At 41.2% G+C, this 288,358-nt stretch overlaps 8 protein-coding genes and 1 long non-coding RNA gene across 9 annotated transcripts; 2 read left to right on the top strand and 7 right to left on the bottom strand.

Moving 5' to 3' along the window:
- The first annotated feature begins 17,827 nt into the window (after positions 1-17,827).
- Positions 17,828-18,894, top strand: LOC146972651 (uncharacterized). The gene is made up of 3 exons (XR_015037898.1): positions 17,828-17,922; positions 18,030-18,491; positions 18,685-18,894. It is a non-coding gene; the product is annotated as an uncharacterized LOC146972651 (long non-coding RNA).
- Positions 18,895-31,881: 12,987 nt separating this feature from the next.
- On the bottom strand, positions 31,882-39,219 carry LOC146972650 (dynactin subunit 3-like). Its single transcript, XM_085802111.1, has 7 exons — positions 39,184-39,219; positions 34,963-35,047; positions 34,207-34,293; positions 34,008-34,091; positions 32,759-32,817; positions 32,610-32,669; positions 31,882-31,968 (listed from the first exon to the last, which is right to left on the bottom strand). The coding sequence occupies exons 1-7, from the start codon at positions 39,217-39,219 to the stop codon at positions 31,882-31,884; spliced, it is 498 nt and encodes a 165-aa protein (XP_085658237.1).
- Positions 39,220-49,403: 10,184 nt separating this feature from the next.
- LOC146972645 (induced myeloid leukemia cell differentiation protein Mcl-1 homolog) lies at positions 49,404-176,062 on the bottom strand. Its single transcript, XM_085803060.1, has 3 exons — positions 175,838-176,062; positions 50,001-50,251; positions 49,404-49,676 (listed from the first exon to the last, which is right to left on the bottom strand). Exons 1-3 carry the CDS (start codon positions 176,031-176,033, stop codon positions 49,599-49,601), a joined length of 525 nt encoding a protein of 174 aa, XP_085659186.1. The 5' UTR covers positions 176,034-176,062; the 3' UTR covers positions 49,404-49,598.
- On the bottom strand, positions 102,919-113,939 carry LOC146972649 (dynactin subunit 3-like). Its single transcript, XM_085802103.1, has 7 exons — positions 113,889-113,939; positions 113,697-113,781; positions 112,940-113,026; positions 112,741-112,824; positions 104,328-104,386; positions 104,179-104,238; positions 102,919-103,535 (listed from the first exon to the last, which is right to left on the bottom strand). Exons 1-7 carry the CDS (start codon positions 113,937-113,939, stop codon positions 103,449-103,451), a joined length of 513 nt encoding a protein of 170 aa, XP_085658229.1. The 3' UTR covers positions 102,919-103,448.
- Positions 118,047-123,311, bottom strand: LOC146972648 (uncharacterized). The gene is made up of 4 exons (XM_085803050.1): positions 123,242-123,311; positions 121,814-121,915; positions 121,253-121,277; positions 118,047-120,902 (listed from the first exon to the last, which is right to left on the bottom strand). Exons 2-4 carry the CDS (start codon positions 121,889-121,891, stop codon positions 118,291-118,293), a joined length of 2,715 nt encoding a protein of 904 aa, XP_085659176.1. The 5' UTR covers positions 121,892-121,915; positions 123,242-123,311; the 3' UTR covers positions 118,047-118,290.
- On the top strand, positions 125,748-130,281 carry LOC146972647 (uncharacterized). Its single transcript, XM_085802085.1, has 4 exons — positions 125,748-125,862; positions 128,526-129,476; positions 129,716-130,030; positions 130,168-130,281. The coding sequence occupies exons 1-4, from the start codon at positions 125,748-125,750 to the stop codon at positions 130,272-130,274; spliced, it is 1,488 nt and encodes a 495-aa protein (XP_085658211.1). The 3' UTR covers positions 130,275-130,281.
- Positions 156,471-163,769, bottom strand: LOC146972646 (dynactin subunit 3-like). The gene is made up of 7 exons (XM_085802073.1): positions 163,734-163,769; positions 159,523-159,607; positions 158,767-158,853; positions 158,568-158,651; positions 157,366-157,424; positions 157,217-157,276; positions 156,471-156,596 (listed from the first exon to the last, which is right to left on the bottom strand). The coding sequence occupies exons 1-7, from the start codon at positions 163,767-163,769 to the stop codon at positions 156,510-156,512; spliced, it is 498 nt and encodes a 165-aa protein (XP_085658199.1). The 3' UTR covers positions 156,471-156,509.
- Positions 176,063-242,070: 66,008 nt separating the features above from the next.
- Positions 242,071-244,478, bottom strand: LOC146972644 (dynactin subunit 3-like). Its single transcript, XM_085803239.1, has 5 exons — positions 244,392-244,478; positions 243,636-243,722; positions 243,437-243,520; positions 242,256-242,314; positions 242,071-242,166 (listed from the first exon to the last, which is right to left on the bottom strand). Exons 1-5 carry the CDS (start codon positions 244,432-244,434, stop codon positions 242,071-242,073), a joined length of 369 nt encoding a protein of 122 aa, XP_085659365.1. The 5' UTR covers positions 244,435-244,478.
- Positions 244,479-275,529: 31,051 nt separating this feature from the next.
- Positions 275,530-279,398, bottom strand: LOC146972643 (dynactin subunit 3-like). The gene is made up of 6 exons (XM_085803238.1): positions 279,318-279,398; positions 278,999-279,085; positions 278,802-278,885; positions 278,347-278,405; positions 278,195-278,254; positions 275,530-275,616 (listed from the first exon to the last, which is right to left on the bottom strand). The coding sequence occupies exons 1-6, from the start codon at positions 279,358-279,360 to the stop codon at positions 275,530-275,532; spliced, it is 420 nt and encodes a 139-aa protein (XP_085659364.1). The 5' UTR covers positions 279,361-279,398.
- Between the last annotated feature and the right edge of the window lie 8,960 nt (positions 279,399-288,358).

Genomic DNA, 288,358 nt, shown 5'->3' with positions numbered 1-288,358 from the left:
AAGAAAAACAGATTAAGGTAAAAGCAGCACAAAAGTACTTCAGAGCAAACAGCCTGTCATTTCTTTATACATTCTGGCACGTGTTCATAACATAGCTGAACGAGAGACACCCTGTGAGTTGGGCTTTTGAAACATATACCCTGCTATTTTTCCCTCTCGTTGAACTGCTCCGTGCAAAGCCAAAACATCAAGTAGCATTCAAGAACTCCTGTCCACTGTTGTTTTCATAGAACGTGTTGTAGCTTATTCGCCCATTTTCTTTTAACAATCTTGTTAAAAAAACAGGAAACTGTGGGCTTTTTTGTTTTTCTTACAAACATAACAGGTTGATAAATGGTCCGTTCTGTGACATAAAGCATCCCAGACTTGTCTTTTAAGCTTCTGGCCAGATTTTAAGCTTCTCACACTGAATCTTTGCATCTGCCAGCGCTGCCTGCTTCTTCAGATGCAGAGCAAACAGATGTCTGACGGTTTGTGAATTCTGTAAAACACACATTAGCACAGAACTGTGGACACTGTGGATGTTCTTCAGACAATACTCACTATTTTCGCTATCTGTGACCTATCTATGACATTTTCTATGACCACTCGTAGCTTCTTATAAAAGCAATGCAGCAAAAATAGCAATAGATTTATTTTTATTTTTATAAAATTTCTTACAAAAATATATTGGCCTAAATATTGGTTGAGCTAAGAAAACAAGAAATAGAGTGAGTGTGATCGGCCACCTTCCAAATAGTTTATACACCTCATGCGAACATCGTTAGAAATTTATTGAAGCATATTGAAGCCTGCATAATGTTCTTATATTTAATTAATTTTCACCTGTTGCACTTTTGGTCACTTGTATTTGTGCTGTATGAACTTTACTTTAGATTATAAGAGATTTGTGCAATGTAGCAACTGCCATTACAGGAGTCTATTGCCATTTACTGCAGCTTTTGGATAGGAAATTTACCTTATGGCCCATCAACTACTACCATTGTGCACACATGAAACTATGACCAAGAAACGCCAATAAAAAACAAAAATGAATCCTGTAAACTACAAATATAATAAACAAATATATAATTTGTCAAAAACAAATAGCCTACTGTACTGTATATAAATGTGCAGTGCTGTTGGTGCCAGGTGGCCTTGGGGTCTCATAACTTCAAACTTCAAACTTTATTTATTTGTATAGCACCTTTCATACATATAAAAATGCAACAGGCCGTTTCTTTGGGTCCATTCACAACAATGTATGTTGTAAATCTCTGGGCAGGGCTATTATGGGCTGGCGTTGCTAACGGGAGGAGTGCAGAGAGTCTTCTACTGCAATTAAAGTACTTAGGGGCTATTTGTAGATCATACAACCACCCTTTAAAAAAATGCTACTATCCCTTTAAGAGTATATGTTATAGGGATGATATGGCTGTATGGCTGGGCACTCATCCACTTGGTCATCCTCTTGGCTTTGAAAATGGAGACAAATGATAAGAATCATTTCACAGAACAAAACATCTGTCCAATTCATGATAATGTGTACAACATTTTCTGCAGTATTGGAGCTATATTTTGGTGAAAGTTGCAAAACTGTAGCACATATGGTTGGTTTGGTAGCCTACAAAGTTTTTAAATTTAGATGCTTAAAACGCAAGTGAAGATGCAACAGGTGGAGCTCAGTCATCTCCTCTCTTTTCTACCTTCTCTGTCTGGCCACTAGATGGCAGCACAAGGTCTTTTACTGATGTTCAGCAGGAGGACGGAGGTTCAACAGACAGAGGAGACAGCCTAAAGACAATTTAGTGTCCAGCTGAAAACATCTGTCTGTAACTGCACCAGACACTGGATCACAGACAAGAAGAAGTGAGTTACTGTCAGACCTGGAGGATAAACACATGTGCAGCAGCTGTTGTTTTAATATGTAATAGGGCATGTGAATTTTCATGGCTGTGTGAAGAAGTGTGTAGGTTTTACAGCCAAAACACTGTATTTTTTTGATAAGAAATCATATTTTCGACCCAGTCTATATTTTGATTAATACTGATACCGATGAAGTTTGAGCTATGTAGCTTGTACAAGATTGAAGAGCAGGTTCTTAGGTAAAATGTGAGTCATTTCAAACACCTTTTACCTTTGTTGTATCATTAATTGTATCAGTATTATCAGAACATGCTAATGCTAATGTTAGGATCCAGTGTGTGTACTGTATGTGTTGAATAGCCTATAACTTTACCAATTTTCACAATGCACAGTGTGTGTGAAGCAGCTTCAACACCATCTTGTGGAGGCTAAAAAAAGTGCAAAGATGTGACAGTTTATTCTTCCTTTCTTCTCTTTTTTCTTTCTTTGTAGGCTCTACAAACTTTCAGTATAACTTATTTTAACAAAGAAAGAGACAGTGAAGAATTAAAGCCATCATCTTGTCTGTTGATACTTTTGCATGTTTAACAGTCAGTGAAAGATACTGAACTACCTCCTCCATTTATTCTGACAGTTTTACCTCTTCACCTCGATAGAGATGCAAAAACAGACGGCAGCTACATCTGTCTGTCTGAGGAGAAGGTGTAACAGAGGAAACCCTGTTGGACTAATGTCACATATTGAGAATAAATGGTCGGTTCTGATGTTAATAGAAGTTTCTGTCCGGTCTGGTACTGTTTTATTACAAAACATGACTGAAAAACACCTTTCATCATGTGAACCATTATGTTTTATTCAAAAAGCACCTGTTATCATTACCTATTACCTATTATTATGGCTTCTGACCCCTAAAACCAGGTCATGTTTCCCTTCAACTGCTCCTCACTAACTGCACTCGTCTTTATTTATTTTAAAAGATGTTGGATTTGTCAGTATTTTCTCTTGTGACTCCTCACATTAACCTCTCTGACCTCTCATACAGGCCTCATTTACAGTATAACAGTGTCCATCAGACTGGTAGAATGAGTTTTGTCTGTGATTTGATTTACTCATCTGCAGATACTCCCTCTTTTCCAAAAGTTAAATGTCCTGTAATTATGGAAAACCCATTTAACTTTCATATCATTTAAAACAAATAGAAAAGCACTTAAAATTTAAAGTAAGTGGTAATACAGATATCGTTTTATTTGGATACTAAAAGAGGCACGAGCCCTGTGTAAATACAATAATCCATGTGAGTGTGTGATTTCACAGCTGTTGCACCACCACCACGTCCTCTTTTGCATATTTTCTGTCATACGACCGCTCAACCAGTTTGGAAGTGGCGTTGCAGTTCACACACAGAGCTCCCTGCAGAAAGACATTTCATTGAATTTGAATTTAAATGTCTTTGTTATCTGTAACAGACTTTTAAAGGTGTCACTTATCTCCACCGGACAGAGCCATACGGTGGCGAGAAATTGTAGTATACGTGCACCATAAACCTGATAACAGCCTGTTCCTTCTTAATGTGAACTTAAATGAGCTATACGTAAGAAATGTATGTAAAATAATCATAAAATGGGACAATATGTCACCAGAGACTAAGGAATTGTGTTAATTTGTGCAATAGTTAGTCCAGAATATTCACATTTAAACTTTTTTTTTTTTGCAGCATGCAAATAATAATGTTTATTTTGATTTTGTGTTTTGGCCTGTTGCTCCGTTCACTGTTATCTCCCAATTACCAAGTCAGGAGCATTTCAGCTTCATCCAGGTTGCCAGTTCCCACTGAGCTGCAGCTACAATAAACATTATGGATGATGTCTAACATTAAAAGTCCTCGCTATGACTCTCAAACACGTCTTGACCAAAGCAGAAACAAAAGCAGGATCTGCACAGAAGGAGATTTGTGTTTGAAAGATGGAGACGGCTGAAAGCGAGGAAGCTTATTTTCTCCTGGATACACACCATTGAGCTTTGTGCACAATAATCTGTTTTCCCAGTGCATGTATACAGATTTATCTGCTTCATTTCCTTCTGTTGTGTGAGTGAGTCTCGGGGTACCAGAGCCACAAAGCTGGAGCAGGGCAGAGGTTAGTGCGTGGCTAATATCTGGTAACCTCGAGTCTATAGGAGGGGAGGGGAAACAACGCGCTGCAGCTACAGTTTTGGCCACAATTTTACATTCAGCTCCTTTAAAGAGTTTTATTGTTGTCTTTTTTACTAGAAATGGATGAAAGTATACAATTTATTATTAACAGTTTGTAGTTACTGTTATTTATCTTCTTATTCTTCTTTTCATTTGCAGTGAACTAGGCCTAATCTAGTTATAATAATTTAGTTATAATCTATTTATAGGAATGCATTGCAACATTCAGCTGAAACTAAATGATTTTCTCCCAAAGCTTAGCAACGACCAAAACTTGCAGAAATAAAAGTAAAATTTGAAAATCACTCTCATTTGATCTGGTTTGTTTAGCTCCAGTTGAATGTATGAAAACAGTTTTCTATAGATTTTGTTCCCTAACACTTTGAGATTGTGTTAAAAAGTGACCAGAGCTGCTGCAGAGAGGAGGAAAGATGCAGTAACCTGAAACTGTAGTAGTGAAAAAAGAGTAAGGGAAAGTACGTGAAAGAGCTGATAAGTGTTATCCTCCAACTGTCGGCATGGAGCAATCAAATGAGCATGTAGAGGAAACCATGGTAACCCATGATGGGCTGTATCATCAGGTGTGTGTGACTCTGAAGTGAATATAAGGAGAGGTTCTCCTCTGATCCACCAGGCTTCACTCTTCTCTCTGCAGAAGGTAAGACCTCCACCTCCACCTGACTGAGTGACGACTCTTTTACTTTACTTTATCATCTAGTGTTTTACTTTAGAATATGCTGAAGTTGTTCGATACCGATACTTATTGATACTCTGATTGATACTATTGCATTTTCATTTGATTTTGTTAAGTCTAGGAGGGGAGGGGAAACTGTCAGCTCCACATCTGTCGGCTGCACATCTGTTAGCAGGTGTGCTCAGAGCAGACATTTCTCAAACTTTATTTTGGAAGATCAGAAACGTGTGCACACTTTAGTCACACGGAGAAGCTCGTCCCTCCTGCAGATCCTGTCAGCTACGTTAGAAAGAATTAACATTATGTACAGTAAATATCGACAGCAGCAGCGTTTGACGATGCAGCTTATCTGGACTGGACCAGTCAGGTACCAGATCCAGTTTAGTCCAACTGGTTCAAAGATTAACATGTTTTTATTTTTTGTCATCTTCTCCTCTGTCAGTTCTCCACTGTTGCCACCATGAGGAACCTGATCCTGGTTGTACTGCTCCTTAATCTGGTGCTCACGCTCCCAGAGGTTGATGGGAAAGCAGACGTAAGTTTTTATTTAATTTTTTGTTAATTTGTTTTGTTTTTGCTTCTTTTCTTTGCACGCCAACCAAAAATGTAATTACATTGATATGTTTTCTTTCAATTTCAGTGGCCTAATAGATCTTGAAAGAGAATAATGAAAGAGTTAGGGTTTAGGTTAGGATCAGACTATGGCTAACTTACGTTTAAACTTTCAATATCAAGTTTTTGTCATAATCCTTATTTAATAATGTTACAACTAACCCAGTCTCCACTAACAGTGTTTTATTTACAGTGATATGTACAATAGAGATGAGAGAGATGCAACTTAAGCTGAAAACTGTTGTTCAATGAACAAAAAACAGAAAACATGTTGTCGACTAACTACCATCATCATACCATAAAGGTGATGGACTCTTAAGAAAGGCTGGAATCAAAATGTTATATAATAAAAAGCACTTATATGCAATGCAACATCTATTTACTGTAATCTTTTTGATGTTTTTCTGCAACAAAGTGGAGCCATGAAACCGTGTTCACCAGATCCCACAATTGTTCTAAAGTTTTCTGTTCACTCCATCTTTAAATGCACATCATTTGTAGATCATGACAGCAGCAATGTGCAAACTGATGTCGGCTGATAAGTTACCAGCTGGATGTGCTAAACTCCTCAAGAGGGAGGAGTCGAACCAGAGGAGCGGAGCAGAGACGGACTGATGACGACTGTACGTCCTCGTCCAACCGTCCTGCTGCGAAGACCGACCTGTTGCTGCTCTTCTTATAAGTCATGGGCCCTAGTTTCGTCGACCAGGTGAAGTCTAGCATCAGCGCAGCTTCGCCACGCCAACAGGGTGTGGCCCAGGTCCATTTCGCAAGTTTGCTGGGCCGCGCAGTCAGACTTAGACTAGCGCAACCCCTCCCCTCGTCCCTCCCACCGGCGCAAACGGTGAAGAGGGAGGAGACAGGGCGGGAGGGAGACAGGAGGAGGAGAGAAAGGCGTGGAGTGGGTTTGACACAGCCGAGTCAGATCTTCACCAATCAAAGGAGCTCCTCTCCTCACCTTTAACTGCGCGGCGGGTGATGCGCGCTGCAAGTTTGTCATTTTATACTTGGACATGGACGGAGGAGACAGCGACGCCAGAGGCCGAACCTCTCCCAGGAGGAAACAGCTGTTTTGGTCCGGAGGTCCGAGCTCAGAGTGACCAATAATGAGTTTACTAATATACTTAACCAGGTTTGATCTGATATACTGAGAACCCCTACCCAATCTAAGAAACAACTAATACACTAATAAAGAAACTCACATTTATTCAAACCCTATGTAAGCAAGATGACAGGTGTACACTAATCACAACATAAACACAGACCATGTGGATTAAATCAGCGTAAAGGACTCGCGCTCTCTCTCTCCCTCCCTCTCTCTCTCTCTCTCTCTCTCTCTCTCTCTCTCTCTCTCTGTCCGTCTCTTTTTTTCTCTTTTTTTTCTGTGATGAGATGCTGAGTATACTCTAGTAGGCTATATACTGACTATCTGATACCGAGGCTGTTGTGGTGGACTAAGAGAGAGATGATGATTTGTGTTTTGTTTTTCATTACGGCTGCGTGACGCGGTCGCTCTCCGCTAATGAATTAATAAGTAAATAAATAAATAAATAAATAAAGCGATCATCACAAGGGCAGAGTGGTATCTCAACACGGCAGCGACATGCAGTCATCCACCCTCAGTCCTGCTTGGGACATCCACAGCTGCTTTTCAGTGCCAGTTCGTCCCTGCTGTGTTAATTCAGGTGGAGTTTCCATTACGCGTGCCACAGCCTTTGATCTCTGCTTTGATCTGACGTCAGATGTGACGGGACAATCTATATAGATATAAATTCACGTGTTGATTCCGTTAGTTGCATTAAATAGTGGTTATTGTGGATATTTATTGCATTGAAATGTGTCTGGAACTGTGGAGATCTGCCTGTGAGGTCTTGGTGACGTGTGTGCACTGCAGGTCAGTCAGCCAAACTTCCACTGCACCTGCTGCGCTTCGCTCTGCGCTGAGACTAGACCTGGTTGGAGGTGGCGAGCTTTCAGCGCAACCTCGGCGGGACATTTTCGGACAAAACTTCCACTGCACCAAGCTGAATCTGTGACGCCTCCCCCTGCTGCGCGGCCACGCCTATCTCAGCGCAGCGCGATCTGCCAATCTTCCAATCTGACTTTGCGCTAGGCTGCGCTGGTCGAAACTTGCATTAGACCGGCTGCGCTACCTTGCGCCACCTGCGCTGCGCCAGCAAACTAGGGCCCACTGTCTTCTTAAAAAATAAAATACTGATTTGGAACGGTTTATCTGTTGTCTCTGATGGTTTTGTTATAAATACACAGTACACGCACTGAACACTGACGCTTAGAAACACATATAGAATATAAAACTGTCCCATCAGCCAATTAACAATGCACACTGAACTCTCTGTGGCTTCAAACAGCTTATATACACAACAGTCAGACATCACACAATGAAATGGTGCATGAATTATGTAAGCAGTAATATTTATTATCATATGAACTGTGGTCATTCTACTACTGTATATGACACAATACAGTTAGAATAAGATCCTCGGGCCAAAAGGGAAAAACTAAAGTCTGGTGAAGCTTGTGGAGCTGTAATGTGTTACCTTAAAGTCAATATATAAGAATAAAATAAGTTAAACAACATAAGAACACAAGAAATAAGTATATTCTAACTTTAAATCAACACATAATAACATAAATGGTGATTATTAATGACATAATAACACAGCTCACACTCAGTCTTTAAAGGTGGCATAACTTTCTTTTCATTGGTCTTGTTGTTTTCAGGCTTATATGTCTTTTCTCATAAAAAATGCCACCACAAGATACTCAAACATAATAAAATATAAATGTCTTTTTTTGTACACACATTTTGTGTTCACAGACACAGTGGAGAATTAAAGCCATCATCTTGGCTGTTGATACTTTTGCATGTTTAACAGACACTGAAAGATACTGAACTACCTCCTCCCTTTATTCTGACATTTCTGCCTCTTCACCTCGACAGAGATGCAAAAACAGACGGGAGCTACTGTACATCTCAGTGGCGTCTGCTGCCCCCCCGTCTTCCCCTATGGTATGAATGAATGAGAACATGGAAATATGAGAACTATATTAAACCACAACAAGGAAACAATATTTGGGGGAGACAGACAGGGGATGGTTGTATTATGGGTTACAGTTTCTCCAGTCAGGAACAAGTTATGAATCATCTGACTCTCTTCCATATTGTGAGGATGTATCACCCTGTAGACACAGACAGTTTCAGAAGGAAAAAACTCATTTTTATGTAAAAAAAAAAAAAAAAAAAGAAGAAGAAAAAAGCGTTTGCTTGAACTTAACTTTTAAGAGTTGTTAGATTTGTTTGTATTTTCTCTTGTGACTCCTCACATTAACCTCATGACTTCTCATGCAAGCTTCATTTACAGTACTACAGTGTCCATCAGACTTGTAGAATGAGTTAGAAATATATACAGTAGCTATACTGTATATTGAGTCAGTGGTTTTATTTAAACATCATTCTGCACATGCTCTCTCATTTTTTTTCAAAAGGTAAAAGTCCTGTAATTATGGAAACTCTATCACACGTCATATCATTTAAAACAAATAGAAAAGCACATATATGTGTTAAACAGGAGCAAATACAGATATCGTTTTATCTGGACACTAAAAGAAGTGTGAGCCCTGTGTGTAAATGAGTGTGTGGTTTCACAGCTCTGCACCAGGTCCTCCTTTGCATATTCTTTCTTTTCATACAACCACTAAACCAGTTTGCACAGTTCACACACAGAGCTCCCTGCATGAAGACAATTCATTGAATTTGAATTTAAATGTCTTTGTTATCGTAACAGACTTTTAAAGGTGTCACTTTCACTTATCTTCACCGGACCGAGCCATACAGTGGCAAGTAGACGTGCACCATAAACCATTCCTTCTTAATGTGAACTTAAAGGGATAGTTCACCCTAGAATGATATTTCGCTCATTATCTACACACCCTCATGTTGACAAAGGGCTGGAAGAATTTTCCACCGTCCCTTCTCTGAGTTACAGGGGGTCTTGGCGTAGCAGTGCATTTCAATGCAACGGTTGCAAAGGGACACCAGAGCTCTTCGTAAAAAAACACACACAAAAAAACATCCAAATACCTCCATGATGCTCGTATGTAATGTCCGTCTTGTGCTGAAGCCCCAAATTGCATAATTGTCCCGAAAAAAATTAAATAAGTCCACATTCCAAGCATGTTTGTAGCATTAGCTCCTAGTGTCTGTTGTCCGCTCTTCCGCTGCCAGCGCGCATGCGCAAGGTTCGCACTGAGACCGACTCGCTTCCTTGTTTACCCCGGCGAAGGACTAGAAGCAGTCCGTAATAGCCTGCCTTGCACCGGGACAACACTTTTTCGTGCAATTTTGGCCTCTTAAAACATATTTTAGCCATGGCTGAAGATTTTGATGTCGAGGACGAGCTGCATTTCTTTGCTGAGCCGTATTTGTACGAGCCAGAACCTTGCGCATGCGCGCTGGCAGCGGAAGAACAGACACTAGGAGCTAATGCTACAAACATGCTTGGAATGTGGACTTATTCGGGACAATTACGCAATTTGGGGCTTCAGCACAAGACAGACATTACATACGAGCATCATGGAGGTATTTGGATGTTTTTTTGTGTGTGTTTTTTTACGAAGAGCTCTGGTGTCCCTTTACAACCGTTGCATTGAAATGCACTGCTACGCCAAGACCCCCTGTAACTCAGAGAAGGGACGGTGGACTCTGAAACTTCTTCCAGCCCTTAGTCAACATGAGGGTGAGTAGATAATGAGCGAAATATCATTCTAGGGTGAACTATCCCTTTAAAGGAGCTACGTATATGTAAGAAATGTAAGGAAAATAATCCTAAAAATCATAAAATATGTCACCAGAGACTAAGGAATCATAATAATTTGAAAAACTGATCCAGCTGGCGATAGACAATCTCTGTATCCCTGTATGGCTCACACAGAGGACACAAACATGTGTCACATCAGAAGATTTCTCTTTATATATATTTTTTGTTTTATACTAACTTTCATATCAATGAGACTGCTGTTAACAAAAATAAAAAAGAGACAGAGGAGAATTAAAGCCATCATCTTGGCTGTATACTTTTGCATGTTTAACAGTCAGTGGAGATACTGAACTACCTCCTCCCTTTATCCTGACAGTTTTGCCTCTTCTCCTCGATAGAGATGCAAAAACAGACAGTAGCTACTGTACATCTCAGTAGCGTCTGCTGCCCCTGGTCCACACCATCCCACACATGAGCAACAGCATGAATGAATGAGGAACAAAGAAATATCAAACCAAAACAAAACAAGGAAATGATACGAGGGAGACCAGGGATGGTTGTAAATGTTTTTTTGTGTGTGTCTATGTAGATAACGTTCATGCTCGTTGCCACTTGCCAGTGCTAATGTTTTAGTTGTTAGCTATAATAGTTCATGGCTACACGGGTCTGGGTTGGTTATAACAACAATGAATATTAAGTTAACCCACTCCAACCAAAAATGGAATTGCATTTGCATTCATATGTTTTCTTTCAATTTCAGTGGCCTATAGGTCTTGAAAGAGAGTGATTTAGGTTAGGATCAGACTATCAGTAACTAACACACTTGTTTCATTCAAAAAGCACAGATTAAAAACCGGTATCGGTATTATCCTGACCCCTTAAAACCAGGTCATGTTCCCCTTAAACCCTGCTCATACCTGCACATATGTCATCATTTATTTTAAGAGTTGTTTGTTTGTATTTTCTCTTGTGACTCCTCACATTAACCTCTCTGGCTTCTCATGCAAGCTTCATTTAAAGTACAACAGTCCATCAGACTTGTAGAATGAGTTAAACATATATACAGTATATATATTGAATGAGTGATTTTATTTAGACAGCATTCTGCACAAAGTCCTGTAATTATGGAAACCCTATGTAAAAGAAATAGAAAAGCACATGTGTGAAACAGGTGCAACTACAGATATCGTTTTATCTGGACACTGAAAGAAGTGTGAGCCCTGTGTGTAAATGAGTGTGTGATTTCAGCACCAGGTCCTCCTTTGCATATTCCTTCTTTTCATACAACCACTAAACCAGTTTGCACAGTTCACACACAGAGCTCCCTGCATGAAGACAATTCATTGAATTTGAATTTAAATGTCTTTTTTATCGTAACAGACTTTTAAAGATGTCACTTATCTCCACCGGACAGAGTCATACAGTGGCCATACGGTGGCAAGAAATTGTAGTGTATGCGCACCATAGACCTGATAACAGCCTGTTCCTTCTTAATGTGAATTTAAAGAGTTGTATTGTTTTTTCCAAGTAGAAATTAATGAAATGAAACAATCTAAGTGAGTTTATGTCAAAATAGCTTCAGAAACTGTGCTGCAGTTTTCTCACGTGTTCATGTAACAGTTTGTAGTGGGTGTCATTTCTATTCTTCTTCTTCCTCTTCTTCTTTTCATTGTCCATGAGCTAATCTGCAGCTATAAAAGCATTTCTCCCAAAGCTTAGCATCGACCAAAATTGCCATAAATAATTGTATAATTTGTCACTTTGAAAACATTAAACATTAAAACATGATCAGAGCTACAGAGAGGAGGAAAGATGCAGTAACCTGAAACTGTTCCAGGTTCAGCTGCATGTGCTCATGTCAGAGCTGGTTTTCACTGTTTTAGGAGCTGACTTATAACATGAAAATAAAATGGTAGACTAAACTAAACTGATGCAATGACTGAGATCTCTCTGAATGGGAACGGAAATATTTCATAATTATAAACAATGTGTGCTATAAGGGAAAGTACGTGAAAGAGCTGATAAGTGTTATCCTCTATCCAACTGTCGGCTGGGACAATCAAATGAGCCTGTAGGGGAAACACATGATGGGCTGTATCATCAGGTGTGTGTGACTCTGAAGTGAATATAAGGAGAGGTTCTCCTCTGATCCACCAGGCTTCACTCTTCTCTCTGCAGAAGGTAAGACCTGTCTGACCATTCCTCACCTGTGTTGTGTTGTGTTGTGTTGTGTTCAAGGTCTCGGTCTGGAGCGGGACTTGGGAGTTTTTTCTCGAGACCAGTTCACAGCTGCACTGACAAATGTCTGTCTCTCTGTCACTCACTCATTTTGGTTTATGTGATGTGATTCAATAACTTTAAGATGTGTTTGTGTGCAACCATCTCAAAAACTTGGTTGCACCAAAAGTGGGAGGCCTGAGCAGGTTCTGTGCTGTGTTCTTCTGTTCAATATAACGTTGTTTCAATTAAATCACTTAGTGAGGAAGGTAAGACCTCCAACTTCACCTGAAGATGTTTTACTGTAGAGCTGTGGTACAGGTGAAGTCTCATTGTAATTTTGACTGTGTCTGTAGGAGATTTAAAGATTAACATGGTTTTATTTTCTGTCATGTTCTCTTCTTTCAGCTCTCCACGTTGCCACCATGAGGAACCTGATCCTGGTTGTGTTGATCTTTCAGCTCGTACTCATACTCACAGAGGCTCAACAGGTATGTAAGCAGTTTGCGGGCTCAGATTAGCTGTTTTAAAATCCTCTGTTTCTTCCAGTTCATCCATCACTGGATAGTTGGGAAATCTTTGTTTATTTCCACAGTTTGGAGATATAATTTCATTTAGAAGGGGATGTGGATGCTCCATCTACAAGCACTTTGCTGTTTATGTGGGTAATGACAACATTCAGGGCAGAAAAACAAACCCAAATCACAACATTTTTCAACGCACAGGTACGTACGATCTAAAACTGAAAACATATTTGATTTTGCAGACATCATTGCTGATGATTATTGATTAACCTGCTCCTGATGTTAACACTGACCAGTCAATCATATCGCTGGAAACAATGATTTCTTTCTTCTTGCCGTGTATTTAGTGTTTCTAAAATGTCACTCTCACCATCACTGTAGGTGTAAACCCCTTAGGTCACTGTCAGTTCGGTCGCCTTGAAGATGATGGTGGTGAATTTGAGATAGATAATTTCTTAGACGCACGATTACCCTTCAGGAACGAAATAAACCACCCCGGTCACGCTCAGAGAGTGAGAGAGCGCATTATAGGATGGTTGAACAACTGTACACCTTATAACGTCGCCACAAATAACTGTGAACACCTCGCTACCCATGTGCGCTATGGATACAGAATTTCAATGCAGGTATGTGACATGTGAAATTGTGCAATGCAAAAATAATTATTTAATGTATTTCTGTGAAGTGGAACCACATAAGCTGCAATAAGCTACAAACACAATAATGTATTTACCAGAACCCACAAACAATGTAATGTTTCCTGTTCACCCACTTTAAATGCATTTCATTTGTTCTGCTCTAAGGAGGACACGGCTGTTGGACCGTTCTGCGGACTCTTTGGTCGTAGGAAAAGGGCTGCATCATGTCCTGAATACGACAAGATGGTGGAGGAAAACGTAAAGAACGCACAGATTGAAAGTGCCTGTGTGCTATCCACCAAGTGTCCTGTTAAGGCTGGTTAGAGAGCTCCAGCTTCACCTGTTGTTGCTGTTCTTCTTCTGTCAGTCTCTTTAAAATAAAATACTGAACAACAGCTGTTATTCTGTTGTCTCTGGTGGTTTTATTGTAATACACAGTACACTCGCTAAACACTGACACTAGACTTACACATTATAAAACTGCTCTAGCATTGAATAGTCCAAGAAACAATAATAGATATCATATGAACTGAGGTCATACATTTATGATTCAGTGAAGGAGTGAAGCTTGTGGAGCTGTAATGTGTTACATTAAAGTCAATACGCAAGTGTAAAATAATAATAAAAAGCTCCTTTGTGTGAAAATCAATAAGCAGCAGCTTCTCTGAGCCACACGTCATGTGATGGGAGCGACTGACTGACACTTTATATTTACACCTCCACCGAGTGTCCCACTGTGTCCTAAAAAGTTTGGGAAAGAGAGAGAGAGCTTCAACACCCTCTTGTGGAGACTGAAAAAATATGCCAGCTCCATCATACTGAGTGAAGCATCCTCCTTCCCTTGACAATCCCCTCTGATTCCTGGTTGGTTCACAGAGAGGACACAAAGATACTAACTCAAACATAATAAAATATGTCTTTATTTTTTAATATATTCTTTGTTTTACAGAGACAGTGGAGAATTAAAGTCATTATCTTGTCTGTTGATACTTTTGCATGTCTAACAGTCACTGAAAGATACTGAACTACCTCCTCCCTTTATTCTGACATTTTGCCTCTTCACCTTGATAGAGACAAAACTGTGGTGCATACTGGGATTCTTCACCTGACTCAATAAATCCTGAGTTTTCATGTATGGGCTCAGTTTCTTTCATTAAATATCAAAAAGCTGGGTGGTTACTTTGGAGGACGGTCTGAAGATGCAGTCGCAGCAAATTTGGTGTCAACTGAGCAAAAATTGTGGAAGAAGAAAAGTTTAATAAGTTTTACAGTTATTGGAAAAAATCAGTGTGATGGACTTCATAATTTACACTGGATTTAATTGTACAAAAGTTTCTACAGTATTGGGGCGACATTTTGGTGAAGGTTGCAAAACTGTAGCACGTATGGCTGATTTGTTAGAAATGTTCAAAGTCTTTAAATTTAGACGTATATCGTCCTTATTGTGCTGGGAGTTGGGCATGGGACTGGAGCTTTGTGCAAAGTTTGGAGAAGAAGAAGGTATACCTACTGGTAAAAACAAACAAACAAACAAACAAAAATATTAGACAGTGTGGTTAACAATCATTGTTAAAACTTGATCAATCCATTCAGAGATAAAATAAATCCAGAACATACCAAGGATTTAAAATAAGAACACAGAAACTGAGGTCCAAACCCAGTCGACATGAAGGAGATGGTGCATGATTATGATACGTTGTCCAGAATGAAACTTACTCAGAATCAATCATAAAAAAAGAAAACTCCAAACAAAGGCGAAACTCTATACAACAGACGCTGCACCGTCCCAGAGGAGACAATAGATGAGGTGATGGAGACACACACAGATGAAGATGCAACAGGTCGTCTCCTCCCTTTTCTTCCTTCTCTGTCTGGCCACTAGATGGCAGCACAAGGTCCTGTACTGATGTTCAGCAGGAGGACGGAGGTTCAACAGACAGAGAGGAGGCAGCCTAAAGACAATTTAGTGTCCAGCTGAAAACATCTGTCTGTAGTTGCAACAGACACTGGATCACAGACAAGAAGAAGTGAGTTCATTGTCAAACCTCTTCCCCTCCCTGACCTTGCATGTGAATTTGCATGGCTGTGTGAAGAAGTGTGTAGGCATCGTAGCCAGAAAACTTAATTTTTTCCTCCTAGATTTTTAGTCTACGTATATTTGAATGATGTAACTTGTACAAGATTGAAGAGCAGGTTTTTATTGGTAAAATGTTTGTCATTTCATCCCTGTTCATTTCAAACACCTTTTACCTTTGTTGTTTCATTAAGTGTCAACCATCTTTACTGGAGTTTGACATGGACATCTGAAGGTTTACATTCATGTTCACCATTATTCCTCAGTATTATCAGAACATGCTAATGCTAATGTTAGGATCCAGTGTGTGTATGTGTTGAATAGCTCCTAACTTTACCAATTTTCACAATGCACAGGGTGTGTGTGACAGGTTCAACACCCTCTTGTGGAGGCTAAAAAAGTGCAAAGATGTGACAGTTTATTCTTCCTTTCTCCTATATTTTCTTTCTTTGTAGACTGATGGGAAAGTGGATGTAAGTGTTTTGTTTGTTTGTTTGTTTGTTTGTTTGTTTGTTTGTTTTTTTGCTTTAGACTGAACTGCAGCTTAAGCTGAAAACTATTGATTGATGAACAGCCAGCAGAAAACATGTTGTGTTACAATCATCATGGTACCATAAAGCTGATGAACTGAGAAAGGCTGGGATCAAAATGTATGTAGGCTATGTAATGTTTGTACTCTTTAAATTGATCACATTTAATTTCTTGTAATTTTTTTTTATTGTTACGTTTCCAGCAGTACATCTGTTGTTTAGCACTTATGTGATACCAAATCTATTTTTATCTTTTTGATGTATTTCTGCTGTATTTCTGGAGCAACAATACTGTATTCACCAGAATCCACAATCAGTCTAATGTTTTAAAAAAAAAATGCATCTCATTTGTAGTTCAAGAAGCCGATAGCAGCAATTGTCTGCAAAATAACGGGTAAATGTCCTAAAGAAACCAAGAATGTGGAGGTAGAACAGAGGAGCGCAGGGACGAGTGACGACTGCACGCCATCCTCCGAGCCCCGCTGTACTACTGGTACTACTGGTACTACTGGTTAAAGAGTTCCATCTTCACCTGTAGCTGCTCGCTTCTTCTGTGCTTCGTTCAAGTCACAGTCTTTTAAATTAATAAAATACAGACCAAGAACTGTTCATCTGTTGTTTCTGGTGGTTTTTATATTATAAATGTACAGTACACTCACTGAACACTGACACATGTAGCAACAATGCACACTGAACTACCTGTGGCTTCAAACAGCTTATAGATACATAACAGTCAGATGGTACACAATGAAATAGTCCATGAATTTAACAGTTAAATATGTATTATATGAACTGTGGCCATTGGATATGACACAATACAGTTATAATAAGTTATAATAAAGTCGTTAGGCCAAGAGGGGAAAAACTAAAAAAAGAGGACGTGTGAACGAGTGAAGCTTGTGGAGCTGGAATATCTTTTAATGTAACATATCAATATACAAGTGTATATTAAAATAAAAACTATACAATATTAAGTGTAAAATAATGATGAAAATGGTTAGGGTTAGGGTAGCCACACGTCATGTGATAGGAGCATGTGTGTGTGTGTGTGTGTGTGTGTGTGTGTGTGTGTGGCAGCTTCAACACCCTCTTGTGGAGACTGAAAAAACTGTGGCAGTTCCATCACACCGAGTGAAGAAGCATCGTTCTTCCATAGACAATCTCTGTCCACCTTATCCCTGGTTGGTTCAAAGGGAGGACTCAAAGATACTCACACATAAACACATTTATGCCTTTTTTTTTTTTTTTTAAATACACACATCCTGTGTACAATAGATAATTAAAGCCATTATCTTGGCTGTTGATACTTTTGCATGTCTAACAGTCACTGAAAGATACTGAACCTCCTCCCTTTATTCTGACATTTTGCCTCTTCACATCGATAGAGATGCAGAAACACAAAGACTGTAGCTACATCTGGCAACTGCTGTCACTCACTTCCCCTTGAAGGCTGAATCCCTCTTTGATTGACAGCGATTTTAAAACATTACACCGGTGGTGGCACTGGGGGATTGGAAAAAAGTGGTTCAAGGTAACACTTTATTTTAAGGGGTCCTTGTTCCTGTGTATCTACCTAATTAATTACAGTGTAATTACCTATGTAACCGTATGTAATAACATGTACTTACATTGTAAATACATTGTGTATTTTGGTGTACTTACAGGTCCTTGTTACACTTGTAATAAGAAATGCCCTGTAATAAGTGGCCTCTCTCTTTGCACAATTAAAGGAAATTTCCACAACACCACCATGAGGAACCTGGTCTTGGTTGCACTGGTCCTTCAGCTTCTGCTCACACTCACAGAAGCTAATGAGAAAGTAAGTTCCTATATTAACTGTTTATATAGTTTCTTTCGATCTGTCCATCACTGGATAGTTGTGCTTTTCTGTAATTATTTTGTAGCTGATCCCTGATTTTTCCACAGTACGAGTTTGGTGATATCATTTCGTTTAAAAGGAAATGTATCTGCAAAGAAATCCCATTGTACAAGCACTTTGCTGTTTATGTGGGTGATGAGAACTTACCGGACAAACAGGATGGACAGGACATTTTTCACCGCACAGGTACGTCCAAATTTATATTATTTATAACATTCCTTCCTGTGGCAGGTTTCTCACAAAGTTTACATTCCATCATGATAGGTAAACCATGGAACAAAGGAGCGTGTGAGTTTGATGTCCTTGAAAAGCAGGGTGAAGGAGCCAAAGACAACTATCTGGATGGATGTTTCGAAGGACAAATGGGTACACCAGCTCATCGTGCTCAGATGATAGAACGCATCAAATATTGGAACGACCCAGCAAACTGTGGAAAGTATGATCTCCTCAAAAATAACTGTGAACACCTCGCAACTCATGTGCGCTACAACTACACAGCTTTAATGCAGGTATGTGACACATTGCTCAGTTTCCTATCACTACATCTTCGACCACTTGGTCCACATCAGAAATGAAAACAGATTTCTTCAAAGTGAACATTTCATTCATGTCAGTACAATGAATAATACAATTAAAATGCAGCTAAAAGTTACTGAGTTCACTCAGTTGTTTGTAACTGCATCTAATTTGCTTTGTTCTCAGCCAGGAACATTCGTTGGTTGGGTTTTCAAGAAGACAGATGAATGCCAGAAGCTGCTGAAGGCCATGGAAGAGAATCAGGAACATAGAGATGAGTGCAATTGTCCATCCCCGCCTCACCTGACGACCATCGTTGTTCCGATTGTTCTTGTTGTTGTCTTGCTCTTGATTCTCTTGTTCGTGGTGGTTTGTGTACTCCGCAGGAGGAGGGTGATATGTGCTGTATAGAACCTAAGAAGAAGAACCTGTATTGACCTATAGGTTTTAATACAGGGCCAAATGCGACATACATCAAATTGGCTGTTTTGTTCACCTATATATATACAGTACATGTGCCTATGTTCACTTATTATGTATCCATATATGTAGGCTTATATAGTGTATCTACCCATATACAGTAGCCTACTGTGCAAAAGTTTTAGGCAGGTGTGGACAAAAAGCTGAATGCTTTAAAAGATGGAAGTGTTAAAGCAGAAGTAAGTGATATATTTGTGTTAATATAAGTCTTAAATAGTTATATCTTCCGACAGCAATCACTTACATAGAGTGTTTGGACTGAAACACGGGTCTGTCAGTCCCTCTGCTCTGCTCTGAGCCGAAGAGAAAACATTTATCGTATCCTACAGTTTTTATCCAATGAGGAGAGAGAACGGCATGCAGGGCTGTGTGTGCAGCCAAGGAACGCCGTGAATGTGGCGACGTAGCGACGAGGACTGTTATGGTGCGTTCAAGGAAACTCGTATTTTTCCGACCGTGAAGTGGTACCAGTTCGATCTGGTACGAGTTCACCGGTCGGAAGTTACGAGTGGCCGTTATAGTGACTTTCACCGGTAAAACAGGTCGGAAAAACACGAGTGGGTTGCCTGGAACGCTACAAAGTCGTAAGTTGTGACTTGAAGCTGTAATTTACGGTTTCAAAAGCCTGCCTGGAACGCAGCATTAGCGAAAACGACCGGACCACTTACTTCTGCTTTAATTTTTTTCTTCATCCATTCACAAAATGCAGTGACTTAAGACACGAGAATCCTAAATTAAATCAATATTTGTTGTGACGACCCTTTGCCTTCAAAACAGCATCAATTCTTCTAGGTCGACAGAGGGATTTAATTATGTTGAAAATGTCAATATATGTTAGTAACAAAATGAATGCATTTTGGGGAGATTTTGGTAGAAAATAATACTTTGTGCTACATTTTTTATGTATGAAAAATGCTCTATAAATAAAGTTTATTATTATTATTCTTATCATTATTATAATTATTATGGGTTTTTCCTCATAATTTTATTTCTGGAGTGTATTTCTCTATTAAGAGAAAAGTGGATATTGGGGACAATTGTAGACAATTTAGAGGTGGAAGTTTTGTTTGGCATTGATTATCCTGTGGGGGATGCTAATTATCACCATTATCACATTTTATATTTTGACATGGACGAGGGAGACAGCGACGCCAGACGGCCAAACATTTTACAGGAGGAAACTGATGTTTTGTTCCGGGAGATCCAAGCTCACAGTGGCCAAATGCAGTCTGCCAGGAGGTTGTTGTTAATCATTTGCCCTGTGTTGCCCATGTGTGAAAAAACAAACCAACAATAAAAGCACACCCTTTCTCCACTAATAAAGACGCTCACGTTTAGTAACCCATATTTAAACCCCTGTAACAAAGCTGAGTAGTGTCCACAGATCACAACATAAACAAATAGTGACGGGGATAAAGCAGCTGTGTGTAAAGCAGAGCGTCTCTCACTCTCTGTCTTATGCATAGCTGCAACTAAAACAAATTTTTAATGACTTACATTTCGTATGAAATCGAAGAGATATCTGGTAACATCTGCAGACTGTTGCATTTAAGTAGAACGGCTGTGTCGGGGTTGGTGGTTGGCTTCGTGTCATTGTTCATGTAGCCTAGGACTGTAAGTCACGTAGGCTACACACTTAAAAATGTTGGGTTAAAAACAACCCAATATGGGTTATTTTTTAACCCAACACTGGTTAACTATTGGACAGAACACATGCTAGGTTATTTTGACCCAACAAGTTGGGTTGGTTTCCTTAAACCAACAGTTGGGTTGTTTATACAACCCAGTTGGGTTGTTCATATAACCAAATTAAGGGTTCACAATACACTGCTGGGTTCTTTTAAACCAATCAAGTTGGGTTGCTAACTGAAGCTAGTACTCAACAGTGTGTCACAAACTTGCACTTAACAACTATATAGTGGCAGGCTAGGGTTCTATTTAACATAAACTCAAACAGAGACAAACTTTACATCTTATAGCAGCTCATACACCACTTAACTACAGGGAGAATGCTGTTTATTATCCTCAGACCACCAGACAAACTGCATACAAAGGAAGGGAGACCAATAACCAAAAACATAACTTCACTTATGGTGTCAAAGTGCTTATTTACAACAGTAATTGTAAACTGAGTAGAACATTGAATTAGTAAATTAGTGTGTAGAACAGTATCACTAAAGATTGTGTAGCTGTAACATCTGTGGCGATATGTAACAGAAATAACCTAAACTTAGAATCACAAACACACTGTCCCAAAGCATGCTGGGAAACTCCTCCCACTGAACGTCAACCCAACATGTTGGGTAGTCCGAAATGACCGAACACAGTATAATGGAAATTACAACCCAACAGCTAATAACTCAACTGCCAACGACAATAACCCAGCAAATTGGGTTCTTAGATTACCCAACTTGATGAAAACAACCCAATTAAACTAACCAACAGTCTCAACTCAGCTGTTGGGTTGAAAAAATAACCCAACATTTCTTAAGAGTGTACCAGCTTGATTCTACATACTTAAAGAGGATGTGGTTTAGCTGCCTGAAAAGCTGTGAAAACCACAAATGAAAGAAAGAAAAGACTTATCATGTCTGTGTTGATAGTTGTAAATAAATAAGAAAATAAACTATTGCATGGAGTGTGTATGGGAGAGTACAGGAGTAAGGTGTGCAGTTTGTACACAAAAATGGTGGTGCTGGACATGAATAAATAAATAAATCAATAAATAAAACTGTACATTGTATAGATACAGCCTAAGTAGTGGAGTGAAATCCTGGAGATGTGTGGCAAGTGCAACAACACACTGCTGTGCCAAAACCAAGTCACATTATGGAGGATGTGACTTTTTTCTTCTTTTTTTGTTGTTGTATACACACACTTTGTGTTGACAGAGACAGTGGAGAATTAAAGCCATCATCTTGGCTGTTGATACTTTTGCATGTTTAACAGTCAGTGAAGATACTGAACTACCTCCTCCCTTTAGTCTGGCATTCTGCCTCTTCTCCTTGATAGAGAGGCAAAAACAGACGGTAGCTAGTATCTCAGTGGCGGCTGCTGTCCTCCGTCTTCCTATGAATAAGAACATGGAAATGTGAGGGAACTATATTAAAACCACAACAAGGAAACAATATCGGGGGGAGACCGGAGATGGTTCCATAACTTCCAGTTTCTCCAATCAGCAACAAGTTATGAATCATCTGATTCTCTCTGTATCTGCTCAGTTTTGTCCTTCAAATTGTCAAATTGTGTAACCATAAAAAGAATGCAATAAATAATAATTAAATATGTGATCCACCTACAGCGGATTTAAGTGTGCCTATAAAAATATACTTTCTTCTGAAAACACTAAATTGAAAATATTTTTTGGTGTATTTTTAGATTTACATTTAATGTATTTTGGTAATAGTGATCACAAGACATATCTTGAATACACCATTCATCATCTCTAAATAATGTGTGACAAATTATGTCAAATTTGTCAAAAGTGTTGCATTGCAAAAGTCAATTACATTTATTCTGCATTTGAGTTCAGAATGAATTTTCCTGAATAGTCTGATTTTTATGGAAAAAAATACCGGTTACACCACATGACATTGGGTTGCATCATGTCATCGACCTTCAAACGTGTACAACATTCATCAGTATTATCAGAACACGTTTTTTAAGGAAGCTCTTCTAATGTTAGGATTCAATGTGTGTGTATGTGTGCAGTGCACCCTCTTGTGGAGACTGAAAATGTTGAAAACAATGAAGACGTTTTGCATGTTTAACAGTCCCGAGGCCTTTATAAAGCAGCTTCATTATTCTGAATTCTAAATGTATGACTACAGTTAATATAATAATAAATATTATGTTACTTAATGCACGCACTCATTTCATTGTGTGGTGTCTGACTGTTAAAGGGATAGTTCACCCTAGAATGATATTTCGCTCATTATCTACTCACCCTCATGTTGACTAAGGGCTGGGAGAAGTTTCAGAGTCCTCCGTCCCTTCTCTGAGTTACAGGGGGTCTCGGCATAGCAGTGCATGTCCATATAACGGTTGCAAAGGGACACCGGAGCTCTTCGTAAAAAAACACACACAAAAAAACATCCAAATACCTCCATGCTGCTCGTATGTAATGTCCGTCTTGTGCTGAAGCCCCAAATTGCGTAATTGTCCCGAAAAAAATTAAATAAGTCTATATTTTAAGCTTGTTTGTAGCGGAAGCTTCTCGAAGCTCCTCTTCCTGGTCCGTCCAAATCTCGCGTGATTTGCGCCGGCGTCAGTATGCGTCAGTGCGGTTACTGCGAATCACGCGAGATTTGGACGGACCAGGAAGAGGAGCTTCGAGAAGCTTCCGCTACAAACAAGCTTAAAATATAGACTTATTTAATTTTTTTCGGGACAATTACGCAATTTTGGGCTTCAGCACAAGACGGACATTACATACGAGCATCATGGAGGTATTTGGATGTTTTTTTGTGTGTGTTTTTTTACGAAGAGCTCCGGTGTCCCTTTGCAACCGTTATATGGACATGCACTGCTATGCCGAGACCCCCTGTAACTCAGAGAAGCCACGGAGGAATCTGAAACTTCTTCCAGCCCTTAGTCAACATGAGGGTGAGTAGATAATGAGCGAAATATCATTCTAGGGTGAACTATCCCTTTAAGTATCTACAACCTGCTTGAAGCCACAGAGAATTCACTCTAATTGGCTGATGGGACAGTCAGTTTTATGAATAACTTATAACTAGTACAGTACGGTGAGTGTACTGTTCATTTATAATAAAACCACCAGAGACAACAGATGAAGTTGTTGCTCAGTATTTTATTTTTTAAGAAGACTTCGACTTAATTTTCAGCCAGCATCATCACATGGTTTTATGTGTTGGTAGTTCATCATCATGTATCATATACGTTTTTCTACCTGAATCAATTTGCTTTGGCACAACAGTTGATTAAGTTGACAGCAAGAAAATTTACTTTTACATGCAAAAATCATATTTTTGTGAAAAAAACATGCTTTCCACAGCATCATGAGGTCCTCTCCTTCATGGCCATGGGGAAAAGGAAGGGGCTTGAAAACATAACGGTCACATGACCATTAATGTGTTTCGTTTTCTAGATACAAGGGGTGTCTCACATTACCCCACTCTCCCCTAGGGGCCAGGGATGGACCATCCAACTCTGCCTTCCTGTAAGCTGCCGTCATTAACCTCCTCCCACTTGGAACCAGCACCTGCCCTGCCCTAAATGTGTTGCACCTGTGTCTCATGATCCTCCCCTTGTCCTTGATCAGCTGTGAGTTTGTCTTCATCCTTCCTGTCAAGCGTTCCAGCCTTTTGTTTGTTTCGATCCTGCCTGATTACTCTTTTGCCCCGTCTGCCTTCTGCTTCTCGGACACCTTTGCCTGGATTTTGTGGACTCCTGGGCTGTAATAAAGGTCCTTTTCTTACATCCTGTGTGAGTTGTGCTCTTGAGTCCTCTTTCTGTGAGCCTACTCTGATTATTTGACTGATTTTTATGTTCTCCTCTGTCAGTTCTCCACTGTTGCCACCATGAGGAACCTGGTCTTGTTTGCACTGGCCCTTCAGCTAGTGCTCACAGAGGTTAATGAGGAAGTAAGTTCCTTCCATATAGTTACTGTTTAAACAACTACAACAACCTGTTAACCATCAGTTTATAATAACCTAGTTATTAGTCAGCACATTGTGATTTAATAATCAATTAATTAAAATACTTTAATTGTGCTTTTCTGCAATTATTGTGTAGTTGTAGAATTGATCTCTGCTTTTTCCACAGTACAAGTTTGGAGATTTAATCTCGTTTAAAAGGAAGTATCGATACACAGTGTTCACCTTCAAGCACTATGCTATTTATGTGGGTGATGTGGAGTTTCCTGGCAAAGAGGAAGGACAGGATATTTTTCATCGCACAGGTACACGTATCACATAGCCTACTTGCAGACGTCATTGTTAAATATTGTTGTATAATTAGTATGTATGTATAATTTGTGTGTATAAGTAAATTATAAGTAAACGTAAATTAAATTAAAACGTAAAGTAAAAAAAATTAAAACGTAAAGTAAATTATAAATAAATTATATTCATGATTTCGTAACATAAGATATGTTTAGACAAAGATATTAGTTAGTCATATATAAGGAGAGGGGGTGGGAGTTTATAAGTTTTACTTCTTCTCACTCCTTTTCGAATATGTATTCTATATTTCATGTTTAAATGTCTTATTCTCTCTTTTTTTTCATATTCGAAATAAACAAATCAATCAATCAATCAATCAATCAATCAATCAATCAATCAATCAATCAATCAATCAATCAATCAATCAATCAATCAATCAATCAATCAATCAATCAATCAATCAAATAGATAGCTCAACATTTAGTCATATTCTCCTATATAGTCATAGCAGTAGGTTTGTTACCTTTAATTATCGGTGAATGTTGTTTTGAGATCTGCGGGGCAGAGACGTGAGCTGCTCAGTGAACACAACGGTACAGGGGGACCTGTAGGCTACCGTTGTGTCCCTCATCAAACTCAAATACACAATCCAACAACTCCAAAACGCTGTGGTGGACAAGTTGTGACCTGCACATTCACCACGCTATGAGATAATCATGCATTAGAGACAGAGTTGTTTTAGTGGCTAACCACCGGTGAGTGCTTTAGGACGGGGGCGGGGGCCCGTTACTGAGAATGTGAAGTGGTGCATTACTGCAGTTTGGTTGAATGAAAAGCAAGGTGTCAGATCTTGGCCACACATCATCTACCTCAGGACAGGGCATGACGGCGAGCTAAGGTAACATTAGCTAACGCAGCATTCGAAACCAAAGCTGAGGGTTTGGAAAGTCGCCAGATATAGCAAGAAAGTCGGCAACACTGCTCAGAGCTCTGGTACCATAGATATATATAAGAACTAGATGACTCACCCGCAGCTGTTTCCCAATGACAAAGCGTAGCCAGTATGGCGGCCATCTTGGGACGGGCAACTCTCTCCCTCAGAGCATTAAGCCTATGGTGCATGTTCTGCTATAATGACCATAACTTGCTCAGTTTTTGTCCGATTTCAAAACGGTTTGATTTTTATGAACGTTTATGCAGTTATGATGCAGCATATTTAGAATCACGGATAATTTTAATAATGTATTTTTTTTTGTAAAAGTAACATTATAGTGACATTATGCAAATAGTTAAAGTAATAGCTACATACTGATTTATTTTTCACAGAGTTATGAATCGTTTTTTTAGTGCAGATGACTGGATCACCTATCTACTGCACTGTAACTGCAGCCAGAGTCAGAGCAAGATGACCGTCCTCATATGGCCGACTGAGCTACCCCTGCGTCTAGTCCGATCCACCCCCTTGGGTACAGCCACTCTCATTCTTCTTCTTCATCTCGGGGCAGGCGGTTGGCAACCAACTTGAAAGTGCCTTACCACCACCTGCTGGACCGGAGGTCTCACACTCCAGTCCAGCAGAGGACAAATTGGACCGCAATTAACAGCGATTCAAATAATTTAACGCGTTATTTTTTTAAATTAATCGCATCGCGATTAATGCGTCAACTATGACAGCCCTAATAATTATACATGATTATCTCATAGCGTGGTGAATGTGCAGGTCCCAACTTGTCCACCAGAGCGTTTTGGAGTTGTTGGATTGTGTATTTGATGAGTTTGATTAGCGTCTCTGCCCCGTGGACCTCAAAACAACATGCACCGATAATTAAAGGCGATGAACCTACTGCTATGACTATAGGGATTATGGTGAGAGGAGGATCTGACTAAATGTTGAACTATCCCTTTAATAGTCATTGATTAACCTGCTCACAGTTGACTGATAATCTGAAGTCTGATGATGTTGATGTCTTTCATGAACATCTCATATTCCTGTTTTGCTTATTACTTTCTCACTGAGTTTATTTACCATATTTCCATGATTAAGGTCCAAAAAATGCCACTGGAGACTGTGGGTTTGGTGTCCTTGCAAAGGAGAAAGGTGTAAGAAGCAAAGAAAATTTCTTGGATCAATATTACAAAGGAAACTTGGGCACACCAGAACATCATGCTCAGATAAAAGAACGCATCTACTGTTGGAACGACACAAGAAACTGTGGAATTTATAAACTCATAACAGATAACTGCGAACACCTTGCTACTCACGTGCGCTATGGACATAAAGTTTCAATGCAGGTATGTGACACATTCAACACTGTGACCGACTGGTCCACATCAAAAATAAATAAAACAGAAATCTTCAAAGTAAACATTTAATTCATGCCAGTATAAAAGAAAAACAAAATTAAAATTATGCAAAACTGATCTTTTATAAGTATTTCTGCAAAATGAAGATAAATATTATCAAGTTAATCCATATTTAACTGCATCTAATTTGCTTTGTTTTCAGGGAGGAACAACTGCTGGTTTGATTCTTAAGCAGCTTGACAACCTGTGGAAGAACATGGAAGAGAATGAGAAATCTTCATCTTCTGTTCAAATTCACTGCTTTAAGTGGGTCGGTACGCACCAGTACGGAGTACTGTTTCTAGATTTTTGCCCCCAGCATACCAGGACTTTTGACGGCGCACGGGGGGGTACCGGGAGTCTGGACGTATTCTGTGTTCCTGTTCTCTTTCTCGCTGACCGATTTGTGATAGTGATGCCACAGTTCTGTTGCCCTGTGGTTCTCCGGTGCGCTCTCTCACATGCACGTACACGCCACAGCCTCATCATAGTAGACCAGGGATTCTCAACCTATTCCAAGCTGCCCCCCCCCCAAGCTGGTTCACCCGGTGATATTCAATAAATGATTCTGTTTACCATTGAGGACAATGAAAAATTATCAGTTTTAATTGTTGAAATGACCAGAAGGCTGACCAAGGGCGACCAATGAATATATGCATACTGTATGTATGCCTGCAAACTCAGGCGTGAAAAAGGTGAGTCACCAAACCCCTGTAGGGGGGTCTGTGGGCATCCCCCCCAGAAAAAAAATTGTGATTTAAACACATGAATGAAGCATTCTGGTGTACTCTGAGAAGAATAAAAAGCACATTAACATATCTCATATTTTAAATCTAGGGATCTGGACCAGCCATTCAAGGTAGTGGGGTCGTTTAAGGCTCAGTCATTTCAAATTGGTGTTAAAGTTTGGTTTTCACTTCCAAGTTTGAAGTTTAGGGTCTATAGAACAAATTGAGTCTATAGTGTCAAACACACAGATAAAAAAAATGGCCTCTAGGGGGCGCCGTACTGCTACAACTTTTGATTAGATTATCCAATTTTAACATATGAGGTATGTATGGATTCAAAATTAAAAGGCGAAACTGGTATGCCAAGCATTTGGTGATAAGATTAAAAATAAATACACTTTTAGCCCAATATATTAAATGGACACAAGAAAAATTGTGCTTTTTTTGAAGATAAAGTCTGGAAATGTCCTCAAAGTTGCTATGAAACATGATTTTTTAAAGTTATTGTAAATAAAGGCTGTGTAATGACTCAACTGGATTTAAGATTGGTGTTCAGAATATCCCTATAGCATAAAGACAGCTGGGAAACCCATACACAAATATGGCTGCATATAGCCCATGACAGTAGAATTTATTTTGGAACAAGCTGATGTTTCGTTTGAATCAACCGTTTTAAGATGACATCATTTCCCTGGGTTGAAACAGGTGGTGAACAAACCAAAAGCAGCGAAATGTTGGATTCCTTTAGTGTCAGGATGAAGCTGCAGGTCTGACGCTGCCACCACAGAGTGCAGGTCCAACAGTCTCTACTCCACCGGCCGGATGCCTTTGGCCTCCTCCAGCTTCCTCAGGGTCTCGTCCCACTGGGTGAACTGCTTGGACAGCAGGAACATCTGCCAATCACATGTTTACAGGTCAGTTCAGTGTGTGGAGCTTCTTTCCTCGAGCAGCTCGACTCAGAGATTTGGTCAGTGACGACATTTACATCTGATTTATGCATTCAGTTTCAGAGCAGACAAGAGCCACCGAGGTTCACAGCAAACTTTTAACATTGTTGAGAGAACAGCTATGAGTTTGTGTGTTACATTTTGACTTGTGTAAGAGATGTGTAGCCTACCATTTTGTTGTATTCCTCAAAGGGACTGAGTTTGGGTTTGGTTGGTTTCATCACAGATATAGATAACTCAACCTATGCTGTTGTCCAATGACACGGGGTCGTCTTGTGTAGGGCGGTTTGCTCCCTCAGAGCATTTTGCCTATATGGTCCATATAACACCAGAACTAGCTCAGTTTTTGATCAATTTTCAAAAGGTTTGGTTTGTTATGAACGTCAGAAATGCAGTTATGATACTGCATACTTTAAACTATGAATAATTTTATTCAAGTACTTTTCTATGTAAGTAATGCAAGTATGCAAAGTATGTATTAATTATCATGATAAATAAAACTCAACCTGTCACACAGCTCCATGTTGTCTCTGTGTGGTGTTCAGGGACAGGTCAGGACAGTTCGGAACTGCAGTGAAGTTAGTTTGAAGTTGGATATTTGACAGACATTCGCTCACTAACTCGCTTCTCAATACATTAAAAATCCATATAAAATATAAGATGTGTTCAAATGCAATAAAAACAGGTGCGTGTCATAGAGGAGGCTTAGCTCTATCATCCTGTGTTGATTTTGAGTCAACAGGTCACATGACCTGGGAGTTATTGAGCTATAATGCTAATATTTACAGTATGATACATTAAAAATTCATATAAAATACTACATGTGTTTAAATGCAATAAAAACAGGTGTGTGTCATAGAGGAGGCTCACCTCTGCCATTCTGTGTTGATTTTGAGCCAACAGGTCACATGAATCTTTTATATATTTTATACAGTAAATATGGGCGTTAGAGCTCAATAACTCCCAGGTCATGTGACCTGTTGACTCAAAATCAACACAGCTTTTCGCTCGAGTTCTGACGCGCGACCAAACGCGAGAAAAGGAGCCACGGTAGCCTATAAGATCATGTGTAAGATCAAATTCAGTGTTAAAGGCGCTCAGGCAGGTGATTTTGAAATACGCTAAAAGAAATCCAGAAAGTATTCAGAATACATTACTTTACTTGAGTAATCGAAATGCATTACAGATTACAGATTTTGGGACATGTAATCAGTAATCTGTAGGGGAATACATTTTAAAAGAAACCCCCCAACAGTGATTATAATATATTCTTGTGTTTGTTCGTTGGTGTGTTTTTTTGTTTTTTTTTTTGGGGGGGGGGGCAAGGGATGGTTTCGCCCAGGGCGTAAAACTAGCCGGGACCGCCTCTGCGCGAGATACGCGATTTAACGCTTGTTTTGACTCGAGACCAAACACGATGAAATAGACGAAGACGCGATGGTCCCGTCCCGCAAAAAAAAAAGTCACGTCTACCGCGTCTCGCGCCTAATCGCGTCTTTGCGTCACGGCCTTTTACACCGCGGACGTAACGAATAAACGGTTACTGTGTGAACGAACAACATAGAACAGGACCAGACGTGGCGTTGTTTCCTCTTTTCACCGGCAGCTCCACTCTCCCTTACTTACACTAACTACTGTTATTGTTGAGGTCAGAGAATTGTGGGATTTGTAGTTTTTGACCAATCTCAGCCTAGGTTGTGCTCTTTCTTTTTGTGATTTTCCCGGTTCACACATGTTTTGTTTTTTTTAGGGGCAAATGCGAGTGAAATGCTCGCCCATGGTGGGCATAAGAAAATGTAAGACCTGTCTAAAATTATTTAAGACTTGAACACAATAATTCAACAAATTTAAGACATTAAGACCTAAAATTTAGATTTTCACATTTTAGACTTTTTAAGACCCCGCGGATACCCTGTTATTTCATATAAAAGTTTAAGTGCATACATATTTTATGATGCTGTGTATATATTATATAGTTTGCTTCTGTTGCAATTTGTTCAACCCTTTTTCATAAAATGTGATTTGATAAATGCTAAAGAGTATCCTGTGATTTTTGCTATCTCATGATATTAACATCAGAAAATGTGTTTTTGGTTAATGACTAGTGTTGAAGACAAGGAAAAATGGTCATATGTGATTCGCAATTATATCTGATGGTAAGATCAGGATGAGAAAGTGATGTGTTCTCCGCTGTATTTATGGTGAAACCTGAACTGATGAGAAACACAGATGAGTTATTCATAAAACTGTCCCATCAGCCAGTTATGTGTCAGCAGTGCAATGTGTGTATGTTAGTACAGACATCATCATTTAACACTGAATTATCTGTGGCTTTAAGCTTGTGTACAGATACATAACAATCAGATATCACACAATGAAATGGTCCATGAATTCAGCAGTAATAATTTATTATATGAACTGTTAACATTCCATATGACACAATACAGGTATAATCAAGTCCTCAGGCCAAGAGGGAAAAACTCAAGTCTTGCAGAGAATGAGTGTGAACGAGTGAAGTAGAGAGTTGGAGCTGGAATGCATTATCATTAAAATCAATCTACAAGCGTAAAAAAAAAAGAAGCTCCTTTGTCTGAAAATAAATAAAGAGCAGCTTCTCTGAGCCACACGTCATGTGATGGGAGCGACTCAGGACTCACATGAGACTGACTGACATATGTAGACCACTTATATGTAGACCACCACTGCTTAAGTTCCAGGTTTCAGACCTGGTGGATAAACACAGGTGCAGGAACTGTTGTTTTTATATGGATGATATTAAAATCCGATTCACATGACAGTAGAATTTATTTTGGAACAAGCAGATGTTTCGTTTGAATCAACCGTTTTAAGATGACATCATTTCCCTGGGTTGAAACAGGTGGTGAACAAACAAAAAGCAGTGAAATGTTGGATTCCTTTAGTGTCAGGATGAAGCTGCAGGTCTGACGCTGCCACCACAGAGTGCAGGTCCAACAGTCTCTACTCCACCGGCCGGAAGCCTTTGGCCTCCTCCAGCTTCCTCAGGGTCTCGTCCCACTGGGTGAACTGCTTGGACAGCAGGAACATCTGCCAATCACATGTTTACAGGTCAGTTCAGTGGGCGGAGCTTCTTTCCTCGAGCAGCTCGACTCACAGAGATTTGGTCAGTGTCGACATTTACATCTGATTTATGCGTTCAGTTTCAGAGCAGACACAAGCCATCGATTATTCAAACATGATTATATAGCCTCAGAAAAAATTAAGAGACTACTTTCCCAAATGTTTCTTAAAAAGCATCTCTAACAATACCAACACAAACACAACTCTTTTGTCTTAATGAGACACTGATGAGGTGACCACCAAAAACCACTGCTGGGATTAAACATTGACATTATTCCACTGAAATTGATTTATAAACTCTTCCTAAGTTAAAATATTCTTGTTGTGTTGTTCAGGAATGAATATGAATAAGTTTTCTTTTCATCATTCATATTCAAGGTTTGAAAAGACGTAATTTTCTGCCAATAAAAGCTCTAAATAACAATATTTTTATTTCAATTTTGGGGGAAATGTTGTTAGTAGTTTCTATATTAACACAATAAATGTTTATTTCACTCAAACACATACCTATAAATAGTAAAAACCAGAGAAACTCATCATCTTGAAGTGGGCTCTTATTTTTTTCTAATTGTTTAAACCCTACAGAGAGAACAACAACAAGTTTGTACCATTTTGTTGTATTCCTCAAAAAGCTTCTTCACTTCCAGAGACTGAGCCTCAGTTTGGTCCTGGAGAAAACACAAAACAGTAAATGTAAAAGAAAGAGAGGAGGATGTGTAGAGGTAAAAAGAGAGGAGGAGAAGAAGATGGCGGTCACCTGCTCTTTGATGTGGATCTGTGACAGCCGCTGCAACTTGGTGGCGTGTTCTGGTACGTCTGTAAACGACAGAAACACATCACACACATCAAGTACGTAACGGTGGTGGTGCGTCCACTTTACTCATCCAGCAGCTACACAACAACACAAAACACCACATGACTGAATACAAACACCAGGAATTACATTGGTTTTCCCGCTAAAGCATACAGTAAGTGCTAAACATGGATGCAGAGAAATGTTGTTAACGGCATCATAGTTACATGAAGACACAAAAACACTTCTACAGAAATTCACCTTTCAGACATTCAGTACGTTTACATGACACTTGAAAAAACCGAATTATTGCCTTAATCCGACTATAACTGGACAACTGAAGTGCATGTAAACGCCTTAGTCGGACTGAAATCGGAGTTGAGAACTCCGATTAAGACACCCAGATAATGCGATTGGAATTCGATTTTCTCCGTCATGTATACACCTTAGTCGGAGTATAACTGGACAATACATGTGCGCATGCTCCACAACAGTAGAGACGGCACAAAGTGGAGCAGAGAAGCCAGCCAAAACCGGCAAAGTAAAGAAAAAAACCCAACATCAGCGCCGATTCAATGCATTTCACACAGCGCGACCAGCAAGAGTGTTTTATTAAAAAAAGAAAGAAAGAGAGAGAGAGAGAGAGAGAGAGAGAGAGAGAGAGAGAGAGAGAGAGAGAGAGAGAGAGAGAGAGAGAGAGAGAGAGAGAGAGAGAGAGAGAGAGAGAGAGAGAGAGGAAAAAAGGAAGCCCGTATCCTATTCTCCGCGCATCCAGCCCAGACTGGCGCGTCTGGTCGGGAACTGCAGTTGAGAATTTATTATTAAGCTACTAAGTTGTTTATATTCAGTTTTTTACGAGGTGACAGAGAAGTCAACAGGACAGGGGGGCGCATTAACCCGCTGAAGCAACGGGTGACGGCGCATGAGGGGGCGGACCCCGTCAGTTATTCGGTTTTCTCAGTTGCATGTATATTGAGACAAGGACAGAAGTCTGACTTGACGCCAAAATCGAATTTTGAGCATAGCTCGATTAAGCTCTGCATGTAAACGTACTGAGTGGGGATCTGAAGCTTTCTCAAGCCCTTTGTGAATAATAAACCTGTCTGTCTGACTTTAGTCGAAACCTGAGTGAATCATCTCCTCTCTAAAATCACAGAGCAGATGTTCCTTTGTCTTTGATTCGCTCAGCATCCTGCTGCCAGGTGACACTAACCTCTGATGTAGTTGCTGTCCAACAGCGGCTGCATGCTGCTCACCTGCTCCAGCAGAGCAGCCTGGGAGAGCAGGAAGTCCTCCTCTGTGGAAACAAACACCACAACGAGGACTGAATCAGCTTCAAATGGCTTGATATGTCTTTATTTTTTACAATTATAGGACTAAAAATTAGGTTTCAGGTTCCTCCGGCTTCTTACCGGCGAGGATGAACTCCAGCTTCATAGCGTCAGGCACAGTGATGTGGTCGGTGAACTGGGGGTCCAGGTACTTCAGAAGGTCCTCGACTGCAGAACAGAAACAACGACTGAGATCAAAGTCTCACCAAAACATGGACTCAATTCTGACAGTAGAATAAATCCCTGGGCTGACATGACATTTTGAATTTCACTTTTGCTTTGCAGCCTTAAAGGGATAGTTCAACATTTTGGCAAATTGGCCCATTGCCATAATCCCTATAGTCATAGCAGTAGGTTCGTTACCTTTAATTGTCGGTGTAAGCTACTTTTAGAACGGCGGAGCAGAGCCGCGAGCTGCAGAGGTTGATGGGATTTCTTGGTTTCCCTCATCAAATACACAATCCAACAACTCCAAAACGCTCTGGCGGACAAGTTGTGACCTACACACACACTCTCTAAAACAACTCTGTCTGGTAACGTTGTGTTATTATCTCATAGCGTGGTGAATGTGCAGGTCACAACTTGTCCACCAGAGCGTTGTGGAGTTGTTGGATTGTGTATTTGATGAGGGAAACCAAGAAATCCCATCAGCCTCTGCAGCTCGCGGCTCTGCTCCGCCGTTCTAAAAGTAGCTTACACCGACAATTAAAGGTAACAAACCTACTGCTATGACTATAGCAATTTTTTGGTGTAACTTCATCAATAAATACAATACATAGTTACACTGAGCCGATGATCCAGGTTGTCTGGGCAGAAACAAAACAACATGCAACTCACTTTTCTTGTGCAGGATCTTTACTCGCTCCCTCTTGTTGGCCATGTTGGTGAGGCCTGCCTGAATCCTGGTCAGCGGCTCTGCACACTGCAGGACAGAGGACAATGAGTAGATTTTATAGTAGTGATACAGAAAGGTCATTCATATTTATTTTATACTGTGTAACATGAATTTGCTGTATCAGGGCTTCAGACTGCCCCTAAATCGGGGGCCTTAGCACTCAGAATCTGGACTCTGAGGATCATAAATGTAGAGGAAATGTGAATATTTGCTTTGCAAGTCCATTTACAGTGTGCACCCCTTAAATTTTAAATTAGGGGCCACAATGCTCCTAGTAAAAAAAGGTTAGTCTGGAGCCATGTGTATGCAGGACAACAAGGCAAACATTTCATTCTACAAACTTACACATCTGTAATAATCTCATTATGAGTACAACTGGAATTAAGATTTTTTTTAAGTATGAAACCTTTATTCATTTTGTAGAAACATAAAAACACTACTTAAGAAGGACAATGAGCAGTGTTGGGAACGTTACTTTTAAAAAGTAATTAGTTATAGTTACTAATTACTTCTCCCAAAAAGTAACTGAGTTAGTAACTCCACTACTTCACTATAATAGTAACTAGTTACCAGGGAAAGTAACTATTGCGTTACTTTTTCTTTCTTTTTTTTAAGTTTAAATATGTCGAAGAATTTGGATTTTTTTTCTCTCATTTTTAAATTGTATTTTATTGTTTTCATATATTTCACTGATCGCAATTATGGAATGCGAGTGTGTGTTTTATTGAAAGCGAGGCTGGTGTGCCTATGAAAATAGGTTACAGTGGGTTTTTTAAGTGCTGTGGCTACAAGCAAATCTCATATTGTCTCTGTACAAAGACAACAAAGACCTTTTTAAATGTGAAAACAGCGGAGACCTATTCAAGATTTGCGTTTAATAACAGGCGAAACATCGAAATTAATTTATTCATGGCCACATTAAGTGAAATTATTAACTTTACCGATTATCCATCTGATTATCTGTCCTGCTGCGAGCGCACAACAGGGTATCTGCGGATCCTTAAAAAGTCTTAAATTCATGTATCTAAAATTAAGGCCTTAAAAAGTATTAAATTTATTAGAAAATTCTAAGATGGTCTTAAATATATAATACACAGAATCATAAAATATGTATGCACTTAAACTTTTATATGAAATGGTATGCGCGCGGGGTCTTAAAAAGTCTAAAATGTGAAAATCTAAATTTTAGGTCTTAAAATGTCTTAAATTTGTTGAATTATTGTGTTCAAGTCTTAAATAATTTTAGACAGGTCTTACATTTTCTTATGCCCACCATGGGCGAGCATTTCACTCGCATTTGCCCCTAAAAAAAACAAACATGTGTGAACCGGAAAAATCACAAAAAGAAAGAGCACACGATTGGTCAAAAACTACAAATCCCACAATTATCTGGCCTCAACAATAACAGTAGTTAGTGTAAGTAAGTGAGAGTGGAGCTGTAGGTGAAAAGAGGAAACAACGCCACGTCTGGTCCTGTTCTATGTTGTTCGTTCACACCGTCACCGTTTATTCGTTACGTCCGCGGTGTAAAAGGCCGTGACGCAAAGACGCGATTAGGCGCGAGACGCGATTAGGCGCGAGACGCGGTAGACGCGACTTTTTTTTTTTGCGACGCAATACACCCGATTCTTTTATGGCGACGGGACCTTCGCGTCTTCGTCCTCTTCATCGTGTTTGGTGGGAAGACCCACAAGGGGCTTCCCACCAAACACGAGGAACGCTTTTTTTTCGCTCGAGTTTATACGCGCGACCAAACGCGAGATACGCGAGAAATGCGATTTATCGCTCGTTTTGACTTTGTGTAAATTCGCGTCTTCACGAGCCCGCCCATTTTCACTACGACAACAACATTTCTGCTCTCACCAACCATGGTTGAGGTCACAACGCTGCTGTAGCTGCTCTGGAAGAGTTCCAGCTGATGAGCTACAGAGACTTTAGAGTCAAAGAGGAGCAGTGCGTCGCTGTGTCGGACTGTTTGGATTTAATGAAGAAGCTGCACAGAGTCAGGTGAGCAGAAGCTCAGGACAAACACTTCGCTCCGGGACATAATGTAGCTACACCTCACATGTTCTTGTCTTTTACCTCAGAGAGATTAAAGTAGTGTCTGTTTCCACTTTCCCTCCGATCTCGGCAGCTTCCCTCTGCTAGTCCGTGTGTGTGAGGCTAAACTGCGTGCGTGTGTGGTTTGTGTACAAACTGAACACTGCCTCTGATTGGCTTAGCATGAAACCTTACTCTGCCTCAACCAATCATCATCACTTATGCGGTTGTCTCGTCCCTCCCTCCCTCCTCCCTCCTCCCCTCACCAAAGGAGAGGAGGAAAAAACAACAACAGTTTAGCAGCTTCTGTGTCTGAGATGAGCCAAGTCGGAGGACAACGGCTTCACTGAGTAGTTTGTGTCGGAGCTATTTGTTACTTTTGTATTATTTAATCACTTATTATTTAGTTATTTTTTGTGGTTTAGTTTTGGGGAATACACCTTTAGTTTGTTTATGATATTTAGTATTGATTACGTTTATTTTGGCACTTAACCATGCTTTTACTTTGAAGGTACTGGGTAGCTGGAGCGCACCGGGTGAGTTTACATATAGGGGTTGGCAGTCACAGGTGAGCTAGGCACCTGGGAGGGCAGATGGTTTTTTACCAGGGCAAGAGAGGCGGCAAAGGCCCATTGTTCTTTGTTTGTTTGTTTGCCGATGGAGAATAAACCTAAGAAACTTCATTTTTTGCCTGGACAATGGACTTTGTTTTATCCTGCGTAAATTCACTCCCTAGGTGTCTCAGTGGCCGTTTGATTTGATTTAGTTTCATTATAGTTTTGATAATTTTGAAGTTTTTTGATTATAGACACCAAGGACAAATAGCCACTACATAAAGTAAAAAACCCACCCTAAAGTGAAGATTTGGCGGATGAAATCTCTGACAGCTTGGATATTGGATTGATGATTTGTGAAAGAGGATTGGAAAACGTGCGGGTTTGGAGAGTTACTGGCCGACGGACATCACACGAAACTACTCAACAGCATCGGTGAGCAAAGAATTACGAGGAGGCTGTATTGGAAAACGGCATCACTATTGGAGTGTTTGAATCATCGTTTCTTTGCACTGGATGTTTATTGGGATCTTTGGAAGTTTGGAGGGCCGCGCGCGTGCTGCGCAATTCTACTATCTCCTGGTAAGCCACGCCTACTCTCATTCATAAAAGTCTCTGATGCGGAGCCGTGTGTCACAAACAATATCCCTGTGTGTTATGAGTATTTCAAACAAAAGTGTGGAAATTAAAGGATTGAAAAGGACTTGATGTGGAAAAATGTCTGAGGCTGCAGCCAAAGCAAATGACTCTGTGTCCGTGCTCTCAAAAAGGAGTGTCAAGTTTACCTCAAAGGGTCTAACATTTTATTTAAAGACGTGTCAAGAAAAAAGGTCTTTGAAATGCAAGCATGTAAAAAGGAGCATCGATAAAATGTGTGATTTGATGGTATCCACTGACAATGTGAACTCAGTGCAAGCCGAGCTGAGTAAATGCATTAAATGCTTCGAGGAAGCCAAAGACATGCACGAAGCCATTCTGAATCTGAATTTGCCTGAGGATGAAGTTGAACGGCAAAATATATATTTTCATGCAAAAGGATCTGGGTTTTCGAATTCCATTGAAAAGGTAAAATGTTGGTTATCTGATGCTGGCTATCCATATGTGCAATCAAATGATGCTGAGCCACCTCCTGGTAACTTAAGTGTGGCTTCTGATGACATTAACCCCGAAGACAGTGTTTCAAATGTTTCATGTCAAGAGGAGAAGCGTTCCAGAGCGCACTCTAGGTTATCTAAAGCATCATCAACATCATCTGCAAGAATAAAGACAGAAGCCGACAAAGCGGCACTTATGGAGCGCATGGCTGCATTAGAAAGAAAACACGCATTGGAAGCAAAAGAGGAAAAACTCAGAAAGGAAAAGGAACTGTTCGCTCTGGAAACGGAACTTGCGGCCGCTAATGCAAAACTGAATGTGTTGGAAATCAATTCAAAATGTGGCTCTAAAGGATCGAACGCAATTAATTCATATTTTGACAGGAACTGGACTGGTGCTCAAGGAACACGCCCACTGAATCTCCACGCGGATGATTTTGTTCCACAAACAGATGCTGCAAATAACATTGCTCACATGGAGGCTCAGGTTGTCACTGTCACACCTGTACATGCGGCAATAACACAAACTGACGTCAGACCATCACTAATAACTAACACCAAAGTGAACGTCAGGCCCGGACGAGCAGCAACGACACAAACTGACACTGGCCCAGTAATGAGTCAAACTCACACAACACGAATGGTTCCTAATACTCTGAATCTACCCCGCAATAATAACCCCTGCAATGATATTATGGACATTATGCAAAGGCAGAATGACATCACTGCATTGTTGGTTCAGCAAAATTTAGCATCTGCTTTGCCAGTAAGAAATATCCCTGTGTTTGATGGCGACCCTCTTCAGTTTAAATCCTTTATGAGATCCTTTGAAAACTGTGTAGAAGGAAAAACTAACAATGCCAGTGATTGCCTGTCATTTTTGGAACAGTACACCAGGGGGCAGCCAAGAGACCTTGTCAGGAGCTGTCAGCATCTACCCCCAAGTGTGGGTTATCAGAGGGCCAAATTCCTACTGATGGAGCATTTTGGCAATGAACATAAAATCGCTTCTGCTTACATGGAAAAAATTCTGAACTGGCCCCCCATTAAAACAGAGGATGTACCAGCACTGCAATCTTTTTCCCTGTTTCTTCGAGGTTGCTCCAATTTGACACAGCAGATAATGTACATGAAGGAGTTGGACATGCCCTCCAATCTCAAAATTATTGTGATGAAGCTTCCTTACAAGCTACGGGAGAAGTGGAGGAGTGTTGCATGTGATTTGCAGGAGCAAAATGGATGCAGAGTAATGTTCACTGACCTTGTGACATTTGTGGAAAAACAAGTTAAAATACTCTCTGACCCACTTTTTGGCAATATTCAAGATCTGTCACCTGTCAGCCGTAGCAAAGCCTCCAATGTCATTCACACAAAGCAAAGGAGAAATGGAAGCACTTTTGCCACCAGTGTCTCTGCTGTGAAGGAAAGCAACAAAACATACATGGACAGTAACATCAAGTCTTCCTCTGCCCAAAGTTATCTCAAATGCTGTTTATTTTGCAAACTTAACAGTCACTCTCTGGATAAATGCTCACAGTTCAAGTTGAAGATGCATCGGGACAAGATAATTTTCATACAGGAAAATGGAATTTGTTTTGGTTGCCTGAGAGTTGGTCACAGAAGCAAAGACTGCAGGAGTCGTTTGGTCTGTATTGTGTGTAACCAGAAGCATCCATCAGTCCTTCACATTCAAGAAAGGGATAAAGGTACATCCTTAAAGGACACACAAGCTGTGAGCTCTCCACCGAGTGTTTCACCGGGACCTTCTCAGACATGTGGAGCTATAGGGGCCGGTGAAGAGGATGATGCTGTCTTCTCTATTGTTGCAGTACAGGTTAAATGCCAGATGAGTGATGAGGTCGTGCAGACTTACGCTTTTTTGGATCCTGGGAGTTCAGGTACATTCTGCACTGTCAGTCTGGCAAGGAGACTGGGTTTGAGAGGCAAACCAGCCAACATTTTATTGAGAACCATGGGTCAGAGGAAAATTGTGAGTACGACTGTATTGTCTGGTGTGGAAGTGTCTGGCATGGACGTGGATGATTTTATTGAGTTACCAAGTGTTATGACTCAAGAGACTATGCCAGTGTCAAGACTGAACATCCCACAGCAAGAGGATATTGCAAAATGGTCTTATCTGAGGAACATAAAACTTCATCATCTGGATGCAGAGGTTGATCTGCTCATTGGGACAGACGCTCCTAAAGTGATGGAACCCTGGGAGCTGATTAACAGCCAGAGTGAGGGACCATACGCAGTCAGAACCAGAGTTGGCTGGGTAATAAATGGACCACTGCGCAGTGGAAACAGCAGTGGAGTCAAGACGGGCTGTGCTGTCGTCACGACTAATCGAATCTCTGTGGAACATCTGGAAGAGATGCTCATCAGTCAATATAACCACGATTTCAGTGAAAAGACATCAGTGGAACGGTTGGAAATGTCAAGAGAGGACATTAAATTCATGAAGACTGTGCAAAGTACAACAGAACTGAAAAGTGGACATTATTGTATTGACTTACCTTTCAGAGAAGAAGATCCTGCCTTACCAAATAATCGCTGTGTGGCAGAGCAGCGGCTTCAAGGCCTGAAGAGGAAATTTGAGAGAGATGTCAAGTACAAGGAGGAGTACACTTCATTTCTCAGTGACATGTTGGATCAAGGTTATGCTGAGATGGTACCCACTGAACAGCTGGAACAAGATGATGGAAAAGTGTGGTACATCCCCCATCACGGAGTACATCACCCTACCAAAGGAAAATTAAGAGTTGTATTTGACTGTGGTGCAATATATAAAGGAACTTCACTGAACCAGCAGCTGTTGCAGGGACCAGACTTAACCAACTCTCTGATTGGAGTCCTCATTCGGTTCAGGAAGGAGCCTGTTGCAATCATGGCAGACATCCATGCTATGTTTCATCAAGTGCAGGTACCTGATAAGCATGTTGATTTCCTCAGATTCCTGTGGTGGCCCCAGGGCAACACTGACCAACAACCAGCAGAATATCGCATGAGGGTACATTTGTTTGGAGCTGTATCATCCCCAAGTTGCGCTAATTATGCCTTGAGAAGAACTGCAGAGGATAATGCATCTGATTTTCCCCCTGAAGTAATCAGCACAGTCAACCATAATTTTTATGTGGATGACTGCCTAAAGTCCACAGCCTCGGAGGGAGATGCCATGCAACTGGTGAAAGACTTAACTGCAATCTGTCACAAAGGTGGATTCAGTCTTCAAAAATGGGTAACGAACAGCCGGTCTGTGTTGATGTCAATCCCAAGTGACATCAGAGCAACAGAGATGAAAGAACTGGATTTGGACACAGACCAGCTTCCCGTCGAAAGAGCACTCGGACTGAAATGGTGTGTTGAGTCCGATAAGTTCATGTTCAGGACTTCAGTGCAGGAACGGCAGCAGACCAGGAGAGGAATTTTGTCTGTGGTGAGCTCGCTGTATGATCCACTAGGATTTTTGGCTCCTTTCACCATGTCAGCCAAGTTAATGTTGCAGGAGCTCTGTAGAAGAAACCTGATGTGGGATGAACAAATTTCCCCCTCTTTCTCCAAGCAATGGTCTGATTGGCTGAGTGACCTTCAAAAGATGAGTGCATTCACAGTTGAACGCTGCATCAAACCTCATGACCTTGGAACATCTGTGACAGCGCAAATCCATCATTTTTCTGATGCAAGTCAAGTTGGTTATGGTACAGTGTCTTACTTGAGATTGGAAGATGGTGATAAAGTGCATGTGTCATTTCTTGTGGGGAAAGCCAGAGTTGCTCCCCTGAAGCAAATGACCATTCCTCGCCTGGAGCTCACGGCAGCAGTTCTCGCTGTCCGAGTGGATGCCATGCTGCGAAAGGAGCTGCAGTGGCAGCTGAAGAGGTCGATGTTTTGGACTGATAGCACGACCGTCCTCAAGTACATCTCTAGCGAAACTAGACGTTTCCACACCTTCGTTGCCAACAGAGTCTCTGTTATTAGAGAAGCTACAGATGTTGGTCAGTGGAAGTATGTGGGCACGAAGATCAATCCTGCAGACGAAGCGTCACGTGGATTGACAGCTGAGGAACTTCTCACAAATGGAAGATGGATTAAAGGCCCAGAATTCCTGTATTTGTCAGAGAGTGAGTGGCCTGTACCTGACTTTGAGCCAGCTGTGATTCCTGCTGATGACCCGGAGGTCAAAAAAGAACCAGCAGTGTATGCCATCGTTAAGCACTCAGAAGATCCCACAGACTGCCTCATTCACTATTTCTCGTCGTGGAGGAAACTTAAAACATCTGTTGCCTGGTTCCTTGAGCTTAAAAGAGTTCTTTTGCTTTTGAGCCAAAAGAGAAAGGAGTTTAAGGCTGTTGAGAGTGACAAGGAAACAGAAGCTAAAAATTCTGTGGAGCAGAAACTTCAGAGCTTCAAGACCACACTGCGAGGGAGGATTTTGACCCCAGGAAATTATGATGAGGCAGAAAAGGCAATATTTTGTTTTGTCCAGAAGTACAAGTTTGAGAGTGAAATTGCCTCACTGACACGTGGCTTGGATAACATCTCCAAGGACAGCCCACTGTACAAGCTGGATCCAATACTGGAGGACGGCATTCTCAGAGTTGGAGGTCGCCTGCATAAATTGGCATTACCATCAGAAATCAAGCATCCTGTTATCCTGTCAAAAGATCTGCATGTTTCCCAGATTATTCTACGTCATATCCATCAACAGCTAGGACACGCTGGTAGAAACCACATGTTGCACAGGCTTCGACAGAGATATTGGATCATTAATGCCAATTCTGCTGCAAGAAGGACGATTACAGAATGTACAGTGTGCAGACGGTACAGAGGAAAACTTGGAGAGCAGAAGATGGCAGACTTACCGGAGGAGAGAGTCATGCCAGACAAGGCTCCCTTTACAGATGTTGGAGTGGATTATTTTGGCCCCCTGGAGGTCAAAAGAGGAAGAAGCCTTGTGAAAAGGTATGGAGTGCTGTTCACCTGCCTCACCAGTCGTGCAGTGCACCTGGAGGTGGCACACACACTTGATACACACTCTTGTATTAATGCTGTGCGGAGATTTGTTTGCAGAAGAGGTCCTGTGTCAAGCATGAGGTCCGATAATGGCACAAACTTCATTGGAGCCAACAAGGAGTTGAAGCAAAGTCTTGCTGATTTGAATAATGAGAACATTCAAGGTGCTTTGATTCAAGATGGGATTAAATGGAGCTTCAATACACCAGCAGCCCCACATCAAGGTGGTATTTGGGAACGTCTGATTCGTTCAGTAAAGAGCATGCTTTCTTCTGTTGTCAGACAGCAGGTGTTGGATGACGAGGCCCTGCAGACGCTGTTTTGTGAGGTGGAGGCAATACTGAACGACAGACCCATCACAAAGGTTTCTGACGACCCCAATGACCTTGAGGCCCTGACACCCAATCATATTCTGTTGCTAAAAGGAAAACCTATCTTTCCACCAGGACTCTTTGAGCAGAATGATCTGTACACAAGGAGAAGATGGAGACAAGTACAGTACATTGCAGAACTCTTTTGGAAAAGATGGGTATCTGAGTACTTACTTGTGATGCAGGAAAGACAAAAGTGGACGAGGCCAAGAAGAAACTTCTCTCCAGGAGATATTGTCATCATCGCTGATGCTACAGCTCCCAGAGGATCCTGGATGATGGGCCGAGTTCTGAGTACCAAGTCTGATGCCAAAGGATTGGTTCGTTCTGTGTGCCTTCAAACTAAGACCAGTGTTCTGGAGCGGCCTGTAACGAAGATCTGCCTGCTCCTGGAGGCCACAGTATAGGATCATGGACATTATTCTTTCTTTCTCCCTTACTACTCTGTCCTCTATCTGTTCTTTTTTGTTTACAGCTTTCCAGAAGAAGACAGAAGAATCCCCCCCCCTTTGTAGAGTTAGGGAGAGATAAATAGAATAGCTCCTTGTAGAAATTAATGTAATTGTGAGTTTATACTTTTCACAATTAGGGGCCGGAGTGTCGGAGCTATTTGTTACTTTTGTATTATTTAATCACTTATTATTTAGTTATTTTTTGTGGTTTAGTTTTGGGGAATACACCTTTAGTTTGTTTATGATATTTAGTATTGATTACGTTTATTTTGGCACTTAACCATGCTTTTACTTTGAAGGTACTGGGTAGCTGGAGCGCACCGGGTGAGTTTACATATAGGGGTTGGCAGTCACAGGTGAGCTAGGCACCTGGGAGGGCAGATGGTTTTTTACCAGGGCAAGAGAGGCGGCAAAGGCCCATTGTTCTTTGTTTGTTTGTTTGCCGATGGAGAATAAACCTAAGAAACTTCATTTTTTGCCTGGACAATGGACTTTGTTTTATCCTGCGTAAATTCACTCCCTAGGTGTCTCAGTGGCCGTTTGATTTGATTTAGTTTCATTATAGTTTTGATAATTTTGAAGTTTTTTGATTATAGACACCAAGGACAAATAGCCACTACAAAGACATTTACGTTTCTCTAACTGACCAGGAGATACAGAGGTGATCCAGCATCACATCAGGCTCACTAAACCTGTAGCGGACCCCTGGTTTCAATAAATGAAGCAGAGAGATTTGAACAGGTGCTTACATTTTATTTACTGCCTTAGCGCCATGGAAACTATAGGAAGGAAATACAGAAAAAATAAATACACAAGCCAAACATTTCATTTGCAGTTTCCCAACTATAGGTTACACAACAACCCCTGGAAACTTTACTGTGCACAATGTTCATGTTCATACTCCAAATAACAGAATCCATCCATGCAATTCATCCCAATTCATGAGAGACATTACAGCTGCTTCATAGCAGGTCACGGCCAGGCAATTTTAGACAAATTCAGACAATTCTGACTAACAAGAGACAGAGTGGAAAAACTCTGATAAAACATGAATTACATCTTGACAGCATGGACATGTTGGTGATTTATTTTAATGATATAATAAGTGTTTTGCTCCATAAGAGAAAATCTGATGTCTAAAAATGCCACTCTTACATTGACTCCAATTGTTCATAATTCAAAATGTTTAAAAAAAACACACAAAAAAAAACAGTTTTTGAGATAAAAACCTGATATTTACCAAACTTCATTTGCTACAGTAGCATATGTCCCCAATATTTTTGTCAACTTTTTTCAGGAAGATTGAAAATGTATTTAGCAATGTGTTTACAGTATTGTAGAGTAGGTAGGCTACTGGTGTCAATTGTGCTAAAATTGTGGATGAAGAAAAGTTTTACAGTTTTAAGTGCGTACAAAGGTTTCTGCAGTATTGAGGCTACATTTTGGTGAAAATTGCAAAACAGTGGCACATATGGTTGGTTGGATGGTGTTGTTTTTGTTTGTTGTAGTGTTTATGATTAACTATGTTGTGCTCTTGCAATTGTACAGCACTTTGGTCGACTGAGGTTGTTTTAAATGTGCTTTATAAATAATAAATTGTGACTTGACTTGACTTGTGACTTGTTAGGAACTTAGGTGAAGATGCAACAGGTGCAGCTCAGTCGCCTCCTCCCTTTTCTACCATCGCTGCTTGGCCACTAGATGGCAGCACAAGGTCATGTACTGGCCGACGTTCAGCAGGAGGAGGGAGGTTCAACAACTTTTTTTCCCCCTTAGTCTATATTTGAATGATGTAACTTGTACAAGATTATAGCTAAAATTAGAACATGTCAGCATTTTGTCTCAATTTATATCAACATTTAAATAACACTGTTGCTTTTGCTGGAAGATAACGTAGTAACGTAGCAAGTCATTTGTCATTAAGGCCAATTTTATAATAAATTTGGCTAGAAATAAATCTAATTTGTAATATCTCATAAAGCAAAAAAACAACAACACATAAACCAAATAAAATTACTTACTGTAACTTCACAAGATTTTCTTTTTTTACAATACCTGGCAAAAAAGCAAATGCACCCCAAAGTGAAGGTGATTCAGTATCTTTCTGTTCAGCATTTTCAGCCTACTGCATTTATGGATTTTAGTTTAACAAGTTTAAAAAGCAGGTGAAACCTAGATTATTCATTAAACAAACAAAAAAAAGCATACCAGTACTTATTATTGAATGTGTATTGTTTTATTTACAGTTCTGACTGTTACTGTATATCCTATCTTATAGTACTGTACAACTGTTGTATTGTCCTGGTCAAACTGGTCTTTTTTATATTGTCAAACTCAAATCTGAAGTAATTGACTGACCATAATTTGTCATACAAGCATAATCAGAGGAGATTGATTCCATTATTTTTGTGATTTCTGTTAACTGTTTCTCACTTGTAATCTTTTTCTTACTGTAGGTCCAATGACGCAGAGAAACCAACCTTGGATGTTGGGCATAGAAAAAGAGGTGCAATGTGAAGGAACGTCCTTTGTGCTTGGGCTTGCTGTAGTCTTCTTCTCCTCCTACAGGTTCAACCTTCAGTATCAACATGATGCAATGTGCACGCTGCAATTCATTCAGAGGTATAGCTTCTTGTTCACATGATATACTGTACCACAGAGCTTGACTTGATTGACTTTTCTTCACACAACACCATTGTCCAATAACCTGTGGTGAAAGCCAATGGCGCCTCTGACACAAGAACAGCAACTACAAACATAACAGTCCAGTCATTTTAAGCCAAAAAAAGGGGTCAACGTTAAACAAATTGCAACAGAAGCATAGCTGAATAGGGTAACATTTTTAACCTTTAGATAGCTCCATGAAAATTAGAGTTGATTACTTACATTAAGACAAACAAAAAATGTATTACAAGTTTTTTTAAATTCTTTGTTAACATGAGCAAATTTGCATAAATCCCACCGAAACCACTTGAAATTTCAAGATGACTGCAATTTTTCAAGAATCCGTCGCTGCGGGAAGCACTCGTTTTACATGGTAGCCTAAGCGCCCTAGCTCATTAAAGCTACAGTTGGTAAGCTGACGAAAGTGAAAGTAAACTCCGTGACTTGGTCCGAAATTTCAAGACAATACACAGGTCCCTTTAGGAACCTCTGGAGTCAACTCATTCCAATTTTCATGCCGGTACCACCACAGCATCTTTATACATGTGCCGTCAAAACGGTGGAATTTATGCAGATTTATGCAAATTTGCTCATGTTAACAAAGAATTTCAAAAAACTTGTAATACATTTTTTGTTTGTCTTAATGTAAGTAATCAACTCAGTCATTTTCATGGAGATATCTAAAGGTTAAAAATGTTACCCTATTCACGTGAGAAAAATAATTAATAGGCGTAAAATGGGATATGTTTGGGTCTTTTTCGAAACTTTCCCGTAATGGGATTCTTCTGGGCTTTTTTCCCTCACTCAGGACATGTTGAGGATACAAAATCAGTTGAGTTTGCTTCTGTTGCAATTTGTTCAACCTTTTATTATAAAATGACTGGACTATAACTAGCCTACTACCTCTAGTAATATTGTTATGGCCGATACTCCTTCTTTTTAACGGGGTTCAACAATCTGCATCACTACTGAACATGCTCTTATTTGATATGTCGCATTCATAGACAGATATCAGCTGAAAGAAAAATATTTTTGTCTCTCTATATTGTTTTTCAGAAGCTGCATTGACATCAACCCTGAGAGAGGGACAAAAGCAAGCAGTGAGAAGGTACAGCAAGAGGAGCGGCAAGATGGTCCAAAAGAAGCCAACATCAGTGAACCCGCATGTCAGCACACTCATCAAGAAGATCAGTGACTTCAAGTGGGACTTTGTTTCTCTCACACACACACACACACACACACAGACACACACACTTTAATTACTCGGTGACTAAAACCTCTGTATTTTCTTATTCAAACCATTGGAATTCGAGATGTTTAGAAAAACTATATACTGCTGCTGCTGTTCTGCAGCAGGTTTATCAAAACAGTTTGATTTTCCTTTCTCACAAAAAAAATTGTCACAGTGAGTTACCAAATATCATATGCACTGTAATTTAAATAAAAAAATGTTAATCTTTCAAAAGAACAAAACAAAGAAAATAAAATAGACAGGGAGTTAAGGTTTATTCATGTCTAGTTTTACTTGTGTTGCACTGTTTTTATTTTAATAAATATTTGAAAAGGAACTGCATAATGAATAATGTCCTGCTGTCATTTCTCTATCATTATTATTATTAGTAGCGGTAATATTACAGTAACATTCTGTAATTATCATTGTAGATTCAAATTGATAAAATACTGTAAATACAGTAGTTTGTAGAAGCTGCTGCGCTGCCAGTAAATTACTGTAAATTTACAGTAATTTATTATTTTCTTATTATTGTTTATATTGTGCTTTGTAACTCGCTCTGTGTTACGTGAATCTAATTGTTTTTTATTTAGTTCTCACGACATTTTCCTCGGCGGATTGAATGAGAAATAAATACCTGTGACTAGAAGAACACCTTGTGTCATGATTGACTGAATGGAAGTTACAGTGAAAGGTGTTAAAACTTCAGTTTGTACTGAACATAACACAAGTCCCTCAACACAAAGACAGTATCAGAAAGGTCAAGCCATGTCAATTATATTTCTGTCATTTATTTTATTTTACATATATACACAAATGCTGTTTAGTTTACAACTGTTTCTAAACAGCATCATTGCTGAATTTTGATCATCTCAACTGAGAAACCAGGTACTTTTCTATTTTTCAATTTGCATAGTATGTATATATAAACAATGTTGTAAAAATAGATCTTTGTAAATTAAATAAAAACCTAAATCAAACTTTTGTACACCAGAACAAAACCAGAGGAGGAAAAAAAAGTTCTTATTTGTGATTGTGCCAGAAGGGGAGGCCAGGAGCGATCCATCTTTCAGAGATGCAATTGCATTCCCCATCTTCCTTTGAGCAAAAATGAACTTCAAGAAAGTCCAATTCAGAACTTCAATAAAAGTCCAATTCACCTGACCAACGGGGCCAGTGCTGCACTGACGGCCATGAGTCTGTCCTTCACTCGAAAGAACTCCACAAAGCCCTCCTGTAAACAAACAAAAAACAAACATCAGATGAGTTCAGATAGATGGTATGAGATGATGATGATGATGATAAAGATCTGTGTTCACTGGACATACAGCCTAAAGCGATAGTTCAGCTTTTTTGAAGTGGGGTTGTATGAGGTACCTTTGAAAAAAGCATTGCCCCCCCACACACACAGTCCGGAAAATACGGTACTTAATGGCCATTTGTAGCTCATGCAACCCCACCTCAAAAAAGATGAACTATCCTTTGCAATCAGTACAGTTTTTTTATGTTTGTTCCTCCACCCTGTCATTCAGCCATTACTCAGAGCTCATTAACTTACCCAGGAGTTATTCTTCACCAGCCATTCTCGCTGTTCTGTGAGCAGGTATTTGGAGATTTCCTCCCCCACAGACTCCACACAGTTCTCCCGGCCCATGTCCTTTAGGTGCTGACAGACCACCGCCCCGAAGGCCACCAGGCTGGCGATGCGGCCCCAGTTTGTGGTCCCGTCCCCGAACAGGCTCTTGGCTACGGAGCCCACAAACCTCACATCATCGCCTCTGTTGTCCAGTGACAGCTTCTTGACCATACCTGGGAAAAATTAAATAAAAAAGCCTGTCAGAAATCTATCTCTCTCCTTATGTAAGCATCAAAAAGTGACAATATGGCGACTTTACAGAGCAGCACACTTAGCTTAGCAATAACAATTTAAAAATAGTTATGTTACAAAAACATGTTTCACAGGTTTTTAATTTGCTCCGAGAATATGAGGTAAAACCAAAGTTGAAACAGATGCAGGCAAATCGATTAATTGACAACCAAAATAATCATTAGTTGCAGCCCTAGAAGTGTCTGCTCGGAGCACACCTGCTGACAGATGTGCAGATGTGTGACAGTTTCCTCATCACCTGTATGTATGTCGTTTTTCCACTCTCCAGTTGTCTCGTTTAAGTTTTTGCAAACATGAAATCTGGTGCACACCCACTGTTTTCCTTGCTCTGCATATACATGACTGTTACATGAAAATATCTCAAAGGAATTTTAAATCGAAAGCAACTGGACTTGGTTATTTGTCTAGGAAGATGTTTCACCTTTCATCCAAGAGGCTTCATCAGTTCATGTAGTATCTGACCAGGCTGGGACTGGTCCTAGCCTGGTCAGATATGCGAGTATGAACAAGCATTTTGTTTTCCCCTTTATCTGACCTATCATACTCATTTCATAGAGATGGACTGATTTTCATAGTGTTTATTTGTGTTCCAAAACGAACTTTTTCACAATTCTCCCTCTGCTCTCTAATGTGCATAATGGACCAGCACCAGAATCCATTGTTTGCCTATTATATTGTTCAAATCGACCGCTCTCCCTCTGCCTATGTCACTTCCGGTTAAGTGTTTTTCGATGCGGAAGTAAAATTTTCTCACAAAAACGCCTCAATAGTGTAAATATCATTTAAAAAAAGTTTAAGTTTAAAAAACTTGTTCCTAAATTATTTTTCTAAGCATTGGTTTGTTTGTATGAGGAGTTACCAGGAGTTAAAATAAATAAGAGCCAGTAGTTGTAGCAAAAAGAGTTCAAGGCCCACCACTAGCCTCATGTCTCTTTGCAATAAACTCCAACATTTACATACCGTTGTATCTGTGTTTATCCAATATGTCGTTCACAACTCTCTTCATCGTTTGCAGTGCTTTATGTTCAGTCCCCCGCGTCACCGACCACCCAGTAAAGTGAATCATGGTCTGGCGAATGAGCTGCCTCGTACTGGCCTCCACCATCTGACCCACTTTTTCGTCATCGGTTTCGTCGTCCGACTGGAAATCTGGACTCCACTGCAAAGAACGATTGTTCAATACTTCATCCCCTGTGTTGTCCAGTAAACGCTTCTTGACCATACCTGGAAAAATAAAAATACGATGTAATATGCAACCCTCAGAAACAGAAACAGAAACAGATCTCCCTGTCTTTCCGGAACATGCGCTTCAACTGGGAGCAGCAAAGTCTGGTAGCTCTGAGTTTTTGAGTTTTTACTCAACATTTGCTTTATTTTTGTTGTGTTTTTTGTTATCTACTGATGGATGCTTCTCTGGGGAGAAGAGATTCTTCAGAGATAAGCTTCTTTCATTGAAAATGGACAGATCTGGAGGACACCACCATCCTGTCCTCAGATGATCTGAAGAGGTGCTTTTGTGGTGGTTGTTGTGCTGCTGCTGGTGCAAAGTTAAAGGCTTGGAGGTGGAGATGTCCTATCAGTCCTTTCTGAGGTCAGTCATCATTGGAAATATCAACTCTCTGCCCAACAAGAATGATGAAGAGCTGGAGATATTGGTGAAGACTCAGACAGTAGACATTTATTTTATTTTTTCGAATCATAACAACACTTGTGTACATCCCACCTAATGGCAACTGCTTAAGTTCCATCTGAAGTTCTCCATGAAGTTGTTGCTAGGATACAGACTAAACATCCTGAGGCACTAGAGCACTGAAGAAGGAGGCAATTCTGGACGGCCTGGATCATCCACTTCATGGCACCTTCACTGACCAGGAAAGCAGCGGTGGTGGACGGCTCCTCTCTCCTTGCTGCAAGATGGAGGAATATAGTAGTGGGGCAGATAAGCAAAATGATTTGGCCCCTCCACCAATGATCCTGATCCACCCAGCTGCCTCTTCACCATCGGTCCTGCTCCATCCGGCGGCCCTGCTCCACCCTGCGGTTCCTGCTCCATCCGGCGGTTCCTGCTCCACCCGGCGGTTCCTGCTCCACCCGGCGGTTCCTGCTCCATCCGGTGGCCCTGCTCCATCCGGCGACCCTGCTCCATCTTTCTTTCTTTTTTGTGTCATTGTCATGTGAGCTACTACACTAATATGAATTTCCCTCCTCGGGATGAATAAAGTATTCTCTACTCTACTCTACTCTAAACATCAAAGGTGACAATGACGTGTCTGGTATGTGGCATATGTAAACTAGAAAGCATTTCCTTGCAGAGCAGCACCGTCTGATGGACCAAAGTGATGATACTATACATTAAAAATGGAGTATTAGACCTCTGAGCAAAAAAGACAACTTTGAGGCACAGTGCACATCATGTTCTAGCTCATTTCTCTTATACTATGCATGTCACCTTATTTTATAAGTTCTGTTGTTCATTACAGAGGACAACTGGCCCTTTCCAATTATATCTTGTATGTATTGGTGTGACCTTCCAAACTACCTGTGAGTCTCTTTTAAAAATGGCCGACACCTCAACAAGAGAAAAAAAAAGAGGGTATGCCCGCACACTCGGGTAGTAGGATATCACAGTGACTTTATTTGCACACTAACGTTTTTGACCATGTGGTCTTCTTCAGGTGCAGAACAAGAACAAAAGAACGCTCACATAATATAAGGAACATGGACCACATGGGTCACAGGTGTATTGATGTGCGGTCCAATTGACCCTTTGTTGGCCTTCTGATTGGTCTGCTGTTCCACCAATCAGAGCGCTTCTCCCCATGTCACGTGTTGCGCAACATTCTAAGGTTGGACAACCCTGGAATGAAACCCTATGAAACAAGATAGGTAGACAGCAACTTTTGGGCAAAAACTTCTTTATAATTTTTCAATATGGTTAAAATGTGTGTCTGGGGTTCCTGCAATAGCGACTCACAATATCTGGAACGTATTGGAGTCATTTTTATCCCATTCCCTAAACACAAGACATCAATAAACATACTTAGCCTAACATATAATATTACTTTAAGCTTCTGTTACGTATTTAATTGAGCTTAATAATAGGGTTTGGGGGTGGTCCACTAGGGGGAGCTGTAGGCATAGGTCAGGGGTTAACTGCAAAGTTTTGTTTGTTGTTGTTGTGTGCAGTCCTCATGAGAAGTGAGCCCGTTTTCCCTGGCTGTACTGTGCTAAGTGCTAAGCTCATTCATTCTCTAGTCCACTCTCTGGTCGTGTTCATAGACAGAGAAGATCTAATACCTTCAAAGTTATCTAGCAAACATAACATTACCGCCACTAATGTCTTTTTAACTTTGTGAAGTTTTACGAGGAGAAACGGGAGATCGGCGGAGATTAGCTTGTAGCTAACGTTAGCTAGCGCCGTTAGCTACTAGCTAGTGAGTGACCAAAACAATGATTTTTCCCCATTTTTCGGAAAAGTCGGGTAATGCCCGTTCAATCGCTCTTTAGCCACGTCTGTCTTCTATCACGGACACCATTTTTCTGATATGTAAGTTAATTCAAATTTCCCTTACTAGCAATTTAAATCTTCCTAATTTTCAATGGTTTCCAATGGGAGTTAACCCTTCCGTGACCATTGTTTGTCCAACCTAGCAACAGTAACCGTGGGGGGCGGGGCCTTGACAAAGGGTCAATTGATAGCTTTCATGTGACGTCACGGCCCGTATGGAACGCCCCCCTGGCGGTCAAAACAATCCACTTCCCCGCTGTCTGCGGCTTAGGACATGGCAGAAAAACACACACTGCTCCCTGCTGCTTCAAAAATACCGGTGTTATGGCCCAACTGGTGTCTGATTTAACTGGTTACCGTACCGAACAACAGCTGTGCTGTGCTGCACTTCCGTCCGCAGATTTGTCACAAATTCACAAATCAAGCCGCAGTTCACATGTTACTGCAGCGAATATGCTTCTGTGAGTGAACCTGTTCAGGCAATCTACAGTCAGTCAGCGCCACACTACTCTCACTCTGCACAACACTGCACGACAAAGCCTGTCATGTTAAAGTTACGAACTAATGGAAAACACTCTGAAAATACAATAAAATCATCGTCCTCGCCGCGCCGCGGTCGGTCCCGACCCCCGTTACCGTGTCGCTGCCGCCGCGGGCGGTGCTGTTGCCGTGTCCGGTGGCGGCGGTCCCGCCGGGTTACCATCGCCGCCGCCGCCGGTCCCGCTGCTATCGGACCGCCGTCATCGTTGCCGTCGGTAGCGGTGCGTAGCAAAGCTCCGGGGGGGGGGGTAAAGGGGGGGCAACTGGTCACCGTGCAGCCCAGCTAAGGGCTCTGGTTTGTGGGTGAGAGGAGCAGGGAGCCTGGGCTCAGTGGGCTGGAGCTCAGACTGTGGAGCTCAGCGGAGCTGCGGTACCAGGACGGTGTTCCCACACAGGAAAGTTACAGGTACATTTCTACCACTTCAACGAGTTCAGAAACATTATTTTAAGATCAAAAAACTACAAAATGGGGCTTTTAATCAGACACCAGTTGAGCCATAACACCGGAAATATTGGTTACAAGCGGTGGAGGATGATGGATTCTCCACCAGGTAAATGTAAACATCGCCCAACTCGAGCTTCGGCAGGGAACTGGTCATTTTAAACAGCTGGTATACAGCAGCTGGTGTTGAATATGGGTCACAAGTGCCCAAAACTTCAAAGCTGTTTTTATATCTTTCTTTCTCGGCTGCTGGCAGATGATTTAAGTCATTACTCGGTTGTTTGTCCATAGAAAGTCCATTGCGGGGCCACTTTGGAATGTTGCTTTTGACCGCCAGGTCCCTGGGAAGTGACGTCACTGAAAGCTATCAATTGGGTGAAAAGGGGCAAGCCTGAAGGTGAGGGGCACATCCTTCAGCTTGAAGTTATCTCACTGTGTTAAAACCAGTGGAAAAGTTTAACAATTTTTAAATGTAGAAAATCTTTTAAATATAGAACATAACATCATACACTATCATTCAACAATTGGGGTAAGAAAAACACACAATCACATACATAATCAGTGGGAACCCATAGCAACATCACATATTAATTAAAAAAAATCATTGAAGTTACAGAACAAACATTAAAATCCTGGTTTTAGGAGACTAAAGAAAATGCTTGATACCATACTCCTGGTTTAGGCCTCTGGGGGTTAGTGTTTGGAGGGTAGAGTGCTCGGGCACCCTCGAGCACGTAAAACAGGATACTACCTTTGCTTGTTGTGGTTTACAAACGTTGTGGTCTCCTGTTTTACGTGCACGAGAGTAAAACAAGACATAAAAACAGCTTCGCTTGTTGTGGTTTATGCTGTTGTGAACTACGCCACCTAATTCGGTTTTTGTAGGGTTAGGGTTAACCGAATGACACTTAATGACAACGTTATGACATTGACATACTGTTTATGACACGTTCATGACTGTGTCATGTCACTCTTATGAAGATACCTTCAAATAAAGTGTTACCCAGCTTTGTATGGTTGTCAAAAGTATCAATGCAAAACGGCGCATCTGGATCATAGACTGTGGATCTGGATACATGACTGCACTCGACAGGCAGAGCAGAGCAGAGCAGGCAACATTCAGAGCGTTTGGACCTGAGTAACAGAGTTATACAAGTTTAATTCCTCCTGGCCAGTAGGTGTAGAACTCACACTGCCTGCTCTCGCTCCAACCTTCCGTTGTACTGGTTGCCCAGTTACACATGACATCAACGTTCTAATGCTGTTGCCACAGAGATCATTCCATGCCGACGTTGCCAGATGTTAATATTTACATATTTCGGACCCGCCAAAATTTATTTACAATTATTTATATACTGTTTTTTTAATTTTTTTTTTTTTTAATACTTTTATTCTGCACCCCTCTAGACATTCTGTGGAGGCATTTTTTTTTTTAAATTAATCCTTTTGATGAAAAAGTTGTAGCTATAACCTTTAACACACACAGAACTAGACGCACGTAGGGTGAATTTAGCCCTAAGAGTTTAAAACGCCTATATTAACGGCAACACTCCTCTCCTCTCTTTTTCTCCACTGTCTGCATGCACGTGTGTGTGTGTTGTGAGAGAGGAGGGAGGGGGGAGCCCCGCCCGTCAGAGGAGAGGAGATGCATTGTTATGAATGTAATGAAACCATAGCAACACATTAGACGCTGAAATTGCACAACTCTGAGTTAGCTTTTCATTTAAAGGTTGAATATGTAGAATATTTATTAAAAGCTATATTTTTTCAAAAATAATACATCCATGGGGCCTTTAGAGGGGTACAGAATGAAAGTATTGCTTTTCCATAAAAAATTTTTTTTTAATCTGAATTATTATTTTTAATTTTTTTGACGGGCTCGACAATGACTTTCTGTCAACGTTCTGTTTACATTCGTACCTGCCTGTAGCCGACACGTGGCTCAGTTCTCCGCTGTTTTCCTGCCTCCTCCCAGTCGTATGCGTTTGTTTCCAACCAAGCCTTTTTAATAATCAATCGGTGGATCAATGAATTATCATATACATGTTAGGATGGGTGTATTTGTGTAGTCTTATCTGTCATAAACACGTTTATCGTCGCGGACTTTCGGTGCCACGGAGCTCCTTTTTTTTTTTTTTTTTTCCAACTTGAGGAGAGCAGTGACAGCGGAGGCTCTGACGGGGTGTTCCCACCAAACGCGATGAACGCGATTGAATCGCGCGTCAAATGAAATCGCGTCGCGCTAGACGCTCCAGTTTTGACGCTGGTTCAATATGCAAAAAACGCCTCGTCGCGGCATCGCGTCGCGCGACGAGCCCGCCCAAACAACAACATTTCTCCCACTATTTCATTCTCTGGCTGAGATAACCACCGTCGCTGCACTGTTCCTGTCCCTGTAGATGGGAGAGGAACAGCGGTGTGGGTCTCTGGCTGCAGGAGGAGGAGGAGGAGGAGACAGCTCCGTGAACTACTGTGTGACTGACCGCCTGTTGAGTGCTTTGGGACGGGGCGGCCGGCTCGCAGCGCCCGCTGGTTGAAAACAGCAGTGATAACGGGCTTTCAGGTCCGAATCTCCAAACCGGAAAAGCAACAGTGAAGAGCTGTGGCTTTGCTGCCGCTAATGGGGATCTGAATAATAAACTAATCTAAACCAGAAAACTTCTAATATTGTCAATAGACTCGCTCTGACTAAACTGCCAAGGGAACACCAGTACGTCCGTACGTCAGCACGTCGGTGACGATCTCAAAGCTGATAGGCTGTCGCGGCGCGTCTTCACGCGAATTCGCCGCAAAAGTTCAATTATTTGAACTCGAGCGATGAAGCGTCATCGCGCCGGGCGACGCGATGGAGGCGATTTTTCGCGGCCAACGCGTCCATCGCGTCGCGCTATCGCGTCCATCGCATCGTCCGGCGCGATGACGCGACTAATCGCGTGTTTGCATTGACTTTACATGTAATCTCGACGCGCGATGAAGCGTCATCGCGTTTGGTGGGAACACCCCGTCAGGCTCTGAGCAGCAGCAGTGTGGAAGGCAGAGAGCCTCCACTGTCCCTGTAACAAGCTACAAGTCATTTATTATGCTGTTAATGACGGTAAAAATGAAACATGAGGTAAATATCCTGCTTAGCTCTCCTCCTCTGCTGTCCTCTGTTCAGAGCGGAGTCCCTAGCAACGGCCCGTTTTACCTAGCAACGGTCTGGCAATCGACTGCTGGAATTCTTTTTCTGTTGTTTTTCTTGTCATTCTACATAGTCAACCTTTAATTAAAAAAAACAAACAAAGGTTCAATACAGCAGCAGTGCCTGCAGCTTATTATTGTTCCATTGTTTTATTTTTATTATAATCAAAAATAAAACAATGGAACAATAATAAGCTGGGAGGCACTGCTGCTGAATTGAATATGATGTCATATTCAATATTTTCCTGGGTATTGGCATTTTTAGTTTAGTTTTTTTTTTTTTTTTTTAGTTTATTTAAAAAGGACAGTGTGCAGTGACATTAATTATTGAGACAATAAAAATATGGCTGCACCAGATTTAGCGGAGCCACTAATTTCCATCTGTAGTCCTGTCTTACATAATAGCTAGGCTACATAACAATTTGACAGACAAACGGTTGCGACAAACATGGCAATTAGTAATCCTAACAACATGACAGTTTAAAAGCCTACCTGAAGTGCGCTAAGATGTTTCTAAGTAATTAAAGGAGTGAAGTATTCGAGTGAAATAAATAAGTAGTCAAATACATGAGTTTTACATAAAGTGCGGAATATTCAAGTACATAGGATATCACAAAGTGCTTATTAATCAGTGCAATTAAGATGCGAAGAAGAAGAAGGGGCCAAAGTTGAGCTCCACAGGGATGGAGCCACCCACGAGGGTAGCCCCATCCCTGGAGGTACCCATGCGCGTCGCCAGACACTTTTTACTGGGGCACGTGCCCCAGTAATCATGCGCTGTGCCCCACTGTAAATTCTCAATAAAATTTCATGAATGAGTCTATTTTTCATCACAGAATAATATCCCTCCCCCTGCGCTATGACTGACCTGACTCGTCTAGTTTACAGCTCCTTTTTCTTTTCTTTTTTTTGCACTTTCAATGATAAAGTCACGTCAAACCAGCCATTAGCCAAATGCCGATCTACTGGCACTGACGCACCTGTTTTAATATGGAACTGAACATGAGAGAGGAGGTGCGCTCTGCTCTACCTTCCACACACGTCGACCTATGGCTTGTGTAGAAAGTGCGTAAACGTGGAGACATACAGCGCGATGGAGAGAGAGAGAGAGAGAGAGAGAAAAATGGATAATATAGGCTATACAGCGCGCACTGAGCACCAGCTGATCCGCCGGTCCTCTGAGTGAAATATGCAAGTTAGTCAGACAGCCTAAATAATAACATGTCCCGAACCAAAAGCAAAGACTGATTGTTTTATTTTACCGGACTATGCCGACGCTGAGAGTGACAAAGTGACAGCTGACGCTCTCTCTCTCTCTCTCTCTCTCTCTCTCTCTCTCTCTCTCTCTTTGTGTTTGTGTTTGTGTGTGTGTGTGTGTGCGCGCGCGTGTGTCTGTGTGTGTGCGTGTGTGTGTCTGACTCAATTGGATCTTCTTGAGGTGAGGGGTTGTACAGATCGCTGAACATTTTGCAGATGAGTTTAAAAGTCTGCACTTGTGGTATTGACCGCATACATAGCTGTGTGCCTCTTGCTATAGTGTTATTATTAATAACTTATTTTTGTTGTTGTGAATATCAGAATATATTTGACACACTTGGGAACTTTTGAACTACTGCTCCTTTCTTATTTTCTTTAAAAACTGTCCAGTATCCAGGTATTTATTTCACAGTCACACTGGTTGAATTTTTGGCTAAAAAGCTACTGAATCGATTTCAAGTCACTGAATTGTATTGGATCTTATCTTTCTAAATTAACCAGTATCTCCTTGAATTGTATTGGCAACCACAAATCTTGATTCAAATTGAATCATATCAATAGGCCACAGCTACTACTGTAGATCCAATATATTTGACAAGTTTTCTACTTTTTTGTTGCGATGATTTCATAACTTTACTTTTTACTCGACGTTTTGCTGCACTAAAATTTGGCTCCAGTGCTAGCATTGCCATGTTTCCAGAAAAGATCGAGTTAAGGGTGACTTTTTTTAATTTTGAAGATATTAAAGTATAAACATGGCACAGAAGTCAATAATGTCATGTTTCTCTAGATAAACAAACAACATTTTTTGCAAGAGTGTTAGTAAAACAGCGAGTCAAAACATGTGGACACGAACATTCATTGGTCAAAAGTCTCAGAGGAAAAGTCAGACTCGCTACAACTGACAAATACTTGTAGCTATGACAATAAGACAGGTGCTTGCATCAGGAAATAAAAACAGAATGTATTCCTGTGCAGCCATGAAGTGCTGCTGCAAGAGCAGGAAGTGGTTTGTCTCAGGTATGTTTCTGCAACAAAGAGTCGTGGTCGAACTTGTCACAGGCTGTGGCACAACAATGACACAATTTTGACATCACACTGTCAGTTTAGAAAAGAAACAGCATGAAACAAACACTCGTTTGAGAAAACTGTGAGAAAAAAGAGCATCATATTGCAGAAATAAAAATGAAACAGAATTTTAACATGTTAGTAGTAATGTGCAGTGCCAACAACATCTGTCCCTGGCAGCTTAAAGCACGAGTAGCCTACCCTATAGTTTGTGGTTTGTGTTTGTGCAACTCAAAGAACAAGTATGAGGAACTGTCGTCTGACGGTGAAAAACACTGGTGGGGAAAAAACAACAACACAAAATGTAAAAACCTGAAATATTTGTGATTGTAAACCTTAATGTTATTGTGTTTTCATTAAATATTAACGTGTTAGGTTATGAAATACCTAGGGTACAGGACTAAATGATCAGTTTGGAAACATAATCTAATCTAAATGTAATAAACATTGCCTGTCAAACCAAACCAGTGAATGTAATGGATTAATCTTTAAGAGGTTAATAAATAATCTGTATCATCATCACATCCAAACAAACTGGGTCAAACATGAGCTTTAGGATTCAGAAAAGCAGAGAAATTATTCAATATTATCATTGATCTGCTTTTATCTGACCCACATTTATATAAAGTAGCCTATTATGAAATCAGATTAAATCGTCCCAAAGAGAAAAACGGAGCAGCAACTCAACAACATTCAAATCTGCTAAATGTAAAACTTCGAGTTGATTAATATTGATAAGTTTCAGGTAAAACTGAACCATATCAATAGGCGACAGCTACTAGATCTAATAGAGTCTTATATACAACAACATCTGCCTCTTTTACTTCTCTTATATTTAATCATCATCATCATCATCATCATAATGTTTAAGACGTCAGGAAGTTTCATTTCCTGAACCAAACACAAATCTACAAATGAGACAAAGCAGCAGTCACAAGACCAGAAGTGAAACTGGTGAAAAGGGGCAGAGACATGAGTTTAGTCTTTAACGCTGCTGTAATGGAGGAAGGTGCCATTAATAACACATCAGAGGCGTCTTTAACAGTCGACAAGTGAATAAAATCTAGAGTCCAGGTGTCAATACAGATGTTAACTTCACCTGAACAGCTGGAGGACGATGATGAACTCAACAAATTCAGATAATGAGACGATTAAATCTTATTTATGTCTTTAAATCAACAGGTAAAGGGCCTGTTTGTTATTGAAGCTCCCAGTTATCAACTTCACTCAGCTGACACATGAACCTTTATGTATTTATACTGAATATTCCAACTTATTAAATTAACTTAATTGGTCATTTTTGTTTGTATTATTAATTATCATCAGGAATAATAAGATAAAGAGTCATAACAGGCCTAAAGTTTATGTTTTTATCACAGCATGTGTTTGTATATCACAGCACAGGGAATAAAATACACATAAAAGTTAATATGAACCTTCATAGTTACAGTTTTAGTTTTATATTACAGTTTCATTTGACACCAACACCTGCGAACTGAACACAAAGGACTCTTGTTTGAAAAACACCAAAAACGAAAGTAAAAACCAAAGCTTGTTAAAACTTGTCAAAGACGCACCCTCCTGTGATAAAACTCTTCATATTTATAAATGCGGAGGATAATTTGTTAATTAAAAGCTTTAATTTTGCTTTAGAAAAGTTTGAACTTGCCTCGTTTAGTCGGACTCATCGCTGCGTCTGTGATCAAACCACTGACGCTGTGTTTTCCTGCTTCATATTTATGTAGAAATAAGAGTCACATGATGAATCTGAGTCACTTCTTCTTCCTCTTCAGAGACTCGACAGCGACCTGAAAGTGTCTATGTTGCACCTATGTTAAATAAAAATTGTAAACGTTTATGCTTGTTGTTTTATGTATGTTAGTTTTGTATGTACTAAACATAATGCTTACACCAGCAGTGAAAACAACACAAGAGCCAAAGTAAATTTACTTTGGGAGGAAGCAAACACAGTCAGCTGACAGACAGAGGACATCCTGACGTCGTGAAATGACATCAGTCAGTGTGTGTTTATATGTGTTTATATGTGTTTAATATGACCGTTAACATAATATTTGTTTTTTGGTGAACAGGGAGAACCTGGACTTCCTGGAGACCCGGGAGAGTCTGGAGAGCTGGGTCTGAAGTTCAGACCCAGCTCTCCAGACTCTCCCGGGTCTCCAAAGGTACACACACGCACAATACCGTCAAGGATAGGATACGGTAGATAAACGTGGCATTTTTACACCGCCGTTGTTGTTATTGTTTTTTTTTTTTTGTTTTTTTTACATCCCCATGCACAACAGGAATCTATTTTTATTGAGAAAAAGCGCACTTTTAATAGATATAAAACTCACGGGCCGCACTAACATTACACTTTCATATCAAGGTGGGGGTCACAAAATATCGTCCCGCGGGCCAGTAGTCTGAGACCCATGGTTTACGTCATCATGAGGCTTTAGTGAACCATTTCCTCCAGTGTAACATGCTGGAAATACCCGAGAGAAAGAGGAAGATAGTTTAGATATGATGGTTTGTGCTCCCTTGTGGTCAGTAGGAGGTTGTACACCCTGAGACTTTGGTATCATGGGCCAGGATCAAATATACTAATTATGCGATAAGAGAACACAAGAAAAAAAAACACTTTGCAAAACAACAAGAAAAACAGATTAAGGTAAAAGCAGCACAAAAGTACTTCAGAGCAAACAGCCTGTCATTTCTTTATACATTCTGGCACGTGTTCATAACATAGCTGAACGAGAGACACCCTGTGAGTTGGGTTTTTGAAACATATACCCTGCTATTTTTCCCTCTCGTTGAACTGCTCCGTGCAAAGCCAAAACATCAAGTAGCATTCAAGAACTCCTGTCCACTGTTGTTTTCATAGAACGTGTTGTAGCTTATTCGCCCATTTTCTTTTAACAATCTTGTTAAAAAAACAGGAAACTGTGGGCTTTTTTGTTTTTCTTATAAACATAACAGGTTGATAAATGATCCGTTCTATGACATAAAGCATCCCAGACTTTTCTTTTAAGCTTCTGGCCAGACTTTAAGCTTCTCTCACACTGAATCTTTGCATCTGCCAGCGCTGCCTGCTTCTTCAGATGCAGAGCAAACAGATGTCTGACGGTTTGTGAATTCTGTAAAACACATATTAGCACAGAACTGTGGACACTGTGGATGTTCTTCAGACAATACTCACTATTTTCGCTATCTGTGACCTATCTATGATATTTTCTATGACCACTCGTAGCTTCTTATAAAAGCAATGCAGCAAAAATAGCAATAGATTTATTTTTATTTTTTATAAAATTTGTTACAAAATATATTGGCCTAAATATTGGTTGAGGTAAGAAAACAAGAATATACTGTAATTGAGTGAGTGTGAGGAGCCACCTTCCAAATAGTTTATACACCTCATGTGAACATCATTATCAGCAATTTATTGAAGCACCAGCCTGCATAATGTTCTTATATTTAATTAATTTTTACCTGTTGCACTTTTGGTCACTTGTATTTGTGCTGTATGAACTTTACTTTAGATTATAAGAGATTTGTGCAATGTAGCAACTGCTATTACAAGAGTCTATTGCCATTTACTGCAGCTTTTGGATATGAAATTTACCTTATGGCCCATCAACTACTACCATTGTGCACACTATGAAACTATGACCAAGAAACGCCAATAAAAAACAAAAATGAATCCTGTAAACTATGTACAAATATAATAAACAAATATATAATTTGTCAAAAACAAATACTGTATATAAATGTGCAGTGCTGTTGGTGCCCTGGGGTCTCATAACTTCAAACTTCAAACTTTATTTATTTGTATAGCACCTTTCATACATATAAAAATGCAACAGGCCGTTTCTTTGGGTCCATTCACAACACTGTATGTTGTAAATCTCTGGGCAGGGCTATTATGGGCTGGAGTTGCTAACAGGAGGAGTGCAGAGAGTCTTCTACTGCAATTACTGTAAAGTACTTAGGGGCTTTTTGTAGATCATACAACCCCACTTTTAAAAAAAAAGCTACTATCCCTTTAAGAGTATATGTTATACATAGGGATGATATGGCTGTATGGCTGGGCACTCATCCACTTGGTCATCCTCTTGGCTTTGAAAATGGAGACAAATGATAAGAATCACAGAATTCACAGAACAATACATCTGTCCAATTCATGATAATGTGTACAACATTTTCTGCAGTATTAGAGCTATATTTTGGTGAAAGTTGCAAAACTGTAGCACATATGGTTGGTTTGGTACAAAGTTTTTAAATTTAGATGCTTAAAACGCAAGTGAAGATGCAAAGTCGTCTCCTACCTTTTCTTCCTTCTCTGTCTGGCCACTAGATGGCAGCACAAGGTCCTGTACTGATGTTCAGCAGGAGGAGGGAGGTTCAACAGAGAGAGAGGAGGCAGCCTAAAGACAATTTAGTGTCCAGCTGAAAACATCTGTCTGTAACTGCACCAGACACTGGATCACAGACAAGAAGAAGTGAGTTACTGTCAGACCTGGAGGATAAACACATGTGCAGCAGCTGTTGTTTTAATATGTAATAGGGCATCTGATTTTTCATGGCTGTGTGAAGAAGTGTGTAGGTTTTACAGCCAAAACACTTTTAAAAAAAAATAAGAAATCATCTTTTCGACCCAGTCTATATTTTGATTAACACTGATACCGATGAAGTTTGAGCTATGTAGCTTGTACAAGATTGAAGAGCAGGTTCTTAGGTAAAATGTGAGTCATTTCAAACACCTTTTACCTTTGTTGTATCATTAATTGTATCAGTATTATCAGAACATGCTAATGCTAATGTTAGGATCCAGTGTGTGTATGTGTTGAATGGCCTATAACTTTACCAATTTTCACAATGCAGTGTTTGTGTGAAGCAGCTTCAACACCATCTTGTGGAGGCTAAATAAAGTGCAAAGATGTGAAGTTTATTCTTCCTTTCTTCTCTTTTTTCATTCTTTGTAGACTATACAAAATTCATTTTAACAAAGAAAGAGACAGTGGAGAATTAAAGCCATTGTCTTGTCTGTTGATACTTTTGCATGTTTAACAGTCAGTGAAAGATACTGAACTACCTCCTCCCTTTATTCTGACAGTTTTACCTCTTCACCTCGATAGAGATGCAAAAACAGATGGTAGCTACATCTGTCTGAGGAGAAGGTGTAACAGAGGAAACCCTGTTGGACTAATGTCAAAATATTAAGAATAAACATTCAGTTCTGATGTTAATAGAGGTTTCTGTTAGGTCTGGTTCAGTTTTATTACAAAACATGACTGTAAAACACCTTTCATCATGTGAACCATTATGTTTGATTCAAAAAGCACCAATTATTATTATTACCTATTATTATTATGGCTTCTGACCCCTAAAACCAGGTCATGTTTCCCTTCAACTGCTCCTCACTAACTGCACTCGTCTTTATTTATTTTAAAAGATGTTGGATTTGTCAGTATTTTCTCTTGTGAATCCTCACATTAACCTCTCTGACCTCTCATACAGGCCTCATTTACAGTATAACAGTGTCCATCAGACTTGTAGAATGAGTTTTGTCTGTGATTTGATTTACTCATCTGCAGATACTCCCTCTTTTTCAAAAGTTAAATGTCCTGTAATTATGGAAAACCCTATTTAACTTTCATATCATTTAAAACAAATAGAAAAGCACTTAAAATTTAAAGTAAGTGGTAATACAGATATCGTTTTATTTGGATACTAAAAGAGGCACGAGCCCTGTGTAAATATAATAATCCATGTGAGTGTGTGATTTCACAGCTGTTGCACCACCACCACGTCCTCTTTTGCATATTTTCTGTCATACGACCGCTCAACCAGTTTGGAAGTGGCGTTGCAGTTCACACACAGAGCTCCCTGCATAAAGACATTTGAAAGGAATTTGAATTTAAATGTCTTTGTTATCTGTAACGTACTTTTAAAGGTGTCACTTATCTCCACCGGACAGAGCCATACGGTGGCGAGAAATTGTAGTGTACGTGCACCATAAACCTGATAACAGCCTGTTCCTTCTTAATGTGAACTTAAGAAATGTATGTAAAAAAAATAATCATAAAATGGGACAATATGTCACCAGAGACTAAGGAATTGTGTTAATTTGTGCAATAGTTAGTCCAGAATATTCACATTTAAACTTTTTTTTTTTTGCAGCATGCAAATAATAATGTTTATTTTGATTTTGTGTTTTGGCCTGTTGCTCCGTTCACTGTTATCTCCTAATCACCAAGTCCTTAGCATTTCAGCTTCATCCAGGTTGCCAGTTCCCACTGAGCTGCAGCTACAATAAACAATATGGATGATGTCTAACATTAAAAGACTTTGCTATGACTCTCAAACATGTCTTGACCAAAGCAGAAACAAAAACAGGATCTGCACAGGAGGAGATTTGTCTTTTAAAGATGAAGATGGCTGAAAGAGAGGAAGCTCATTTTCTCCTGGATACACACCTACTGTAGCTTTGCGCACAATAATCTGTTTTCCCAGTGCATGTATACAGATTTATCCGCTTCATTTCCTTCTGTTGTGTGAGTGAGTCTCGGGGTACCAGAGCCACAAAGCTGGAGCAGGGCAGAGGTTAGTGCGTGGCTAATATCTGGCAACCTCAAGTCTATAGGAGGGGAGGGGAAACAAGGCGCTGCAGCTACAGTTTTGGCCACGATTTTACATTCAGCTCCTTTAAAGAGTTTTACTGTTGTCTTTTTTACTAGAAATGGATGAAAGTATACAACCTGAATGAGTTCATGTCATAACAGCTTCAGAACCTGCCCTGCAGTCTTCTCATGTGTTCATTATAACAGTTTGTAGTTACTGTTATTTATCTTCTTATTCTTCAATTTCATTTGCCATGGACTAGGCCTAATCTAGTGATTATTATTTATAGGAAATTCAATGCATTGCAGCATTCAGCTGAAACTAAATGATTTTCTCCCAGAGCTTAGCAACGGCCAAAACTTGCAGAAATAAAAGTAAAATTTGAAAATCACTCTCATTTGATCTGGTTTGTTTAGCTCCAGTTGAATGTATGAAAACAGTTTTCTATAGATTTTGTTCCCTAACACTTTGAGATTGTGTTAAAAAGTGATCAAGTGAGCTGCTGCAGAGAGGAGGAAAGATGCAGTAACCTGAAACTGTAGTAGTGAAAAAAGAGTAAGGGAAAGTACGTGAAAGAGCTGATAAGTGTTATCCTCCAACTGTCGGCTGGAGCAATCAAATGAGCCGGTAGAGGAAACCATGGTAACACATGATGGGCTGTATCATCAGGTGTGTGTGACTCTGAAGTGAATATAAGGAGAGGTTCTCCTCTGATCCACCAGGCTTCACTCTTCTCTCTGCAGAAGGTAAGACCTCCACCTCCACCTGACTGATGCTTTTACTTTATCATCTAGTGTTTTACTTTAGAATACGCTGAAGTTGGCTGATACCGATACTTATTGAAACTCTGGTTGATACTATTGCATTTTCATTTGATTTAGTTAAGTGATCCCACAGTTTAGACCTTGATTCTCTAAGTGTTTTCATATAACATTCATTTAGACTGCCTGTCAAAAGTTTGGACACAGTGGTTTTTCTTCATTTTCATTACTTTCTTCGCTGTATTTTCAAACTGAAGACATCGAAACTATGAAGGAGCACATATGGAGTTATGTAGTAAACAAAACTGTGCAGAATATGTTTTATATTTTCGATTATTTGAGGTACAAGTAGCAGAATTTTTGCTTTGATGACAGCTTTTTGCACACTCTTGACATCTTGTCATCAGCTTCATGTTGGCTGTTTTGTTTTCAGCATCTTATAGCTGGGTTTAGGTCAGTCCAGATGACAGATAACACTTTGGTTTTAATGATTAGTGATGATGAGAAAACTGTCACTGTCAGCTGCACATCTGTCATCAGTTCTGCTCTAAACAGCGACATCACGTTGGATATAAACCCACTGCTTTAGACCGATTGTGCATGCTTTAGTCACACGGAGAAGCTCATCCCTCCTGCAGAGATCCAAACCCATGTGTAAATGTCTGCTATATTATGTAAATACCGACAGCAGCACCGTTTGTCCAGAAAATTATCCAGATTGGTCCAGTTTAGTCTTTACCTACTGGTTATTGGCACTCATCCCTACTGAGGAGGACTTTAAGTTTATACACCTGTGCTGTCGTCCCGTGGTACATGAGAGGGAGTAGAGCTCTGACTTTGTCTGTAGAAGATTCAAAGATTAACATGACTTTAATTTTTGTCATGTTCTTCTCTGTCAGTTCTCCACTGTTGCCACCATGAGGAACCTGATCCTGGTTGTACTGCTCCTTAATCTGGTGCTCACGCTCCCAGAGGTTGATGGGAAAGCAGACGTAAGTTTTTATTTAATTTGTTTTGTTTTTGCTTCTTTTCTTTGCACGCCAACCAAAAATGTAATTACATTGATATGTTTTCTTTCAATTTCAGTGGCCTAATTGGTCTTGAAAGAGAATAATGAAAGAGTTAGGGTTTAGGTTAGGATCAGACTATGGCTAACTTACGTTTAAACTTTCAATATCAAGTTTTTGTCATAATCCTTCATTTAATAATGTTACAACTAACCCAGTCTCCACTAACAGTGTTTTATTTACAGTGATATGTACAATAGAGATGAGAGAGATGCAACTTAAGCTGAAAACTGTTGATCAATGAACAAAAAACAGAAAACATGTTGTAGACTAACTACCATCATCATACCATAAAGGTGATGGACTCTTTAGAAAGGCTGGAATCAAAATGTTATATAATAAAAAGCACTTACGCAATGGAAAATCTATTTACTGTAATCTTTTTGATGTTTTTCTGCAACAAAGTGGAGCCATGAAACCGTGTTCACCAAATCCCACAATTGTTCTAATGTTTTCTGTTCACTCCATCTTTAAATGCATCTCATTTGTAGATCATGACAGCAGCGATGTGCAAACTGATGTCGGCTGATAAGCTACCAGCTGGATGTGCTAAACTCCTCAAGAGGGAGGAGTCGAACCAGAGGAGCGGAGCAGAGACGGACTGATGACGACTGTACGTCCTCGTCCAACCGTCCTGCTGCGAAGACCGACCTGTTGCTGCTCTCTTCTTATAAGTCACAGTCTTCTGTGAATATAAAATACTGATTTGGAACGGTTTATCTGTTGTCTCTGATGGTTTTGTTATAAATACACAGTACACGCACTGAACACTGACGCTTAGAAACACATATAGAATATAAAACTGTCCCATCAGCCAATTAACAATGCACACTGAACTCTCTGTGGCTTCAAACAACTTATAGATACACAACAGTCAGACATCACACAATGAAATGGTGCATGAATGAAGCAGTATAATATTTATTATTATATGAACTGTGGTCATTCTACTACTGTATATGACACAATACAGTTAGAATAAGATCCTCGGGCCAAAAGGGAAAAACTAAAGTCTGGTGAAGCTTGTGGAGCTGTAATGTGTTACCTTAAAGTCAATATATAAGTATAAAATAAGTTAAACAACATAAGAACACAAGAAATAAGTATATTCTAACTATTTAAATCAACACATAATAACATAAATGGTGATTATTAATGACATAATAACACAGCTCACACTCAGTCTTTAAAGGTGGCATCACTTTCTTTTCATTGGTCTTGTTGTTTTCAGGCTTATATGTCTTTTCTCATAAAAAAAATGCCACCACAAGATACTCAAATATAATAAAATATAAATGTCTTTTTTTGTACACACATTTTGTGTTCACAGACACAGTGGAGAATTAAAGCCATCATCTTGTCTGGTGATACTTTTGCATGTTTAACAGTCACTGAAAGATACTGAGCTACCACCTCCCTTTATTCTGACATTTCTGCCTCTTCTCCTCGATAGAGAGGTAAAAACAGACGGGAGCTACTATACATCTCAGTGGCGTCTGCTGCCCCCCGTCTTCCCCTATGGTATGAATGAATGAGAACATGGAAATGTGAGAACTATATTAAACCACAACAAGGAAACAATATTTGGGGGAGACAGGGGATGGTTGTATTATGGGTTACAGTTTCTCCAGTCAGGAACAAGTTATGAATCATCCGACTCTCTTCCATATTGTGAGGATGTATCACCCTGTAGACACAGACAGTTTCAGAAGGAAAAAACTCATTTTTATGTAAAAAAAAAAAAAAAAAGAAGAAGAAAAATGTGTTTGCTTGAACTTCAACTTTTAAGAGTTGTTAGATTTGTTTGTATTTTCTCTTGTGACTCCTCACATTAACCTCATGACTTCTCATGCAAGCTTCATTTACAGTACTACAGTGTCCATCAGACTGGTAGAATGAGTTACAGTATATATTGAGTCAGTGATTTTATTTAAACATCATTCTGCACATACTCTCTCATTTTTTTCAAAAGGTAAAAGTCCTGTAATTATGGAAACTCTTTCACACTTCATATCATTTAATAGAAATAGAAAAGCACATATATGTGTTAAACAGGTGCAACTACAGATATCGTTTTATCTGGACACTAAAAGAAGTGTGAGCCCTGTGTGTAAATGAGTGTGTGATTTCACAGCTCTGCACCAGGTCCTCCTTTGCATATATTTCTTTTCATACAACCACTAAACCAGTTTGCACAGTTCACACACAGAGCTCCCTGCATGAAGACAATTCATTGAATTTGAATTTAAATGTCTTTGTTATCGTAACAGACTTTTAAAGGTGTCACTTATCTTCACCGGACCGAGCCATACAGTGGCAAGTAGACGTGCACCATAAACCATTCCTTCTTAATGTGAACTTAAAGGAGCTACGTATATGTAAGAAATGTTTGGAAAATAATCCTAAAAACACAAGATATGTCACCAGAGACTATAGTCTACTTGCCAGCCCATAGGGTTCCATTGTGAACCCGGAAATGTTGAGTACCCCAAAGTTTTATGTTAGAAATATATAGTATGGGTCCCCAGTATTCAGAAACTGCCGGATGCTAACTTATATATATTGGGCAATTAGCACAATTTACATAATTAGCATAAATTACCATAGTTTCCTATATGGGCAATATTTCCGCAAAATTGACTTGGCTGATCTGGGCAATATTGGAGTGGTTTTAGGGGTTATTGATGATGCTGAATCCATTTCTGACATTTTCAAAATTCAAAATGGCTGTCTAAACCGGTAGTGACCAGATTTAAACCGCCAGTGGGCCGATTTTGATGGATTTCAATCTGGTCCCTTCCGGTTTAGACAGCCATTTTGAATTTTGAAAATGTCAGAAATGGATTCAGCATCATCAATAACCCCTAAAACCACTCCAATATTGCCCAGATCAGCCAAGTCAATTTTGCTGAAATATTGCCCATATAGGAAACTATGGTAATTTATGCTAATTATGTCAATTGTGCTAATTGCCCAATATATATAAGTTAGCATCCGGCAGTTTCTGAATACTGGAGACCCATACTATATATTTCTAACATAAAACATTGGGGTACTCAACATTTCCGGGTACTCATTTTTGGCAAGTAGACTACTAAGGAATCATATCAATTTGAAAAACTGATCCAGCTGGCGATAGACGATCTCTGTATCGTCTTATCCCTGTATGCTTCACAGGGAGGACACAAACATAAGATTTCTTTATATATATACGTATATTGTTGTATACAAACTTTCAATATGACTGCTGTTAACAAAATAAAAAAAGAGACAGTGGAGAATTGAAGCCATTTTCTTGGCTGTTAAAACTTTTGCATGTTTAACAGTCAGGCGGTAGTTACCGTACCGTACATCTCAGTAGCGTCTGCTGCCCCCGGTCCACACCATCCCACACATGTGCAACCGTATGAATGAATGAGGAACAAAGAAATATCAAACCAAAACAAAACAAGGAAATGATACGAGGGAGACCAGGGATGGTTGTCAATGTTTTTGCGTGTGTGTCTATGTAGATAACGTTCATGCTCGTTGCCACTTGCCAGTGCTAATGTTTTAGTTGTTAGCTATAATAGTTCATGGCTACACGGGTCTGGGTTGGTTATAACAACAATGAATATTAAGTTAACCCACTCCAACCAGAAATGTAATTGCATTTGCATTCATATGTTTTCTTTCAATTTCAGTGGCCTATAGGTCTTGAAAGAGAATGATTTAGGTTAGGATCAGACTATCAGTAACTAACACACTTGTTTCATTCAAAAAGCACAGATTAAAAACCGGTATCGGTATTATCCTGACCCCTTAAAACCAGGTCATGTTCCCCTTAAACCCTGCTCATACCTGCACATATGTCATCATTTATTTTAAGAGTTGTTTGTTTGTATTTTCTCTTGTGACTCCTCACATTAACCTCTCTGGCTTCTCATGCAAGCTTCATTTAAAGTACAACAGTCCATCAGACTTGTAGAATGAGTTCAACATATATACAGTATATATATTGAATCAGTGATTTTATTTAGACAGCATTCTGCACAAAGTCCTGTAATTATGGAAACCCTATGTAAAAGAAATAGAAAAGCACATACATGTGTGAAACAGGTGCAACTACAGATATCGTTTTATCTGGACACTAAAAGAAGTGTGAGCCCTGTGTGTAAATGAGTGTGTGATTTCACAGCTCTGCACCAGGTCCTCCTTTGCATATTCTTTCTTTTCATACAACCACTAAACCAGTTTGCACAGTTCACACACAGAGCTCCCTGCATGAAGACAATTCATTGAATTTGAATTTAAATGTCTTTTTTTTATCGTAACAGACTTTTAAAGGTGTCACTTATCTCCACCGGACAGAGCCATACGGTGGCGAGAAATTGTAGTGTATGCGCACCATAGACCTGATAACAGCCTGTTCCTTCTTAATGTGAATTTAAAGAGTTGTATTGTTTTTTCCAAGTAGAAATTAATGAAATGAAACAATCTAAGTGAGTTTATGTCAAAATAGCTTCAGAAACTGTGCTGCAGTTTTCTCACGTGTTCATGTAACAGTTTGTAGTGGGTGTCATTTCTATTCTTCTTCTTCCTCTTCTTCTTTTCATTGTCCATGAGCTAATCTGCAGCTATTATTATTTACAGAAATGCATTTGCAGAAAAGCATTTCTCCCAAAGCTTAGCATCGACCAAAATTGCCATAAATAATTGTATAATTTGTCACTTTGAAATCATGTTAAAACATGATCAGAGCTACAGAGAGGAGGAAAGATGAGATGCAGTAACCTGAAACTGTTCCAGGTTCAGCTGCATGCACTCATGTCAGAGCTGGTTTTCACTGCTGCTGTTTTAGGAGCTGACTTATAACATTAAAATAAAATGGTAGACTAAACTAAACTGATGCAGTGACTGAGATCTCTCTGAATGGGAACGGAAATATTTTATAATTATAAACAATGTGTGCTAAGGGAAAGTACGTGAAAGAGCTGATAAGTGTTATCCTCCAACTGTCGGCTGGGACAATCAAATGAGCCTGTAGGGGAAACCATGGTAACACATGATGGGCTGTATCATCAGGTGTGTGTGACTCTGAAGTGAATATAAGGAGAGGTTCTCCTCTGATCCACCAGGCTTCACTCTTCTCTCTGCAGAAGGTAAGACCTCCACCTCCACCTGTCTGACCACTCTTTACTGTAGAGCTGTGGTACAGGTGAACCAGGCTTTTACTTTATCATCTAGTGTTTTACTTTATATGCTGAAGATGAAATAAATTAGATTAAAGTTAAAGCCAGAGAATGTCTTGAGACATGTTACAGTAAGACAAGCGGAGCACCTTGCACTGCAGAGCGTCTTGATTCTCCTTTCTGTCCTTCCTCTGTCAGACTCAGATTCAAAGAGTGCATTGATGATTAACATTATTTTATTTGTTTGTCATGTTCTCCTCTGTCAGCTCTCCACGTTACCACCATGAGGAACCTGATCCTGGTTGCATTGATCCTTCAGCTCGTATTCATACTCACAGAGGTTAATGGGAATGTAAGTTCCTTTTTATATATTCACTGTTTGTTTTACAACTCCTACAATCTCTGTTAAAACCATGGATTTTTAAAAACCCAGTTATTAGTTATCTTATTGTGATTAAATAATCATTTGAATTCTAAGTTTCTTTATCCGTCCATCACTGGATAGTTGTTTTGTAATTAATGTTTAGTTGGTAAAATTTATCTCTGATTTTTCCACAGCCCAAGATTGGAGATCTTATTTCATACATTAGGAAATGTCCATGCTTACCGTTCATCACCTACAAGCACTGGGCTGTTTATGTGGATGATTTGAAGTTACCCGGCAAACAGCCTGGACAGGACATTTTTCAGCGCATAGGTAGGCTAGTACATGTATGATAACATATTTGCTGACATCATTGCTGATGATCATTGATTAACCTGCTCCTGATCTTCTGTAATCTGTTGATGATAATGTTGTTGTAGTTTTTGCTTCTGACTTAGGAAATTTCTAATTAGACCCTTCTAAAATGATTAATTCCTTGTGGCAGCTTTCTCACTGAGTTAATCTGACCATTTATTACCATTTATCATTCATCATGGTAGGTCCACAGAAGACCATTGGAGACTGTGGGTTTGGTGTTATGGAAAAGGAGAGAGGTGAAAGAGCCATAGAAAATTACTTGGATAAATATTTCCAAAAAGAAATATTTGGTACACCTAAACATGAAGCTGAGATAGAAGAACGCATCAAATCTTGGCAGAAAAACGGTGGAAGGTATAATCTCTTCACAAATAACTGTGAACACCTTGCTACCGACGTGCGCTATGGATATGAAGTTTTCCAGCAGGTATGTGACTCATTCAACACTTTCCCATCACTCATCACTCACATCAAAAATGAAAAACAGATGTCTAGTAAACATTTCATTCATGTTTATGCAAGTACATAATGAAAAAAAAAAGATTGAAGTGATTTTTATATATTTCTGCAAATTGGAGCTAAAAGTTGCCAAGTTCATTCAGTTGTTTGTCTTTAACTGCATCTAATTTGCTTTGTTCTCAGAAAGGAACAGGTGCTGAACGTTTTTGCAGTATTTTGACAAAACATATAGACTGCAGTGAATACGACAAGCTGGTGAAGGAATGGGAAGAGAATGAGAAACGTAGAGAAGAGTGCAACAAGTGTAAAACCTCTGATCCAAAGAAAGATTAAGGAGTTCCAGCTTCACCTGTTATTGCTCTCTTGTTCTCTGCTTTGTTCAAGTCACAGTCTTTAAATAAAATACTGAGCAAGAACTGCTCATCTGTTGTCTCTGGTGGTTTTGTTATAAATGCACATGCAGTACACTCACTCTACTCTATAAGTTATTAGTTATTCATAAAACCTACTGTCCCATCAGCCAATTACATGGCAAGAATGTACTGAATTCTCTGTGGCTTCAAACAGCTTGTCCAAGCTGTTATACAAAACAGTCAGACTCAGACACACAATGAAATGATGCATCAATTAAGCAAAAACATTTATTTATGACACAATACATTTACAATTCAGAATAATGAAGCTGTTTTTTAAAGGCTTCAGTGAAGCATCCTTCTTCCCATGACAATCTCTGTCCCCTCTGATCCCTGGTTGGTTCATAAGGAGGATACAGAGATACTCAAACTTAAAAACAAAAAAACATTTATGTGTCTTTTTTTTTGTAAACATACTTTATGTTACAGAGACAATGGAGAATTAAAGCCATTATCTGTTGAACAGTCAGTGAAAGATACTGAACTACATCCTCCCTTTATTCTGACAGTTTTACAGTTTTGGATCTAATTGTATAAAAGTTTCTACAGTATTGGGGCGACATTTTGGTGAAGGTTGCAAAACTAGCATGTATGGCTGATTTGTTAGGAATGTTCAAAGTCTTTAAATTTAGACGTATATCGTCCTTATTGTGCTGGGAGTTGGGCATGGGACTGGAGCTTTGTGCAAAGTTTGGAGAAGAAGAAGGTATACCTACTGGTAAAAACAAACAAACAAACAAACAAAAATATTAGACTGTGTGGTTAACAATCATTGTTAAAACTTGATCAATCCATTCAGAGATAAAATAAATCCAGAACATACCAAGGATTTAAAATAAGAACACAGAAACTGAGGTCCAAACCCAGTCGACATGAAGGAGATGGTGCATGATTATGATACGTTGTCCAGAATGAAACTTACTCAGAATCAATCATAAAAAAAGAAAACTCCAAACAAAGGCGAAACTCTATACAACAGACGCTGCACCGTCCCAGAGGAGACAATAGATGAGGTGATGGAGACACACACAGATGAAGATGCAACAGGTCGTCTCCTCTCTTTTCTTCCTTCTCTGTCTGGCCACTAGATGGCAGCACAAGGTCCTGTACTGATGTTCAGCAGGAGGACGGAGGTTCAACAGAGAGAGGAGGCAGCCTAAAGACAATTTAGTGTCCAGCTGAAAACATCTGTCTGTAACTGCAACAGACACTAGATCACAGACAAGAAGAAGTGAGTTCATTGTCAGACCTCTTCCCCTCCCTGACCTTGCATGTTAATTTGCATGTCTGTGTGAAGAAGTGTGTAGGCATCGTAACCAGAAAACTTTTTTTTCCTCCTAGATTTTTAGTCTATATTTGAATGATATAACTTGTACAAGATTGAAGAGCAGGTTCTTATTGGTAAAATGTTTGTCATTTCATCCATGTTCATTTCAAACACCTTTTACCTTTGTTGTTTCATTAAGTGTCACCATCTTTCCTGGAGTTTGACATGGACTATGAGCTGCTGCTTCTGACCTCCTGCTGAAGGTTTACATTCATACACATGTTCACTATTATTCCTCAGTATTATCAGAACATGCTGCTAATGTTAGGATCCAATGTGTATATGTGTTGAATAGCTACTAACTTTACAAATTTTCACAATGCACAGTGTGTGTGACAGGTTCAACACCCTCTTGTGGAGGCTAAAAAAGTGCAAAGATGTGACAGTTTATTCTTCCTTTCTCCTATATTTTCTTTCTTTGTAGACTGATGGGAAAGTGGATGTAAGTGTTTTGTTTGTTTGTTCGTTTTTTGTTTTTTTTCGCTTTAGACTGAACTGCAGCTTAAAGCAGAAGTAAGTGGTCCGGTCGTTTTCGCTAATGCTGCGTTCCAGGCAGGCTTTTGAAATCGTAAATTACAGCTTCAAGTCACAACTTACGACTTTGTAGCGTTCCAGGCAACCCACTCGTGTTTTTCCGACCTGTTTTACAGGTGAAAGTCACTATAACGGCCACTCGTAACTTCCGACCGGTGAACTCGTACCAGATCGAACTGGTACCACTTCACGGTCGGAAAAATACGAGTTTCCTTGAACGCACCATAACAGTCCTCGTCCCTACGTCACCACATTCACGGCGTCCCTTGGCTGCACACACAGCCCTGCATGCCGTTCTCTCTCCTCATTGGATAAAAACTGTAGGATACGATAAATGTTTTCTCTTCGGCTCAGAGCAGAGCAGAGGGACTGACAGACCCGTGTTTCAGTCCAAACACTCTATGTAATTGATTGCTGTCGGAAGATATAACTATTTAAGACTTATATTAACACAAATATATCACTTACTTCTGCTTTAAGCTGAAAACTATTGATTGATGAACAACCAGCAGAAAACATGTTGTGTTACAATCATCATGGTACCATAAAGCTGATGAACTGAGAAAGGCTGGGATCAAAATGTATGTAGGCTACAGTATGTAATGTTTGTACTCTTTAAATTGATCACATTTAATTTCTTGTAATTTTATTTATTGTTACGTTTCCAGCAGTACATCTGTTGTTTAGCACTTATGTGATACCAAATCTATTTTTATCTTTTTGATGTATTTCTGCTGTATTTCTGGAGCAACAATACTGTATTCACCAGAATCCACAATCAGTCTAATGTTTTAAAAAAAAAATGCATCTCATTTGTAGTTCAAGAAGCCGATAGCAGCAATTGTCTGCAAAATAACGGGTAAATGTCCTAAAGAAACCAAGAATGTGGAGGTAGAACAGAGGAGCGCAGGGACGAGTGACGACTGCACATCATCCTCCGAGCCCCGCTGTACTACTGGTACTACTGGTACTACTGGTACTACTGGTTAAAGAGTTCCATCTTCACCTGTTGCTGCTCGCTTCTTCTGTGCTTCGTTCAAGTCACAGCCTTTTAAATAAATAAAATACAGACCAAGAACTGTTCATCTGTTGTTTCTGGTGGTTTTTATATTATAAATGTACAGTACACTCACTGAACACTGACACATGTAGCAACAATGCACACTGAACTACCTGTGGCTTCAAACAGCTTATAGATACTGAACAGTCAGACGGTACACAATGAAATAGTCAATGAATTTAACAGTTGAATATGTATTATATGAACTGTGGCCATTGGATATGACACAATACAGTTATAATAAGTTATAATAAAGTCGTTAGGCCAAGAGGGGAAAAACTAAAAAAAGAGGACGTGTGAACGAGTGAAGCTTGTGGAGCTGGAATATGTTTTAATGTAACATATCAATATACAAGTGTATATTAAAATAAAAACTATACAATATTAAAGCAGATATCAGTGGCACGGCCGTTTCGGCTAATGCTGTGTTCAAGGCAGGCTTTTGAAACCGTAAGTTACAGCTTCAAGTCACAACTACGACTTGGTAGCGTTCCAGGTAACCCGTAGCTCGTGTTTTTACCGTCCTGTTGTCTGTGAAAGTTCCCTATAACGGCCACTCGTAACTTCCGACCCGTGAACTCGTACCAGATCGAACTGGTATGACTTCACAGGAAGGAAAAACACAAAGTACGAGTTTCCTTGAACGCACCATGAGTTAGCAGCCCCCGCCCTTGTCAGGCATCAATTGGTCCTCGTGCTACGTCACCACATTCACGCGCATCCCTTGGCTGCACACACAGCCCTTCATGCCGTTCTCTCCCCTCATTGGATAACACTTGTATCCCACAAGGAAAATTTTCTCCTCGGGTTACAGCAGAGCAGAGTGACGGAGAGACTCGTGTTTAGGCTGAAATACTTCATGTAAGTGATTGCTGACGGAAAATAGGACTATTTAGGACTTATATTAACAAAAACATTCCACTGATATCTGCTTTAAGTGTAAAATAATGATGAAAATGGTTAGGGTTAGGGTTAGGGTAGCCACACATGTGATGGGAGCGTGTGTGTGTGTGTGTGTGTGTGTGTGTGTGTGTGTGTGTGTGTGTGGCAGCTTCAACACCCTCTTGTGGAGACTGAAAAAACTGTGGCAGTTCCATCACACCGAGTGAAGAAGCATCGTTCTTCCATAGACAATCTCTGTCCACCTTATCCCTGGTTGGTTCAAAGGGAGGACTCAAAGATACTCACACATAAACACATTTATGCCTTTTTTTTTTTTTTAAATACACACATCCTGTGTACAATAGATAATTAAAGCCATTATCTTGGCTGTTGATACTTTTGCATGTTTAACAGTCACTGAAAGATACTGAACCTCCTCCCTTTATTCCGACATTTTGCCTCTTCACATCGATAGAGATGCAAAAACACGAAGACAGTAGCTACATCTGGCAACTGCTGTCACTCACTTCCCCTTGAAGGCTGAATCCCTCTTTGATTGACAGCGATTTTAAAACATTACCCCGGTGGTGGCACTGGGGGATTGGAAAAAAGTGGTTCAATTTCTCCAAAAATGTTTAAACATTAAAAAAAAGTGGTAAAAATTTTCCCCAAAAAAGTAAAAAAAAAAAAAAGGATATAGAAAAAAAGTAAGTTTTCTAAAAAAAACAAAAAACAGTAGCAGTGTGTGGGGACTGCTGGGCTTACCTGCCTCCCAACTTGGCTTTTGTTTGTTCTATTTTGTTTGTGTCATCCTTATGTTTTGTATTAAATATCGTTCTAGTTAATTTAGTGTCTTTGTGTCAGTGTTTGGGTGGGTCCACTGTTTTGCATCTCTGGGCCAACAAAGTCTGGGGCGTAACAATATCTAAAACCACAGTGAGACGGAACAAGATGTCAACACGCTGAGGTGTTAAAAAACCACATCTTCAGTTACATGCAACTGCTCTCTTCCTGTTTTCACATGAGTTTATCTTATACCAGCCCAATGACCTGCCATAAGCGCCAAGTGCAGACTTGTACTATGATTGGTCTGTTGCAAACTTATTCTGCAAAAATGCAATAATGCTATTGGAAAATGTTCGCCGCCGCCTCCAAGGAGGAGCACATGGCTCCTTCTCGCTCCTGAGCCTAACCTGATGTCATCAAATCTCGGTGTGCACTCTCATACAGACTTTTGTGTGAGTGTGACAGTCCACCTCTTGCAAATAAAATAAAATAAAATACTTAAAGTGAAACCTCTTTTTGCTGGACTTAAGATTTTCTCTCTCACGAATTAAAGGAAATTTCCACAACAGCACCATGAGGAACCTGGTCTTGGTTGCACTGGTCATTCAGCTTCTGCTCATACTCACAGAAGCTAATGAGAGAGTACGTTCCTTTTATATATTAACTGTTTATTTTACAACAATGCTCAGTTTCTTTCAATCCTTCCATCACTGGATAGTTGTGCTTTTCTGTAATTATTGTGTAGTTGATCCCTGATTTTTCCACAGTACGAGTTTGGAGATCTGATTTCGTTTAAAAGGAAAGGCTTATTATACAAGCACTTTGCTGTTTATGTGGGCAATATGAGCTTACCTGGCAAACAGGATGGACAGAACATTTTTCACCGCACAAGTAGGCTACATCTAAATTTATATTATTTAGATAACATTCCTTCCTGTGGCAGGTTTCTCACAAAGTTTACATTCCATCATGATAGGTACACCACAGCCCGAAGGAGCCTGTGCGTTTGGTGTACTTGAAGAGGAAAAGGGCAAAAGAGCCAAAGACAACTACCTGGATAAATGTTTCAAAGGAGAAACGTTCACACCAAATCGCACTCAGATGATAGAACGCATCAAATATTGGAACGACCCAGAAAAGTGTGGAAAGTATGATGTCTGCCAAAATAACTGTGAACACCTCGCAACTCATGTGCGCTACAACATAACAAATTTGCGGCAGGTATGTGACACATTGCTCAGTTTCCTATCACTACATCTTCGACCGCTTGGTCCATGTCAGAAATGAAACACTGATGTCTTCAAAGTAAACATTTCATTCATGTCAATACAAAGGAATAATACAATTAAAATGGAGCTAAAAGTTACTGAGTTCACTCAGTTGTTTCTAACTGCATCTAATTTGCTTTGTTCTCAGCCAGGAACATTCGTTGGTTGGGTTTTCAAGAAGACAGATGAATGCCAGAAGCTGCTGAAGGCCATGGAAGAGAATCAGGAACATAGAGATGAGTGCAATTGTCCATCCCCGCCTCACCTGACGACCATCGTTGTTCCGATCGTTGTTGTTGTCTTGCTCTTGATTCTCTTGTTCGTGGTGGTTTGTGTACTCCGCAGGAGGAGGGTGATATGTGCTGTATAGAACCTAAGAAGAAGAACCTGTATAGACCTATAGGTTTTAATACAGGGCCAAATGCGACGTACATCAAATTGGCTGTTTTCATATATTGTAGGTACATGTTCACCTATATATATACAGTACATGTGCCTATGTTCACTTATTATGTATCCATATATGTAGGCCTACCTATGTTCACTTATACAGTAGCCTACTGTGCAAAAGTTTTAGGCAGGTGTGGACAAAAAGCTGAATGCTTTAAAAGATGGAAGTGTTAATTTTTTTCTTCAGCCATTCACAAAATGCAGTGACTAAAGACACGAGAATCCTAAATCAAATCAATATTTGGTGTGACGACCCTTTGCCTTCAAAACAACATCAATTCTTCTAGGTCGACAGAGGGATTTAATTATGTTGAAAATGTCAGTATATGTTAGTAACAAAATGAATGCATTTTGGGGAGATTTTGGTAGAAAATAATACTTTGTGCTACATTTTTTATGTATGAAAAATGCTCAATAAATAAAGTTTATTATTATTATTCTTATCATTATTATAATTATTATGGGTTTTTCCTCATAATTTTATTTCTGGAGTGTATTTCTCTAGCAAGAGAAAAGTGGATATTGGGGACAATTGTTGTAGACAATTTAGAGGTGGAAGTTTTGTTTGGCATTGATTATCCTGTGGGGGATGCTAATTATCACCATTATCACATTTTATATTTTGACATGGACGAGGGAAACAGCGACGCCAGACGGCCAAACATTTTACAGGAGGAAACTGATGTTTTGTTCCGGGAGGTCCAAGCTCACAGTGGCCAAATGCAGTCTGCCAGGAGGTTGTTGTTAATCATTTGCCCTGTGTTGCCCATGTGTGAAAAAACAAACCAACAATAAAAGCACACGTTTAGTAACCCATATTTAAACCCCTGTAACAAAGCTGAGTAGTGTCCACAGATCACAACATAAACAAATAGTGACGGGGATAAAGCAGCTGTGTGTAAAGGGCGCGTTGCAGAGCGTCTCTCTCTCTCACTCTCTGTCTTCTGCATAGCTGCAACTAAAACAAATTTTGAATGACTTACATTTCGTATGAAATCGAAGAGATATCTGGTAACATCTGCAGACTGTTGCATTTAAGTAGAACGGCTGTGTCGGGGTTGGTGGTTGGCTTCGTGTCATTGTTCATGTAGCCTGGACTGTAAGTCACGTAGGCTACCATCTTGATTCTACATACTTAAAGAGGATGTGGTTTAGCTGCCTGAAAAGCTGTGAAAACCACAAATGAAAGAAAGAAAAGACTTATCATGTCTGTGTTGATAGTTGTAAGGCAGAAAATAAACTATTGCACGGAGTGTGTATGGGAGAGTACAGGAGAAAGGTGTGCAGTTTGTACACAAAAATGGTGGTGCTGGACATGAATAAATAAATAAATAAATAAATAAATAAAACTGTACATTGTATAGATACAGCCTAAGTAGTGGAGTGAAATCCTGGAGATGTGTGGCAAGTGCAACAACACACTGCTGTGCCAAAACCAAGTCACATTATGGAGGATGTGACTTTTTTCTTCTTTTTTTGTTGTTGTATACACACACTTTGTGTTGACAGAGACAGTGGAGAATTAAAGCCATCATCTTGGCTGTTGATACTTTTGCATGTTTAACAGTCAGTGAAGATACTGACCTACCTCCTCCCTTTATTCTGGCATTCTGCCTCTTCTCCTTGATAGAGAGGTAAAACAGATGGTAGCTACATCTCAGTGGCGGCTGCTGTCCTCCGTCTTCCTATGAATAAGAACATGGAAATGTGAGGGAACTAAAACCACAACAAGGAAACAATATCGGGGGGAGACCGGAGATGGTTGTATAACTTCCAGTTTCTCCAATCAGCAACAAGTTATGAATCATCTGATTCTCTCTGTATCTGCTCAGTTTTGTCTTCCATATGTGAGGATGTATCAACCTGTGGCAGACACAGACAGTTTTAGAAGGAAAAAACTAATTTTGATGTAAGAGTTTTTTTTCTTGATCGTTCATTTTTGTGACAGCTTTGTAGTTAAACTCATCAAACAAAAATCTCGTTTATTGTGTGTCTATGTAGACATCTTTCATGTAAGTTGTTTGTGCTAATGTTTTGTGTGTAAGGTCACTAAGGTGAGTTCATGGCTACACGGGTCTGGGTTAATTATAACAACAATGAAGAATATTAACCCACTCCGACCAAAAAGGTAATTGCTTTTGCACTCATATGTTTTCTTTCAATTTCAGTGGCCTATTGAAAGAGAATGATAATGAGTGAAATTTCAATTTTGGGTGAACTATCCCTTTAAGATGTGAGACATGGTTTCAGCAATTTGTTCACTGCCATGGTGTAAACAGTGGGGAGCAATGACGTCTCGCTTTTATAGCAAATGTGACAATGTTCTCATCCAGGGCAGCATAATAATAATATTATAATAATAATAAACTTTTTTGATGGAACACTTTTCATACATAAAAAAATGATACAGACATGAGTGTGATAAATGTTACAACCAGCTCCACTAACAGTGTTTTATTTACAGTGTGTGATGTGTGCAATAGAGATGAGCTGTAGTTTGTCTCTCCACTCATGGTGTAGTAACGTTTCAAAATCCTCCATCCATCTTTTGAGCTTCAACAGGTTTAATGCTCTAACACCGGAGAAGAGGATCACCTCAGTCTGTTGGACTAATGTCAAATATCAAGAATAAACACAGTTCTGATGGGACTGGACTTCAGCAGTGGGCAGAGTGTGATTCATTACCTAACATGACTAAAACACCTGCAGGCTCTGTCCCCATTTGAATCATTATGTTTTATTCAAAAAGCACCAATTACGTAAAAACATGTATTGGTATTATTCTGACCCCTTAAAACCAGGTCTTGTTTCCCATCAACCACTCCGCACAACCTGCACACATCATTGTTTATTTTAAGAGTTGTTGGATTTGTGTGTAGGGGAGAGCGTTGATGGTTGTAAGTTACTTTTTTGTCTCAGCTCCCATAACTTGCAGAGTGTTTATGGTAGGGCTCCCACATTTTGACACAGAGTCCCCTCACCTGTCCACTACAAATAGCAATGCCTAAATAAGGAAACACTTTATTTTTATAACAGAGTTACGTAATTGTTGACCCAAAAAAAATGGAGGGGGGCATGAAGGGGATGGTACATGATGATTATGATAGATAGATAGATAGATAGATAGATAGATAGATAGATAGATAGATAGATAGATAGATAGATAGATAGATAGATAGATAGATAGATAGATAGATAGATAGATACTTCATTAATCCCGAAGGAAATTCATCTGTCAGCTGCTCCAAACATTCGGAAAGAAAGTACTTAGCTAATGCAGACAGATGTAGCAATGATATAAAAGAGAAAATAAAGAGTAAAATAAAGTATAAAATATAAAATATACCTATATACATACATACATAATCTATCACCTATATGTATATATGCACACACATATATATACACACACACTCGCATATAAAAGAGATACAAATCATAAAAGCAGCACAGACACCGAGGAGACAATAGAGACAATAGATGAGGTGATGGAGATGCAACAGGTGAAGCTTACAGAGCTCGATAGTCTCCTCCTTTTTCTACTTTCACTGCCTGGCCACTAGATGGCAGCACAAGGTCCTGTACTGACCATAGTTCAGCAGGAGGAGGGAGGTTCAACAGACAGAGAGGAGACACAGGAGGCAGCCTAAAGACAATTTAGTGTCCAGCTGAAAACATCTGTCTGTAGCTGCAACAGACACTGGATCACAGACAAGAAGAAAAACTGAGTTATTTCATTGTCAAACGTCTCTCAAACCTGTGCAGGATTTTGCAGGTGCAGGTTTTTTACAGGGAGAGCAGCAGTGGTTGTAACAGCATCATTTTCATTAAGGGATAACAAAACCCATGTGAGTTTGCATGGCCGTATGGAGAAGTGTGTATATAGACACTGCTGCCAAAAAACACTTATTAGTTTCTTTGATAAGAAATAATCTTTCGGACGAAGTCTAATATTTTGATTAATACTGATACTGTTTGAAGTTTGAGCTATGTAACTTGTACAAGACTGAAGAGCAGGTTCTTAGGTAAAATGTCATTTCATCCATGTTCATGTCAAACACCTTTTACCTTTGTTGCTTTATGAAGTGTCAAGCATCTTTCCTGGAGTTTTACATGAACTTTCTGACCTCCTGCTGAAGGTTTCCATTCACAAATTAGGGTTGGCAAGATGAGCAATTCAGAAATGTCTTTTAAAATGTTTCAAAAGCCTGCATCAGATTTGTTAAAATGTACATTTTGTATTTGTGTTGTTTTCATGTCATTTTAACAAAAGTACGACTGAATGTCCTGAAAATGTCAAATTGTGTAACCATAAAAAGAACGATAAATATTAAATATGTGATCCACCTACAGTGGATTTAAGTGTGCCTATAAAAATATACTTTCTTCTGAAAACATTAAATTGAAAAAGATTTTTCGGTGTATTTTTTGTTTTACATTTAATGCATTTTGGTAATAGTGATCACAAGACATATTCTGAATACACCATTCATCATTTCTAAATAATGTGTGACAAATTATGTCAAATTTGTCAAGAAACATAAGTGTTGCATTGCAAAAGTGAATTACATTTATTCTGCATTTGAGTTCAGATTAATTTTCCTGAATAGTCTGATTTTTGTGGAAAAACACCACATGACATTGGGTTGCATCATGTCATTGACCTTCAAACGTGTACAACATTCATCATCAGTATTATCAGAACACGTTTTTTAAGGAAGCTCTTCTAATGTTAGGATTCAATATGTGTGTATGTGTGCAGTGCACCCTCTTGTGGAGACTGAAAATGTTGAAAACAATGAAGACGTTTTGCATGTTTAACAGTCCCTGAGGCCTTTATAAAGCAGCTTCATTATTCTGAATTCTAAATGTATGACTACAGTTAATATAATAATAAATATTATGTTACTTAATGCACGCACTCATTTCATTGTGTGGTGTCTGACTGTTAAGTATCTACAACCTGCTTGAAGCCACAGAGAATTCACTGTGTATTGTTTCCACAGTAATTGGCTGATGGGACAGTCAGTTCTATGAATAACTTATAACTAGTACAGTACGGTGAGTGTGCTGTGCATTTATAACAAAACCACCAGGGACAACAGATGAACAGTTGTTGCTCAGTATTTTATTTTTTAAGAAGACTTTGAGAAAGAAGAAGAGAGCAGGTCGGTCTTCTCAGCAGGACGGTTGGACGAGGACTTACAGTTCAGTCGTCGTCAGTCCGTCTCTGCTCCGCTCCTCTGGTTTGACTCCTCCCTCTTCAAGTATCGATAACATTCAGGCGCTAGCCTTCCTTTTTTCATCTTGTCAGTTAGGCACTTCCGAGGCATCGTCTTGAGGTACAAATGAGATGCATTTAAAGAAAACATTAGACCGATTATGAGTTCAGAGGATATTACAAAATCAATATCATTATTCCATCATCTTTATGGTGCCATGATGATGACGTGACTTTAGTTGACAACATGTTTTCTGTTTGTTGTTCATCAATCAACAGTTTTCAGCTAAAGTTGTAATTCAAACAAAAGCAACAACAACAAAAAAACTTACCCCATGAACGTCTGGCAGCGTGAGCACCAGGTTAAGGAGCAGTACAACCAGGATGAGGTTCCTCATGGTGCAACAGTGGAGAACTGACCGAGGAGAACACAACAACCTTGATATTTACATTATTCCTCAGCTAAAAGCAAAAGATCATTTTATATAAAATCTATAGGCCTATACGTACGGTGGCCTGGAGGTGCAAAACAACATTACAAATTCCGAAACAGCTTGAGACAAATTTACATTTTAGAAAACATTTTTACATATCATAAAACAAAAACATTAGGCTACCATAACACATTTACAAGTCCCGAAACAAATTTACGTTTCAGAAAACAAATTAACAAGAAACGAAACACTTTTACAAACACGGCGACACATTTTCAAGTGTTGAAACCCTTTTACAAGTCCCAAAACAAATTTACAAGTAACATATCAATACAGCGGGCAGCAATGAAGCCGGCAGTAGCATGTGAATTCACCACGGTGGCAAATTCACTTGGCACCGATCGCTGTCCATCTTGGGTCACCATGAACAGTAACAACTCGACTCGACTTCCGGTAGTTGGTACATTCCCTTTCCGGTTGATATGTTACTTGTAAATTTCTTTTGGGACTTGTACTGTAAAAGTGTTTCAACACTTGTAAATGTGTCGCGGTGTTTGTAAAAGTGTTTCGTTTCTTGTTAATTTGTTTTCTGAAATGTAAATTTGTTTCAGGACTTGTAAATGTGTTATGTTAATGTAATTTTGTTTTATGATATGTAAAAATGTTTTCTAAAATGTAAATTTGTCTCAAGCTTTGTAAGAATTTGATAATAGTTTTGTGTTTCAGAATTTGTAGTTTTCTAAAATGTAAATTGGTCTCAAGCTTTGTAAAAGTGTTTTACATGTTGCAACACAACACAACACAACACAACACAACACAACACAACACAGCACAGGTAGAGGTGGAGGTCTTACCTTCTGCAGAGAGAAGAGTGAAGCCTGGTGGATCAGAGGAGAACCTCTCCTTATATTCACTTCAGAGTCACACACACCTGATGATACAGCCCATCATGTGTTACCATGGTTTCCTCTACAGGCTCATTTGATTGTCCTATAGTCGACGGTTGGAGGAGTTAATGTTTGACAGAAAAAGACACAGACATTTAACTTTTAAAGGTCCGTTATGATTGATAAAGACATTTGAATATTCTCCCTCTGAACTATCAATGAGTCGGCCATTGTGTTGAAAATTGAACGTGACTCTCAGCAAAGTGTCGTTAGAAGATAAAGACACTTACGTTTCTCTACCTGAGCAGAAGATACAGAGGTGGGGACTCATATTTAATGAGGAAGAAAGATTATAAATAAATAAATAAATAAATAAATAAAACACGGCTGTGATTAAAAATCTGGATTATTCCACCAATGTTGATTTCTAAACTCTTCCTAAGTTTAAAAAATAGTGTTGTGTTGTTTTAAAATGAATATGAACTTGTTTTCTTTGCATTATACAAGGTCTGAAAACACATTAACCTTTTGTTATTTTGACCTGTTTGACCATTTTCTGCAAATAAACTTTAAATGACAATATTTTTATTTCCAATTTGGGAGAAATTTTGTCAGTAGGTTATAGAATGAAACGTAAGTGTTCATTTTACTCAAACACATAGCTATGAATAGTAAAACCAGAGGAACTGATCATTTTGAAGTGGTCTCTTAATTTTTTCCAGAGCTGTATATACTGTATGGAAATGAAAACACCAAGCAGCAAATTCCCAAATAACGTGAATGCAAGTAAGATCACTGAAGCAGTGTTTATACAAACAGCAGCAACTGTAGATTTTCTTTTTTTTATTCAAGAAGTGTAAAAGCAGACGACAACAGAACGAGCTGCGATGTAAATGAGCTTGTTCTGACTTGTAGAATGAGTTTTAAATATATTATCTACTGTGATTTTATTGACACATCTGCACATACGCTCTCTCCCTTCATATCACTTAAAACAAATAAGAAAGGACATACAACGTAAAACAAGTGCAAACATAGATATTGTTCTATTTGGATACTAAAATAAGTGTGAGCCCTGTGTAAATACAATAATCCGAGTGAGTGATTTCACAGCTGCACCAGGTCTTGTATATTTCTGTTATAGGGGCTCTAACGTGTCTTTACATTGTATAACTGGTCTCTGCAGAAGCTGCTTTTGTCAGTTGTAAATTTGACTATCGTCTTTCATAGCAAACTTTTAAACGTGTCATTTATCTGTACTGGACTGAGCCATAAAATAGGTATAGTGTGCGTGCACCATAAACTTGTGAGCAGTGAGTTTCCTGCTTCATGTGTGATGTCAGCAGCCTCAAAAAGGACCAGAGCTTTTCCCATTTACACGTAGTAGAAGGATATTGTATCTACTGTTCATCTCAGTTTTACTCGCAGCTTCTTCTGTTGTCGTCTCCTTTTACACTTACAGTAATGAGTTGTCACAACCTTGGCGTGGTTTATGTAATATAATTCAATAACTTTTAATGTATTTCAAAAACTGTGAGACTAAAGCAGGTTCTGTGCTGTGTTTTTTCTATTTGATCCAAACTTTGTTTCAATTAAATATAGGTTTAGATTTTATATGAAATTATCTTTTTAATTCTAATTCTCCTTTCTGTCCTTCCTCTGTCAGATTCAAAGAGTGCATTGATCCTGGTTGCGTTGGTCCTTCAGCTCGTACTCATACTCACAGAAGTGAATGGGGTCAGTAAGCAACTTTTTTTTTTTACTGTTTATATTACAACTCCTCAGTTTCTTCAAATCCGTCCATCACTGGATAGCTGTGCTCTTCTCTTCTGTGATAAATGTGTAGTTGGTAAAAGTGTGTCTGCTGTTTTTTTTCCACAGTGCAACTTTGGAGATATTATTTCACTTAAAAGGAAATGTGACAAATGCCCAAGTGCCACTTACAAGCACTTCCTTCCTTCCTTCCTTCAAGTTTATTTTAAATTTACATGCAATGTTTTTTGTTCTTTGCTTTTTCAAATCAGTCTTTTTTGAAAAATAAAATACTGGGCAAGAACTGTTTATCTGTTGTCTCTGGTGGTTTTGTTATAAATGCACAGCACTGAACACTGACACTTAGAAACACACACACATACAGGTTATAAAACTGTCCCATTAGCCAATTATGGTATATTATATTAACTGCATCTTCAAATTATAGATACATAACAGACATCACACAATGAAATGGTCCATGAATAAAGCAGTAATATTTATTATATGAACTGTAGTCATTCTATATGAGTTACAATCAATCAATATAACCAAGGGAAAACTAAAGACTCCAAGAGGATGAGTGTGAACGAGTGAAGCTTGTGGAGCTGTGCATTATCCTACATTAAATTCTATATACAAGCATAAAATAAGAAAATGGGAGGGACTCAGGACTCACAAGAGACCGACTGACTTACTACAGTTTATATCTCCACCTCCACTGCTGCTCAAATACCAGGTTTAGTGTCTGACTGTGTTTGCATGTGTGGTTGAAGATCACTGATAACGTCTGTCTGTAACTGCACTGACGCCGGCGCAAATCACGCGAGATTTGGACGGACCAGGAAGAGGAGCTTCGAGAAGCTTCCGCTACAAACAAGCTTCAAATATAGACTTATTTAATTTTTTTCGGGACAATTACGCAATTTGGGGCTTCAGCACAAGACGGACATTACATACGAGCATCATGGAGGTATTTGGATGTTTTTTTGTGTGTGTTTTTTTACGAAGAGCTCTGGTGTCCCTTTGCAACCGTTATATGGACATGCACTGCTACGCCAAGACCCCCTGTAACTCAGAGAAGGGACGGTGGACTCTGAAACTTCTTCCAGCCCTTAGTCCACATGAGGGTGAGTAGATAATGAGCGAAATATCATTCTAGGGTGAACTATCCCTTTAACAATAATTTACTAGAGTTAAAAGGAGCACATATATCTCTTCACAACCTGAGTGTCAGTTATACAAAACAGGAACAGGACTAAAACTTAGTGCAACTCAAACCACAAAAAAAATACTACAAACCAAATCACCACGTGCCACAGCAAAAATGATTTTGTGTGTAATATTTTTGATTTGTGGTAACAGATGTGTACCATTTTGTTGTGTATTCCTCAAAAAGCTTCTTCACTTACTGTAAAGGGACTGAGTCTGGGTTTGGTTGGTTTCATATCACTGTTATGGACATTTTCTGGACTCACTTCACTTCCTTTTTCATTTTGTTCACCTTTTTTTCATGACCACTTCCTGACAAGTTTCCTGCCAGATTTTCAGCCACACCTGTTGCCAGATTGTCAAGGTTCCCTGGTTCCACGCCTGCTTTGTCCTGTTGATTACTGTTGCATGTGGTTTTGGATTGTTGTGGTCTTTGGTCTGATCTCTGCACTTGAGTCTCTTAGCCTGGTCGTTGCCTCGTGGGCAGAGCTAGACCTCATTGGGGAGAGTGGGGTAAAGTGAGACACTTTTTACATTTGCTCCCCTCTAAGCGAGCTAAAATGATTTATCAGTAAAATTTACACATTTCCCATTAATTCAGGATGTTTCCTAGCAATGGAAATTATCAGAATGTATTTAGAACGAAGGACAGTGAAAATATGATTGTTTTAAAAAAAAGTGGTCTTGTGTCTCACTTTACCCCAGCTCAGGGGTAAACTGAGACAAACTAGAAAAATCAATGGGGTAAACTGATCCACTTACTTTTTCCACTCTGAAACTACCATAACAACACATGTTGTAACAGTGACAGCTAGCTTGACAACCACACATCCCAAAACTAATGTCGGACTAGTAGCAGAATCACAGGGATTTGTCAATTAAGCACTTTTTTTCTAAACACAAAGTGACTCAAGAACAAAATCAAATACAACACAAAGTGTTTTAATTAACATTCAAATGACAGATAGAACCAGTTAGATAGTCTGGGGGTCAGATTGTAGGACCCGACAATTGTGACCATTTTGATCAAAAGTCCTCTTTTATGTGGGGGGAGTATCTTATGTATGAATGTGACTAAAATTGAATGTAACCAATATTAAGCGAGCTGATTGAAGAGCACATAGCATAACAAAGCAGTGTGGCTACAGATCATGTTTGATCACACGAGATTTCTGGCTTGGGGGACGAAATTCTAGTGTAAATCTTTGTGTGTGGTGTGCTCACAGTGTCTCACTCATGGATTTATTATAATACATCCATGGTCTCACTTTACCCCGCAGCATTTGTCTCACTTTACCCCAACACCCCCATTTTAGAAAAAACAACCTCTCTTAGAAATTCAGGCTAATTTTCAGCCAGCATCATCACATGGTTTTATGTGTTGGTAGTTCATCATCATGTATCATATACGTTTTTTTACGTGAATCAAATTGCTTTGGCACAACAGTTGAGTAAGTTGACAGCAAGAAAATTTACTTTTACATGCCAAAATCATATTTTTGTGAAAAAAAACATGCTTTCCACAGCATCATGAGGTCCTCTCCTTCATGGCCATGGGGAAATGGAAGGGGCTTGAAAACATAATGGTCACATGACCATTAATGTGTTTCGTTTTCTAGATACAAGGGGTGTCTCACATTACCCCACTCTCCCCTAGGGGCCAGGGATGGACCATCCAACTCTGCCTTCCTGTAAGCTGCCGTCATTAACCTCCTCCCACTTGGAACCAGCACCTGCCCTGCCCTAAATGTGTTGCACCTGTGTCTCATGATCCTCCCCTTGTCCTTGATCAGCTGTGAGTTTGTCTTCATCCTTCGTGTCAAGCGTTCCAGCCTTTTGTTTGTTTCGATCCTGCCTGATTACTCTTTTGCCCTGTCTGCCTTCTGCTTCTCGGACACCTTTGCCTGGATTTTGTGGACTCCTGGACTGTAATAAAGGTCCTTTTCTTACATCCTGCGTGAGTTGTGCTTTTGAGTCCTCTTTCTGTGAGCCTACTCTGATTATTTGACTGATTTTTATGTTCTCCTCTGTCAGTTCTCCACTGTTGCCACCATGAGGAACCTGGTCTTGTTTGCACTGGCCCTTCAGCTAGTGCTCACAGAGGTTAATGAGGAAGTAAGTTCCTTCCATATAGTTACTGTTTAAACAACTACAACAACCTGTTAACCATCAGTTTATAATAACCTAGTTATTAGTCAGCACATTGTGATTTAATAATCAATTAATTAAAATACTTTAATTGTGCTTTTCTGCAATTATTGTGTTTATTGTGTAGTTGTAGAATTTATCTCTGCTTTTTCCACAGTACAAGTTTGGAGATTTAATCTCGTTTAAAAGGAAGTATCGATACACAGTGTTCACCTTCAAGCACTATGCTATTTATGTGGGTGATGTGGAGTTTCCTGGCAAAGAGGAAGGACAGGATATTTTTCATCGCACAGGTACACGTATCACATACTTGCAGACGTCATTGTTAAATATTGTTGTATAATTAGTATGTATAATTTGTGTGTATAAGTAAATTATAAGTAAACGTAAATTAAATAAAAACGTAAAGTAAAAAAAATAAAAATGTAAAGTAAATTATAAATAAATTATATTCATGATTTCGTAACATAAGATATGTTTAGACAAGGATATTAGTTAGTCATATATAACGAGAGGGGGTGGGAGTTTATAAGTTTTACTTCTTCTCACTCCTTTTCGAATATGTATTCTATATTTCATGTTTAAATGTTTTGTCTTATTCTCTCTTTTTTTTCATATTCGAAATAAACCAATCAATCAATCAATCAATCAATCAATCAATCAATCAATCAATCAATCAATCAATCAATCAATCAATCAATCAATCAATCAATCAATCAATCAATCAATCAATCAATCAATCAATCAATCAAATAGATAGCTCAACATTTAGTCATATTCTCCATATAGTCATAGCAGTAGGTTTGTTACCTTTAATTATCGGTGAATGTTGTTTTGAGATCTGCGGGGCAGAGACGTGAGCTGCTCAGTGAACACAACGGTACAGGGGGACCTGTAGGCTACCGTTGTGTCCCTCATCAAACTCAAATACACAATCCAACAACTCCAAAACGCTGTGGTGGACAAGTTGTGACCTGCACATTCACCACGTTATGAGATAATCATGCATTAGAGACAGAGTTGTTTTAGTGGCTAACCACCGGTGAGTGCTTTAGGACGGGGGCGGGGGCCCGTTACTGAGAATGTGAAGTGGCGCGTTACTACAGTTTGGTTGAATGAAAAGTGTAGGAGCCATTCTGGGCTTTTATTTTGGTATGTATTTTTGTGTCTTATTTTGTAACTTCCGCTCACACAGGAAGTGAGGTGGGGCATATGTCACGGGGGGCTTATTTAAACCGAGCCAAGCGATCGGCAGGTGTTGCTGATTGGAAGCAAACAATTCTTTGACCGTGACATGCTGTGCTGTGACATGAAGACCTGTTCCACTGGTTTGTACGAATAAATCCCTTTTTTATGGTAAACTTCGTTGTGGCAATTGGTTTACTAGCACCATGCACGCGTCAACTATAAGCTACTACATCAGCAACAGTGAGTGACTCTCTTTTATGGTCCGAGGAAAAGAAGTCACTACAAAAAGCAAGATGTCAGATTTTGGCCACACATCATCTGCCTCAGGACAGGGCATGACGGCGAGCTAAGGTAACGTTAGCTAACGCAGCATTCGAAACCAAGAGGGTTTGGAAAGTCGCCAGATATAGCAAGAAAGTCGGCAACACTGCTCAGAGCTCTGGTACATCCACTCTCATTCTTCTTCTTCATCTCGGGGCTGGCGGTTGGCAACCAACTTGAAAGTGCCTTACCACCACCTGCTGGACTGGAGTGTGACAAAATGGGCCGCAATTAACAGCGATTCAAATAATTTAACGCGTTATTTTTTTAAAAAATTAATCTCATCTCGATTAATGCGTCAACTATGACAGCCCTAATAATTATACATGATTATCTCATAGCGTGGTGAATGTGCAGGTCCCAACTTGTCCACCAGAGCGTTTTGGAGTTGTTGGATTGTGTATTTGATGAGTTTGATTAGCGTCTCTGCCCCGCGGACCTCAAAACAACATGCACCGATAATTAAAGGTGATGAACCTACTGCTATGACTATAGGGATTATGGTGAGAGGAGGATCTGACTAAATGTTGAACTATCCCTTTAATAGTCATTGATTAACCTGCTCACAGTTGACTGATAATCTGAAGTCTGATGATGTTGATGTCTTTCATGAACATGTCATATTCCTGTTACTTTTTGCTTATTACTTTCTCACTTTTTGCTTATTACTTTCTCACTTTTTGCTTATTACTTTCTCACTGAGTTTATTTACCCTATTTCCATGATTAAGGTCCAAAAAATGCCACTGGAGACTGTGGGTTTGGTGTCCTTGCAAAGGAGAAAGGTGTAAGAAGCAAAGACAATTTCTTGGATCAATATTACAAAGGAAACTTGGGCACACCAGAACATCATGCTCAGATAAAAGAACGCATCTACTGTTGGAACTGTGGAATATATAAACTCATAACAGATAACTGCGAACACCTTGCTACTCACGTGCGCTATGGATATAAAGTTTCAATGCAGGTATGTGATAACATTCAACACTGTGACCGACTGGTCCACATCAAAAATAAATAAAACAGAAATCTTCAAAGTAAACATTTAATCCATGCCAGTATAAAAGAAAAACAAAATTAAAATTATGCAAAACTGATCTTTTATAAGTATTTCTGCAAAATGAAGATAAATATTATCAAGTTATAGCAGAAGTAAGCGATCCGGTCGTTTTGGCCAATGCTGCGTTCCAGGCAGGCTTTTGAAACCGTAAATTACAGCTTCAAGTCACGACTTACGACTTTGTAGCGTTCCAGGCAACCCACTCGTGTTTTTCCGACCTGTTTTACCTGTGAAAGTCACTATAACGGCCACTCGTAACTTCCGACCCGTGAACTCGCACCAGATCGAACTGGTACGACTTCACAGGTCGGAAAAACACGAGTTACGGGTTGCCTTGAACGCACCATAACATCTTGTCAGCCGATGGAGTTAGCAGCCCCCGCCCTCGTCATGGATCTATTGGTCCTCGTCCCTACGTCACCACATTCAGGCGCATCCCTTGGCTGCACACACAGCCCTTCATGCCGTTCTCTCTCCTCATTGGATAAAAATTGTAGGATACAGAAAAGTTTTCTCCTCGGCTCAGAGCAGAGCAGAGTGACTGACAGACCCGTGTTTCGGTCCAAACACTCTATATAAGTGATTGCTGTCGGAAGATATAACTATTTAAGACTTATATTAACACAAAAATATTGCTTACTTCTGCTTTAATCCATATTTAACTGCATCTAATTTGCTTTGTTTTCAGGAAGGAACAACTGCTGGTTTGATTCTTAAGCAGCTTGACAACCTGTGGAAGAACATGGAAGAGAATGAGAAATCTTCATCTTCTGTTCAAATTCACTGCTTTCAGTGGGTCGGTACGCACCAGTACGGAGTACTGTTTCTAGATTTTTGCCCCCAGCATACCAGGACTTTTGACGGCGCACCGGGGGGTACCGGGAGTCTGGACGTATTCTGTGTTCCTGTTCTCTTTCTCGCTGACCGATTTGTGATAGTGATGCCTCCTTCACCCTGAGTGCCACAGTTCTGTTGCCCTGTTGTTCTCCGGTGCGCTCTCTCACATGCACGTACACGCCACAGCCTCATCATAGTAGACCAGGGGTTCTCAACCTTTTCCAAGCTGCCCCCCCCCCCTCCCCCCAAGCTGGTTCAATGCAGTTGGCCCCCCCCCCAACACCCGGTGATATTCAATAAATGATTCTGTTTACCATTGAGGACAATGAAAAATTATCAGTTTTAATCGTTGAAATGACCAGAAGGCTGACCAAGGGCGACCAATGAATGAATATATGCATGTGTATGTATGCCTGCAAACTCAGAAGTGGTGAAAAAGGTGAGTCACCAAACCCCTGTAGGGGGGTCTGGGGGCATCCCCCCACCCAGAAAAAAAAGTGATTTAAACACATAAATGAAGCATTCTGGTGTACTCTGAGAAGAACATGAAGTGAACATTTGTTTCAGATAAAAAGCACATTAACATATCTCATATTTTAAATCTAGGGATCTGGACCAGCCATTCAAGCTAGTAGGGTCGTTTAAGGCTCAGTCATTTCAAATTGGTGTTAAAGTTTGGTTTTCACTTCCGAGTTGAAGTTTAGGGTCTATAGAACAAATTGAGTCTATAGTGTCAAACACACAGATAAAAAATGGCCTGTAGGGGGTGCCGTAAAATATGTAAACTGCTACAACTTTTGATTAGATTATCCAATTTTAACATATGAGGTATGTATGGATTCAAAATTAAAAGGAGAAACTGGTATGTCAAGCATTTGGTGATACGATTAAAAATAAATACACTTTTAGCCCAATATATAAAATGGACACAAGCAAAGTTGTGCTTTTTTTGAAGATAAAGTCTGGAAATGTCCTCAAAGTTGCTATGAAACATGATTTTTAAAGTTATTGTAAATAAAGGCTGTGTAATGACTCAACTGGATTTAAGATTGGTGTTCAGAATATCCCTATAGCATAAAGACAGCTGGGATACCCATACACAAATATGGCTGCATATAGCCCATGACAGTAGAATTTATTTTGGAACAAGCAGATGTTTTGTTTGAATCAACCGTTTTAAGTTGTCATCATTTCCCTGGGTTGAAACAGGTGGTGAACAAACCAAAAGCAGTGAAATGTTGGATTCCTTTAGTGTCAGGATGAAGCTGCAGCTCTGACGCTGTCACCACAAAGTGCAGGTCCAACAGTCTCTACTCCACCGGCCGGATGCCTTTGGCCTCCTCCAGCTTCCTCAGGGTCTCGTCCCACTGGGTGAACTGCTTGGACAGCAGGAACATCTGCCAATCACATGTTTACAGGTCAGTTCAGTGGGCGGAGCTTCTTTCCTCGAGCAGCTCGACTCACAGAGATTTGGTCAGTGACGACATTTACATCTGATTTATGCGTTCAGTTTCTGAGCAGACAAGAGCCACCGAGGTTCACAGCAAACTTTTAACATTGTTGAGAGAACAGCTATGAGTTTGTGTGTTACATTTTGACTAAGAGATGTGTACCATTTTGTTGTATTCCTCAAAGGGACTGAGCTTGGGTTTGGTTGGTTTCATCACAGATATATTTTATATATGAAGACTAGATGACTCAACCTACAGTATGCTGTTGTCCAATGACACGGAGTCGTCACACGGCCGCCTTGTGTAGGGCGGCTCGCTCCCTCAGAGCATTTTGCCTATATGGTCCATGTTCTACTACTGTATAACACCACAACTTGCTCAGTTTTTGATCAACTTTCAAAAGGTTTGGTTTGTTATGAACGTCAGAAATGCAGTTATAATACTTTTAAACTATGAATAATTTGAATCAAGTACTTTTCTATGTAAGTAACATTATGCAAATAGTTAAAGTAAATGAGTTACGTCTGTTCATAGTTGGATCCACCCTGTTGGGTTTCATGTCATGCTCACTGTTATGGACATTTTCTGAACTGAATTCACTTCCTGGTGTTTTGGTCACCTCTGTCTCAACCTTGTTTGCCCACATTCGGCCAAGTTACCTGCCAGTTTGTCAGCCACACGTGCACAAACTACCAGTGCTCCATAACCACTGGTGATTGTCAATGTTTCAGTTCGACACTTGCCTTGCCCTGTTGATTACTTTTGCTTGTGGTTTTGGATTTGTGTGACCTTCCATCTGATGTCTGCACTCGAGTCTCTTAGCCTGGTCATTATGGGGATCACGTAATCTGTATATTTACGTTGTGGGCAGAGCTGGACCCCTTAGGGGCCCGGATTGGACCGTCCAACTCTGTCTTTCCACAAGCTGCCGCCATTACCCTCCTCCCACCTGGAACAGCGCCATCTCCTGTGAATAAAGGAGTCAAGCTACACATAGGTGCTAGAGCCAGATCTGTCTTATTTCTGGAGATAACTTCCCTTCTTACTGTTCTCCCTGTCTTCATGCTGTATAGATAAGGTGTACAGTTATATAAATATAAATTTTTCTTTTACAAAGAAGCATTGTTCTCGGGAAGACGTACTGGTCTGGGCGGTTGTGTTTTGGTCCTCCCCTTATCTGTGGATATAAACCACTCCCAATCTGTCATTAATTGCCAGTTCATCTTCACTTCGTGTCAAGCGTTACAGCTTTTTACTAGTCCTCTTTCTGTGAGCCTACTCTCACCGATTATTTGACAAACTGTTTTGTTCTCCTCTGTCATCTCTCCACTGTTGCCACCATGAGGAACCTGGTCTTGGTTGCAAGGCAAGGCAAGGCAAGGCAATTTTATTTGTATAGCCCGTTTTTACAAACAGTTTGTCTCAAAGGGCTTTACATGGCATCGTAACAACATCCTCTGTCCTTAGACCCTCACATCGACTGAGGAAAAACTCCATGGAAACCCTTTTAACAGGGAAAAGTCGGAGAAACCTCAGGGTGAGCAACAGAGGAGGGATCCCTCACCCAGGACGGACAGACGTGCAATAGATGTTGTTACAGACAAGAAAACAGTTTACAGTTTGTCACAGAATTGCACTGGTCCTTCAGCTAGTGCTCACACTCACAGAAGCTAAGGCAGTAAGTTCCTTTTGTAGATTAACTGTTTTACTATTCATCCATCCATCACTGGATAGTTGTGCTTTTCTGTAATTTCTGTAATTATTGTGTAGTTGATCTCACAGTACCAGTTTGGAGATATCATTTCGTTTAAAAGGAACTGCATCTGCAAAAGCTTATCATACAAGCACTTTGCTGTTTATGTGGGTTATATGGACTTACCGGGCAAACAGGCTGGACAGGACATTTTTCAACGCACAGGTATCTAAACTGATATCTTTTAGATAACATTCCTCCCTTGTGGAAGGTTTCTCACAAGTTTATATCATGGCAGGTCCAGTAAAGGCCTTTGGAGACTGTGGGTTTGGTGTCCTTGAAAAGGAAGAGGGTGAAAGAGCCAAGGACAATTACCTGGATGAAAGGTTCCGAGGACTAATGGGTACAGCAGCTCATCGTGCTCAGATGAAAGAACGCATCAGATATTGGAACAACAAAGCCAACTGTGGAACTTATAATCTCTTCACAAATAACTGTGAACACCTTGCAACTCATGTGCGCTACAACGAAACACATCTTCAGCAGGTATGTGACACATTGCTCAATTTCCCTTACGTCTGTGACCGCTTCGGCTAAAAAGTAAAATTTAATTTGTACAAATGAATAATACAATTATAATGGAGCTAAAAGTTACCAATTTCACCCAGTTGTCTGTATTTAACTGCATCTAATTTGCTTTGTTCTCAGCAAGGAACAACTGCTGAACATTTTTGCAAGAGGGGGTCAAGGTCTTTGGATTGTCTTAAAATTAAAAAACTAGTGAAGGACATGGAAGAGAATGAGAGACGTAGAGAAGAGTGCTACAACAAGTGTTCATCTTCTGCTATGAAGCCTCTGCTGATCTGTGTTTCTTTGTTGGTCTGTGCTTTGTTGTTTGTGGTGGGTTATCTAGTGTTTCGCAAACGTTCACATGGTGGGACGCCACAAATAAGTTATGTCCGCTACCCATAGATTTATCGGCTTTTGGCTCGACCAACGCAATATTGTTCAGTTCATTCATCTTCACATAGCGCTCTTTCTCCTTTATTGTCATTCACAAACACACAGACAACCACGCATGCATGACAGTAGTGCGCGGTAGTAGTGCGTCGAAAACACTAATGTTCAGACAGATTCACTGAGAGACCTGCAGGCTGCTGGCTTTTGCAAATTAATTGACACATTTATAGAAGACAACTATATAACCTGAGTGGAGACGGCAAAAATACACATTAACTCTCAAATTAGCGTCATATTTTTTTCACGGAAGAGGTAGAAAATGTTCTGTAGATGCGTTTTAAAGCTGTACTAAAGAACTTTCAGTTTTGGTTGAGTTTGGCGGCGCCTGTGGACCAAAGCGGTAGTGTTTTGCCTGAAGGAAGACTCCATTTCCCATGAACACTAGCGTGAAGCCCTGTAAATATCCTGCATTAAAATTAACAGAAGACATCAAAACTAAGTTTCTGTTTCCAGTGGATCATTTCAAAGTGAAAACACAAACATAATCCATTGCTAAAGTGGTGTTTTGCCTGTTCCCTCCTTGTTGTGACTCGCAAAAGTGAAAGTGAAAATTAAGTGAGAGCAGGGTTCCTACCATGCTCCTCAAAGCTGCTTAGTGCCAGAGAAAGAGATACAGACCCCCTCAGGCCATGACAGAGGTGTCATTCAACTCGTTGTAAGTCGATGTATCATCACAAAAGTTATGAAAATATTTTATGAAGGTTGAAAAGTTACTTAGTGCTGGTTTAAAGCCCCACTATGTAGGATTTGTAGTATACTGGCACTCTGACGATACTGTCGCCGATAATGTTGCCGGTGGCCGTGCCAAGCAAAGCTCCAGAGCTCAAGCTCTGGACGGGAGGCTGGTGATATTTGTGAAAGGGGGATGGCGAGATGGAAGGACTTGCGGTAAAGGGCGTGGACTGGATTCGAACCCGTCGCTGCGGGAAGCACTTGTTTTACATGGTAGCCTAAGCGCCCTAACTCATTCAAGCTACAGTGTGCCTAACTGTAATATGTCAACAAGATTAACAAGACATTTTCATCTGCTATACCCAATGTTTAGATCTGGTGTTGTATGTATACAAATATACGTAATTAGATTATGCCCTGATTGTTCATGTTAACAAAGAATTAAAAAAAACAACTTGTAATACATTTTTTGTTTGTCTAAATGTAAGTAATTAACTCAGTAATTTTCATGGAGATATCTAAAGTTAAAAATTGTACCCTATTCACGTGAGAAAGATAATTAATAGGTGTAATAATGGGCTATATTTGGGTCTTTTTCTAAACTTTCCCCTAATGGGATTCTTTAAGGCTTTGTTTTCCTCACTCAGGACATGTTGAGGATACAAAATCAGTTGAGTTTGCTTCTGTTGCAATCTGTTCAACCTTTTTTCATAAAATGTGATTTGATTAATGCTAAAGAGTATCCTGTGATTTTGCTATCTCATGACATTAACATCAGAAAACGTGTTTTTGGTTAATATGACTAGTGTTGAAGATAAGGAAAGATGGTCATGTGTGATTTGCAATTGTATCTGATGGTAAGATCATGATGACAAAGTGATGTGTTCTCCGCTGTATTTATGGTGAAACCTGAACTGATGAGAAACACAGATTAGTTATTCATAAAACTGTCCCATCAGCCAGTTATGTGTCAGCAGTGCAATGTGTGTATGTTAGTACTGACATCATCATTTAACACTGAATTATCTGTGGCTTTAAGCTTGTGTACAGATACATAACAATCAGACATTACACAATGAAATAGTCCATGAATTAAGCAGTAATATTTATTATATGAACTGTTATCATTCCATATGGGACAATACATTTATAATCAAGTCCTCAGGCCAAGAGGGAAAAACTAAAGTCTTGCAGAGGATGAGTGTGAACGAGTGAAGTAGAGAGTTGGAGCTGGAATGCATTATTATTAAAATCAATCTACAAGCGTAAAAAAAAAAAAGAAGAAAAAGCTCCTTTGTCTGAAAATAAATAAAGAGCAGCTTCTCTGAGCCACACGTCATGTGATGGGAGCGACTCAGGACTCACATGAGACTGACTGACATATGTAGACCACTTATATGTAGACCACCACTGCTTAAGTTCCAGGTTTCAGACCTGGTGGATAAACACAGGTGCAGGAACTGTTGTTTTTATATGGATGATATTAAAATCCGATTCACATGACAGTAGAATTTATTTTGGAACAAGCAGATGTTTCGTTTGAATCAACCGTTTTAAGATGACATCATTTCCCTGGGTTGAAACAGGTGGTGAACAAACAAAAAGCAGTGAAATGTTGGATTCCTTTAGTGTCAGGATGAAGCTGCAGGTCTGACGCTGCCACCACAGAGTGCAGGTCCAACAGTCTCTACTCCACCGGCCGGATGCCTTTGGCCTCCTCCAGCTTCCTCAGGGTCTCGTCCCACTGGGTGAACTGCTTGGACAGCAGGAACATCTGCCAATCACATGTTTACAGGTCAGTTCAGTGGGCGGAGCTTCTTTCCTCGAGCAGCTCGACTCACAGAGATTTGGTCAGTGTCGACATTTACATCTGATTTATGCGTTCAGTTTCAGAGCAGACACAAGCCATCGATTATTCAAACATGATTATATAGCCTCAGAAAAAATTAAGAGACTACTTTCCCAAATGTTTCTTAAAAAGCATCTCTAACAATACCAACACAAACACAACTCTTTTGTCTTAATGAGACACTGATGAGGTGACCACCATAAAAACCACTGCTGGGATTAAACATTGACATTATTCCACTGAAATTGATTTATAAACTCTTCCTAAGTTAAAATATTCTTGTTGTGTTGTTCAGGAATGAATATGAATAAGTTTTCTTTTCATCATTCATATTCAAGGTTTGAAAAGACGTAATTTTCTGCCAATAAAAGCTCTAAATAACAATATTTTTATTTCAATTTTGGGGGAAATGTTGTTAGTAGTTTCTATATTAACACGATAAATGTTTATTTCACTCAAACACATACCTATAAATAGTAAAAACCAGAGAAACTCATCATCTTGAAGTGGGCTCTTATTTTTTTCTAATTGTTTAAACCCTACAGAGAGAACAACAACAAGTTTGTACCATTTTGTTGTATTCCTCAAAAAGCTTCTTCACTTCCAGAGACTGAGCCTCAGTTTGGTCCTGGAGAAAACACAAAACAGTAAATGTAAAAGAAAGAGAGGAGGATGTGTAGAGGTAAAGAGAGAGGAGGAGAAGAAGATGGCGGTCACCTGCTCTTTGATGTGGATCTGTGACAGCCGCTGCAACTTGGTGGCGTGTTCTGGTACGTCTGTAAACGACAGAAACACATCACACACATCAAGTACGTAACGGTGGTGGTGCGTCCACTTTATTCATCCAGCAGCTACACAACAACACAAAACACCACATGACTGAATACAAACACCAGGAATTACATTGGTTTTCCCGCTAAAGTATACAGTAAGTGCTAAACATGGATGCAGAGAAATGTTGTTAACGGCATCATAGTTACATGAAGACACAAAAACACTTCTACAGAAATTCACCTTTCAGACATTCAGTACGTTTACATGACACTTGAAAAAACCGAATTATTGCCTTAATCCGACTATAACTGGACAACTGAAGTGCATGTAAACACCTTAGTCGGACTGAAATCGGAGTTGAGAACTCCGATTAAGACACCCAGATAATGCGATTGGAATTCGATTTTCTCCGTCATGTATACACCTTAGTCAGAGTATAACTGGACAATACATGTGCGCATGCTCCACAACAGTAGAGACGGCACAAAGTGGAGCAGAGAAGCCAGCCAAAACCGGCAAAGTAAAGAAAAAAACCCAACATCAGCGCCGATTCAATGCATTTCACACAGCGCGACCAGCAAGAGTGTTTTATTAAAAAAAGAAAGAAAGAGAGAGAGAGAGAGAGAGAGAGAGAGAGAGAGAGAGAGAGAGAGAGAGAGAGAGAGAGAGAGAGAGAGAGGAAAAAAGGAAGCCCGTATCCTATTCTCCGCGCATCCAGCCCAGACTGGCGCGTCTGGTCGGGAACTGCAGTTGAGAATTTATTATTAAGCTACTAAGTTGTGTAATGGGAAATTTTGGCATAGCATGTTATATGCTTTAAGACTAGGGCACAAACATGTTATTCGAGTGAACATTCCTGTGATGACAATTTATGTGGCCTTATCAGGGGAAGCAATATCCACACAGAGCAGGCCCGAGGTCAGGACCTGAAGGATCTCTTTGACACAGTGCCTGTGGAGATTTACCACTCTCACTATCAGGGGGTGAAGCCAGGCATGGCGCCATATATTTTGTCTGTTCAAAGCTTTGTTGAACTATAAGATAGCGTGTCTCTAAACTTCTTCAGCTCACTCACTCACTGACTGTTCTCCGGTTTGGTTGTGTGTGTGACTCCATTCATGAATGCCTTTTATTAAAACTCAAGAAAGACAGCTGACGTGTCCACTCATCCTTTTTTAATATTTTGGTGAAGGAACAACATTTTTTGCCACCACAATTTGGCGACCACGAAGGGACCCCATCTGTGAGCGGATTTTTCGTTTCTGGACCGAAGGTGATTAAAGTGCACACCTCGGACTCCCCCGTCAAGGAAGGTTGAGAAGAGGGCCTGACGTCCAGAGGACTGAGAGTCCCCTCACCGGTCGGGGTCCAACGAACTCGGTGGCTACAGAAAACACCTCGCTGTCTTTTTCTGGTGAGTTTTGAGAAAAGAAAGGGCCAAAGTCCCGTCTCTACCTACTGAGTTCGCAGTAGTGGCGGCAGACGTGCCGGACAACTCGGTTTCCTATTCGGGGGAGGCCAAGTGTCAGGGAGCGGTAGACTTCCCTCAAGTCGAGGACTTGGGGCTTCAGGTTCTGGGAACCTGCAGTAAGCCAGACCCGGGAGTCTGAGGCACTTAGGGGCTACAACACTAAGACAGGCGGAGTAAGGAGAAGAAACAATTTTGACTGTCTGGAGAACTACAATTTAATTTTGAGAAAATAATTAAAGTCGGAATCCGGTTAAAGTTAAAGAGTAAATTTAAAATTAAAATTTAGCAGTGCTACTCTTCTTCTCTTTTCTTTAAAACAGAAAATAATCTAAATTGCGGTTATTCTGAAATTAAATCTAAATTTATTATGCTTAAAGATTTTAAAGATTCAAATTTGAACGGTGAGTAAGTAAGATAATCTAAATCTGAGTGGCCTACTGTTTTTTCTTTTGTGAAAATTAAACTTGCAAACGTCTGAGAGAATACAATCATGGGAACGAAACAAAGCAAACCCTCTGGATGTCTATCTATCCGAGGGACCAGATTACGAAGCCCCAAATATAAAGTACATGACAGATAACTATGGAGAGGAAGCCATAGCCCAATTAGATCTGTGGGTCAGAGAATTTAAATTTCCAAAAATGGGCAGCCTGAGCGTTGAAGAGTTAAAGGCTTTAAATGCGATACTGCTGCGTCGGAATAATAAAAGCAAGAAGGGAATTAGGATAAATTGGAAAGCTTTTGACATGTGGATGTGTGAAGCAGAGTGTAGGCAGGGCTCCAACAGGACCGTGCCCCGGTGTCTGAAGCTGGATCCAGACCTGGACTCGACTGCACCGTGCCATCCACCTCCACCCCCACCTTCATCGTCACTTCAGGATGTTTCTCCTCATCATCATCATCATCAGCAGCAGCAGCTCCCACCCTGCCTGGCGCTCCCCAAGCCCGGGGAAAAAGAACAATGTGAGCAGCCCGTGTCCATGCCATGGACAGTGGCTGGTAAACATGCTGTCTGTGCACAGTCGCCACTGGTATACTGTGTAAGCCTGGACGAAGTCAAGGCTTATGCCACTGAAGCAGTCTTGGCTGCAGAACTGATAAAGAACATGGACAGTGGTGACGGAGGGGGCAGCTGTGGCCGCGACCGCCAACTCCACCCGCGACGCGGGTCTCAGAACCGAGGCCGGGACCATGCCGGCTGCGGACGCGGAGCAGCAGGTCGCGGCAACGAAAGGGGGGGCCGATGCTTTCGGTGTGGCAAGATAGGACACTGGGCACGGTACTGCCCCAATGAGAGGAGAGAGAGGGTGAATTGGGACAGACTATATGGTGGAAGTGCAGGCCGGGACGGGTCTGGTGGAGACACTGGGCCGGCAGCTGGGAGCGCATTGGAAACACGTGAGAACACCTACACTAACACACACACTGATACACAGACACATGCTGCACGCCGTAACACTGATACTGACACTGAGCTCATGCTAGAAACAGTTCAGAGCCTCGAAGCAGAACTACAACACACACAACTAGAACCTAGGTACACAATGATGATAGACATGTTGAAATATCTGGATCGGGTCGAATCCGGGGCCACTGATTCTAGTTAAGCAGCTGTGAATTTGATAATAAATAGCTTAAACTCAGCACCACGTATCAGTAGACAGTTGGTGTGGGAGGGAAGTTTTTAGCTCCACTAAAATGCATTTGATCCTAATTTGGGAAACATTTCAAACATTCATTGCTCATGACAGAAGTCCAGTTTTAAATTGATGAAAAATGATTTATTTGTTTGTTAGGTTTATCTTTGATTTGTACACTAGACGGGGTTGAGTGAGATAAGGGTAGAAAACTATCAATGCTTTTCCACCACCCCGACACACAAATCATGTTACGGGGGAAAGTAACTCTCTCCCCCTGCTCTGTTGTGCTGCAGCTCCGAGCACACACACACATTGACGTCACATGCCTGCGCTGCAGTACACACATACACTCCTATTATGACAGTAGGAGTATCACTGATTAAATAATGCTAGGCGGGGATTGTTTGAATGCAAATAGGTTATTTTGAGGTAATGTTAAATGTATTGCCTCAACAATCTGAACCACACATCCCATTGGTGAATCCTGCATGTACAAACTTGGAAAATTGGGTAGAGAAGCTAAATGCTTCCTCAAACTAGACGGCTACAGCTGATCCTCAGGTGCACTTTAAAGAAGTCCTGAGGGCAAATTGCAAATTGTTGAATAATGATGTTGAAGTTGAGGATGAGATCATATTTTTCTTTGACTATCCTAATTTTCACATAGACAAGAAACTGTTTAAATCTGTTGAAGAGATCTCGGAATTAAAAGATATTCTCAGTCATCTCTGGGCTAAAAGTAAGCATGACGTTTCTGATTAAAAACAATTATAAGCCTGTTGTTATAACGATTAGCCTAAATCACACTGTTTTGTCCCTGTTGTAACTACTATCCTCTCAGACATGATGCAAGTGAAGGCATTAGGCCTGTGTATGATGCTTTGTTGAAAGCTGGTGTGATTGTGCCATGTGCTGGTTCTCCAGTGAGAACCCCCATTTTTTTCTGGTGCATAAGATTCGACCTGAGGGCGAGCCTGTGGAGTGGAGATTTGTGCAAGACCTGCAGGCTGTAAAAGTTGCTGTGCAGGCCAGGACGCCGATGGTACAGAATCCGTACACGATTTTGTTTAGAATTCCAACAAATAGTAAATGGTTTTTTTTGTTGTTGATCTTTTTAAACGCTTTCATGTAAGTTTGACAGTCAATTTTGGTTTTGCTTTTTGGTTTGGTGGGAAGGTGTATGCGTTTTGCTCGGTTGTGTCAGGGTTGGTGTAAATCTTCAACGATTTATTGCTTTACTCTGGGGGACAGCCTGGAGCCTCTGGTGTTGCCAGAGAAACGTGCTTTGTTGCAGAATGGTGATGGTATCTTGATTGCAAGTGAGACCAGAGAGAGATGCGTTAAAGCTGCTCTGGCTCTTTTGACCCATCTGGGTAAACAGGGGCACTAGGCCAGCCTGTCCAACATGTAGTTTGTTGCCACAGAGGTCACATCTTGGGTCACATGATCTTAACAGAGGGAGGATCCCCCTCATAAAAAAATAAAAAAATAAATTTCAATTCTGTAAATTCATTAAAGTGATATAATTTTTGGCCATGAGAAGCTAGCAGACAATGGGTCGCTCGTTGTGCAGTAATTTAGGCACCATTCGCAGCAATTGCTTATGGACAAGGCCTAAAGCTCAGACCCTGTCACTTAGGTTTGACACTGACGACTGTGGAGGCTGACAAAGTGTTGTAGTGACTTTAAAGTAGTTTTACAAAGCACCTCCAGTACTTGGACTGACTGACTGCTCATGACCTTTGACCAGGACTGTTGACGAGAAGGAGGGATTCTGACTTCTGTCATGTACTGTTTTAACCCTGTTACTCTCCTTCCAACAGCTGAGGACGGAAAGCCACATGACCATGTGGCCATCATAATGTATGTTTTTCTCCCACAGGCCAGAGTTAAAGGATACTCTACTCAGTTTTTTTTTTTTTTTGAAGAGTGTTAATTTTCAGGATGTTGGACATATTTGGGTGAATGGAGACGACTTCAACAGGAAAACCTAAATGATCAGCATTAATTGATATTTCTTTTTGGTTGAACTGCTGGTACCGACATAACAAATTGCTGTGCGAAAGTTCACGTAAACAACATTGACATTTTCTCTCTAGGTGATACCAGGACAGATGCAGCTGCAGTCGCAGCTTCAAGGCTACTTTTGTCTCACGAAGTATGTGTCCGTTGTTTTTCTCTAACACCCCCGTTCCATCCCCACAGTTGTGGCTACCGCTGAGATAGCCAACTTGTTGATATGAGCCTCTCTGGCAAGAGAGGGCCGTGTGGAAAACCAGAGAACAGCAGTCTCTGCTGTTTCCCTTGTTTATGTTTTCTCCACAGTGTGTGAAGTTGACACATGGGTTGAACCATGTGTCAAAAAGGGGGAAGGATGAATGATTGAAGTATGTATGAAATCACTGGCCAGTGTGTGGATGAATGATGTGGTATTGTGCATTCTCGTTGTCTGTTTGTTTTTTTTCCTGTTGTTTGTTTTTTCGTATAAATTTTACCAACAGGTGGAGGTTGCCCTACAGGGCCAGCAGACACAGAGCTGTGTGACTGCAGGTCAGGCGACTACATCGTGGTGAACGACCATGACATCCCTGTAAGCAGCTCGGGTGCGGCCTAAGGGTGGCGACCAGTTTCCTGCTGGTTATCTCCATCACCGCGTGGCTGTCGGTGCTGTTACTGAAGGACATCTACAACCGCAGGACGAGCAACAACGTCATGACAGATTCACCTCACCCAGACCACAAATCTACACCACACGCTTTGCATTCTGGTGAAGACATCTGCTGTTACCGTGAGTAACACAACATCGAGCTGGAGGACAACGTCGGATGCAGGGCAGTGATGAGAGCTGCAAGGGTGCTGACCAACGCAAGCTGCCGTGCTTGCGCTGCCCTGTCACATGACAAAGGTAACTCTGTGCCGTTGAACACCTCTTCCTAAAATTCTGGGGGCAATGATTGCTTTTACCCAGAATGACATGGCCCTGCACTTGTAGTTCACAACCCGACAGAGGAACGGCTGAGGATTCAACGCAACTGTTGTGAGTTACGAGGGGCTGAAGGTTTGTTCCTGGAATGTTTCCACAGTTGTTTTGAAAACAACTCCACTTTTCCCAAAGGACCACAAATCCTACTACTCAGAGAAGCGCAGTTTGTTCACTCGGGATCGTGTTACACCCAGAGAGCAGTCTCTGGGTACATCAGCATGTGGACAACCTGTGGTGGCGACAGGTAATGTGGGACGACAACTTGGACATCTTCAGATGTGACCTGATATGGTCGCAGGTTTCAATTCTCATAAACATTGACTTTAGGATCACTCTCACTCTCACAAGAACTACAGAGTTGCGGGATGAGCTCCTTTAAGTTTCCATATTCAGTGTTGATAATTTTTCACATTGAGTGATGTAACCAATAAAGTTGTTTTTTTTGGTTTTCAGTTTAAGATAATCACAAAGCACCATGTTTGGTTTTCATGCATTGCTATATGTGTGGGTTTGATGTTTTTGCTTATCTTTAACAGTAGTATTTTATCATTGCTTGTGATTTTGTTTCTACTGCTGGACATGACGGTGATTACTGAAAGTCTGAATTTCACAAACACAGTTTTGATATCTCTGATTGTTTCATGTTTTTGGTTATTCGTACCATTGGTGACATCAGTGGTGGACTGGAATGTAGAGTGGGTTTCCCCCCTTCTGGGGAGGACGATGAGTTGCTTTAACTTTGTATTTTGCCTTAATCATTCCTCACTGATGTGCAACTTATGTTTTATGCGTGTTGTTCTGAACTGTATTGGAGCTGTCATGTCCTGTTGATGTATGAGAGGGAATCAAGCATTAGCCTTGTCACGAAGGGTTAACTCATGGAGAAGTGTGTGCCAGGACATGTGAAAAGAACTGTTACATTTTGCTTTCTTTTATTATTAGTCTAATTACACTCGTGTAATCGATGTTAGTGATTTCTACTTATAGTTGAACAACGGTCATGGTTTTTGGAGATGTTTGATTTATCAGCTTACACCGTGTTATGATTGTAATCTTTTTCCTTACGTTTTTTAGTCTCACAGTTTGATTTGATTTGTTTTGTGTTATTCTGGGTCTTCTGCATATTATTTGAAGTAGTTTAGTTTAGTATTGATTATGGGATTTTTTTCCTCATCATATTCGAGGTTTTTCCCCTTTTATCTTAAGTTAAGAGCAGCTAGACGGATGAGTCTTTTACCCTCCTCTTGTAAAGTGAGGGGAGGGGTTTTGGTTCTTCTGTGCCTGTGACCTGGGGTCCTCTGCCTGGGGTCTGTAAACTCCCGAGTTGGAGACTGGGGGTGCTGGCGTTTGGCTGGTGCGGGGCAGGGCACCAAAGGTCATGGGGTAGTTCAGTACAAAATTTCCTGTTTCTTGTTTGGTTTAGCATAAAAATGCTAAAAAGGGTGGAATGTAATGGGAAATTTTGGCATAGCATGTTATATGCTTTAAGACTAGGGCACAAACATGTTATTCGAGTGAACATTCCTGTGATGACAATTTATGTGGCCTTATCAGGGGAAGCAATATCCACACAGAGCAGGCCCGAGGTCAGGACCTGAAGGATCTCTTTGACACAGTGCCTGTGGAGATTTACCACTCTCACTATCAGGGGGTGAAGCCAGGCATGGCGCCATATATTTTGTCTGTTCAAAGCTTTGTTGAACTATAAGATAGCGTGTCTCTAAACTTCTTCAGCTCACTCACTCACTGACTGTTCTCCGGTTTGGTTGTGTGTGTGACTCCATTCATGAATGCCTTTTATTAAAACTCAAGAAAGACAGCTGACGTGTCCACTCATCCTTTTTTAATATTTTGGTGAAGGAACAACATTTTTTGCCACCACAATTGTTTATATTCAGTTTTTTACGAGGTGACAGAGAAGTCAACAGGACAGGGGGCGCATTAACCCGCTGAAGCAACGGGTGACGGCGCATGAGGGGGCGGACCCCGTCAGTTATTCGGTTTTCTCAGTTGCATGTATATTGAGACAAGGACAGAAGTCTGACTTGACGCCAAAATCGAATTTTGAGCATAGCTCGATTAAGCTCTGCATGTAAACGTACTGAGTGGGGATCTGAAGCTTTCTCAAGCCCTTTGTGAATAATAAACCTGTCTGTCTGACTTTAGTCGACACCTGAGTGAATCATCTCCTCTCTAAAATCACAGAGCAGATGTTCCTTTGTCTTTGATTCGCTCAGCATCCTGCTGCCAGGTGACACTAACCTCTGATGTAGTTGCTGTCCAACAGCGGCTGCATGCTGCTCACCTGCTCCAGCAGAGCAGCTTGGGACAGCAGGAAGTCCTCCTCTGTGGAAACAAACACCACAACGAGGACTGAATCAGCTTCAAATGGCTCGTTATGTCTTTATTTTTTACAATTATAGGACTAAAAATTAGGTTTCAGGTTCCTCCGGCTTCTTACCGGCGAGGATGAACTCCAGCTTCATAGCGTCAGGCACAGTGATGTGGTCGGTGAACTGGGGGTCCAGGTACTTCAGAAGGTCCTCGACTGCAGAACAGAAACAACGACTGAGATCAAAGTCTCACCAAAACATGGACTCAATTCTGACAGTAGAATAAATCCCTGGGCTGACATGACATTTTGAATTTCACTTTTGCTTTGCAGCCTTAAAGGGATAGTTCAACATTTTGGCAAATTGGCCCATTGCCATAATCCCTATAGTCATAGCAGTAGGTTCGTTACCTTTAATTGTCGGTGTAAGCTACTTTTAGAACGGCGGAGCAGAGCCGCGAGCTGCAGAGGCTGATGGGATTTCTTGGTTTCCCTCATCAAATACACAATCCAACAACTCCAAAACGCTCTGGCGGACAAGTTGTGACCTACACACACACTCTCTAAAACAACTCTGTCTGGTAACGTTGTGTTATTATCTCATAGCGTGGTGAATGTGCAGGTCACAACTTGTCCACCAGAGCGTTGTGGAGTTGTTGGATTGTGTATTTGATGAGGGAAACCAAGAAATCCCATCAGCCTCTGCAGCTCGCGGCTCTGCTCCGCCGTTCTAAAAGTAGCTTACACCGACAATTAAAGGTAACAAACCTACTGCTATGACTATAGCAATTTTTTTGGTGTAACTTCATCAATAAATACAATACATAGTTACACTGAGCCGATGATCCAGGTTGTCTGGGCAGAAACAAAACAACATGCAACTCACTTTTCTTGTGCAGGATCTTTACTCGCTCCCTCTTGTTGGCCATGTTGGTGAGGCCTGCCTGAATCCTGGTCAGCGGCTCTGCACACTGCAGGACAGAGGACAATGAGTAGATTTTATAGTAGTGATACAGAAAGGTCATTCATATTTATTTTATACTGTGTAACATGAATTTGCTGTATCAGGGCTTCAGACTGCCCCTAAATCGGGGGCCTTAGCACTCAGAATCTGGACTCTGAGGATCATAAATGTAGAGGAAATGTGAATATTTGCTTTGCAAGTCCATTTACAGTGTGCACCCCTTAAATTTTAAATTAGGGGCCACAATGCTCCTAGTAAAAAAAGGTTAGTCTGGAGCCATGTGTATGCAGGACAACAAGGCAAACATTTCATTCTACAAACTTACACATCTGTAATAATCTCATTATGAGTACAACTGGAATTAAGATGTTTTTTAAGTATGAAACCTTTATTCATTTTATAGAAACATAAAAACACTACTTAAGAAGGACAATGAGCAGTGTTGGGAACGTTACTTTTAAAAAGTAATTAGTTATAGTTACTAATTACTTCTCCCAAAAAGTAACTGAGTTAGTAACTCCACTACTTCACTATAATAGTAACTAGTTACCAGGGAAAGTAACTATTGCGTTACTTTTTCTTTCTTTTTTTTAAGTTTAAATATGTCGAAGAATTTGGATTTTTTTTCTCTCATTTTTAAATTGTATTTTATTGTTTTCATATATTTCACTGATCGCAATTATGGAATGCGAGTGTGTGTTTTATTGAAAGCGAGGCTGGTGTGCCTATGAAAATAGGTTACAGTGGGTTTTTTAAGTGCTGTGGCTACAAGCAAATCTCATATTGTCTCTGTACAAAGACAACAAAGACCTTTTTAAATGTGAAAACAGCGGAGACCTATTCAAGATTTGCGTTTAATAACAGGCGAAACATCGAAATTAATTTATTCATGGCCACATTAAGTGAAATTATTAACTTTACCGATTATCCATCTGATTATCTGTCCTGCTGCGAGCGCACAACAGGGTATCTGCGGATCCTTAAAAAGTCTTAAATTCATGTATCTAAAATTAAGGCCTTAAAAAGTATTAAATTTATTAGAAAATTCTAAGATGGTCTTAAATATATAATACACAGAATCATAAAATATGTATGCACTTAAACTTTTATATGAAATGGTATGCGCGCGGGGTCTTAAAAAGTCTAAAATGTGAAAATCTAAATTTTAGGTCTTAAAATGTCTTAAATTTGTTGAATTATTGTGTTCAAGTCTTAAATAATTTTAGACAGGTCTTACATTTTCTTATGCCCACCATGGGCGAGCATTTCACTCGCATTTGCCCCTAAAAAAAACAAACATGTGTGAACCGGAAAAATCACAAAAAGAAAGAGCACACGATTGGTCAAAAACTACAAATCCCACAATTATCTGGCCTCAACAATAACAGTAGTTAGTGTAAGTAAGTGAGAGTGGAGCTGTAGGTGAAAAGAGGAAACAACGCCACGTCTGGTCCTGTTCTGTGTTGTTCGTTCACACCGTCACCGTTTGTTCGTTACGTCCGCGGTGTAAAAGGCCGTGACGCAAAGACGCGATTAGGCGCGAGACGCGATTAGGCGCGAGACGCGGTAGACGCGACTTTTTTTTTTTGCGACGCAATACACCCGATTCTTTTATGGCGACGGGACCTTCGCGTCTTCGTCCTTTTCATCGTGTTTGGTGGGAAGACCCACAAGGGGCTTCCCACCAAACACGAGGAACGCTTTTTTTTTCGCTCGAGTTTATACGCGCGACCAAACGCGAGATACGCGAGAAATGCGATTTATCGCTCGTTTTGACTTTGTGTAAATTCGCGTCTTCACGAGCCCGCCCATTTTCACTACAACAACAACATTTCTGCTCTCACCAACCATGGTTGAGGTCACAACGCTGCTGTAGCTGCTCTGGAAGAGTTCCAGCTGATGAGCTACAGAGACTTTAGAGTCTAAAGGAGCAGTGCGTCGCTGTGTCGGACTGTTTGGATTTAATGAAGAAGCTGCACAGAGTCAGGTGAGCAGAAGCTCAGGACAAACACTTCGCTCCGGGACATAATGTAGCTACACCTCACATGTTCTTGTCTTTTACCTCAGGGAGATTAAAGTAGTGTCTGTTTCCACTTTCCCTCCGATCTCGGCAGCTTCCCTCTGCTAGTCCGTGTGTGTGAGGCTAAACTGCGTGCGTGTGTGGTTTGTGTACAAACTGAACACTGCCTCTGATTGGCTTAGCATGAAACCTTACTCTGCCTCAACCAATCATCATCACTTATGCGGTTGTCTCGTCCCTCCCTCCCTCCTCCCCCCTCCCCTCACCAAAGGAGAGGAGGAAAAAACAACAACAGTTTAGCAGCTTCTGTGTCTGAGATGAGCCAAGTCGGAGGACAACGGCTTCACTGAGTAGTTTGTAACGCGCCTCGTTTAATTGTCGGTAACGGTAACGGCGCTGTAACGGTGGAAATAGTAATTAGTTAGATTACTCGTTACTGAAAAAGATAACGCCGTTAGTAACGCCGTTTAGCCTATTTTAACGCCGTTATTCCCATCACTGACAATGAGGCACATTGATCCATCCCCGGGAATACAAATACCTCTCAGCAAATCCACTTCAATGCCCCTTTGTGAGCTCAACGTGTTTTCTTCATCATATGATGCTTTGACTCGTCTTTTCATCTGCCACAGACTAAGTGCAATAACTATTACTGGAGCAGAGTTGAAGTTGCAATAATGTTTGGCCTAAATTCCCGCAAACAACTTAATTCAGTTTACTTTTAATGAACCAACTTATTCATGTAACTACTTTATGTTGTGTAGATCACGGTGCAATAATTTCATTATTATAGGACTTCACCCTCAGAGCTGTCTGTCTTCAGAGTCCTGACCTGTCCCTGAACATCACACAGGGACAACATGGAGCTGCTGTGTGATTGGTTAGGCTACTGAGTTTTATTAATGTTTACATCAGGCTGAGTTCAACAATCAGTTTATGCTGATGTGATTTGCATCCCTAGTCTGTTGGTCTTGGTTAAGTAGCCTACCACCTTGAAAAAAAAAAACAATATTCAATGCTATACTAAAATCCATGTAAAAAAAAAAATTAAAAATTGACTGACTTGCTGGCAGTTTAGATCTAGAATATAATGCTAAATTATTGGTTTCCAACAACCACACTAGTTACAGCCTTGCCCCCGAGTTCAAGAGACAGCTGGCTGAAAAGCTAAATAATCATTGTTAAAAATGCTGCAAATCAACTAAAATTGTATGTTTTGTTACGTGATTGATACTCCCAAAGTGCACTAGATTAATTCATTTAGATTGCAAATTTTCAAAATTTCCTTCCCGCCGTACCACCGCACCCCCCCCCCGCTCGTAAAAAAAATTTCAGGCACAGGATTTTTTCCTGCTTCAAGCCCTGCTTCTGTGAGTGAACCTCCCAGAGGAAAAGAAAATTCAAAAAGAGATCTCAAAAATGTTTCATTTACTTCTCCTAGACAACTATGAGATCTGTGTGACAGCAAACTGAGACTAAGGGTTATTTCTCCTGTGTCTCATCTTTTTCTCCAGAGCAATAAGATGCACTAAATCTCAATTTAGTCTCCTTTTAAGTTTCAGAAGAGATCTCAACAAGCTCTAATATAATTCTCAGAGTTTCTCAAATTGTATGTCTCTTTGTGATATCCTGCAGAGAAATCAGAGAGCTCTCTCTATAAACTCAATCTATTCTCATTCTAGCTTCAGTTTATCCATCTCATACTAAGCTCAGACAGAACAAATGAAGAGCTCTCCAAAAGCACTCATTGATTTCTCAGACTTAGATCAATGTTTTGGTTGTTTTTAATCATGTTGACTTTATTGTAATCCACATGATTTTTTTTTTTTTAATTATGTATAACTGTACTCAGAATGAATTGATTGAAAATGTATGATTGTAGGTTGCAAAGACCTTCTGCTTTTATATTAATTACATTTTCTATGAATAATTGTAAGTATTCCAATGCACATAATTCAGGTTTTTTTCATGAACCACATAAAACGTAAAATAAAAACAACAGTCATTTATTGGTAATTTGAGAGCAATAAAGTTACTATTTCAACAAAGTCCAATATCAGAATATAGCACTTTTTATCACTTAAACATACTACTACCACTACCATTGCCTCCAATAGTGAACACATTTGTGAAAATAGTTAGGAAAATAACTATCAAAACAGTAAACAGAAAGTCACTTTTGACATTTGCATTGCAGAAATGTATTTTACAAAATGCCAACAAAAACTTCAAAAACTCATTAAAAACATTAGTGGTGTCAATGTAGTATATTCAGATGTCTGTGTCTTCTCATGTTAAGCCCCAAAGTGACCTATTTGTGTGGTAATAGATTAATAAAACTGTTGAGATCACTGACATTTGTCTTGGTATGGCATCACAACACTATCTGCCCATCAACTTGAGACTTTACATTTTCAGTAAGGAATTTCTACTAGTTGGTGAAATCATGGGCTCTTCTGTTCACAATAATATCATGTCTTTGAGTTCATAATATGTTTAGTCCCTTTCAAGTTTGTTAGGGAAATGTGCAGCAAACACAATACCAGGCATTGAGGACAGATCAATGAACATCAACTTTCCCAAAATACTTTCAAGTCCAACTACTGTCCTTTTTACAGGAACTTCCAAGAGGCTCACAATATGGAAACATGTCCCACCTGTTAAAGTGTCCCTTAGAAGATTTATGCCTGCAACTGCAAATTCATTCACAAATACAAGATTCATCTCATTTTGACCTTCACTGGTTTCTTTGTAGGAACACAATAATTCAATCTGGCCGTATTTGATCTGCATACCATCACAAAATAACACTGTGGAATTGTTCCGTCTTTTGGCTTTGACATACTGCTTGGAAGTGTAAACCGTTTTCCCTATTTGAGCTCTGTTATATGCCTTGACAACATTAGTATATAAACCCTGACCAAGAAACTGTTCCAGAAGAGACATATCATCAGGTTCAAGACATCTGTTGAATGATGCTCCTATCATGGCCACACTATTGACAACATTACTAGCTTGATAACTAATGCCATTTGTCATTCTGGCCAAAAACTCAGTAGCTACTGTGTTCAGCTTTATGTTTTGTGTGATGCTAGGGAGAGATTGTATAGTCTTTACAGCATTAACCATTTGGACAGGTATATTCTGGGTCCCATGTATAAGACGAAGTATGTACCCATTTTTGTCTTCAAAGTGAAAGCAAGAGTGTGTCCACAGAGGTCCAAGAGCTCTTACACTATCTGCTAAATGGACAAGTAAGTGGATATTGGCCTTCATGTATCGTTCACCATAAAGTCCACTCATTTGAGAACAGAAATTCCAAAGTAGTTTTTCAGCATTATCTATTTGCGCAGGGGTTATTGACTCCATCATAAGAATGAAGATCGCTTCACTAAGGAGCAGGAAATGGCTGTAGTACAGGCCTGCAAGAATGCCCCGGAATACAACTGGCCCAAAAAACAGCAAAATGGACCGATACTCAGATGCTTTAAAGAACATTCTGTGAGAGGACACAGAACGAGGGAATCTAATCAAAAATGGTGGTCTTATTTCTTTCATGCGTTTGTCAACTTCTCTGATTGACCTAACCATACTGAATGCACATCGGGAAAACTCTGTGGAAAACCACAAAAACATCAATAGACGCATTGCTCCCAGTAGTACAGAGTGCATATAGTCTATACCTGTACCCAAGACCAAATCATAGCTTTTTAGTCTACTGAGAAAGGTAGGTCCCTTCACCCCACGTACAATGCTGTTGGAATCATAGGCCATCTTAGCATTATCTACAAACCCCTTGTGGGTACGAGGCGGGCCTTTTGGATCTGTCTTCTGGAAAGGAAAGGCATGGACATGACCTCTTTCTCCTGTCTTTACTGTTTGACCTGGCTGTTCACACTTTTGACACCCAAACTGTCCATTGAATTGAATAGTATTAAGTACCAATGCTTTTGCAGGCAGATCGCAGGTCCCTGCAATGGTAAAGGCTTTGCATATGAAAGGCTCTTGAGCTCCTGCAAACTGAACAGAAATTCCATCTCTTTCGATTTTGTTCAGAGTGTCACATAGTGGTTCAAGGAATGTCAACATTGACGGCTTTGAGTCCCCAAACCAAAGACCTGCAAATATCATGTTTTCTCGTTTAGTGCGTTCAACAAAGTTTAACTCGTTTATGACGCAATAAAAAGGCCACACAGAAAACTTTGAAGACTTAAAAATGGGAATGCCATCAGTGTTCCACATTAAAGAAATGTTTCTGGGATCACTGAGAGGGCCATTACAAGTAGTCAATTTCTGATAGGCTTCTCCGTCATAGATGTCCTCAACACTGTCATGACACTTTTTATGTCTATTAAACCTGAACATAAGTTTTTCTTCAAAACCTTCCTTAGCAAACAATCTCTTCAGTTGTGCTTCAATGGGAACCTCAATGAAATAGGAAGTTGACCCCTCCATCAACACATTGGCTTCACAGGTTTTACACTGGTTGTCTGTACTCTCAACAGCCATGAAGCATGCACTACAGTATTTGTGCAAAAGCGGAGAGGAGGAATCGTCAAAAAATTGTTTAAATTTGTGTAAATTCTGAAGACATTCAGTCTGGATATCAGAGGGGCAGTGCAGAGAGATTAGGGAAAGCAAGTCACTGAGAGCTTTTCCTGTTATTTTGTGTCTATTTGCAAAAGTCATTATGAGGAGAAGACTCTCTGCAACAGAAATTGGCGCATCTCTGTAAATTGGATGATCTCCAGTGTTTGTAGGGCTTCTGGGTTCTGTTCCCTCCTCTTGGTTTAGCCCTAAACCGTCCTCAAATGATAGGTCATCATCAAATGACAGGTCATCGTCAAATAACACATTTTCATCTAAAGTCCCTTCTTCAACAAATTCAGGTAGGTGATCAGCAAATGTATCTATGTGAAAAGGCTCTTCAGGATCTGATTCAACATTAAGTCCAGAGTGATGCATCTCACTTGTGTGTCCATTGCACTGGGATGTATGGTTTGTGTTATGGAGGTCACACAAATTTGTGATCGAAGAGTCCTCCAGATCCGCAACGTCATCAGCTTCCAGATTAGCGGAACTGGTCTCTTGCTCGGTGCGGCAGTCATCTGACCTCGAGTGTGTTGATTCTAGAAAAAAAAGTCCCAATGTATTTAGCAAGTTTGTTTTCTTATAGCAATAACTCATTTACACAAATTGTTGCAAAGCAGTATACTAGACATGTTTATTTTTCACTATACTTCTGCTAAACACATTACTACATTATTTAGTCACCTGAACTGCCAGTAACCTTGACAAACCAAGTGAGGTTCACAACTCTCACATAAGTAACAGTGATTTATTGGATACATTAACTTTTCTTTGAAATTAGACTGCAATCAATCAAAATTTAAAGCTTTACAACATGCAATTTCTTACATGTCTGACAGAGTTGTTTACATTTTTGTACATTCATTACCTCTGTTCTCCAGTCCTTGTGGGTCCTGCTGAAAACAGAGAATAATACATTTAACATATTTAATACTTGCATGCAATTTTATTAGCCATACCTGGGTAAAACCAATGCAGTATATGACAAATCCTGCTATAAATCACCCTTTCATGTTGATTAAAATGTTAATATTTTATTGAATCTGTTTCAGAGGTGATACTTAAGTGTCAAAACTAGTAAAGTAAATTACATATATATTTACATGTACTGTGTACCGGAGGTGGGCTGATTATTGACATGGCCGATTACCAGATCTGATATTAAACCATTTATCTGACTATCTGCATCAGTTAAATCATTTAGATAAATGTGGTGCTTTGGCGCTGATGCTTCATACAGTCTGTAAAGTAAATAAAAACTATAGTAATCAAATAAATGTAGTGGAGTAAACAATAAAATATTTGTCTCCAAAATGTAGTGGAGTGGAAATATTAAGTGGCAAGTTAAGTACCAACACTTGAGTAAATGTACTTATATTCAACCACTGCAATTGACAATAAACAAATAATAAAATGTAAATTCCCTTACCTTTCTTCTGTATCTTTTGCAAGTATTTTGTTGGCTCTTCACTTTTCTCCTCCAGCGTGAGTTGTTCCTCTGTGCCATTTTCAAATGTGCCCAACTGTTTGCCTGGAAAAAATTCAACAGTAGAGATACACTCTTGAAACATACATATATTCATAGTACAATATATATATATATATATATATATATATATATATATATATATATACCTATGTATGTATTCACATACATACTATGGCATGGCGTTCAGGAAATTAACATTTCAATATATTGAATGAAACTCTGAATATATGGAATGAAACTCTGAATATATTGAATGAAACTCTGAATATATTGAGTGAAACTCCGAATATATTGAATGAACCTTGAATATATGGAATGAACTCTGAATATATTGAATGAAACTTGACTGACATCATCAAGGCATTAGCCTATTAGGCAACATAAACTGACACCCCCTATTGAATTGAAAGTTTCATTTTATTTGTGAAATTGCTAAAGCAAAGATTTCACCATAGGCTATTTGTGTTTTCTAGGTAGCAGTGAGAGAAAGGACACACAGTCTGGTTGATGCACCGGGGAAAACTGCAGCCTCTGGTACTGCAGCTTCACCCCCACTCGGCTCCAGCTCTGCTCGGCCACAGCCTGTGTTGTGCCGAAAAGAGACTGCTTGTGGGGGCAGTTGTTTTTCGGCAGGCAGCCTCTTTTATGCACAACACCTGCAGCCGGTGGCAGTCCCGACGGTCCAGCGCCTCACCCCGACAATTTACTTTTCTTCGTTGCTGTGTGTATTCAAAATATTCAGAATCAGAGCTGGACTCGTATCTGCTACTCGTATAATGTGACAACGTGGTTTGGTGACAACGTGGTTTGGTTGTCAGGACCGCAAAGAAAAGGAATTACAGTCCGAGTAAAAACGCCAAGACCCGACCATCGCCCGCAACGGGAGCCTCAAGGCGCTGCTACGAGATTCCGAGCTGGCTGCTGTCACTCACTTATTGCAGCAGCATACCGTAGCCTACACATCTTACACTTTAACAAACAAGATCACGGAAGTGCCTTGATGACGTCAGTCAAGTTTCATTCCATATTTCATTCAATATATTCAAGGTTCAATCAATATATTCAGAGTTTCATTCAATATATTCAGACTTCATTCCATATATTCAGGGTTCAATCAATATATTCAGAGTTTCATTGAATATATTCAGACTTAATTCCATATATTCAAGGTTCAATCAATATATTCAGAGTTTCATTCCATATATTCAAATGTTAATTTCCTGAACGGCATGCCATAACATACACACCGTGTATGTATATAGCCTACATTGGTGCCAAATTTCTCATAGGTGGTCAATTTGGGTGGAGTGAGTGTTGGTGTTAGCTTGTGAAGCTTGTGTTTTACTAGGTGGTGTAATAAAGACTCACCTCACTATCATCTGTATCTTCTATTGAAGAGCAATATTAATGCTTGACTGGTGTCAAAAATGGAGCTGCACCTAGGGATGACAAAAAATGACAGAAAAAAATGCACAGGTTCATACATTTATAAGTTTACATATAGTGGTGCACAAAATATGATATGCAATTTGTTGTGACTAAAAAGGGTTACAGAAATGGAATAATTATACACATGTGCAACCTTTCCTATTAAAGAGAAATTGATTTAAATAAAATAAATAAACCATAGTCAAAATGAAAACGATCACGGTAACATTAATAAGCTAGTAGTTTAAGTTACACTGATTTCACATTTTTAAAATGCACAAGATCTTACTGGCGAAATGGCGATGTCGAAATAATGAATGTAAAAAATAGGGCCGGCTCGATTAAAAAAAAAAAAAAGTAATGTAATGTTAATTGTTGTGTAGTCAATAAAATCCCGGCCCTAGTAAAAAAAATAAATAATTTCAGTTAACTGAAATTAAAAACTAAAACGAGGCTTTACAAAACTCAAGAAATAACTGCATATGTACATGCAAAACTAACTAAAACAAGATAAACTCATAAGGAAAAGGTGTAGCTTTATACTAGGGCTGTCAAACGATTAATTTTTTTAATCGCGATTAATCGCATTTTTTCCATAGTTAACTCGCGATTAATCTCTATTAAAAATATTATATATGGCGCTTTGGACTTTCAACCCTCCAAAGTGTTATAATCTCTAGACAAACAACTTTTAGACCAGACCTAGCAGGCCTAGTACCTAATCATAACACATGATGCATGAAACTCACACAGAATTGAAACGAATTGCATCCAGTGGAAATTGCCCTTTACTTTGCTACACCTCTGCCTGGCCATGTGCATTTGTTGACAACAGAAGCCGTCAAAAAATCAATACATCGCCACGTGCATTTGTTGACAACAAAGCCGTCAAAAAATCAATGGATAGAGCTGTGTATATATGTTAGACTGTGTATATTTGTGTAGCAACCAACTTGAAGGTGCCTTACCGCCACCTACTGGACTGGAGGTCCCACACTCCAGTCCTCCACAGAGGACAAAATGGGCCGCGATTAACCGCGATTAAAAAATTTAATCGCGTTAATTTTTTTAATTAATCTAATCGCGATTAACGCGTTAACTCTGACAGCCCTACTTTATACACTTACCACTTACAGGAGCTGCATCTTTGTTTTCTTCAACGAGTTGCATTTGGGGCATAGACTGTAAAGATTTGGCGCAAACAAGTTGTGAACTTTGAACCCAGTAGATGATGCAGCCCTAACGTCAACATTTCATTGGGAGAGAGCGCCATCAGTCACAATTGCTGCATCATGATTGGTCATTGATTGGCACACTAGGTCTGACTGGCGTAAAGTCTACGCTAACGGTTGGAGTGCGCCAGTGCGGGAGGCAGAAGGAAAAAAAACAGATGGAGGCAGAAGGAACCGTTACGGGACGTAAAAGAAGGTAAGCGATATCTTTGTAAAGCGTAACTTGGGTAAAACTTTGCAAACATTTAGGTGGCGAGTGTTTATGTTGGTTGAGATACTTTTTTCGAAGAAACTGGTCGGCACATGCGGCTAATAGTGAAGCTAACTTAGCTAGTGAGGCCCGGGCCACACGTGGCCATGAACTTATTATGATTAACTGTTAGCTATCGTTAATTGGTTAATTTATTGTGGTAATATCTTTATGTAAAGAATATGCTCTTTGGGATTTTTTTTCACAAACAATGAAGTGAGTAAAATAATACTGAACTCCATTGAAAAAATCTTCAAATTAACATGACAATGATTGTGATGGATTGCCTGCTAGCTGGTCATTTAGAAAGGAGTCCACATTTACCTACAAAATATGTGCCGAATTAGATTGAAGTGGCTAATGAATGTTATTTTTTCAGTATTATCCATGCTGTTTATCAAGACTGCTCTAAACAAGTATTGTTCTAATGGTGGATGTTTAAAAGGGAGTTCTGCAGGCAGCTGGACAGAGTTCAGCATCTCCAGCACACACCTTCAGCGTCTCAGAGCAGATCATACTGCTTATTGTTTCATGACTTAAACATGATTTTATATACGTATTCATGTGTTCATAATTAATTCTTCATATTTCTGTGGGTGGTTAATCATATTTTATTATATAATTAGCAAACAAGACAGCAAGTTTGATTTGATGATCAAATCTCAACATGATGTATGGCATTTTTGGCAATTAAGATATTTGCATTGGAGCCTCATGCATATTTAAAGTGCTTGCTGTGGACAAAATTGTTATGTGTTGAAATTTAAGAGGATATATCCTCTTAAAGACCCATGTTTTTCAGTTCCTGAGTTGTCTGATATGGTTACAGTAACACATCTCTGTATCCAAATGTTTCAACAAGTTGCTGTACCAAATTATAACATGATAAAACTAGTAACTAAAATAAGACATTGAACTACCTTTTTAAATAATTAAAATATTGTGATTGTATGTATTTAACAGAATGGATGGCCCAGCAGGAAATACCAAGAAAGAGATGCCCAAAAGAGCGCGAAACCCACCGAAGAAGATGTGTTTTTATGAACCAGACCCCGGCTCACCCAAAGATGACTCAGATGGTAATTGAGTTATCATTTCATTACATGGCTTAGCTAATTTTTGGCATGATTGTCATTTCTAACTTACTTTGGACACTATAAAAACCAAAATCTTTGACAGTCTCTGGTCTCTTATCACTTTGATTATTATTATCAATATATTGGCAAACTTCAGCTGCAAACATTGATTAACAGGATTTTTTAAAAAGAAATGTCAGGAAAGGTGAGAGTAACCCCCACTTGAAACTGTATGCATTTTAGTGACAGAATTTTACAACTCTATTGGTCAAATTATCACTACATTTGGGGCTGGGAAATTGATTTAAATTTTTTTTATTTAAATAAAATAAAATTCTCTCATCAGAAAAAGTAGCAACTTTTTTCCAGGATAGGCATGAAAGTGCAAATAGGTCTCTAATTGTTGATACCTACAGAAACTCTGTTGCCGCTTTATTGTAGATTATAGAATTTAATTCTTTAAAATGTATTGACAATGTAGGGTTTTTGGAGGATAATGATTCATGACCAGTTATGGTCACTATTCATAAATTATCGTATTATCAAGTTATTGATTAATCATATAGGGTTAAACAAAACCTCGGGGCATCACCTTCCTGAAGCTATGTCCTTGGGAGGCGAAAGGAATCTACTAGGAAGCTGAACAATAATTGTATAATTAAGCAATATCACACGAGAGGGAGTGCTGTTGTACTGTGTATCAGCACGGCTGTGCTGATATACAGTACAACAGCACGACCTCGAGTGTGATATTGCTTTTATACAACAGTGCTACGAGCGCATTTTAGAACAGTAATAAACTATAAGAGATTATGATTTGTTTGTTTATTTAATCATTTATTTGGCTCCGCCAACAGAAATAGTTCTGCAACTGGAAGGGAGACAAGGCTGTTGCCAGGCAACACATAAACATTAAACTAGCTTGCTACTAGCTACAAGCTTTCCCACCGAGCTGCTTCCAGTGCTGGTTCTGGTTCTGAGCCTGTGTCTGATCAGCACCGGAGCAACAGGACCAGCGTGAAGACACAGAGACGTTATCGATACCGTATTACATTTGTTTATCTGCTATGTAATCATTATAAACACAGTTGAAGCTAAGTAGCTGAGCTACGTGGCTAACAACAGCTAACGCTAATATCAAAACACATCGCCGTCAAAACGTAGTTGCCCCGCGGCGATTTTTTTCCAGCCGTGTTTAGTAGAGATTTATCTCCAATTAGACGGACCAGGTCAGGTCCAGGTTTTAATGTTCAGGTCCGTTTCTAACTGTAGCAGCAGCAGAGAGATGGAGCAGCTCCTGTATGGGGAGCCTGGCTCTGACTTAGCTCCTGCTGTCCAGCTGAACAGCGGAGTGATACTGTCTGTAAAAAGTCCCAGTGCTGTTATACTGTATATCAGCACTCATGGAACGTCTCTTGTCCAATCAAATTGCTCGGTTGGGACCGGTCGGAACTAACTGTTGTATAACCCAAATTAATCAATATTATAAGATAATTAAGTCTCATTATTAAAAGCAGTCTCAAACTTTCGTAGTCTCAATTCTCAATGGTAGGATCTATAAGAGTCAGTCAAAGACATGTAAATTTAGATTTTGGTACAAAGAAAGCTAGGTTATTAAAATAACACACACACACACACAACACAATGTAAACAAATAGTACGATCTTAAGTTGTTACAGCCTAACCTGAGCAGCGGTGTCCTGACGTCGGTTCTTCGTCTAGCTTGATGGTAGTTACTTCTTGCTGCACCGTGACTAAGGTTTTAGCAGCTGCTATCTGGCTTTTATCTACAATTTATGTTGGCGGACTTACAGGCGTGTCTGCCTGAGGAAAGGTGTTTCCGTTATCACCCGGTGTCATGTCGCGTAGCGATTTATTTGCACCACTAGATGGCAGTACGAGACCACGAATGAATGAGAGGGTGCAGTTGCATATATCACAGTGTCTGCATGAAAGACAATAAAGCTTAAAGGACAATTCCAGGCAAAAACAACCATAGGCCATATTTTCCAAATATTTTACCTCTAGAATAATGAATGTGCAGATTTTTCTCTCAATGTCTCCTGTTATCTAGCAGATCTCTCTGTCCCCACCTCCGAGCAGCAGCAGAAAATGGAGGTAGTGCGTTCTACCGCCGTTTAAGCTATTTGCAACTCACACACCACCCTTTTTATTCCACAGACAACAGCAAATAGTTATACAAACATGCAACCAGGTGTTTGTTTACCTGGAGGAGGCGGACATCTTGGAGAAATTAGTAATAATAAACGCATGCATAGACTCGCAGGAATCTTGTTGATCTTGTTGATAATAAAATGCATACAGTAATCATTAAATAATGAAATAGAATAAAAACAAAGTGAAAAGATAGAATACAGAGTGCATGATTGTTGAAGTTGTTTATTTATAGTAGGATAAGCCCCCATGATTCAAATCAAATACATTGTTATTGTAAAGTGTCGCATGAGTGAAGAAGTGTGAAGCAAATGCAAAAAGAATAAAGTTAATGCTAGTTGAAGGCTAATGTGAAGAGATTAATTTTGATCACTGCTAAGTCTAAGAGGATTAGAATTGAGACCAATAAGATATAGTAGCATGTTTAAGATTGATTTTTAGCCTGTACTGGTTTACTCAAAATCTCCTTTATTTACTCTGTTCATTTTCAGGACTTTTTGTATTGTTGACCTTTGAAGACGGATACACGGCAAAGATTTTTAATGCCCGTGATATACTAAGCAAAGATGATAAACCCACCACCTGCCTTAGAGATCTGAAGCCAGGGGAAGAAGTACTTGCAAGATGGTCCGACAACAAGTTCTACACCGCCACAGTGGACTTCGTTGGAACAGTTAAAAAGACAGTGGATGCCAAGAAGGCCACTAAGAAAGACATGAAAAAAAGAGATGCAGCTGCTCAACGATTTTACAACCTTCCATCACTACCTCAAGCAGGTCAGTCCACCTCAGTACAGGATCATCCAAATACTGTGGACCACAACGTCATCCAGCCTCCAACTACCTGGCCAGTGTACCAACCTCCACCTACCGAGTCATCTTTACCTATCCAGCCACAGCACCAGCCTGTAACTGCCTGGCCACAGTACCAGGTTCCAGTTTCCCAGTCATCGCCACATACGCATCCACCTGTCCAGCCGCTCCACCAGTATGCACTCACTCTGTCTCCAGTCACACATTGTTCCAACCTTTCGCAGTATCCAAAGCATCACCGATCTCACACGGCACTGCCCACATCTTCAGACCTGTCAGAACAACCTGTTTTGGTGGATTTGGATCACCAAAGACAGCCACCAGCTCCGACTGTAACACCCAAAGAAAGCTTTCTCAAAATGTTGTACAGTCCTGGTAAAAACCAAAAACCTGCTGTTCTTGGGGACCAGAGCCAGTCTAGTACGTCTGAACATGAGACTTCTTCATGCTCGTCATCTGCAGATACTTTCATCATTGAGTGTGATCCACTTCCAGAATCTGGAGAGCCAATTTTCAGTTTCCCTGAATCAAGAGAAGACAGATCATGGAAGCCATGCAGGGCATGCGAGGCAGAGGTGGAAAAATTAGTGGAGGAGAAAGCCAAACTGCAGGATGTGCTGTGCAGTATGAGTAAGTACATTTTGTCTCTCTGTTGCAGTTAATTGTTCCTTTAACACTATTACTTTTTTCTCTCACAATTTTCCTAATGTACCAAATTAAACTAAAACTTAAAAGCTTTTAACAATCTGGTAAAAAAAATCTTAGCCCATCATGAAATCTCTTGATTTTTTAAAAACTAGTCTCTTCCTTTTCTTTAGTTTATTTTTGCTTCTGTGTCCCTGTAAGGTAATTCATATTTTATGTTACAGGTGGTGAGCACCTCGAGGCATTAAAAAGCTTTCTGGACAAAGTGGAACAGATCCAACCTCAGGCTGGTGTTGGGGCTCCAAAACACAGATCTGGGAAGCAAGAGCTGTATCCCGAAAGTGGCCTATTCGTGTCTTCCACCCGCCTGGCTGCAATACATGCAGAAGCAAAGAAGGACTGCCTCAGATTGTTCCATCTTCTTTTTGATGAGTTTTTTACAGCAGAGGAGTGCCGAAATGCTGTGGCCTTTGGGAAGCACGGGAAGGTGCCAGATGGGAAGACAGTCCTGGATAAGTTCAAAGTCAATGGCATTCTAAGTAAGTACATTGCTCATTGTTAACAATTTATGTGACATCTGGATAAAAAAAACTCTAAATACTGTCATTGTAACTGCTGTTACATTATGCCATTTGTAATTTGTGCTTTCTTTTCTCTGTTTTTTTTATTCTTGCAGCTTACATCATGCGCTGTAGTATCCTGGATGGATGGACACCGGTGGAGAAAAGTAAGGTCAAAAAAGCCTTCATAAACAAATGCCGCATCAGGGCCACAGCACTGTAAAGTATTGCAACCTTCATTGAAATGTCCATGTTCAAAAAAAGTTGTTTGTTGTTTTAAATGCTGTGCAATGTTTTGCAATGTGCACAGTAAAGTTCTTAACACTGTAACGTATGGGATGTGGCATACTGATAGACATTGTTGAAATATCCATGTTCAAAAAAAGGCCCTTTTAAATGTTGTTTTAAATGCTGTGCAATGTTGTGCAATGTGCACTGTAAAGTTATGTCATTAATACAGCTACTTGAAACACGGCATCAGGGCCACAACACTGAAGTATTGGATGTGGCATACTGATAGACATTTGTTGAAACGACCATGTTCAAAAAAGGCCCCTGTATACAAATGCTGCATGAGGGGCTTAAAGTGATAGTTTACCCAAGATTGAAATTTCCCTCATTATCTACTCCCCCTCATGTGGACTAAGGGCTGGGAGAAGTTTCAGAGTCCTCCGTGGCTTCTCTGAGTTACAGGGGGTCTCGGCGTAGCAGTGCATGTCCATATGACGGTTGCAAATGGATACCAACTGTCTTCGTAACAAAAAGACACACCAAAAAACATCCAGATACCTCCATGCTGCTCGTATGTAATGTCCGTCTTGTATTGAAGCCCCGGAATGCTTAACTGTCCCGAAAAATATTAAATAAGTCTATATTTCAAGCTTGTTTTGTAGCGGAAGCGTCTTGAAGCTCCTCTTCCCAGTTTGTCAAATTTGGACAAACCAGGGTCTGTCCTCTTTCCAGGGAAGAGGAGCTTCGAGAAGCTTCCGCTACAAAACGAGCTTGAAATATAGACTTATTTAATTTTTTTAGGGACAATTTCGCATTTCGGGGCTTCAATACAAGACGGACATTACGTACGAGCAGCATGGAGGTATTTGGATGTTTTTTTGGTGTGTCTTTTTGTTACGAAGACAGTTGGTATCCATTTGCAACCATCATATGGACATGCACTGCTACGCCGAGACCCCCTGTAACTCAGAGAAGCCACGGAGGACTCTGAAACTTCTCCCAGCCCTTAGTCCACATGAGGGGGAGGAGATAATGAGTGACATTTCAATCTTGGGTGAATTATCACTTTAAGGCCCTCGTGCAGCATTTGTATACAGGGGCTTTTTTTGAACATGGTTGTTTCAACAAATGTCTATCAGTATGCCACATCCAATACTTTACAGTGTTGTGGCCCTGATGCGGTATTTCAAGTAGCTGTAATAATAACATAACTTTACAGTACACAATTTCAATTTTGGGTGAACTATCCCTTTAAAGTTAAATGTTGTGCAATGTGCACTGTAAAGTTATGTCATTATTACAGCTACTTGAAACACAGCATCAGGGCCACAACACTGTAAAGTATGGGATGTGGCATACTGATAGACATTGTTGAAATATCCATGTTCAAAAAAAGGCCCTTTTAAATGTTGTTTTAAATGCTGTGCAATGTTGTGCAATGTGCACTGTAAAGTTATGTCATTAGTACAGCTACTTGAAACACGGCATCAGGGCCACAACACTGAAGTATTGGATGTGGCATACTGATAGACATTTGTTGAAACGACCATGTTCAAAAAACCTATGTTTACAAATGCTGCCTGTATTGTTAATGTTATTACAGCTACTTGAAATACTCAAAATACTCTTACTACTATACTTTGAATAAATATTCAGATTACTCATTGCAAAAGGGAAATCAATTTGTCTGTCAGCTCATTTGCTATAGAATTATAAAGCGTGTGTGTGTGTGTGTGTGTGTGTGTGTGTGTCATATTGCTCCATTGTAGCTCCAGTATTGCTCCATTGTAGCTCCAGTATTGCTCATTTTCTTCTCCAAGGAGAAATAAAGGAGCCATTAAAAACACTGAATTGAGATTAGCAAGGTATCTCCCTTAAGTCTCAAGTATGACTCCCTCTAATTACGCTGTCTCACCTATTGCTCCTAGTGAATTTTAGGAGAAACATATGAGAAACATTTGAGTCAAAATAGAAACTAAAATGAGGCTGAGATGAGAATCTCAAATTTGTCTCCGGAGCTACAGAAGAGCAAGCTTTGAGCAGTAAATTTTTCCTCTGGGCTGTTCCGCCAATCTACAGTCAGTCAGCGCCACACTACTCTCACTCTGTCTGCACTGACAAAGCCTGTCATGTTAAAGTTACAAACTAATGGAAAACACTCTGAAAATACAATAACAACATCGTCCTCGTCGCGGTCGGTCCCGACCCCCGTTACCGTGTCGCTGATGCCGCGGGCGGTGCTGTTGCCGTGTCCGGTGCGCGATATTTTTTTTCGTAGGATGAGTCCGGGAAAGTCCCGCCTTTCCCGCCGTTCCCGCCTCTGATTGGCTAGATGGGCTCCATTTTCGACTCTGATTGGCTAGAAGGGCTCTCGCCTGATTGGTTGTTTGTTTTGGTTGTGAAACGGCTGTGTAACGGCTGTGAAACGCAGGCTGTCGGCAAAGCGTGATAAGTGCCTGGATCTACTTGGACTCTCTCTACTTATCTGGCCTGTCTACACTCTACCTGGTGTTTTTACTAAACTTAACCAACTCCTTTCTTCATTGCCTAAACCTAACCAGTGGCACAATTACACTTCTCACTCAAACTCAAAATGTAAATTTGGACTCTCTCTACTGGCCTGTCTAGCCTCTACCTGGTCTTTTTACTAAACTTAACCAACTCCTTTCTTCATTGCCTAAACCTAACCAATGGCACAATTACACTTCTCTCAAACTCAAAATGTAAACTTGGAATATTAATTTAAAAACTAATTTTTTTTTAAATGTGAAACCAGCGGGGATCGAACTCGGATTCACCACACCGCAGGTGAAAACGCAAACCGCTACGCCATGGCATCTGATTACATTTCATATTTCAGTTGTGTGTATTTTAGTTTACTACAGTACTGTTGTGAGATGACGTCAATCGAAGGAGAATTCATCCAGCCAATCAGAGGCGGGGAAGGCGAGAGCAGCAGGGAGCCTGGGCTCAGTGGGCTGGAGCTCAGACTGTGGAGCTCAGCGGAGCTGCGGTACCAGGACGGTGTTCCCGCACAGGGAAGTTACAGGTACATTTCTACCACTTCAACGAGTTCAGAAACATTATTTTAAGATAAAAAAAAACTACAAAATGGGGCTTTTAATCAGACACCAGTTGAGCCATAACACCGGAATATTGGTTGCAAGCGGTGGAGGATGATGGATTCTCCACCAGGTAAATGTAAACATCGCCCAACTCGAGCTTCGGCAGGGAACTGGTCATTTTAAACAGCTGGTATACAGCAGCTGGTGTTGAATATGGGTCACAAGTGCCCAAAACTTCAAAGCTGTTTTTATATCTTTCTTTCTCGGCTGCTGGCAGATGATTTAAGTCATTACTCGGTTGTTTGTCCATAGACCACTTCGGCGTCGACGTCACAGTGACGTACTGGTGGCAGAAAAATACCGGAAGTAAGCAACAAATACACGTCCTGACCATAGGTCCTGACATACAGCTCAACTTTAAAAAGCAGCGCAGCTGCTTGGCTGCAGCACGACCCTAAGCTGTGATGATGAGCCACATTAGAGGGTGAATTTTATTTAATTTTGGTAATCGCGGTGCAGAACAGTGAGTTTGGAGCTGACGAAAGGAGAGAAAAAAGAGAGTCGTGCCGCGGCGAGACCGGTGAAATGCTGATTAGAGGAGTGATCAGCGGTGACCGCCACGCTGACGGACCCAGTGGAAATTGGGGTGATACAACGACTGCTGAGGAGGAACTATAAAGAACTCAGCTGTGATTTAAACTAGGACCTAAACCGAGTCGAGTAGAGCCGAGCTGTAACTGTGTAGTGGAGAAGCGGCAACACACGCGCGTCCCCTCATGTGGCAAAACGATACACATGTGGCAATATGTTGTTATGGCAATGTCATATTATGTTGAGTAAGATTGAGGTTCTGGGGCTTGGCCTCCATGGGAGGAGAGGGAGCAGCCTCAATATTATAATCGATAAGTGATTTTTGCTTGATGTAACCAATGGTAAAGACAGGGAAAGATAGTCATGTTTGATTCACATTTGTACCTAATGGTAAGGTTAGGGTGAGAAAAGTCTTATGTGATTTTTGCTATTTTGTGATTTGTGTTGAAACTCATGTTATAATCAATAATAAGTGATTTTTTGCTTCATGTAACCAATGGTAAAGATATCTCAGGAAGCTCGTGACCGGCCGGCCGAAGCCTGTATCCTACCCAAAAATGGTAAATATGGTCATTGTACATCAGAGTCAGGGTTAAATTGTTAGGATGTTTGATTGATGAAATGTAATTGAATGCATATGCTCTGATGCTGCTTTGCCATTGCTTAGTACCTGCAATAAAAATTCAGTCAAAAGATAAGATAAGTTTTAGCCTCAGTCCCTTTAATTAAGACTGTAATTATAGATTGAATATTCCTGTGTGTTCAAGTTCAAGTTTACTTTATTGTCACATATAATTACAGTGGAATTCTTACCTATATTTGGTAATTTGCATAACATAAATAGAGATACAAGAAAATAAAAGAAGAAAAAGAGAAGAGTATTTTAAAGCGAAAGAGGTGGTAGTAGATTTAAAAATGTAATATAATATATTATATTATTATATATAGTAAATATATAACAACCAATAGAAAAAGAAAAAAGAATGTAAGATATCTTGGTACGTATACGGATATTTTAGTAGTGGCAGTAAAACTTAGAATAGGGAAGTGCACTTCCTCTTGACACAGACGCAGGCCGGACTGAGAGTGAGCCCAGCAAGATACCAGCGGCCTGTGAGACAGCAGTCTCCAATCTCACACTTACCAGTCTACTGAGGTTTGAAATAGAATCTGATCACAATAACTTCACACTGGGAAGCTGTCCACCATGATGGTAAAAAGCTAAAGCATTGGTGTGCACAGCATTCTCAAAGTAGCACAAATACAGCAGTAATAGCAATACAAAAAAACTGAAATGTGCAATAAATAGGTCGAGGGGAGCCATAACTATATAGCCAACAGTGTAGTGTCTGTGGAGCAGATGCAGAATTTCTTTTTGTTATGAGACAAGCCGGCCCAGCCGCTCCTGAACGGCATGCTATGTACTTTACTTCAGATACGCTGCACCACCGGCCCCATCTAGTGGCCGAACAAAGACTTGTAATTTGCAATAATGCTCCTTTAAGGCTCTCAAGGGGTTGATCTAGTCACTGGCCACTGGAGACTGACTGCGGGTTTGGTGTCCTTAAAAAGGAAACAGGTGAAAGAGCCGAAGACCATTAACTTGGATGAATATTTCCCAGGACAAATGGGTACAACAGCTCATCATCATCAGACAATAAAACACATACAATATTGGAACAACAAAACAGACTGTGGAACTTGTAATCTCCTCACAAGCAACTGTGAACACCTTGCAACTCATGTGCGCTATACAACTACAAAGTTTTAAAGCAGTGTTACGCCCGGCTCTGAGGCCGCAACAACACAAAGGGCAAGGCAGCGCGATGGATCAAAATACAATGTAATTTATTGAGTTGACAACAAAGGAAATGTGCGATGGGGTGTGGGAGTGAGCGTCAGTGGTGTGTGCAGGTGTTTGAGTGGTATGCAGTATGTGTGGTGCATGTTGTCAGGTGCAGAACATAACAAAAGAGGTGCAGCAGGTTGAAGGTCTCGGGATGAGTTAGAGAGTGAGGCAGCCCACGGCAGGGGTTTATATCAGCCAGCCAATCAGGGAACCATGCACAGACGCTTCCAGCCGGCCCGCAATCAGCAGCCTGTAAACACACCCACACAGCAGACACACCCACGCAAACACACACAGACAGGACACAGCCATAGGCTGGGGCCGTAACACCCCCCCCCACAAAGACAGGGTCCCACACGGAACCCTGGTAGCCCAAAAGGCCCAAGGGAAAGGGACACAGAAGCAGACGGCACCTGAAACACATAAAACAGAAACCAACATGAGTACACAGCAAACAGGCTAATCACATGGAGCCCTTGACAAGGCGTCAGCCACCAGGTTATCACAGCCCTTGATATGGCGGATCTCAAGGCAAAAGGACTGCAACAACAAGGCCCAACGAATCAAGCGCTGGTTTGGACACTGTAAAGAATTTAGAAACGTCAAAGGGTTATGATCAGTAAACACAACAACAGGCCCAGAGCTAACATAGACACTGAAATGCTGCAAAGCCAAAACCAAAGCCAGTGTTTCTTTTTCGATAACAGAATAATTCAACTGATGCTTGTTAAACTTCCGAGAAAAAAAACAAACAGGCCTATCCACTTCCAAGTCATCAGGTTGCATTAACACCGCTCCTGCCCCCACATAACTGGCATCTACCTCCACTTTAAAGGGCCTGTCCCACCGAGGAGCAGCCAAAACCGGAGCATTACAAATCAGGGACTTCACATTCTCAAACGCAGACTGACACGCAGGAGACCACTCAAACTTGACTTTACCCTTCAACAAGTTAGTAAGAGGCGCCACAACAGTTGAAAAGTTCCTACAAAAACAACGATAATACCCAACGAGCCCCAAGAACCTCATCAGTTCTTTCTTGGTTGTAGGAGGAACATAGTTATCAATAGCATGCACCTTTGCTCGCACAGGACAGACTCTCCCTTGACCTACCACACGACCGAGATAGGTAACTGTAGCCTTCGCAAAGTCACATTTGGCCAGATTTACAGTTAAATGTGCGTGAGCCAAGCGGTCAAACAACTTCCCAATGCGGTCAAGGTGAACGTCCCATTCATCCGAATAAACCACGACATCGTCCAAATACACCGAACAACCCTCCAGACCACTCACAACCCCGTTCATGAGGCGTTGGAAGGTCGCCGGTGCATTTCGCAACCCAAAAGGCATTACCGAATAAGAATACAAACCCGTGGGTGTCACAAACGAGGCAATGTCTTTCGCTCTCTTCGACAATGGCACCTGCCAATACCCCTTGAGCAAATCAAATTTGCTCACAAATTTAGCTGACCCAACCTGGTCGACACAATCCTCCACACGGGGGAGGGGGAAACAATCTGGTTTTGTAACACTATTCACTTTACGAAAATCAGAACAAAATCTGGGCGTGTTATCTGATTTAGGAACAAGCAAGCAAGGTGAAGCCCAGGGGGAGCAAGATGGCTCCGCTATGTCATTCTCCAACATATACTTCACCTCGGCATCAAGAAACTTGCGCTTCTCTGGATGAACACGGTAAAACTTCTGCTTAATGGGCTTAGAATCTCCCACATCAATGTCATGTTCGATCAAATGTGTGCGTGTAGGTGTATCACTGAACAAACATGCATAACTCTTTATCAGACTGACCAACTGTGCGCGTTTAGAAACCTCTAAATGACCAAACAAACCATCTAAATTCTGCAAAGTCTCAGAATTCCTGAGCCGACCATAGAGTACAGCATCATCAGGGCCTGGGACGCCGTCCCCTCCCTGCTCTGCCACCACAGGGGATGAAGAAGCAGACACACAGGCAGGATGGACATCCGACGGCTGCACCACCTCACTGGCCTCCTGCACACGAACACAGTAGGGTTTCAACAAATTCACATGACACAGTTGAGTAGAAGACCTACGATCTGGAGTAGCAACCAAGTAATTCAGGTCAGACAACTTCTTTACCACAGAGTAAGGACCAAAAAACTTAGCTTGAAAAGGGGAAGTTACAATGGGCAACAGAGCCAAGACCTGATCCCCTGGGAGAAAAACACGGTTCTCAACCCCACGGTCATAATGTTTTTTCATTTTGCTCTGCGCACCCTCCAATCTACTCTTAGCTACTTCCTGAGCCCTGTACAACCTGTAGCGAAAACCATACACATACTCCAGAAGATTCTGAGGAGGCTCCTCCTCCTTCCAATTGTCACGCAAGAGGGCCAAAGGGCCCCGAACAGTATGACCAAACACAAGGTCGTTGGGACTAAACCCTATGCTCTCTTGAACGACTTCCCTAGCGGCCAACAACAGCCATGGTAAACCCTCTTCCCAATCACTTGACATTTCAACACAATACGCACGCAACATTGATTTCAGAGTCTGGTGAAATCTCTCCAGAACGCCTTGACTTTGCGCGTGGTAGGCAGAGGCCTGATTATGCTTGATCCGCAACAATTTCAGGACCTGGGAAAACAGATGAGAAGAAAAATTAGACCCCTGGTCGGACTGAATGACTCTGGGAACACCAAAAACTGACATAAACTGCGACAACGCACGCACCACAGACCTGGCCGTGATCGTGCGCAGCGGGTAAGCCGCTGGATACCTTGTGCTCTGGCACATCACTGTGAGTAAATAACAAACTCCTGACCTCGAAGGTGGCAAGGGCCCCACACAATCAATGACAAGGTGCTCAAATGGCTGACTCAAAGCACGTACTGGGACCAAAGGAACAGGCTTGAGGGTCTGATTAGGCTTACTGGTGACCTGACACACATGACATGATTTTATATAGGCCGACACATCCCTCTTCAACCGGGGCCAGAAGAAATACCTCAGGATGCGGTCATATGTCTTCCTGACGCCCAAGTGACCACTCTCGTCATGGGAAATCTGCAACACCAAGCTGCGAAACTTAGAGGGAACAACAACTTGCAATACAGGATCCCCAACAAAGGTTTCCCACTGCGGCACCCATTTTCTCATCAACACCCCATTAGCAACAAAATAGCACTGTGCATGATTTTCCACCTCACCAACAGGGCAAACCAACTCCAGCAACGCCTTGAGGGAGGGATCCGTCTGCTGCTGCTCCACCAACTCACTGCAAGAGACAGACCAAGGGACATCAGGACATGTTACATCATTCTGTAGTGAACCGTCAGCCTCTGCTGCGGAACTCTCATCATCTTGCGCGCGCGCCATGGCACGCGTCACAGCGCATGCAGTAAATACATCAGGGAACTCCCTCTCGTTCTTATCAGGGTCACTGCTCACGAGGGGCACCGGAACCACAATAGGAGGGGGCACATCAGCCCACACTCTACTACCGCATATATCATTACCCAAAATCACCTCGATTCCATCTAGAGGCAACGCCGGCCGCACACCAACCACCACTTCACCCTGAAACAGATCACAAGACAACATCATTTTGTGCTGAGGCACACGCAAAACTTTCAATCCCATCCCAAGCACAGGGATAAACGACCCAGTGTAGGTCGCATCTGAAAACGGTAAGACTGATGTCAAAATGAAAGAATCAAAAGCGGCAGTATCTCGCAATATCTTCACGCGCACACACTCGTCCCCACCTACCAGAGAAACAACACCTTCACTGATAAAAGGCTCAAAAGACTTGAGCCCCACACCGGCCACCTGAGGCCCCGCCTCACCATCTGCCGGTAACCCCTCCAAGACCGGCGCAACAAGCATTGCCGGCTTGGGGGAAAAACTGGACTCCGTATGTTTAGGCCTGGACTTTAACGCATAACAATCACGCCTCCAATGGCCCCGCTTGTGACAGAAACTACACACTTTATCAGACTCACGTGCACCACGATCGTCCCTCTGCTGCTCGGCTGGTCTTACATGTCGGCCAGACCACGAACTGCCGCCGGACGAAGTGTCCCTGAACCCGCCACCGCGAGCCACAGGAGCACCCCCCCCGTGCGTCAGCACATAGTCATCGGCCAAGGCAGCGGCCTCGGCTGCCGTCTTAACCTTGCGCTCACTGATGTAAGTCGCAATGCGCTCCGACACCGAGCTCTTAAACTGCTCCAAAATAGCCAGCTCTCGCAGATCATCAAACGATTCAACTTCCGCAGCAACACACCAGCGATCAAAATGAGTGGACAAGTCACGTACAAATTCCATGTGTGACTTCTCACCTCTCCTCCACGTCCTAAACCGCTGGCGGTACGCCTCAGGAACCAGCTCAAACGCCTTCAGAATAGCTGACTTTACCAGTGCGTAGCTCCCACACTCAATGCTACTCAAGGACGAATACGCCTCCTGGGCCCTGCCGGTTATCACACACTGCAACAACAACGTGCGCGTGGCCTCAGACCACCCCCGTGCATCCCCCAGACGCTCAAACATGAGAAAAAACGTCTCCGGATCACGTTCATTAAATTTAGGCACAAGTTTCAAATCACTCAAATCATTACCTGTACCAGTCCTTACCGGACTCCCCCCAAACACAGAGGATCCACCAGGTAACACATCAGCCGCGGCTGCTCTTCCCTCACGAACCAACTGCAGCTGCTGCCTCTGCAGCTCCAGCTTCGCAAACTCAGTCTCCTGCTTCATCTTCTCCACAGACAATTCCCTGTCTGCTTTCTCTGCCTCTAACTTCAGACGCAGCTCCAGCAACTCCTTCTGCTGCTCGAAAGACAACGCAGGACCAACACCAGGACCAGCCACAAGCGGAAACGAGTCCTCACACACAGAAGCACTGGCTTCCTTCCCTGCGTCCAAAATCCCCATTTTACACAACTCCACCTTTAAATTGGCCCGAACGCCCTCTTTTACGCGTCTGTCCCCAACATCGACCTTGTAAAAGTCAGCCAATTTAACCAACTGCTCCCTTGAGCACTCGTCCAGCAACTGCTCAGACGGCCTCGCTACAAACGCCTTCACCAACTCATCCATCGAGAGGGAAAAAAAACACACGGAGAAAAAATTAAGTGTCGGACTCACCTGTGCGCTTCACGGCCTTCAGCCTCAAGTCGGAGTTCCTCCGCTAGCTATCTGCCTAACCAGACTCTTACTACCTAACTCCCCCCTAGTCTTCATGGGGCGTAGCGGCGGGTATTTATGCACCTAGCGCCCGCTGGCACGCAAGCAGCACCCAGTAAACTGGCCACCGCCCCGTAACCACGAGCAGTGCTCCCGAGCAAATTAAGGGAAAAGGGAAAGGGAAGCTCTCAACCACCGTACCCCAACACTAACAACCCCCCACGACGAATCCCAAAGGGGAGACGCCGCTATACCTACCAGGAAAAACTCCGACAAAACAATGCACACACACCTTATCCAACACTCACCTTTCTCCGCTTCCACCATGACCCATCTCGCACGCATGAATGAATGAATCAGCTGTCGAACAAACACACCTGCTCCCGACGCACACACCGCATGCGCGGCAACACAACCAACACCATATATGGACAAATACGTCACGCCTCACCTAGGGAATCCCCCTCAGGGAACAGGGAACCCCTATCTGACGTCACTCAAGAACTACTAACCATATCGCACCAACGCCACGCGCCGCCAATTACCCACACAGCAGTATCCAACTGCTGCGCTCACACAGACGTCCCTGGCGAAATACATACCCACCAGGCAACCAATCCACTAGACGCCCAGCAGGTTCAAAAGGACGGACGAGCTCCCAACTTGTTACGCCCGGCTCTGAGGCCGCAACAACACAAAGGGCAAGGCAGCGCGATGGATCAAAATACAATGTAATTTATTGAGTTGACAACAAAGGAAATGTGCGATGGGGTGTGGGAGTGAGCGTCAGTGGTGTGTGCAGGTGTTTGAGTGGTATGCAGTATGTGTGGTGCATGTTGTCAGGTGCAGAACATAACAAAAGAGGTGCAGCAGGTTGAAGGTCTCGGGATGAGTTAGAGAGTGAGGCAGCCCACGGCAGGGGTTTATATCAGCCAGCCAATCAGGGAACCATGCACAGACGCTTCCAGCCGGCCCGCAATCAGCAGCCTGTAAACACACCCACACAGCAGACACACCCACGCAAACACACACAGACAGGACACCGCCATAGGCTGGGGCCGTAACAAGCAGGTATGTGACACATTGCACACTTTACTTTCCCATCACTTCTGTGACCGCTTGATCCACATCACAAATGAAAAACAGATGTATTTTTATGTATTTCTGCAAAGTGCAGCTAAAAGTTGCCAAGTTCACTCAGTTGTTCGTATTTAACTGCATCTAATTTGCTCTGTTTTCAGACAGGAGCAACTGCTGGAAGTGATTGCAATATAGGATCAAGGTTTGTGAATTGTAGTGAATTCAACAAGTTGGTGAAGGACATGGAAGAGAAAATGAGAGGTGTAAAAAAGAGTGCAACAACAAGTGTTCATCTTCAGCTGCAAATGCTGTTACTGTAAGTTCCAGCCTCACCTGCCAACCTGCATTGCTCTCTTGTTCTGTGCTTTGTTCAAGTCACTCTCCTTTTAAGCAAGAACTGTTTTCTGATGTCGCCGGTGGTTTTGCTATCCTTAGGGGTGGGCGATATGGCAGAAATGGCAGGGTTGACCCAGGCAGAATAAACGGCCAACATGTTAACTTCCAGATGCAGATGGGTTAGACACACACCTATGATTTTGTGTGTAATATTTTTGATTTGTGGTAACAGATGTGTACCATTTTGTTGTGTATTCCTCAAAAAGCTTCTTCACTTACTGTAAAGGGACTGAGTCTGGGTTTGGTTGGTTTCATATCACTGTTATGGACATTTTCTGGACTCACTTCACTTCCTTTTTCATTTTGTTCACCTTGTTTCATGACCACTTCCTGACAAGTTTCCTGCCAGAATTTCAGCCACACCTGTTGCCAGATTGTCAAGGTTCCCTGGTTCCACGCCTGCTTTGCCCTGTTGATTACTGTTGCATGTGGTTTTGGATTGTTGTGGTCTTTGGTCTGATCTCTGCACTTCAGTCTCTTAGCCTGGTCGTTGCCTCGTGGTCACCGCGGTAACGCAGCGAGGAGGAATGGAGCGTTACGCCTGGTTCACACTGGACGCGAAAGCGCCGTGACGCGGAGCGGCCGCGGAAATCGCGCGCGAGCCGCGTCCCTCCAGTTCACACCAGACGCTGTTTTCTCCGCGGCGGTCGCGAGCGCCTCTGCTCCTCAGCTGTTGTTTACTCACATTCAGAGCTGTGTTTTTTTTACATCATGGATAAGTAAATAACCTCATATAATTATAACACCGTGTGCTGTGGGTCAAACAACTCCCTGTACTTCACTTCCGAGATGAATTTCACGTCGTCCTTCACTTGACAACAACTCGTCTCTGCCTCTCTCTCTCTCTCTTTCCCTGTTTGTTTGTGTGTTTTGACCCCCCCTCCTCCTCCCTGCAGCCAGCCCACTCCGTGTCTCCCTATCCTGTGTGTGTGTGTGTGTGTTTTCATCTCTCTCGCTCTCTGTTGAGAGTCTGACAAATATAAATACGGTCGCATTTGTCAATCGCTGTATTTTATTTTGAAAAGTGCTTTATTTTGAAAATTGACCGGATTCTCTCGTTGTTTCATGTGTGACTTCCTGCCAAGATTGACGCGATTGCTCGCGGCTCGCGCACAAAATAGAACAGACGCCGAAACGATAACTGCACGGCGCGAGCAATCGCGGCGCTTCGCGGCGCGTCGCGTCTGGTCTGAACTACAGAACCTGTTAACTTGGCCGCCGAAGGGACGCGGTCTCCGTTCCGCGGCTATTCGCGGCGCTTCGGCGTCCGGTGTGAACCCGGCGTTACACTGATGCTGCATTCACCTGCAGTCGGGCAGACGGCCGTCGCTAACAAACCAGACGTCATTTTAGTCACAGAAGTCCAGAGAAAGACGGTAAAACGTGGGTCAGGAAAACAATACGACATCGCCATGACAACATATTGTCACGTGTATTGTTTTGCCTCGTGCTGACGGACCACTTGTTTACATAGAGGCTTGTTTATGCCGTTACGTGCAGCGGCTGTCGTCCGTCTGCCATCTAACAGATTTCACGTGAATGCAGCATGAAAAATACGATTGAGTTGCTTGCAATCTACAACCGCAACGCTAGATGGGAGGAATTCCTACACAATGTACCTTTAACATTTGTATGTGACATGTGCTTTTAATTCTGATGTGTCCTTGAGTGCTTTTAATGTACTGTATATTTCTGACCGTTTAATATGACAATTTTGCTGCCAATTCATAGTGTAGCATGACATGGATCTAGAAGTGAGCCTGCATTCAGCTGCCAGGCTTTTGAATGTGACGAGACCATCAGCTACCTCAGGTTTCAGAAAACTGACATTTTTTCATTTCCAGGAAACCTCTGTGTTTGCAGTGACCGCCATAGACCCAGATACAGGAATCAATGATAAGATCATCTATAGCATTGAAGGTCAGCCTCAATCTTTTTGGTTGATTTGTTTGTTGTTTATTTATAGTCAGTGAGCAAGTCAGAAATGTTTCTGTGTTTTCCCTCGTTGTTCAACAGCTTCAACAGAAGACGGCCTGTTCACAATCAATCCAGACAGTGGTGTCATAAGTGTGGTGTCACCAATTGACAGAGAAGATGTTGGTGATACTGTTACTCTGACTGTAACGGTAAAGTTGTTCTTTCCTCTATTTCTAACAAATGTTGTGAATAAGTTGTGGTAGTATAGTACAGTTTTTTTTAATTAGAAAAGATCAATGCCAGTCATCAATGCCTTCCTGTAAGCTGCCGTCATTAACCTCCTCCCACTTGGAACCAGCACCTGCCCTGCCCTAAATGTGTTGCACCTGTGTCTCATGATCCTCCCCTTGTCCTTGATCAGCTGTGAGTTTGTCTTCATCCTTCGTGTCAAGCGTTCCAGCCTTTTGTTTGTTTCGATCCTGCCTGATTACTCTTTTGCCCTGTCTGCTTCTCGGACACCTTTGCCTGGATTTTGTGGACTCCTGGACTGTAATAAAGGTCCTTTTCTTACATCCTGTGTGAGTTGTGCTCTTGAGTCCTCTTTCTGTGAGCCTACTCTGATTATTTGACTGATTTTTATGTTCTCCTCTGTCAGTTCTCCACTGTTGCCACCATGAGGAACCTGGTCTTGTTTGCACTGGCCCTTCAGCTAGTGCTCACAGAGGTTAATGAGGAAGTAAGTTCCTTCCATATAGTTACTGTTTAAACAACTACAACAACCTGTTAACCATCAGTTTATAATAACCTAGTTATTAGTCAGCACATTGTGATTTAATAATCAATTAATTAAAATACTTCAATTCTGCTTTTCTGCAATTATTGTGTAGTTGTAGAATTTATCTCTGCTTTTTCCACAGTACAAGTTTGGAGATGTAATCTCGTTTGAAAGGAAGCTCACCACAGGGCTCACCTACAAGCACTATGCTATTTATGTGGGTGATGTGGAGTTTCCTGGCAAACAGGAAGGACAGGATATTTTTCATCGCACAGGTACACGTATCACATACTTGCAGACGGCATTGTTAAATAGATAGCTCAGCATTTAGGCCCCGTCCACACGAATCCTTTTTTCGAATCCGGATAAATACTTTGTCGGATTGGCCTCGCGTCCACACGGATCCGGCATTTTCGGGGGTGAAAACGGTATTTTTTGAAAACGGGTCCCAGAGTGGGAAAATCATGCCGCCCAAGCATTTTTGTCTGGACGGCCAAAATGGGTTTTTTCTGAAACGATGATGTCATGCCCCCCGCCGCTCTACCTGTAACCTGAGACACACACACACCGCTGCAGCTGCTGCACACTGACAGTCTATAGGGCCTTTCACACCGAACGCAGCAGGCGGCGGAAGGCGGCAGCAAACCCATTCATTGTGTACGTGCTACCGCGGCGCACCGGCGAGCGGCACGCGAGGTGGGCGCATGCCGCGGCGGCGCGCTGCGCCCGAATTAAAAAATGTTTAATCTGGGCGCAGCGCGCTGTGACGACATCTCGGCGCGTCCAATAGGAGAGGATGTAGTGGAGTCTGAAAAAAAATCAGCCGCTTGCAGAGAGAAAACAAACGACCAGACGTTCAGTTAAAGTGACGGGATGCATGAAGTGAGTTGTCATCCTCCTGAGGATCAGACCAACTCTCTCTAACAGGCTGTTAAACTGCTCCCTGCTCAGCCTGACGCTAAAGTTCACCTGGAAGCGGTCGTTTTGTAGCTCCTGGCGAACATATCTTTGCATATACCCCCCCAAATCCTGTCTTGTTTGTTCGGTTGCTCAGCAACTCGCGCCATATGTGTACGCGCTGCCGCCCTGCTCTGCGCCTGTCTGCGCTGTACCTCGCGGTGGGCACAGCGCATACTGCGTTCGGTGTGAAAGGCCCTTATGCACGTAACAACAACAATGGCCGACTAACGTCGCGTCGCTCAGACGCTGCGGCTGAATCGCGTCTGTGAGGTTTCTGTGACAGCAGCGGGGACACCTCACTGCCGGTGAGTGCTTTAGGACGGGGGCGGGGGCCCGTTACTGAGAATGTGAAGTGGCACGTTACTACAGTTTGGTTGAATGAAAAGCAAGGTGTCAGGTTTCGGCCACACATCAACTGCCTCACAGGACAGGACATGACGGCGAGCTAAGGTAACGTTAGCTAACGCAGCATTCGAAACCGAAGCTGTGTGCCAGTTCAGATTGGAGTTCACGGCAGCACCCTCTACCCGTGATTCGTGCTTTCACGTCGGAGTCTTCAAACCAGAAACGTTTGTAACAGCACCGGGAAAAGTCGCTAGATTTGTCGCTAGTCGCTTTTGACAAAAAAAAGTCACCATGAGGGTTTGGAAAGTCGCCAGATATAGCGAGAAAGTCGGCAACACTGCTCAGAGCTCTGGTACAGTGGTCCCCAACCACTGGGCCGCGGACTGGTACTGGTCCTGGTCCGTGGATCATTTGGTACCGGGCCGCAGAAAGAGGTTTAAAAAAATCTAAAATCGTTTTGTTTCGTCTATTTCACACCTCCGGTCGTTTTATTTTGAAAATGTTGCCAGTTCCGTTTGCGCATCGTCCCAGCGCTGCGCAATTGACAGGCAGACACAAACATAAAAGAGTGAAAAACACATGTCGCCGGGCCGGGAAAAACTCAATAATGAGATGACAGAAGACCCGACACCTGCCAACAAGAAGAAAGCTGTTCTAAAAGAAAAACGACCAGTCCTGTTTAAATTACGGGTTCATTGCAACAGGTGATTCACATGCTCCAAGCTCCACAGTGTGTAATAGCCTACATGTGCGGGACCGGCCGGCTCTCTGCCGCTTCATCACTTAACAGAAAACTTGCTCTCTCCCTGCGTTCTGGATTTAAGCAGAATATCCCGAGATCGCCACAAAAGCAATGAAAACCTGCTTCCATTACAAACATTTTCCACCGGCGGGGATAAAAAGGTTGGGGACCGCTGCTCCGGTACATCCGCTCTCATTCTTCTTCTTCATCTCGGGGCTGGCGGTTGGCAACCAACCTGAAGGTGCCTTACCACCACCTGCTGGACTGGAGGTCTCACACTCCAGTCCAGCAGAGGACAAAATGGGCCGCAATTAACAGCGATTTAAAAAATTGAACGCGTTATTTTTTTTTAATTAATCGCATCGCGATTAACACATCAATTATGACAGCCCTAATAATTATACTTATTAATTATAATGATTATCTCATAGCGTGGTGAATGTGCAGGTCCCAACTTGTCCACCAGAGCGTTTTGGAGTTATTGGATTGTGTATTTGATGAGTTTGATTAGCGTCTCTGCCCCTCGGATCTTAAAACAACATGCACCGATAATTAAAGGTGATGAACCTACTGCTATGACTATAGGGATTATGGTGAGAGGACGATCTGACTAAATGTTGAACTATCCCTTAGTCATTGATTAACCTGCTCACAGTTGACTGATAATCTGAAGTCTGATGATGTTGATGTCTTTCATGAACATGTCATATTCCTGTTACTTTTTGCTTATTACTTTCTCAATGAGTTTATTTACCCTAGATTAAGGTCCAAAAAAAAAAAAGGCCACTGGAGACTGTGGGTTTGGTGTCCTTGCAAAGGAGAAAGGTGTAAGAAGCAAAGAAAATTTCTTGGATCAATATTACAAAGGAAACTTGGGCACATCAGAACATCATGATCAGATAAAAGAACGCATCTACTATTGGAATGACACAAGAAACTGTGGAATATATAAACTCATAACAAATAACTGCGAACACCTTGCTACTCACGTGCGCTATGGACATAAAGTTTCAATGCAGGTATGTGATACATTCAACACTGTGACTGACTGGTCCACATCAAAAATAAATAAAACAGAAATCTTCAAAGTAAACATTTAATTCATGCCAGTATAAAAGAAAAACAAAATTAAAATTATGCAAAACTGATCTTTTATAAGTATTTCTGCAAAATGAAGATAAATATTATCAAGTTAATCCATATTTAACTGCATCTAATTTGCTTTGTTTTCAGGGAGGAACAACTGCTGGTTTGATTCTTAATCTTGACAACCTGTGGAAGAACATGGAAGAGAATGAGAAATCTTCATCTTCTGTTCAAATTCACTGCTTTCAGTGGGTCGGTACGCACCAGTACGGAGTACTGAAACTACTAGATTTTTGCCCCCAGCATACCAGGACTTTTGATGGCGCACCGGGGGGTACCGGGAGTCTGGACGTATTCTGTGTTCCTGTTCTCTTTCTCGCTGACCGTCAACAATTTGTGATAGGTCAAGGTCAAGGTCAAGGTTTTTTATTTGTGTCCCCGTAGGGCAATTTTTGTTGCAACAAGTAAGAAAGAACACAGATACAGACACACAATTAAAAAAAAGGGAGGGGTAAAATACAGTGTGCTGAAACAACAACAGTGGCACGACTAAAAGAGCCCAATAAATAAATAAATGACCGAAAAAGTGCATCAATGCGTATCCTCCATATCTACATCATCATTATCAACATCACGAGAAACAAGAAACAAGAAACAGAGCCACAGAATATCAGTCAAACAATCAGGTACGACTCCTACCCTGTACAGAGTTCAAAAGGGAGATGGCTGTAGGGATCAAGGAGTGCTTGTACCTGTTACTTTTTATACAAGGAAGTCTGAATCGGGAGCCAGAAGGCAAAAGCTGAAATTCAGAGTGCAAGGGATGGGAGCTGTCAGAAAGAATGGCATTAGCCTTCCTAATTATCTGCCTGTTGTACAGATCTGTTAGTGTACACTGTTGGACTCCCAAAATCTTGCTGCTTGTTTTTATCACTCTGCTTAGTGCATTTTTTGACTTGATGTTAAGGTTACCAAACCAGCAGAGGAGAGAAAAGGTCAGCACAGATTCAACATATGATTTGTAAAATAAAATCATCAGGGACTTATCAATCTGAAACTTGGAAAGTTTCCTCAAACAAGACAATCGTTGCTGGCCTTTCTTTTGCAGGTTATCTGAGTGACAAGTAAAGTTTAACTTATTATCCAGAATAGTTCCAAGATATTTATAAGTTTCAACGATGTCTACTGTCTGGCCTTTGATGATGGTTTTTTGGTTGATATTATGGGGCTTAAGTCTAAAATCAATGCACATGTCCTTAGTTTTCTGTACATTTAATTGCAGAAAAGCACTATCACACCACTCCACAAATTCATCGACCACCGGACCATGGGAGTATTCACCATCATGAAGGAGGCTGACTATTACAGAATCATCTGCAAATTTTAACATGAATCTGTTGTCATGCCGACTGCGGCAATCATTTGTATACAGAATATAGAGGAGAGGGGAGAGGACGCAGCCTTGGGGAGACCCAGTGGATGATGTCATCTCCCCTGACATGCATCCGTTCACCCTCACCCTCTGTGTTCTCACAGTCAAAAAATCAAGAATCCAGCCTACAATATTAAAATCTAGATTAAAGTTGTTCAGAAGTTTGTCGATTAAAATATGAGGCTGGATCGTGTTAAAAGCAGACGAGAAATCTGCGAATAGCAGCTTGGCATGGTTTTTGTTACCTTCAAGGTGTTTAAAAACCCAGTTTAATAAAGTGGCGGTGGCGTCCTCAACTCCTCGACCGGCCCTGTAGGCAAACTGTAGGGGGTCGAGTAGGTGTTCAGTCTTATTAAGGAGATCTCTCTTTACCAATTTTTCAAGGGACTTCATAACAAGGGAAGTCAGTGCCACGGGTCTAAAATCATTAAAAACTTTGGTGTGGTTGGTTTTAGCCACAGGTATCACCGTGGACTGCTTCCAGCACCTTGGAACTATCTGTTGGTTAAAAGAAAGCTGGAAGATATAATAAAAAATGGGTGCTAATTGTTCTGCACATGAGGAGAGCAGTCGACCACTTATGTTGTCAGGACCCGGGCTTTTTCCAACTTTTGAATATTTAAAAGATTTGGCTACAGAGAGGACATCAAAAGGGAGGTGACCAGAACAGGATAATTTGTTTTTCAAATTTAAAATCTCATTACTAAAATCAAAGCAATCAAACCTTAGATAAAACTTATTAAACTCATTTGCTAAATGTTCATCAGAATTAAAACCAGCAAGAGCCACCTTTTTGTTGCTCTTGGTCTCAGAACCAACAATGGTTTTTAAACCGTTCCAAACTGGGCCCAACCTATTGTTGGCAAGTTCTCTTTCCAGTTTCTCCTTGTAATTCAATTTAGCCTTTTTTATTTCATTCTTAATCTCCCTTTTAAGCAAGTTCAGTTCTGTAAGATTTCCTTCACGGAATGCCTTTCTTTTCTTATTTAGCAGTTTTTTCAAAGGTTTGGATACCCAGGGTTTGCTATTGGGAAATATTTTAACTGACTTTTTTGGAATCACACAGTCTTCACAAAAAGTCACATAGCTGCTAACAACGTCAGTCAGCTCATCAATGTCGCTGCATGATTCCTTAAACATGTCCCAGTCAGTTATGTCAAAGCAACCCTGCAAGCTCAGTTTGGAATCATCGGTCCAGTTGAGAGTCTGTTTGGTGATGATTCTGCCTCTCCTGAGGACAGAGCGATAAGCTGGCACGAGCTGCACACAGTTGTGATCAGCCCCGCCCAGTGGAGGAAGAGGGAGGGACTTAAATGCTCCTTTGACAGAACCATAACACAGGTCAAGAATCTTGTTATGCCTGGTAGGGCAGGTGACGTATTGATAAAAGTTTTTGTGAGTTCTCTTTAGTGAACAGTGGTTAAAGTCACCAAGTACAAAGACAGGAGCATCGGGAGATAGAGACTGCAGCTTCTGGGTCACTTTTAGTATAGACTCCGAGGCTTCCTCCTCATTGGCTCTCGGGTGGATATACACCACGGTGACAAATATCTGCGGGAACTCCCGGGGCAGGTAGTGGGGGCGCAGGGACACAGACAACAGTTCAATATGTTTAGTGCACAGTTTTTCTCTAACGAGGACGGTTTTGCACCAGCGCTCATTAACATACAGGCACACACCCCCGCCCTGTGATTTGCCAGTGACACCGGCATCCCGGTCTAGGCGGACCGGCTCGCCAAATCCATCAATAGACATTTCCGCATTGGAGTCTCTATCCGAAAGCCATGTTTCAGTAAACGCCAGCAAACATGCGTTTCTGAATTCATGCTGGAATCGGACATGGGCTTGGAGTTCATCAAGTTTGTTACGGAGAGACCGTGCGTTAGCGAGGATGATTGACGGGAGAGGAATGCGAGAGAGCGACTGTCTCCGCATACGTTGAAGTAAACCACCCCGTCTGCCCCGCTTCCTTGTTTTGTGTGGCGGGGCATTTAAGTCTTTCTGATCACCGACCTTATGACCAGAAAGGGAGTCCAGGCTCGGTAAGATTAGATCCGGGGGAGGAACTGTAGGGGGGCTGCTCCACTGCAGAAGAAACTCTCTGCTGTACTGAGTCCGAGCCGGCTGCTCAGCTGACAGCTGGAGGCCGGAGGAGAGACAAAGCACCAGCCCCAATAGGAGAAAACACGCTGTAAACTCCATTGTGCATTAACAGACACACAATTTCAGTCAAGTTTTAGTCCAGGGCCATATCCACCTTGTTGATCAGGCCGGATCCACTGTATTAAAAGCCAGGATCACCGAAGAAAAACACTTAGGCTAAAACACGCACAGACGCGGACACAGACGTACTTGCTGCCGGTCGCTGCATGAGCATGCGCCCGTGATGCCTCCTTCACCCTGAGTGCCACAGTTCCGTTGCCCTGTTCTCCACTGCTCCTCTGTCTCTCACTGAGGGGCGGGGCTGCCCAGTGCTGTGCGCTCTCTCACATGCACGTACACGCCACAGCCTCGTCATAGTAGACCAGGGGTTCTCAACCTTTTCCAAGCTGCCCCCCCCCCCCAAGCTGGTTCAATGCAGCTGGGCCCCCCCCAACACCCGGTGCCACCCACCGGTGGGTTCTTCGCCAGTGTGCATAAATTGTCGTCATTTCTTGCCTTGTATTTTAACCCTCATGAAGGAACCTTGTTCTAAAAATGTTGTTTCTTTGATATTCAATAAATGATTCTGTTTACCATTGAGGACAATGAAAAATTATCAGTTTTAATTGTTGAAATGACCAGAAGGCTGACCAAGGGCGACCAATGAATTTATGCATACTGTATGCCTGCAAACTCAGAAGTGGTGAAAAAGGTGAGTCACCAAACCCCTGTAGGGGGGTCTGGGGGCATCCCCCCCCCCAGAAAAAAAATTGTGATTTAAACACATAAATGAAGCATTCTGGTGTACTCTGAGAAGAACATGAAGTGAACATTTGTTTCAGATAAAAAGCACATTAACATATCTCATATTTTAAATCTAGGGATCTGGACCAGCCATTCAAGGTAGTGGGGTCGTTTAAGGCTCAGTCATTTCAAATTGGTTTTAAAGTTTGGTTTTCACTTCCGAGTTGAAGTTTAGGGTCTATAGAACAAATTGAGTCTATAGTGTCAAACACACAGATAAAAAGTGGCCTGTAGGGGGCGCCGTAAAATATGTAAACTGCTACAACTTTTGATTAGATTATCCAATTTTAACATATGAGGTATGTATGGATTCAAAATTAAAAGGAGAAACTGGTATGCCAAGCATTTGGTGATAAGATTGAAAATAAATACACTTTTAGCCCAATATATTAAATGGACACAAGCAAAATTGTGCTTTTTTTTGAAGATAAAGTCTGGAAATGTCCTCAAAGTTGCTATGAAACATGATTTTTTAAAGTTATTGTAAATAAAGGCTGTGTAATGACTCAACTGGATTTAAGATTGGTGTTCAGAATATCCCTATAGCATAAAGATAGCCAGGATACCCATACACAAATATGGCTGCATATAGCCCATGACAGTAGAATTTATTTTGGAACAAGCAGATGTTTCGTTTGAATCAACCGTTTTAAGATGACATCATTTCCCTGGGTTGAAACAGGTGGTGAACAAACAAAAGCAGTGAAATGTTGGATTCCTTTAGTGTCAGGATGAAGCTGCAGGTCTGACGCTGTCACCACAAAGTGCAGGTCCAACAGTCTCTACTCCACCGGCCGGATGCCTTTGGCCTCCTCCAGCTTCCTCAGGGTCTCGTCCCACTGGGTGAACTGCTTGGACAGCAGGAACATCTGCCAATCACATGTTTACAGGTCAGTTCAGTGGGCGGAGCTTCTTTCCTCGAGCAGCTCGACTCACAGAGATTTGGTCAGTGACGACATTTACATCTGATTTATGCGTTCAGTTTCTGAGCAGACAAGAGCCACCGAGGTTCACAGCAAACTTTTAACATTGTTGAGAGAACAGCTATGAGTTTGTGTGTTACATTTTGACTAAGAGATGTGTAGTTGTTGTATTCCTCAAAGGGACTGAGTTTGGGTTTGGTTGGTTTCATCACAGATATAGATAACTCAACCTATGCTGTTGTCCAATGACACGGGGTCGTCTTGTGTAGGGCGGTTTGCTCCCTCAGAGCATTTTGCCTATATGGTCCATATAACACCAGAACTTGCTCAGTTTTTGATCAATTTTCAAAAGGTTTGGTTTGTTATGAACGTCAGAAATGCAGTTATGATACTGCATACTTTAAACTATGAATAATTTTATTCAAGTACTTTTCTATGTAAGTAATGCAAGTATGTATTAATTATCATGATAAATAAAACTCAACCTGTCACACAGCTCCATGTTGTCTCTGTGTGGTGTTCAGGGACAGGTCAGGACAGTTCGGAACTGCAGTGAAGTTAGTTTGAAGTTGGATATTTGACAGACATTCGCTCACTAACTCGCTTCTCAATACATTAAAAATCCATATAAAATATAAGATGTGTTCAAATGCAATAAAAACAGGTGCGTGTCATAGAGGAGGCTTAGCTCTATCATCCTGTGTTGATTTTGAGTCAACAGGTCACATGACCTGGGAGTTATTGAGCTATAATGCTAATATTTACAGTATAAGATAAATTAAAAATTCATATAAAATACTACATGTGTTTAAATGCAATAAAAACAGGTGTGTGTCATAGAGGAGGCTCACCTCTGCCATTCTGTGTTGATTTTGAGCCAACAGGTCACATGAATCTTTTATATATTTTATACAGTAAATATGGGCGTTAGAGCTCAATAACTCCCAGGTCATGTGACCTGTTGACTCAAAATCAACACAGCTTTTCGCTCGAGTTCTGACGCGCGACCAAACGCGAGAAAAGGAGCCACGGTAGCCTATAAGATCATGTGTAAGATCAAATTCAGTGTTAAAGGCGCTCAGGCAGGTGATTTTGAAATACGCTAAAAGAAATCCAGAAAGTATTCAGAATACATTACTTTACTTGAGTAATCGAAATGCATTACAGATTACAGATTTTGGGACATGTAATCAGTAATCTGTAGGGGAATACATTTTAAAAGAAACCCCCCAACAGTGATTATAATATATTCTTGTGTTTGTTCGTTGGTGTGTTTTTTTGTTTTTTTTGGGGGGGGGAGGGGCGCCAAGGGATGGTTTCGCCCAGGGCGTAAAACTAGCCGGGACCGCCTCTGCGCGAGATACGCGATTTAACGCTTGTTTTGACTCGAGACCAAACACGATGAAATAGACGAAGACGCGATGGTCCCGTCCCGCAAAAAAAAAAGTCACGTCTACCGCGTCTCGCGCCTAATCGCGTCTTTGCGTCACGGCCTTTTACACCGCGGACGTAACGAATAAACGGTGACGGTGTGAACGAACAACATAGAACAGGACCAGACGTGGCGTTGTTTCCTCTTTTCACCGGCAGCTCCACTCTCCCTTACTTACACTAACTACTGTTATTGTTGAGGCCAGAGAATTGTGGGATTTGTAGTTTTTGACCAATCTCAGCCTAGGTTGTGCTCTTTCTTTTTGTGATTTTCCCGGTTCACACATGTTTTGTTTTTTTTAGGGGCAAATGCGAGTGAAATGCTCGCCCATGGTGGGCATAAGAAAATGTAAGACCTGTCTAAAATTATTTAAGACTTGAACACAATAATTCAACAAATTTAAGACATTTTAAGACCTAAAATTTAGATTTTCACATTTTAGACTTTTTAAGACCCCGCGGATACCCTGTTATTTCATATAAAAGTTTAAGTGCATACATATTTTATGATGCTGTGTATATATTATATAGTTTGCTTCTGTTGCAATTTGTTCAACCCTTTTTCATAAAATGTGATTTGATAAATGCTAAAGAGTATCCTGTCATTTTTGCTATCTCATGATATTAACATCAGAAAATGTGTTTTTGGTTAATGACTAGTGTTGAAGACAAGGAAAGATGGTCATATGTGATTCGCAATTATATCTGATGGTAAGATCAGGATGAGAAAGTGATGTGTTCTCCGCTGTATGTATGGTGAAACCTGAACTGATGAGAAACACAGATGAGTTATGTTAAAACTGTCCCATCAGCCAGTTATGTGTCAGCAGTGCAATGTGTGTATGTTAGTACAGACATAATCATTTAACACTGAATTATCTGTGGCTTTAAGCTTGTGTACAGATACATAACAATCAGATATCACACAATGAAATGGTCCATGAATTCAGCAGTAATATTTATTATATGAACTGTTATCATTCCATATGACACAATACAGGTATAATCAAGTCCTCAGGCCAAGAGGGAAAAACTGCAGAGGATGAGTGTGAACGAGTGAAGTAGAGAGTTGGAGCTGGAATGCATTATTATTAAAATCAATCTACAAGCGTAAAAAAAAAAGAAGCTCCTTTGTCTGAAAATAAATAAAGAGCAGCTTCTCTGAGCCACATGACATGTGATGGGAGCGACTCAGGACTCACATGAGACCGACTGACATACTGTATGTAGACCACCACTGCTTAAGTTCCAGGTTTCAGACCTGGTGGATAAACACATGTGCAGGAACTGTTGTTTTTATATGGATGATATTAAAATCCGATTCACATGACAGTAGAATTTATTTTGGAACAAGCAGATGTTTCGTTTGAATCAACCGTTTTAAGATGACATCATTTCCCTGGGTTGGAACAGGTGGTGAACAAACAAAAAGCAGTGAAATGTTGAATTCCTTTAGTGTCAGGATGAAGCTGCAGGTCTGACGCTGCCACCACAGAGTGCAGGTCCAACAGTCTCTACTCCACCGGCCGGATGCCTTTGGCCTCCTCCAGCTTCCTCAGGGTCTCGTCCCACTGGGTGAACTGCTTGGACAGCAGGAACATCTGCCAATCACATGTTTACAGGTCAGTTCAGTGGGCGGAGCTTCTTTCCTCGAGCAGCTCGACTCACAGAGATTTGGTCAGTGACGACATTTACATCTGATTTATGCATTCAGTTTCAGCGCAGAAAAGAGCTATTGATTATTCAAAAATAAAGAGACTACTTTCACAAATGTTTCTTAAAAAGCATCTCCAACAATACCAACACAAACACAACTCTTTGGTCTTAATGAGACACTGATGAGGTGACCACCATAAAAACCACTGCTGGGATTAAACATTGACATTATTCCACTGAAATTGATTTATAAACTCTTCCTAAGTTAAAATATTCTTGTTGTGTTGTTCAGGAATGAATATGAATAAGTTTTCTTTTCATCATTCATATTCAAGGTTTGAAAAGACGTAATTTTCTGCCAATAAAAGCTCTAAATAACAATATTTTTATTTCAATTTTGGGGGAAATGTTGTTAGTAGTTTCTATATTAACACAATAAATGTTTATTTCACTCAAACACATACCTATAAATAGTAAAAACCAGAGAAACTCATCATCTTGAAGTGGGCTCTTATTTTTTTCTAATTGTTTAAACCCTACAGAGAGAACAACAACAAGTTTGTACCATTTTGTTGTATTCCTCAAAAAGCTTCTTCACTTCCAGAGACTGAGCCTCAGTTTGGTCCTGGAGAAAACACAAAACAGTAAATGTAAAAGAAAGAGAGGAGGATGTGTAGAGGTAAAGAGAGAGGAGGAGAAGAAGATGGCGGTCACCTGCTCTTTGATGTGGATCTGTGACAGCCGCTGCAACTTGGTGGCGTGTTCTGGTACGTCTGTAAACGACAGAAACACATCACACACATCAAGTACGTAACGGTGGTGGTGCGTCCACTTTATTCATCCAGCAGCTACACAACAACACAAAACACCACATGACTGAATACAAACACCAGGAATTACATTGGTTTTCCCGCTAAAGTATACAGTAAGTGCTAAACATGGATGCAGAGAAATGTTGTTAACGGCATCATAGTTACATGAAGACACAAAAACACTTCTACAGAAATTCACCTTTCAGACATTCAGTACGTTTACATGACACTTGAAAAAACCGAATTATTGCCTTAATCCGACTATAACTGGACAACTGAAGTGCATGTAAACACCTTAGTCGGACTGAAATCGGAGTTGAGAACTCCGATTAAGACACCCAGATAATGCGATTGGAATTCGATTTTCTCCGTCATGTATACACCTTAGTCAGAGTATAACTGGACAATACATGTGCGCATGCTCCACAACAGTAGAGACGGCACAAAGTGGAGCAGAGAAGCCAGCCAAAACCGGCAAAGTAAAGAAAAAAACCCAACATCAGCGCCGATTCAATGCATTTCACACAGCGCGACCAGCAAGAGTGTTTTATTAAAAAAAGAAAGAAAGAGAGAGAGAGAGAGAGAGAGAGAGAGAGAGAGAGAGAGAGAGAGAGAGAGAGAGAGAGAGGAAAAAAGGAAGCCCGTATCCTATTCTCCGCGCATCCAGCCCAGACTGGCGCGTCTGGTCGGGAACTGCAGTTGAGAATTTATTATTAAGCTACTAAGTTGTTTATATTCAGTTTTTTACGAGGTGACAGAGAAGTCAACAGGACAGGGGGCGCATTAACCCGCTGAAGCAACGGGTGACGGCGCATGAGGGGGCGGACCCCGTCAGTTATTCGGTTTTCTCAGTTGCATGTATATTGAGACAAGGACAGAAGTCTGACTTGACGCCAAAATCGAATTTTGAGCATAGCTCGATTAAGCTCTGCATGTAAACGTACTGAGTGGGGATCTGAAGCTTTCTCAAGCCCTTTGTGAATAATAAACCTGTCTGTCTGACTTTAGTCGACACCTGAGTGAATCATCTCCTCTCTAAAATCACAGAGCAGATGTTCCTTTGTCTTTGATTCGCTCAGCATCCTGCTGCCAGGTGACACTAACCTCTGATGTAGTTGCTGTCCAACAGCGGCTGCATGCTGCTCACCTGCTCCAGCAGAGCAGCCTGGGAGAGCAGGAAGTCCTCCTCTGTGGGAACAAACACCACATCAAGGACTGAATCAGCTTCAAATGGCTTGATATGTCTTTATTTTTTACAATTATAGGACTAAAAATTAGGTTTCAGGTTCCTCCGGCTTCTTACCGGCGAGGATGAACTCCAGCTTCATAGCGTCAGGCACAGTGATGTGGTCGGTGAACTGGGGGTCCAGGTACTTCAGAAGGTCCTCGACTGCAGAACAGAAACAACGACTGAGATCAAAGTCTCACCAAAACATGGACTCAATTCTGACAGTAGAATAAATCCCTGGGCTGACATGACATTTTGAATTTCACTTTTGCTTTGCAGCCTTAAAGGGATAGTTCAACATTTTGGCAAATTGGCCCATTGCCATAATCCCTATAGTCATAGCAGTAGGTTCGTTACCTTTAATTGTCGGTGTAAGCTACTTTTAGAACGGCGGAGCAGAGCCGCGAGCTGCAGAGGTTGATGGGATTTCTTGGTTTCCCTCATCAAATACACAATCCAACAACTCCAAAACGCTCTGGCGGACAAGTTGTGACCTACACACACACTCTCTAAAACAACTCTGTCTGGTAACGTTGTGTTATTATCTCATAGCGTGGTGAATGTGCAGGTCACAACTTGTCCACCAGAGCGTTGTGGAGTTGTTGGATTGTGTATTTGATGAGGGAAACCAAGAAATCCCATCAGCCTCTGCAGCTCGCGGCTCTGCTCCGCCGTTCTAAAAGTAGCTTACACCGACAATTAAAGGTAACAAACCTACTGCTATGACTATAGCAATTTTTTGGTGTAACTTCATCAATAAATACAATACATAGTTACACTGAGCCGATGATCCAGGTTGTCTGGGCAGAAACAAAACAACATGCAACTCACTTTTCTTGTGCAGGATCTTTACTCGCTCCCTCTTGTTGGCCATGTTGGTGAGGCCTGCCTGAATCCTGGTCAGCGGCTCTGCACACTGCAGGACAGAGGACAATGAGTAGATTTTATAGTAGTGATACAGAAAGGTCATTCATATTTATTTTATACTGTGTAACATGAATTTGCTGTATCAGGGCTTCAGACTGCCCCTAAATCGGGGGCCTTAGCACTCAGAATCTGGACTCTGAGGATCATAAATGTAGAGGAAATGTGAATATTTGCTTTGCAAGTCCATTTACAGTGTGCACCCCTTAAATTTTAAATTAGGGGCCACAATGCTCCTAGTAAAAAAAGGTTAGTCTGGAGCCATGTGTATGCAGGACAACAAGGCAAACATTTCATTCTACAAACTTACACATCTGTAATAATCTCATTATGAGTACAACTGGAATTAAGATGTTTTTTAAGTATGAAACCTTTATTCATTTTGTAGAAACATAAAAACACTACTTAAGAAGGACAATGAGCAGTGTTGGGAACGTTACTTTTAAAAAGTAATTAGTTATAGTTACTAATTACTTCTCCCAAAAAGTAACTGAGTTAGTAACTCCACTACTTCACTATAATAGTAACTAGTTACCAGGGAAAGTAACTATTGCGTTACTTTTTCTTTCTTTTTTTTAAGTTTAAATATGTCGAAGAATTTGGATTTTTTTTCTCTCATTTTTAAATTGTATTTTATTGTTTTCATATATTTCACTGATCGCAATTATGGAATGCGAGTGTGTGTTTTATTGAAAGCGAGGCTGGTGTGCCTATGAAAATAGGTTACAGTGGGTTTTTTAAGTGCTGTGGCTACAAGCAAATCTCATATTGTCTCTGTACAAAGACCTTTTTAAATGTGAAAACAGCGGAGACCTATTCAAGATTTGCGTTTAATAACAGGCGAAACATCGAAATTAATTTATTCATGGCCACATTAAGTGAAATTATTAACTTTACCGATTATCCATCTGATTATCTGTCCTGCTGCGAGCGCACAACAGGGTATCTGCGGATCCTTAAAAAGTCTTAAATTCATGTATCTAAAATTAAGGCCTTAAAAAGTATTAAATTTATTAGAAAATTCTAAGATGGTCTTAAATATATAATACACAGAATCATAAAATATGTATGCACTTAAACTTTTATATGAAATGGTATGCGCGCGGGGTCTTAAAAAGTCTAAAATGTGAAAATCTAAATTTTAGGTCTTAAAATGTCTTAAATTTGTTGAATTATTGTGTTCAAGTCTTAAATAATTTTAGACAGGTCTTACATTTTCTTATGCCCACCATGGGCGAGCATTTCACTCGCATTTGCCCCTAAAAAAAACAAACATGTGTGAACCGGAAAAATCACAAAAAGAAAGAGCACACGATTGGTCAAAAACTACAAATCCCACAATTCTCTGGCCTCAACAATAACAGTAGTTAGTGTAAGTAAGTGAGAGTGGAGCTGTCGGTGAAAAGAGGAAACAACGCCACGTCTGGTCCTGTTCTGTGTTGTTCGTTCACACCGTCACCGTTTATTCGTTACGTCCGCGGTGTAAAAGGCCGTGACGCAAAGACGCGATTAGGCGCGAGACGCGATTAGGCGCGAGACGCGGTAGACGCGACTTTTTTTTTTTGCGACGCAATACACCCGATTCTTTTATGGCGACGGGACCTTCGCGTCTTCGTCCTTTTCATCGTGTTTGGTGGGAAGACCCACAAGGGGCTTCCCACCAAACACGAGGAACGCTTTTTTTTCGCTCGAGTTTATACGCGCGACCAAACGCGAGATACGCGAGAAATGCGATTTATCGCTCGTTTTGACTTTGTGTAAATTCGCGTCTTCACGAGCCCGCCCATTTTCACTACAACAACAACATTTCTGCTCTCACCAACCATGGTTGAGGTCACAACGCTGCTGTAGCTGCTCTGGAAGAGTTCCAGCTGATGAGCTACAGAGACTTTAGAGTCTAAAGGAGCAGTGCGTCGCTGTGTCGGACTGTTTGGATTTAATGAAGAAGCTGCACAGAGTCAGGTGAGCAGAAGCTCAGGACAAACACTTCGCTCCGGGACATAATGTAGCTACACCTCACATGTTCTTGTCTTTTACCTCAGAGAGATTAAAGTAGTGTCTGTTTCCACTTTCCCTCCGATCTCGGCAGCTTCCCTCTGCTAGTCCGTGTGTGTGAGGCTAAACTGCGTGCGTGTGTGGTTTGTGTACAAACTGAACACTGCCTCTGATTGGCTTAGCATGAAACCTTACTCTGCCTCAACCAATCATCATCACTTATGCGGTTGTCTCGTCCCTCCCTCCCTCCTCCCTCCTCCCCTCACCAAAGGAGAGGAGGAAAAAACAACAACAGTTTAGCAGCTTCTGTGTCTGAGATGAGCCAAGTCTGAGGACAACGGCTTCACTGAGTAGTTTGTGTCGGAGCTATTTGTTACTTTTGTATTATTTAATCACTTATTATTTAGTTATTTTTTGTGGTTTAGTTTTGGGGAATACACCTTTAGTTTGTTTATGATATTTAGTATTGATTACGTTTATTTTGGCACTTAACCATGCTTTTACTTTGAAGGTACTGGGTAGCTGGAGCGCACCGGGTGAGTTTACATATAGGGGTTGGCAGTCACAGGTGAGCTAGGCACCTGGGAGGGCAGATGGTTTTTTACCAGGGCAAGAGAGGCGGCAAAGGCCCATTGTTCTTTGTTTGTTTGTTTGCCGATGGAGAATAAACCTAAGAAACTTCATTTTTTGCCTGGACAATGGACTTTGTTTTATCCTGCGTAAATTCACTCCCTAGGTGTCTCAGTGGCCGTTTGATTTGATTTAGTTTCATTATAGTTTTGATAATTTTGAAGTTTTTTGATTATAGACACCAAGGACAAATAGCCACTACATAAAGTAAAAAACCCACCCTAAAGTGAAGATTTGGCGGATGAAATCTCTGACAGCTTGGATATTGGATTGATGATTTGTGAAAGAGGATTGGAAAACGTGCGGGTTTGGAGAGTTACTGGCCGACGGACATCACACGAAACTACTCAACAGCATCGGTGAGCAAAGAATTACGAGGAGGCTGTATTGGAAAACGGCATCACTATTGGAGTGTTTGAATCATCGTTTCTTTGCACTGGATGTTTATTGGGATCTTTGGAAGTTTGGAGGGCCGCGCGCGTGCTGCGCAATTCTACTATCTCCTGGTAAGCCACGCCTACTCTCATTCATAAAAGTCTCTGATGCGGAGCCGTGTGTCACAAACAATATCCCTGTGTGTTATGAGTATTTCAAACAAAAGTGTGGAAATTAAAGGATTGAAAAGGACTTGATGTGGAAAAATGTCTGAGGCTGCAGCCAAAGCAAATGACTCTGTGTCCGTGCTCTCAAAAAGGAGTGTCAAGTTTACCTCAAAGGGTCTAACATTTTATTTAAAGACGTGTCAAGAAAAAAGGTCTTTGAAATGCAAGCATGTAAAAAGGAGCATCGATAAAATGTGTGATTTGATGGTATCCACTGACAATGTGAACTCAGTGCAAGCCGAGCTGAGTAAATGCATTAAATGCTTCGAGGAAGCCAAAGACATGCACGAAGCCATTCTGAATCTGAATTTGCCTGAGGATGAAGTTGAACGGCAAAATATATATTTTCATGCAAAAGGATCTGGGTTTTCGAATTCCATTGAAAAGGTAAAATGTTGGTTATCTGATGCTGGCTATCCATATGTGCAATCAAATGATGCTGAGCCACCTCCTGGTAACTTAAGTGTGGCTTCTGATGACATTAACCCCGAAGACAGTGTTTCAAATGTTTCATGTCAAGAGGAGAAGCGTTCCAGAGCGCACTCTAGGTTATCTAAAGCATCATCAACATCATCTGCAAGAATAAAGACAGAAGCCGACAAAGCGGCACTTATGGAGCGCATGGCTGCATTAGAAAGAAAACACGCATTGGAAGCAAAAGAGGAAAAACTCAGAAAGGAAAAGGAACTGTTCGCTCTGGAAACGGAACTTGCGGCCGCTAATGCAAAACTGAATGTGTTGGAAATCAATTCAAAATGTGGCTCTAAAGGATCGAACGCAATTAATTCATATTTTGACAGGAACTGGACTGGTGCTCAAGGAACACGCCCACTGAATCTCCACGCGGATGATTTTGTTCCACAAACAGATGCTGCAAATAACATTGCTCACATGGAGGCTCAGGTTGTCACTGTCACACCTGTACATGCGGCAATAACACAAACTGACGTCAGACCATCACTAATAACTAACACCCAAGTGAACGTCAGGCCCGGACGAGCAGCAACGACACAAACTGACACTGGCCCAGTAATGAGTCAAACTCACACAACACGAATGGTTCCTAATACTCTGAATCTACCCCGCAATAATAACCCCTGCAATGATATTATGGACATTATGCAAAGGCAGAATGACATCACTGCATTGTTGGTTCAGCAAAATTTAGCATCTGCTTTGCCAGTAAGAAATATCCCTGTGTTTGATGGCGACCCTCTTCAGTTTAAATCCTTTATGAGATCCTTTGAAAACTGTGTAGAAGGAAAAACTAACAATGCCAGTGATTGCCTGTCATTTTTGGAACAGTACACCAGGGGGCAGCCAAGAGACCTTGTCAGGAGCTGTCAGCATCTACCCCCAAGTGTGGGTTATCAGAGGGCCAAATTCCTACTGATGGAGCATTTTGGCAATGAACATAAAATCGCTTCTGCTTACATGGAAAAAATTCTGAACTGGCCCCCCATTAAAACAGAGGATGTACCAGCACTGCAATCTTTTTCCCTGTTTCTTCGAGGTTGCTCCAATTTGACACAGCAGATAATGTACATGAAGGAGTTGGACATGCCCTCCAATCTCAAAATTATTGTGATGAAGCTTCCTTACAAGCTACGGGAGAAGTGGAGGAGTGTTGCATGTGATTTGCAGGAGCAAAATGGATGCAGAGTAATGTTCACTGACCTTGTGACATTTGTGGAAAAACAAGTTAAAATACTCTCTGACCCACTTTTTGGCAATATTCAAGATCTGTCACCTGTCAGCCGTAGCAAAGCCTCCAATGTCATTCACACAAAGCAAAGGAGAAATGGAAGCACTTTTGCCACCAGTGTCTCTGCTGTGAAGGAAAGCAACAAAACATACATGGACAGTAACATCAAGTCTTCCTCTGCCCAAAGTTATCTCAAATGCTGTTTATTTTGCAAACTTAACAGTCACTCTCTGGATAAATGCTCACAGTTCAAGTTGAAGATGCATCGGGACAAGATAATTTTCATACAGGAAAATGGAATTTGTTTTGGTTGCCTGAGAGTTGGTCACAGAAGCAAAGACTGCAGGAGTCGTTTGGTCTGTATTGTGTGTAACCAGAAGCATCCATCAGTCCTTCACATTCAAGAAAGGGATAAAGGTACATCCTTAAAGGACACACAAGCTGTGAGCTCTCCACCGAGTGTTTCACCGGGACCTTCTCAGACATGTGGAGCTATAGGGGCCGGTGAAGAGGATGATGCTGTCTTCTCTATTGTTGCAGTACAGGTTAAATGCCAGATGAGTGATGAGGTCGTGCAGACTTACGCTTTTTTGGATCCTGGGAGTTCAGGTACATTCTGCACTGTCAGTCTGGCAAGGAGACTGGGTTTGAGAGGCAAACCAGCCAACATTTTATTGAGAACCATGGGTCAGAGGAAAATTGTGAGTACGACTGTATTGTCTGGTGTGGAAGTGTCTGGCATGGACGTGGATGATTTTATTGAGTTACCAAGTGTTATGACTCAAGAGACTATGCCAGTGTCAAGACTGAACATCCCACAGCAAGAGGATATTGCAAAATGGTCTTATCTGAGGAACATAAAACTTCATCATCTGGATGCAGAGGTTGATCTGCTCATTGGGACAGACGCTCCTAAAGTGATGGAACCCTGGGAGCTGATTAACAGCCAGAGTGAGGGACCATACGCAGTCAGAACCAGAGTTGGCTGGGTAATAAATGGACCACTGCGCAGTGGAAACAGCAGTGGAGTCAAGACGGGCTGTGCTGTCGTCACGACTAATCGAATCTCTGTGGAACATCTGGAAGAGATGCTCATCAGTCAATATAACCACGATTTCAGTGAAAAGACATCAGTGGAACGGTTGGAAATGTCAAGAGAGGACATTAAATTCATGAAGACTGTGCAAAGTACAACAGAACTGAAAAGTGGACATTATTGTATTGACTTACCTTTCAGAGAAGAAGATCCTGCCTTACCAAATAATCGCTGTGTGGCAGAGCAGCGGCTTCAAGGCCTGAAGAGGAAATTTGAGAGAGATGTCAAGTACAAGGAGGAGTACACTTCATTTCTCAGTGACATGTTGGATCAAGGTTATGCTGAGATGGTACCCACTGAACAGCTGGAACAAGATGATGGAAAAGTGTGGTACATCCCCCATCACGGAGTACATCACCCTACCAAAGGAAAATTAAGAGTTGTATTTGACTGTGGTGCAATATATAAAGGAACTTCACTGAACCAGCAGCTGTTGCAGGGACCAGACTTAACCAACTCTCTGATTGGAGTCCTCATTCGGTTCAGGAAGGAGCCTGTTGCAATCATGGCAGACATCCATGCTATGTTTCATCAAGTGCAGGTACCTGATAAGCATGTTGATTTCCTCAGATTCCTGTGGTGGCCCCAGGGCAACACTGACCAACAACCAGCAGAATATCGCATGAGGGTACATTTGTTTGGAGCTGTATCATCCCCAAGTTGCGCTAATTATGCCTTGAGAAGAACTGCAGAGGATAATGCATCTGATTTTCCCCCTGAAGTAATCAGCACAGTCAACCATAATTTTTATGTGGATGACTGCCTAAAGTCCACAGCCTCGGAGGGAGATGCCATGCAACTGGTGAAAGACTTAACTGCAATCTGTCACAAAGGTGGATTCAGTCTTCAAAAATGGGTAACGAACAGCCGGTCTGTGTTGATGTCAATCCCAAGTGACATCAGAGCAACAGAGATGAAAGAACTGGATTTGGACACAGACCAGCTTCCCGTCGAAAGAGCACTCGGACTGAAATGGTGTGTTGAGTCCGATAAGTTCATGTTCAGGACTTCAGTGCAGGAACGGCAGCAGACCAGGAGAGGAATTTTGTCTGTGGTGAGCTCGCTGTATGATCCACTAGGATTTTTGGCTCCTTTCACCATGTCAGCCAAGTTAATGTTGCAGGAGCTCTGTAGAAGAAACCTGATGTGGGATGAACAAATTTCCCCCTCTTTCTCCAAGCAATGGTCTGATTGGCTGAGTGACCTTCAAAAGATGAGTGCATTCACAGTTGAACGCTGCATCAAACCTCATGACCTTGGAACATCTGTGACAGCGCAAATCCATCATTTTTCTGATGCAAGTCAAGTTGGTTATGGTACAGTGTCTTACTTGAGATTGGAAGATGGTGATAAAGTGCATGTGTCATTTCTTGTGGGGAAAGCCAGAGTTGCTCCCCTGAAGCAAATGACCATTCCTCGCCTGGAGCTCACGGCAGCAGTTCTCGCTGTCCGAGTGGATGCCATGCTGCGAAAGGAGCTGCAGTGGCAGCTGAAGAGGTCGATGTTTTGGACTGATAGCACGACCGTCCTCAAGTACATCTCTAGCGAAACTAGACGTTTCCACACCTTCGTTGCCAACAGAGTCTCTGTTATTAGAGAAGCTACAGATGTTGGTCAGTGGAAGTATGTGGGCACGAAGATCAATCCTGCAGACAAAGCGTCACGTGGATTGACAGCTGAGGAACTTCTCACAAATGGAAGATGGATTAAAGGCCCAGAATTCCTGTATTTGTCAGAGAGTGAGTGGCCTGTACCTGACTTTGAGCCAGCTGTGATTCCTGCTGATGACCCGGAGGTCAAAAAAGAACCAGCAGTGTATGCCATCGTTAAGCACTCAGAAGATCCCACAGACTGCCTCATTCACTATTTCTCGTCGTGGAGGAAACTTAAAACATCTGTTGCCTGGTTCCTTGAGCTTAAAAGAGTTCTTTTGCTTTTGAGCCAAAAGAGAAAGGAGTTTAAGGCTGTTGAGAGTGACAAGGAAACAGAAGCTAAAAATTCTGTGGAGCAGAAACTTCAGAGCTTCAAGACCACACTGCGAGGGAGGATTTTGACCCCAGGAAATTATGATGAGGCAGAAAAGGCAATATTTTGTTTTGTCCAGAAGTACAAGTTTGAGAGTGAAATTGCCTCACTGACACGTGGCTTGGATAACATCTCCAAGGACAGCCCACTGTACAAGCTGGATCCAATACTGGAGGACGGCATTCTCAGAGTTGGAGGTCGCCTGCATAAATTGGCATTACCATCAGAAATCAAGCATCCTGTTATCCTGTCAAAAGATCTGCATGTTTCCCAGATTATTCTACGTCATATCCATCAACAGCTAGGACACGCTGGTAGAAACCACATGTTGCACAGGCTTCGACAGAGATATTGGATCATTAATGCCAATTCTGCTGCAAGAAGGACGATTACAGAATGTACAGTGTGCAGACGGTACAGAGGAAAACTTGGAGAGCAGAAGATGGCAGACTTACCGGAGGAGAGAGTCATGCCAGACAAGGCTCCCTTTACAGATGTTGGAGTGGATTATTTTGGCCCCCTGGAGGTCAAAAGAGGAAGAAGCCTTGTGAAAAGGTATGGAGTGCTGTTCACCTGCCTCACCAGTCGTGCAGTGCACCTGGAGGTGGCACACACACTTGATACACACTCTTGTATTAATGCTGTGCGGAGATTTGTTTGCAGAAGAGGTCCTGTGTCAAGCATGAGGTCCGATAATGGCACAAACTTCATTGGAGCCAACAAGGAGTTGAAGCAAAGTCTTGCTGATTTGAATAATGAGAACATTCAAGGTGCTTTGATTCAAGATGGGATTAAATGGAGCTTCAATACACCAGCAGCCCCACATCAAGGTGGTATTTGGGAACGTCTGATTCGTTCAGTAAAGAGCATGCTTTCTTCTGTTGTCAGACAGCAGGTGTTGGATGACGAGGCCCTGCAGACGCTGTTTTGTGAGGTGGAGGCAATACTGAACGACAGACCCATCACAAAGGTTTCTGACGACCCCAATGACCTTGAGGCCCTGACACCCAATCATATTCTGTTGCTAAAAGGAAAACCTATCTTTCCACCAGGACTCTTTGAGCAGAATGATCTGTACACAAGGAGAAGATGGAGACAAGTACAGTACATTGCAGAACTCTTTTGGAAAAGATGGGTATCTGAGTACTTACTTGTGATGCAGGAAAGACAAAAGTGGACGAGGCCAAGAAGAAACTTCTCTCCAGGAGATATTGTCATCATCGCTGATGCTACAGCTCCCAGAGGATCCTGGATGATGGGCCGAGTTCTGAGTACCAAGTCTGATGCCAAAGGATTGGTTCGTTCTGTGTGCCTTCAAACTAAGACCAGTGTTCTGGAGCGGCCTGTAACGAAGATCTGCCTGCTCCTGGAGGCCACAGTATAGGATCATGGACATTATTCTTTCTTTCTCCCTTACTACTCTGTCCTCTATCTGTTCTTTTTTGTTTACAGCTTTCCAGAAGAAGACAGAAGAATCCCCCCCCCCTTTGTAGAGTTAGGGAGAGATAAATAGAATAGCTCCTTGTAGAAATTAATGTAATTGTGAGTTTATACTTTTCACAATTAGGGGCCGGAGTGTCGGAGCTATTTGTTACTTTTGTATTATTTAATCACTTATTATTTAGTTATTTTTTGTGGTTTAGTTTTGGGGAATACACCTTTAGTTTGTTTATGATATTTAGTATTGATTACGTTTATTTTGGCACTTAACCATGCTTTTACTTTGAAGGTACTGGGTAGCTGGAGCGCACCGGGTGAGTTTACATATAGGGGTTGGCAGTCACAGGTGAGCTAGGCACCTGGGAGGGCAGATGGTTTTTTACCAGGGCAAGAGAGGCGGCAAAGGCCCATTGTTCTTTGTTTGTTTGTTTGCCGATGGAGAATAAACCTAAGAAACTTCATTTTTTGCCTGGACAATGGACTTTGTTTTATCCTGCGTAAATTCACTCCCTAGGTGTCTCAGTGGCCGTTTGATTTGATTTAGTTTCATTATAGTTTTGATAATTTTGAAGTTTTTTGATTATAGACACCAAGGACAAATAGCCACTACAAAGACATTTACGTTTCTCTAACTGACCAGGAGATACAGAGGTGATCCAGCATCACATCAGGCTCACTAAACCTGTAGCGGACCCCTGGTTTCAATAAATGAAGCAGAGAGATTTGAACAGGTGCTTACATTTTATTTACTGCCTTAGCGCCATGGAAACTATAGGAAGGAAATACAGAAAAAATAAATACACAAGCCAAACATTTCATTTGCAGTTTCCCAACTATAGGTTACACAACAACCCCTGGAAACTTTACTGTGCACAATGTTCATGTTCATACTCCAAATAACAGAATCCATCCATGCAATTCATCCCAATTCATGAGAGACATTACAGCTGCTTCATAGCAGGTCACGGCCAGGCAATTTTAGACAAATTCAGACAATTCTGACTAACAAGAGACAGAGTGGAAAAACTCTGATAAAACATGAATTACATCTTGACAGCATGGACATGTTGGTGATTTATTTTAATGATATAATAAGTGTTTTGCTCCATAAGAGAAAATCTGATGTCTAAAAATGCCACTCTTACATTGACTCCAATTGTTCATAATTCAAAATGTTTAAAAAAAACACACAAAAAAAAACAGTTTTTGAGATAAAAACCTGATATTTACCAAACTTCATTTGCTACAGTAGCATATGTCCCCAATATTTTTGTCAACTTTTTTCAGGAAGATTGAAAATGTATTTAGCAATGTGTTTACAGTATTGTAGAGTAGGTAGGCTACTGGTGTCAATTGTGCTAAAATTGTGGATGAAGAAAAGTTTTACAGTTTTAAGTGCGTACAAAGGTTTCTGCAGTATTGAGGCTACATTTTGGTGAAAATTGCAAAACAGTGGCACATATGGTTGGTTGGATGGTGTTGTCTTTGTTTGTTGTAGTGTTTATGATTAACTATGTTGTGCTCTTGCAATTGTACAGCACTTTGGTCGACTGAGGTTGTTTTAAATGTGCTTTATAAATAATAAATTGTGACTTGACTTGACTTGTGACTTGTTGGGAACTTAGGTGAAGATGCAACAGGTGGAGCTCAGTCGCCTCCTCCCTTTGAGACAAACTGTTGTAAAAACGGGCTATACAAATAAAATTGCCTTGCCTTGCCTTGCCTGCCTTTTCTACCATCGCTGCCTGGCCACTAGATGGCAGCACAAGGTCATGTACTGACGTTCAGCAGGAGGAGGGAGGTTCAACAACTTTTTTTCCCCCTTAGTCTATATTTGAATGATGTAACTTGGACAAGATTATAGCTAAAATTAGAACATGTCAGTATTTTGTCTCAATTTATATCAACATTTAAATAACACTGTTGCTTTTGCTGGAAGATAACGTAGTAACGTAGCAAGTCATTTGTCATTAAGGCCAATTTTAGAATATATTTGGCTAGAAATAAATCTAATAAAAAAACACACAAACCAAATTAAATTACTTACTATAACTTCACAAGATTTATTTATTTATTTTTTACAATACCTGGGAAAAAAGCAAATGCACCCCGATACTAAAGTGAAGGTGATTTAGTATCTTTCTGTTCAGCATTTTCAGCCTACTGCATTTATGGATTTTAGTTTAACAAGTTTAAAAAGCAGGTGGAATCTAAATTATTCATTAAACAAACATTATTAAATGTGTATTGTTTTATTTACAGTTCTGACTGTTATATCCTATCTTATAGTACTGTACAACTGTTGTATTGTCCTGGTCAAACTGGTCTTTTTTATATTGTCAAACTCAAATCTGAAGTAATTGACAGACCATAATTGGTCATACAAGCATAATCAGAGGAGATTGATTCCATTATTTTTGTGATTTCTGTTAACTGTTTCTCACGTTTAATTTTTTTCTTACTGTAGGTCCAATGACGCAGACAAACCAACCTTGGATGTTGAGCTTAGAAAAAGAGGTGCAATGTGAAGGAACGTCCTTTGTGCTTGGGCTTGCTGTAGTCTTCTCCTCCTTCAGTATCAACATGATGCAATGTGCACGCTGGAATCCATTCAGAGGTATAGCTTCTTTTTCACATATACTGTACCACAGAGCTTGACCTGATTGACTTTTCTTCACACAACACCATTGTCCAATAACCTGTGGTGAAAGCCAATGCAAGCAACTACAAACATAACTACTACCTCTAGTAATATTGTTATGGCCGATACTCCTTCTTTTTAACAGGGTTCAACAATCTGCATCACTACTGAACATGCTCTTATTTGATATGTTGCATTCATAGACAGATATCAGCTGAAAGAAAAATATTTTTGTCTCTCTATATTGTTTTTCAGAAGCTGCATTGACATCAATCCTGAGAGAGGGACAAAAGCAAGGAGTGAGAAGGTACAAAGCAAGAAGAGCGGTAAGATGGTCCAAAAGAAGCCAACATCAGTGAATCCGCATGTCAGCACATTCATCAAGAAGATCAGTGACTTCAAGTGGGACTTTGTCTAATCTCACACACACACACACACACACACACACACACACACACACACACACACACACACACACACACACACACACACACACACACACACACACACACACACACACACACACACACACACACACACACTTTACTTACTCGGTGACTAAAACCTCTGTATTTTCTTATTCAAACTATTAGAATTCGAGATGTTTAGAAAAACTATATACTGCTGCTGCTGTTCTGCAGCAGGTTTATTAAAACAGTTTGATTTTCCTTTCTCACAAAATAAATTGTCACAGTGAATTACCAAATATCATATGCACTGTAATTTAAATAAAAAAATGTTAATCTTTCAAAAGAACAAAACAAAGAAAATAAAATAGAAAATAAAAATATCATTTTAAGAAAAACTTGTTCCTACATTATTTTTCTCAGCATTGGTTTGTTTGTATGAGTAGTTATCTGCGTTAAATAAATAAGAGCCAGTAGTTGTAGCAATATGAGTTCAAGGCCCACCACTAGCCTCATGTCTCTTTGTAATAAACTCTAACATTTACCGTTGTATACGCATCTGTGTTTATCCATCACTTCGTTCACCACTTTCTTCATCGTTTGCAGTGCTTTGTGTTCAGTCCCCCGCGTCACCGACCTCCCGGTAAAGTGAATCATGGTCTGGCTCATGAGCTGCCTCGTACCGGCCTCCACCATCTGATCCACTTCATCGTCATCGGTTTCGTCGTCCGACTGGAAATCTGGAGTCCACGGCAAAGAATGACTGTTCTTCTTGACCATACCTGGAAAAATAAAAAATATGATGTAATATACAACCCTCTTTCAGAAACAGATCTCCCTGTCTATACATCAAAGGTGACAATATGAACAATAGTGACAATATGGTGACGTGTCTGGTATGTGGCATATATGTAAACTAGAAAGCATTTCCTTGCAGAGCAGCACCGTCTGATGGACCAAAGTGATGATACTATACATTAAAAATGGAGTATTAGACCTCTGAGCAAAAAAAGACAACTTTGAGGCACAGTGCACATCATGTTCTAGCTCATTTCTCTAGTTTAAAACGCCAATATTAACGGCAACACTCCTCTCTCCTCTCCTCTCCTCTCTTTTTCTCCGCTGTCTGCGTGCACGTGTGTGTGTTGTGAGCAGTGATGGGAATAACGGCGTTAAAATAAACGGCGTTACTAACGGCGTTATTTTTTTCAGTAACGAGTAATCTAACTAATTACTATTTCCACCGTTACAGCGCCGTTACCGTTACCGACAATTAAATGAGGCGCGTTACAAACTACTCAGTGAAGCCGTTGTCCTCCGACTTGGCTCATCTCAGACACAGAAGCTGCTAAACTGTTTTTCTTTTTCCTCCTCTCCTTTGGTGAGGGGAGGGGGGAGGAGGGAGGGGGGAGACAACCGCATAAGTGATGATGATTGGTTGAGGCAGAGTAAGGTTTCATGCTAAGCCAATCAGAGGCAGTGTTCAGTTTGTACACAAACCACACACGCACGCAGTTTAGCCTCACACACACGGACTAGCAGAGGGAAGCTGCCGAGATCGGAGGGAAAGTGGAAACAGACACTACTTTAATCTCCCTGAGGTAAAAGACAAGAACATGTGAGGTGTAGCTACATTATGTCCCGGAGCGAAGTGTTTGTCCTGAGCTTCTGCTCACCTGACTCTGTGCAGCTTCTTCATTAAATCCAAACAGTCCGACACAGCGACGCACTGCTCCTTTAGACTCTAAAGTCTCTGTAGCTCATCAGCTGGAACTCTTCCAGAGCAGCTACAGCAGCGTTGTGACCTCAACCATGGTTGGTGAGAGCAGAAATGTTGTTGTTGTAGTGAAAATGGGCGGGCTCGTGAAGACGCGAATTTACACAAAGTCAAAACGAGCGATAAATCGCATTTCTCGCGTATCTCGCGTTTGGTCGCGCGTATAAACTCGAGCGAAAAAAAAGCGTTCCTCGTGTTTGGTGGGAAGCCCCTTGTGGGTCTTCCCACCAAACACGATGAAAAGGACGAAGACGCGAAGGTCCCGTCGCCATAAAAGAATCGGGTGTATTGCGTCGCAAAAAAAAAAAGTCGCGTCTACCGCGTCTCGCGCCTAATCGCGTCTTTGCGTCACGGCCTTTTACACCGCGGACGTAACGAATAAACGGTGACGGTGTGAACGAACAACATAGAACAGGACCAGACGTGGCGTTGTTTCCTCTTTTCACCGACAGCTCCACTCTCACTTACTTACACTAACTACTGTTATTGTTGAGGCCAGAGAATTGTGGGATTTGTAGTTTTTGACCAATCACAGGTTGTGCTCTTTCTTTTTTGTGATTTTCCCGGTTTACACGTCATGTTTTTTTTTTTTAGGGGCAAATGCGAGACTAAAATTATTTAAGACTTGAACACAATAATTCAACAAATTTAAGACATTTTAAGACCTAAAATTTAGATTTTCAAATTTTAGACTTTTTAAGACCCCGCGGATACCCTGTTATTTCATATAAAAGTTTAAGTGCATACATATTTTATGATGCTGTGTATTATATATTATATATTTAAGACCATCTTTGAATTTTCTAATAAATGTAATACTTTTTAAGGCCTTAATTTTAGATACATGAATTTAAGACTTTTTAAGGATCCGCGGATACCCTGAGAAGTTGTGCGCTCGCAGCAGGACAGATAATCAGATGGATAATCGGTAAAGTTAATAATTTCACTTAATGTGGCCATGAATAAATTAATTTCGATGTTTCCTGTTATTGTTGCCCAAACGCAAATCTTGAATAGGTCTCCACTGTTTTCACATTTAAAAAGGTCTTTGTTGTCTTTGTACAGAGACAATATGAGATTTGCTTGTAGCCACAGCACTTAAAAAACCCACTGTAACCTATTTTCATAGGCACACCAGCCTCGCTTTCAATAAAACACACACTCACATTCTATAATTGCGATCAGTGAAATATATGAAAACAATAAAATACAATTTAAAAATGCCCTTGGAAAGAAAAAGTAACGCAATAGTTACTTTCCCTGGTAACTAGTTGCTATTATAGTGAAGTAGTGGAGTTACTAACTCAGTTACTTTTTAGGAGAAGTAATTAGTAACTATAACTAATTACTTTTTAAAAGTAACGTTCCCAACACTGGTTGTGAGAGAGGAGGGAGGGGGGAGGGGGGAGGGGGGAGCCCCGCCCGTCAGAGGAGAGGAGATGCATTGTTATGAATGTAGCTAATGAAACCAACACATTAGACGCTGAAATTGCACAACTCTGAGTTAGCTTTTCATTTAATTAAAAAAACAAACAAAGGTTCAATACAGCAGCAGTGCCTCCCAGCTTATTATTGTTCCATTGTTTTATTTTTATTATAATCAAAAATAAAACAATGGAACAATAATAAGCTGGGAGGCACTGCTGCTGTAGGCCTATTGAATATGATGTCATATTCAATATTTTCCTGGGTATTGGCATTGAGTTGTTTGTGACACTCCTACAACTCTGTGAAGACATAGGCTATTCTACCACAACAAACACCACAACAGCCAGAAACAACTAAAATGCAGGATATGTGTAAAATGTCCTTGTACAAATTGAAGAGAGAAATTAAAATGTATGGGAAAAAGACTCAGGGGGTAGGCTACGCAAGACAAAAAAGACAACATTTAGACTACATACCGTTGTATGCGTATCTGTGTTTATCCAACACGTCGTTGACAACTCTCTTCATGTTTTGTAGTGCTTTGTGTTCCGTCCTCCTCGACACAGACCGCCCGGTAAAGTGAATCATGGCCTGGCTCATGAGCTGCCTCGTATCGGCCTCTAGCGCTTCGTCTCCGCTGTGGGACACGTCGCTGTCGCTGTCGGTCTCCATCTGCGGAGTACACGGCAGAGAACCGTCGTCCACGTGACGTGGGAACTGCCCATTGGTTCGACCTCCCGTTACTCCGACAAAATCAACCACAAGTCGGACCAATAGGAGGTCGAACCAGTGGGTGGTCCCGTTAGTTCGAACTGTCATCGCTACTTTGTGACAAGCTCTTCCATTGATAGGAGCATGCAGCTTTCTCTCTCTCTCTCTCTCTCTCTTTACGCACATCACACACATACACGCGCGGCCCAGAATATCACCATATTCAGTCAGAGAGCCAGATCATGTCAGATCGCACACAACCATCATAAATGCTGATCAAGATGTGTAAACTGATAATCAAAGCCCCCCCTCTCAGAGTACAGAGTAAAAGAAATACACCCCCCCCCCTCCGCTCGAGCACGGCTGAACCAGGCTTGAGCTCACTTCACGGGCGCGAGGCTGCTGCAGCCGCCGCTCCTGCTGACAGCAGACTGAGAGAGGGGAAAAAAAGTAAATTTCGCTTTGGTTAGGTTCAGGCAATGAAGAAAGGAGTTGGTTAAGTTTAGTAAAAACACCAGGTAGAGGCTAGACAGGCTGGAAGCATAATGAGCCTTATATGTTATTAATATGAAGTGCTTGTTTTGCAGTTAATTATGCACATGATCCGTTTGATCCCAGAAAGGAAAAAAGGATCAATGCGCAGCCTCCGTTTCCTTTCTGATTGCGTCCGTCTGTCTGTTCGGAGTGGGAGAGAGAGAGAGAACCCAATCCACCTGTCTGTAATGTAAGTTTGATTTGATATGAGTGTCAAGGTTTAATTACGGACACTAATGAGCGCGCAGCAGTGCGTAAAAGTCGTGCGTAATGACAGCTCCTCGTTGGTGAAACATAATAAACTGCACCTCTTCTTCCACGTGTGTCTTATTGACAGGTGGAGCCTATATGAATAATGATATAAATGCATAGTGAACGGTAAGAATGGAGAGTTTGACTAATAACTAGTCCAGTTCGAACTAATGAGGACCTCCCATTAGTTCGAACTCTCATTACTCCGATTGTCGGACCAATGGGAGCTCGAACCAATGGGAGGTCGAACTAATGGGAGGTCGGACTAATGGGAGGTCGAACTAATGGGAGTTCGAACCAATGGGAGGTCGAACCAATGGGAGTTCGAACTAATGGGAGGTCGAACTAATGGGAGTTCGAACTAATGGGAGGTCGAACTAATGGGAGGTCGAACTAATGGGAGTTCGAACTAATGGGAGGTCGAACTAATGGGAGGTCGAACTAATGGGAGGTCGAACCAATGGGAGTTCGAACCAATGGGAGGTCGAACTAATGGGAGTTCAAACCAATGGGAGGTCGAACTAATGGGAGGTCGGACCAGTGCCATGGACCCGTCCTCCTGCTGTTCACTCATAGTCCATGACAGGGTGGCCAAGGAACGGAAGTGAAGAGCCTTCCACCGTCCGTTTATACCAAGAATTCTACGTAATCGGCATCCGCTTCCATATATGGCGTGCGTCATGAATACGTCAGTACGCCCTCTCCCCGCCCCCATTCCAAAACGAACGTCCATTCAAACCTGTATGTTTATTTATTTGTTTTTAAAACAGCAAAAGAGAAGAACGAAAGTAGGAAAAATGTAAAGAGAAAAGAAAAAGAAAATTGAAAGGAGGAGGAGAGATGTCATGTAAAACAAAGATATTAAAGATTATGATTTCGATTAATTTGTGGTGTTTTTTTATTTTTATTTTGTAGGCTATGTTCCGACGAATTTTACAGAAGGAAATGATAAGCGTCAACAGTAATGATAAAAACGACAGTCATAACCTTATTATAGCATTTATGATGTGTTTTAATTTTGTTTGTGAAATAAAATAGATTAATATTGTCACTTTTCTAATATATATATTTAAAATAAAAAATCAATTTGTGGCATAACTCAGTTGATATGCTCAAATTTAGGCTAGATAAATAATGAAAATCTTTGATCCCACCGACATTGTTCCTACCATTGACTAACAAGGAAAAACAAACTGGCAAATGAAATCTTTTTTTTTTTACTGCAGTATATATATAAAAAAACGTCACTAAGAGCCACAACACATCAGGCTCACTAAACCTGTAGCGGACCCCTGGTTTCAATAAATGAAGCAGAGAGATTTGAACAGGTGCTTACCTTTTATTTACTGCCTTAGCACCATGAAAACTATAGGAAGGAAATACAGAAAAAATAAATCAGATTAAATACACAAGCCAAACATTTCATTGCAGTTTCCCAACTATAGGTTACACAACAACCCCTGGAAACTTTACTGCGCACGGCACAAATAATGTTCATGTTCATATTCCAAATAACAGAATTCATCCCAATTCATGAGAGACATTACAGCTGCTTCATAGCAGGTCACGGCCAGACAATTTTAGACTAATTTAGACAATTCTGAGTAGAAAAACTCTGATAAAACATGAATTACATCTTGACAGCATGGACATGTTGGTGATTTATTTTAATGATATAATAAGTGTTTTGCTTCATAAGAGAAAATCTGATGTCTAAAAATGCCACTCTTACATTGACTCCAATTGTTCATAATTCAAAATGTTTAAAAAAAACAACAACAAAAAAAAAACAGTTTTTGAGATAAAAACCTGATATTTACCAAACTTCATTTGCTACCGTAGCATATGTCCCCAATATTTTTGTCAACTTTTTTCAGGAAGATTGAAAATGTATTTAGCACTGTGTTTACAGTATTGTGGAGTAGGTAGGCTACTGGTGTCAATTGTGCTAAAATTGTGGGTGAAGAAAAGTTTTACAATTTTAAGTGCGTACAAAGGTTTCTGCAGTATTGAGGCTACATTTTGGTGAAAATTGCAAAACAGTGGCACATATGGTTGGTTGGATGGTGTTGTCTTTGTTTGTTGTAGTGTTTATGATTAACTATGTTGTGCTCTTGCAATTGTACAGCACTTTGGTCGACTGAGGTTGTTTTAAATGTGCTTTATAAATAATAAATTGTGACTTGACTTGACTTGTGACTTGTTAGGAACTCAGGTGAAGATGCAACAGGTGGAGCTCAGTCACCTCCTCCCTTTTCTACCATCGCTGCCTGGCCACTAGATGGCAGCACAAGGTCATGTACTGACGTTCAGCAGGAGGAGGGAGGTTCAACAACTTTTTTTCCCCCTTAGTCTATATTTGAATGATGTAACTTGGACAAGATTATAGCTAAAATTAGAACATGTCAGTATTTTGTCTCAATTTATATCAACATTTAAATAACACTGTTGCTTTTGCTGGAAGATAACGTAGTAACGTAGCAAGTCATTTGTCATTAAGGCCAATTACCCCACTTTAAAAAAAATGCTACAAACCCTTTAAGAGTATATGTTATACATAGGGATGATACGGCTGTATGGCTGGGCACTCATCCACTTGGTCATCCTCTTGGCTTTGAAAATGGAGACAAATGATAAGAATCATTTCACAGAACAAAACATCTGTCCAATTCATGATAATGTGTACAACATTTTCTGCAGTATTGGAGCTATATTTTGGTGAAAGTTGCAAAACTGTAGTAGCACATATGTTTGGTTTGGTACAAAGTTTTTAAATTTAGATGCTTAAAACGCAAGTGAAGATGCAACAGGTGGAGCTCAGTCATCTCCTCTCTTTTCTTCCTTCTCTGTCTGGCCACTAGATGGCAGCACAAGGTCTAGTACTGATGTTCAGCTGGAGGAGGGAGGTTCAACAGACAGAGAGGAGGCAGCCTAAAGACAATTTAGTGTCCAGCTGAAAACATCTGTCTGTAACTGCACCAGACACTGGATCACAGACAAGAAGAAGTGAGTTACTGTCAGACCTGGTGGATAAACACATGTGCAGCAGCTGTTGTTTTAATATGTAATAGGGCATGTGAATTTGCATGGCTGTGTGAAGAAGTGTGTAGGTTTTACAGCCAAAACACTGTATTTTTTTGATAAGAAATCATCTTTTCGACCCAGTCTATATTTTGATTAATACTGATACCGATGAAGTTTGAGCTATGTAGCTTGTACAAGATTGAAGAGCAGGTTCTTAGGTAAAATGTGAGTCATTTCAAACACCTTTTACCTTTGTTGTATCATTAATTGTATCAGTATTATCAGAACATGCTAATGCTAATGTTAGGATCCAGTGTGTGTATGTGTTGAATAGCCTATAACTTTACCAATTTTCACAATGCACAGTGTGTATGTGTGAAGCAGCTTCAACACCCTCTTGTGGAGGCTAAATAAAGTGCAAAGATGTGAAGTTTATTCTTCCTTTCTCTCATATTTTCTTTCTTTGTAGACTATACAAACTTTTAACTAGATTCATTTTAACATAGAAAGAGACAGTGGTGAATTAAAGCCATTGTCTTGTCTGTTGATACTTTTGCATGTTTAAAGGGATAGTTCACCCTAGAATGATATTTCGCTCATTATCTACTCACCCTCATGTTGACTAAGGGCTGGAAGAAGTTTCAGAGTCCACCGTCCCTTCTCTGAGTTACAGGGGGTCTCGGCGTAGCAGTGCATGTCCATATAACGGTTGCAAAGGGACACCGGAGCTCTTCGTAAAAAAACACACACAAAAAAACATCCAAATACCTCCATGATGCTCGTATGTAATGTCCGTCTTGTGCTGAAGCCCCAAATTGCGTAATTGTCCCGAAAAAAATTAAATAAGTCTATATTTTAAGCTTGTTTGTAGCGGAAGCTTCTCGAAGCTCCTCTTCCTGGTCCGTCCAAATCTCGCGTGATTCGCAGTAACCGCACTGACGCATGCTGACGCCGGCGCAAATCACGCGAGATTTGGACGGACCAGGAAGAGGAGCTTCGAGAAGCTTCCGCTACAAACAAGCTTAAAATATAGACTTATTTAATTTTTTTCGGGACAATTACGCAATTTGGGGCTTCAGCACAAGACGGACATTACATACGAGCATCATGGAGGTATTTGGATGTTTTTTTGTGTGTGTTTTTTTACGAAGAGCTCCGGTGTCCCTTTGCAACCGTTATATGGACATGCACTGCTATGCCGAGACCCCCTGTAACTCAGAGAAGCCACGGAGGAATCTGAAACTTCTTCCAGCCCTTAGTCCACATGAGGGTGAGTAGATAATGAGCGAAATATCATTCTAGGGTGAACTATCCCTTTAATACTGATACCGATGAAGTTTGAGCTATGTAGCTTGTACAAGATTGAAGAGCAGGTTCTTAGGTAAAATGTGAGTCATTTCAAACACCTTTTACCTTTGTTGTATCATTAATTGTATCAGTATTATCAGAACATGCTGCTAATGTTAGGATCCAATGTGTATATGTGTTGAATAGCCTATAACTTTACCAATTTTCACAATGCACAGTGTGTATGTGTGAAGCAGCTTCAACACCATCTTGTGGAGGCTAAATAAAGTGCAAAGATGTGACAGTTTATTCTTCCTTTCTTCTCTTTTTTCATTCTTTGTAGGTTATACACACTTTCAACTTAACTTATTTTAACAAAGAAAGAGACAGTGGAGAATTAAAGCCATTGTCTTGTCTGTTGATCCTTTTGCATGTTTAGCAGTCAGTGAAAGATACTGAACTACCTCCTCCCTTTATTCTGACAGTTTTACCTCTTCACCTCGATAGAGATGCAAAAGCAGACGGTAGCTACATCTGTCTGTCTGAGGAGAAGGTGTAACAGAGGAAACCCTGTTGGACTAATGTCAAAATATTAAGAATAAACATTCAGTTCTGATGTTAATAGAGGTTTCTGTCAGGTCTGGTTCAGTTTTATTACAAAACATGACTGTAAAAAACACCTGTAGGTTCTTTCATCATGTGAACCATTATGTTTTATTCAAAAAGCACCTGTTATCATTACATATTACCTATTATTATGGCTTCTGACCCCTAAAACCAGGTCATGTTTCCCTTCAACCGCTCCTCACTAACTACACTCGTCTTTATTTATTTTAAAAGATGTTGGATTTGTCAGTATTTTCTCTTGTGACTCCTCACATTAACCTCTCTGACCTCTCATACAGGCCTCATTTACAGTATAACAGTGTCCATCAGACTGGTAGAATGAGTTTTGTCTGTGATTTGATTTACTCATCTGCAGATACTCCCTCTTTTTCAAAAGTTAAATGTCCTGTAATTATGGAAAACCCTATTTAACTTTCATATAATTTAAAACAAATAGAAAAGCACTTAAAATTTAAAGTGGTAATAAAGATATCGTTTTATTTGGATACTAAAAGAGGCACGAGCCCTGTGTAAATATAATAATCCATGTGAGTGTGTGATTTCACAGCTGTTGCACCACCACCACGTCCTCTTTTGCATATTTTCTGTCATACGACCGCTCAACCAGTTTGGAAGTGGCGTTGCAGTTCACACACAGAGCTCCCTGCATGAAGACATTTGAAAGGAATTTGAATTTAAATGTCTTTGTTATCTGTAACGTACTTTTAAAGGTGTCACTTATCTCCACCGGACAGAGCCATACGGTGGCGAGAAATTGTAGTATACGTGCACCATAAACCCGATAACAGCCTGTTCCTTCTTATTGAGTATTTAAAGGAGCTATACGTAAGAAATGTATGTAAAATAATCCTAAAAATCACACAATATGACAGCAGAGACTAAGGAATCATGTTAATTTGTACAATATTTCGGCCAGAATATTCACATTTAAACATTTTATTTGCAGCATGCATATAATGTCTATTTTGATTTTGTGTTTTGGCCTGTTGCTCCGTCCACTGTTATCTCCTAATCACCAAGTCAGGAGCATTTCAGCTTCATCCAGGTTGCCAGTTCCCACTGAGCTGCAGCTACAATAAACAATATGGATGATGTCTAACATTAAAAGACTTTGCTATGACTCTCAAACACGTCTTGACCAAAGCAGAAACAAAAACAGGATCTGCACAGGAGGAGATTTGTCTTTTAAAGATGAAGACGGCTGAAAGAGAGGAAGCTCATTTTCTCCTGGATACACACCTACTGTAGCTTTGTGCACAATAATCTGTTTTCCCAGTGCATGTATACAGCTTTATCCGCTTCATTTCCTTCTGTTGTGTGAGTGAGTCTCGGGGTACCAGAGCCACAAAGCTGGAGCAGGGCAGAGGTTATTGCGTGGCTAATACATCTGGCAACCTCGAGTCTATAGGAGGGGAGGGGAAACAACGCGCTGCAGCTACAGTTTTGGCCACGATTTTACATTCAGCTCCTTTAAAGAGTTTTACTGTTGTCTTTTTTACTAGAAATGGATGAAAGTATACAACCTGAATGAGTTTATGTCATAACAGCTTCAGAAACTCCCCTGCAGTCTTCTCATGTGTTCATTATAACAGTTTGTAGTTACTGTTATTTATCTTCTTATTCTTCAATTTCATTTGCCATGGACTAGGCCTAATCTAGTGATTATTATTTATAGGAAATTCAATGCATTGCAGCATTCAGCTGAAACTAAATGATTTTCTCTCTTAGCAACGGCCAAAACTGGCAGAAATAAAAGTAAAATTTGAAAATCACTCTCATTTGATCTGGTTTGTTTAGCTCCAGTTGAATGTATGAAAACAGTTTTCTATAGATTTTGTTCCCTAACACTTTGAGATTGTGTTAAAAAGTGATCAAGTGAGCTGCTGCAGAGAGGAGGAAAGATGCAGTAACCTGAAACTGTAGTAGTGAAAAAAGAGTAAGGGAAAGTACGTGAAAGAGCTGATAAGTGTTATCCTCCAACTGTCGGCTGGGGCAATCAAATGAGCCTGTAGAGGAAACCATGGTAACACATGATGGGCTGTATCATCAGGTGTGTGTGACTCTGAAGTGAATATAAGGAGAGGTTCTCCTCTGATCCACCAGGCTTCACTCTTCTCTCTGCAGAAGGTAAGACCTCCACCTCCACCTGACTGATGCTTTTACTTTATCATCTAGTGTTTTACTTTGGAATACGCTGAAGTTGGTCGATACCGATACTTATTGATACTCTGATTGATACTATTGCATTTTCATTTGATTTAGTTAAGTGATCCCACAGTTTAGACCTTGATTCTCTAAGTGTTTTCATATAACATTCATTTAGACTGCCTGTCAAAAGTTTGGACACAGTGGTTTTTCTTCATTTTCATTACTTTCTTCGCTGTAGATTCAAACTGAAGACATCGAAACTATGAAGGAGCACATATGGAGTTATGTAGTAAACAAAACTGTGCAGAATATGTTTTATATTTTCGATTATTTGAGGTACAAGGGTACAAGTAGCAGTATTTTTGCTTTGATGACAGCTTTTTGCACACTCTTGACATCTTGTCATCCGCTTCATGTTGGCTGTTTTGTTTTCAGCATCTTATAGCTGGGTTTAGGTCAGTCCAGATGACAGATAACACTTTGGTTTTAATGGTTAGTGATGATGAGAAAACTGTCACTGTCAGCTGCACATCTGTCATCAGTTCTGCTCTAAACAGTGACATCACGTTGGATATAAACCTACTGCTTTAGACCGATTGTGCATGCTTTAGTCACACGGAGAAGCTCGTCCCTCCTGCAGAGATCCAAACCCACGTGTAAAATATGTCTGCTACTCTGCTATATTATGTAAATACCGACAGCAGCACCGTTTGTCCAGAAAATTATCCAGACTGGTCCAGTTTAGTCTTTACCTACTGGTTATTGGCACTCATCCCTACTGAGGAGGACTTTTAAAGTTTATACACCTGTGCTGTCGTCCCGTGGTACATGAGAGGGAGTAGAGCTCTGACTGTGTCTGTAGAAGATTCAAAGATGAAACATGACTTTAATTTTTGTCATCTTCTCCTCTGTCAGTTCTCCACTGTTGCCACCATGAGGAACCTGATCCTGGTTGTACTGCTCCTTAATCTGGTGCTCACGCTCCCAGAGGTTGATGGGAAAGCAGACGTACGTTTTTATTTAATTTTTTGTTAATTTGTTTTGTTTTTGCTTCTTTTTTTTGCACTCCAACCAAAAATGTAATTACATTCATATGTTTTCTTTCAATTTCAGTGGCCAAATAGATCTTGAAAGAGAATAATGAAAGAGTTAGGGTTTAGGTTAGGATCAGACTGACACAGTAACTAACTTACGTTTATATTTAAACTTTCAATATCAAGTTTTTGTCATAATCCTTATTTAATAACCCAGTCTCCACTAACAGTGTTTTATTTACAGTGATATGTACAATAGAGATGAGAGAGATGCAACTTAAGCTGAAAAATGTTGTTCAATGAACAAAAAACAGAAAACATGTTGTAGACTAACTACCATCATCATACCATGAAGGTGATTGAGTCTTTAGAAAGGCTGGAATCAAAATGTTATATAATAAAAAGCACTTATGCAATGCAAAATCTATTTAATCTTTTTGATGTTTTTCTGCAACAAAGTGGAGCCATGAAACCGTGTTCACCAGATCCCACAATTGTTCTAAAGTTTTCTGTTCACTCCATCTTTAAATGCACATCATTTGTAGATCATGACAGCAGCGATGTGCAAACTGATGTCGGCTGATAAGCTACCAGCTGGATGTGCTAAACTCCTCAAGAGGGAGGAGTCGAACCAGAGGAGCGGAGCAGAGACGGACTGATGACGACTGTACGTCCTCGTCCAACCGTCCTGCTGCGAAGACCGACCTGTTGCTGCTCTCTTCTTATAAGTCACAGTCTTCTTAAAAAATAAAATACTGATTTGGAACGGTTTATCTGTTGTCTCTGATGGTTTTGTTATAAATACACAGTACACGCACTGAACACTGACGCTTAGAAACACATATAGAATATAAAACTGTCCCATCAGCCAATTAACAATGCACACTGAACTCTCTGTGGCTTCGAACAGCTTATAGATACACAACAGTCAGACATCACACAATGAACTGTGGTCATTCTACTACTGTATATGACACAATACAGTTAGAATAAGATCCTCGGGCCAAAAGGGAAAAACTAAAGTCTGGTGAAGCTTGTGGAGCTGTAATGTGTTACCTTAAAGTCAATATATAAGTATAAAATAAGTTAAACAACATAAGAACACAAGAAATAAGTATATTCTAACTATTTAAATCAACACATAATAACATAAATGGTGATTATTAATGACATAATAACACAGCTCACACTCAGTCTTTAAAGGTGGCATCACTTTCTTTTCATTGGTCTTGTTGTTTTCAGGCTTATATGTCTTTTCTCATAAAAAATGCCACCACAAGATACTCAAACATTATAATATATAAATGTCTTTTTTTGTACACACACTTTGTGTTCACAGAGACAGTGGAGAATTAAAGCCATCATCTTGGCTTTTGATACTTTTGCATGTTTAACAGACACTGAACGATACTGAACTACCTCCTCCCTTTATTCTGACATTTCTGCCTCTTCTCCTCGATAGAGATGCAAAAACAGACGGGAGCTACTGTACATCTCAGTGGGGTCTGCTGCCCCCCGTCTTCCCCTATGGTATGAACGAATAAGAACATGGAAATGTATATTAAACCACAACAAGGAAACAATATTTGGGGGAGACAGACAGGGGATGGTTGTATTATGGGTTACAGTTTCTCCAGTCAGGAACAAGTTATGAATCATCTGACTCTCTTCCATATTGTGAGGATGTATCACCCTGTAGACACAGACAGTTTCAGAAGGAAAAAACTCATTTTTATGAGAAAAAGAAGAAGAAAAAAGTGTTTGCTTGAACTTCAACTTTTAAGAGTTGTTAGATTTGTTTGTATTTTCTCTTGTGACTCCTCACATTAACCTCATGACTTCTCATGCAAGCTTCATTTACAGTACTACAGTGTCCATCAGACTGGTAGAATGAGTTACAGTATATATTGAGTCAGTGATTTTATTAAAACATCATTCTGCACATACTCTCTCATTTTTTTCAAAAGGTAAAAGTCCTGTAATTATGGAAACTCTTTCACACTTCATATCATTTAATAGAAATAGAAAAGCACATATATGTGTTAAACAGGAGCAAATACAGATATCGTTTTATCTGGACACTAAAAGAAGTGTGAGCCCTGTGTGTAAATGAGTGTGTGATTTCACAGCTCTGCACCAGGTCCTCCTTTGCATATTTTCTTTTCATACAACCACTAAACCAGTTTGCACAGTTCACACACAGAGCTCCCTGCATGAAGACAATTCATTGAATTTGAATTTAAATGTCTTTGTTATCGTAACAGACTTTTAAAGGTGTCACTTTCACTTATCTTCACCGGACCGAGCCATACAGTGGCAAGTAGATGTGCACCATAAACCATTCCTTCTTAATGTGAACTTAAAGGGATAGTTCACCCTAGAATGATATTTCGCTCATTATCTACTCACCCTCATGTTGACTAAGGGCTGGAAGAATTTTCAGACTCCACCGTCCCTTCTCTGAGTTACAGGGGGTCTTGGCGTAGCAGTGCATTTCAATGCAACGGTTGCAAAGGGACACCAGAGCTCTTCGTAAAAAAACACACACAAAAAAACATCCAAATACCTCCATGATGCTCGTATGTAATGTCCGTCTTGTGCTGAAGCCCCAAATTGCATAATTGTCCCGAAAAAAATTAAATAAGTCCACATTCCAAGCATGTTTGTAGCATTAGCTCCTAGTGTTGTTGTCCGGTTCCGCTGCCAGCGCGCATGCGCAAGGTTCGCACTGAGACCGACTCGCTTCCTTGTTTACCCCGGCGAAGGACTAGAAGCAGTCCGTAATAGCCTGCCTTGCACCGGGACAACACTTTTTCGTGCAATTTTGGCCTCTTAAAACATATTTTAGCCATGGCTTAAGATTTTGATGTCGAGGACGAGCTGCATTTCTTTGCTGAGCCGTATTTGTACGAGCCAGAACCTTGCGCATGCGCGCTGGCAGCGGAAGAACAGACACTAAGAGCTAATGCTACAAACATGCTTGGAATGTGGACTTATTCGGGACAATTACGCAATTTGGGGCTTCAGCACAAGACAGACATTACATACGAGCATCATGGAGGTATTTGGATGTTTTTTTGTGTGTGTTTTTTTACGAAGAGCTCTGGTGTCCCTTTACAACCGTTGCATTGAAATGCACTGCTACGCTAAGACCCCCTGTAACTCAGAGAAGGGACGGTGGACTCTGAAAATTCTTCCAGCCCTTAGTCAACATGAGGGTGAGTAGATAATGAGCGAAATATCATTCTAGGGTGAACTATCCCTTTAAAGGAGCTACGTATATGTAAGAAATGTAAGGAAAATAATCCTAAAAATCATAAAATATGTCACCAGAGACTAAGGAATCATAATAATTTGAAAAACTGATCCAGCTGGCGATAGACAATCTCTGTATCCCTGTATGGCTCACACAGAGGACACAAACATGTGTCACATCAGAAGATTTCTCTTTATATATATTTTTTGTTTTATACTAACTTTCATATCAATGAGACTGCTGTTAGTAACAAAATAAAAAAGAGACAGAGGAGAATTAAAGCCATCATCTTGGCTGTATACTTTTGCATGTTTAACAGTCAGTGGAGATACTGAACTACCTCCTCCCTTTATTCTGACAGTTTTGCCTCTTCTCCTCGATAGAGATGCAAAAACAGACGGTAGCTACTGTACATCTCAGTAGCGTCTGCTGCCCCCGGTCCACACCACCCCACACATGAGCAACAGCATGAATGAATGAGGAACAAAGAAATATCAAACCAAAACAAAACAAGGAAATGATACGAGGGAGACCAGGGATGGTTGTAAATGTTTTTTTGTGTGTGTCTATGTAGATAACGTTCATGCTCGTTGCCACTTGCCAGTGCTAATGTTTTAGTTGTTAGCTATAATAGTTCATGGCTACACGGGTCTGGGTTGGTTATAACAACAATGAATATTAAGTTAACCCACTCCAACCAAAAATGTAATTGCATTTGCATTCATATGTTTTCTTTCAATTTCAGTGGCCTATAGGTCTTGAAAGAGAATGATTTAGGTTAGGATCAGACTATCAGTAACTAACACACTTGTTTCATTCAAAAAGCACAGATTAAAAACCGGTATCGGTATTATCCTGACCCCTTAAAACCAGGTCATGTTCCCCTTAAACCCTGCTCATACCTGCACATATGTCATCATTTATTTTAAGAGTTGTTTGTTTGTATTTTCTCTTGTGACTCCTCACATTAACCTCTCTGGCTTCTCATGCAGGCCACATTTAAAGTACAACAGTCCATCAGACTTGTAGAATGAGTTAAACATATATACAGTATATATATATTGAATCGGTGATTTTATTTAGACAGCATTCTGTCCTGTAATTATGGAAACCCTATGTAAAAGAAATAGAAAAGCACATACATGTGTGAAACAGGTGCAACTACAGATATTGTTTTATCTGGACACTAAAAGAAGTGTGAGCCCTGTGTGTAAATGAGTGTGTGATTTCAGCACCAGGTCCTCCTTTGCATATTCTTTCTTTTCATACAACCACTAAACCAGTTTGCACAGTTCACACACAGAGCTCCCTGCATGAAGACAATTCATTGAATTTGAATTTAAATGTCTTTGTTATCGTAACAGACTTTTAAAGATGTCACTTATCTCCACCGGACAGAGTCATACGGTGGCGAGAAATTGTAGTGTATGCGCACCATAGACCTGATAACAGCCTGTTCCTTCTTAATGTGAATTTAAAGAGTTGTATTGTTTTTTCCAAGTAGAAATTAATGAAATGAAACAATCTAAGTGAGTTTATGTCAAAATAGCTTCAGAAACTGTGCTGCAGTTTTCTCAGGTGTTCATGTAACAGTTTGTAGTGGGTGTCATTTCTATTCTTCTTCTTCCTCTTCTTCTTTTCATTGTCCATGAGCTAATCTGCAGCTATAAAAGCATTTCTCCCAAAGCTTAGCATCGACCAAAATTGCCATAAATAATTATATAATTTGTCACTTTGAAATCATGTTAAAACATGATCAGAGCTGCTACAGAGAGGAGGAAAGATGCAGTAACCTGAAACTGTTCCAGGTTCAGCTGCATGTGCTCATGTCAGAGCTGGTTTTCACTGTTTTAGGAGCTGACTTATAACATTAAAATAAAATGGTAGACTAAACTAAACTGATGCAGTGACTGAGATCTCGCTGAATGGGAACGGAAATATTTCATAATTATAAACAATGTGTGCTATAAGGGAAAGTACGTGAAAGAGCTGATAAGTGTTATCCTCTATCCAACTGTCGGCTGGGACAATCAAATGAGCCTGTAGGGGAAACCATGGTAACACATGATGGGCTGTATCATCAGGTGTGTGTGACTCTGAAGTGAATATAAGGAGAGGTTCTCCTCTGATCCACCAGGCTTCACTCTTCTCTCTGCAGAAGGTAAGACCTCCACCTCCACCTGGCTGACCACTCCTTACTGTAGAGCTGTGGTACAGGTCAACCAGGCTTTTACTTTATCATCTAGTGTTTTACTTTATATGCTGAAGATGAAATAAATTAGATTAAAGTTAAAGCCAGAGAATGTCTTGAGACATGTTACAGTAAGACAAGCGGAGCACCTTGCACTGCAGAGCGTCTTGATTCTCCTTTCTGTCCTTCCTCTGTCAGACTCAGATTCAAAGAGTGCATTGATGATTAACATTATTTTATTTGTTTGTCATGTTCTCCTCTGTCAGTTCTCCACGTTACCACCATGAGGAACCTGATCCTGGTTGCGTTGGTCCTTCAACTCGTACTCACAGAGGTTAATGGGAATGTAAGTTCCTTTTTATATATTCACTGTTTGTTTTACAACTCCTACAATCTCTGTTAAAACCATGGATTTTTAAAAACCCAGTTATTAGTTATCTTATTGTGATTAAATAATCATTTGAATTCTAAGTTTCTTTATCCGTCCATCACTGGATAGTTGTTTTGTAATTAATGTTTAGTTGGTAAAATTTATCTCTGATTTTTCCACAGCCCAAGATTGGAGATCTTATTTCATACATTAGGAAATGTCCATGCTTACCGTTCATCACCTACAAGCACTGGGCTGTTTATGTGGATGATTTGAAGTTACCCGGCAAACAGCCTGGACAGGACATTTTTCAGCGCATAGGTAGGCTAGTACATGTATGATAACATATTTGCTGACATCATTGCTGATGATCATTGATTAACCTGCTCCTGATCTTCTGTAATCTGTTGATGATAATGTTGTTGTAGTTTTTGCTTCTGACTTAGGAAATTTCTAATTAGACCCTTCTAAAATGATTAATTCCTTGTGGCAGCTTTCTCACTGAGTTAATCTGACCATTTATTACCATTTATCATTCATCATGGTAGGTCCACAGAAGACCATTGGAGACTGTGGGTTTGGTGTTATGGAAAAGGAGAGAGGTGAAAGAGCCATAGAAAATTACTTGGATAAATATTTCCAAAAAGAAATATTTGGTACACCTAAACATGAAGCTGAGATAGAAGAACGCATCAAATCTTGGCAGAAAAACGGTGGAAGGTATAATCTCTTCACAAATAACTGTGAACACCTTGCTACCGACGTGCGCTATGGATATGAAGTTTTCCAGCAGGTATGTGACTCATTCAACACTTTCCCATCACTCATCACTCACATCAAAAATGAAAAACAGATGTCTAGTAAACATTTCATTCATGTTTATACAAGTACATAATGAAAAAAAAAAGATTGAAGTGATTTTTATATATTTCTGCAAATTGGAGCTAAAAGTTGCCAAGTTCATTCAGTTGTTTGTCTTTAACTGCATCTAATTTGCTTTGTTCTCAGAAAGGAACAGGTGCTGAACGTTTTTGCAGTATTTTGACAAAACATATAGACTGCAGTGAATACGACAAGCTGGTGAAGGAATGGGAAGAGAATGCGAAACGTAGAGAAGACTGCAACAAGTGTAAAACCTCTGATCCAAAGAAAGATTAAGAAGTTCCAGCTTCACCTGTTGTTGCTCTCTTGTTCTCTGCTTTGTTCAAGTCACAGTCTTTAAATAAAATACTGAGCAAGAACTGCTCATCTGTTGTCTCTGGTGGTTTTGTTATAAATGCACATGCAGTACACTCACTCTACTCTATAAGTTATTAGTTATTCATAAAACCTACTGTCCCATCAGCCAATTACATGGCAAGAATGTACTGAATTCTCTGTGGCTTCAAACAGCTTATCCAAGCTGTTATACAAAACAGTCAGACTCAGACACACAATGAAATGATGCATCAATTAAGCAAAAACATTTATTTATGACACAATACATTTACAATTCAGAATAATGAAGCTGTTTTTTAAAGGCTTCAGTGAAGCATCCTTCTTCCCTTGACAATCTCTGTCCCCTCTGATCCCTGGTTGGTTCATAAGGAGGATACAGAGATACTCAAACTTAAAAACAAAAAAACATTTATATGTCTTTTTTTTTGTAAACATACTTTATGTTACAGAGACAATGGAGAATTAAAGCCATTATCTGTTGAACAGTCAGTGAAAGATACTGAACTACATCCTCCCTTTATTCTGACAGTTTTACAGTTTTGGATCTAATTGTATAAAAGTTTCTACAGTATTGGGGCGACATTTTGGTGAAGGTTGCAAAACTAGCATGTATGGCTGATTTGTTAGGAATGTTCAAAGTCTTTAAATTTAGACGTATATCGTCCTTATTGTGCTGGGAGTTGGGCATGGGACTGGAGCTTTGTGCAAAGTTTGGAGAAGAAGAAGGTATACCTACTGGTAAAAACAAACAAACAAACAAACAAAAATATTAGACAGTGTGGTTAACAATCATTGTTAAAACTTGATCAATCCATTCAGAGATAAAATAAATCCAGAACATACCAAGGATTTAAAATAAGAGCACAGAAACTGAGGTCCAAACCCAGTCGACATGAAGGAGATGGTGCATGATTATGATACGTTGTCCAGAATGAAACTTACTCAGAATCAATCATAAAAAAAGAAAACTCCAAACAAAGGCGAAACTCTATACAACAGACGCTGCACCGTCCCAGAGGAGACAATAGATGAGGTGATAGAGACACACACAGGTGAAGATGCAACAGGTCCTCTCCTCCCTTTTCTTCCTTCTCTGTCTGGCCACTAGATGGCAGCACAAGGTCCTGTACTGATGTTCAGCAGGAGGAGGGAGGTTCAACAGACAGAGGAGGCAGCCTAAAGACAATTTAGTGTCCAGCTGAAAACATCTGTCTGTAGTTGCACCAGACACTGGATCACAGACAAGAAGAAGTGAGTTCATTGTCAAACCTCTTCCCCTCCCTGACCTTGCATGTGAATTTGCATGGCTGTGTGAAGAAGTGTGTAGGCATTGTAGCCAGAAAACTTTATTTTTTCCTCCTAGATTTTTAGTCTATATTTGAATGATATAACTTGTACAAGATTGAAGAGCAGGTTTTTATTGGTAAAATGTGAGTCATTTCATCCATGTTCATTTCAAACACCTTTTACCTTTGTTGTTTCATTAAGTGTCACCATCTTTACTGGAGTTTGACATGGACATCTGAAGGTTTACATTCATACACGTGTTCACCATTATTCCTCAGTATTATCAGAACATGCTAATGCTAATGTTAGGATCCAGTGTGTGTATGTATTGAATAGCTCCTAACTTTACCAATTTTCACAATGCACAGTGTGTGTGTGACAGGTTCAACACCATCTTGTGGAGGCTAAAAAAGTGCAAAGATGTGACAGTTTATTCTTCCTTTCTCCTATATTTTCTTTCTTTGTAGACTGATGGGAAAGTGGATGTAAGTGTTTTGTTTGTTTGTTCGTTTTTTTGTTTGTTTGTTTTTTTGCTTTAGACTGAACTGCAGCTTAAGATGAAAACTATTGATTGATGAACAACCAGCAGAAAACATGTTGTGTTACAATCATCATGGTACCATAAAGCTGATGAACTGAGAAAGGCTGGGATCAAAATGTATGTAGGCTATGTAATGTTTGTACTCTTTAAATTGATCACATTTAATTTCTTGTCATTTTTTTCTCAGATTTTTTTTATTGTTGTTATTTTATTACGTTTCCAGCAGTACATCTGTTGTTTAGCACTTATGTGATGCCAAATCTATTTTTATCTTTTTGATGTATTTCTGCTGTATTTCTGGAGCAACAATACTGTATTCACCAGAATCCACAATCAGTCTAATGTTTTCTTTAAATGCATCTCGTTTGTAGTTCAAGAAGCCGATAGCAGCAATTGTCTGCAAAATAACGGGTAAATGTCCTAAAGAAACCAAGAATGTGGAAGTAGAACAGAGGAGCGCAGGGACGAGTGACGACTGCTCGTCATCCTCCGGGCCCCGCTGTACTACTGGTACTACTGGTACTACTGTCTTGTTCCTGTAGCCAACTGTCTTGTTCCTGTAGCCAATTCCTTCCCTTGGATGAATGACTCGATACGTTGTTTTAGACGGAAATGTCGTGGGGTGGAACGCCTGTGGAAGTCCTCACAGCTCCAGGTGCACCGTCTCCATCTCAAAAACCTCCTCACCGAGTACAACTCCATGGTTAAGGATGCTAGAGCTTCATTTATTTCCAACCTCATCTCGTCCAGCAGACACAACTCAAAAGTCCTTTTTGACACCATAAATAATATTGTTAGTCCGGTTCCTTCTGTCTCCCCTATCTCCTCAAATGAGGACTGCACCAAATTTCTCACGTTCTTTACCGACAAAGTGTCCTCCATTAGGTCCAGCATCACTGTATCCCCCTTCCCTCCTCCTACCTACCCTTCCCTGCAGCCAATCCTGAGTCATTTCCAACCCATTTCCTTGCAGGAATTAGTCAAAATCGTCTCCTCCACCAAGCCCTCTTCCTGTCAACTAGATATTCTTCCTTCTTCCATGTTGAAAGCTGTTATTACCACAATTGGTCCCTGTCTTCTTTCAATTATCAACTTGTCCTTGGAAACTGGCCTTGTTCCCGCCTATTCTAAACAAGCTATTGTTCAGCCTCTTCTCAAAAAACCCAACCTTGATCCGTCGATCCCTAATAATTACAGGCCAATCTCCAAAGTGTCCTTTTCTTCAAAGCTGCTGGAAAAAGTAGTTGCCAGTCAGCTTAATACTGTCCTAAACAACCACACCATACTTGATAAATTCCAGTCTGGCTTTCGCAAGGGGCACTCCACTGAAACCGCTCTCCTCAGAGTCACTAATGATATTATGATGTCCTCCGATGCTGGCAGGTGCTCTGTCCTTCTGCTACTAGACCTCACTGCAGCGTTCGATACTGTCGACCACAGCATCCTCATCAGTAGACTAAGAGACCGTGTGGGTATTTCGGGGCGTGCCCTTGATTGGTTTGTTTCTTATTTATCAGGAAGAAGCCTCACCGTGTCTGTAGGTCCTTTCACCTCTGAATCCGCCCCCTTATCCTGTGGGGTGCCTCAGGGATCGGTCCTGGGCCCAATCCTTTTTGCCCTCTACCTGCTCCCACTAGGCAAGATCATTAGTAATTACAAGGGTATATCCTATCACTGTTATGCTGATGATATTCAGTTATATCTGTCCCTCGACCCCAACTCCAATTGTAATGTTAGTAATTTATGTGACTGTTTGGCCGAAGTTCAGAATTGGATGGCCAGCAATTTCCTGCAGCTTAACACTGATAAATCAGAACTTCTTATCATTGGTACTGATGACGCTGTCTCTGAGATGAGAAATTGTATGGGTTCCTTAAAATCATTAATACGTCCAAATCTCAAGAATTTAGGTGTCACTTTTGATCAACACATGAACTTTGACAAACATATCAATCAGTTATCCCGGATCTGCTTTTTTCATCTCCGAAACATTGCTAAGCTCAGAACCATGGTCTCCACACCCGAACTAGAAATGATCATCCACGCTTTTGTTTCATCCCGTCTGGACTACTCCAATTCACTGTTCTCCTGCCTCAGCAAATCATCCACTGACCGTCTTCAATTAATACAGAATGCCGCTGCCAGGCTCCTTACCAGGTCTCATAAATCACATCACATCACCCCCATTCTGTTCTCTCTCCACTGGCTTCCGGTACATTTCAGGATTCACTTCAAAATATTGGTTATTACCTATCAGGCCATTCACGGTCAAGCTCCCACCTACATCTCTGAACTCATAAAACCCTACACCACTTCCAGACCGTTACGTTCATCACACCAAGGCCTGCTCCATGTCCCCCGCACTAGGCTCATTACTAAAGGTGACAGGGCTTTTGAATCCGTTGCACCAAGGCTTTGGAATGCCCTGCCTCCAGAATTGAGAGCTGCTTCCTCAGTCATATCATTTAAAAAGCAGCTAAAAACCCACTTATTTTCTCTTGCCTTTTATTAACTCTTTTACACTGTAGCCAATGTATTGCGATTGTTCTCTGCATTGTTGTTGTTGTTGTTGTTGTTGTTGTTGTTGTTGATTGTCTCCCTGTCGGTCAAATGTTGACTGATTGTGTTCAGCACCTTGTGACTGCTGTCTGTGAAAGGTGCTATATAAATAAATTTTCCTTCCTTCCTTCCTACTGGTACTACTGGTACTACTGGTACTACTGGTTAAAGAGTTCCAGCTTCACCTGTTGCTGCTCGCTTCTTCTGTGCTTCGTTCAAGTCACAGTCTTTTAAATAAATAAAATACAGACCAAGAACTGTTTATCTGTTGTTTCTGGTGGTTTTTATATTATACATGTACAGTACACTCACTGAACACTGACACATGTAGCAACAATGCACACTGAATTCTCTATGGCTTCAAACAGCTTATAGATACATAACAGTCAGACGGTACACAATGAAATAGTCCATGAATTTAACAGTTAAATATGTATTATATGAACTGTGGCCATTGGATATGACACAATACAGTTATAATAAGTTATAATAAAGCCGTTAGGCCAAGAGGGGAAAAACAAAAAAAAGAGGACATGTGAACGAGTGAAGCTTGTGGAGCTGGAATATCTTTTAATGTAACATATCAATATACAAGTGTATATTAAAATAAAAACTATACAATATTAAGTGTAAAATAATGATGAAAATGGTTAGGGTTAGGGTAGCCACACGTCATGTGATAGGAGCATGTGTGTGTGTGTGTGTGTGTGTGTGTGTGTGGCAGCTTCAACACCCTCTTGTGGAGACTGAAAAAACTGTGGCAGTTCCATCACACCGAGTGAAGAAGCATCCTTCTTCCATAGACAATCTCTGTCCACCTTATCCCTGGTTGGTTCAAAGGGAGGACTCAAAGATACTCACACATAAACACATTTATGCCTTTTTTTTTTTTTTTTAAATACACACATCCTGTGTACAATAGATAATTAAAGCCATTATCTTGGCTGTTGATACTTTTGCATGTCTAACAGTCACTGAAAGATACTGAACCTCCTCCCTTTATTCTGACATTTTGCCTCTTCACATCGATAGAGATGCAGAAACACAAAGACTGTAGCTACATCTGGCAACTGCTGTCACTCACTTCCCCTTGAAGGCTGAATCCCTCTTTGATTGACAGCGATTTTAAAACATTACACCGGTGGTGGCACTGGGGGATTGGAAAAAAGTGGTTCAAGGTAACACTTTATTTTAAGGGGTCCTTGTTCCTGTGTATCTACCTAATTAATTACAGTGTAATTACCTATGTAACCGTATGTAATAACATGTACTTACATTGTAAATACATTGTGTATTTTGGTGTACTTACAGGTCCTTGTTACACTTGTAATAAGAAATGCCCTGTAATAAGTGGCCTCTCTCTTTGCACAAGCATTTCTTATTACAAGTGTAACAAGGACCTGTAAGTACACCAAAATACACTATGTATTTACAATGTAAGTACATGTTATTACATACGGTTACATAGGTAATTACACTGTAATTAATTAGGTAGATACACAGGAACAAGGACCCCTTAAAATAAAGTGTTACCAAAAGGATATAGAGAAAAAGTAAGTTTTCTAAAAAAAAAAAAAAAACAGTAGCAGTGTGTGGGGACTGCTGGGCTTACCTGCCTCCCAACTTGGCTTTTGTTTGTTTTAGTTTGTTCTATTTTGTTTGTGTCATCCTTATGTTTTGTATTAAATATCCTTCTAGTTAATTTAGTGTCTTTGTGTCAGTGTTTGGGTGGGTCCACTGTTTTGCATCTCTGGGCCAACAAAGTCTGGGGCGTAACAATATCTAAAACCACAGTGAGACGGAACAAGATGTCAACTCGCTGAGGTGTTAAAAAACCACATCTTCAGTTACAGGCAACTGCTCTCTTCCTGTTTTCACATGAGTTTATCTTATAATAGCCCAATAAGCGCTTAGTGCAAACTTGTACTATGATTGGTCTGTTGCAAACTTATTCAGATTCTGCAAGAATGCAATAATGCTATTGGAAAATGTTCGACGCCGCCTCCAAGGAGGAGCACATGGCTCCTTCCCACTCCTGAGACTAACCTGATGTCACCACATCTCGGTGTGCACTCTCATACAGACTTTTGTGTGTGTGACAGTCCACCTCTTGCAAGATAAAATAAAATAAAATACTTAAAGTGAAACCTCTTTTTGCTGGACTTAAGATTTTCTCCTAAAGGAAATTTCCACAACACCACCATGAGGAACCTGGTCTTGGTTGCATTGGTCCTTCAGCTTCTGCTCACACTCACAGAAGCTAATGAGAAAGTAAGTTCCTATATTAACTGTTTATATAGTTTCTTTCGATCTGTCCATCACTGGATAGTTGTGCTTTTCTGTAATTATTTTGTAGCTGATCCCTGATTTTTCCACAGTACGAGTTTGGTGATATCATTTCGTTTAAAAGGAAATGTATCTGCAAAGAAATCCCATTGTACAAGCACTTTGCTGTTTATGTGGGTGATGAGAACTTACCGGACAAACAGGATGGACAGGACATTTTTCACCGCACAGGTACGTCCAAATTTATATTATTTATAACATTCCTTCCTGTGGCAGGTTTCTCACAAAGTTTACATTCCATCATGATAGGTACACCATGGAACAAAGGAGCGTGTGAGTTTGATGTCCTTGAAAAGCAGAAAGGTGTAGGAGCCAAAGAAAACTACCTGGATGAATGTTTCGAAGGACAAATGGGTACACCAGATCATCGTACTCAGATGATAGAACGCATCAAATATTGGAACGACCCAGCAAACTGTGGAAACTATAATCTCCTAAAAAAAAACTGTGAACACCTTGCAACTCATGTGCGCTACAACATAACAAATTTGCGGCAGGTATGTGACACATTGCTCAGTTTCCTATCACTACATCTTCGACCACTTGGTCCATGTCAGAAATGAAAAACTGATGTCTCCAAAGTAAACATTTCATTTATGTCAGTACAAAGGAATAATACAATTAAAATGGAGCTAAAAGTTACAGAGTTCACTCAGTTGTTTGTAACTGCATCTAATTTGCTTTGTTCTCAGCCAGGAACATTCGTTGGTTGGGTTTTCAAGAAGACAGATGAATGCAAGAAGCTGCTGAAGGCCATGGAAGAGAATCAGGAACATAGAGATGAGTGCAATTGTCCATCCCCGCCTCACCTGACGACCATCGTTGTTCCGATCGTTGTTGTTGTTGTCTTGCTCTTGATTCTCTTGTTCGTGGTGGTTTGTGTACTCCGCAGGAGGAGGGTGATATGTGCTGTATAGAACCTAAGAAGAAGAACCTGTATAGACCTATAGGTTTTAATACAGGGCCAAATGCGACGTACATCAAATTGGCTGTTTTCATATATTGTAGGTACATATATGTTCACCTATATATATACAGTACATGTGCCTATGTTCACTTATTATGTATCCATGTAGGCTTATATAGTGTATCTACCCATATACAGTAGCCTACTGTGCAAAAGTTTTAGGCAGGTGTGGACAAAAAGCTGAATGCTTTAAAAGATGGAAGTGAAGCATTTTTTTCTTCATCCATTCACAAAATGCAGTGACTAAAGACACGAGAATCCTAAATCAAATCAATATTTGTTGTGACGACCCTTTGCCTTCAAAACAGCATCAATTCTTATAGGTCGACAGAGGGATTTAATTATGTTGAAAATGTCAATATATGTTAGTAACAAAATGAATGCATTTTGGGGAGATTTTGGTAGAAAATAATACTTTGTGCTACATTTTTTATGTATGAAAAACGCTCTATAAATAAAGTTTATTATTATTATTCTTATCATTATTATAATTATTATGGGTTTTTCCTCATAATTTTATTTCTGGAGTGTATTTCTCTATTAAGAGAAAAGTGGATATTGGGGATTGTAGACACTTTAGAGGTGGAAGTTTTGTTTGGCATTGATTATCCTGTGGGGGATGCTAATTATCACCATTATCACATTTTATATTTCGACATGGACGAGGGAAACAGCGACACCAGACGGCCAAACATTTTACAGGAGGAAACTGATGTTTTGTTTCGGGAGGTCCAAGCTCACAGTGGCCAAATGCAGTCTGCCAGGAGGTTGTTGTTAATCATTTGCCCTGTGTTGCCCATGTGTGAAAAAACAAACCAACAATAAAAGCACACCCTTTCTCCACTAATAAAGACGCTCACGTTTAGTAACCCATATTTAAACCCCTGTAACAAAGCTGAGTAGTGTCCACAGATCACAACATAAACAAATAGTGACGGGGATAAAGCAGCTGTGTGTAAAGGGCGCGTTGCAGAGCGTCTCTCTCTCTCACTCTGTCTTCTGCATAGCTGCAACTAAAACAAATTTTTAATGACTTACATTTCGTATGAAATCGAAGAGAGATCTGGTAACATCTGCAGACTGTTGCATTTAAGTAGAACGGCTGTGTCGGGGTTGGTGGTTGGCTTCGTGTCATTGTTCATGTAGCCTGGACTGTAAGTCACGTAGGCTACACACTTAAAAATGTTGGGTTAAAAACAACCCAATATGGGTTATTTTTTAACCCAACACTGGTTAACTATTGGACAGAACACATGCTAGGTTATTTTGACCCAACAAGTTGGGTTGGTTTCCTTAAACCAACAGTTGGGTTGTTTATACAACCCAGTTGGGTTGTTCATATAACCAAATTAAGGGTTCACATTGACTACACTGCTGGGTTCTTTTAAACCAATCAAGTTGGGTTGCTAACTGAAGCTAGTACTCAACAGTGTGTCACAAACTTGCACTTAACAACTATATAGTGGCAGGCTAGGGTTCTATTTAACATAAACTCAAACAGAGACAAACTTTACATCTTATAGCAGCTCATACACCACTTAAAGCAGATATCAGTGGCACGGCCGTTTCGGCTAATGCTGTGTTCAAGGCAGGCTTTTGAAACCGTAAGTTACAGCTTCAAGTCACAACTACGACTTGGTAGCGTTCCAGGTAACCCGTAGCTCGTGTTTTTACCGTCCTGTTGTCTATGAAAGTTCCCTATAACGGCCACTCGTAACTTCCGACCCGTGAACTCGTACCAGATCGAACTGGTATGACTTCACAGGAAGGAAAAACACAAAGTACGAGTTTCCTTGAACGCACCATGAGTTAGCAGCCCCCGCCCTTGTCAGGCATCAATTGGTCCTCGTGCTACGTCACCACATTCACGCGCATCCCTTGGCTGCACACACAGCCCTTCATGCCGTTCTCTCCCCTCATTGGATAACACTTGTATCCCACAAGGAAAATTTTCTCCTCGGGTTACAGCAGAGCAGAGTGACGGAGAGACTCGTGTTTAGGCTGAAATACTTCATGTAAGTGATTGCTGACGGAAAATAGGACTATTTAGTACTTATATTAACAAAAACATTCCACTGATATCTGCTTTAACTACAGGGAGAATGCTGTTTATTATCCTCAGACCACCAGACAAACTGCACACAAAGGAAGGGAGACCAATAACCAAAAACATAACTTCACTTATGGTGTCAAAGTGCTTATTTACAACAGTAATTGTAAACTGAGTAGAACATTGAATTAGTAAATTAGTGTGTAGAACAGTATCACTAAAGATTGTGTAGCTGTAACATCTGTGGCGATATGTAACAGAAATAACCTAAACTTAGAATCACAAACACACTGTCCCAAAGCATGCTGGGAAACTCCTCCCACTGAACGTCAACCCAACATGTTGGGTAGTCCGAAATGACCGAACACAGTATAATGGAAATTACAACCCAACAGCTAATAACTCAACTGCCAACGACAATAACCCAGCAAATTGGGTTCTTAGATTACCCAACTTGATGAAAACAACCCAATTAAACTAACCAACAGTCTCAACTCAGCTGTTGGGTTGAAAAAATAACCCAACATTTCTTAAGAGTGTACCATCTTGATTCTACATACTTAAAGAGGATGTGGTTTAGCTGCCTGAAAAGCTGTGAAAACCACAAATGAAAGAAAGAAAAGACTTATCATGTCTGTGTTGATAGTTGTAAATAAATAAGAAAATAAACTATTGCATGGAGTGTGTATGGGAGAGTACAGGAGTAAGGTGTGCAGTTTGTACACAAAAATGGTGGTGCTGGACATGAATAAATAAATAAATCAATAAATAAAACTGTACATTGTATAGATACAGCCTAAGTAGTGGAGTGAAATCCTGGAGATGTGTGGCAAGTGCAACAACACGCTGCTGTGCCAAAACCAAGTCATGGAGGATGTGACTTTTTTCTTCTTTTTTTGTTGTTGTATGCACACACTTTGTGTTGACAGAGACAGTGGAGAATTAAAGCCATCATCTTGGCTGTTGATACTTTTGCATATTTAACAGTCAGTGAAGATACTTCCTCCCTTTATTCTGGCATTCTGCCTCTTCTCCTTGATAGAGAGGTAAAAACAGACGGTAGCTAGTATCTCAGTGGCGGCTGCTGTCCTCCGTCTTCCTATGAATAAGAACATGGAAATGTGAGGGAACTATATTAAAACCACAACAAGGAAACAATATCGGGGGGAGACCGGAGATGGTTGTATAACTTCCAGTTTCTCCAATCAGCAACAAGTTATGAATCATCTGATTCTCTCTGTATCTGCTCAGTTTTGTCCTTCTTCCATATGTGAGGAGTTTTTTTTTTCTTTCTTGAACTTCATTTATTTTTGTGACAGCACTGTCTGCTTTGTAGTTAAACTCATCCAACGTAAATCTCGTTTATTGTGTGTCTATGTAGATATCTTTCATGTAAGTTGTTTGTGGTAATGTTTTGCGAGCTACAGTAGTTCATGGCTACACGGGTCTGGGTTGGTTATAACAACAATGAAGAATATTAAAGCAGAAGTAAGCGAAATGTTTGTGTTAATATAAGTCTTAAATAGTAATATCTTCCGACAGCAATCACTTCTATAGAGTGTTTGGTCTGAAACACGGGTCTGTCACTGTCAGTCACTCTGCTCTGCTGTAAGCCGAGGAGAAAACTTTCCTTGTATCCTACAACCTTTATCCAATGAGGAGAGAGAACGGCATAAAGGGGCAGTCCTCTCTGTGTGTGCAGCCAAGGGATGCGCGTGAATGTGGTGACGTAGGGACGAGGGCGGGGACTAACTCCATCGGCTGACAAGAAGAAGTTGCCTATTTGTGTATGAATGTGTGGATCTTCCTGGCTGCAAACCAATTTTCTGCTATTTTTGCAAATTATGTAAATAATATATTCTATATCATAGTTAGAGCCTTGATTATTTTCCCCCGTAATTCCCAAGACCTAAAACAACATTTAAAAACAACTTCATAATAATTTTCTGTGTGAAATTAATTTTCCATTTTTTATTTCCCCCTCTACATTTGGTCATATTAATTTTTCTTTATTCAATTCACATTCACAAACTGGCTCAGTAGATGTGACAATGAGGGAGACCACACAAAGTTTAACTCAGAACAAATAATTTATTATAACTAAAACATAAACCAAAGGTACAATAGAGTGTGGAAGGAGAGAGAGAGTGAAGCACATGGCCGAGCCTTTATGGGACGGAGCCCAGGTGTAGCCAATCAGCTGACGACCCTAAATTGGCTGCCAGGTCAGCCTCCAGCCCATGAGAGGGTCGTCAAAACACCAACACAGCATGCATGCTTAAAGCTTGGGTTATTTCGAAAAAAAAAAAAAAAAAGTAAAATACTTGATTGTACCTCACAAGGTTGAGAATTTATAAGAATTCATACACAAAGTGACCAGGCGAGATGAAAATATAAAAACATGCCATAGACCTCACAGTATAATGACATAGGCTGTGTTCGAAATCATCCACTCATTCATCACTCCCTATCCCCTAATGGTGTGACGGTCATGGAAGCAGACGCGCCGAGAGTCATGTAAACAAACCGGACACATAAAAATAAAATAAAAACAACCGGACACTTGCGGGAACATTTGAGGATGTGATTCTGCGTGGTTGTGTTTCTCAGACAATAAACTGTTGAAATATTGGAAGTTTGGTTTGGTAAACTAGGTGTGTGTCCCGACCGTGAGCCGGTAACGGCTCTGTGACTAATATTAGCTTAGCTCGTCAGATCGTATTTACTACATATTCTACTACAGTTTCTTAATTAGATTGATTTAATGCTGCCTGTTAATGTTCGGACGCTGCTCGCCCAACTCCTGCTCCTCGGGCAAACAGAGCGAAGGCAAATACGTCTGAGGAGTTTACTGGTAAATAACCTAAAGAAATCGTAGCTAACATGCTAATTAGCTTGCTCTTCTTCTCTGGCAAAACACGACCGCATTGCATTGTGGGATACGGGAGTAGAAAGTAGTGTAGGCTACATCGCTTGTTCACTCAATTTTGCGGTGCATTGTGGGTGGGTGGATGAAATTAATCGCAGAGAATTCGAACAACACTACAAAATGGCGAACACACTATATAGTGCACTACATCCGTGATAGGGGGCGATTTACAACACAGCCATAGGCTTGTATACACTTCTGTACGGTATGTTTAATTGTTATAGCTTATGAGAAGATGAGATGGTGAAATAGAAGTAGGCCTAATTGACCTACTTGGGCCTGTTGGCAGCATGATTCTCTTTCCCTCACAAACATTGTAAACTATTTTTAACTTCACAAAAGCATCTGTAAGTAGCTGATAGACCTACTAATATTGCTCATCATGTGTTAATATCCTGCTGTATAGTGGGCTCATTTCCACAAGAATGTATTTTTAGTAGGGAGATGACATTCGGGTATGGTAGCCTATAAGAGAATCTATTAAGAATTGGATCGATAAGCAGAAATTATAACGGAATAGACAACAATAAAATCCAATCAATCTGAATCCCTATCATTCAGTGTTCAGCACCAAACATGCCGAGATGATGTCAATAGTAACTGTAGCAGTGGAGCGGAAGGCAGGGCTGGACTGGCCATCTGGCATACCGGGCAATGCCCGGTGGGCCGATGCACATATTTGGGCCGGCCCAGTACTGTCATAATTAAAAAAAAAAAAAAAAAGGATATAGTTTTTTATCGACCGCAACAGTATCTGAGCCACTAAACGTGGCCCATTGGTTGATTTTCTTGAAGGACATTGGGCTAGTCCAATGAAATCTCTCAGCTCTCGTTGGCCCGCCCCTCCCCTCCCTCTTGATCATTTGTCTGTGCCGGGGATCACCACCGCCCCCCCACCCCCCAGCAGCCACAAGTGCTGCTGCGCCGGGAGACGAGCGAGGAGGACCCGACGATGAGTGAGTGGAGGCAAGTAACATTAGCCTGGGGCTGGCTAGGCTACACTTTTGAGACCTGTCCAAAACAAAGCAAAAAACGTTTTTACATTGAATGTGATAACTAACTGCATACTGGTGAATGCAGCTGCCGCTAATGCTAACGTAGCTCCACAGGGATTGAAGCAGTTATTTTTCTAACATGTGACAACATATTAGCCCATTAGTTGAAGGGCTGTGAGTCATCCATCATATCTGAGACCTTCATCTTGACTTTGTGAGTTTATGCAACTTGTTTTGTCTCAGATTTAAAAAAAAAAGAAAGAAAGAAAAAAAGGTTTGATTATGATTACCGGTATCCTTTTTGAAGCATTGATGATGATTTTAAATTCAAACATCTGCATATCTTTTAAGTTCAATTAACAGGAATGCAGTAGGCCTTAGGCCTCTTTTGAGACTTTTAAGTCATCCTTCATGACAGATAAATTTGTTCACTAGGTGTCACCACGTCACAAAAAGGCTACTTGGCTACATATACTTGTCAGTACACAAATACTGAGTACAAGTTCTGTTTGCTGTTTCTTGCAGGTCACAAATTTGGTGAGCTGGCTGGCTGCGGACGAGGAAGTAGGGCAATACTACTTGTGCACATACACATATGAGAATGCATATCTATTCAGACTTGTAATTCTTAGACTTTTTTCCCCCAATTCTCTATGGTTTCATAATGACCTAGTCACCTTTTAATAAGTTCCATCTCTCATGCTGCTACTGTCTGTAATATGTTTCTATTTAGATTATTTGTCATGATATTTTGTTACTATTGTCCCTGTTTGTCCTCATCTCCCTGTCTCTCTCCGCAAGAATTGTGGACTTCACACTTCTACGCTGTGTGATAATGTAGTGGGCTGGTCTGGACAGAAAATGCCCGGGCTGAATTTTTGTCCCAGTCCAGCCCTGGCGGAAGGTGGGCTCCTCTTCATCTACAGCGACCACCTGCACATGGCACAAGAATTGCATGAAATACAGATTGGTAAAGAGCACTTAGACAAATCATAACTTCAAGAAACGATACGATATGACTAAAATACTATGATCACTGCTGTTTTTAACATTTCTTTGTACCTGTAAAACCATTCGCTGGTTTTCCTCAAAGTCCAGCATTTGCGGCTGCTTGACCAGAAGCTGAACGATGCTGTCTGATGTCGCAATTTGAGGATCCACAGAAAACACATCTTTGTCAACCTCCAGGGTTAGTCGAGTTCTGGGAAACTGTGACAATACAACAATAAATCATGTTTAATTGTTATTGTCAGCGATGGTACCTTATGGACAGTGGTGGACAGTAACGGAGTAAATTCACTTGAGTACTTAAATAGGCTACATATCCATAGGATTTGTACTTTACTTGAGTATTAGATTTCTTTGGTACTTATTACTCTTACTTGAATACATTTCCAAGACAAATATTTTTACTATTGGACACAAGCTGTGTTTGTCAAAGAAGGAAACCTATCACAGTGCACTTAAGTATCCAAAAGTACATGCTTTTAAATTTACTTTAAAGGGATAGTTCAACATTTTGGCAAATTGGCCCATTGCCATAATCGCTATAGTCATAGCAGTAGGTTCATTACCTTTAATTGTAGGTGTAAGCTATTTTCAGTACGGCGGAGCGCAGCAGCTGGCTGCTCAGAGCTACGCTATGGAGGCTAACGGAATTTCTTGGTTTCCCTCATTAAACTCATCAAATTCAACATCCCAAAACTCCACAGCGCTTTTGTAGACAAGTTGTGACCTGCACAACCACCACGCTATGAGATAATGACGGAACGATACGAAACGGAGCCGTTTTCGAGGTAAATACAGGGTAAATACGGAGACTGCTTGCTGAAAAACTGTCCCTGAACGCAACGCGCATCAGCGGTTTTGTATGAATTTACCTCGAAAACGGCTCCGTTTCGGATCGTTCCGTCATTATCTCATAGCGTGGTGGTTGTGCAGGTCACAACTTGTCTACAAAAGCGCTGTGGAGTTTTGGGATGTTGAATTTGATGAGTTTAATGAGGGAAACCAAGAAATTCCGTTAGCCTCCATAGCGTAGCTCTGAGCAGCCAGCTGCTGCGCTCCGCCGTACTGAAAATAGCTTACACCTACAATTAAAGGTAATGAACCTACTGCTATGACTATAGCGATTATGGCAATGGGCCAATTTGCCAAAATGTTGAACTATCCCTTTAAAGTAAATTTAAAAGCATGTACTTTTGGATACTTAAGTACCTTTAAAAGCAAGTACTTCTTTACTCTTACTCGAGTAACATGTCGACTGAGCTACTTTTACTTGTAACGGAGTAAATTTTGACCAGTAGTATTTGTACTCTTACTCAAGTACTGGGGTCGAGTACTCTGTCCATCTCTGTTTATGGATGAAAATCTCACCTTTTAGCTGATAAAATGACTTTATTATTTTTTTTTTTACCTCATCACGATCTTTGACTGTCATGTTGATGGAAATGGACCCCAGCGAGTTCTCCTCGACCTCTCCTGTGAAGTGAGTTTCTAGAACACACTTTCCAGTTTCTCCACACTTGTAAAACTCGGGTGTGTTGTCATTTTTGTCAGTGATGGTGATGTGTACAGTTTCCGTGGCACTGGCATGTACCCCATTGATGTTTTGTTTAGACTCGGTGGCCTAAAAAACAACAGAGGAGAATACTTCACTGCCTCAACATTTTACCAAAATAAATGTAATTTAGAACTTGACTGGCATTGATCTTTTCTAATTAAAAATAACTGTACTATGACTATCACAGCTTATTCACAACAACATTTGTTAGAAATAGAGGAAAGAACAACTTTACCTTTACAGTCAGAGTAACAGTATCACCAACATCTTCTCTGTCAATTGGTGACACCACACTTATGACACCACTGTCTGGATTGATTGTGAACAGGCCGTCTTCTGTTGAAGCTGTTGAACAACGAGGGGAAACACAGAAACATTTCTGACTTGCTCACTGACTATAAATAACAAATCAACCAAAAAGATTGAGGCTGACCTTCAATGCTATAGATGATCTTATCATTGATTCCTGTATCTGGGGCTATGGCGGTCACTGCAAACACAGAGGTTTCCTGGAAATGAAAAAATGTCAGTTTTCTGAAACCTGAGGTAGCTGATGGTCTCGTCACATTCAAAAGCCAACACGTTCTCACTCCCAGTGCGTCAACCCCCTGACGAACGGTCACTGTCCCTCCTCGTCACATGCCTGACTCATTAGGTACCCGTTTTTCGTCATGAGGTGACGAGCGGGGATTTCAATTCATTCCAATGCAACCCCCTTCGCGGCGATATGTGACGCTCAGAGTAAAGTGATCCAGCCGACCGGACGCGGCGCTGAACGACGCACTGAGCTGGAAAACTTTTTTTCCCCTTTGAAGCTTTATTGAACCTGGTGTGTCTGACATAACTTTCATCCAAGCCGTCATTTTGGTTATTATTTATTTACTGATCTTGGCGTTGGTGCAGAATAATAAATAAACAAACAAACAAACAAATAAATAAATTACATCCTTGTCGGAAGACCAGACGGGGTGGGGGTGTGTAATAAATAAATAAATAAAGAAATAAATATTTTTGTCCCGTGCGTAATTGTCAAGATCCGCATTTCGATTAAACTCGCCTTTCTTCTTTTGTACGAGTTGTTGGACGACTGCATTTTCATTTTATTTACTTATTTCCCTGTCCTAAGTCATGTTTATGGATACACAGTTGAACATATTGTCATTTTACCCTCGGCATTTTCCCCTCACTTTGCTGAATATCTGTTGATTCATGTCATAAACACGTTTTGTTCATTAAAAATATGTGGTGTTTATTAAAAATATGTTGTTCATTCAAATCGGTTGTTGTTCATTGCAGAACAATAGAATATTAATACGGTGATTTATATACAGATATTGATCGCGCAGTGTGACCACAATCACTACGCACGGTGGCGTGAGGGACATTTGAAACAGCTGTATCAATCGTCCCTGCTGCGACTACTGACACTTCAACCTGTTTTGGCTCTAAACTTCAAAACTATGACATTGCATAGTTTAGGACCTGTTTATGTACGAATTCATCTGTTGTTAGGTCATATTATTATTGCATGAAACACACAATACAACTTTTGATCACAAAAAAACTACCGCACGTAACATTTTACTTTCCGTAGTAAAAAAAACAGGTTCGCGCTAATAACTTTTGAATGGCGTGACGTAATTTCACAAGCTTTCCCAGGATTGGTCGGTGTTGAGTGCTGAACTAGAGGATGTGACGTCATTGCAACGGCGCCACCGGTCGCGACCATAGACTGCGACACTGCCATCTACGGCGTCTGGACGGAACTACAACACCTTAACAGTGTGTTTGTGATCATGAGGAGTGGAAATTAAGCCATGTTGATTTAATTCAACAGCATGTGAATAAACAGTGAGGAATAAGAACAGTTAGACAGCTCTTTTTCAACAAAGTCCAAATAATTCAAGTAACTCAAGTCATATAGGCCTTTTTTTTTTTAATTGCAGAAAACAACATTTCTCCCCCCTTCTCCCTCCTCCCGCCCAGGAACCTTAGTTTATAATATAGTGTAGAATGAACCCGTCCACTGTAGTAATGTTTATGCACAACTGCACCACTTTAGCCAGCTCCTTTATTTCTGGTTTTACATTGGACAAACTGATTAAGGCTCCATTTTCAGGAGACACAGCTATTCTTTAATAACTTCCACATTCGTTGGGTTACGTTCAGAGGTTTATCAGGGCAGGGCCTAGGGTCATCCAGTGTTAGCAATTACAGACCCATCTGACCTTCACAGGGGTCACAGGTCAACTTTTCATGTGAAATTTGACGATTTTTGCTATCAATTCAGGCATAAAACACCAATACTTGGAGCTGGGAAGCTGAAATCTTTAGATTCTAGTCCAGACCTTGGAGCAGATTGAAGATCAGAGCTGTGCTCCACTCAGAAGTGTCCAAAATGGCCATGGTAAGTGTCAAAGGTCACAGGGGTCAAACATCAAAGTTAATCCTAACAAAACACACACGCTTTAAGTAATCATCATGAAATTTACATGAGTTGTATATCAGAGAGTCCTCTATCATTATATTGTATTCCCATTGCTCTGGGGGCCACGGGGGGCCCCTGGGGGCCACTTCGCTTTCCCATGCTCTCACAGATTTGGGTGTCGGGTCAGTGGATAAGGGCCTCACAATGAGTCCACCGGCCAAGTTTCAAGTGATTCGGTTGGTTTCTATGGAAACAGCGGCCTCCTGGAGACAGAGGAATGCGGCTGTTTGAAGCCCCGCCTCTCGAAAAGTAATGGCTCAATCAGGACCGAACGCACATCAACGCGTTCGTCTTGGGCCCCCGGAACCACTGATATCAAATTCAGAGCTGTACGACTTTTAGAAATATATTTCATCCATTTCAGCTTTTCAGATTCAGAGCCTCTCAGACTTAATGCCTGAGAGACCTTCTGAGTCAGAAAAGCTGAAATGGATGAAATATATTTCTAAAAGTCGTACAGTTCTGAATTTGATATCAGTGGTTCCGGGGGCCCAAGACGAACGCGTTGATGTGCGTTCGGTCCTGATTGAGCCATTACTTTTCGAGAGGCGGGGCTTCAAACAGCCGCATTCCTCTGTCTCCAGGAGGCCGCTGTTTCCATAGAAACCAACCGAATCACTTGAAACTTGGCCTGTGGACTCATTGTGAGGCCCTTATCCACTGACCCGACACCCAAATCTGTGAGAGCATGGGAAAGCGAAGTGGCCCCCAGGGGCCCCCCGTGGCCCCCAGAGCAATGGGAATACAATATAATGATAGAGGACTCTCTGATATACAACTCATCTAAATTTCATGATGATTACTTAAAGCGTGTGTGTTTTGTTAGGATTAACTTTGATGTTTGACCCCTGTGACCTTTGACACTTACCATGGCCATTTTGGACACTTCTGAGTGGAGCACAGCTCTGATCTTCAATCTGCTCCAAGGTCTGGACTAGAATCTAAAGATTTCAGCTTCCCAGCTCAAAGTATTGGTGTTTTATGCCTGAATTGATAGCAAAAATCGTCAAATTTCACACTAAACCTTGACCTTTGACCCCTTCTGAATGTGGGATTGGTCTGAAATTGCAGATAATGGGTGGCCCTAGGCCCCTGACAAAACCCTGAAACTTTCAGACTTCCAGCTCAAAGCATGTGGAAGTTATTAAAGACTATCTGTTGAATTTAGTCTTGTACACAATGGGGGATTAGAAATGAACACTGCTTTTTGGCCATTTTGGACACTTCCGAGTGGAGCAGAGCTCTGATATTTGGCACCGTCAATCTGCTCCAAGGTCTGGACTAGAATCTAAAGATTTCAGCTTCCCAGCTCCAAGTATTGGTGTTTTATGCCTGAATTGATAGCAAAAATCGTCAAATTTCACATGAAAAGTTGACCTGTGACCCCTGTGAAGGTCAGATGGGTCTGTAATTGCTAACACTGGATGACCCTAGGCCCTGCCCTGATAAACCTCTGAACGTAACCCAACGAATGTGGAAGTTATTAAAGAATAGCTGTGTCTCCTGAAAATGGAGCCTTAATCAGTTTGTCCAATGTAAAACCAGAAATAAAGGAGCTGGCTAAAGTGGTGCAGTTGCGCATAAACATTACTACAGTGGATGGGTTCATTCTACACTATATTATAAACTAAGGTTCCTGGGCGGGAGGAGGGAGAAGGGGGGAGAAATGTTGTTTTCTGCAATTAAAAAAAAAAAAGGCCTATATGACTTGAGTTACTTGAATTATTTGGACTTTGTTGAAAAAGAGCTGTCTAACTGTTCTTATTCCTCACTGTTTATTCACATGCTGTTGAATTAAATCAACATGGCTTAATTTCCACTCCTCATGATCACAAACACACTGTTAAGGTGTTGTAGTTCCGTCCAGACGCCGTAGATGGCAGTGTCGCAGTCTATGGTCGCGACCGGCGGCGCCGTTGCAATGACGTCACATCCTCTAGTTCAGCACTCAACACCGACCAATCCTGGGAAAGCTTGTGAAATTACGTCACGCCATTCAAAAGTTATTAGCGCGAACCTGTTTTTTTTACTACGGAAAGTAAAATGTTAGGTGCGGTAGTTTTTTTGTGATCAAAAGTTGTATTGTGTGTTTCATGCAATAATAATATGACCTAACAACAGATGAATTCGTACATAAACAGGTCGTAAACTATGCAATGTCATAGTTTTGAAGTTTAGAGCCAAAACAGGTTGAAGTGTCAGTAGTCGCAGCAGGGACGATTGATACAGCTGTTTCAAATGTCCCTCACGCCACCGTGCGTAGTGATTGTGGTCACACTGCGCGATCAATATCTGTATATAAATCACCGTATTAATATTCTATTGTTCTGCAATGAACAACAACCGATTTGAATGAACAACATATTTTTAATAAACACCACATATTTTTAATGAACAAAACGTGTTTATGACATGAATCAACAGATATTCAGCAAAGTGAGGGGAAAATGCCGAGGGTAAAATGACAATATGTTCAACTGTGTATCCATAAACATGACTTAGGACAGGGAAATAAGTAAATAAAATGAAAATGCAGTCGTCCAACAACTCGTACAAAAGAAGAAAGGCGAGTTTAATCGAAATGCGGATCTTGACAATTACGCACGGGACAAAAATATTTATTTCTTTATTTATTTATTACACACCCCCACCCCGTCTGGTCTTCCGACAAGGATGTAATTTATTTATTTGTTTGTTTGTTTGTTTATTTATTATTCTGCACCAACGCCAAGATCAGTAAATAAATAATAACCAAAATGACGGCTTGGATGAAAGTTATGTCAGACACACCAGGTTCAATAAAGCTTCAAAGGGGAAAAAAAGTTTTCCAGCTCAGTGCGTCGTTCAGCGCCGCGTCCGGTCGGCTGGATCACTTTACTCTGAGCGTCACATATCGCCGCGAAGGGGGTTGCATTGGAATGAATTGAAATCCCCGCTCGTCACCTCATGACGAAAAACGGGTACCTAATGAGTCAGGCATGTGACGAGGAGGGACAGTGACCGTTCGTCAGGGGGTTGACGCACTGGGAGTGAGAACGTGTTGCAAAAGCATGGCAGCTGAACGCAGCAGGCTCACTTCTAGATCCGTGTCATGCTACACTATGAATTTGCAGCAAAATTGTCATATTAAACGGACAGAAATATACAGTACATTAAAAGCACTCAAGGACACATCAGAATTAAAAGCACATGTCACATACAAATGTTAAAGGTACATTGTGTAGGAATTCCTCCCATCTAGCGGTTGTATATCGCAAGCAACTCAATCGTATTTTTCATTCTGCATTCACGTGAAATTGGGCAGACGGCAGACGGACGACAGCCGCTGCAGGTAACGGCATAAACAAGCCTCTATGTAAACAAGTGGTCCGTCAGCACGAGACAAAACAATACACGTGACAATATGTTGTCATGGCAATGTCGTATTGTTTACCTGACCCACGTTTTACCGGCTTTCTCTGGACTTCTGTGACTAAAATGACGTCTGGTTTGTTACAGACGGCCGTCTGCCCGACTGCAGGTGAATGCAGCATCAGTGTAACGCTCCATTCCTCCTCACTGCGTTACCACGGTGACTTTTCACAGACGCCACCTCCACCTGAGCCGACAGCTCCGGTGTCTCCGCTGAGTTTCCGTGGTTTCCTACCGTCACGCTGCCACTGAACGTAAAAACATGGCGACACCACATGTCAGCCAGCACCGAGCTTACCCGCTCCATGGAGATATGAATGATATGAACGGCTCATTCAGAGCTGAAAGGAACACTTCAGTCTGTTGATGGGGGGGATTACTGGTTAATGAAAAACAGACTTTTGAACCAAATAATCGATTTTCGTGAATAGATAACAGGAGAACTTACACAATGTCCCTTTAAAATGTGTAATGATGACATTGATAAGAGTCTCATCTCCTCTTACTCATCAAAAATGAATTTTTCAGCACATTTCCTGATGCAGCATCTTGAATAAAATCCAGCACTTACCAAGGGGGAATTCTCCTCAACTCTGGCTCGATAGGGAGGATTGATGAACTGTGGGTTTCCCACAACAAAAATGAAGCCAAATGCAAAGCTTGTCAAAACGTTAGATTCAGTTGAATGACACTTTCCTCCGCCGTCCTGTGATGAAACACACAGTTGTTATTCTAAACCATTTGCCCTTAAACCAACTCGTCTTAAAGGACAATTCCGGGCAAATTCAACTCGGGGGTGTATGTTCCTAACATTTTAGGTCTAAAAGAAGGAATCTGAAGATTTTTAGTTTAATTTCTCCTGTTTTGCGGTAGTTGTGTCTGTCCCCGCATCGCCACGGCAGCAATGAATGGGAGCGGATGCAAGTTCCACTGCTTAGGCTGTTTACATCCCTTAAAGCCGCATTTTTTTTTTCCACAGACAGCATCAGATGGCTCCTCAAACATGCACCGAGAAGTTTATTTACTTCAAGCAAGCCGACATGTTTGTAAAACTAGATCTAATTTAAAGTCTCCCGGAGTCTGAACTGAAAATCTTCAGACACTGGGAGGTTGGACCAGTGTCATGGACCGTAGTACATTACTTCACTTCCTTTCTCCATGGAAGTGACCAAACAAACCCCACCAAAATAAAACACAAACAAACACAAAATAAAAGGCAAAAAATGTCTCCAACACCATGTTTTGCATATTCTCTGCTATAAAACTCTTTTCTTGTCTGTATACATCATCTATTGCATGTCTGCCCGTCCTGGGTGAGGGATCCTTTCTCTGTTGCTCAAGTCCTTTTGCAAGTTCACAGTGTGCGGGAATCTTTTTCTGTTTTTAAAATACATGTATTGGAAATACTGCCCATCCCTGCCAATGTTCATATGGATTCAGAGCAGAGCGATAGATATAACAGAGTGGCGACAGCTTTTAATATTTTTTACATGCAAGAAAGTCACCGTTTAATCGAGAGTCTGTGGTCAGTTCATAACGTTTGTTAGGAACTTGCACCGATGTTTGTTCTGGGAGAAGTGCAGAGTCTGTGTGAGCCCCGACCGGGGACCAGGGGCAGCGGCTGTCACAGCAGCTGCAGCCGCTCTACTGAGCTGATCTGCCGGGGCCGACCGTCCGTCCTCCCGTCGGAGAAAACGAGCCAAGTAAGGTATCCGCATGCTTTTAGAGGTTTGCTGGCTGGTTAAATTATTTTTAGGATGTTGGTCTCAATGATGTGTTACCCTTGGTTCGAAAGATGAGCCAGAACTCCAGTATAAAGTTTTAAAACAACACTTGCTTCTTTATTTATACAAAAGTTATATTCAAATCTATTTATTTATTGGCACATGTAAAAGGAGCAATAATGATTAAAACATCTCCTCTAATGATCAGGATACAGCCGGCCTGGCTCCCTCGGGCTTACTGCGAGTGAGAAAGGGGATAGACAAGACAGTGATTTATAACATTACACACACGCACCTGGCAGTTACTATAACACGGCACCTCTATAGAGCAATGTGGCAAGCCAGGAGAACCTCTCCCTCCCTCTAATTTGTCTATTAAAGACTTTTTGATTTTGCCTAATCTGTCTTGGAGCCTATTTTATGTGAATCTTGTTGCATTCTCCCCTGGGTTGCCACAGCAACCAAACACTGCACACGCTCAAATGCAACTCCTGCCAGTGTACACAGCAAACCCCTAGGCCCCTCGAGTTAAGGCAGACTGAGCACGCTTGGAGATGGAAGCCAACTTAACATGGTCAATAGGTGGGAGAGTGGTAAAACAAACAAAACAAAACAAAACAAACAAACAAAATAAATGACGGCTCAGCTGAACAGCTCCGCTATGTGTAACTTAACACGAGGCCATCAAGGGGCGCAATCCTGGTCCGCGGTAGCTGCTCAACTGAACACATCAACCAAACCACAAAGAAGAGGAAAAAGGAACAGCAGTCAGGCCATGCACAGCTGTTCCTCATGCACCTACAACACAAAGCAAATACTGCTCACAAACAAACATATAGCAAGCAAGCCATGCAACATACAAACTTTATAACATCCATCATGCAATATTACAATACAGGCAACACATGGAATAAAATAAATTATGTTACCATACGACTGTCACAGGGTGCACACACACTGATCTGACCGACCCTTGTTGGCTCGCTTCCCTCCTGTAACTGTTTCAGTGACAACAAAAATGCAATATGGTCAGCATCAACATATTCACACACACATATGCTGGGGAAACAGTGGACACTTTATTATTCCTAGCAATCAACATACCTCCTGTTCACCAGCTCATTCCTACCCAGGAGCCCAACCTGCTCCGTATTTCAGTGTAAGCATTGTAGGCTATCAACAACCTCCAAAACATAACCAAACTTGTGTATTGAATGGTGTCTGCCAGCCAGTTTATGTTTCAGTCATCTAAGTTCCTGCCTCAGACAAACCATTGGAAATAGGCAATGTGAAATATGATAATTCCAGCATGGCTCAGAGGAGCAATGGCATTGATTTAGTTTTACCATTGATTTTTTAATTAACATTTAGCCATAATTTTTCCAACTTGATGGTTAGCGTTATCTCCAGAACACCCAACTGAAGTTCGGTAGTGTTTTCATTCACAAATGTAAAAAAACAAAACAAAACAAAAAAACTACCTTTATACTGTATGGAGCAATATAAACATCTACCTTTAGACTTTCACAGTATTAATATAGAACCTAAAGCTGCTTTATCATCACTGTAAAAAACAAAACAAAAAACAAAAACATTGAAATGTCACTTTATCGAACATGGGACATAAACTGGCTGGCAGACACCATTCAATACACAAGTTTGGTTATGTTTTGGAGGTTGTTGATAGCCTACAATGCTTACTTCTTCCGTTTGCAAACATATCATTAAGCATGGTAGAAGTGAGAGAGAGAGTGAGTGAGTGAGTGAGTGAGTGAGTGAGTGAGTGAGTGAGTGAGTGAGTGAGTGAGTGAGGAAAGATAGTACATCTTGGATGAATAAATATGACCACTATGTCATCCACACCTATTTTTAATTAGCAAACTGCACAAAAACTGTAAAACTGCCTTTTATTTCCAAGAACTGCAGTCATATTTATGTATTATTACATTATCTGCACCAGTTATTACCAGCCAATAATGTAATAACTTATTACATTATTGGCAAAAAAGTTATTAGTTATTGGCTCAAAAGTTTTATTACATTGTTGGCACATTATTACATTATTGGCTTTATTACATTTAAAATGGCCAAAATTATTACGTTATTGGCTGTTATTACGTTATTGGCTGTTATTAAGTTTTTGGTTGCTACACACCTGCTCAACACACATCCAAGAAGTGTGTAGCTTGGATCATTGAAACAGTTATTGAAATGAATCATTTTTTTTCCTAACTGGTTTTGAAGGGAAATGTGTCAGGAGGTGTAAAAGGTCACAAACCAATACACGTTAATCATTTACAATTAATTAATCACGATAGTGTTAATAACCCTGAGTACAGTGGATTAGTAACCTTTGTACAGCAGAATTGCTGCTCTTGTTATTTGCATATTGTTTGATGGCTGATAAGTTTGTGTTACTGTTACTGTTTTACTGCTGCCCAGAACTTCTGATTAGTTGGCTGCAGATAAAACTGACGATCAGCAACGTGACTGAGCAGACATAGTTACACTGTAAAACACAGTGTTCTTGTCTGAGAAACAGTAAACTACAAACTGTTTAAAGACAATCCAAGTTTACAGGGAGCGCCTTTTGAATATATAAGAATTTAGAAGAGATTTTATTCTGAAATGCTTCATACAACTCACAAATTATGCCATTTTAATTCATTTTGGAAAGTCACCTTTATCTTGAAATTTGTCCTGGCACAAAGTAGCAGCTATGTAGCCTTTAATCAATTATCAATTAATACACATATCACAACTTGTTTGATATTTCTACATGTTACAATTATCAATCATTTTACCTGTAATTCTGCAATTTACAGGTCTGCATCTCATCTGGCTTATAGCACCAAGCTGTAACACCTTATTGCCATTTCACCTGCTGCGTAGTTACAGGATGTTGGAATATATTTGTTACTCTGGAGCATTTCTCTGCTTCCTTATAGTATTTTTTTATTCTTTTTAAAACTATGACCTCACAGATACCAAACATGAGTCAGACATGCACCAGATTCAGAGTTGGTCTAGTTTTATGTGGTTTAGCCGTCTATGCTCATTCTGGAAATCTCAATGGTGCATCACCCAGTCCCGGCGGCATGGGGGCGGATTGGGGGGCCGAGCCCGCCCTGGACTGGAAGCTGTTTTTAAAATGGGTTTTGGTTTTTACCTCGGAGTGGCCAATTCTCTATTATTCCTATCTTGATTACCAACGGTGCTCGTCGTGTAGGAACTCAAATAACTCTCTGATTGGAGTACTAGCCCGTCATCACCGCAGAACTGACTGAGAGGTCCTGCTCATCAAGCTTGTAACGGGCTGACTCGCGGTGGTTGAAGCCCGGACCGGACACGGACCGATACACTAGCATTGGTCGAACCAGTGCGCCCGGTTGGGCCGTCCATGCTCACTTAGACCCAAAAGAACAAATGAACAGCCAGGCAACCCAGTCCAGAGAGAGACAGCAGAGTAGCCCCCTGAAAAAATGTAATCCCCCCCCCCCCCCCCGCTTTAATTTGTTTCTGCAGCTGGATCTGGCATCACCACTGTTCATGCTACCTGTAAAATACAAGTGAAGACACACAGCTGACGCACACACACTACTTTCACTTCTTTTAAACCTTTAACCTGCACTGGAATCACGTCTTCCAGTAAGTGATTTGTGTCAATGAGGAAACTGAAAAGGTCAGAGTTCAGCTTCAGATGTTCATGTGCCCAGTTCAATCATGTCGCAGACATCATCATTTCCTGCTGCCACATTGCAACATGATGTGACTCAGAGGTGTTGAGGTGTGTCTATAAGAAGAGAGCAACCTCCTGTCATCACTGCACCATCAGCTGATACCTGAACAAACCACCTCACATCTACCTGACAGGTACGACTGCTGCTGCTGGTTTCTCTTCTTTCACTGGAGCTGATGCCTCTGCTCTCTCTCTCTAGATTAACCAACATCTTGTTTTCCTCCACAGAACAATCGTTGATCTTCAGCATGAAGACTGTCCTGGTCCTCGCTCTTTTCCTCTATGCTGCATCTGCAGGTCAGATTTCACACTCACACTTACACACAGGAGAGTAATCTCTACCTCTGGTACTGACAGCACTGTGTTTCTCTCTGCAGCTCCGGCTGAAGACAAACCGGAGGCTCCAGGTCAGTGTTACATGGGTTCGGCTTGAAGTGATACAGATACAGATACAGATCAGACAGTAAAGAAGTGTTTATCTCTGACACCAGCATTCATTCATGTGTTTGATCCACAGAAGCAGTAGCAGCAGTCGACCCCCCAGAGGAACAAATGGCTGTGCCTGGTCAGTGGTCTCTTTTAGTGGTTTCTTCGTGTGTAGTATTTTTCTGTGATGTGTTTTCATGTTTCGACTATTTCTCTGTTTGTGCAGCAGGTTTTTTTGAGGAGGAGGCAGCACCTGAAGGTAAGAGTCATATGTTTTTTCAGACATGCTGAGTTCATTCAGCCACATGTTTCTGCTGTAGGAAAGACAGTGAGTGTGTTTCAGTTGAAGTAAAGCTCACTCACTCTTCATTCTCCTATTTCCCATTGCAGCCCGGTTTAACCCCTGCCCAAATGACTGGGAAAGCTACGGCGTTCGCTGTTTTGCGTTAGTCAAAGCCGCCGTGAACTGGAAAACTGCTAAGGTACTCCTCCTCTAACTGCTCTCTGTTGTTACTGAGCATTCGCACGAGTCGATCAATAATTGTACAAAGCGTCAACATCAAACACATACTGACTGTGTGATCTCTATCAAAGTTTACAACAGAAACGATTGTCTTCATCTAAAGTCTCTGGATAGTTAGTCCAGGCAAAATAGCGTTTTACGACAGACTAATTGTCACAGAAGGTTTTTCACCATACATCATTTCTATGAGGTGTCTAGAACAACATACTAAAAGTCCTAAGAAATCCTAGTTGGGGAAATATGTTTAATTCGCATCATTATTTACTGTATAAAGTCTATGGTGCTGACAACAATACACCCCAATGGGGGTATTTTTTCCCTTTACTCCTATCACAATGAAACTTTACACAATGAAAGTATCCATGAAATGTAACATTTTTTGTATTACAAGTTTCTTTGAAAATTAATTTGAATATGCAAATCAGCCTTACACTGATCAAATATGCCCAAAATACACCCGAATAGGCTTCTTTTTTTTCCTTTACTCCTACCACAATGAAACTTTACACAATGAAAATAGACATTAAAAGTAACATTTTTTGTATTACAAGTTTCTTGGAAAATTAATTTGAATATGCAAATGAGCAATACACTAATGGAATACTGTATGGCCAAAATACACCCGAATAGGCTTATTTTCTTCCTTTACTCCTACCACAATCACACTTCACACAATAAAAGTATACATGAAAAGTAACGTTTCTGTATTTCAAGTTTCTTGGAAAATTAATTTTAAATATGTAAATGAGCTCAACACTAATTGACTTATGGTCAAGAAGCCATAAAGCCACAAGCAGCAACAGGGGCCAAATAACTAACACATTCATGTCCATTCAACTGTTAACCTATGCACTGAGTGCTGTCACTTGCCACACTTGACTTATGCATACACACATGTCACTTGCCACACTTAAAAGACCTATATTGACCTTAAGAATTAATTGCAGTCTTGTCTCCAGTTGCTTTCTAAATTCTTTTTTTTTTATTAGCGAACAAGCCTTACCTAACGACTTTCCTCCCAGTTTACAGAGAACATCAGAAGAAAGTCAGAATTCATCAAAGTCGTTTCAACGACTGTATGTGATGTTATATTAAATATGCTGTTATGTTCAACAACATATGAGCGGGACTAAGAACTAAGTTATTTGGCTCCTGTTTTTGCTGCTTGCGGCTTTATGGCTTCTTGACCATAAGTCAATTAGTGTTGAGCTCATTTACATATATAAAATTAATTTTCCAAGAAACTTGAAATATAGAAATGTTACTTTTCATGTATACTTTTATTGTGTGAAGTGTGATTGTGGTAGGAGTAAAGGAAGAAAATAAGCCTATTTGGGTGTATTTTGGGCATATTCCATTAGTGTATTGCTCATTTGCATATTCAAATTAATTTTCCAAGAAACTTGTAATACAAAAAATGTTACATTTCATGGATACTTTCATCATGTAAAGTTTCATTGTGATAGGAGTAAAGGAAAAAAATAGCCCCATTGGGGTGTATTGTTGTCGGCACCATAGACTTTATACAGTAAATAATGATGCAAATTAAACATATTTCCCCAACTAGGATTTCTTAGGACTTTTAGTATGTTGTTCTAGACACCTCATAGAAATGATGTATGGTGAAAAACCTTCTGTGACAATTAGTTCTATTTTTGGGTCCAAAATGAGGTAAATTGCCTGGACTAAGTGACAATATTAGTAGTTTAGTTTAGGGTGTAAATTTGGTGCGCACTAAATTTGGTCCAGTTTGGGTCAGTGTGAAAGCAAATCGCACTCTAATGCACCAAAACTAGTGCGGCCTGAGGAGGTGGTCTCGGTTCGGCTCCAGCCGAACTCTGGTGCGCACTAGTTTATGTGTGAAAGCAACCGCACTCTGGTGCGAGCCAACTGCCAGGCGAACTCAACACGTTTGAGCTAAAAGATCTGCCGTAGTCACTGACAACGGGTTAACGCAGCGGGGAGACGCCCGGTGCTCCGGTCCTACGCAGCTCTGTCCCCACAAACGAAGCAGCAGCAGCAGCAGCCGGTCGGTGCGTGTCTGCTGAGTCGCTCAGACACCGGACAGGTCGGCGGGTCCATCCCCTGTGTCCGCGGAGCAGCTGGTTACCGAGCAGCAGAGGTCCGCCCGTGTTTAACGTTTAACCGGGAGCTAACGGGACCGAGCTGGGTGAACGCAACCGGAAACCAGCCGGAAGTACCAAACAGAGTTATACATGCAAACAATATAGAAATAAATGACCAGAGCTACTAACAACCGGCCCTACTTGAGTTTCCATCATGAAAGTTTTATCAATCAGCGCTTCCAGATTCCAACCGGTAGTCATGGAGACGTGACGTTCTCCAAGTTTGGTCCCGAGTGACAAAAAGCAGGTGTGAACGCAACCGCACTAACTGAAAAATGAAACAATGTATCATTTTAACATTTGGTGCACACCAGGGTGCGCACTAAACAGGTGTGAATACACCCTTAGTCTGTCACCATCAGTTCAAAGAGGAGCTTTACATTCACATATGAGTAAAAGACAAAAGAGTCAAGAAGTGAAGTGAGTCAAGATCTATTTAGTTGTACAACTACAACGGTCCCTGTTTATTTCCTCTGTCCATCAGGAGTACTGCAATGACCTGGGAGCTGACCTGGCCTCAGTCAGCAACTCCGGTGAGTACAAATACCTCCAGGACATCACAAAGGCAGCCCGCGAGAGCCTTGCATGGCTGGGAGGCTTCAACCTGCAGGTATTCATTTATGAAATCCTACAATCTCAGTCAGTCCAGTGACCAAAGACCACACTTTCTTACACTCATGTTCTTTGTCTCTCAGGGGGACTGGATGTGGACTGACAATAGACCTTTCCTTGACTTCGGCGAGTCGCAACAGAACACAAACTTCAGCAGCAATCCCTGCACGTTCCTACGCGCCCACAGTAAGTCAATTTCTTAAGTTACTTTACATTTTTCATAACTAGTGCAAGAATAACTTGTGTAGTTTGCTTTAGCCTGATAGTTTCATCAGTCAACCAGTGTCCTTTAACACATTTTACTCACGTCAATTTTCCATGGTGAATACCAGTGCAACAGGGAAAGCAGAGCTGATGTTTTTCCAGGCTATTTTTCCAGAGAGGGTAACAACAGAAATAAAGATTGCTTGCTATATCTGAGTGTGAACAATAAACCAGAGAGAGCAGAAGATATATGTTGGAGTGTCAGTGACAGCAAAAGGTTGAGATCGAGCCACATGATCTCAGAGAACAAAGGGGAGGCCATTATTAGACATAAAACACTTTTACATGGTTAAAGCCAAGCACTGATTTTAGTGACAATGATCTGCCAATAAAACAGAGACAATATGCTGTGCTGTCTTGAGGCATTTGAGAGACAGAGTTGTCCACTAGGTACCAACTCCAGAGTTTCCACCTTAAGATTTGATCCACTGATTGCCCAACATACTACAGTGATAAAGAGGCGTCAGAGTGCTGCAAAGAAAGGACACTAAACTGCATCTGTCAGACAGGAAAGAGTTAGACAGGGGTCAAAAGGTCACGCTTTGTGTAAAAACATTAACGACTGTTGCCATAGATGCTGTGGTGTATCAATTTGATGTTAATGTTATTCTTTTCTCTCTTTTTTAATCAAACCTCAGGCGGTTGGGGAAACATGGGGTGTCGCGCTACAATGTGCTTCATCTGCTCCAAGAACCCAAGCAGCTGTTAGCATCCATGCTAAACATCTTGGACCTCAGCTGGAATCAGCTTGGATTTCCGCCTCTTTTTCTTCAGTTGTCCAATGTGTTTCCTAAAGACGTTAAAATGTGAATCACTCTTTTGTTCACAACTTTTGAATCAAAGTATTTCTGTTTGTGATTGATGAAAGAAGTTTATTTTCTCTAATAAACTAATTTGTGAATGGGACAGTGTGTGATCCTCGTTTAAGAGACTTGTTGAGAGGTTGGTCAAGTTCCACTTAAACCCGAAGATGATAACATCAAGAAGAGATCTATAGTTACAGTGGCTGCATTTCCAAAAATAACCACTGTAGAAACTCAATGTGCTCACTGTTTCATGTGTTTGGACTTGAAGCTTTAATAAACTCTCAGTGAAGTCTTCATGATGCCCTTCATGAGCAAGTGCAAGTGCTCTGGATTGCAGGGTCTGAGGCATAACAAGTCTGTTGCCCCTGAGAACGAGGCTGCCTCCTTCCAGAGTTGTAAGCTCTTCTCTGATGTTGTAAAATGTTCTCAGGATTGACAGATCAGATTGTGTGACATTGTCATGCAGGCTGTTCCAGTTACCTGGGTGAATCACTTTGACAAGATGTTGTAGCAGTGGATCTCCTAAAGTCTCTCTCTTTACTTATTCAAAAGTCATTGCTTTGGGTACCGTATGTGCTGCAATGAAGGAGACATGCATTTCAGTGTCAACATCATCTGTGATGCTGGGTGTGTAAAGTGTTTGTGGATGGCGAAACATGTAGTCTGCTGGGTTCGATTTTCCAGCTTTGTGGACCACTTTGAACTTGTAAGGTTGCAGTCTGAGGGCCCACCTTTCTATCCGTGCAGGAGGCTTGGACTTTGGGTTATTGAAGATGAGTTCTAGCGGTTTGTGGTCCGTGATCATGGTGAATTCAGCTCCATATAGATAAAGATGAAAATGCTCACAACTCCAAACGATAGCCAGCGCCTCTCGTTCCGTTTGGGAGTATCGCTGTTCCACTGGGGTCAGAGCCCTGCTTGCATAAGCTACAATGTATGTCTTGTTTTCCTCTTTATCAGTCTGCGCCAGGATGGCACCTGTGGTGTTGTCTGCGTGTGTTCTTATTTCTTCAATAACGACACCGTATATTGTAGTTCTCTGAACGTTTACTGTCCCAGGTAAAGATGGCACGTTACAGGCGCACATATCCGGTTGGCAGATAACCCGGAACTACCCAGCATTCAACATGTCTGTGAGGTCATAGGGCCCTAGTTTCCTAGACAGAGCGAAGTCTAAGCTCAGCGCAGCTTCGCCACGCCAACGAGGCGTGTCCAGGCCCATTTCACAAGTTTGCTGGGCAGCGCAGTCCGACTTAGGCCAGCGTAAGCCTTCCCCTCGTCCCTCCTACCGGCGCAAACGGCAAAGGGGGAGGAGACAGGGCGGGAAGGAGACAGGACGAGGAGAGAAAGGCCGATTCGGATCTTCACCAATCAAATGAGCTCCTCTCCTCACCTTTAACTGCGCTGCGGGCGTTGCGCGCTGCAAGTTTATCATTTTTTATACTTTGACATGGACGGAGGAGACAGCGAACCTCTCCCAGGAGGAAACAGCTGTTTTGGTCTGGAGGTCCGAGCTCAGAGTGGCCGAATAATGAGTTTACTAATATCCTTAATCAGGTTTGATCTGATACACTGAGAACCGCTGCCCAGAGTAAAAAACAACAACTAATAAACTAATAAAGAAACTCACATTTATTCAATTCAATTTATTATTCCCTGTGTAAGACAGATGAGAGGTACACTAATCACAACATAAACAAACACCATGCGGGATGAAATCAGCGTAAAGGACGCTCTCCCTCTCTCTCTCTCTCTCTGTCCGTCTCTTTTTTTCTCTTTTTTTTTCTGTGATAGAGATGCTGAGTATACTGTAGTAGGCTATATACTGACTATCTGATACCGAGGATGTTGTGGTGGGCTAAGAGAGATGATGATTTGTGTTTTGTTTTTCATTACGGCTGTGTGACGACGCGGTCGCTCGCGCTAATGAATTAATAAGTAAATAAATAAATAAAGCGGATCATCACAACGGCACAGTGCGTATCTCAACACGGCAGCGACATGCAGTCATCCACCCTCAGTCCTGCTTGGGACATCCACAGCTGCTTTTCAGTGCCAGTTCGTCCCTGCTGTGTTAATTCAGGTGGAGTTTCCCTTACACGTGCCACAGCCTTTGATCTCTGCTTTGATCTGACGTCAGATGTGACGGGACAATCTATATAGATATAAATCCACGTGTTGATTCCGTTAGTTGCATTAAATAGTGGTTATTGTGGATATTTATTGCATTGAAATGTTCCTGAAACTGTGGAGATCTGCCTGTGAGGTCTTGGTGACGTGTGTGCACTGCAGGTCAGTCAGCCAAACTTCCACTGCACCTGCTGCGCTCCGCCCTGCGCTGAGAGTAGACCTGGTTGGAGGTGGCGAGCTTTCAGCGCAACCTCGGCGGGACATTTTCGCACAAAACTTGCACTGCACCAAGCTGAATCTGTGACGCCTCCCCCTGCTGCGCGGCCACGCCTATCTCAGCGCAGCGCGATCTGCCAATCTTCCAATCTGACTTTGCGCTAGGCTGCGCTGGTCGAAACTTGCATTAGACCGGCTGCGCTACCTTGCGCCACCTGCACTGCGCCAGCAAACTAGGGCCCTAAATCTCCACCTCCACTGCTGCTCAAATACCAGGTTTAGTGTCTGACTGTGTTTGCATGTGTGGCTGAAGATCACTGATAACGTCTGTCTGTAACTGCAACAGACACTCAATCACAGACAAGAAGAACTGAGTTCATCGTCAAACCTCTTTCAGACCTGTCACAGGAACTGTTGTTTTTAGATGGATGATATAAAAATCTGATTCACATGACAGTAGAATTTATTTTGGAAAAAGAAGATGTTTCGTTTGAATCAACCGTTTCAATATGACATTATTTCCCTGGGTTGAAGCAGCTAGTGAACCAAAGCTGCATCAACAAACTGAGTTAAACAGTAGTAGCAGTGAAATGTTGGATTCCTTTAGTGTCAGGATGAAGCTGCAGGTCTGACGCTGCCACCACAAACTGTACGTCCAACAGTCTCTACTCCACAGGCCGGATGCCTTTGGCCTCCTTCAGCTTCCTCAGAAAAGGGGGGAAGTTGTCCAACAACGCCACCTTTGGAATTGCACCCCAGGAAATACACTCAGCCCTGTACTTGGGCGACGAGAAGGTCACACAGATTCTTATACCAGTTTATATAGAGGACATGAGACAGACTTCCAAAAATACCAATTGTTTTTATTTAACAATAATTTACTAGAGTTAAAGCAGAAGTAAGTGGTCCGGTCGTTTTCGCTAATGCTGCGTTCCAGGCAGGCTTTTGAAATCGTAAATTACAGCTTCAAGTCACAACTTACGACTTTGTAGCGTTCCAGGCAACCCACTCGTGTTTTTCCGACCTGTTTTACCAGTGAAAGTCACTATAACGGCCACTCGTAACTTCCGACCGGTGAACTCGTACCAGATCGAACTGGTATGACTTCACAGGTCGGAAAAACACGAGTTACGGGCTGCCTTGAACGCACCATAACAGTCCTCGTCCCTACGTCGCCACATTCACGGCGTCCCTTGGCTGCACACACAGCCCTGCATGCCGTTTTCTCTCCTCATTGGATAAAAACTGTAGGATACGATAAATGTTTTCTCCTGGGCTCAGAGCAGAGCAGAGGGACTGACAGACCCGTGTTTCAGACCAAACACTCTATGTAAGTGATTGCTGTCGGAAGATATAACTATTTAAGACTTATATTAACACAAATATATCACTTACTTCTGCTTTAAAAGGAGCACATATATCTCTTCACAACCTGAGTGTCAGTTATACCACAATAATTTAGAGAAAAATAAACAAAACAGGAACAGGACTAAAACTTAGTGCAACTCAAACCACAAAAAAATACTACAAACCAAATCACCACGTGTCACAGCAAAAATGATTTTGTGTGTAATATTTTTGATTTGTGGTAACAGATGTGTACCATTTTGTTGTGTATTCCTCAAAAAGCTTCTTCACTTACTGTAAAGGGACTGAGTCTGGGTTTGGTTGGTTTCATATCACTGTTATGGACATTTTCTGGACTCACTTCACTTCCTTTTTCATTTTGTTCACCTTTTTTTCATCACCACTTCCTGACAAGTTTCCTGCCAGATTTTCAGCCACACCTGTTGCCAGATTGTCAAGGTTCCCTGGTTCCACGCCTGCTTTGTCCTGTTGATTACTGTTGCATGTGGTTTTGGATTGTTATGGTCTTTGGTCTGATCTCTGCACTTGAGTCTCTTAGCCTGGTCGTTGCCTCGTCGTGGGCAGAGCTAGACCTCATTGGGGAGAGTGGGGTAAAGTGAGACACTTTTTACATTTGCTCCCCTCTAAGCGAGCTAAAATGATTTATCAGTAAAATTTACACATTTGCCATTAATTCAGGATGTTTCCTAGCAATGGAAATGATCAGAATGTATTTAGAACGAAGGACAGTGAAAATATGATTGTTTTTAAAAAAAGTGGTCTTGTGTCTCACTTTACCCCAGCTCAGGGGTAAACTGAGACAAACCAGAGAAATCAAGGGGGTAAACTGATCCACCTACTTTTTCCACTCTGAAACTACCATAACAACACATGTTGTAACAGTTAGAGTCCTGACAGCTAGCTTGACAACCACACATCCCAAAACTAATGTCGGACTAGTAACAGAATCATGGGGATTGGTCAGTTAAGCACATTTTTTCTAAACACAAAGTGACTCAAGAACAAAATCAAATACAACACAAAATGTTTTAATTAACATTCAAATGACAGATAGAATCAGTTAGATAGTCTGGGGGTCAGATTGTAGGACCCGACAATTGTGACCATTTTGATCAAAAGTCCTCTTTTATGTGGGGGGAGTATCTTATGTATGAATGTGACTAAAATTGAATGTAACCAATAAATAAACAAGCTGACTGAGAGCACAGAGCATAACAAAGCAGTGTGGCTACAGATCATGCTTGATCACGCGGGATTTCTGGCTTGGGGGACGAAATTCTAGTGTAAATCTTTGTGTGTGGTGTGCTCACAGTCTCTCACTCATGGATTTATTATAATGCATCCATGGTCTCACTTTACCCCGCAGCATTTGTCTCACTTTACCCCAACACCCCCATTTTAGAAAAAACAACCTCTCTTAGAAATTCAGGCTAATTTTCAGCCAGCATCATCACATGGTTTTATGTGTTGGTAGTTCATCATCATGTATCATATAAGTTTTTCTACCTGAATCAATTTGCTTTGGCACAACAGTTGATTAAGTTGACAGCAAGAACATTTACTTTTACATGCAAAAATCATATTTTTGTGAAAAAAAACATGCTTTCCACAGCATCATGAGGTCCTCTCCTTCATAGCCATGGGGAAATGGAAGGGGCTTGAAAACATAATGGTCACATGACCATAAATGTGTTTCGTTTTCTAGATACAAGGGGTGTCTCACATTACCCCACTCTCCCCTAGGGGCCAGGGATGGACCATCCAACTCTGCCTTCCTGTAAGCTGCCGTCATTAACCTCCTCCCACTTGGAACCAGCACCTGCCCTGCCCTAAATGTGTTGCACCTGTGTCTCATGATCCTCCCCTTGTCCTTGATCAGCTGTGAGTTTGTCTTCATCCTTCGTGTCAAGCGTTCCAGCCTTTTGTTTGTTTCGATCCTGCCTGATTACTCTTTTGCCCTGTCTGCCTTCTGCTTCTTGGACACCTTTGCCTGGATTTTGTGGACTCCTGGACTGTAATAAAGGTCCTTTTCTTACATCCTGTGTGAGTTGTGCTTTTGAGTCCTCTTTCTATGAGCCTACTCTGATTATTTGACTGATTTTTGTGTTCTCCTCTGTCAGTTCTCCACTGTTGCCACCATGAGGACCCTGGTCTTGTTTGCACTGGCCCTTCAGCTAGTGCTCACAGAGGTTAATGAGGAAGTAAGTTCCTTCCATATAGTTACTGTTTAAACAACTACAACAACCTGTTAACCATCAGTTTATAATAACCTAGTTATTAGTCAGCACATTGTGATTTAATAATCAATTAATTAAAATACTTTAATTGTGCTTTTCTGCAATTATTGTGTAGTTGTAGAATTTATCTCTGCTTTTTCCACAGTACAAGTTTGGAGATTTAATCTCGTTTAAAAGGAAGTATCGATACACAGTGTTCACCTTCAAGCACTATGCTATTTATGTGGGTGATGTGGAGTTTCCTGGCAAAGAGGAAGGACAGGATATTTTTCATCGCACAGGTACACGTATCACATACTTGCAGACGTCATTGTTAAATATTGTTGTATAATTAGTATGTATGTATAATTTGTGTGTATAAGTAAATTATAAGTAAACGTAAATTAAATTAAAACGTAAAGTAAAAAAAATTAAAACGTAAAGTAAATTATAAATAAATTATATTCATGATTTCGTAACATAAGATATGTTTAGACAAGGATATTAGTTAGTCATATATAAGGAGAGGGGATGGGAGTTTATAAGTTTTACTTCCTCTCACTCCTTTTCGAATATGTATTCTATATTTCATGTTTAAATGTTTTGTCTTATTCTCTCTTTTTTTATTATTTTATTTTCATATTCGAAATAAACATTTCAATCAATCAATCAATCAATCAATCAATCAATCAATCAATCAATCAATCAATCAATCAATCAATCAATCAATCAATCAATCAATCAATCAATCAATCAATCAATCAATCAATCAATCAATCAATCAATCAATCAATCAAATAGATAGCTCAACATTTAGTCATATTCTCCTATATAGTCATAGCAGTAGGTTTGTTACCTTTAATTATCGGTGAATGTTGTTTTGAGATCTGCGGGGCAGAGACGTGAGCTGCTCAGTGAACACAACGGTACAGGGGGACCTGTAGGCTACCGTTGTGTCCCTCATCAAACTCAAATACACAATCCAACAACTCCAAAACGCTGTGGTGGACAAGTTGTGACCTGCACATTCACCACGTTATGAGATAATCATGCATTAGAGACAGAGTTGTTTTAGTGGCTAACCACCGGTGAGTGCCCGTTACTGAGAATGTGAAGTGGCGCGTTACTACAGTTTGGTTGAATGAAAAGTGTAGGAGCCATTCTGGGCTTTTATTTTGGTATGTATTTTTGTGTCTTATTTTGTAACTTCCGCTCACACAGGAAGTGAGGTGGGGCATATGTCACGGGGGGCTTATTTAAACCGAGCCAAGCGATTGGCAGGTGTTGCTGATTGGAAGCAAACAATTCTTTGACCGTGATATGCTGTGCTGTGACATGAAGACCTGTTCCACTGGTTTGTACGAATAAATCGCTTTTTTATGGTAAACTTCGTTGTGGCAATTGGTTTACTAGCACCATGCACGCGTCAACTATAAGCTACTACATCAGCAACAGTGAGTGACTCTCTTTTATGGTCCGAGGAAAAGAAGTCACTACAAAAAGCAAGGTGTCAGATTTTGGCCACACATCATCTGCCTCAGGACAGGGCATGACGGCGAGCTAAGGTAACGTTAGCTAACGCAGCATTTGAAACCAAAGCTGAGGGTTTGGAAAGGCGCCAGATATAGCGAGAAAGTCGGCAACACTGCTCAGAGCTCTGGTACATCCACTCTCATTCTTCTTCTTCATCTCGGGGCTGGTGGTTGGTAACCAACTTGAAGGTGCCTTACCACCACCTGCTGGACTGGAGGTCTCACACTCCAGTCCAGCAGAGGACAAAATGGGCCGCAATTAACAGCGATTCAAATAATCAACTATGACAGCCCTAATAATTATACATGATTATCTCATAGCGTGGTGAATGTGAAGGTCCCAACTTGTCCACCAGAGTGTTTTGGAGTTGTTGGATTGTGTATTTAATGAGTTTGATTAGCGTCTCTGCCCCGCGGACCTCAAAACAACATGCACCGATAATTAAAGGTGATGAACCTACTGCTATGACTATAGGGATTATGGTGAGAGGAGGAGCTGACTAAATGTTGAACTATCCCTTTAATAGTCATTGATTAACCTGCTCACAGTTGACTGATAATCTGAAGTCTGATGATGTTGATGTCTTTCATGAACATCTCATATTCCTGTTACTTTTTGCTTATTACTTTCTCACTGAGTTTATTTACCCTATTTCCATGATTAAGGTCCAAATGATGCCACTGGAGACTGTGGGTTTGGTGTCCTTGCAAAGCAGAAAGGTGTAAGAAGCAAAGACAATTTCTTGGATCAATATTACAAAGGAAACTTGGGCACACCAGAACATCATGCTCAGATAAAAGAACGCATCTACTGTTGGAACGACACAAGAAACTGTGGAATATATAAACTCAGAACAAATAACTGCGAACACCTTGCTACTCACGTGCGCTATGGATATAAGGTTTCAATGCAGGTATGTGACACATTCAACACTGTGACCGACTGGTCCACATCAAAAATAAATAAAACAGAAATCTTCAAAGTAAACATTTAATTCATGCCAGTATAAAAGAAAAACAAAATTAAAATTATGCAAAACTGATCTTTTATAAGTATTTCTGCAAAATGAAGATAAATATGATCAAGTTATAGCAGAAGTAAGCGATCCGGTCGTTTTGGCTAATGCTGCGTTCCAGGCAGGCTTTTGAAACCGTAAATTACAGCTTCAAGTCACGACTTACGACTTTGTAGCGTTCCAGACAACCCACTCGTGTTTTTCCGACCTGTTTTACCTGTGAAAGTCACTATAACGGCCACTCGTAACTTCTGACCCGTGAACTCGTACCAGATCGAACTGGTATGACTTCACAGGTCGGAAAAACACGAGTTACGGGTTGCCTTGAACGCACCATAACGTCTTCTCAGCCGATGGAGTTAGCAGCCCCCGCCCTCGTCATTCACATTCACGCGCATCCCTTGGCTGCACACACAGCCCTGCATGCCGTTCTCTCTCCTCATTGGATAAAACTTGTAGGATACGATAAATGTTTTCTCCTCGGCTCAGAGCAGAGCAGAGTGACTGATAGACCCGTGTTTCGGTCCAAACACTCTATGTAAGTGATTGCTGTCGGAAGATATAACTATTTAAGACTTATATTAACACAAAAATATCGCTTACTTCTGCTTTAATCCATATTTAACTGCATCTAATTTGCTTTGTTTTCAGGAAGGAACAACTGCTGGTTTGATTCTTAAGCAGCTTGACAACCTGTGGAAGAACATGGAAGAGAATGAGAAATCTTCATCTTCTGTTCAAATTCACTGCTTTCAGTGGGTCGGTACGCACCAGTACGGAGTACTGTTTCTAGATGTTTGCCCCCAGCATACCAGGACTTTTGACGGCGCACCGGGGGGTACCGGGAGTCTGGACGTATTCTGTGTTCCTGTTCTCTTTCTCGCTGACCGATTTGTGATAGTGATGCCTCCTTCACCCTGAGTGCCTCAGTGCTGTTGCCCTGTTGTTCTCCGGTGCGCTCTCTCACATGCACGTACACGCCACAGCCTCATCATAGTAGACCAGGGGTTCTCAACCTTTTCCAAGCTGCCCCCTCCCCCCAAGCTGGTTCAATGCAGTTGGGCCCCCCCCAACACCCGGTGATATTCAATAAATGATTCTGTTTACCATTGAGGACAATGAAAAATTATCAGTTTTAATTGTTGAAATGACCAAAAGGCTGACCAAGGGCGACCAATGAATATATGCATACTGTATGTATGCCTGCAAACTCAGAAGTGGTGAAAAAGGTGAGTCACCAAACTCCTGTAGGGGGGTCTGGGGGCACCCCCCCCCCCCAGAAAAAAATTGTGATTTAAACACATAAATGAAGCATTCTGGTGTGCTCTGAGAAGAACATGAAGTGAACATTTGTTTCAGATAAAAAGCACATTAACATATCTCATATTTTAAATCTAGGGATCTGGACCAGCCATTCAAGGTAGTGGGGTCGTTTAAGGCTCAGTCATTTCAAATTGGTGTTAAAGTTTGGTTTTCACTTCCAAGTTGAAGTTTAGGGTCTATAGAACAAATTGAGTCTATAGTGTCAAACACACAGATAAAAAATGGCCTGTAGGGGGCGCCGTAAAATATGTAAACTGCTACAACTTTTGATTAGATTATCCAATTTTAACATATGAGGTATGTATGGATTCAAAATTAAAAGGAGAAACTGGTATGCCAAGCATTTGGTGATAAGATTAAAAATAAATACACTTTTAAAGAAGCATTTTCGTTCTGGGGAAGACGTAGCCTACTGGTCTGGGTGGAGTTGTGTTTTGGTCCTCCCCTTATCTGTGTATATAAACCACTCCCATTATGTCCTTAATCGCCAGTTCATCTTCATCCTTCGTGTCAAGCGTTACAGCTTTTTACTCGTCCTCATTCTGTGACTCTTCTCTGACCGATTATTTGACAAACTGTTTTGTTCTCCTCTGTCATCTCTCCACTGTTGCCACCATGAGGAACCTGGTCTTGGTTGCACTGGTCCTTCAGCTTGTGCTCATACTCGCAGAAGCTAAAGAGGAAGTAAGTTCCATTTATATACGTATTAACTGTTTATTTTACAACAATGCTCAGTTTCTTCCAATCCGTCCATCACTGGATAGTTGTGCTTTTGTGTAATTATTTTGTAGTTGATCTCTGATTTTTTTCCCACAGTACCAGTTTGGAGATCTGATTTCGTTTGAAAGGAAATGGTCATCATACAAGCACTTTGCTGTTTATGTGGGCGATGTGGACTTACCAGACAAACAGGCTGGACAGGACATTTTTCACCGCACAGGTACATTTAAACTGATATAAATACAGATAACATTCCTTCCTTGTGGAAAGTTTCTCACAGAGTTTATATCATATCATGGCAGGTAAAAAAAAGGCCTCATTCTTCTCACTTAGAAAAAAGGCCACTGAAGACTGTGTGTTTGGTGTCCTTGAAAACCAAGAGGGTAAAAGAGCCAAAGCCAACTACCTGGATGAATGTTTCCCAGGAGAAATGGGTACAGCAGCTCATCGTGCTCAGATGATAAAACGTATCAAATATTGGATCAACAAAGCAAACTGTGGAATTTACAATATCTACAAAAATAACTGTGAACACCTTGCAACTCACGTGCGCTATGGCTACCCAGTTTCTCGGCAGGTATGTGACTCATACATCTGTGACCGCTTAGGCCACATCAGAATTGAAAAACAGTTGTCTTAAAAATGTAATTTATATCAGTACAAATGAATAATACAATTATAATGGAGCTAAAAGTTGCCAATTTCACGCAGTTGTCCATATTTAACTGCAACGAATTTGCTTTGTTCACAGCAAGGAACAACTGCTGAACATATTTGCAAGTTAGGGTCAAGGTATTTGGAGTGTGATGAAATTGTCAAACTGGTGAAGGACATAGAAGAGAATGAGAGAAATAGAGAAGAGTGCAACAACAAGACTTCAACTCTGGAAGAGAATGAGAAAAATAGAGAAGAGTGCAACAACAAGACTTCAACTCTGGAAGAGAATGAGAAAAATAGAGAAGAGTGCAACAACAAGACTTCAACTCTGGAAGAGAATGAGAAAAATAGAGAAGAGTGCAACAACAAGACTTCAACTCTGGAAGAGAATGAGAAAAATAGAGAAGAGTGCAACAACAAGAGTTCATCTTCTGCTATGAAGCCTCTGCTGATCTGCTTTGCTTTGTTGGTCTGTGCTTTGTTTGTGGTGGGTTATCTAGTAATTCGCAAACGTTCACATGGCAGGACACCACGAGTACATTATGTCCGCTACCCATAGATTTTTTGGCTTTTGGCTCGACAAACGCAACATTGTTCCATTCATTTATCTCCACATAGCGCTTCACAAACACACAGACAGCCGTGCATGCATAACAGTAGGCTAGTGCGCTGTAAAAGCGAACTTGTACGGTCTGAATTGAAAATGAACTCCAACATGAATAAAATGTATCTGAAAAAATAATCTATTTATACAAAATAATATTGCCAAAGCTCGCCACAGAAAACACTAATGTTCATACAGATTCACTCAGTACGTTTACATGCAGAGCTTAATCGAGCTATGCTCAAAATTCGATTTTGGCGTCAAGTCGGACTTCTGTCCTTGTCTCAATATACATGCAACTGAGAAAACCGAATAACTGACGGGGTCCGCCCCCTCATGCGCCGTCACCCGTTGTTTCAGCGGGTTAATACGCCCCCTGTCCTGTTGACTTCTCTGTCACCTCGTAAAAAACTGAATATAAACAACTTATAAGCTTATTAATAAATTCTCAACTGCAGTTCCCGACCAGACGCACCAGTCTGGGCTGGATTCGCGCTGAGAATAGGGTACAGGCTTCCTTTTTTCCTCTCTCTCTCTCTCTCTCTCTCTCTAATAAAACAGTCTGGCTGGTTGCGCTGTGTAGCCTATGTGTGAAATGCATTGAATCTGCGCTGATGTTGGGTTTTTTTCTTTACTTTGCGGGGTTCGGCCGGCTTCTCTGCTCCACTTTGTGCCGTCTCTACGGTTGTGGAGCATGCGCACATGCAAGAAAATCGAATTCCAATCGCATTATCTGGGTGTCTTAATCGGAGTTCTCAACTCCGATTTCAGTCGGACTAAGGTGTTTACATGCACTTCAGTTGTCCAGTTATAGTCGGATTAAGGCAATAATTCGGTTTTTTCAAGTGTCATGTAAACGTACTGACTGAGAGACCTGCAGTTTTTGTGCTTTTGCGAATTAATTGACACATTTATAGAAGACAACTATCCACCTATTTTAATGCGTATTTAGAATTTGCACTTCAAAAAACCTGAGTGGGGACGGCAAAAATACGCATGACCTCTCAAATTAGCGCCCTATTTTTTTCACGGAAGAGGTAGAAAATGTTCTGTAGATAGGACTACATGCGTTTTAAAGCCCCACTATGTAGGATTTGTAGTACTGGTACTCTGCTGATACTGTTGCCGGTGACCGTTGCTGGTGATATTTGTGAAAGGGGGATGGGAGATGGAAGGACTTGCAGCAAAGGACGTGGACTGGATTTGAACCAGTTGCTGCGGGAACTAATGGTGCGTTCCAGGCAGGCTTTTTAACCCGTAAATCACGACTTCAAGTCACCAGTTACGAGTTTGTAGCGTTCCAGGCAAGTTACGAGTTACGAACTGGGAACTGGGAGCAGATCGATCTAGTACGAGTTCACAGGTGGGAAGTTACGAGTTTGACTGTACGTTCTAACTGGTAACCATAGGAACAGGTCGGAAAAACACGAGTTACGGGTTGCCTGGAACGCACCATAAGTTCTCGTTTTACATGGTAACTCAAGCACCCTGGTTCATTAAGCTACTGTGTGCTGAGAGCACTCGAGAGTAACGACACGCATTAGTCAAATGGAAGCGCCTCCTAGTGGCGGAATATGGGAATTGCAAAAGAGCCCAAGAACTGACAACTCTGCATTGTTGGTGAATGAGCAAGTGCGAAATTTTCAATAATTTACTTTAAGGACATTTATAGATCACCCACGTTAATAGCATCATCGTGGACCCTTTACAGATAAATATTAACACATAGGCTAGTAAAAAAATCTGCTATCTACATTAATGTTTCAATCTACATTTTGTAATAAACAAATTACAAGTATAATTTGATATGACCAAGACACCTAAAAACAAAAACACAGCCGTTTTCATCAATTTACAAGCAAGTGGGCCTTACCGTGCGTTCACACCAAACGCGATGGAAGCGATGCCATCGCCCGTAACGCGAGCATCGCGCCGCTTGACATATTTGTCACATTTTTCACCATCGCTTCATCGCTTCATCGCGCTATGATGCAACCCACCTCCCGCTATTTTCTTTCTCTCCTCAACCATGGCTGAGAAATAATAATAAATATAAATACATATGAAATATTCACAAGGAGGAAGCTGTAGGTCCTCTGACCTTCTGCAGGCTTTATCTTTTTTTATTACGACCGCGGTAAAAGTACAACGTTGTGTCATAAAGCTCCGGGAAACGGCCATGGATGTATATTATTGATCTGAGGAAAACACACACAGCCCCTGGGTTGTTGTTTTTTTTTTTTACACAGCCACAGGTTCTCTGTAGGAGGGTCTGGTGAGAGAGACTACAGCCACAGTGATCTTCTTCTTCTCCACCATGTTTTGAAATGTGTGTCTGCAGCTGTGTCGGTGACGTGGTTGAATATCAACACTGATTGGATGTCGCGGCACAGCGTCACGCGATGTCGCTTGAAAAGTTCAAATTTTTCAACTTCAAGCGATGGACGCGATGATGCGATGGCCGCGATGGACGCGTCATCGCTTCATCGCGTCGCTCGTATCGCCCGAAACGCGCCGCCCGACGCGCCATCGCGTGTCATCGCGCCATTTACATTGACTTTTAATGGAAAGTTGTGGCGTTCATCGCGTCCATCGCGTTTGGTGTGAACGCACCGTTACACATTTATTGGAGTGAATGGGTTTTCTGGGCACTTTTGCAATACCCATATCTTGCCACTCGGGGCGCATGAGGTTTACTTAGGGACTCAATGGAAGTGTTGTTACTCTCTTATTCCAGTGCTCTATGTGCCTAACTGTAATATGTCAACAAGATTGAACAAGACATTTTCACCTGCTATACCCAATGTTTAGATCTGGTGTTGTATGTATGCAAATTATCCATACGTAATTAGATTATGCCCTGATTGTTCATGTTAACAAAGAATTTCAAAAAACTTGTAACATATTTTTTGTTTGTCTTAATGTAAGAAATCAACTCAGTAATTTTTATGGTGATATCTAAGGGTTAATAATTGTATCCTATTCATGTGAGGAAAAAATAATCAATAGGCATATAAATGGGCTATATTTGGGTCTTTTTCTAAACTTCCTCTAATGGGATTCTTTGGGGCTTTCTTTTCCTCACTCAGGACATGTTGAGGATACAAAATCAGTTGAGTTTGCCTCTGTTGCAATGTGTTCAACTTTTTTTCATAAAATGTGATTTGATAAATGCTAAAGAGTGTCCTGTGATTTTTTTTTTTTATCATGTGATCTCATGATATTATGATCAGAAAACGTGTTTTTGGTTAATATGACTAGTGTTGAAGATAAGGAAAGATGGTCATATGTGATTTACAATAATATCTGATGGTAAGATCAGGATGAGAAAGTGATGTAACCTCGGCTGTATAGAGATTTATGGTGAAACCTGAACTGATGAGAAACACAGATGAGTTATTCATAAAACTGTCCCATCAGCCAGTTATGTGTCAGCAGTGCAATGTGTGTATGTTAGTACTGACATCATCATTTAACACTGAATTATCTGTGGCTTCAGTCAGACATCACACAATGAAATAGTCCATGAATTCAGCAGTAATATTTATTATATGAACTGTTATCATTCCATATGACACAATACAGGTATAATCAAGTCCTCAGGCCAAGAGGGAAAAACTAAAGTCTTGCAGAGGATGAGTGTGAACGAGTGAAGTAGAGAGTTGGAGCTGGAATGCATTATTATTAAAATCAATCTACAAGCGTAAAAAAAAAAGAAGAAAAAGCTCCTTTGTCTGAAAATAAATAAAGAGCAGCTTCTCTGAGCCACACGACATGTGATGGGAGCGACTCAGGACTCACATGAGACCGACTGACATACTGTATGTAGACCACCACTGCTTAAGTTCCAGGTTTCAGACCTGGTGGATAAACACAGGTGCAGGAACTGTTGTTTTTATATGGATGATATTAAAATCCGATTCACATGACAGTAGAATTTATTTTGGAACAAGCAGATGTTTCGTTTGAATCAACCATTTTAAGATGACATCATTTCCCTGGGTTGAAACAGGTGGTGAAAAAACCAAAAGCAGTGAAATGTTGGATTCCTTTAGTCTCAGGATGAAGCTGCAGGTCTGACGCTGCCACCACAGAGTGCAGGTCCAACAGTCTCTACTCCACCGGCCGGATGCCTTTGGCCTCCTCCAGCTTCCTCAGGGTCTCGTCCCACTGGGTGAACTGCTTGGACAGCAGGAACATCTGCCAATCACATGTTTACAGGTCAGTTCAGTGGGCGGAGCTTCTTTCCTCGAGCAGCTCGACTCACAGAGATTTGGTCAGTGTCGACATTTACATCTGATTTATGCGTTCAGTTTCAGAGCAGACACAAGCCATCGATTATTCAAACATGATTATATAGCCTCAGAAAAAATTAAGAGACTACTTTCCCAAATGTTTCTTAAAAAGCATCTCTAACAATACCAACACAAACACAACTCTTTTGTCTTAATGAGACACTGATGAGGTGACCACCATAAACAGTGGCGCCGCCAGCCGGAATCCTGTACGCACTGTGCGTACAATTTTTTTCATAGGTGGAAAAAAAAAGAAGCAATTTTGTTTATTTTGAGCGGGTGTGATAAAGACGCTTGTTGTTTGTAACAGGCTAAACGTGCTGAGTTCATTGATTGTTAAACCAATCAGTGGAAGCCTAACGTAAAAGCCAGTGATTGTCGTTTACATCATGTCATCTGTCTCTTTTTGATTTCTGGCGCCTATTACACTACCGCTATGTGATGATTACGCCCGGTCCAGTATAGAAATGTCAAAAAGACAGTTGAGCCTTTTCCAGGCATTTAAAAAAAAAAAAGAGAGATCCAAACCCACGATCACAAACACGCAGCAGAGCAGCGATAATGAAGGTCTCTCCTCTCTAGCTCCAAACTCACTCGTCTGCACCGCGATTATGGACTCATAAGCGCCGATTCCAGGTTGAGCCCCCACTGGGGGAGCCTCGGCCCATCAGCTGTGTGTCTGTGGGTATGTGTAACCCGTATGTGTGTAGCCTGTGTGTGTTAATCTCTCACGCGCTCTGTTAAGATGAATCAACACAAACCGCTGCAGAGCGCGAGCCTGGCACAGAGGTGCGCGCTCTGGCGCATCTGGCACAGTCGGTTAACGGCACCGAAAGGAAACTGGCTTCGCTCCGCGGCTATTTCGCGTCCGACGTCTATGTTAAGCACATGTTGTTATTGATATTGTAGCGTCCGACCCGACGTAACTACAACAACATAACACAAACTTATCTGACAGCTCTCTCACTTTTTCCTCTGCTCCTCCTCACTCACCTACACACACTGTCTTCCTCACACTCACCCCGGCCCCTCAGCTTCTCATCCAACCATACCCTACCTGCCCGTACACATTCACAGTCAGTCAGGAATCACACAACTTAAACATCACAACAACATTACTGCGGGGTCGCAACAATATTTTCAGTTGTGCAGTATATTATGACAAGTCCCATTGCTACGTGGCATGATGGGCACAGCGACCCCCCCCCCCCCCCCCGAAAAAAAAATTGTTGCAGCCTATTTGCCGTTTCTGTGCGTACATTGAAATTGAATCCTGGCGGCGCCACTGACCATAAAAACCACTGCTGGGATTAAACATTGACATTATTCCACTGAAATTGATTTATAAACTCTTCCTAAGTTAAAATATTCTTGTTGTGTTGTTCAGGAATGAATATGAATAAGTTTTCTTTTCATCATTCATATTCAAGGTTTGAAAATACGTAATTTTCTGCCAATAAAAGCTCTAAATAACAATATTTTTATTTCAATTTTGGGGGAAATGTTGTTAGTAGTTTCTATATTAACACAATAAATGTTTATTTCACTCAAACACATACCTATAAATAGTAAAAACCAGAGAAACTCATCATCTTGAAGTGGGCTCTTATTTTTTTCTAATTGTTTAAACCCTACAGAGAGAACAACAACAAGTTTGTACCATTTTGTTGTATTCCTCAAAAAGCTTCTTCACTTCCAGAGACTGAGCCTCAGTTTGGTCCTGGAGAAAACACAAAACAGTAAATGTAAAAGAAAGAGAGGAGGATGTGTAGAGGTAAAGAGAGAGGAGGAGAAGAAGATGGCGGTCACCTGCTCTTTGATGTGGATCTGTGACAGCCGCTGCAACTTGGTGGCGTGTTCTGGTACGTCTGTAAACGACAGAAACACATCACACACATCAAGTACGTAACAATGGTGGTGCGTCCACTTTATTCATCCAGCAGCTACACAACAACACAAAACACCACATGACTGAATACAAACACCAGGAATTACATTGGTTTTCCCGCTAAAGTATACAGTAAGTGCTAAACATGGATGCAGAGAAATGTTGTTAACGGCATCATAGTTACATGAAGACACAAAAACACTTCTACAGAAATTCACCTTTCAGACATTCAGTACGTTTACATGACACTTGAAAAAACCGAATTATTGCCTTAATCCGACTATAACTGGACAACTGAAGTGCATGTAAACACCTTAGTCGGACTGAAATCGGAGTTGAGAACTCCGATTAAGACACCCAGATAATGCGATTGGAATTCGATTTTCTCCGTCATGTATACACCTTAGTCAGAGTATAACTGGACAATACATGTGCGCATGCTCCACAACAGTAGAGACGGCACAAAGTGGAGCAGAGAAGCCAGCCAAAACCGGCAAAGTAAAGAAAAAAACCCAACATCAGCGCCGATTCAATGCATTTCACACAGCGCGACCAGCAAGAGTGTTTTATTAAAAAAAGAAAGAAAGAGAGAGAGAGAGAGAGAGAGAGAGAGAGAGAGAGAGGAAAAAAGGAAGCCCGTATCCTATTCTCAGCGTGAATTCGGCCCAGACTGGCGCGTCTGGTCGGGAACTGCAGTTGAGAATTTATTATTAAGCTACTAAGTTGTTTATATTCAGTTTTTTACGAGGTGACAGAGAAGTCAACAGGACAGGGGGGCGCATTAACCCGCTGAAGCAACGGGTGACGGCGCATGAGGGGGCGGACCCCGTCAGTTATTCGGTTTTCTCAGTTGCATGTATATTGAGACAAGGACAGAAGTCTGACTTGACGCCAAAATCGAATTTTGAGCATAGCTCGATTAAGCTCTGCATGTAAACGTACTGAGTGGGGATCTGAAGCTTTCTCAAGCCCTTTGTGAATAATAAACCTGTCTGTCTGACTTTAGTCGACACCTGAGTGAATCATCTCCTCTCTAAAATCACAGAGCAGATGTTCCTTTGTCTTTGATTCGCTCAGCATCCTGCTGCCAGGTGACACTAACCTCTGATGTAGTTGCTGTCCAACAGCGGCTGCATGCTGCTCACCTGCTCCAGCAGAGCAGCCTGGGAGAGCAGGAAGTCCTCCTCTGTGGGAACAAACACCACAACGAGGACTGAATCAGCTTCAAATGGCTCGTTATGTCTTTATTTTTTACAATTATAGGACTAAAAATTAGGTTCCAGGTTCCTCTGGCTTCTTACCGGCGAGGATGAACTCCAGCTTCATAGCGTCAGGCACAGTGATGTGGTCGGTGAACTGGGGGTCCAGGTACTTCAGAAGGTCCTCGACTGCAGCACAGCAACAACGACTGAGATCAAAGTCTCACCAAAACATGGACTCAATTCTGACAGTAGAATAAATCCCTGGGCTGACATGACATTTTGAATTTCACTTTTGCTTTGCAGCCTTAAAGGGATAGTTCAACATTTTGGCAAATTGGCCCATTGCCATAATCCCTATAGTCATAGCAGTAGGTTCGTTACCTTTAATTGTCGGTGTAAGCTACTTTTAGAACGGCGGAGCAGAGCCGCGAGCTGCAGAGGTTGATGGGATTTCTTGGTTTCCCTCATCAAATACACAATCCAACAACTCCAAAACGCTCTGGCGGACAAGTTGTGACCTACACACACACTCTCTAAAACAACTCTGTCTGGTAACGTTGTGTTATTATCTCATAGCGTGGTGAATGTGCAGGTCACAACTTGTCCACCAGAGTGTTGTGGAGTTGTTGGATTGTGTATTTGATGAGGGAAACCAAGAAATCCCATCAGCCTCTGCAGCTCGCGGCTCTGCTCCGCCGTTCTAAAAGTAGCTTACACCGACAATTAAAGGTAACAAACCTACTGCTATGACTATAGCAATTTTTTGGTGTAACTTCATCAATAAATACAATACATAGTTACACTGAGCCGATGATCCAGGTTGTCTGGGCAGAAACAAAACAACATGCAACTCACTTTTCTTGTGCAGGATCTTTACTCGCTCCCTCTTGTTGGCCATGTTGGTGAGGCCTGCCTGAATCCTGGTCAAAGGCTCCGCACACTGCAGGACAGAGGACAATGAGTAGATTTTATAGTAGTGATACAGAAAGGTCATTCATATTTATTTTATACTGTGTAACATGAATTTGCTGTATCAGGGCTTCAGACTGCCCCTAAATCGGGGGCCTTAGCACTCAGAATCTGGACTCTGAGGATCATAAATGTAGAGGAAATGTGAATATTTGCTTTGCAAGTCCATTTACAGTGTGCACCCCTTAAATTTTAAATTAGGGGCCACAATGCTCCTAGTAAAAAAAGGTTAGTCTGGAGCCATGTGTATGCAGGACAACAAGGCAAACATTTCATTCTACAAACTTACACATCTGTAATAATCTCATTATGAGTACAACTGGAATTAAGATGTTTTTTAAGTATGAAACCTTTATTCATTTTGTAGAAACATAAAAACACTACTTAAGAAGGACAATGAGCAGTGTTGGGAACGTTACTTTTAAAAAGTAATTAGTTATAGTTACTAATTACTTCTCCCAAAAAGTAACTGAGTTAGTAACTCCACTACTTCACTATAATAGTAACTAGTTACCAGGGAAAGTAACTATTGCGTTACTTTTTCTTTCTTTTTTTTAAGTTTAAATATGTCGAAGAATTTGGATTTTTTTTCTCTCATTTTTAAATTGTATTTTATTGTTTTCATATATTTCACTGATCGCAATTATGGAACGCGAGTGTGTGTTTTATTGAAAGCGAGGCTGGTGTGCCTATGAAAATAGGTTACAGTGGGTTTTTTAAGTGCTGTGGCTACAAGCAAATCTCATATTGTCTCTGTACAAAGACAACAAAGACCTTTTTAAATGTGAAAACAGCGGAGACCTATTCAAGATTTGCGTTTAATAACAGGCGAAACATCGAAATTAATTTATTCATGGCCACATTAAGTGAAATTATTAACTTTACCGATTATCCATCTGATTATCTGTCCTGCTGCGAGCGCACAACAGGGTATCTGCGGATCCTTAAAAAGTCTTAAATTCATGTATCTAAAATTAAGGCCTTAAAAAGTATTAAATTTATTAGAAAATTCTAAGATGGTCTTAAATATATAATACACAGAATCATAAAATATGTATGCACTTAAACTTTTATATGAAATGGTATGCGCGCGGGGTCTTAAAAAGTCTAAAATGTGAAAATCTAAATTTTAGGTCTTAAAATGTCTTAAATTTGTTGAATTATTGTGTTCAAGTCTTAAATAATTTTAGACAGGTCTTACATTTTCTTATGCCCACCATGGGCGAGCATTTCACTCGCATTTGCCCCTAAAAAAAACAAACATGTGTGAACCGGAAAAATCACAAAAAGAAAGAGCACACGATTGGTCAAAAACTACAAATCCCACAATTATCTGGCCTCAACAATAACAGTAGTTAGTGTAAGTAAGTGAGAGTGGAGCTGTAGGTGAAAAGAGGAAACAACGCCACGTCTGGTCCTGTTCTGTGTTGTTCGTTCACACCGTCACCGTTTATTCGTTACGTCCGCGGTGTAAAAGGCCGTGACGCAAAGACGCGATTAGGCGCGAGACGCGATTAGGCGCGAGACGCGGTAGACGCGACTTTTTTTTTTTGCGACGCAATACACCCGATTCTTTTATGGCGACGGGACCTTCGCGTCTTCGTCCTTTTCATCGTGTTTGACACGAAACACGAACACAAGGGGCTTCCCACACAAGGGGCTTCCCACCAAACAAGGGGCTTCCCACCAAACACGAGGAACGCTTTTTTTTCGCTCGAGTTTATACGCGCGACCAAACGCGAGATACGCGAGAAATGCGATTTATCGCTCGTTTTGACTTTGTGTAAATTCGCGTCTTCACGAGCTCGCCCATTTTCACTACAACAACAACATTTCTGCTCTCACCAACCATGGTTGAGGTCACAACGCTGCTGTAGCTGCTCTGGAAGAGTTCCAGCTGATGAGCTACAGAGACTTTAGAGTCTAAAGGAGCAGTGCGTCGCTGTGTCGGACTGTTTGGATTTAATGAGGAAGCTGCACAGAGTCAGGTGAGCAGAAGCTCAGGACAAACACTTCGCTCCGGGACATAATGTAGCTACACCTCACATGTTCTTGTCTTTTACCTCAGGGAGATTAAAGTAGTGTCTGTTTCCACTTTCCCTCCGATCTCGGCAGCTTCCCTCTGCTAGTCCGTGTGTGTGAGGCTAAACTGCGTGCGTGTGTGGTTTGTGTACAAACTGAACACTGCCTCTGATTGGCTTAGCATGAAACCTTACTCTGCCTCAACCAATCATCATCACTTATGCGGTTGTCTCGTCCCTCCCTCCCTCCTCCCCCCTCCCCTCACCAAAGGAGAGGAGGAAAAAACAACAACAGTTTAGCAGCTTCTGTGTCTGAGATGAGCCAAGTCGGAGGACAACGGCTTCACTGAGTAGTTTGTAACGCGCCTCATTTAATTGTCGGTAACGGTAACGGCGCTGTAACGGTGGAAATAGTAATTAGTTAGATTACTCGTTACTGAAAAAGATAACGCCGTTAGTAACGCCGTTTAGCCTATTTTAACGCCGTTATTCCCATCACTGACAATGAGGCACATTGATCCATCCCCGGGAATACAAATACCTCTCAGCAAATCCACTTCAATGCCCCTTTGTGAGCTCAACGTGTTTTCTTCATCATATGATGCTTTGACTCGTCTTTTCATCTGCCACAGACTAAGTGCAATAACTATTACTGGAGCAGAGTTGAAGTTGCAATAATGTTTGGCCTAAATTCCCGCAAACAACTTAATTCAGTTTACTTTTAATGAACCAACTTATTCATGTAACTACTTTATGTTGTGTAGATCACGGTGCAATAATTTCATTATTATAGGACTTCACCCTCAGAGCTGTCTGTCTTCAGAGTCCTGACCTGTCCCTGAACATCACACAGGGACAACATGGAGCTGCTGTGTGATTGGTTAGGCTACTGAGTTTTATTAATGTTTACATCAGGCTGAGTTCAACAATCAGTTTATGCTGATGTGATTTGTATCCCTAGTCTGTTGGTCTTGGTTAAGTAGCCTACCACCTTGAAAAAAAAAAACAATATTCAATGCTATACTAAAATCCATGTAAAAAAAAAAAATTAAAAATTGACTGACTTGCTGGCAGTTTAGATCTAGAATATAATGCTAAATTATTGGTTTCCAACAACCACACTAGTTACAGCCTTGCCCCCGAGTTCAAGAGACAGCTGGCTGAAAAGCTAAATAATCATTGTTAAAAATGCTGCAAATCAACTAAAATTGTATGTTTTGTTACGTGATTGATACTCCCAAAGTGCACTAGATTAATTCATTTAGATTGCAAATTTTCAAAATTTCCTTCCCGCCGTACCACCGCACCCCCCCCCCGCTCGTAAAAAAAATTTCAGGCACAGGATTTTTTCCTGCTTCAAGCCCTGCTTCTGTGAGTGAACCTGTTCCGCCAATCTACAGTCAGTCAGCGCCACACTACTCTCACTCTGTCTGCACTGACAAAGCCTGTCATGTTAAAGTTACAAACTAATGGAAAACACTCTGAAAATACAATAACAACATCGTCCTCGTCGCGGTCGGTCCCGACCCCCGTTACCGTGTCGCTGATGCCGCGGGCGGTGCTGTTGCCGTGTCCGGTGCGCGATATTTTTTTTCGTAGGATGAGTCCGGGAAAGTCCCGCCTTTCCCGCCGTTCCCGCCTCTGATTGGCTAGATGGGCTCCATTTTCGACTCTGATTGGCTAGAAGGGCTCTCGCCTGATTGGTTGTTTGTTTTGGTTGTGAAACGGCTGTGTAACGGCTGTGAAACGCAGGCTGTCGGCAAAGCGTGATAAGTGCCTGGATCTACTTGGACTCTCTCTACTTATCTGGCCTGTCTACACTCTACCTGGTGTTTTTACTAAACTTAACCAACTCCTTTCTTCATTGCCTAAACCTAACCAGTGGCACAATTACACTTCTCACTCAAACTCAAAATGTAAATTTGGACTCTCTCTACTGGCCTGTCTAGCCTCTACCTGGTCTTTTTACTAAACTTAACCAACTCCTTTCTTCATTGCCTAAACCTAACCAATGGCACAATTACACTTCTCTCAAACTCAAAATGTAAACTTGGAATATTAATTTAAAAACTAATTTTTTTTTAAATGTGAAACCAGCGGGGATCGAACTCGGATTCACCACACCGCAGGTGAAAACGCAAACCGCTACGCCATGGCATCTGATTACATTTCATATTTCAGTTGTGTGTATTTTAGTTTACTACAGTACTGTTGTGAGATGACGTCAATCGAAGGAGAATTCATCCAGCCAATCAGAGGCGGGGAAGGCGGGACTTTCCCGGACTCATCCTACGAAAAAAAATATTGCGTCCGGCGCCGGGCGGTCCCGCCGGGTTGCCGCCGCCGGTCCCGCTGCTGTCGGACCGCCGTCATCGTTGCCGTCGGTAGGGGGGGGCAGCTGGTCACCGTGCAGCCCAGCTAAGGGCTCTGGTTTGTGGGTGAGAGCAGCAGGGAGCCTGGGCTCAGTGGGCTGGAGCTCAGACTGTGGAGCTCAGCGGAGCTGCGGTACCAGGACGGTGTTCCCGCACAGGGAAGTTACAGGTACATTTCTACCACTTCAACGAGTTCAGAAACATTATTTTAAGATAAAAAAAAACTACAAAATGGGGCTTTTAATCAGACACCAGTTGAGCCATAACACCGGAATATTGGTTGCAAGCGGTGGAGGATGATGGATTCTCCACCAGGTAAATGTAAACATCGCCCAACTCGAGCTTCGGCAGGGAACTGGTCATTTTAAACAGCTGGTATACAGCAGCTGGTGTTGAATATGGGTCACAAGTGCCCAAAACTTCAAAGCTGTTTTTATATCTTTCTTTCTCGGCTGCTGGCAGATGATTTAAGTCATTACTCGGTTGTTTGTCCATAGACCACTTCGGCGTCGACGTCACAGTGACGTACTGGTGGCAGAAAAATACCGGAAGTAAGCAACAAATACACGTCCTGACCATAGGTCCTGACATACAGCTCAACTTTAAAAAGCAGCGCAGCTGCTTGGCTGCAGCACGACCCTAAGCTGTGATGATGAGCCACATTAGAGGGTGAATTTTATTTAATTTTGGTAATCGCGGTGCAGAACAGTGAGTTTGGAGCTGACGAAAGGAGAGAAAAAAGAGAGTCGTGCCGCGGCGAGACCGGTGAAATGCTGATTAGAGGAGTGATCAGCGGTGACCGCCACGCTGACGGACCCAGTGGAAATTGGGGTGATACAACGACTGCTGAGGAGGAACTATAAAGAACTCAGCTGTGATTTAAACTAGGACCTAAACCGAGTCGAGTAGAGCCGAGCTGTAACTGTGTAGTGGAGAAGCGGCAACACACGCGCGTCCCCTCAGATGAGGCTGCATCTCTAGGTCACTGGTGTGTGAGTGTGAGAGAAATAAAAGCTCTGACTTGCTTGGGCAGACGTTGTTTGGTGTCACCCGCTGATTTGCACATGTAGGCTACAATATCTAGACCCCGAATATAAGACGACCCGTCCTTTCCAACTTTTTTCAACGGAGAAAATACTCTTATCAGTCAGTGTATAAACTAGGCTATATGTAGATATTGCGTGCATCGTTTAGGGATTTTTATTAAACATTTACTGTTTCATTCAGGGTAAACGTTAACACGTGTACACGTTCACCCTCTTATTCATTTATTTTGACATTCATTCATTCATACACATCGGGTCATGAGCGGTGTCCCTAGCAACGGTCTGTGATATATAGCCTAACAACGGTCTGACTAATACAGAAATAACAGACATGGATCCGTTAAATAAACTGTAATATACAGCCATACAAGTAGGCTACAGTTTGCTGTCATACCGTAGTTGATGGACTTGTTGATGATCGCCCACGCAGCGTTTTGTGTCCCTAGGCAGTAGCCTACGTCGGTCCGTAACACACAACACACTCCGTTGCTAATCGTTAACTTAGCCTACTCAGGTATGACAACCTGTTTTCTGTTGACAAAACATTAAAATAATCAGAGAAGGCCTCTGTATGATCCATCTTCCTCTGATTTGATCGTTCTTGATGCCGGCTTTCCACTGTTGACACCAGATCAGCTGTCACGTTCTGCCACCAGTGAAGCCCCGCCCACAACATACGTCATCAATGTTTATAAACATAGAAATGGTCTATAGAAAGTCCGTTGCGGGGCCACTTTGGAATGTTGCTTTTGACCGCCAGGTCCCTGGGAAGTGACGTCACTGAAAGCTATCAATAGGCCCTTCGCGTAAGCCCCGCCCCCTTGGTTACTGTTGCTACGGCGGGCAAGCTTTCACTCCCAGCCATGCTCCTGGCAGTATTTGGTATCGATTTCAAAGGAAATATCAGCAAATTTCTGGATAAACTGTTCTGAGATAATAGAGAGAAGAAGTCACAAAGATCATTCATAGTTTTCAGTGACGTGACTCGCGCAGGAGGATAAAACATCTGTTCAACGACACGACTGGACAATGTACAGAGGTAACTTTGAAAGGGTTTTCCATGGAGTTTTTCCTCAGTGTGAGGGTAAGGACAGAGGATGTTGTTTCAATGCCATGTAAAGCCCTTTGAGACAAACTGTTTGTAAAAACGGGCTATACTGTACAAATAAAATTGCCTTGCCTTGCCTAACAGCTCAGTGACAAGTAGGCTAAGTTTCTCTCATCTCTGATGTGCTATTTAAAAAAAATGTTTTTTCAAGGTTTGACCAGGGGGACAAGCATACAATGTCAATCCTGTTACAACTTTTTAACATATCTAAACAATTTTCTATTTCTCATAATGTAATCAATAATTATAAGTAATTAATTACCTTCCAAAGTACATAGCTTGCACTTTAGCTATAGCATTCATCATTCATCCTAAACATTATTTAAAGTTCAAAAAACAACATATTGGGGACTCAAACGAGTGGTCCGTCGGCATGTGGCAAAACGATACACATGTGGCAATATGTTGTTATGGCAATGTCATATTATGTTGAGTAAGATTGAGGTTCTGGGGCTTGGCCTCCATGGGAGGAGAGGGAGCAGCCTCAATATTATAATCGATAAGTGATTTTTGCTTGATGTAACCAATGGTAAAGACAGGGAAAGATAGTCATGTTTGATTCACATTTGTACCTAATGGTAAGGTTAGGGTGAGAAAAGTCTTATGTGATTTTTGCTATTTTGTGATTTGTGTTGAAACTCATGTTATAATCAATAATAAGTGATTTTTTGCTTCATGTAACCAATGGTAAAGATATCTCAGGAAGCTCGTGACCGGCCGGCCGAAGCCTGTATCCTACCCAAAAATGGTAAATATGGTCATTGTACATCAGAGTCAGGGTTAAATTGTTAGGATGTTTGATTGATGAAATGTAATTGAATGCATATGCTCTGATGCTGCTTTGCCATTGCTTAGTACCTGCAATAAAAATTCAGTCAAAAGATAAGATAAGTTTTAGCCTCAGTCCCTTTAATTAAGACTGTAATTATAGATTGAATATTCCTGTGTGTTCAAGTTCAAGTTTACTTTATTGTCACATATAATTACAGTGGAATTCTTACCTATATTTGGTAATTTGCATAACATAAATAGAGATACAAGAAAATAAAAGAAGAAAAAGAGAAGAGTATTTTAAAGCGAAAGAGGTGGTAGTAGATTTAAAAATGTAATATAATATATTATATTATATTATTATATATAGTAAATATATAACAACCAATAGAAAAAGAAAAAAGAATGTAAGATATCTTGGTACGTATACGGATATTTTAGTAGTGGCAGTAAAACTTAGAATAGGGAAGTGCACTTCCTCTTGACACAGACGCAGGCCGCACTGAGAGTGAGCCCAGCAAGATATTGGTTGTACCAGCGGCCTGTGAGACAGCAGTCTCCAATCTCACACTTACCAGTCTACTGAGGTTTGAAATAGAATCTGATCACAATAACTTCACACTGGGAAGCTGTCCACCATGATGGTAAAAAGCTAAAGCATTGGTGTGCACAACATTCTTAAAGTAGCACAAATACAGCAGTAATAGCAATTAAAAAAAACTGAAATATGCAATAAATAGGTCGAGGGGAGCCATAACTATATAGCCAACAGTGTAGTGTCTGTGGAGCAAATGCAGAATTTCTTTTTGTTATGAGACAAGCTGGCCCAGCCGCTCCTGAACGGCATGCTATGTAGGATGTTTACTTCAGATACGCTGCACCACCGGCCCCATCTAGTGGCCGATCAAAGAATTGTGATTTGCAATAATGCTCCTTTAAGGCTCTCAAGGGTTGATCTAGTCACTGGAGACTGACTGTGGGTTTGGTGTCCTTAAAAAGGAAACAGGTGAAAGAGCCAAAGACTATTAACTTGGATGAATATTTCCAAGGACAAATGGGTACAACAGCTCATCATCATCAGACAATAAAACACATCAAATACTGGAACAACAAAACAGACTGTGGAACTTGTAATCTCCTCACAAGCAACTGTGAACACCTTGCAACTCATGTGCGCTACAACTACAAAGTTTTAAAGCAGGTATGTGACACATTGCACACTTTACTTTCCCATCACTTCTGTGACCGCTTGATCCACATCACAAATGAAAAACAGATGTCTTTTTATATGTATTTCTGCAAAGTGTAGCTAAAAGTTGCTTATTTCACTCAGTTGTTCGTATTTAACTGCATCTAATTTGCTCTGTTTTCAGACAGGAGCAACTGCTGGAAGTGATTGCAATATAGGATCAAGGTTTGTGAATTGTAGTGAATTCAACAAGTTGGTGAAGGACATGGAAGAGAAAATGAGAGATGTAAAAAAGAGTGCAACAACAAGTGTTCATCTTCAGCTGCAAATGCTGTTACTGTAAGTTCCAGCCTCACCTGCCAACCTGCATTGCTCTCTTGTTCTTAGCTTTGTTCAAGTCACACTCCTTTTAAGCAAGAACTGTTTTCTGATGTCGCCGGTGGTTTTGCTATACTTAGGGGTGGGCGATACGGCAGAAATGGCAGGGTTGACCCAGGCAGAATAAACGGCCAACATGTTAACTTCCAGATGCAGATGGGTTAGACACACACCTGTGATTTTGTGTGTAATATTTTTGATTTGTGGTAACAGATGTGTACCATTTTGTTGTGTATTCCTCAAAAAGCTTCTTCACTTAGCCTACTGTAAAGGGACTGAGTCTGGTTTTGGTTGGTTTCATATCACTGTTATGGACATTTTCTGGACTCAATTCACTTCCTTTTTCATTTTGTTCACCTTGTTTCATGACCACTTCCTGACAAGTTTCCTGCCAGATTTTCAGCCACACCTGTTGCCAGATTGTCAAGGTTCCCTGGTTCCACGCCTGCTTTGTCCTGTTGATTACTGTTGCATGTGGTTTTGGATTGTTGTGGTCTTTGGTCTGATCTCTGCACTTGAGTCTCTTAGCCTGGTCGTTGCCTCGTGGGCAGAGCTAGACCTCATAGGGGAGAGTGGGGTAAAGTGAGACACTTTTTACATTTGCTCCCCTCTAAGCGAGCTAAAATGATTTATCAGTAAAATTTACACATTTCCCATTAATTCAGGATGTTTCCTAGCAATGGAAATTATCAGAATGTATTTAGAACGAAGGACAGTGAAAATATGATTGTTTTAAAAAAAGTGGTCTTGTGTCTCACTTTACCACAGCACAGGGGTAAACTGAGACAAACCAGAGAAATCAATGGGGTAAACTGATCCACTTACGTTTTCCACTCTGAAACTACCATAACAACACATGTTGTAACAGTGACAGCTAGCTTGACAACCACACATCCCAAAACTAATGTCGGACTAGTAACAGAATCATGGGGATTGGTCAATTAAGCACTTTTTTTCTAAACACAAAGTGACTCAAGAACAAAATCAAATACAACACAGAATGTTTTAATTAACATTTAAATGACAGATAGAATCAGTTAGATAGTCTGGGGGTCAGATTGTAGGACCCGACAATGGTGACCATTTCGATCAAAAGTCCTCTTGTGTGTGGGGGGAGCCGACAAAGTGGAATGTGACTAAAATTGAATGTAACCAATATTAAGTGAGCTGACTGAAGAACACACATCATAACAAAGCAGTGTGGCTACAGATCATGCTTGATCACGTGAGATTTCTGGCTTGGGGGACAAAATTCTAGTGTAAATCTTTGTGTGTGGTGTGCTCACAGTCTCTCACTCATGGATTTATTATAATACATCCATGGTCTCACTTTACCCCGCAGCATTTGTCTCACTTTACCCCAACACCCCCATTTTAGAAAAAACGACCTCTCTAAGAAATTCAGGCTAATTTTCAGCCAGCATCATCACATGGTTTTATATGTTGGTAGTTCATCATCATGTATCATATACGTTTTTTTACGTGAATCAAATTGCTTTGGCACAACAGTTGAGTAAGTTGACAGCAAGAAAATTTACTTTTACATGCCAAAATCATATTTTTGTGAAAAAAAACATGCTTTCCACAGCATCATGAGGTCCTCTCCTTCATGGCCATGGGGAAATGGAAGGGGCTTGAAAACATAATGGTCACATGACCATAAATGTGTTTCGTTTTCTAGATACAAGGGGTGTCTCACATTACCCCACTCTCCCCTAGGGGCCAGGGATGGACCATCCAACTCTGCCTTCCTGTAAGCTGCCGTCATTAACCTCCTCCCACTTGGAACCAGCACCTGCCCTGCCCTAAATGTGTTGCACCTGTGTCTCATGATCCTCCCCTTGTCCTTGATCAGCTGTGAGTTTGTCTTCATCCTTCGTGTCAAGCGTTCCAGCCTTTTGTTTGTTTCGATCCTGCCTGATTACTCTTTTGCCCTGTCTGCCTTCTGCTTCTCGGACACCTTTGCCTGGATTTTGTGGACTCCTGGACTGTAATAAAGGTCCTTTTCTTACATCCTGTGTGAGTTGTGCTCTTGAGTCCTCTTTCTGTGAGCCTACTCTGATTATTTGACTGATTTTTATGTTCTCCTCTGTCAGTTCTCCACTGTTGCCACCATGAGGAACCTGGTCTTGTTTGCACTGGCCCTTCAGCTAGTGCTCACAGAGGTTAATGAGGAAGTAAGTTCCTTCCATATAGTTACTGTTTAAACAACTACAACAACCTGTTAACCATCAGTTTATAATAACCTAGTTATTAGTCAGCACATTGTGATTTAATAATCAATTAATTAAAATACTTTAATTGTGCTTTTCTGCAATTATTGTGTAGTTGTAGAATTTATCTCTGCTTTTTCCACAGTACAAGTTTGGAGATTTAATCTCGTTTAAAAGGAAGTATCGATACACAGTGTTCACCTTCAAGCACTATGCTATTTATGTGGGTGATGTGGAGTTTCCTGGCAAAGAGGAAGGACAGGATATTTTTCATCGCACAGGTACACGTATCACATACTTGCAGACGTCATTGTTAAATATTGTTGTATAATTAGTATGTATGTATAATTTGTGTGTATAAGTAAATTATATGTAAACGTAAATTAAATTAAAACGTAAAGTAAAAAAAATAAAAACGTAAAGTAAATTATAAATAAATTATATTCATTATTTCGTAACATAAGATATGTTTAGACAAGGATATTAGTTAGTCATAGGAGAGGGGGTGGGAGTTTATAAGTTTTACTTCTCACTCCTTTTCGAATATGTATTCTATATTTCATGTTTAAATGTTTTGTCTTATTCTCTCTTTTTTTATTATTTTATTTTCATATTCGAAATAAACATTTCAATCAATCAATCAATCAATCAAATAGATAGCTCAACATTTAGTCATATTCTCCATATAGTCATAGCAGTAGGTTTGTTACCTTTAATTATCGGTGAATGTTGTTTTGAGATCTGCGGGGCAGAGACGTGAGCTGCTCAGTGAACACAACGGTACAGGGGGACCTGTAGGCTACCGTTGTGTCCCTCATCAAACTCAAATACACAATCCAACAACTCCAAAACGCTGTGGTGGACAAGTTGTGACCTGCACATTCACCACGCTATGAGATAATCATGCATTAGAGACAGAGTTGTTTTAGAGGCTAACCACCGGTGAGTGCTTTAGGACGGGGGCGGGGGCCCGTTACTGAGAATGTGAAGTGGCGCGTTACTACAGTTTGGTTGAATGAAAAGTGTAGGAGCCATTCTGGGCTTTTATTTTGGTATGTATTTTTGTGTCTTATTTTGTAACTTCCGCTCACACAGGAAGTGAGGTGGGGCATATGTCACGGGGGGCTTATTTAAACCGAGCCAAGCGATTGGCAGGTGTTGCTGATTGGAAGCAAACAATTCTTTGACCGTGACATGCTGTGCTGTGACATGAAGACCTGTTCCACTGGTTTGTACGAATAAATCCCTTTTTTATGGTAAACTTCGTTGTGGCAATTGGTTTACTAGCACCATGCACGCGTCAACTATAAGCTACTACATCAGCAACAGTGAGTGACTCTCTTTTATGGTCCGAGGAAAAGAAGTCACTACAAAAAGCAAGGTGTCAGATTTTGGCCACACATCATCTGCCTCAGGACAGGGCATGACGGCGAGCTAAGGTAACGTTAGCTAACGCAGCATTCGAAACCAAAGCTGAGGGTTTGGAAAGTCGCCAGATATAGCGAGAAAGTCGGCAACACTGCTCAGAGCTCTGGTACATCCACTCTCATTCTTCTTCTTCATCTCGGGGCTGGCGGTTGGCAACCAACTTGAAGGTGCCTTACCACCACCTGCTGGACTGGAGGTCTCACACTCCAGTCCAGCAGAGGACAAAATGGGCCGCAATTAACAGCGATTCAAATAATCAACTATGACAGCCCTAATAATTATACATGATTATCTCATAGCGTGGTGAATGTGCAGGTCCCAACTTGTCCACCAGAGCGTTTTGGAGTTGTTGGATTGTGTATTTGATGAGTTTGATTAGCGTCTCTGCCCCGCGGACCTCAAAACAACATGCACCGATAATTAAAGGCGATGAACCTACTGCTATGACTATAGGGATTATGGTGAGAGGAGGATCTGACTAAATGTTGAACTATCCCTTTAATAGTCATTGATTAACCTGCTCATGGTTTTCTCAGTTGACTGATAATCTGAAGTCTGATGATGTTGATGTCTTTCATGAACATGTCATATTCCTGTTACTTTTTGCTTGTTACTTTCTCACTGAGTTTATTTACCCTATTTCCATGATTAAGGTCCAAAAAATGCCACTGGAGACTGTGGGTTTGGTGTCCTTGCAAAGGAGAAAGGTGTAAGAAGCAAAGACAATTTCTTGGATCAATATTACAAAGGAAACTTGGGCACACCAGAACATCATGCTCAGATAAAAGAACGCATCTATTGTTGGAACTGTGGAATATATAAACTCATAACAGATAACTGCGAACACCTTGCTACTCACGTGCGCTATGGACATAAAGTTTCAATGCAGGTATGTGATACATTCAACACTGTGACCGACTGGTCCACATCAAAAATAAATAAAACAGAAATCTTCAAAGTAAACATTTAATTCATGCCAGTATAAAAGAAAAACAACATTAAAATTATGCAAAACTGATCTTTTATAAGTATTTCTGCAAAATGAAGAATATTATCAAGTTAATCCATATTTAACTGCATCTAATTTGCTTTGTTTTCAGGAAGGAACAACTGCTGGTTTGATTCTTAAGCAGCTTGACAACCTGTGGAAGAACATGGAAGAGAATGAGAAATCTTCATCTTCTGTTCAAATTCACTGCTTTCAGTGGGTCGGTACGCACCAGTACGGAGTACTGTTTCTAGATTTTTGCCCCCAGCATACCAGGACTTTTGACGGCGCACCGGGGGGTACCGGGAGTCTGGACGTATTCTGTGTTCCTGTTCTCTTTCTCGCTGACCGATTTGTGATAGTGATGCCTCCTTCACCCTGAGTGCCTCAGTGCTGTTGCCCTGTTGTTCTCCGGTGCGCTCTCTCACATGCACGTACACGCCACAGCCTCATCATAGTAGACCAGGGGTTCTCAACCTTTTCCAAGCTGCCCCCCCCCCCCTCCCCCCAAGCTGGTTCAATGCAGTTGGGCCCCCCCCCAACACCCGGTGATATTCAATAAATGATTCTGTTTACCATTGAGGACAATGAAAAATTATCAGTTTTAATCGTTGAAATGACCAGAAGGCTGACCAAGGGCGACCAATGAATGAATATATGCATACTGTATGCCTGCAAACTCAGAAGTGGTGAAAAAGGTGAGTCACCAAACCCCTGTAGGGGGGTCTGGGGGCATCCCCCCACCCAGAAAAAAAAGTGATTTAAACACATAAATGAAGCATTCTGGTGTACTCTGAGAAGAACATGAAGTGAACATTTGTTTCAGATAAAAAGCACATTAACATATCTCATATTTTAAATCTAGGGATCTGGACCAGCCATTCAAGGTAGTGGGGTCGTTTAAGGCTCAGTCATTTCAAATTGGTGTAAAAGTTTGGTTTTCACTTCCGAGTTGAAGTTTAGGGTCTATAGAACAAATTGAGTCTATAGTGTCAAACACACAGATAAAAAATGGCCTGTAGGGGGCGCCGTAAAATATGTAAACTGCTACAACTTTTGATTAGATTATCCAATTTTAACATATGAGGTATGTATGGATTCAAAATTAAAATGAGAAACTGGTATGCCAAGCATTTGGTGATAAGATTAAAAATAAATACACTTTTAGCCCAACATATTAAATGGACACCATCAAAATTGTGCTTTTTTTGAAGATAAAGTCTGGAAATGTCCTCAAAGTTGCTATGAAAAGTTATTGTAAATAAAGGCTGTGTAATGACTCAACTGGATTTAAGATTGGTGTTCAGAATATCCCTATAGCATAAAGATAGCTGGGATACATACACAAATATGGCCATGACAGTAGAATTTATTTTGGAACAAGCAGATGTTTCGTTTGAATCAACCGTTTTAAGTTGTCATCATTTCCCTGGGTTGAAACAGGTGGTGAAAAAACCAAAAGCAGTGAAATGTTGGATTCCTTTAGTGTCAGGATGAAGCTGCAGCTCTGACGCTGCCACCACAGAGTGCAGGTCCAACAGTCTCTACTCCACCGGCCGGATGCCTTTGGCCTCCTCCAGCTTCCTCAGGGTCTTGTCCCACTGGGTGAACTGCTTGGACAGCAGGAACATCTGCCAATCACATGTTTACAGGTCAGTTCAGTGGGTGGAGCTTCTTTCCTCGTGCAGCTCGACTCACAGAGATTTGGTCAGTGTTGACATTTACATCTGATTTATGCGTTGCAGACTAGAGCCACCGAGGTTCACAGCAAACTTTTAACATTGTTGAGAGAACAGCTATTGTTTGTGTGTTACATTTTGACTTGTGTAAGAGATGTGTACCATTTTGTTGTATTCCTCAAAGGGACTGAGTTTGGGTTTGGTTGGTTTCATCACAGATATAGATAACTCAACCTATGCTGTTGTCCAATGACACGGGGTCGTCTTGTGTAGGGCGGTTTGCTCCCTCAGAGCATTTTGCCTATATGGTCCATATAACACCAGAACTTGCTCAGTTTTTGATCAGTTTTCAAAAGGTTTGGTTTGTTATGAACGTCAGAAATGCAGTTATGATACTGCATACTTCAAACTATGAATAATTTTAAGCAAGTATGTAAGTAACACTATAGTAACATTATGCAAATAGTTAAAGTAAATGAGTTACGTCTGTACATAGTCGGATCCACCCCCTTGGGTTTTGTAATGGGAAATTTTGGCATAGCATGTTATATGCTTTAAGACTAGGGCACAAACATGTTATTCGAGTGAACATTCCTATGATGACAATTTATGTGGCCTTATCAGGGGAAGCAATATCCACACAGAGCAGGCCCGAGGTCAGGACCTGAAGGATCTCTTTGACACAGTGCCTGTGGAGATTTACCACTCTCACTATCAGGGGGTGAAGCCAGGCATGGCGCCATATATTTTGTCTGTTCAAAGCTTTGTTGAACTATGGTATAGCGTGTCTCTAAACTTCTTCAGCTCACTCACTCACTGACTGTACTCCTGTTCGGTTGTGTTGTGTGACTCCATTCATGAATGCCTTTTATTAAAACTCAAGAAAGACAGCTGACGTGTCCACTCATCCTTTTTTAATATTTTGGTGAAGGAACAACATTTTTTGCCACCACAATTTGGCGACCACGAAGGGACCCCATCTGTGAGCGGATTTTTCGTTTCTGGACCGAAGGTGATTAAAGTGCACACCTCGGACTCCCCCGTCAAGGAAGGTTGAGAAGAGGGCCTGACGTCCAGAGGACTGAGAGTCCCCTCACCGGTCGGGGTCCAACGAACTCGGTGGCTACAGAAAACACCTCGCTGTCTTTTTCTGGTGAGTTTTGAGAAAAGAAAGGGCCAAAGTCCCGTCTCTACCTACTGAGTTCGCAGTAGTGGCGGCAGACGTGCCGGACAACTCGGCTTCCTATTCGGGGGAGGCCAAGTGTCAGGGAGCGGTAGACTTCCCTCAAGTCGAGGACTTGGGGCTTCAGGTTCTGGGAACCTGCAGTAAGCCAGACCCGGGAGTCTGAGGCACTTAGGGGCTACAACACTAAGACAGGCGGAGTAAGGAGAAGAAACAATTTTGACTGTCTGGAGAACTACAATTTAATTTTGAGAAAATAATTAAAGTCGGAATCCGGTTAAAGTTAAAGAGTAAATTTAAAATTAAAATTTAGCAGTGCTACTCTTCTTCTCTTTTCTTTAAAACAGAAAATAATCTAAATTGCGGTTATTTTGAAATTAAATCTAAATTTATTATGCTTAAAGATTTTAAAGATTCAAATTTGAACGGTGAGTAAGTAAGATAATCTAAATCTGAGTGGCCTACTGTTTTTTCTTTTGTGAAAATTAAACTTGCAAACGTCTGAGAGAATACAATCATGGGAACGAAACAAAGCAAACCCTCTGGATGTCTATCTATCCGAGGGACCAGATTACGAAGCCCCAAATATAAAGTACATGACAGATAACTATGGAGAGGAAGCCATAGCCCAATTAGATCTGTGGGTCAGAGAATTTAAATTTCCAAAAATGGGCAGCCTGAGCGTTGAAGAGTTAAAGGCTTTAAATGCGAGACTGCTGCGTCGGAATAATAAAAGCAAGAAGGGAATTAGGATAAATTGGAAAGCTTTTGACATGTGGATGTGTGAAGCAGAGTGTAGGCAGGGCTCCAACAGGACCGTGCCCCGGTGTCTGAAGCTGGATCCAGACCTGGACTCGACTGCACCGTGCCATCCACCTCCACCCCCACCTTCATCGTCACTTCAGGATGTTTCTCCTCATCATCATCATCATCAGCAGCAGCAGCTCCCACCCTGCCTGGCGCTCCCCAAGCCCGGGGAAAAAGAACAATGTGGCATGGACACGGGCTGATAAAACATGCTGTCTGTGCACAGTCGCCACTGGTATACTGTGTAAGCCTGGACGAAGTCAAGGCTTATGCCACTGAAGCTGTCTTGGCTGCAGAACTGATAAAGAACATGGACAGTGGTGACGGAGGGGGCAGCTGTGGCCGCGACCGCCAACTCCACCCGCGACGCAGGTCTCAGAACCGAGGCCGGGACCATGCCGGCTGCGGACGCGGAGCAGCAGGTCGCGGCAACGAAAGGGGGGGCCGATGCTTTCGGTGTGGCAAGATAGGACACTGGGCACGGTACTGCCCCAATGAGAGGAGAGAGAGGGTGAATTGGGACAGACTATATGGTGGAAGTGCAGGCCGGGACGGGTCTGGTGGAGACACTGGGCCGGCAGCTGGGAGCGCATTGGAAACACGTGAGAACACCTACACTAACACACACACTGATACACAGACACATGCTGCACGCCGTAACACTGATACTGACACTGAGCTCATGCTAGAAACAGTTCAGAGCCTCGAAGCAGAACTACAACACACACAACTAGAACCTAGGTACACAATGATGATAGACATGTTGAAATATCTGGATCGGGTCGAATCCGGGGCCACTGATTCTAGTTAAGCAGCTGTGAATTTGATAATAAATAGCTTAAACTCAGCACCACGTATCAGTAGACAGTTGGTGTGGGAGGGAAGTTTTTAGCTCCACTAAAATGCATTTGATCCTAATTTGGGAAACATTTCAAACATTCATTGCTCATGACAGAAGTCCAGTTTTAAATTGATGAAAAATGATTTATTTGTTTGTTAGGTTTATCTTTGATTTGTACACTAGACGGGGTTGAGTGAGATAAGGGTAGAAAACTATCAATGCTTTTCCACCACCCCGACACACAAATCATGTTACGGGGGAAAGTAACTCTCCCCCTGCTCTGTTGTGCTGCAGCTCCGAGCACACACACACACATTGACGTCACATGCCTGCGCTGCAGTACACACATACACTCCTATTATGACAGTAGGAGTATCACTGATTAAATAATGCTAGGCGGGGATTGTTTGAATGCAAATAGGTTATTTTGAGGTAATGTTAAATGTATTGCCTCAACAATCTGAACCACACATCTCATTGGTAAATCCTGCATGTAGCCTACAAACTTGGAAAATTGGGTAGAGAAGCTAAATGCTTCCTCAAACTAGGAGGCTACAGCTGATCCTCAGGTGCACTTTAATGAAGTCCTGAGGGCAAATTGCAAATTGTTGAATAATGATGTTGAAGTTGAGGATGAGATCATATTTTTCTTTGACTATCCTAATTTTCACATAGACAAGAAACTGTTTAAATCTGTTGAAGAGATCTCGGAATTAAAAGATATTCTCAGTCATCTCTGGGCTAAAAGTAAGCATGACGTTTCTGATTAAAAACAATTATAAGCCTGTTGTTATAACGATTAGCCTAAATCACACTGTTTTGTCCCTGTTGTAACTACTATCCTCTCAGACATGATGCAAGTGAAGGCATTAGGCCTGTGTATGATGCTTTGTTGAAAGCTGGTGTGATTGTGCCATGTGCTGGTTCTCCAGTGAGAACCCCCATTTTTTCTGGTGCATAAGATTCGACCTGAGGGCGAGCCTGTGGAGTGGAGATTTGTGCAAGACCTGCAGGCTGTAAAAGTTGCTGTGCAGGCCAGGGCGCCGATGGTACAGAATCCGTACACGATTTTGTTTAGAATTCCAACAAATAGTAAATGGTTTTTTTGTTGTTGATTTTTTTTAAACGCTTTCATGTAAGTTTGACAGTCAATTTTGGTTTTGCTTTTTGGTTTGGTGGGAAGGTGTATGCGTTTTGCTCGGTTGTGTCAGGGTTGGTGTAAATCTTCAACGATTTATTGCTTTACTCTGGGGGACAGCCTGGAGCCTCTGGTGTTGCCAGAGAAACGTGCTTTGTTGCAGAATGGTGATGGTATCTTGATTACAAGTGAGACCAGAGAGAGATGCGTTAAAGCTGCTCTGGCTCTTTTGACCCATCTGGGTGAACAGGGGCACTAGGCCAGCCTGTCCAACATGTAGTTTGTTGCCACAGAGGTCACATCTTGGGTCACATGATCTTAACAGAGGGAGGATCCCCCTCATAAAAAAAATATAAATAAATAAATTTCAATTCTGTAAATTCATTAAAGTGATATAATTTTTGGCCATGAGAAGCTAGCAGACAATGGGTCGCTCGTTGTGCAGTAATTTAGGCACCATTCGCAGCAATTGCTTATGGACAAGGCCTAAAGCTCAGACCCTGTCACTTAGGTTTGACACTGACGACTGTGGAGGCTGACAAAGTGTTGTAGTGACTTTAAAGTAGTTTTACAAAGCACCTCCAGTACTTGGACTGACTGACTGCTCATGACCTTTGACCAGGACTGTTGACGAGAAGGAGGGATTCTGACTTCTGTCATGTACTGTTTTAACCCTGTTACTCTCCTTCCAACAGCTGAGGACGGAAAGCCACATGACCATGTGGCCATCATAATGTATGTTTTTCTCCCACAGGCCAGAGTTAAAGGATACTCTACTCAGTATTTTTTTTTTTTTTTTGAAGAGTGTTAATTTTCAGGATGTTGGACATATTTGGGTGAATGGAGACGACTTCAACAGGAAAACCTAAATGATCAGCATTAATTGATATTTCTTTTTGGTTGAACTGCTGGTACCGACATAACAAATTGCTGTGCGAAAGTTCACGTAAACAACATTGACATTTTCTCATTAAAGTGATACCAGGACAGATGCAGCTGCAGTCGCAGCTTCAAGGCTACTTTTGTCTCACGAAGTATGTGTCCGTTGTTTTTCTCTAACACCCCCGTTCCATCCCCACAGTTGTGGCTACCGCTGAGATAGCCAACTTGTTGATATGAGCCTCTCTGGCAAGAGAGGGCCGTGTGGAAAACCAGAGAACAGCAGTCTCTGCTGTTTCCCTTGTTTATGTTTTCTCCACAGTGTGTGAAGTTGACACATGGGTTGAACCATGTGTCAAAAAGGGGGAAGGATGAATGATTGAAGTATGTATGAAATCACTGGCCAGTGTGTGGATGAATGATGTGGTATTGTGCATTCTCGTTGTCTGTTTGTTTTTTTTCCTGTTGTTTGTTTTTTCGTATAAATTTTACCAACAGGTGGAGGTTGCCCTACAGGGCCAGCAGAGACAGAGCTGTGTGACTGCAGGTCAGGCGACTACATCGTGGTGAACGACCATGACATCCCTGTAAGCAGCTCGGGTGCGGCCTAAGGGTGGCGACCAGTTTCCTGCTGGTTATCTCCATCACCGCGTGGCTGTCGGTGCTGTTACTGAAGGAGATCTACAACCGCAGGACGAGCAACAACGTCATGACAGATTCACCTCACCCAGGCCACAAATCTACACCACACGCTTTGCATTCTGGTGAAGACATCTGCTGTTACCGTGAGTAACACAGCATCGAGCTGGAGGACAACGTTGGATGCAGGGCAGTGATGAGAGCTGCAAGGGTGCTGACCAACGCAAGCTGCCGTGCTTGCGCTGCCCTGTCACATGACAAAGGTAACTCTGTGCCGTTGAACACCTCTTCCTAAAATTCTGGGGGCAATGATTGCTTTTACCCAGAATGACATGGCCCTGCACTTGTAGTTCACAACCCGACAGAGGAACGGCTGAGGATTCAACGCAACTGTTGTGAGTTACGAGGGGCTGAAGGTTTGTTCCTGGAATGTTTCCACAGTTGTTTTGAAAACAACTCCACTTTTCCCAAAGGACCACAAATCCTACTACTCAGAGAAGCGCAGTTTGTTCACTCGGGATCGTGTTACACCCAGAGAGCAGTCTCTGGGTACATCAGCATGTGGACAACCTGTGGTGGCGACAGGTAATGTGGGACGACAACTTGGACATCTTCAGATGTGACCTGATATGGTCGCAGGTTTCAATTCTCATAAACATTGACTTTAGGATCACTCTCACTCTCACAAGAACTACAGAGTTGCGGGATGAGCTCCTTTAAGTTTCCATATTCAGTGTTGATAATTTTTCACATTGAGTGATGTAACCAATAAAGTTGTTTTTTTTAGGTTTTCAGTTTAAGATAATCACAAAGCACCATGTTTGGTTTTCATGCATTGCTATATGTGTGAGTTTGATGTTTTTGCTTATCTTTAACAGTAGTATTTTATCATTGCTTGTGATTTTGTTTCTACTGCTGGACATGACGGTGATTACTGAAAGTCTGAATTTCACAAACACAGTTTTGATATCTCTGATTGTTTCATGTTTTTGGTTATTCGTACCATTGGTGAAATCAGTGATGGACTGGAATGACGAGTGGGTTTCCCCCCTTCTGGGGAGGACGATGAGATGCTTTAACTTTGTATTTTGCCTTAATCATTCCTCACTGATGTGCAACTTATGTTTTTATGCGTGTTGTTCTGAACTGTATTGGAGCTGTCATGTCCTGTTGATGTATGAGAGGGAATCAAGCATTAGCCTTGTCACGAAGGGTTAACTCATGGAGAAGTGTGTGCCAGGACATGTGAAAAGAACTGTTACATTTTGCTTTCTTTTATTATTAGTCTAATTACACTCGTGTAATCGATGTTAGTGATTTCTACTTATAGTTGAACAACGGTCATGGTTTTTGGAGATGTTTGATTTATCAGCTTACACCGTGTTATGATTGTAATCTTTTTCCTTACGTTTTTTAGTCTCACAGTTTGATTTGATTTGTTTTGTGTTATTCTGGGTCTTCTGCATATTATTTGAAGTAGTTTAGTTTAGTATTGATTATGGGATTTTTTCCTCATCATATTCGAGGTTTTTCCCCTTTTATCTTAAGTTAAGAGCAGCTAGACGGATGAGTCTTTTACCCTCCTCTTGTAAAGTGAGGGGAGGGGTTTTGGCTCTTCTGTGCCTGTGACCTGGGGTCCTCTGCCTGGGGTCTGTAAACTCCCGAGTTGGAGACTGGGGGTGCTGGCGTTTGGCTGGTGCGGGGCAGGGCACCAAAGGTCATGGGGTAGTTCAGTACAAAAATTTCCTGTTTCTTGTTTGGTTTAGCATAAAAATGCTAAAAAGGGTGGAATGTAATGGGAAATTTTGGCATAGCATGTTATATGCTTTAAGACTAGGGCACAAACATGTTATTCGAGTGAACATTCCTATGATGACAATTTATGTGGCTTTATCAGGGGAAGCAATATCCACACAGAGCAGGCCCGAGGTCAGGACTCTTTGACACAGTGCCTGTGGAGATTTACCACTCTCACTATCAGGGGGTGAAGCCAGGCATGGCGCCATATATTTTGTCTGTTCAAAGCTTTGTTGAACTATAAGATAGCGTGTCTCTAAACTTCTTCAGCTCACTCACTCACTGACTGTACTCCTGTTCGGTTGTGTTGTGTGACTCCATTCATGAATGCCTTTTATTAAAACTCAAGAAAGACAGCTGACGTGTCCACTCATCCTTTTTTAATATTTTGGTGAAGGAACAACATTTTTTGCCACCACAGTTTCATGTCATGCTCACTGTTATGGACATTTTCTGACCTCAGTTCACTTCCTGGTGTTTTTGTTCACATCTGTCTCACTCTCAACCTTATTTCATGCCCACGTCCTGCCAAGTTTCCTGCCAGTTTGTCAGCCACACATGTTTGCACACACTACCAGTGTTGCATAACCAACATCAACATTTCAGTTCGACACTTGCCTTGCCCTGTTGATTACTATTGCTTGTGGTTTTGTATTTGTGTGATTTAGTCTGATGTCTGCACTTGAGTCTCAGAGCTGGGCCCCTTAGGGGCCCGGATTGGACCGTCCAACTCTGTCTTTCCACAAGCTGCTGCCATTACCCTCCTCCCACCTGGGAACATCACCTGCTCTTGCATGTGACAGCGCTGCAGGAGTCGAGCTACGCATGTGTTGGAGGAATAAGGGTGCTAGAGCCAGATCTGTCTTATTTCTGGAGATAATTTCCCTTTTTACCGTTCTCCCTGTCTTCATGCTGTATAGATAAGGTGTACAGTTATATAAATATCTATTTTTCTTTTATAAAGAAGCATTTTCATTCTTGGGAAGACGTACTGGTGTGGGTGGAGTTGTGTTTTGGTCCTCCCCTTATCTGTGTATATAAACCACTCCCAATCTGTCATTAATCGCCAGTTCATCTTCATCCTTCGTGTCAAGCGTTACAGCTTTTTACTAGTCCTCTTTCTGTGAGTCTACTCTGACCAATTATTTGACAAACTGTTTTGTTCTCCTCTGTCATCTCTCCTCTGTTGCCACCATGAGGAACCTGGTCTTGGTTGCACTGGTCCTTCAGCTTCTGCTCACACTCACAGAAGCTAAGGCAGTAAGTTCCTTTTGTATATTAACTCTTTATTTCACAACAATGCTCAGTTTCTTTCAATCCTTCCATCGCTGGATAGTTGTGCTTTTCTGTAATTATTGTGAGTTGATCTCTGATTTTTTTCGACAGTACCAGTTTGGAGATATCATTTCCTTTGAAAGGAAATGTATCTACTTCATAGGACCAACATACAAGCACTTTGCTGTTTATGTGGGTGACATGGATTTACCGGGCAAACAGGCTGGACAGGACCTTTTTCACCGCCCAGGTATCTAAACTGATATCTTTTAGATAACATTCCTCCCTTGTGGAAGGTTTCTCACAAAGTTTATATCATATCATTGCAGGTCCGAAAAAGGCCAGAGGAGAATGTGGGTTTGGTGTCCTTGAAAACGAAAAGGGTGAAACAGCCAAAGCCAATTACTTGGATGAATACTTCCAAGGACTAATGGGTACACCAGCTCATCATGATCAGATAATAAAACGCATCAGCCATTGGAACAACAAAACAAACTGTGGAACTTATGATCTCCGCAAAAATAACTGTGAACACCTTGCAACTCATGTGCGCTACAACTACTCAATTTCTCTGCAGGTATGTGACCCATAACGTCTGTGACCACTTAGGCCACATCAGAAATGAAAAACAGATGTCTTAAAAATGTAATTTATATCAGTACAAATGAATAATACAATTAAAATGGAGCTAAAAGTTGCCAGTTTCACTCAGTTGTCCATATTTAACTGCATCGAATTTGCTTTGTTCACAGCAAGGAACAGTTGCTGAAAGTCTTTGCAAGATAGGGTCAATGTTTGTGGATTGTGGTGAAATCGACAAAATGGTGAAGGACATGGAAGAGAATGAGAGACGTAGAGAAGAGTGCAACAACAAGTGTTCATCTTCTGCTATGAAGCCTCTGCTGATCTGTGTTGCTTTGTTGGTCTGTGCTTTGTTGTTTGTGGTGGGTTATCTAGTGTCTCGCAAACGTTCACATGGCAGGACGCCACAAATAAGTTATGTCCGCCAGGCATAGATTTTTCGGCTTTTGGCTCGACCAACACAATATTGTTCCGTTCATTCATCTCCACATAGCGCTCTTTCTCCTTTGTTGTCGTTCAGTAGTGCGCGGTAGTAGTACGGCGGTAGTAGTGCGGCGAAAACACTAATGTTCAGACAGATTCACTGAGAGACCTGCAGGTTGCTGGCTTTTGTGCTTTTGCGAATTAATTGACACATTTATAGAAGACAACTATCCACCTATTTTAATGTGTATTTAGAATTTGCACTTGAAAAAAACCTGAGTGGAGACGGCAAAAATACACATGAACTCTCAAATTAGCGTCATATTTTTTTCACGGAAGAGGTAGAAAATGTTCTGTAGATGCGTTTTAAAGCCCCACTATGTAGGATTTGTAGTACAGTACTGGCACTCTGACGATACTGTCACCGATAATGTTGCCGGTGGCCGTCGCTGTTGCTGGTGGCAGTGCCAAGCAAAGCTCCAGAGCTCAAGCTCTGGACGGGAGGCTGGTGATATTTGTGAAAGGGGGATGGCGAGATGGAAGGACTTGCGGTAAAGGGCGTGGACTGGATTCAAACCCGTCGCTGCGGGAAGCACTTGTTTTATATGGTAGCCTCATAGACTGTAAAAAGAATGGACGTCACCCATTGGTTTGGAGGAGTCTGTTTTGTGCTGCTACTACGGGGATTTGAACTACGCCATCTTGGATTTTAGGTGGAGTCTACTTGCCATATTTGGAGAGGTGTGGTGGTTCGCCGGCTGAGAACCCACCCACTGAACTCGAAGCAACCAATTAACGGCTGGTAACTGTCTGTGAACCTGTCACTCAACGTAATTTATGCACAAATTTGAAGCCTAAACAATACTAAAACGGTTGTGGTACAAAAAAATTCACCCATCGGTATGCCCCCAAAAATAAAATGAACCAGGTTGTAAATATGCTTTTTTAAGCTGCAAAGTCGGCTAACTCTTTGCTTTTGCTCTTTTTACTTTGGACTTCATGAGCACCTGAACAAACTGTCTGGAGTCTACCCCTCACCTGTGAGCACTCGGTACCTTTTTTCTTTGTTTGTCGGCTATTTTAACATGGGGCTCAATGGAGAGTTGCTCACTCCTGACACCAGCCCCCAGAGGCCGCCGGGGCACTGCAGCTTTTTGAACACGGAAGTGGTCTTCACTTGTAGAATCCACAACTCCCCCCTTGGGTAGCCTAAGCTCACTGTGTGCCTAGAGCACTGAATTAAGGGAGTAACGACACGCATTGGTCAAATGGAAGCGCCCCCTGGTGGCGGATGGCGGAATATGGGTATTGCAACAGTGTCCAAGAACTGACATCTCTGCATTGTTGGTGAATGAGCAAGTGTGGTATTTTCAATAATTTAAGGACATTTATAGATCACCCACGTTAATAGCATCATCGTGGATCCTTTACAGATGAATATTAACACATAGGCGAGTAAAAAAAAACTGCAAAAAAAAAAACTGTTGTCTATATTAATGTTTAAATCTACATTTTATAATAAACAAATTACAAGTATAATTTGATATGACCAAGACACATAAAAACAAAAACACGGCCTTTTTCATCAGTTTACAAGCAAGTGGGCCTTACACATTTATTGGAGTGAATGGGTTTTCTGGGAACTTTTGCAATACCCATATCTTGCCACTCGGGGCGCATGAGCAGGGGTGGAGCAGTGATTTTAAATGTGGGGGTGTTCCAAAGAACGGAAATTGAATTTAAATTTGAATCACAAAATGCAATTTTTAATCACTATCCTGGAGTTATCACGGTGGATTTACCTATGCTACGACGTTCCTGAAAAAAACTCTGCACTTCATGGCTGGATTGAAAACTCTCTCGGAAAGATATAATTGACCTGAGCCCACCTTAGATCGCCAAAAGAGTAAGCTTCCAATCAGGGTCCAAAACTAACTTTTTCAGGCTGGTAAGTGAATTTTTTTTACCAGCCAGGCAGATAATTTACCAGCCAAGCAAGTAAAAATTGCATTTAAGTGCTGTATATTGCTATCAGTAGGCCTATTATTTAACGTGTCATTTGGGTCTTATATGCGATTCTCAATCAATATTTTAGTAGTATGCACTAATACTAGCAATTAGGGGTGTGCAAAGCATCCGGAATTTGTATTTGTTGAGGGGGGGGGGGAGTAAAAATCCTTTTTTTTTTAGATACACTTCTAATTCTAATCCATTATGAATCCCACCACCACCTGCTGAACAGACAGAATATAAACAAATGAACTATCATTAGGCTACTTCAAAAAATCTCTCTCTCTCTCTTACAGTTGTTTAGGATTGTGTGTGGTGTTTTTAATCATATTTTTTAATCATATTTATATATATATATATATATATATATATGATAATTAGTTTAAAAAATATTTTTATCAGTAATTTCTTTTTTTCAATTACTAGACATTTAAGGCGACCCCATCTGAGTTCCAGGCGACCCCACATGGGGCCCTGATCCCAAGGTTGAAAAACACTGCTGTCTTTCCTGTCTGCTCTCAATGAGTGTGTGTGTGTGTGTGTGTGTGTGTGTGTGTGGGGGGGGTGATGTGTTGATTCTCTCTCTCACACAAACAAACAGGCGCGCGCACACACATGTTCTCAGCGGTGAGGTCCGACCAGAGCGATTGACGTGTGTCCAACAAGGGGGCAGTTGTCGGTCTGAGAAGTGAAGCTCACTTCCGCGTTCAAAAAACTGCAATCCCCTCGAATTCCTCTGGGGGCTGGTGTCAGAAGGGAGCATTCCCCATAGACCCCCATGTTAAAATCGCCGACTTTACATCCTCAGTAAACATGTTAAAAGCCTGGTGTCAGAACGTTTTTTCGTCTCAATCGATAGTTTCTAACCCCGCACACACTCTGAGGGGGGTGAATTTTTTTTTAACTCTATAGTTTTACTGTTATTAGGTTAAAATTCTGGCCAATTAGGGCGCGGAAACGTTGAGTGACAGGTCCGAGCAGCTCCGTGGACAGGCTGCTTCGAGGCCAGTGGGCGGGTTCTCGGCCGGCCAATCCAACATGGCGCTGTTCAGGCCGCCATATTTGAGTCACAAAAACGACTCCCCAAAACCAATGGGTGACGTCACGGACGCTACGTCAATTCTTTTTACAGTCTATGGCAGGGGTACTCAAATACATATGTCGAAGGGCCAGAATTTTTCTTAACAGACACCTTGGGGGCCGCACATTCAAATAGGCCTAGATTGAAATTAAATTCACCTTTTTCGTCTAATAATTTAAATATGTTTATTTTACTTGTAAGCATATAATTTTTATTTATACACTTCACGGTGTTTTGTAAATGTCTTAACATTATCATATCATCATTACATATCATGCTGGAGTTTTACACTGCTGACTTGTATCCTCAGACATGCCCTGTGATTTTCAGCTTAAATATGAAAGGAGGCTGACCATCACAGGACATGTCTGACTCTGTTCTGAGGATACAAGTCATTGGTCCTGAAATGTGTGTTTCTCTTCTATAATACACATTCTACATCTCGGAGGCGACGTCTTTCCACACACGGGCTTCCTTCACCTTTCAAACGAGACAGAGCTCAGTGGGAAACAGTAGGAGAGACACAGACCGAGGGCACCGGGACACAACACCGGGGGAGAAGCAGGTCGTGCAGCTGTGTGCAGCTGTGCGCCGCAGATGTGCACGGAAAAACAATCGCGTCTCATCAAATGCGCGCGGCTACGGCTTTTGAGTTGTGAGCGTGCATGACGCGCGGCTACATTGAATGGGTTTGAGCTCGCGCAAAAGACGCTTCATCTGAACGGCCCCCCATGCATGATGCACATTGCACACACAGTTGAACCAAGACGGCGGTGAAAATCACCCACGGTCTCTGCAGACAGGCAGGGAAAACCCTGCAGTCCAGCCGACTCCCCAAACACTCGCGCATGGTGATTTGGGTTCGTCAGCGTTTCTGTATCCCAGTGCAGGGCCTCACAGGCACACACAAACGCTCCGCACGTGTTTCCATGTCCCAGCGCATTGACTTACAGGCGCACGGAGCCCGAGAAATACAGTATACAGTAATATGTAAACTAGTAGAACTCAGTCGCGAGCCTGATTGGAAGGTTCGGCGGGCCGGATGCGGCCCGCGGGCCGCCTATTGAGTACCGCTGGTCTATGGTGTCCAACCAACCCAATCAGACGCGCGGGTTCGGAGTCCGGACCGAGAATTAAAAGTTGGACCGCGCTGGTCCGTGCTTCAGCACCATGTGTCGGGTCGCGTCTGGTTTTAATTAATACGGGGATAAACAGTCAGCGCCGCGGTCACCGGAGCTGATCACTGCCCAAAGCAATGAGAGCATTTTTTTTTTTACCTCCGCTGACAGAGTGTTGATTTGAGGGGGCGTAGAGCCGGTTTCCTCTGCATTCACTCACCGGTAGAACTTGAGTTGAAAAAGATGCCTCTTCAGCATCTCTGCCTCCTCCTTCTTTCTCGTCTCTTCTCAATATTGTTCACTTTCAGTCACCGGTGAGTGACAGAAGCTCCGACTGGCACGTAACCAAAGTCCGTCTCTGTGACTTCAAATTTCCCGGACAGCGGTCTGTGATTGGGTGAATGCCCGTTCAATTCGACCACTGCCTTTTCATGCAGCGTAAGGAGGCTGAGGCTGAGGTGCGCTCCATTTGTGTATGCTGGTGCACAGCGAGGGGTGGGCACACGGGTTTACCATTGGAAAATGTGGGGGGGGATGAAATTATTTTGCTATAAAAGTGGGGGTGTCGAAACACCCCCATCCCTCACGGGTGCGACGCCCATGCGCATGAGGTTTACTTAGGGACTCAATGGAAGTGTCGTTACTCTCTTTTCCAGTGCTCTATGTGCCTAACTGAAATATGTCAACAAGAATGAACAAGACATTTTCACCTGCTATACCCAATGTTTAGATCTGTTGTTGTATGTATGCAAATTATCCATACGTAATTAGATTATGCCCTGATTGTTCATGTTAACAAAGAATTTGAAAAAAACTTGTAATACATTTTTTGTTTGTCTTAATGTAAGCAATCAACTCAGTAATTTTTATGGTGATATCTAAGGGTTAATAATTGTATCCTATTCATGTGAGGAAAAAATAATCAATAAGGCATATAAATGGAATATATTCTGGTCTTTTTCTAAACTTCCTCTAATGGGATTCTTTGGGGCTTTCTTTTCCTCACTCAGGACATGTTGAGGATACAAAATCAGTTGAGTTTGCTTCTGTTGCAATGTGTTCAACTTTTTTTCATAAAATGTGATTTGATAAATGCTAAAGAGTGTCCTGTGATTTTTTTTTTTATCATGTGATCTCATGATATTATGATCAGAAAACGTGTTTTTGGTTAATATGACTAGTGTTGAAGATAAGGAAAGATGGTCATATGTGATTTACAATAATATCTGATGGTAAGATCAGGATGAGAAAGTGACGTAACCTCGGCTGTATTGAGATTTACGGTGAAACCTGAACTGATGAGAAACACAATATTAGTTATTCATAAAACTGTCCCATCAGCCAGTTATGTGTCAGCAGTGCAATGTGTGTATGTTAGTACTGACATCATCATTTAACACTGAATTATCTGTGGCTTCAAGCTGTGTGTATAGATACCTAACAATCAGACATTACACAATGAAATAGTCCATGAATTAAGCAGTAATATTTATTATATGAACTGTAGTCATTCCATATGGGACAATACATTTATAATCAAGTCCTCAGGCCAAGAGGGAAAAACTAAAGTCTTGCAGAGGATGAGTGTGAACGAGTGAAGTAGAGAGTTGGAGCTGGAATGCATTATTATTAAAATCAATCTACAAGCGTAAAAAAAAAAGAAGAAAAAGCTCCTTTGTCTGAAAATAAATAAAGAGCAGCTTCTCTGAGCCACATGACATGTGATGGGAGCGACTCAGGACTTACATGAGACCGACTGACATACTGTATGTAGACCACCACTGCTTAAGTTCCAGGTTTCAGACCTGGTGGATAAACACAGGTGCAGGAACTGTTGTTTTTATATGGATGATATTAAAATCCGATTCACATGACAGTAGAATTTATTTTGGAACAAGCTGATGTTTCGTTTGAATCAACTGTTTTAAGATGACATCATTTCCCTGGGTTGAAACAGGTGGTGAACAAACCAAAAGCAGTGAAATGTTGAATTCCTTTAGTGTCAGGATGAAGCTGCAGGTCTGATGCTGCCACCACAGAGTGCAGGTCCAACAGTCTCTACTCCACCGGCCGGATGCCTTTGGCCTCCTCCAGCTTCCTCAGGGTCTCGTCCCACTGGGTGAACTGCTTGGACAGCAGGAACATCTGCCAATCACATGTTTACAGGTCAGTTCAGTGGGTGGAGCTTCTTTCCTCGTGCAGCTCGACTCACAGAGATTTGGTCAGTGACGACCAGGCCTGGAATTTCGTCATTTTAGGGGCAGGGCCACTTGGCCTTAGGTGTTGTCATTTTTTTGAGGGCACAAAGGCCAAAAGCCAGGGCAGCAAGGCCATAAAATAAAACAATGATTTTAAATCCACGTCTTTAATGAATTTACTAACTACCGGTATCTGTTAAATTAATACATAAAACGGGCTCAAGCAAACCAGAAATGTTAATTTAAATTCATTTATGCATTTAATTTTTTGCACAAGGGTCCAGTCCTATGCAATATGTTTTGAAATTCCTATCTTACTTGTTCACTATTGCACTGGGCGATATGAGAAAAAATTCTATCACGATAATATTTTTCATATCAGTCGACATCAATTTATATCACGATATAACTCAAATCACTATTTTGGTCAGGCTTAAATATTCCCTTATCGTCTCAAGTAAGATTTTAAGTTATCAGAAGGTTGTTTTGTGATTTTTTTTTTTTTCCTGTCAAAAATTAAACATGACAGATGTAATAATGAACATTATACAACAGTATCATAAATAAAACTGATGTTAGTATAGTATTGCCTTGGTCTGGGCAGTGTTCAGGTCGGCACAGTTGATCTCTACGCCTGAGTGCAGTGCGTTTGTATCGGTGTGAACAGTCTATGGTGTGAACACAACAGTCGCTCTGGGCTGAGCAGCAGCAGCAGCAGCAGCAGCAGCAGAGCGGCCGCACCGTGACCGCGTCCGCTTGTTGGGTGAACGCGGCCGGACGTCGGTCCGTTGTCTGTCTGGCGTCTCCATTGTGAAAGTTTAGCGTTACTTCAGAGTTAATGACGCACCACGCATCTTTTCACGGTCAGCCATCCGAGTTCTCCTTGACTCCTTCACATTTTCTTCCGAGGCAAAACTTTTTTTATGTTTTCTATTTTTTACCGGCGGTGTTCCTCTGCTGACGCACACGGCTGTAGCAACCCAAACACTTAGCACGTGTTGACATGTTGTGGCTTGGCTCTTTTCCAGCCACATGATTGGTTCGGCGGGTGGGGTGTGTTTGATGAAGTCACCTGGTTGGCCGGTGATAGACTGGTCGTCAAACTGTTGTTATAGCCCGCCCGAGCAGTTTATGCCAGGCTCGAATCAAACCCACCCCTGGTGATGCTGCTGCCAGAATGGCATCAAAATACGCATTGTTTTTTCTTCAAAGGCGGTGTTAAAGCCGTGTTGACAGGAAAGAGGCAAAGGAGAAAACCGCAAAATCAACCGGGGCAGTGCGGGCATCAAGGCCACTGTGGCCTTAGGGCAGATATTTTTTTCAAGGGCACAAGGCCAAATCGGACGGGCATGAGGGCCATGGCCCTCGTGGCCCTCGTGAAATTCCTGCGCTGGTGACGACATTTACATCTGATTTATGCGTTCAGTTTCAGAGCAGACAAGAGCCATCGATTATTCAAACATGATTATATAGCCGCAGAAAAAATTAAGAGACCACTTTCACAAATGTTTCTTAAAAAGCATCTCTAACAATACCAACACAAACACAACTCTTTTGTCTTAATGAGACACTGATGAGGTGACCACCATAAACCACTGCTGGGATTAAACATTGACATTATTCCACTGAAATTGATTTATAAACTCTTCCTAAGTTAAAATATTCTTGTTGTGTTGTTCAGGAATGAATATGAATAAGTTTTCTTTTCATCATTCATATTCAAGGTTTGAAAAGACGTAATTTTCTGCCAATAAAAGCTCTAAATAACAGCATTTTTATTTAAATTTTGGGGGAAATGTTGTTAAAGCAGAAGTAAGCGATATTTTTGTGTTAATATAAGTCTTAAATAGTTATATCTTCCGACAGCAATCACTTACATAGAGTGTTTGGTCTCTCAGTCACTCTGCTCTGCTCTGAGCCGAGGAGAAAGCTTTTCTCGTATCCTACAAGTTTTATCCAATGAGGAGAGAGAACGGCATGAAGGGCTGTGTGTGCAGCCAAGGGATGCGCCTGAATGTGGTGACGTAGGGACGAGGACCAATAGATCCATGACGAGGGCGGGGGCTGCTAACTCCGTCGGCTGACAAGATGTTATGGTGCGTTCAGGGCAGCCCGTAACTCGTGTTTTTCCGTCCTGTGAAGTCGTACCAGTTCGATCTGGTACGAGTTCACGGGTCGGAAGTTACGAGTGGCCGTTATAGTGACTTTCACAGGTAAAACAGGTCGGAAAAACACGAGTGGGTTGCCTGGAACGCTACAAAGTCGTAAGTCGTGACTTGAAGCTGTAATTTACGGTTTCAAAAGCCTGCCTGGAACGCAGCATTAGCCAAAACGACCGGATCGCTTACTTCTGCTTTAATAGATAATAGAATAAAACAAAAAATGTTCATTTTACTCAAACACATGCCTATGGATAGTTAAACCAGAGAAACTCATCATTTTGAAGTGGGCTCTTATTTTTTTTCTACGGCTGTATATACAGTTCTTGTTTTATCCCTACAGAGAGAACAAAAATAAGTTTGTACCATTTTGTTGTATTCCTCAAAAAGCTTCTTCACTTCCAGAGACTGAGCCTCAGTTTGGTCCTGGAGAAAAAAACAAAACAGTAAATGTAAAAGAAAGAGAGGAGGATGTGTAGAGGTAAAAAGAGAGAGGAGGAGAAGAAGATGGCGGTCACCTGCTCTTTGATGTGGATCTGTGACAGCCGCTGCAACTTGGTGGCGTGTTCTGGTACGTCTGTGAACGACAGAAACACATCACACACATCAAGTACGTAACGGTGGTGGTGCGTCCACTTTATTCATCCAGCAGCTACACAACAACACAAAACACCACATGACTGAATACAAACACCAGGAATTACATTGGTTTTCCCGCTAAAGTATACAGTAAGTGCTAAACATGGATGCAGAGAAATGTTGTTAACGGCATCATAGTTACATGAAGACACAAAAACACTTCTACAGAAATTCACCTTTCAGACATTGGGGATCTGAAGCTTTCTCAAGCCCTTTGTGAATAATAAACCTGTCTGTCTGACTTTAGTCGACACCTGAGTGAATCATCTCCTCTCTAAAATCACAGAGCAGATGTTCCTTTGTCTTTGATTCGCTCAGCATCCTGCACACTCACCTCTGATGTAGTTGCTGTCCAACAGCGGCTGCATGCTGCTCACCTGCTCCAGCAGAGCAGCTTGGGACAGCAGGAAGTCCTCCTCTGTGGAAACAAACGCCACAATGAGGACTGAATCAGCTTCAAATGGCTCGTTATGTCTTTATTTTTACAATTATAGGACTAAAATTAGGTTTCAGGTTCCTCTGGCTTCTTACCGGCGAGGATGAACTCCAGCTTCATAGCGTCAGGCACAGTGATGTGGTCGGTGAACTGGGGGTCCAGGTACTTCAGAAGGTCCTCGACTGCAGCACAGCAACAACGACTGAGATCAAAGTCTCACCAAAACATGGACTAAATTCTGACAATAGAATAAATCCCTGTGCTAAAACAACATTTTGAATTTCAAACATGAACAACTATATAATCATGGTAGTATTCCTTTTTTGGGGGGTAAGTTCATCAATAACTACACATAGTTACACTGAGCCGATGATCCAGGTTGTCTGGGCAGAAACAAAACAACATGCGACTCACTTTTCTTGTGCAGGATCTTTACTCGCTCCCTCTTGTTGGCCATGTTGGTGAGGCCTGCCTGAATCCTGGTCAGCGGCTCTGCACACTGCAGGACAGAGGACAATGAGTAGATTTTATAGTAGTGATACAGAAAGGTCATTCATATTTATTTTATACTGTGTAACATGAATTTGCTGTATCAGGGCTTCAGACTGCCCCTAAATCGGGGGCCTTAGCACTCAGAATCTGGACTCTGAGGATCATAAATGTAGAGGAAATGTGAATATTTGCTTTGCAAGTCCATTTACAGTGTGCACCCCTTAAATTTTAAATTAGGGGCCACAATGCTCCTAGTAAAAAAAGGTTAGTCTGGAGCCATGTGTATGCAGGACAACAAGGCAAACATTTCATTCTACAAACTTACACATCTGTAATAATCTCATTATGAGTACAACTGGAATTAAGATGTTTTTTAAGTATGAAACCTTTATTCATTTTGTAGAAACATAAAAACACTACTTAAGAAGGACAATGAGCAGTGTTGGGAACGTTACTTTTGAAAAGTAATTAGTTATAGTTACTAATTACTTCTCCCCAAAAGTAACTGAGTTAGTAACTCCACTACTTCACTATAATAGTAACTAGTTACCAGGGAAAGTAACTATTGCGTTACTTTTTCTTTCTTTTTTTTAAGTTTAAATATGTCGAAGAATTTGGATTTTTTTTCTCTCATTTTTAAATTGTATTTTATTGTTTTCATATATTTCACTGATCGCAATTATGGAATGCGAGTGTGTGTTTTATTGAAAGCGAGGCTGGTGTGCCTATGAAAATAGGTTACAGTGGGTTTTTTAAGTGCTGTGGCTACAAGCAAATCTCATATTGTCTCTGTACAAAGACAACAAAGACCTTTTTAAATGTGAAAACAGCGGAGACCTATTCAAGATTTGCGTTTAATAACAGGCGAAACATCGAAATTAATTTATTCATGGCCACATTAAGTGAAATTATTAACTTTACCGATTATCCATCTGATTATCTGTCCTGCTGCGAGCGCACAACAGGGTATCTGCGGATCCTTAAAAAGTCTTAAATTCATGTATCTAAAATTAAGGCCTTAAAAAGTATTAAATTTATTAGAAAATTCTAAGATGGTCTTAAATATATAATACACAGAATCATAAAATATGTATGCACTTAAACTTTTATATGAAATGGTATGCGCGCGGGGTCTTAAAAAGTCTAAAATGTGAAAATCTAAATTTTAGGTCTTAAAATGTCTTAAATTTGTTGAATTATTGTGTTCAAGTCTTAAATAATTTTAGACAGGTCTTACATTTTCTTATGCCCACCATGGGCGAGCATTTCACTCGCATTTGCCCCTAAAAAAAACAAACATGTGTGAACCGGAAAAATCACAAAAAGAAAGAGCACACGATTGGTCAAAAACTACAAATCCCACAATTATCTGGCCTCAACAATAACAGTAGTTAGTGTAAGTAAGTGAGAGTGGAGCTGTAGGTGAAAAGAGGAAACAACGCCACGTCTGGTCCTGTTCTATGTTGTTCGTTCACACCGTCACCGTTTATTCGTTACGTCCGCGGTGTAAAAGGCCGTGACGCAAAGACGCGATTAGGCGCGAGACGCGGTAGACGCGACTTTTTTTTTTTGCGACGCAATACACCCGATTCTTTTATGGCGACGGGACCTTCGCGTCTTCGTCCTTTTCATCGTGTTTGGTGGGAAGACCCACAAGGGGCTTCCCACCAAACACGAGGAACGCTTTTTTTTCGCTCGAGTTTATACGCGCGACCAAACGCGAGATACGCGAGAAATGCGATTTATCGCTCGTTTTGACTTTGTGTAAATTCGCGTCTTCACGAGCCCGCCCATTTTCACTACAACAACAACATTTCTGCTCTCACCAACCATGGTTGAGGTCACAACGCTGCTGTAGCTGCTCTGGAAGAGTTCCAGCTGATGAGCTACAGAGACTTTAGAGTCTAAAGGAGCAGTGCGTCGCTGTGTCGGACTGTTTGGATTTAATGAAGAAGCTGCACAGAGTCAGGTGAGCAGAAGCTCAGGACAAACACTTCGCTCCGGGACATAATGTAGCTACACCTCACATGTTCTTGTCTTTTACCTCAGGGAGATTAAAGTAGTGTCTGTTTCCACTTTCCCTCCGATCTCGGCAGCTTCCCTCTGCTAGTCCGTGTGTGTGAGGCTAAACTGCGTGCGTGTGTGGTTTGTGTACAAACTGAACACTGCCTCTGATTGGCTTAGCATGAAACCTTACTCTGCCTCAACCAATCATCATCACTTATGCGGTTGTCTCGTCCCTCCCTCCCTCCTCCCTCCTCCCCTCACCAAAGGAGAGGAGGAAAAAACAACAACAGTTTAGCAGCTTCTGTGTCTGAGATGAGCCAAGTCGGAGGACAACGGCTTCACTGAGTAGTTTGTAACGCGCCTCATTTAATTGTCGGTAACGGTAACGGCGCTGTAACGGTGGAAATAGTAATTAGTTAGATTACTCGTTACTGAAAAAGATAACGCCGTTAGTAACGCCGTTTAGCCTATTTTAACGCCGTTATTCCCATCACTGACAATGAGGCACATTGATCCATCCCCGGGAATACAAATACCTCTCAGCAAATCCACTTCAATGCCCCTTTGTGAGCTCAACGTGTTTTCTTCATCATATGATGCTTTGACTCGTCTTTTCATCTGCCACAGACTAAGTGCAATAACTATTACTGGAGCAGAGTTGAAGTTGCAATAATGTTTGGCCTAAATTCCCGCAAACAACTTAATTCAGTTTACTTTTAATGAACCAACTTATTCATGTAACTACTTTATGTTGTGTAGATCACGGTGCAATAATTTCATTATTATAGGACTTCACCCTCAGAGCTGTCTGTCTTCAGAGTCCTGACCTGTCCCTGAACATCACACAGGGACAACATGGAGCTGCTGTGTGATTGGTTAGGCTACTGAGTTTTATTAATGTTTACATCAGGCTGAGTTCAACAATCAGTTTATGCTGATGTGATTTGCATCCCTAGTCTGTTGGTCTTGGTTAAGTAGCCTACCACCTTGAAAAAAAAAAACAATATTCAATGCTATACTAAAATCCATGTAAAAAAAAAAATTAAAAATTGACTGACTTGCTGGCAGTTTAGATCTAGAATATAATGCTAAATTATTGGTTTCCAACAACCACACTAGTTACAACCTTGCCCCCGAGTTCAAGAGACAGCTGGCTGAAAAGCTAAATAATCATTGTTAAAAATGCTGCAAATCAACTAAAATTGTATGTTTTGTTACGTGATTGATACTCCCAAAGTGCACTAGATTAATTCATTTAGATTGCAAATTTTCAAAATTTCCTTCCCGCCGTACCACCGCACCCCCCCCCCGCTCGTAAAAAAAATTTCAGGCACAGGATTTTTTCCTGCTTCAAGCCCTGCTTCTGTGAGTGAACCTGTTCCGCCAATCTACAGTCAGTCAGCGCCACACTACTCTCACTCTGTCTGCACTGACAAAGCCTGTCATGTTAAAGTTACAAACTAATGGAAAACACTCTGAAAATACAATAACAACATCGTCCTCGTCGCGGTCGGTCCCGACCCCCGTTACCGTGTCGCTGATGCCGCGGGCGGTGCTGTTGCCGTGTCCGGTGCCGGGCGGTCCCGCCGGGTTGCCGCCGCCGGTCCCGCTGCTGTCGGACCGCCGTCATCGTTGCCGTCGGTAGGGGGGGGGGGGTAAAGGGGGGGCAGCTGGTCACCGTGCAGCCCAGCTAAGGGCTCTGGTTTGTGGGTGAGAGCAGCAGGGAGCCTGGGCTCAGTGGGCTGGAGCTCAGACTGTGGAGCTCAGCGGAGCTGCGGTACCAGGACGGTGTTCCCGCACAGGGAAGTTACAGGTACATTTCTACCACTTCAACGAGTTCAGAAACATTATTTTAAGATAAAAAAAAAACTACAAAATGGGGCTTTTAATCAGACACCAGTTGAGCCATAACACCGGAATATTGGTTGCAAGCGGTGGAGGATGATGGATTCTCCACCAGGTAAATGTAAACATCGCCCAACTCGAGCTTCGGCAGGGAACTGGTCATTTTAAACAGCTGGTATACAGCAGCTGGTGTTGAATATGGGTCACAAGTGCCCAAAACTTCAAAGCTGTTTTTATATCTTTCTTTCTCGGCTGCTGGCAGATGATTTAAGTACTCGGTTGTTTGTCCATAGACCACTTCGGCGTCGACGTCACAGTGACGTACTGGTGGCAGAAAAATACCGGAAGTAAGCAACAAATACACGTCCTGACCATAGGTCCTGACATACAGCTCAACTTTAAAAAGCAGCGCAGCTGCTTGGCTGCAGCACGACCCTAAGCTGTGATGATGAGCCACATTAGAGGGTGAATTTTATTTAATTTTCGTAATCGCGGTGCAGAACAGTGAGTTTGGAGCTGACGAAAGGAGAGAAAAAAGAGAGTCGTGCCGCGGCGAGACCGGTGAAATGCTGATTAGAGGAGTGATCAGCGGTGACCGCCACGCTGACGGACCCAGTGGAAATTGGGGTGATACAACGACTGCTGAGGAGGAACTATAAAGAACTCAGCTGTGATTTAAACTAGGACCTAAACCGAGTCGAGTAGAGCCGAGCTGTAACTGTGTAGTGGAGAAGCGGCAACACACGCGCGTCCCCTCAGATGAGGCTGCATCTCTAGGTCACTGGTGTGTGAGTGTGAGAGAAATAAAAGCTCTGACTTGCTTGGGCAGACGTTGTTTGGTGTCACCCGCTGATTTGCACATGTAGGCTACAATATCTAGACCCCGAATATAAGACGACCCGTCCTTTCCAACTTTTTTCAACGGAGAAAATACTCTTATCAGTCAGTGTATAAACTAGGCTATATGTAGATATTGCGTGCATCGTTTAGGGATTTTTATTAAACATTTACTGTTTCATTCAGGGTAAACGTTAACACGTGTACACGTTCACCCTCTTATTCATTTATTTTGACATTCATTCATTCATACACATCGGGTCATGAGCGGTGTCCCTAGCAACGGTCTGTGATATATAGCCTAACAACGGTCTGACTAATACAGAAATAACAGACATGGATCCGTTAAATAAACTGTAATATACAGCCATACAAGTAGGCTACAGTTTGCTGTCATACCGTAGTTGATGGACTTGTTGATGATCGCCCACGCAGCGTTTTGTGTCCCTAGGCAGTAGCCTACGTCGGTCCGTAACACACAACACACTCCGTTGCTAATCGTTAACTTAGCCTACTCAGTTATGACAACCTGTTTTCTGTTGACAAAACATTAAAATAATCAGAGAAGGCCTCTGTATGATCCATCTTCCTCTGATTTGATCGTTCTTGATGCCGGCTTTCCACTGTTGACACCAGATCAGCTGTCACGTTCTGCCACCAGTGAAGCCCCGCCCACAACATACGTCATCAATGTTTATAAACATAGAAATGGTCTATAGACGAATTCGGAGAACGTTTTGTGTATGCCGCCATCTTGCGGCGGCGCCATTGCTGCGGTGACATGTGTCAGTCATAGTAAACTGATTCTCTATGACAGCATCATAAATAGGCTGCATTTGTGATGTTTAGTGCCCCCCAGTAACTGATGAAGGTATCTTACATGAATACCAATATTCATTTAGTAATTAATCATTTGTTTGAGCGATTAGCAGGAAAGATTAGAGTAACAGGGAGATAAGAGACTGTATCATAAACGATATAACATACCGCTACGTTATGCGTGCTGACGTTAGCAAGCCAGCAGCGGGATATTTAATCATGTGGACAGGCTACATGAATAAGATTATAAAAACAACAACAACTTTTGCTTTGTTTTAGATATTCAAGAATATTTTATTGACCAGCTGGCCTCCGATGATCAGAAAAAACGTCAATTACAGGTCTCTGATTTATGGTCAAAATTACCTGAGCTCCGGATGGGTCGGACATATTTTACACCGGCTTTTAGACGACCATGATCACATCATATTGAAGGGATCAGTGAGACATTCACAGACTGTCCACACGATGTGAAGGTAACGGTGAGAAGGGAGAGTAGCCAGGTTGTACAGGTCAGCTGTGACTGCGTCGCTGGCTGCTGCTGCTGTTGACACGCTGTACGTAACGTTACGGTCTAAACACGGACACTCCTCCTGAAGTAAGGGGCTGTGTTTTGCTGATATTAGAGCAGTCGAGGACGGCACATGTCCTCCCAGCCTTCCTGGACATGTTCGCAGAAGAGAAAGGGAAGAGAAAAGGTCCACTTGCATTCAAATGCCCGCTTCGCGCACAGAGCCAACAGCTGCCTGACTGTGAGTTGTCACCGCAGTAATGGCGGCCGTTCGATTTCCGGTGACGTCGCCGAATCAGTCTATAGAAAGTCCGTTGCGGGGCCACTTTGGAATGTTGCTTTTGACCGCCAGGTCCCTGGGAAGTGACGTCACTGAAAGCTATCAATAGGCCCTTCGCGTAAGCCCCGCCCCCTTGGTTACTGTTGCTACGGCGGGCAAGCTTTCACTCCCAGCCATGCTCCTGGCAGTATTTGGTATCGATTTCAAAGGAAATATCAACAAATGTCTGGATAAACTGTTCTGAGATAATAGAGAGAAGAAGTCACAAAGATCATTCATAGTTTTCAGTGACGTGACTCGCGCAGGAGGATAAAACATCTGTTCAACGACACGACTGGACAATGTACAGAGCAGCAGTAAGGACCGGTAATTTTACCGTCTATCAACCCACCAAGACTTAGGTCATCTCACTGGTCATGAAACGTTGTCAAACTGCAAGTTTTTGGGCGATTGTGAACCACATACAGCTTTCGCTGCTGTTTTTTTTTCTCCCACCGCTGTATCAGTCAGTGAAAGCAGTCCCTGCCTGGAGGATCCCTCGCCTAAAAGCCCAGGTAAACGTCCTAAAAGTACAGCTGTCATTTCGGAGGTGAATATATGGTTATCCCCGTATTTACACTTGCTCAAGTCGAAAAAAAAGTCAGCTCGTATCTGAACATCTCTATATTGCTGCTGCTGCCGCCGCCACCGCCGTAGTAGCAGCAGCAGCAACAACATCCTTCTCTACAAACAAATGTTTTTCGTCCTAGTCTCAAAATGTGTCCACAAAAGCAAACGTAATGACTCACTGCGGAAAGCTTGCCAGGCCTATAGTTACGGTTGCTAACGTAGGATTGGACAATAGCCGTTTGTGGGAGGAGTTGGCGAAGGGTCAATTGAACTTCAAATCTCACCTGCTGAGCTACCTTGCAGGCTAATCACTGCCTGGACCTGGACCTTACTGTCAGTTAAATCAGACAAATCTGAAATGAGAACAAAGGGGGGCCATGGCCCGGGTAACTTTGAAAGGGTTTTCCATGGAGTTTTTCCTCAGTGTGAGGGTAAGGACAGAGGATGTTGTTTCAATGCCATGTAAAGCCCTTTGAGACAAACTGTTTGTAAAAACAGGCTATACTGTACAAATAAAATTGCCTTGCCTTGCCTAACAGCTCAGTGACAAGTAGGCTAAGTTTCTCTCATCTCTGATGTGCTATTTAAAAAAAATGTTTTTTCAAGGTTTGACCAGGGGGACAAGCATACAATGTCAATCCTGTTACAACTTTTTAACATATCTAAACAATTTTCTATTTCTCATAATGTAATCAATAATTATAAGTAATTAATTACCTTCCAAAGTACATAGCTTGCACTTTAGCTATAGCATTCATCATTCATCCTAAACATTATTTAAAGTTCAAAAAACAACATATTGGGGACTCAAACGAGTGGTCCGTCGGCATGTGGCAAAACGATACACATGTGGCAATATGTTGTTATGGCAATGTCATATTATGTTGAGTAAGATTGAGGTTCTGGGACTTGGCCTCCATGGGAGGAGAGGGAGCAGCCTCAATATTATAATCGATAAGTGATTTTTGCTTGATGTAACCAATGGTAAAGACAGGGAAAGATAGTCATGTTTGATTCACATTTGTACCTAATGGTAAGGTTAGGGTGAGAAAAGTCTTATGTGATTTTTGCTATTTTGTGATTTGTGTTGAAACTCATGTTATAATCAATAATAAGTGATTTTTTGCTTCATGTAACCAATGGTAAAGATATCTCAGGAAGCTCGTGACCGGCCGGCCGAAGCCTGTATCCTACCCAAAAATGGTAAATATGGTCATTGTACATCAGAGTCAGGGTTAAATTGTTAGGATGTTTGATTGATGAAATGTAATTGAATGCATATGCTCTGATGCTGCTTTGCCATTGCTTAGTACCTGCAATAAAAATTCAGTCAAAAGATAAGATAAGTTTTAGCCTCAGTCCCTTTAATTAAGACTGTAATTATAGATTGAATATTCCTGTGTGTTCAAGTTCAAGTTTACTTTATTGTCACATATAATTACAGTGGAATTCTTACCTATATTTGGTAATTTGCATAACATAAATAGAGATACAAGAAAATAAAAGAAGAAAAAGAGAAGAGTATTTTAAAGCGGAAGAGGTGGTAGTAGATTTAAAAATGTAATATAATATATTATATTATATTATTATATATAGTAAATATATAACAACCAATAGAAAAAGAAAAAAGAATGTAAGATATCTTTGTACGTATACGGATATTTTAGTAGTGGCAGTAAAACTTAGAATAGGGAAGTGCACTTCCTCTTGACACAGACGCAGGCCGGACTGAGAGTGAGCCCAGCAAGATACCAGCGGCCTGTGAGACAGCAGTCTCCAATCTCACACTTACCAGTCTACTGAGGTTTGAAATAGAATCTGATCACAATAACTTCACACTGGGAAGCTGTCCACCATGATGGTAAAAAGCTAAAGCATTGGTGTGCACAGCATTCTCAAAGTAGCACAAATACAGCAGTAATAGCAATTAAAAAAAACTGAAATATGCAATAAATAGGTCGAGGGGAGCCATAACTATATAGCCAACAGTGTAGTGTCTGTGGAGCAAATGCAGAATTTCTTTTTGTTATGAGACAAGCTGGCCCAGCCGCTCCT

This window comes from Trachurus japonicus, chromosome 16, assembly GCF_045865225.1.
Source record: "Trachurus japonicus isolate A0001 chromosome 16, Traja_1.0".
NCBI classification, from domain to species: Eukaryota; Metazoa; Chordata; class Actinopteri; order Carangiformes; family Carangidae; genus Trachurus; species Trachurus japonicus.
This window is presented reverse-complemented; position numbering and strand designations above follow the sequence as displayed.

Bases quoted from the DNA above. Each gene is read 5' to 3' on its own strand.
- LOC146972646 (XM_085802073.1), bottom strand. From the start codon at position 163,769: ATGTACAGGTGTGACAGTGACAACCTGAGCCTCCAT. The intron at 157,277-157,365 runs GTGACCGCCATC...TGTTTTCTCCAG, and splicing joins AGATCCACATCAAAGAGCAG to GACCAAACTGAGGCTCAGTC. The intron at 156,597-157,216 runs GTACAAACTTGT...TGTGATTGGCAG, and splicing joins TTGAGGAATACAACAAAATG to ATGTTCCTGCTGTCCAAGCA.
- LOC146972647 (XM_085802085.1), top strand. From the start codon at position 125,748: ATGGATGGCCCAGCAGGAAATACCAAGAAAGAGATGCCCAAAAGAGCG. The intron at 125,863-128,525 runs GTAATTGAGTTA...GTTCATTTTCAG, and splicing joins ACCCAAAGATGACTCAGATG to GACTTTTTGTATTGTTGACC. The intron at 129,477-129,715 runs GTAAGTACATTT...TTTATGTTACAG, and splicing joins GGATGTGCTGTGCAGTATGA to GTGGTGAGCACCTCGAGGCA.
- LOC146972649 (XM_085802103.1), bottom strand. From the start codon at position 113,939: ATGATCCTCAGAGTCCAGATTCTGAGTGCTAAGGCCCCCGATTTAGGG. The intron at 104,239-104,327 runs GTGACCGCCATC...TGTTTTCTCCAG, and splicing joins AGATCCACATCAAAGAGCAG to GACCAAACTGAGGCTCAGTC. The intron at 103,536-104,178 runs GTACAAACTTGT...TGTGATTGGCAG, and splicing joins TTGAGGAATACAACAAAATG to ATGTTCCTGCTGTCCAAGCA.
- LOC146972645 (XM_085803060.1), bottom strand. From the start codon at position 176,033: ATGGAGACCGACAGCGACAGCGACGTGTCCCACAGCGGAGACGAAGCG. The intron at 50,252-175,837 runs GTATGTAGTCTA...AATTTTTCCCAG, and splicing joins ACACAGATACGCATACAACG to GTATGGTCAAGAAGCTGTCA. The intron at 49,677-50,000 runs GTAAGTTAATGA...GTTTGTTTACAG, and splicing joins TGGTGAAGAATAACTCCTGG to GAGGGCTTTGTGGAGTTCTT.
- LOC146972650 (XM_085802111.1), bottom strand. From the start codon at position 39,219: ATGTACAGGTGTGACAGTGACAACCTGAGCCTCCAT. The intron at 34,092-34,206 runs GTAAGAAGCCGG...TTGTTTCCACAG, and splicing joins GCTGGAGTTCATCCTCGCCG to AGGAGGACTTCCTGCTCTCC. The intron at 31,969-32,609 runs GTACAAACTTGT...TGTGATTGGCAG, and splicing joins TTGAGGAATACAACAAAATG to ATGTTCCTGCTGTCCAAGCA.
- LOC146972648 (XM_085803050.1), bottom strand. From the start codon at position 121,891: ATGGCACAGAGGAACAACTCACGCTGGAGGAGAAAAGTGAAGAGCCAA. The intron at 121,278-121,813 runs GTAAGGGAATTT...TGTTTTCAGCAG, and splicing joins GCAAAAGATACAGAAGAAAG to GACCCACAAGGACTGGAGAA. The intron at 120,903-121,252 runs GTAATGAATGTA...ACTCGAGGTCAG, and splicing joins ACAAGGACTGGAGAACAGAG to ATGACTGCCGCACCGAGCAA.
- LOC146972643 (XM_085803238.1), bottom strand. From the start codon at position 279,360: ATGGCCAACAAGAGGGAGCGAGTAAAGATCCTGCACAAGAAAA. The intron at 279,086-279,317 runs GTGAGTCGCATG...GCTGTGCTGCAG, and splicing joins AAAGATCCTGCACAAGAAAA to TCGAGGACCTTCTGAAGTAC. The intron at 278,406-278,801 runs GTGAGTGTGCAG...TGTCGTTCACAG, and splicing joins GGACAGCAACTACATCAGAG to ACGTACCAGAACACGCCACC.
- LOC146972644 (XM_085803239.1), bottom strand. From the start codon at position 244,434: ATGGCCAACAAGAGGGAGCGAGTAAAGATCCTGCACAAGAAAA. The intron at 243,521-243,635 runs GTAAGAAGCCAG...TTGTTCCCACAG, and splicing joins GCTGGAGTTCATCCTCGCCG to AGGAGGACTTCCTGCTCTCC. The intron at 242,167-242,255 runs GTGACCGCCATC...TGTTTTCTCCAG, and splicing joins AGATCCACATCAAAGAGCAG to GACCAAACTGAGGCTCAGTC.